The sequence below is a fragment of the Amblyomma maculatum genome, chromosome 7 (assembly GCF_055883805.1).
Source record: "Amblyomma maculatum isolate TAMU_Amacu chromosome 7, ASM5588380v1, whole genome shotgun sequence".
In the NCBI taxonomy this organism is placed as follows: Eukaryota; Metazoa; Arthropoda; class Arachnida; order Ixodida; family Ixodidae; genus Amblyomma; species Amblyomma maculatum.
Genome location: NC_139350.1, coordinates 46,702,901 through 46,982,249, shown reverse-complemented (window position 1 = coordinate 46,982,249; position 279,349 = coordinate 46,702,901). Strand labels below are relative to the sequence as shown.

The 279,349-nt window shown below is 46.1% G+C and overlaps 1 protein-coding gene, 2 long non-coding RNA genes and 1 pseudogene across 8 annotated transcripts; 1 reads left to right on the top strand and 3 right to left on the bottom strand.

Moving 5' to 3' along the window:
- Positions 1-51,403: 51,403 nt before the first annotated feature.
- LOC146183132 (26S proteasome non-ATPase regulatory subunit 3-like) lies at positions 51,404-230,214 on the bottom strand. 6 transcript variants are annotated; one of them, XM_084609030.1, is made up of 15 exons: positions 230,022-230,208; positions 225,060-225,153; positions 224,140-224,278; positions 222,770-222,801; positions 218,212-218,366; positions 150,920-151,034; positions 149,749-149,939; positions 140,715-140,861; positions 137,479-137,615; positions 127,799-127,910; positions 123,572-123,869; positions 117,841-118,064; positions 92,124-92,279; positions 90,022-90,072; positions 51,404-51,566 (listed from the first exon to the last, which is right to left on the bottom strand). In XM_084609030.1, the coding sequence occupies exons 5-15, from the start codon at positions 218,281-218,283 to the stop codon at positions 51,483-51,485; spliced, it is 1,587 nt and encodes a 528-aa protein (XP_084465156.1). In that variant the 5' UTR covers positions 218,284-218,366; positions 222,770-222,801; positions 224,140-224,278; positions 225,060-225,153; positions 230,022-230,208; the 3' UTR covers positions 51,404-51,482. The 6 variants fall into 6 exon arrangements, with proteins under 6 accessions (XP_084465156.1, XP_084465150.1, XP_084465151.1 ...); XM_084609024.1 differs by lacking the exon at positions 51,404-51,566 and adding an exon at positions 66,967-67,444 and having other exon boundaries at positions 230,022-230,214; XM_084609025.1 differs by lacking the exons at positions 51,404-51,566; positions 230,022-230,208 and adding exons at positions 66,967-67,444; positions 229,956-229,997.
- On the top strand, positions 212,496-213,421 carry LOC146183133 (uncharacterized; annotated as a pseudogene).
- Positions 230,215-246,507: 16,293 nt separating the features above from the next.
- On the bottom strand, positions 246,508-249,320 carry LOC146183131 (uncharacterized). The gene is made up of 2 exons (XR_014708470.1): positions 249,130-249,320; positions 246,508-246,641 (listed from the first exon to the last, which is right to left on the bottom strand). It is a non-coding gene; the product is annotated as an uncharacterized LOC146183131 (long non-coding RNA).
- Positions 249,321-274,100: 24,780 nt separating this feature from the next.
- Positions 274,101-278,834, bottom strand: LOC146183130 (uncharacterized). The gene is made up of 3 exons (XR_014708721.1): positions 278,745-278,834; positions 276,580-276,708; positions 274,101-276,472 (listed from the first exon to the last, which is right to left on the bottom strand). It is a non-coding gene; the product is annotated as an uncharacterized LOC146183130 (long non-coding RNA).
- Between the last annotated feature and the right edge of the window lie 515 nt (positions 278,835-279,349).

Genomic DNA, 279,349 nt, shown 5'->3' with positions numbered 1-279,349 from the left:
GCGATAGCCAGACTGGATTTTGTGCGCTAAACATGTGATTTTTTTATGCCAGCGCGGGAAAGTTCCTGCACTTTAAATACCTTCCGTGATTTTGTCTTAGCATTGATGACTTTCCGTTGTGCATGCTGTGCTGCAAGGTCGGAGGTGAAATTCGCCCCCCAAAATGGCCCGATGATTTTCTGGATAAGCAGCCTGAAGCGCCATTCTGTGAGGATCAGCTGTGTCCTTAGTGCATTGGTGCCCCACGAAAATTAAATGCTGTTTGCCGTAATAAAATTTCTGGCTCGTATTCTGGCACCACGCAAAAAAAAAAAGAAAAAAAAAACGAGAGCACTGCAGAATCTACCGAGGAGAAATGCGAAAGCCTGAGTTTGCTGCTGTAGCACACATGAAGTACATCGCGCGCCCCTTGTCGAACACAATCAGCGTTCCGTTGAACGCATCAAATTTCACCGGCGTTCTATAATTGCTTTACAGGGAGGGAGTTGCTTTACAGGGAAGTTCTATAATTGCCTTATAATTGCTTGTCCCCGTTCTATCCCTGCGCTTTTTTTTTTTTTAGACTTACAAGTCCAAACTGCCACCTTAATAGGAAGGGAAAGACGCAGTATCTGTCGTACGGGGAATCGCGCTGACGCATTTCGTGGACAGCACAGGCTTACGCAATTCTCCAGTGCAGATTCTACGGTGTTCTCGGAAAGCATGGAGACAGGAATTTTATTTTTCTGATAATATCCTCAGGATGATCGACAAGTGACACATCAGCGCACAACTCTCGCGCACTGGATTTCATTCAACGAGCTATAGAAAGGCTTTCGCCTTAATAGCCAAAAACACATTGCGAAGGCGTATACACGAGGGATAAACACAACAGTAACAGCAGCACAACACGCGATCGACGATAGCGTGGAGTGGGGTGCCTCAATGAGCGCGCTCACCCACGCGCACATCCGCATCGAGGCAGCTAGGTGGGCAAGGGACAGAGTATATGGCGCCATCTTGAGTCCATCGCACTGACCTGCGGAGACCGGCCGTGGATCTGCAAACCACGGCCGCTCAATGGAGGCGCACTTGGGTGCGGCCCGTCGCGTCGCCCAGAAGAGCCGTATTCACGACCGGTCTCGGGGGAGAGCGCGCGCTGAAGAAGCGCTCTCTCCCTCGAGACCGGCCGTGCCGTATTGCGCCTAGTTCTCATCGCCACCGCTGCGGCGCCACCGCTCCGGGACGAGTCCGGGCGGAGAGCTGCGCGCAGCCATAGCGCAGCGGCCGTGGCTGTGCTTTCGTTTCGGCGTCCGCGTGGTCGGCGCTTGCTCAATTTAGGATTATGAGCGGCGTTTCACACAGTATGTGATGCTATGTGCATGTTTGCTATAGATAAGGTGATAGCGGCAAGTCATCATCACTAGGCTTTTCCAAGTCATTCGTGGTCTTCCGTTTACAACGAGAACGAGGCAGTCGTGTGCTTCGCTGAGTGCGCACCCATTTAGTTGCGTTTCAACCACTGTAGTAACTATTGCAATCTTGAAATCGAGACATGGTTTGGGGCCATTTATTCCAGCGGGCACTTTTCTAGAAACTTACAATTCAGGACGTAGCGTTCAACATTATTGTTCAGCCTGTTCCTCCGTTTTCACTGGAAATAATATTCAAGTGGGTACCACCACCAAAACATACTAGCTTACACAAACTGTTGCAAAAGAAACAACACAAGACAGCCAGTTCCACGACACGCCCGCAGGCTCAGGCAATTTTTTTTTCTCGTTTGATTATGAAGCCGCGTGATGCACAGAAGACACGCAAGCTTGTTTTACAAGCGAAGAACTTTTCTCGAAAAAGGTTTATGTGCAAGCGTGATTTTTTCCACTGTCTGATTGATGTTGCCTGTCCAGCAGGTCAGCAGTGTTCGCATTAGTGTGGTTAGGTCCTTACTGTGACTGCGGTCTTCTCTCTCGCAAATCAACTCCGGAAATTGCACAAAATAGGGAAGAAGGGATGAAACTAACCTGTTGCATAGCTTGCTGCTTCTTATGACCTGCGGGCACTTCATCACCTTGCTAACAAAGGTGCATGGTGATTTTCAGATACCTTAGGCGTCCATCATCAAGAATTTTGATAAGTCCAGGGTTTTGCAGGAATCACAAAGCACAAAGTTAATAAATGGATGGGGACCAATAAAATAAAATTACTGACACTCTAAAGTAGGCACTAGAACTTATTTAAACTTTGGTAATATATAAATAATGAAAACATGGGCAGGAACTGAAAACAGATTAAATAAAATGTTTCATGAGATTCTGTAAAAATATTCATACTTTCTATTCAAATGGACATGCAAGGTAACCAGCCAAGAATGCATTCGGTGCTAACTCTATGTCAGCTGCTGGTTCACACCACACATGAATGAATCCATGGCTGACTCGAAAACTCTCTCGCAGCAGACGTGATGGCAGAAGGTACGACTTTCATAATCACGAATGCCAAGTTTTAGAGCTGCCTATTGCTGATAGGTGCATTTGCAGACCGATGCTTGCAAGATGCCAACCTGCACAAAGCATGGCAAAATGTGTATAACATCAGTCGATATATTTTTTTTTCGCTAGTGGTACCTTCAATATTTTCTCCGAGGTGAAAACTGCAGCCCTTGCGTCAACTTTGTCGTTCCCGCCTTTGAATTGCCTTAGGCTGCTAAAAAGCGATACTATAGACCGCTTTCGGAGCCTGCTTTAGGGCGTATAGGAAGCTGAAAATAAGATTCGGTTAGATGCAATGCACTAGTAAGGCACACACACGACATTGTTGTAAGATACTTGATGTGATCAAGAAGGTACGTACTTAATTAGAGCCACTGTTGATCTGGTTGTCATGATTGTTGCTTCGTACGTTTGCTTGGTTAGCCTTTGCTTCGACGTGCCTCCTTGGACCTGAATGTCTTCGATATGGCAAAGTCCAACTCTAACCAAGAGAGTCACTCGTCATCTGGCTCCTCTTGGTGTCTTCATGGCTTCACTTATGCGATGTTGGGCAAGGCATACCATTTTGATATCATCGTCATAAAAGTGATCGTGGCGGAGCTATCTTGAAACACACATATGCTTCAGGATGACACGGGGGGTTGTCCAGGAGGAAATAAAGCGTAGCTATAACAAGTGGGGAAAATAAAGCTATTGACCTGCGCACATTAATTTTTTCAAGGTTGTTTGGCTCAACATGAGCCCGCGTGAGTAACTTAACTTGTAATGTGGGCAGTTCGGGAACACGGAGGGGACAGCTGAAGGAAGCAGGATCTTCAGTTTTATGTTCTTCCTGTAATCGTCATCTGTGAAGTGCAGTGAGCATACCAGTGACTTGTTACTCGGCTCCCACCGGCTTCCTTTTCCATCCTAGCCCTCCCAAAATATGTTTTTTCAGCCATGCTGCCCGACGTTGTGAATCGCACGGGAACTCATGGTAACCGATCTTTTCTTGCTTTCGTGGTGCACAGCGGCACACAGCAGTTGCCTGGCATGGTGCTGCATACGCTTAGGACGCTGTTGACACAGGCACCGATGACACGCATGCAGAACTATCAGAACCACGCGGTTATGCTGAGTAGTCAAAACGATAACACGCGGCAACCCAGCCAGCGCGCTCCTTCCGCGTCGTCTGCTCGTCCGTGCCGGCGGCGCCTTGGATGGATGGATGGAATATAGGAGCGTCCCCTTTGAAACGGGGTGGTAGCAGTAGCTATCATGCTCATTTTTCTCCATATATCTTAATTATTGATTTAGAATGGTTAACTAAACAATCATTCTATTTATTAAATTTTGCTCCTACATTACTAACATTATGTCACTTCTCTGCTTTTAAGCCACCAATCTTCTAGCCGTTTTTTGCTAGTTTCCACCGCCGGTTTATTCACCCGGCCACTGTTATCTCTAAACCCCAGAGCTTCAGGAACAGTGATTGCGCCTGCATCAACTTCTGGATGGATACCATTGCATTCGAGTATAATATGGTCAATTGTTTCACTGGAGTTTCCACATACAGCACATGCGTCATCTCCATTGTTAAACTTCTTTTTGTAGCTGCGTGTTCTAAGGCACCCTGATCTAGCTTCAAAAAGTAGGGCACTGCCTCTTGAGTTATCAAAAAAATCTTCCTTCCTGATCTACATTTTCCACTTTCGGTATAATTCCACACTCTGTTTTTTTTTTCCATCGAATTTATCCAATTTTTACCTTCTGTGTTTTTCACCTGTTGCTTAATGCTCTTTATTTCTCCGTCCTTGTTACTAGCATACTTACTAGTTAGTTTCCTAGTTCTTTTCCTCCATTGTGAGTCAACGCTTTTTAGGTACAGGTATTTAAATACCTTAGCTGCCCATCTGTTACTGTCCAATTTCCTCAGGCGTTCCTCATATAATATTTTACTCTGAGCTTCCCGTACTTCGAAAGATGCCCAGCCCATATCTCCCTGTACCGCCTCATTTGTAGTTTTGCCGTGGGCACCTAGTGCTAATCGTCCAACGGATCTCTGATTTGTTTCTAATGTCGACTGTACCTCTGATTTTAGGCACAAAACCGCATTTCCGAAAGTAAGTCCGGGCACCATAATTCCTTTCCAAATACCCCTCAATACCTCATACCTATTGTATCCCCACAATGCCTTATGCTTCATTATCCCGGCATTCCTTCGCCCTTTGGCCTTAAGTGATTGCTCATGCTTTCCAATGTATGCCAATCCTTCGTTTACCCATACCCCCAAATATTTATATTCTGCTATTCTAGGTATTTCAAGGCCTTGAATTTTGAGACCCTGATCAGTTGAGCCGTTGAAAATCATCAGACCCGACTTAACTGCGCTGAAACTGAAGCCTAGAGCGTCCCCTTCGTCTCCGCAATACTTAACTAGAGTTTGCAATTCTTCCAGACTCTCAGCTAGCAGCACAATATCGTCTGCATACATCAAACCGGGGAGGCGCTGCTCTACCGCCTTTCCACCTAATCTGTATGACAGGTTAAAACCTAGGTTACTGTCTTGTATCCTCCGTTCCAGGTTTATCATATAAAGCATGAACAGCACCGGTGATAGAGGACAGCCTTGTCTTAATCCTTTGCATACTTTGACATCCTCCGTACTTCTTATCCCTTCCCACGTAATTTCTACTTTGTTATCCCGGTATATTTCCTGTAGGAACTCTATTATCTCATAACCGATACCTTCTTCTTTTAATATGTTCCACAGGAGTTCCCTGCTTACGTTGTCGTACGCCCCGTTTATGTCCAGGAAGGCCAAATACAAAGGTCTATTTTCCACTTTTGATATTTCGATGCATTGGGCAAGCACGAACAGGCTATCATCTAAGCGCCTACCATTTCTAAAGCCGTTCTGAAGTTCTCCGAGTATCTTGTTACTTTCAACCCATGCTTGCACCTTTAATTTCACCGCCTGCATGGCTAACCTGTACATTACAGATGTTATGGTAATCGGCCTGTAGGATTTTATGTGCATCCTTTCCCTTTATAAATCAAATTCATTTTACTCTGCCGCCAGCTGTCCGGAATTTGCTTATTCGCTATGACTGTTTCCAAAGCTTTTAACAACGTTTCCTTACTTTTTGGACCGAGTTCATTAATCAGCTTGATCGGAATTCCATCTATTCCTGTAGACGTGTTTTTAGGAATATTTTTTTCTGCCTTTTTCCAGTTTAGATTGGTCAGTTCTAAGGTGCTTTGTATTCTGCTACCTTGTGTTGCTTCCTGATTTGCGGAGATTACCCTATCGTCGTTCTTAAATGACTCGGCTATAACTGATGTAATGTAGTTCACTGCGTTGTCTCCCTTCAAACAATTTCCCTCGTTATCTTCAATCCGATCTTGCTTTCTTTGATTCTTCTTCCCTAGCCAGCTTATATGGTTCCAGAATTTTCTTGCTCCGCCTCTAGAGGCATCGTGTATATCAGCCATCCAGCGATCGGTGGACTGTCTTATTTTACTTTGGAGTGGGGTCCTAGAGTGGTGGCGCCCCCGCGGAGAATGACGGCGGAAACTGTAACTTCTCCCAATACGCGCTTCCCCAGCCATTGAGGCGCGACGCGACGGGCCGCATCAAGTGCGCTTCCATTGAGCGGCCGTGTGCAAACGGTCGCTTCGCGTCGGTGCAGATGTGAGACGGGCCTGGTTGGTGGCCGTGGAATGCCATATGCGCCAGGGGCTTTTACGTGTCGCCCAAGGAGGCCGTGATAGAGGGAAGGCGAAAAGAATGCTTACACAGAGCGCTGGGACAGGAATACTCGCGACGGCGCGGGGCGCACACCAAATCCGCCTTTTGCGCGAGGATGTGGCGCCATCATGCGGGAGCGGGTGGGAAACACATTGAGCGGCAGTGTAGCAGACGACGCGAAAGCGCACCATACGAAATGGTCACGCCAACGCTGGTAGAAAGCGAAAGCTGCCCCCCTTTTTTGACCTCGGAGCGGAAAGTAGTGACAGTGATTGCAGCATATCATGTTCACGCAGTATGGGGGAAGGTAGAGCGTTTTCACAATCCACTCATAACGCACGTACGCATATACTATCTTCGTATTGTAAGGGCGTGTAGCGCGGGCCGTGTTCGACGTGACAGAATGAGACGCTCTCAGCGTACAGGTTTTCGGCAGACAGGAGAGCGTGGGGGCAGAGAGAGAGAGAGAGAGAGAGGGAGGGATCTCAAAGGGCAAAGCAGCCAGGGGTTTGTTGATGCTGCAGAGCTAGGTGGAATCGTCTCCTGTGACTGAGCGGCGCATATGCGCGGGGTGTCTTGAGTTACCGAGCACAATGCGGTCACCGCGGCGCCGGCATGGTGCAATGGGCGTCGCTTCCTCCTCGCGTCATCTACAACCGTGCAGCTATAGGATTTCATCCACGAAGATCGACAGAGAGCCACATATACACACCCCGTGAAAAGGGCATTTTCCCGGCCGGAATGCACACCTGCAGGAAACGCGCTGAATTTTTCTGGCAATGTATGATTCAGAGCTGCAGCCGGTTTCTGGCCTCAGGAGTCAGAACGGATGTGGTCGCAGTGGTGAAAAGGTTCTCGGTGCGCAGAGAATGGCCATTCTGTTGTGAAAGGATCTCCAACGTTCATTTCTGCCTCCGCCGACATATCGAATGCGCATCTCGGTCAGGAACCAACCCTGTTCTAGTCCAGAGCGATCCACTCTGCAAGTGAACAAGCATGACCCCTCCAGGAGATTCATTTATTGTGCCGGGCGGTTTCCTTGCCGTTAAAAACGGTTGGACGAAGACGACAATTATCAAGCTCCCTAACGAAGTGCATCTGATTGCGTACATTAAAGGAACAAAGTCCGGATGCTTTGGCGTGCACGAAGGCGAGCCTTTAATTAAAAAAAAAATACTGTGCGTCGTGCAGTGTCAAGTGCGTCATATGCTCCGAGCGGCAAAAACACAGATACTACAGGTATGTATGCATCTAAGCGAAATAGGCATGATGAAAAGTACCTACTGGAGTTTTCACCCAGGCTGTAGCGCACCAGTGATAGCTGCAATGAGGATTTCTTCGGTGCGTGATTGCTTCAGTTGCACCGGGGCCTGAAGGCGATGTATTTTGTCCCTTCTTTATGTGCGAAAGGGCTAGGTAGCTTAGATATCACCGGCGGCTATGTGCGCTAGGCCGTAATATTTAGCATGTTTTATCGTGACTGCCACCTCACTAACAAGAAAAAAAATATACGACGTTTTAATGCACTGCCGTTCGCGAGCCTCATCACCAGCTCAACTACTCGGCTCGCTAACGGCGGTGCATCAGAACAAACACCCTTTTTTTCTTCTTTTTACTCAGGCGGCAGTCGCGATAAAACATGCTAATTATTACGGTCTAGCGCACACAGCCACCTGTGATATCTGCGCTACCCGGCCCCTTCGCACATAAATAAAACAAACGACAAAATACATCGCCATCAGACGCGCCGAACAAATGCTCATTGCGGCTATCACTGGTGGGTTACAGGCTTGGTGCAAACTCCGGTAGATACTTTTCATCATGCATATTTCCTTTAGATGCATACATACCTGTAACGAAGTGTTTTTCGCACAGTCGAGAGCACGCAGTCGGCTGCCAAGGTCGCCCATTCACGTCTTGACGCTTGGTTGCCCTAATCCAAGCTTCACGCCGTGGCAGGTCGCGGCTCGCCGAAGGAAACCTAACAAAACGCGTCTTGTATCCCGGCACGCCTCGAGAGTGGCAGCCGTAAGCGGCACAGGTGGTTGGCATCGTTTTACCGAGGCTGTGAACGTGACCGCGCCTCCAGCCCCCGTGCGTTGGCTATGAGTGCGGCGACGAGAAGCGCCGTCGACGCCGCTCAGTGTGTTTTCATCAGTCGCCGCTGGGGCTTCGCGCATGCGCAGAAAACTCGCGCAAAAGGCGGATTGCCATCCATCGACACTACGCCTTCTTTTTATGGCTTAAATGCTACTTTTTGACTAGCTGTGCTACATATTGCGAATGAATTTTAGTGCTTTAGTGCGAATGCACTATTTCACGAGGTCTAACCGAGCCTTTAGGATGTGCTCCGCAGATACTGCGCCTTTCCTTTCCTGTAAATCAATTATTGCTATATTATTCAGTTGTCCGCAGAGAGCGAGACAGACACCGCACCTTTCCTTCCCTAACCAATTACTAATGAAACCATGACTAGGTCTGGCTTGGTTTATGGGGTTTAACTAGACCCTAGTTTAACATCCCAAAGCGACTCAGGCTATGACATGCCGTAGTGGAGGGCTTCGAAAATTTCGACCACCTGAGGTTCTTTATCGTGCACTTGTAGGGTATGCAAAAATGATAGTGATAATGGTCATTTAAACTAACACTAATAAAATAATATTCCATGATAATTATCTTGCTGCCCCTTCTACTATATCAGCCGCAGAAGCGTGCTGAGTTTGAACGGGAGAGAAGACGTCATAAACGTGAACATGTTGTCCAATGTGTCCTTGAGCGTAACCAAATCGAAACTTAGGGGAGAAAAAAAGGAGAAACAAATACCGACCAACAGCTAAACCGGGTTTAACCGCCGCTTTCGCACGTTTAACCTTAGTTGCAGCCTTGCTAATTTCTTTAACAGCGATGCTGCTTAAGCTGGAGGTTGTTCAATATATCGTGCTCAGCTGAATGGGTTCGCAGTAATGACGTCACCGTGACCGAGGATTATTAAATCTAATTTTGCCAAAAGTGCATTTTTTTGCCGGCGTACACAAGTAAGAAATAGATAGATGGCAATTTTCAACCTGAACAATATAGTTTCATGGCGTTATTATCAGTGCCCATTTGTAAGAAGGGCTCAGCAAAAGCGACATATATTCAATTTTGTTCGGAATACGTGTCAAGTAAACCCCGAAATTTATAAGCACCCCGATATGCAACAGCACTTAGGAGGTACCTGCACTGTTCGATGAAAAAAAAAATGTTTTGTTTTCTCATGTTAACCCCACCCCTTATGTAAAAACCCCAACAGGGGGTCTTTAAGGAAATAAAAATGAAATGAAGTAAACACCACCATCCCAAACGCTTTTCTCTTTCTTCCGGCTGTACACCTTAAAAAGAATGAAAAAAAAAAAAACAATTCTAAAAGCAGCGTGCTTCCTAGTATAAGCGAATCAACTTCCGTCTTGAATAAGGTCAGTTCAGTATGCGGCACTTTTCAACAATACGGATATATTTTTGTATCGAGGCACATCCTTCTAGATTCCGAACAGTCATAAATAAGTTAATATTGTTGCATGGCGACAAAGCGAGAAGACGGCCCAACATGGCGACAAGGTGAAATATGATTTAAAGGCCTTAGAGGGCTCCTCTTCTTTCCCTTCGATGCGTAATACCCACAGTGGGGGATTGGCCAGAGTTCACTGCAAATATAAGAATAGTATTCGTGGTGTCGGTTTAGATAGATAACCTATTAATATCCTGTTAATTAGGAATTAGTGTTCCTAAAATAATTTGGGAAATTCTGAGGTGACAGGAATAGAATTCAATAAATGAAGGGTGTGTGTGAGTGTATATATATATATATATATATATATATATATATATATATATAATGATTGTAATGATTGAAGTGTAATGATTGAAACCGTTCAAAACGAGATATATTTAGCAAAATAATGTTCGGTACAACATCTTCAGTAGGCCCATTAAGAGCTGAATTTGCTAAGTAACCGGACATTACATTAGAAGTAATGCCGCAGTGCCCTGGAACCCACTGAAAACGCACTTCCTGTAAATATAAGGGAAGGAAAAACATCAAGGTTTGTTTTTAAAAGACGCATCTTTGGGCTTTCCAGTGCTGCTAAGACTGACAGTTAGTCAGAGAGTATGATTACGCAAGTAACGTTACCGGGAACTACTTGAAGGGCCAAACCAATTACAAGCAATTCAGCAGTAAATATCGGTGGGTAATCTGGGATCTGTACAAAGAAATTCCAAATGCCTGGAAATAAATATCTATTGCTGCTTCTTCATCTGTTGTGAGGCATCTGTGAAAATAGATAATCTTCCAGGTGGCCATTTATTACAGTAGTTGTCAAGTGCTTTGCATTAGATGGCAACTACTGGTTAAAGAACAGTGCAGAAGTAGCTCGAAAATTACCAACACGTCTTACTGAAATAAGCGAAACTACAATTTTGCACAGCAAGCGCTGAGTAAATATAAAGTGTGGTTGCTTATACTGCGGCCAATGATAATCTATAGAAACTGAACTTGGTGTGTAATAGAAATGGGAGAAGCCACTCCAGACAGCGGTTCAAGTGCTCGTAAAAGGTTCGCAAAGTGATAAGCTCAAACCGAGAGTTCGTCTCGTACACGGGCCGCTATATAGAGGTCTGCATTTGAAACTTTTTGGTAACCCCAAACATAGTCGTAAAGCGCGCCTAGCTCTCCAAAAGCAACAAATGTCATAGTTTGTATCTAGTAGTGCCAGAGAAAAGAACACAACCAAACTCCAGAATTGGTCTCACATACGTGTTATAGAGAAACAAAAGAGTGTCTCCGCACATACCGAACTTCTTATGGCTAGTTCTAATCAGGCGACCAAAGACTCGCTCGCCTTTCCGGCAATTACTTTTGATATGAGGCCGTCAGCCTAATTGGGAGTGGTATAATACAACCAAGTATTTTAAGGATTCAACCTATGGGATCTGTGAACCGCAATACGCAAGGTATATATAGAGAGGGTGTGCCGGTGGGAAAACGAGTACTGAGGATTTTTTCACGTTAAGAATTAATTTTACCTTACCCAGCCAAACTTCAAGGGCATTCAAGTAGGCTTGCAATAACTGATATAAAGAATGAACATCTTTTGCCGAAGAGAAAAAGGCAATATCATCCGCATACACATACACTTCTATATTAGCATAGAGTTTCTTACTCTAGTTCCTTACTTAGTGTAAGGAACTCTATGTATATTAGGATGAACAGGAGTATTCCTCATTAATATATTAAAAAGCAATGGAGATATATCACTGATCCCCGAGGCACCTCTAGTTTGGTAATAAGTTTCAAAGTTACAGAACCTCTAGTGCAGAAAGCTTTCCTATTCCTTAAGAATTCTTTTAGCCATGCAATAATGTATAAAGGTGACCTAATTTTATCCATCTTATTCAACAGTATAGAGTGTTCTACACTGTCGTATGCTTTGGCGGTATCCAAAGTGACCAATGCCACACTTCTTTCTTGTCCATAGCAATCCTTATTCTGCTTTCCAACGCTCCTTTCGCGCCGCTGCCGATCTTATTCTTCTTAACATTATCATCTGCGTATTTATTTAAGTATATGCGCCCTTTTTAAGGAACAAATCGTTAACAAAAACATTAAACAAAAAACGGGCAAGCACTTTGCATGGCGGAACACGTTCACTATACTGTGCATTTCCGAGATCTCACACCAGAAATGCGGACATAGTTTCTGCGTTATGCTTTCACATACATAGAAGAACACTTATTTCATCCTTAATTTGTTTGGAATGGCTTACTAAATCGAAAGCTTTAACGACATCCAAATATACACAGTTAAATTGCCCTCCGTTCGCAACTATTGCAGTAGTACATGAGCGAGAAAGGCCACGAAGTAGATTACTAATCGTAATCGATCTTTGTTTCGTAAAGCCATGCTGAAAAGAATAGATCTTTCTTTTTTCTCGAAGTATAGAAAGCAAGTGGCTTTCGGAGGAAAATTTTAAATATTTTTGGGAAGGCAAGGAAATAAACAAAACTGGTCATTAGTTTTTAACATAATTGGAGTTGGCACTTTTAAGCACCAGAATAACCACTGACCTTTTCCTGTTCTTCGGGAATACCATTTACGATAAGCATAGATACTCCAGCCCACCAACAAGGAACATAGCACTATTAACATTTTACAATGAAAGATGAGACGCTGTAACGGCCAAAATACAGTTTCATCTAACGTCGAAGACATCATGCGATGAAATAGACGGTAATACGATGTAGTCGCCTCCAAACTCCGCAGTGCATAGAGAGACATGTGGGATCTGCGAACGCCTGCGCAACGGAAGCTGGCCAGGGGGATAACTTCAGCGGTCGTAACTTGCGATTTGCTCTTACTATATATACGCACACTTTGCCGAAAGAACTATGCGGATCATCGTTCATGCATGTGCTTAAACGTAACTATCATGTGTCTCGACAGATCTGAGGAGTGCCACCTTAGACGGCTCCAAACCGGGTGTTTTCTAAATCCCGCCATACATGGACCCGACATTCACGGGTAGGTGCAAATTCTTCGGGCAGTATGCTGACATTGTGCGGGCCTGCCAGCAAAATACAAACATAAAAGTTATAAAACAGCAAACCAGGAAGGGCTGGGAGGTGGCGCTGTCCAGCTCGGACCTGGAGGCCCAGCGTGTCCTGGTCCAGAGAGCTCGGGCAGCGGCGGCGGCCAATGACATCCCGGAATAGGGTCTTCCACGCAGTGCCACAACCATACGCACCTCCCTTTCCCAAATAATTTCAGTAAATAAATATTTTCTCCTCCTTCTACTCCATCGGACAGCTCTTGGCTCATAACAGGTCTTGGCGCATGTGCACTGCTGCTCTTTTCAGGCACCGCAAAATGCTCGAAGGGTAGCGCAGTGTAGTTTTCGCTACAATTAACAGCTTTAGTTGCATGCGCCCTTAGGGTGCTAAAATGTTGATATAAGCCTTCGATGGAATTTTTCTTCCTCTCCCTATGGCATTTCAGAATCAAAAGGCCTATCAACGTTTCTTTTTCTAGAAACTTTAGAGATCTAGGTATTCGTAACATGCAGTAACAGATATAAAACGGCCATATTTGCATCAGTAACACCGGAGACCAGCCAACAGACTCTATTTGCTTGGAAATGCTATAATAATCACCTTGTGAAGAAGCATATCGTTTTGTACAGCTTGTATTTACTGTTTTAAAGGAACTTGAAACCTTTCTAGGTGGTACGGTTTCTCATTATTCATTATATCGTTCCAGAGATGAACACTAAAATAATACTGCATTCACTCTTCTAAACATTTTGCATTTTTGTCTCAGCGTCCTCTTGGAATAGAGGAGAGTAAATAATTTAACTGAATTGAAACGAACGGAAGTGCAGAGCAATTGGAACATGTCTTTCCTCTTGTTGCGGTGGTGGTTCGAAGCACTCTTCAATGCTATTACCGCGAATATTTACAGTATAAAATCTAAAATATGCCTGGTTGGATTAGCAAAGTTGTTTAATTGTACAAGTGAAAGTAAAGAAACAAGAGTGTGGCAGCTTTGGCGCTAAAGCCATCACAACTCGAATCTGAATTCACTGAGACCAATATTTGACACTTGGAACATCGAAGTAGTCTAATAAAACAACACGATACTTAGTCACGTCTTTAGTTTCTCCTAGCCTTTCACCCTGTACATGGGAATCATAACATTAGACACTCGGGGCAAAATAGCAGCATTCAACAAATACGTTACGTCTCTTGGAACCTTTTCGGCACGGTAAACGATAGCGTTACATTTCCGAAAAATCCACTGGATTTAATGCGAAGGCCCGACATGTTCTGGTATAACAATGAGCATTCCTCTGTTGCTTGCATTTCTGGTGTCTATAAATTTTTCTTAACGCGCCGAAAAAAAAAAAAACTTTGAAAGCACTGCAGAGATCTGCATTGGAGAAAAGCAAAAATATGTGCGTTAGCTGCTCTTTAGTAGCTGCTAGAGTCTCATGACTGATTTACTTGCGCAAGTCATAGACTCTATAGTCATGCACATCGTATCTCCGATCTGACTGGCTCATGACAAGTGACTATGACTCATTGCTAAACTATAATGATATAATGATATATATATATATATATATATATATATATATATATATATATATATATATATATATATATATATATATATATATATATATATATATATATATATATATATATATTTATAAAAGCTATAATGACATGACATTTATATACCGCCTGTCATTACATACACATTCATGACTACTAGTCTCATCTTGATGTGACGTCATAACACAAGTTACATTTTGCTTCCATATTTTGGTTTCATGTCGCTTCCATGCTTTGCTTCCACGTTTTGCTGATACGTTTTCGCAAATATAGCTAAGTAAGGCTTCCCCTTAACACACACACACACACACACACACACACACACACACACACACACACACACACACACACACACACACACACACACACACACACACACACACACACACACATACACACACACACACACACACACACACACACACACACACACACACACACACACACACACACACACACACACACACACACACACACACACACACACACACACACACACATACACACACACACACACACACACACACACACACACACACACACACACACACACACACACACACACACACACACACACACACACACACACACACACACACACACACACACACACACACACACACACACACACACAAAGTTGTAAACGTGGTAACAGATTATGGCGTACGTCGCATCGCTGTGGCGATGTGCTATCGAAGGTATGCTAATGGATATGTAGCTCTCTTGACAAATGTTGATGACGTCTCCTACTTACAGATTTGTTGATCCAAAAGCAGCTGTGGAATACATTCATGCGCTCGGCAGTGTTTTGCTATAGTTCACTTTTGATGGCGCCCTTTGTGGATCTTTTGTGCTCTTGAAGCCGTTCGTTCAGACAGCGCCCTGTTTTACGGATGTAAGTACGCCAGCACGTCGTCACAGATCGATCAACGGGCCCGGGAAACAGAAGAAGTCATCGACATTTCTCAAAACAGTGACGTCAGCATACCTTCGATAGCACTTCGCCACAGCGAAACTAATCTCGCGTGCGACGTCATAAGCGTATACCACGTTTACAGCTTGTATGTTTTATGTGCGTATATATCTTTTTCCTTTCTTATCCGAATGATGGATGAAACTGATGAAAGTGCAATAAAATCCGGTTATTATAGGCAACATCATATCCTTTCTCTAATCTGCCTCGAGCAAACGCCGTCTTTCGCCGCAAGACCACGCACCAACCAGCCGAACTTCTTACCTTGATATTTCACATAACGCTTTTGGTCGCCTACATCGAGCAGCGGAACGCGGAGAATCGTCTTGCACTTCATTTTGACTGCACGCGCCTTAGCATTTCCGCACAGATTAGATAAGCATACACTGCATTTCTCAGATTTCCGCCACACTAGCTTGTCCATTCATCGAAGCAAAAAATATAGTGCAGGCGATGCATCCCATCAATTCTGATCGATCGCCATGAGAGGGAAACGACGTGATGAGTAGTCCAGCTCGGGATTGCATAAACTGTAGTGAATCAGAATATGTATTCTAGTTCACTACAGGAGCGTAAGCAGAGCATATTGGGGCGGCAAACGGAATGCCACTGGCAAAACTCGGGATCTACGCGAGCACTATAGCGACGCCTTCAGATCAATGAACTTATGGCAATGAGTAACGAAATTAAACTCGGCACGCCTTCCAGTATCAATCGTTCATTTGAAGTCACTGTGTGGTTATCATCCCTACGACGTCGCTTCATGGGCTTCAAGGGCAGTAGACAAAGTAGGACTGTACTTTATTCTATTCCTTTATTATGTTCATTTCTTAGTACAACCACGTGATGGCTCATGATGCATTCTTTCACTGTATCGATCGTTCCACGGAATGCATTGCCTCTGCATGTAAGGTGTACAAGAAACGTTTTTACGCATTTTTGTTGCGTTCTTTATGCTACCTTGTAAGCATGTGCAGAATGTGCACTGAACGCGAAAAACGTCTAGTTTATTATGTTTTGCTTTGTTCCGGTGTTGAACACCAATACCGCGTCATCAGCTGGGGCGGCTTTTGTTGCACGAAATAAATTCTACGACGGCTGGTGCTTCCACAGTTAACACGCGGTTAGAGAGACTACGTGCCTGATTTGAATTCGTGAGATGAAGAGAGGCTGCCAACTGCCCTCTTCAGTGTTAAAATGTGTTTCTCGTTCAATATGGGCAACCTGAAAAATTAGTAGCCGATAAACAATATAGGTTTTCAATTTCAAAGAACTCTGTCATCACAATAAATATTTGTTAATTTGGTCCATCACTATGCATTTTAAAACAATTAAGGAAATTAACGTACATGGTCGCTCCTGTTTTCGTAAACTCTAAACCACTTTGCACCCTTAAGGGTATATTAGTCATTTAACACCCTTTCAACACCCATGTTTTTTCGTGAAATGGGTGTTCTCAATTGTTCGCACCTTCTATACCCCCACTCGGGATTTTTGGAGTGCTGAAAAGGTTCATTTAGTAGAATGCACCCCGCCAATCTCCAAGGGTGTAAGGGTGTTTTGATTTTTTTTTCATTTTTCATTAATTACGAAAACTTCAGGATAAAGGGAGGGATCAGCGTGGATTTCGTTTGCAGAATGACGAAGTCTGTTCAAGTAATTGTGAAAGCAGTACAAATGCTGTCACGGTGCTGATATCATGTGCTCTTTACTACACGTTCAGGCGCTCATTTTCTTTTTGCGAACGGTTGCAAGAATGAAAAAAAAAGATACAGTATGCGGGGTTCAGTGTCCATAATTACGCTATATACAACAGTAACAGCTAGGGAGCGTCGTGCGTAGTAGAGCAATCCGAGATTAACTTGTAATGCACTACACATTGGCATTGTAAACATTACATGTTTTTAGTATCCATTGCAGCAGCCTTACGAAATCTGAGAACTGCACTACGCCGGCCAGAGTCCATGCATCGGATATAACCTCAAGCCAACATTTTCATCCACCCCGTTACCATCGTATCGCGGGCTCAGAGTGACGGCGCCAAACGGAGCGTGCAATGCCGTTGCGGAATTATTATTTGTCCAGTACTTCTTTTGCATTCTGACGATCTAGGAGAAAGTTGCATATTACTGCAGGCGCATTGTTAACTACATGCGCAGCTCGTAAACATTACTGTATGTTACTATTTTATTTGGCCACATAATTAACGCCTAGACCACCAACACTCTGCCTCACCTTACGGCTTTCCTGCCTCGCATGACCCCACTACGAGTAGCCAGATGCGTACATCACTGCACCGGCACTTACACGTATTCAGCCACGACCTGCTGAAAAGACCTCGGACGAGAGCGTTACGAGGCGAGTGGCCGTCGGAGAATCGGTCTTCTTCTGCAACTTCGCAGGAAGCCCTGCTTGGATAGAAGGCACCGTACAAAAAAGACTGTAGGGCATCGATCTTGGCTGATCAGGTCCAAAACCGGAACGGTTCGTCGGCACCTTGATCACAAAAAGCCATGTGCTGAATCCTACCCGACGGAAGATCCGTCATTGAACGATCAAACCAGCGGACCAGCAGCAAGCGAACAACAGTCCACACTGCCGGCTCCTTACATGATCGCGACACCACAAGCGGAAGCTTCTCCTGAAGACGATCTGCCTACAGCGCCCCACTCCGAACATGGAGAAGCTGAGGCCCGACAAAATGACTGCGCAACACAAACCTGCGATGACTAACAAAACGAGTCCAGGCATGATCAAGCTCTGCCAAGGCCTCAACGTGAACGTCGTCAACCCAACCGATACGGTGACCCAGTCGGAGGAAGGGGTGTTGTGTACGCGAACCGACGTACTGCCACACCGCCTCCTAGCAAACGGACGCACGGCCGCTCCAGTGGCAATGCCTCCTTGCAGCTGCGGGCCGGCCACTTCGGAGGGACCAGTGGGGGTCCCCCCTGCCTGCGCTGACGACGACGCGCGGACGATTCGGAACTGGACCGTCCTGGGACTATGTGCGCAACCAGGGCACGAGAAGCAATGCCTTCTTTACAGGCGCTCGCGCTTCTCTCTCTCCTTCTCTTCCCCTCTCTCCTAAAGCACAATAAAGTTATCTAGAATATACTGGCTAGTGTGCCGAGGGCGCGCGCTGGCGTGTCCGCCGCGGTGATGCCTTCCCGCCGCCACCGCGGGGCGGCGCTACCAATAGCTAAGGTGCTATCGCTCCGCGTTCGCGGCCTCGGCAGCATAAGCGGCATATAGGTCCGGATAGCGTGCTGCGCTTTTCACTGCGAAACCTGTCTTTTGACGGTTTAAGCGCACTTTGTGTCTAAAAACAGTCTTGGTGGAAGACATTCATACTGTCCTAGTACTGTGCGGAGAAAATCATACGCTCAAATAGCGCTCGAGGAAGCGTTTAACAAATACTGTCTGGTCCATGTCTGCTATATATCTGTTTTATTTATTCAGCTGAACCGGATAAGGTCTTAAGCAGAACACATATTGACTTCCTGATATCCAGCGAGAGAAGAAATTTGAGAAAACCACCTAAAGTTGACACGTTGGTTGCAATAGTTTGTTAATCTTTGATTAAACGATCGAGTCCGGGCCGGATTCAATATATTGCTATGAAATATTCCGATGACGATTTTATTTGATCTAGAGCCACTCGATTGCGATCCACGCATCGCGATTGCGGATGTAAGGTATCGTATGCATCTTCCTTCTGAGTGAGCGCTCAGTCAGCCCAGGTGGTTGTCCCGAATTATGGGAACTATATTCTCAATCGCGATCTAACCCGGAGCGGATCGACGACGACTGTTATTGTCCGTGTGACACAGGTATCAGAAAATACCCTTAATATTTTACACTGTTCATTAATCCAACTTTGAATTTTATTTACTCTTCGGTCTTTTCTTATGGTCCATGGTATATGGCGATGCCGCAGTCAAGTGCTACGAACGTCAATACGTATACGGGCCTCATGCTTTCGGATAGGTTACGTCGACGTTTCTGCAATTCAGTCATGCTTATTGCTAAGGTGATATATATCAGGTTAGTGACGTTTTATAGCGTCACATATATGCTACAGAAAAGAAGGGCGATCTTGCTTTTTCGTAACATATATTGCACGCGCGCATGTTTTCAAAGATCGCATATGCGACAATAAACACAAGCAGTCTGAATCTGACTTCAGTTTTTGTTCTTACTCTTTATTCATTTGTTTTATTAGGAAGTCACTTAATTGTTGCTTCATACATAAATGATTATTATGCGGTGTGCTTTCTTTTGTAACAGAAGGAAAGACAAGAAACAAAAGTGGTGATTGTATCACTGATTCTTTTTTTTTTACAAAGTATACAATGTAGTAAAATTTGAGCAAAAAGGCGCAGCAACAATAAACAAGTAAAAATATAGAAATGTACCGCTAAAGGTTTTGGAGAAAGGCCGCACATATGACACCGCAATAATTTTAAAGTAGTCTTGATACCAATTTTTGGTGGTATTGTTTTTTTTTTCTTCACTTGCTAATGATGCGCTAGATATTCCTGTATAATTCTCCACGTGGTTTCTCGCTTACCACCGCTAAGTAATTTATAATGAATTTTACTTTCTTCACCAGTTTCGGCTTCGCCGTTTCAGCAGCCGAGCGGTTGTTGTACGGTCACAATTGTATAGGTCACGCGCGGGATTAAAAAAAAAAAAAAAAAGCTCCAACCGCGGACTCACTTATTAGCTCCTCATTTTGCGCTTTCAATAGAGCCACTTGTTCTGCGCTCCATGCCAGTTTTCTCTTAGATCTTCTCAGAGCGCGAGAAATGTTGCAGCATTTATTTGGCTAGTTGCATGCTTTTTCCTTCTTTCTGCTCATCTTGTGTAAGCCTCCGCTGGTATTTGCATTAAGCGCAGCTAACCCCTTCAGAGTTGACGGTCAAGCGACACTTTTTCTGCAAAATATATTCCCATGAATGATATGTGCTTCCTGAATCAGCTGGTTGCAGGCCACATTCGGAACAAAGACCTTCCAGTGCACTCTACCTATATAGCTCTACCTTCAGCTTTAGATATTGTTGTATTGTACGCGCTTGTTTTTTTCTTTTCCGAGAATATACACCATTGTGTCCACAGAACTGCGTTCAGGCTTCCAAAAGTTATCACTTTTTCTATGTACAAAGTGACAAAGTTCTTTTTCTTTTTGTTTTCTTTTTAGGCTCGATAACGCGCGTAGGCTACAGATCCAGCAGGTGCTTCGGTTAATTTGGTCCAAGTTGCAGGTATGTAAATTGAGTCAAACGGATCCCGAGGCCCAAAGCTGCACGTCTGCTGCTGCGGGCATGAGTTCTCGCTCGGCTCTCCTCCTTGGAAGCATTGTCAAACATCCTTGACGGTGCGTGCATGGCTGTGTCGTCTGCAGTCGTTTAGCGGCCGGTTGGTCTCAGAGGTTCCTCAACTTTCTTTTCGATGTCTTCTTAGGCAGAAGATGGTTCGGATAATGGTCGAATAGCGTTGGCACGGTTTCGGGCTTAATTCGTGGTCTATCTCTAGCGAGCTCGTTGACGATGCCGTTTACTGTCACTTTGAACGTTCTCTCGATGTAGCTCTCCTCAAAATATTTTTCGCAGACAACACACGTTGAAGTCAACTTGCGGTCCTGTCTTTTAATCAGCCGCTTCCACTCAGCAAGCTGCGCAGGGTCCGATGGCACACCGAACATAGAAACCTAGTCCTGATTCGAGCGGTAGCCACTCCGACAGAGCGACACGAAACATGTCTTTCCCTGCCCTGATGCTTTATTTTTAGCATCATTAGTCGTTGCAAATTTAATTATCTCATATGAATGCAAGAAACAGAACGACTAAAACAAAAGAACAGCGTAGACGCGTCCAAAGCGCTCGAACCCACTGATGGCTCGGCCAGCGCAGCTGCGGCAAATCAAGGGCGCGCCGGCGGCGTCGACGGGTCGACGGCACCTTTATAGGGTGCCTCGATACCAGCGCCGCCGTACAGGGTGGTGACACCCTTTGGCATGCCCCGCGCCGCCGCTTTCGCCGCACTCGCCATCTTGGGGAAAGTCGCTTCGGGCCGATGCTGTGGAATGTCCGAAGCGGTTGTGCCGTGCGCTGGGTGCTGGGCGATTGAACTGTGTTCAGTCGCGAAAACTAGCATGCCAGGCTGTTGTGTTCCATTGTGTGCTGGCTCAGCAAAAAAAAAAAAAAAAAAAAAAAAAAAAAAAAAAAAAAAAAAAAAAACGAGCCAGATGTTTTCGTTCTCCATGGGATAAGACACGGAGAAATGTATGGGACGCGAAAGTGAAGCGTGAAGACTGCGAAGTAAGCCACAATACCTGTGCTTCTTTTATGCATTCATAAAATTTTTTTTGAGCGAATAGGTGCATTTCAATCGTGTAAAAAGGTCTAGCGCAGACACAGACCACTAGAAAGATGACAAAAACACACACAAGCGCTTGCCTATGTGCGCGTGTCGTCTTTCTTGCGGTCTGTATCTGTTTATACGAAAGCGTTTTAAAAGATATTTTTGTACTCGTCTAACGCAGTTACGCACTTCTGTTTGGAATGACATTATCTCACGCTGCTTCACCCATCTGCTTGTAATCACAAAACTTTGTGCGGTTTTTGGCTTCCCCATCTAGCATTGCGCGCAACAGATTTTGGTCTGCCTTTTTCAACGTTGAAGCAGGTCGAAGCATCGCATTTCCTGGCATCGGGAGTAGCGCACTGTGTTTTTTAAGTTTAAATTTTGAATTTTAAGCGTACGTGAGGGCTTATAAATTGCAGTCACTCGGGGAAATTTAGTGTGTCTTTCAGTGAGTGACACTCGACTTTCATGCGCGTGATGTCACACAATAATATCTGTTGTTCAGGATCTGCCTTCATAGCCGCACCAAGAACATGTGGAGAAGGTCGAGCCTGGTATTTGTCAAAGGAATGCACCATTGTGCCCTTTCGATCGCTCCCCTTTACACTCGATCTTGAAAGCTGGTGGCAACCGCCGAGGCTACAGATTCACACAGATTACATTCCCTCTGTCCTTCTCGGGAAATAATACAATGGAGAGCGACGGATGGCATGTCATCTCGCGACAGAGTAGGAAGTGAAACGCAGTTTGTAACAATTATTTTGGTCGCAAAAAAAAAAAACACCAAGTTGGCCGCGCTGGAATTTGGCAAGTGGGCTTATATCTAGTACAACATTTCGCGAGACAGAGATAACAGATCTTCTGAAGCTGTTCTTTTTTAATTTTACACAGGAGCAGTTTTACGCGAGGTTTTTGAGACTCGCAATAGTATAAAAAGTTGGGTTCTCATGATAATTAGGTCATTTTAAGCATATGATTGGCAGCTCGACAAGTCTCAAAGAAGCTGCTCTCGTGAGCTGGAAGGTGTAGCGGCATCATCTTGTGAAAGCGGTCGTGAGGAAGCAAGGTTCTTGTGTAGTACAAAAGTTCATCCCGAATGCAGCTTTTCCTTCCCTGTATAATAATTACGCATCGCGAGGCGATGTTCACACCCTGTGGTCCCCGCAAGTACTCGTCTGAGGTTAAGCCAAATTTAGGTAAAGCTAAATTTGACCGCCTGACACCCGAATTAGTGCTGTCGCTTGTTTGGCATCCATGGAAAAATTTTGCGATCATACATGTAAACATCGCATTGCTTCCATAATGTTTTTATTATTTCATTCATTTGCGCGCGCACTACAAAATACGCAAAATGACTGTTTCGTCGCCAATCTCATTTCAGCGCCAGTTCGAGGGCAAACACAGTGTATAGACGGTGGCTCCTCAAGTCAACAGCTGTCCCGACATTGTTTGATTGCGTGTAAAAATTTATCGAACAAAACGACATCTTCCATTTGAAGAGTCGAGTAAAATCCTATAAATGCCTTATCGAACAAACCGTTCCGATTCCAGTGGTTGATTGCGCGGAACACCCAAAGCTGATGAACGGACTGTTAGAGCGCTTTGGGACGATGCGCTTGCGCATTTACTTCAGTTGGCTAAGTCAGCCAGAAAAATCGAATGATGGGTACGTCAGCAAAACTGTAGCTGGCGCCAACTTTTATTAAAAGATGTCTCCGAGGCGTGCATCCAAAATCAGCTTCAAAGTCTTAATGAGGATTGTTTTGGAATAAAACGCCGTGTGCATCAGCATGTGACACGGGTCAAAGGTTGATTTAAGCATCGTTTTTTTTGCTGTGGCTTTTCTACGATTCACGATGGGCCATTGCGATACAAATTATTTTCGATATACGGCTCCCTGAAACGTACACATGGTTGTTGATCTATAGCAATCGACGCAACTGAGTTCTATGCGCCTCATAAACTCATTCATGTCCGGCAGTGCAAAATGCATTGCTGTGTAAAACAGCCAGTCGTCAAATTAACCGCATTTGAACATCCGAGACGACGAAAGAGTAAATGCTTACCATCTGCACTTTGATCATTTCCTCTTAAACCATGCATGCTAGCAAGCAGTAGTTGCTTTTACATTTTTTTTTTTCGAGCAAAAAAGCGCTCAGGATTGCGAGTATATGTGTAGAAACGGTACACAGCCGAGCCTGCTAGCGCAAGCGCGTGCTAAATAAGAAATCGGGCCGCAGCTCCATAGCCCGCCGTATCTTGGCTTACCCCAACATGGCGCCGTCGAAGGCGGTGTCTCCACCCTGTACGGCGGCGCGCTACATCGAGGCACCCTACACCTTTACGATGAGCAGCGCCCCTGGCGGCCAAAGTTGGAAGGCATCGCCGGCGCGGACACCTCCTCCCATTGAGAGAGCCCTCCGCACGGCACACTAGCCAGTATATTCTAGGCACTATAATAAAGTAGTCTCTACCCAGCAACCGATTCGAGAGGTCCCTCGCTCACGGGGCTCCGACGCCCCAAACATAACATGGGGCATCACATATTCATTTTCAGATTGTAAAGTGAACATTCAGTTCAGATCAATTTTCATCTATCAGTAGTTTTTGCGCTCCATGTACCTATGAAACTGGAGGCCGACAGCCTTTCTTTAAAGCTCCTTGTTACCTCGTTATGGGCGCAATGAGAAAGCGCTTTGCTTTGTAATTAACTATTCCATGTTTTAATGCGGGCTTGCCTCTCATTCTAATGCATGCCGTGAGACCGACCTTCGTGGCGACAGAGCAGATTATACATGCAATTGTAGCAATTGTCAGTGCGGAAACAAGGGACTGCCTTCTCGAGAGTCAACGAGAATCTACCGCCCGATATAACGCAAGGCTACGGGCCACAGAAGTTTATCCCGGAGATCTCGTCGTGCTCGAAGCCGGCGCACGGAACACACTTGACGCGCGCTACGAAGGACCCTTTGAAATTACAGAAGTGATGAGCCAAACTTTGTAGTCATAGAAAGACTACACCACGCACCTGGTAAAATCAACCGAAAAACAGTGAACGTTGAACAACTGCGGAGGTACAAGGAGCGCGATCTCGTCGCTAATGAGCTTATGCCATCTCCCCGGAATGCTTGCACCTGAGGACAGGCGCAAATTCGGGAGGGTCGTGTCAGCGCTACGCCGACTACGCCGACCAAAGTGCCCGTTTAGGCATTGTCTACCTTGACCATCGAACGCTGATGCCGCTATCCGACTCCGCGCCCAGCCAAGGCTAAAGCGAACTTTCTCACGGCCGTCGGCGCAGCACACGAAACCGCAGAGCAAGATGACATGAGGAGAGAGAGCGAGCCGTCTCTGACGTGTGTGTGACTGGTGTACGTGCCGGTACCAGAGATTCAACCAATTCAACCGTGGGAAGAACGGATGTGAAGGTGTGAAATGTTAATACCGAGAGAGTCAGTCGAAGCTGGACCGAGCGATAGAACCGACACGCATCGCAACAGCGGAGTTTGCACAGGCGCGTTCTTCTTGCGGACTGACATCCACCTAACTTCCCAATGCGACCTCAATAAATTAGTTCCCTTAATTTCTTTGAGTGTCTGCTAACACAGTCGTTCTGACTGCTGCTGCTGTACAAAAAATACACGTTTCGTCTCGCGATAAAACCGAAACCGAAAGCGAGGCTGCATCGCTGCATGTCTGCCACCAGGTGGCCATCGATATCGTCGTGGTTAAAATCCCTTGATAATTTGAAAGTAGCGCCACCCTCCTCCGCGCCGCGTTTTCCTCCTCGATTCTCCTCGCTCGGCGGTGGCGAGCGCTGCGCACGACACGCTTTTTCTCCTTGACGCCCGCCGGCCGGCCGCAGCAGTGAGTGAAGCGGGAGCTTTTGGGCCAGGTCTGCGCTCCAGGAGTGCCCAAAATTTTTGAAAAATTGCGAGAAAAGCATTGAGAATGCCGAAAGTAAAGTTCATGAATTGACTGGTTTCTTCTTAGAACTGTTTGAATGGGGAATACTGATAAACAAAGCTTTCAGGCGAGTTCTGTGCGACAGACACTTTTTAAGTCACATATTAAGGTTTTACTTTGTGCACCTAATCTAGTACTGCCTCTGACTTTGTGTTTGTTTTTTTTTTAGAGCGTGAAATCTATCACCGCGGTAAAACTTCGGAAAACGATCCAGGCTGGTGCTTTGAACTTCAAGATCGGAGAAGGCCAAAGCAGGACCTAGTCTATTTCGCTACTGTCAAGCTATCTCTCTAAGCATAGTATATGTCACGTGATCAACCATGAGATTGGATTATTGGTTAATTGTACATGTATTTTGATCAATTACTGGGCCAAATTAATTGATATTTAGTAAATTGCAATTAAAATCTAAATTTTAGCAGCAACATCGAACCGTATACCGTTGGAAAGCTTAGGCCAAGTGTAATGGCACTGTGCTAGTTAGCGATTCGCGATAATCTGCCTTAATTAGTTAATTTTGCATAAAACCAAATTTTGAACTGTTCCTTGCCGCTTCGAGGCAAGGAACAGGTTTGCCACGGCAGTGAGTACGCGGCCACTCACTGACTTCACGTGTGGTTAAAAGACAGTAGGGTACACTGGGAGAAGTGGTGGACCCTATTGCCGACACACTGAAGTTCTGGGGCAAGCATGCTGCTGCCTCATGCGCTATGTAAAAGAGCTGGATTTCATTGAGCGCAACAATCAAATAAAAAATTACAGGGTGCACATATGTCTTCAACGTGCTGAAATGAGAAAGCATTTAACTGCCAATTCATCAACTATCGCTATCCTATCTATCACTACATCTACTAATGCCAGAGACCTATCGTAACTGTCACTATTCGCAACGAACACTATCACCTCACTATCCGGGCTTATTACTATCATTTACTATTATTATCCGTAACAGTCACCATCATTACCTATCACTATTCATAACCATCACTATTTAATCTGATGCCGTCCCATGATCCATTGATATACTTCAATTTTCATTGACTTACATTGTCTGTCATATCTCTATTATAATATCTGAAGAAACAACTATACATTGACTTTTAATTCTTATACTTTCTTGTTTTCTCATAAATGGAGGTGGGAAGAGCAAGCCATAGAAATAACTGACTAATATCAGTGCGAGGTTCATGTCTCTGTTGAGGAGGCTTCCTTTACTTCAGGACAGGTCGGTGAGAGAAAATTGATGGAACTGCGTTGGGCCTGTTTTTTTTTTCGAGTTCGTGTAATATTGGCGGCTCAAACTGGTCTTCAGTGAAATGTAGCTAGAACATAGAGCGATGAGTTAATCACTCAGGCTAGGTGAAAAAAAATCTTGCGTACAATTGAAATGAGTAATATGTTACAGTGCTAAGAATTGTTGCTCGCAAAATGTTCCCCTATTTTTACATCATAACTATAATCATTATTGATTGTTTAAGTTTCGTAAATACAGAAAACTGATGCAATGATTCCGGCTGATTTGAAATCTATGGAAAAACTTTTCTCGCAGTAAATGAATACGCGGAATCGCGGTTTTAGAGCTCCAGCTTTCAAAGCGAAGGTAACCTGCCAGCGCCTAGTAGTCATGGTCAAAGTGAAGCGTGTGTGATCATGTGAACACCTCCTGTACATTGGCCGTATCCCTGATAAAACGAACGCATACTTTTTAACCCACGCGTGCGTCGAAGCATGGCAAGACACATTCAAGAATTGAAAAAAAAAAAAAACATGCCGTACGACCTAACTAGTGCCGATTACCCGCAATACCTCGGGTCTACTTGCCAAAGAGTTTTTCAGGGCCAGCATTCATTGCTCCCGAGTAACTGACGCACACTACAAGTACAAGCTGGAAAGGCTAGCTCCTCTACAAGCCCGAATTTTGATTTTTAGTGAAGGAGGCCAGGGATCCTAGCACAATCGCGACAAATGCAATCGAGAGACTGTAATTTTCCAGTTATCTCTGACAGCAAAAAGCAGATTATAGCGCCCTATTTCTGAGTGTACAGAAGTCGAAGCGTGGTAAATGATGGAGCCTTGGAGCCTCGCAGAATATTCAGCATGCTGCAGAGGACAATCTTATTTTTATACAATGAACATGTTGCCGGCGCAAAAATATTGAGGAGCAAGCAGGAATAAAAAACGCAGCGTCAGGTGACGCGTTATTACGGGGAGTGAGAAAGGCACATTTCGTCGCAAACAACTCTGTTCTTTCTAGGAATAAACGTCTTTCGACTCATCTTGTGAATGAATTGACTCGTGCGCAAGCTGTCACGCTTGCCTTGAGATATCATGATTACCGCATAACCATCTTCAGTCCGCTTGCTGCAGTTGTACGCGCAACAGCACGGCATAGAGCTTGCACGCTGCAATAAAAGCACAGCGCGCAATATTCGCTCGCCGAGACTAGGAGAAAAATGGCGCGAAGGAAAAAGAAAACACAAGGAAAACGCCGGACGCGCGTCGGTTTCCAAGGGCAACGGCAGGGAGACCAATCGTCGCTCAGAAAATCGGCCGGAGAGCCGGCCTTCAGCGAAGGGGCGCGCAAGGGGCGAGGAGGAGGCGAGGAGGTAGCGCGGCGGCGGCAAAGTTCAATCGTTGGCGTAACTTTCAAAGTATCAAGGGGTTTTAGTCGTGGTTAGTGTTCCTGTAATCTATCTTACTTTATCTGAGATCTGCACGCCACCTGGATGTCCACCCAGTCACCTCAGTGCCGCTGCTTACCGACACAACACCTCGGCAGCGCTAGTTACCCACACAGCACTCCTGCCCCAAGTTGAAACTACCGTGAATACCGTTGCACGGGGCGGCATTCCCTGGATGACTGTCGACGCACTGGTGTTTGTAAAGCGGCGGGATCACTAGCAGGTGACGGGGTAGCAGGACTAATGACGTTTGGAACCACTGCGGCCAGCACACGCTGTTGTGCCTTAGTTTCCATTGGACTCCCCAACGACTGCGGTGTGGAGATCAGCGTTGGGGTACTTGGTACTGCAGTCCTTTCTGGCTCTTGCATAATTTGCTCGTCACCGTGGTTCACTTCTGACCCATCTCGGGCCTCCGAGCCGGCGCCGCAAGTGGTCTCCATGGCGGTGGTACACCGTGCCATCCTCCAGTACTACCTCGGCTGATGACGAACTGGTCGATGCTCTGGCGATTGCTGGTACCCATCGGGGCCCCGGTCTAAACTTCCTGGCCCAGAGTGTGTCCCCAGCCACGGGCACTGGCTCCTTCGTGGCTTCAGCATCGCCACGCACCGTTTGCTGTGCGTTATAGGCATGCAACTGTTGCCTCCGACGATGACGACGGTATACCCGAACCACCTCTATCCACTTCGAGTATACATCCACAAGTACCGAGAAGTACACGCCTTGAAAAAGTCCCCCAAAATCTACGTGCAACCGGGACCGCGCCCTCTCCGGGAATGGCCATGGTGCCAGTTGCATTGCCTTGGGAGCCTAATTACGATGCACCTGACAGACTGTGCGCTGGCCCACTTTCATAGTGATGTCCGCATCAATCCCTGGCCACCACACTTGACTGTGGGCCACTAACTTCATTTTTTCAACACCCGGATGGCACTCATGTAGCAGATCCAGCACAGCGGCCCGTAGCAACTCAGGTACTACCACCCGATTTCCCTGTAGCACACTGCCTTCCATCACAGAGAACTCCTCCATTCGATTTGCAAATGGTCTAAACTCCTGTCCGGGTGACAAGTGCCCACCCGACCACAACACACTACGCAGGGGGGCCAACACGGGGTCATGATCAGTTGACATATGCCTCCACTGCCGATGCTGAGAGGACATGTGGGTATGCACCTTCCAACATGAAGACGTCCTGGAGCCTGGGCTCCTCTGGTGGCGCCTTAGCGAGTGGCAGGCGACTCAAAACACCAGCATTCTCCAAGCTCGCCCCTGGTTTGAAGCACAACCAGTAGTTATATCCACTCAGCGTCAGGGCCAAAAGCAACACTCTCGGTGAACTTTGAAGTGGAATTCGGTCCTCATGTCTGAACAGCCCCAATACGGACTTGTGGTCGGTGAAAATTTCAAATGGCCTTCCCCACACAAATTGATGGAACTTTAGCATGCCAAAAACAACTGCTAGCGCCTCTTCGTGCAACTGACTGTAATTCTTCTCATCAGCTGTTAGTCTCCGAGAAGCAAAGGCCTCTCCGGACGGCAGGCGATATGCTAGTACAACTCCAATGCCATGTGGCGACGCATCGCAACACACCAACTATAGGCAACCTTGGGTCGTAATAAACCAACACTCCTGCTGATATCAGCAACTGCTTGCTTTGTGCAAATTCTGCTTCCTGTTCAGGTTCTCAGTGCCATGGGACTCCGTTCTTAAGCAACTTGTACTGTACTGTTGTCAACTGTGGTAGGAACCTTCGGTAAAAAAATTAAGTAGACCCAGGAAGCTCTGCAACTCACGCGTTCCAGTCGATCAGTGCCGGTGCTCGAACAATGGCTTGAACTTTCTCTGGTGCTGGATGCAGACCACCCTTGCCGATGACATATCCCAAGTACGCTGCGCTTGCTGCGGCGAATACATATTTCTGAGCCTTCAACTTTAAACCTGCATCAATCAGTCGTTACAACATTTCCTCCACATTACCGAAAGGATACGATTTGATTGAAAACATCTTTATTTATTCAGTATTCTCAGAACATGTGGGTGGGCCGCCTAGTCCGGTAGTCCATTGGCTGCTGCTGCTGCGCTGGCCCTCCCCACCAGCCAGTGCTGACGGTCAGGATCATCGCTGAGCAGAATAGCCTCCCACTGCTCCTCCGAGGGGTTGGAAATGGGGTCAACTAAGGGATTAAATTGGCATGCCCACACCATATGGTAGAGGTTAGCTACCTCTCCACAGTGTGGGCACTGCGGAGAGTATAGTGTAGGGTACCACAGGTGTAATTTAGCTGGTGTTGGGTATGTGTTGGTTTGTAATCTCCTAAGGATGTTCTCTTCTAACTTATTGAGGGATTTGTGTGGTGTTGGGTACTCCTTTCTGGCTGTTCTGTATGGCGCGAGATTGTCAGCATACACTGCTAAACCTATCAGGTCACGGCACCCTTTATGGTCATCAGGGGGAGACGCCCGGTATAGAAGAGCTCGGGCATGCCTGTGAGCGGCTTCGTTTCCTCCTGGTAGTTCCAGGTGACCGGGAAACCAGATGATTGATGCTTGGTTGGGTGGGTGCTTAGTTAGCAATGACAACCCTGACTTATGAATTAATCCGTAATTGAAGTTGCGACAGGCGTTTTGAGAATCAGTGAGCACAACGGCGTTGGGGTTAGATGCTACAGCTAATGCAATAGCTGCCTCCTCTGCGTGAGTGGGGTTAGATGTTTTCACCGAGGCGCAGTTCACCATCGACCCCGCAGGCGTTGAGACTACGATAGTCATGACTCCATTGTGTGGTCCTGCTGCGTCCACGTAAAGGGTGTTAGTCTGCTTGTCCCATTTCTTCTGCAGGGCTTCCCCTCTTGCTATCCTCCTCTCGATGTTATATGCGGGATGCATATTCCGCGGAATGGGACGTTGATGCGTCTTCTCACATCGCGTGGGACCTCTTCCCTTTGGTCAATTGTATAGGGCTGATTAACATGGATCTTCTCGAACAGTTCTCTGCCGGGTGTTGTAACTGCGAGCCTATTGAGTTGTGAGAGCCATTGTGCTTCCCACACCTCTTCGAGGGTATTATGTACTCCTAGAGCCATGAGCTTGGCCGTTGGCGTGGAGTTCGGTAGCCCCAGGGCCGTCTTGTAGGCTTTCCTGATGAGTGTCTCCAACTTTTCAATTTCCGACCTGGAGAGGATACGAGGCAAGGATTTAGAGGCATTCTGGCCAAGATTGCACACATCGCCAAAGATAGTCCGCTGATTGTAAGTGGAGATTTTAACGCCCCACACCAGGCTTGAGGATACGCGCATCCCTCTAGCAAGGGAAATCATATTCTCACGACAGCCTCCGATCTCGACTTCACGTTGATCACAGACCCGGAGTCCCCAACCAGATGTGGCACTTCCACATGTCGAGACACCACACCGGACCTTACTTTCATCCGGGTCCTAGAAAAATGTGCCTGGCACAACTCGGGCATAGGCCTTGGCAGTGATCACCATATTCTCCGAATTGATGCAGAAATACGGGGAAAGAGGCGAAGGGAGTACAAACTTATCGATTGGGAAAAAATTCATGTAATACGGGCGCAGCTATCCGACTCATCAGGAGCAACCACAAAGCACACGATAACGAGCTGGACCGAGCAACTCAAAGCAGGTATCGCAGCCTCGGAACGAACGATTACCACGGACGTTAAGGTAAAGAGAATGGGCAGTCGGCTAGCGAATCTTCCCGAAGCCAAACTTTCCATTCTATCCAGGTGGAAGGGTCAACGTTTTAAAAGAAGACTATGAAGGAAACTTGCTGAACTCAACAAGACCATTGAACAATACTGCGTGGTTCTCTCCCGACAACAATGAGACGAAGTCTGCAACTCCCTCAACGGGCAAATACACAGAGAAAGTGGGTGGGGACTCATAAAACACCTCTTCGACGAACACGGAACAAAGTCCAAAACTATGCAACGGATCAGGCTAAGTAAATTAGTATATCGCGCGAAGCAAACCAGTACTGCCGAAGCCGTTGTGAATGACCTTGCCAAATGGTACCTACCGCTTAAACGGGGGCTACCGAGTACCTTACAAAGGAAGAGCTATGATGGTGCCCCAAACTCAGAGCTACATACGGACTTCACAGAAAGCGAAGTACGCTTCACAATTCACGAACTCAACAGTAACTTTGCAGCAGGCCACGGTGGTATCACAAATCAGGCTCTCCGAAACTTAGAGGACGACTCGGTCACGTTCCTAACGCAACAAATCAATGAAGCCTGGAAAACTGGCCATCTACCTGCAGAGTGGGAACACGCCAATAGGGTCCTCATCCCAAAACCGGGCAAGCCGCTGGGCCTACCCAACCTAAGGCCGATCTCACTGATGTTCTGCCTAGGAAAGCTAGCCGAACACGTCATCCTGAACAGACTATCGGAATAAGTAGAAGAAAAGGAGAACTTCCCTTACAATATGATCGGTTACAGGCCGGACCTCTCAACGCAAGACGCTATGCTACGAACCAAGAAAAGTCTGTTGGATCACCCCACACGAGACACCAAGGTGCTACTGGGACTCGAAGTGGAGCAAGCTTTTGACAACATCCAACATAAAGCCATTCAAAGCCATATCTGACCACAATCTCAGAACACGCTTCTACCACTACGTCAAGGCGTTTCTGGAGGATCGAATGGCTACTCTCCGGATAGACGACCACGTCTCGAAGAGCTTCAATCTGGGCGATAAAGGAACACCACAAGGTTCAGTACTTTTACTATTCTTATTTAACTTGGCGATGACAAAGCTTTCTCACGCACTGGGTGAAATTGCTGATTTGGAGCACATTGTATATGCAGACGATGTTACCATCTGGAGCACCGGTGGCAGCAATGCGGAATTGGAAGCTTGCATGCAAGAAGCCATCATGGTTACCGAGGCCCATCTAGCCCCAATGGGACTTCGCTGCTCTTCTAGAAACTCCGAGCTAATCATCTACCACCCTTCAAGACCAGGGCGCCCGTCCAACGACTGGCGCCGACACCACACACCATGCGTAGAGTTACACGACAGGGATAGAAATTGCATACCTACGGTTGACAAAATACGAAATCTAGGATTAATCATCCAAAGCAACGGGTCCAGCGGGGCGATGCTGGACAGCATCACGAAAAAGATTGCAAACGCGATCCGGATGTTTCGGTGCATCATGAATAGGCACAGGGGACTGAGCGAGGATAACGCCATTCATATGGTCCACGATTTTTTGTACTCTGTCACATCACATACGTGGCTGCAATGCTCAACTGGAAAAAAGAACATCAGAGAAGGCTTGAAGTACACATACGCCGAGCTTTCAAGACAGCTTTGGGGTTCCCCGATAATGCCTCCACTGAACTACTCTTACAGCTAGGAGTGCACAATACCCTTGCCGAAATCATCGATGTACAGCACGGCACAGATTGCACGCCTATCAACCACCAAAGCGGGCAGAGAGATTCTCGTCATGCTCGGCCTGGGCACCATAGCAGAAAGGGACAACGTCCTGCAGTTACCTCAAGTCGTGCGAGAAGCAAAGTGTTCCCCTTCCCAAGAAACGTACACCCGATCCACAATCAAGGAAGAAGACTCGCTCGTGTCAAAGCCATCGCTGCGGATGCGGCAGAGTTTCCCGACCAGACAGCTTTCGTGGATGCAGCGTACATACCGGGAAAGCATGCCTACTCGGTAGCAGTAGTCGACGAACACGGGCGTACGCGCAACTCACTCACAATTTGCACTAAGAAGCCAAAGGTAGCTGAATAAGCAGCGATAGCACTAGCTCTAAAAGACTCGAGCTTCACAAGAGCAGCACCTCGAGCTTTCGCCAAGGGCGGGATAGACAAGACGACGCTACGGAGCGTAGGCGAAAGTAACGTCATCGATCACTCCACCGTAAAGTTCCCAGCATATAGATGGGCAGCTTATGGGGCGGCCTGCGGAATCTAAACGAGATTGCACACGAGGTGACATCAATTATTGACGTGCAACGAGTTGACTAATCACTTTTATCTAGGCAGACGATCATTTCCCCTCCCGGATAAGAAATTGACCCGCAGCCAGTCGGTCACGTTACGCCCGCTCCAAACGAACTCATACCCCAAGCCCTGGCGCATGAAGCACATCGACCCAGACTACGACGGACAACATGTATGTGAACGGTGAAGTGGTGCAGTGACCGTGTAGACTTGAACCATATGCTCTGTGGTTGTGCATCGAGCGACGCCTATGCCAAGAACAAGGAACATTAATGGGACAAAGTGCTAAAAAGTGCTCACTACACGATCAGCTTCGGGCTCTCTGTGCCGACATGGGAGCTGCCCTCTACACCTGGTGCCTAGTCGAGTGTCCTTCAAGACCCCTACTGCGCGAAATAAAATTTTACCAAACCAATATGTGTATGAAAGCATATATGATTCGCTATACGCACACACTACTCCTACGCTGTGCATTCATTATATTACAGTATAATAACATTAGTGTAGCATGCGAAAAGAAAGCTCGCGCCCTGATTAGAATGCGCATTCCACATACTAGTCAAGGTTTGACGTGGGCAACATACTGATGAAATTTCAAATGCAAATCCAATTTAAAATCAAGTGTACATGCATACAGTACACAGTATACAGTTATACGCGCAAGTATAACGCGATGGTTAGATGACATCCTCGAGGCGCTGCAGATGAACTTATGTGATGTTAGGAAGTTAGTGAGAGACCGGAAAGCGTGGCGTGATATGGTACATAGGATCACGAAGAGTCGGACACGACTGAACTGAACTGAACTGAATACATGCAGCGATGGACAGTGATTTAGATCCCTTAACTTGTCTTAAAAAGCAGTCACACTCAAAGGACTTTTTATTTGCATATTTAAATGACGCCGAACCTCTCGACAAGCTCAAATTTCACCTTTCCTGTTGCCCATGCAATATTCACGCTGTGAACTTTGTCAGGCCATTCGTTGGACAATGCACTTTATTATTTCATAATACATTACTCGAGTATGCACCTTAGTAGGTAATTAATAGCCGCATTTTACCTTCTACCCTTGTTTTACTTCCCACACTGCTCTCATTCTGCCTTTCTCTCCTCGATTCCCTTGCCCACGCAGAGCAGCATGCCAGCGATTTCGATTTCCGTCTACAGTAATCTACCGTCTACATGGCTCCCTGTGTGTACGCTGACCCATTCAAGCACATTATTAGACATCTTAACTTGTATAAATGAGGTTGATTTTGCAGCCGGTCGGTTCTTGTGAGCAGTACTGCCCCACAGACACTATCAGCAGTGAATGAAATGCGAATAGCGGAGTGCGTGGCCAATGACCATTCGCCTGCCGTCGTCCGAGATATATAGGCGCTCTTATCCGGTTTGCGATAGGGTGCTTCGATGTAGCGCCAGTAGCGCGCCGCGTGTACGGCGGCGCTGGCATCGAGGCACCCTAGTTTGCGATAGTTTTGCGTGTTCTCAAGCCTTGCCACTCGAGCGCTATATTCATAATTTCCACAGATTGCAACTTACGCAGAATTTCCTACTGGGAGCCAGTGTATTTCGAACTAGTATATTACCTACAAGAAAAGCTGACGCCGCCGTCTACGCGAGTTTCTTAAAGGGCACGTCATCCACTCGGAAAATAGCGGAAAGACAAGGATAGTGACTCAGCCCTAAAACGCAAGACTGTAGAAATATAAATTGCAAAAAAAAGACATTTGCAAGGAAATGTTTCACAATCAAAACGTGAAATCTGCCTTCTGCGCATTTCAAAAAGCGAACCGAAATTCAGATGTGGGTAAACTAGAACTGAATTTACCCATGGTAAGAGAGGACTTTCCTTTAATTGTCCTCAAATATACATAATAATAATAATAATAATAATAATAATAATAATAATAATAATAATAATAATAATAATAATAATAATAATAATAATAATAATAATAATAATAATAATAATAATAATAATAATAATAATAATAATAATATTTGGTTCAAAGGAAACGAAAGGCGCAGTATCTGTCACATTTGTTCTGTGGACTTTGACTGCGCCGTAATGGAAGGGAGGAAGGTTGGAGTGAAACCTGAGAGAAAGGGCTGCCATAGTGGAGGGCTCCGGAGTAATTTCGACCACGTACGGGGATCATTAACGTTGTTGCGACTGAAGGAAAAAGGAAAACAAAATTAGAGGGTCTCTTAGATGTCTGTTAAGGGGAGAATGGCGAAAGCCTACCTTTCCTCTCCTATATATGCTTCCCATCGTTAGCCCCTCGTTGGCATTCGTTGCAGTGCTACATATAATTTGTTTGCAGGAAAGGAAAGGCGCAGCATCTGTCACACTTTCTCCGGCGTGTTTGGACGGTACACCATCGCTCCGGTCGCGTGGCGTTTCTTGGCGCGCGTTCAAGTGTGGCATTGCAGAGTTGAAGCTATATATTCACTACGCTAGTACAGTGGCTAGCTCAACGCTAGGTAGAGCCGGTCTTCGCGTGGCACTAAATTTGACCGACTTTGACCTAATGAAGTGTGGGTGCCCACGATTCCGTGGTGTCTACAAAAACAAAATGTTGTTATACAGCTTCTTTATTAGTCAACAAAATCAAATCAAAAGTAACTGCACAGCAAGTAATTAAACTGTGATGAAAGTACTTTACCACAAAGTCTGGTGTATGAATACTAACACATTAGTGTATGCCAATGGGAAATAAAACCTTTCAAAGTTAAAAACCATACCTGACACAAAAGCAGGCATGTGAACCTCGTATCACGCACTGCATTTGGTTGGTTGGTTTGTGGGGTTTAACGTCCCAAAGCGACTCAGGCTACGAGAGACGCCGTAGTGGAGGACTCCGCAAATTTCGACCACCTGGGGTTATTTCACGTGCACAGACAACACACAGCTACGGGCGCCTTGCTTTTCGTCTATACGGAAAAGCGGCCGCCGAGGGCGGGATTCGATCCCCCGCCCTTGGGAACAGTAGTTGAGCGCCGTAACCACTGCGCCACCCCGGCTTTTTTTTTTCTTTATTGCATGAATTGGTACAAATACATCAGTAAACGATCGTGGTTGCCATGCCCCTTGGCTGACAACCGTGTCTAATAGACTTTCATTACCACAAGTTTGCCCAACAGATTCAAGACCTCCTCCGCAGCGTCTTGCTGCTTCAAAGTTTCTTTTAGTTTATACACTTGTTCAACAAAATAATCACATACAGATCGTGCATCGACATCACAGTGTCTATAAGTCATCTTACTCCTCCAAATACTGTGAAGGCCCAATAGCATGATGAGGTCGTACTGAAAATCATCATTGACAGTTGTCAAGTACCGAATTCCACGTGGAGTTAATGGCAGGTCTTTTTTAAGTCTCCTTTGTAACACATCCCAGTAAAACACCGCATCCCAACAATCCAGGAACACGTGCTCAACTGTTTCAGATTTCCTACATAGTAGACAGTTTGAGCCCCAAGGTACAAAAAGGCCCTTTTCTTCCATCCATGTTTTGACTGGGAGGGTTCCTGTATGCAATTTAAAAAAGAATGTTTTTACGCCCGGTGCAACAGTCATGTTTTTAACTCGTTTGAGCACATATTTCCCTGGGCCTTCTCAGTATAAGGTTCTGTACAATGGAGCTGGGAACAATTGTGAAATAAGATCCTTGTACAGTCGCTTAGGTGGTACCGTCGCTAAATACTCTACAGAGTACCTCACGCGCAAAAACTTGAACGACCACACCACTTCTCGCAGGAAGCGTGACACAGTGTATCCCCGAGCAGAGCATGATGAGACTATAAACTCTGGAATTGCACTGGATAGCATGATTTGCATAAAGGTTCTCAGGAATGCATCTTTTTGGTCACGTAGGAAACAAAACCTTAAAACCATCTGCGCCACCCCGGCGGGGGTGGCGGAGTGGTTGCAAAGCAATAAAAGGCTTGGAAGTAGAAACCTGATGCAACAGCAGGCATATGAACACCATATATATATATATATATATATATATATATATATATATATATATATATATATATATATATATATATATATATATATTGGTGCATGTCAATAAAAACAACAGAGCAAGTAAAAATGACATCCATCAAGAAAAGAAGGCCTGCGCGCTCTCCTTCTCCCCCGCTGTGACGTCAGCCTACTTTGCCCCTCGACCCGTCAAACGAGGGTGTTGGTCAAGCGCGCCGCGGCCTCCGCATTCCACAGGCACTGAAGCGCCTCCTCGCAGGTGTCAACAGTGTGTCGCCTCGTGTTGTCGGATTCATCAGCATGCAGAACTGCTTCATGACTTTTCAGTGAAAAATGCTGTGTGATTTTAGAATGTGAATTTGCCGTTGTCAGATGGGGAGGGGGATTGACACCCGGAGGTGCCGTGCCCCAGAGTCACACATAACTCATCAGCCCATCATCATCCATTCAACACCTCCGGCAAAGTCCCCCCCAGGGCCAAGTGGGGTCTGGGAGAGTTTTTTAGTTCGAGGTGAGGGTCCTACCCGGACAAGGGGGCCGCCGCGCGATGCCCTCACAGGAGTGAGTGTCATCAAACGCAAAGACGGCCTGCAGCGCCATCGTGGCATCGAGCCGACGAGGCGAACCTTCATGACAGCACAAGTGTCACTAAGGACAACCAATCCCTGTGAGAAAATCATAATGACACAGAGAGTGTTCCACCCTTAACCGAAAAAATCACAGACGGTCCGCACCAAATCTTCGAGAACCTCTGCTCGCCAAGAATGCGACGTTCCCGCTGCAGGCAGAACCAGACCTCTTTCCGTACTTTTGCAATTACTTCATGGAGGCCTGGAACTCTGCTGTTGTATGCGGCCGCGCAGCGTGCCAGCCATACTTGGTACGCGCACTCCACGAGCAAGAGGACGAACTGGTTAACGGCCACGCCTGGCAACGGGTTCAGGTATTGCACGGTCTGGTACGGTATACCCGGAAGCTGGAAGAGGTTAGCTACACGACGGAGAAGCGCTTCAGGAAGGAGACACTGCGAGAATATGTGCACAGTGTCCTCTCTACCACCACAAGTCGGACAAGTTGGTCGCAGGCTGGTCCGTGTAAACGCCGGCGCCTTAATGGGGAGGACTCCCCTGGCGAAGCGGTACATAAAGGACGCTCTGCTTGCTTCCAAAAAATCCGCTGTGATATACCGCCAGCTGGGCTTAACATTAGCGAGGTCGTAAAGACGGAGGTGAGGGGGAAGACTAGGAGTCAAAAGCCTAACTAGTTCCTTTAGGGGAACCGAAACCACATCAATGTCCGCCTCCTCCTTACGCAGACGCTCAAGGCAGGTAGCTGCCTGAGCATAAAAAGGGGAAGGAGAGCCCGATCGTGGCACGCAATGAGAATACGTGCTCTGGGCGAAAAGGCGGAGTCGAGTACTCAGAAAAAACGAAGTCAGGCTTTGAGTCAGAGGCATGTCCGAGTTCAATGCCACTTGGGTCCACCTGACGTGCAAGGCTGAGGCTACGATGCCAAGGTCGGAGATGCCGAGGCCTCCCCTCTCCCTAGGCAGCTTCACCACAAGTCTTTTGACCTTGTCAGGAGCTCCACTCCACAAGAAACGGAAAAGGATCCGCTCCAGGTGAAGCTTCGTCCGTGCTGACAAAGGTGTTACGCCAGCGACATAGGTCAGCACCGAGAACAGGAGGGACCGAGTGATAGTGGCTCGAGCCGTAAGCGGACACAAGAGCTTCTCATACTCTCTTGCCCTCGATTCAATTTTCTCTTGAGCAGAGGACCAATTCCTATCTGAAAGGCCTTGTGAATTGAAATAAAAACCAAGGAGACGGACTTCAGCCTTCACGGGAAGACCATGAGCGGGCTGAGGACTGGATGGTGCACACCCAAAATAGAGGGTGGCACTCTTCGACCTATTAACCTTAGCCCCACTCGCCTTACAGTACACCTCCATGACATCCAGAACGGAGGAGACAGAAGCCTCATCCGGGACGACAATGGTTAGGTCATCTGCATAGGCAAAGATGGGAGCTGGTGGAGAACCTGGCGGGAGCGGAAAGCGAGCTATGTGACTGTCTCGAGAGAGCCTTTGTAACAAGGGTTCAAATGCGAGCACGTAGAGGGCAGGAGATAGGGGACATCCCTGCCTGACTCCACGGCCCACGTCAAAAACTTCGGAGGTGCGTCCTAGCACAGTAACGGCTGAAACTGGCCTGGTATATAGAGCTCTGACCATGCGCTGGAAGTCAGAGTCTATACCAGCTTCCTCCAGGACTTGGAATAAGTAGGAATGACTAACAACATCAAAAGCCTTCTCCTGATCAAACGAACAAAGAATACCCTGAAGATTTCTATGTTGAGCCCAGAGGAAAAGGTCCCTAAGGGCAAAACCGTGCAGCTGAGTGGAACGACCAGGAACACTACAAGCCTGATATGGACCTATAATGTCTGGAAGAAAAGAAGTTAACCGAGAGGACAGGCACTTGGCTATGAGCTTGTAGTCGACGTTCAGGAGCGTGATGGGACGCCAGGCTCGTAGGTCAGTGCGTCTCGACTCATCCTTACAAAGGAGAGTGATCCGCCCTTCCCTCTGAGTACCTGAGAGCGTCCCCTCACCCAGGAGCCTGTTTACAAGAGCGGTGAAAGGCTTCCCGAGCTGCTTCCAGAACTTGACATAAAACTCAACAGTCAGGCCGTCCGAACCTGGGCTACGATTTCTGTGGAACGATTTGAGCGCCGCTTCTAATTCTGTCTCATCCAAGGGAGCTCCTGATAGGTGAACTGGTTTGGAGGGGGATTCAAGTGGAAAAGTAGCTGTGGTTGGAGCTGGAGCCTGATATAGGACGGAATAAAACTGCCGTGCTGCTTTAAGAACAGCATCCGGAGTGTTGGAGATGGACCCCGTAACCGGGTCTACCAATTCAGTGAGGGAAGTCTCTGTGCGCGCTAAGCGGCGTCGGAGGAGGTGTCTGCTGCACCAATGTTCCCTCTCCCACCGCTCAGCTCGCGCCATAGCCCTAAGACTATCCCAGCGTTGCTGGAGCAATTTTCGGAGCCGGATGCGCTGCGAGGCGAGTGCTTCAGTGACCCCTTGGCCAGCAGAAAGAGGCTTAGAAAGCAGGAGGATGACGTCAGAGACAATGGTGATCTCCTGCCGTTCCTCACGTGCCCGCCTCATTCCCGCTGCCTTGAAACAGTCACGCACATCTGCCTTAATGCCATCCCATCCGACACCGTCTAAGCCTAGGTTGGACTGCAGAGAGTTTCGAAGAATACCAGAGACCTCCTTAACAACCTCCTGGTCCTCTAAAAGCCGCGAGTTGAGGCGCCAGGTCCCCTTCTCGCGAGGGACCAGGATCCCATCACTGAAGCGAAGGATGACACACTTGTGATCGCTCAACGCGGAGGGGACCGACCACACGGAGTGCATGCCGGAGGCTAGTGTTGGAGAGACGTAGAAGCGGTCTAGCCTGCTCTGAAGGCGCCTCCCAGTCCAAGTCATCCCTGACTGTCCTGAGCGGAGCACCTTCCAGGCATCAACCAAATCTAGCTCCTCGACCAGTTCCCTAAGTGCACGCGCCCCCTGCCTATCCCGCTCCTTGGGCGGAGTGCCTCGAAAAGAGAGGCGATCCGCCCTGTCAAGGACACAGTTGAAATCACCCACTAGAACTAACTTGGATGGACCTATTAGCTGGGAGTCAAGGTGCTTGAAAAAGGCACCCAGATCACGACCTCTGTTCGGAGCATAAATGTTAACTATGCGAATGCCAGAATCAAGGTCTATAGACAGGACGCGGCCCTCAGCATCCCTGGAGTGGCGCAAAACCGAGCCGCGGAAGCGTGGCATAAGGATAATACCAACGCCGCGGGAACCCGACGCACCATAGCTCCAGTAAGACCTGGTGCCAAATGTTCTGTCAAAGCTCCTGATCTGGCCAAGGCGATGGATGTAGGTCTCTTGCAAGACCAAAATATCTATGTTTTTAGAGCGAGCAAGCTGAACGATCTCAGCCTGCTTGGGACGACGGGACATGCCACGACAGTTAAATGTAGCTAATGTGAGCGATGCCATGATGAATTGAGGAAGAAGCTACCTAGAAACCTAATAAACAGAAAAGAAAGCCCGCGAAAGGCGGAACTAACGGAGCAAGAGACCTGGAAAAATAAACACCCTATTGAGAACCTGGGACTGCCCCAACCTGACGGTCGGGGGGAGACTCCTCTTTAGCAGAGGAGTCGGAAGTGGAAAGGGAAGGAGACGAGGACGAGGAGGAACTGGAACGCTGAGAGCATTCGCAGTCAACCACGCCACAGAAGGAGCAAGCGGACCTTACGGACGGTGAGGACGAGGGGGGAAGCTCTGCCTCATCGGCCTCAGCAAAACACTCACAACCCTTACCCTTACATAGCAAACAGGGAGCTAGCTCAATGGGAGGAGAAATAGAATGCTGCCTCTCACCAATGCTGACTTCCTGCTCCATGTCTGAACCTTCGTCCTGGCTGGAAGATGTCGCGCCAGGTTCCTCGTCCCCGTCGGAGGGGTTCCGTGCCACCGCCACGACCACCCGCTTGGCAGCAGGCCGTCCGGTCTTAGCCTGGGAGGAGGTACCCTCGGAGTCGGTGTCGATCTCCGCTCCTTCTTGTTTTTGCGCGCGCTTCCTGCGCCGCTTCGTCTTTACCGCCACAAACCCCGCGTCGATAGCGGCGGTTTGTGTCGGCTCAGCAGCCGGGACCGCCGCAGCGGCCCTCTGCAAGGCTGCATCCTCAGGCTCCTTTTCAGCCTGTGCGGCGTCGGCAGCGGCCGCCGGCGCGGTCGCTTCCAATGCCGGCGCCGCATCGGGCGCGGGTGGAGCCCACCACTCGCACACCTCGGCCGAAGCGTGCGGGACGGGAAGCTCCTCCGCAGCAGCGGGCGCGGCGAGAACGGCCTCCTCACTCACGCCATCGCCAAGCTGCTCCTCCTCTCCGTTCTCCTTGGCTGGTGACTCAACAGCAACCTGCGCCAGGGATGGGGGCGGCAGCGGCGGCTGCCCCGCGGCGGCTGCCGGCCCGCTCGAAGCGGCGGCGACAGTCACCGAAGCAAACGACCGTTTCGTGCATGCGGAAATGGCGTGGTCACCACCGCAACGCGCGCAATCGGCGTCACAATCCTCATGTCCGTACTGCGCGCAGCGCTTGCACTTAGGAGTTGGGCACGCCGCCGCAAGATGCCCCACGCGCCTGCACAAGCGGCAAAGACGCGTCACTCCTTCGTACTCGCACTGAACGACCCTCTCGCCAACTTTCAAAAGGTTTGGAACTGGTCTAGCCATCTCCATCTTAATTCTGAGGTTACCGCTCTCAACATCAGGGAACCCCGGAACATTTTCCAACTGCCTAGTCTGTACCTTTCCGTACGCCTCGAGCTCAGACACGAGCGGGGCGGCCGGCAAGTCCGACGGGAAACCGAACACTCTCACGTACCGGGAGCGGACTCCGCGGTACTCAAACTTGATCTCGACATCCTTCACACGAACGACAGGATCTGCTAAAAAGCGATCAACCGCCTGTTTGGTCTTAAAGGTGACCTCGAACCTACCACCACCAAAATCCTGCACACATTTCAGTTCGTTCTTGTTAAACCTCTTGACGAGGTCCTCACAAAGATGCACATTCAAAATGCCTTTCGGCACGCGCGAAAAGAACACATATGGCCGAAGCCGAGACGAAGAGGAAGGCGATGCCATAGCGGCCGCGCCGCCAGGCACCACGCGCACGCGTGCGTGCACGCCGCGCCGGAGGAAGGAGCGCTACCCGCCTGCCCCTACAATCTCAACAAAAACAGCAACGACTCACCGAAGCCGCGGGGGCGTCCCCAGCTCCACGGCGCAATAATCCAAACAGCACAAGCACGAGCGATGAATTTGTGCGCGGCCTCAGCCTGCTGTGGAAACGATGGGTCGCTGCTGTCTTCCCAACTGCAAAGGCAACTATGACAACGAGCCGAAAGTGCGTGTGTTTTCATTCCCAAATGACGACCGTAGGATTAAATGCGAGCGTGTCATTCGTCGTGACGACATTTAATTCATAATCGTGGTACTGAAATTCTGATACGGGACGGTATTAAAATTAATCTTGTCGCGAAATTTGCGCTAACCTGCGGGTATTAGTAATATTATTGTCCATTATATGCGATGTAGTATTTTCCAGAGATATAATGAATTTTTGGAGCGCAGATCTTCGGTGTCCGTTCCTACTTTTCATCAGGAAAGTGGATGCAGTCTAGAACGCCGGTGAACTTTGAAGCGTTCAACGGAACGCTGGTTGTGTTCGATGCAACGCTCGGTAGCCCGCTAAGTACTAATGAAATTTCCGCCTGATTTCATGTCGCAGATAACCGAACGGACATGCTTGTTGCTATGACGAAGCACCGCCTTTCAAACAACGAAGATATCGACATCTGCAGCAATGGTACTATAGCAATGGCATCATCCCGACAACGTGTTGGACAACATATTGCGCGCTGCCGCAAACGCATTGTTAAAGAACTATGTATAAATAAGGATAGACAGCTTGAGAACCAGCATAACGGTAGCAAAAGCACAAAAGAGGGAACATAGTATTACAATGGAATTCTATGAGCTAGCGTGCACATGACCAAAATTTTGGCGTCTGTAAATATGTAGCAATTGTTCAAATAAAGTCCTGTGTTCATTCTTTTTTTTTTAAATCTACGGCTTTTCCTGATCTGAAGATTGAACCGTACATGCACTGCATGTACCATACCGAGATATTTTTGTGGTCTCCATAGATATTGGAAAAACAACACACATTCAACGCATTTATTTTTTGCGACGAGCAATTAACGACGAGGCGCAAATATTTTACTCTGCCCGGTACCACTCGCATACCGCGCTTCAACAGATTGCGCGGGAGGGTCGCAAGGGAACGCCGTCTGGGTTAAGGCAGCGCAATCTAGAAAGGCTGGTCGATGTGGGTGACGTCACGGAAGGAGCGCGCAGGCCTTCTTTCATGGCACCGTGTCCACCCGAACTATACTGCACTGCACCTTCCTTTTTCCAAAACCTTAAGTAAACCCCGCTCTGATCCCGACCGCCGGCGGCCGTGTTTCGATGGAGGCGAAACGGAGAGGCGTCCGTGTGCTGTGTGACGTCAGTGCACGTTAAAGATCCCCAGGTGGTCGAAATTACTCCGTAGCCCTCCACAACGGCTCCTCTTTCTCTCTTTCCACTTTGACTCTCACCTTCCTCCCTTACGGCGTGGTCGGTTCAGGCGCCCACAGAGCAAATGTGACAGATACTGCGCCTTTCCTATCCTGTGAACAAATTATTATTATTACTCGGTTACGTTTCGATGGAGGCGAAATGAAGAAGCGTCCGTGTGCTGTGCGATGTCAGCAACGCTGATGTCAGTGCACGTTAAAGATCCCCATGTGGTCGAAATTACTCCGGAGCCTTCCACTACGGCACTCCTTTCTCTTTCCTGTTTCACTCTCACCTTCCCTTACGACGCGGTTCACGATTTTTTTTTACCTTTTTTTTTCATTCCAAGATCAAATTTGCTTACGTTGACGGCTTGAAAACCTGGCGCAGTGAAACCTTCGCTTCAAAAGCAGAAACGATCCCTTGGCGTCTTGATGCTATTGCGGGCTCACGACACATGAGGCGGCATTTAGGCATATGCCGAAATGAACCACGAATGTGCACGGCTTACAAGACCGCGGACCTCCGCATATCATGCACCAAGGGCAGCTGATAAATCCGCTCTTCACTGTAACTGCATATCGATGCACATGAGCAGCAAGGAAAAGCGGACTGGCGAAGGCGTTCACTTTTCGTTTGCTGCCTCGATCAATACAAAACCGTGCACAGTTTTCCCAGCCGCCATTATTACTTACGACAAACCAAAATAAAGTGAAGACATGGACGCGCGCACCGAAGACAGACAAAAGATCGCTTCCATTTCTCGACCGTACAACCAGAAATATGACAAAGGCTCATACGCAATTTCACGCGAAGTGATTGAAGTTATTCTGGAGAAACCAGATCAGATCAGTGACATTTACTAAAACGTTACCGTACCTGTACAGAGACCATATATATTAGAAGTGCAGTCATTGCAGCCTTCGGGTGCTTCGAATCTCAAACGAACTGTGTGCGTTTTTGGATATCACACGAAGCCATGAGGATGAAAAACATTTATTTTATATATATATATATATACAGGGAGGGTACGGGAGCGGTCCAACGCACATATTATGGATGCAGACGAAACTGAAGGACCAAAAAACGTCAATCTCCCGTGTGTGTTACCCCTTTTCATTTTATATTTCACTTATTTCCCGTTTTGTTTCCTTTCCTCTACCCCTCAAATCTTTTTTTTTTTATGCAAGTATAATTCAAAAATTTTCTTTGCTAACCAATTCTTGGCCGATCCCCCTCTGTGGGTATGTGCCATAAGTTATTTGGTCAACAACAACAGCAATCCGAAAAACAATGAACAAGCCATATCCGAAGCCTTGTCTTTCCGGAATACATTTTGCGTCCATGGTGGAGATGATCGTGATGTGCACTACCGCCAGCTTTGATCTGGGTGGTTCAACGTCCCAAAGCGACTCAAGGCTATCAGACGCCGTAGTGAAATTTCGACCACCTGGGGTCCCTCAACGAGTGACAGAACACAGGCGCCTTGCTTTTGACATCGATCGAAAAGCGGCCGTCACGGCCGGGATTCGATTCCGCATCATTGGGAACAGTAGTCAAGCGCCCTACCTAACCACTGCATCACAACGGCGGGGTGCGCCGCCAACTTTCAGTGTAGTTATGCGGTCTGCATGGGAGTGAAGCCAGCACTCTCAGCTGCTTGGCCTACAGCACTCCTGTTTTACCACCATTGATTGAGTGATTGAAAACTTTATTGCCACCGATATAGGAGGTTCCCCTACTCAGGTACGCAGACCCGAATAGGGGGCTGGAACTCCACAACTAGAAGGTCGCAAAAAATACACTGATTCTTCGCGGCCTCAGCCGCTAGGCGGATGACTTCTTTTTGGGTCTTAAGGTTTTCGCTTTGTAGAAGGGACTCCCAAGCTTCCGTGTCTTGAATGTTGGCCATTGTCCCAGGCGAAAAGGGGCATTGCCAGATTATGCGGTCTAGTGTACCTCTCTGTCCGCAGTGTTTACAGTTTTCGTGCTGTCTGTCTACTTTTAAATGGTGCAGCCATACTGGGCTGGGGTAATTTCCGGCCTGTAGTCTGCAAAGACTTTTGGCCTCTTCGTTGCTCAGCAGTTTATGTGGAGAAATTTTTCTGTTGAATTTATAGAAGTCACAGATGTCGTAGTAGGTGTTTAACCTCTCATCTGGTTCTAGGTTGTCGACCTGCTCGACGTTCGTTTGGTGGTAGATATCTCGAGCGAGCGTGTGAGCGGCTTCGTTTCCAGACCTGGGGTACATTTTACTGTGATTCTCCGTGAGACCACCCTGGATTCTAAAATTTTCTTAACCGCGGTCGGTACTCTTCTTTTTGTGCAGTTCGAAATGGCTGTTTTGCTGTCGCTTATTATGACTTCAGCTTTTGTGCCGACGAAGGCTAGCGCAATTGCTCTCTGCGGCGGTGACCGCATTTCTTTTTATCGATTCCGTGATTAGAGGGGTACAGGCTCCGTCCACTACTGACGCGACTGCAGCTCCCGATTTCCCGGCAGCTGCGTCAGTGTAAGCCACGAAGTTCGGGTCAAGCTTGCTCATCTTTTCGATGGCTTTGGCTCTGTCTTGTCTCTTTGTTGTGAACGGGGCTCATGTTTCTTGGCATGGGTGGGATGTACTAAAGTGGTTCTGCAGTTTTGGCTCAGGTTGGTCTTGAGGTCAGTGTCTCTGTTGTGCTGGAGCCCGACCCATTCTAGAATTTGCCTTCCCGTTTCGGATTGATTGAGTCTCTTCATTTATGCTATTTCTCTGGCTTCCATTATTTCTTCCCATATGTTCTGTACCCCCCCCTCTCAGCAGTCTGGTCGTGGAGGTGTCACTGGGAAGGCTGAGTGTGCTTTTGATGCTTTTCTTTATTACTACGTGTATTTGTTTCCTTTCCCTTGCTGTCAGGTTTAGATAGGATGTTGCATATCGAACCCTGCTGATGATATAACCCTGTACTAGTCACAGGATATTTTTGCAGTTTTTGAGATACCCTTCTCATGAGACCCTTTATCGGGTTATTAGCGTCTGCATGGTAGCTCTACAGTCGCAAAGCTAGGAAGCAAGATGACTTTATTGCCGTCGATGTAGATGCCCCTCCCTCAGGAAGACCCTAGGGGGCCTCCAAGGGAGAGGGAGCCCCGCACGTCTTTCGAAAAGCGGCCCATGACAGACGAATTATTCGAACTTGCTGCTCAGGAGCCCGGTTCCGGTGGAGGTCATCCTAGGTTTCTTTCTCTCTGGTTCCATCATATTACCGGGAGACTCGGGGCATTCCCAAATGAGATGATCCTGATTGGCTATTATCCTGCATTTGGTGCAGAACTTTGGATGTTCCTCTCCCTCCCTGTATTGATTTTCTAGTCTCTGCATTCATTATAGGTGTGAGATTGATCTGGAAGTGGGAGGTCTAACCTTTCATTCCTGTGTGCAGCCGTGATTTCCGTGTACGTGATGAGCGGATCCTTTGACCTGGGTAAAGCCTGTTTCACATGCAAGCGAAAATGCTAGCGATTTCTGCCGCGGCGGCGCAAAAACCGGGAGAATGTTTTTGCAGGTCGACGATGCGCAATCACGTGACACATGGGTGACGTAGCCTACACGTCATGTACGCGTATCTCGCGGAGTAAGAGGAAGCGCTCGCGGCAGTTTTGTTGAGGGGCTTTAGTTTTGTCCACGCCATGGCTCCTCCTCCAACACAGTCTTCTCCCCTCCCCCATGGCTTCAAGCAGTAAACAGAATCCCCGCCCCCCCCCGGGGGAATGAGTGAGCGCAGATTTTGTGCGTTCGCAGTCTTTTGCATTCGTTCTCTTTCTTCTCTGGTGGTCTGGCGGGGTTAGAGCTGGTATTCGAAGCGACGCAGAGACTTCGAATCGCGAGTCTGCTTCTTCGCAGCGCGCTGCAGGGATTGTGATTGCTTCCTCACTACAATGAAAACGTGCAAGAGTACTGACATTATGCGGGGCCTCAAATATATTGAGTACCTGCGCATCAGCTTTTTAGTGGCAAAAAGCAAATACCTTTACAGCATCTTGCGGCGCGTAAACGTTGATGTTTGGAATTAAGCTGTGAAAATATACAAGATGTTACTTAGCTTACGGATACTTCACTACATATATATATAGTTGTTGTATGTACATAATTGAGGCGTAACTTTTAAGGTGCAAAAGCGGGTGATTGAGCCAGGTAAACGACAGCAAATCTTCAGCACTCCCTCCGCTGCCTCTCAAGCCAAACCAGCCCATACCTCACAGCTAGCGAAAAAGAAAAAAGGAAGCAAGCGTGCATACTGCTTTACCGAGGGCAGCTTCAAGCCGTCACTCGTTTGAAACCACGCTGTCTACGTTGTCTAGCCTGCCCGCCCCTAAAGCCCATTTATCGAGGGGCTTTACCCGCCCCTCCTTTCAACCTCTCCCTACTAATAGGAAAAAAAAATACAGAAGAAAGCGTGCGGACGGCTAGATGCTCTCCCTCCGCCAGCTCGAAGCCGCGCTACGACGGCCAAGCGCTTTTCTCGCTGCCCCAGTAGAATAAAAAAAAAAAAAAAAAAACGTCGACAGGACACGCAGAAGTGACGTAGTAGCTCTACGTCACTTTTGTGTCACGTGATTGCGCGTTCACGACCGGCAAAAATACCCTCCCGCAAAAACCTGCTTGGAGCGGCGGGGGCAGCTTCTGCGGCGAAGTTCGGGAAAGTTGGAATTATCCAATCGCCGCGAACGAGCGGCAGCACTGCTTGTCAACCAATGAGACGGCCGCGCGTTGCCACGTGACCAGTGCGAAACTTGCGCGGGAAACCATGGAAATGAGGCTGTGTTTATTTCCTCGCGTGCTGCTGGAAAAAATGTATATGAACAATAAAAAGTAATCATGATTTAATTCTTAAAACGCAAGATTTGCATTTATTTATACAAATGTTTAGAAGAAGTGACGAAATCGTATTTAAAACTGAGCTTGTTCGTTCTTGCAAGCCACCGAAACCGACTGCGAGCGTGTGTTGTTTACTAGCAACGTTGGTTTTCGCAGCGATGAAAATCGCGCTGACGCGACGCGTGTGAAACGAAGCCTCGCGAAAAGCTTCGCAGCGCAGCGCCGCGCCGCTGTTCGCTCAATCGCTTACTTGCATGTGAACCGCGCTTAAGGGTGATTCGTGGCCGCCTGGGTGTAGATATCTCGGGCGAGACTGTTAGCAGCCTCATTGTCTGGAATACTCTCGTGAGCCGTGACCCACATGATGATCTCTCTATCCAATACCTATTATCCAAGTATCCTAACAGTTTCTTTCGAAACGATCCCTTTATTAAAGTTCCTTACTGCTATCAGCGTCTAACAGAACTGTCGCAAACCGAATGAGCGCGCCAGAGGAGGAGACAAGCGCATGACGTAAGCTAGATCACGCACTCCGCCTTTCGTTTGCTACCGACAGTACTTTGGAATTTACTATGAATAGTCTGCGGTGGTCAATAAACTTGAAAGCCCTATAACGGCAGGTTTTATTCTTGTGCATGCGCCCTACCCTACGATTCGGTTTCACTAGTGCAACCGACTCGCGCACTAGTGAAACAATAAAGAGAGAGAGAAATGCGGACATTTTTCATGGCCGGGAGGGTTATACGCCGTACCAATTGCATGTTCACGGTTTTGGAGGTTTAACGTCACAAAGCGACTTAAGCTGTGAGGAACGCCATAGTGGAGGGTTTCGGTAATTTCCACAAACTCAGCGGCGCACAAATAACGTGCGCAAGCATTCCTTCCAAAAGACACTAGATTAGCGTATGTTTTAATACGGCAGCTTCATGTCCGGTGGAGTTCTGCTGGGCGAAGTGGAAAATTTCCGCGCGACAGTTGAGTAACGTTAGCGCATTGCCCGAAAGTGTCCAGAGTTATACACGTGGTAGATAGGGAAATAGTGTCCCGTTTATTGCAGCCGCAGCGGGAGGAGGAAAAGGCGCCGTCCTAGGGATAGTCGTCGTCCTCGTCCGCCATCTCCTTGGCGTACTCCAAGTCCTGCTGCTCGCGTTCTCGCCTCTCCCGCCTTTCCTGCAAAACAGGAATAGCACAAGCATTGTAGGTCTGCAAAGCACCCCTTGGGTGCAGCAAAGATCCAACGAATACAGTACCACTCTAGAGACACCGAGGGAAGCTCTGGTACTTATAGTACGGTACTCCAAAGCCATGATGAGCTGATGATTGTTCGGCAAAAAAAATGAAAAGCTGTTATATGGGCTTTAATTGCGCATAAGCGACTATGGCTATCATGTGCAAAAAAAAAAAAATCAGTGCGGCTTAACTGTTCGAAACCAAATAGGACAAAACGAAAGCTCCGTTACGCTAGGCTACACATTGCGAAACCTAACCTAGCGTAGCCAAGTGTAACGGAGCTTTCGATCTGTCTTACTTCGTTTAGAAGAGTTGAGCAAGCTTAGCCTTGCGCATAATTTCCAGCGAAGTAGCTCACCCAGCCACATCTGAGAGGTGGTCTGAAGCAGCCTGGCGCCCACGCAACAAAAATAGCTGTTATCGAAACCACCGAAGACGGCCCTACAAGGCTCTCGTCCGCGGCGGGAAGCACATCTAAAGCCCTTCTCGCACACCCAACCACAGGGTACCTGTCCTTTTAACCGAGTGCCGAATCACGTAATTCGTCACGTGGCCACAGCTGGCGAGGCAGGGTTCGGTGCGTTGCAGCGGCTGTGGCGCGTCACGTGGCATGACTTCACGTCACACCCCGGCTTAAAGTGCACCTTATCGAAAAAAAAAAAAAAGGCGCCTATTGCCGAGGCAAAGTTCGTCTGTTCCTCCACGATTCAAATCTCCAGTGAGATGAAAACGGAATTTAGGGCCATAGTCGGCATTATACACGCCAACAGGGGAGAGGCTCGTAACGAGAGAGTAACGAAGCACGGGCAGAACGCAGGATCCCGTACACCAATTTCCAATGGCCCTACGAAGAGGGAAGATAATGACGGGCGAATTCTCGCTCTTCACCCTGCTCAGGTCGGCACAACGAGGAGACCAGAAGAGTTCCCCTGATAAGATGCAAAACACGACGGGTATCCCATGGAACATGCATCGAGCAGGATTGCGTTGCCTGTACGGAAAAGGCGTGGCTTCTTTCCTTCATGTATTTTAACGAGTACCCTCATTTACCCTTCATTTATCTGCTGACAGCCGGAAAGGTAATTTATGCCTTGGACAGCGCTCACTAAGGGACGATACAGAACACGTACTGAGCTGTGGGCCTAAGTTATTTACTGAACCGAGGCAGTCACCCGTTGAACTGGTGTTGCCAGGTGGGAAAGCAAGTCATACCTGAGGCTGTGCATTACCGTCCAAAAATAGAAAACCTGAAAAGAGCGCACGTTTGAGGAAAACCAGCACCTAGAAAACAATAATCTTGTCCGGATGGTAGCCAATAAGGGTTCTTCCGTCCAGCCAAAGTTGCGCAGCACTAAGATAAAGCGATCCTTAAATGCCGCTTTTTAAAAGTAAAAAGTAAGGCATTGACCGTGCATGACAGCCTTCAGTTGTTATCGGCATTCGTCTGCACTGGGCTGCTTTCTGATCTCAATGCGCTGAAAAAATCAATCGAATTTAATTAGGCAGCAACAATCAACTCTCCCGTCTCTCAGCGTCAGCAGGAACACTGTCGTCCACCGAAATCCCTCACCGACATCGACTGGAGGAGGCGGCGGAAAGCGTGTGACAAAGTTATAAAACGGTCGTACGTGAAAAAAAGAAAGAAAAAAAAAAAAACCGACCCGCTCTCTTGCTGCCTACGCTTGGGCCGGCCATGCCATGGCTTACAAACATCCTTATCCGACCTCGAGGGGCGGCATTGACGGCACTGCAGGCAACGAAGTTCCTCGTATGCAGCCCATGCAACTTGATGGAGCTCGGATTTGCAAACAAAACGTCGGCAAAACTGCGTGACAAAGGCATCGCAGTGCTCTTTTTCAAGGCACGATAAAGATGATTGTAGGAGTCTTTTAACACTTTCAAACGATCGCTAATCACGACGCGGCTTCATTTAGGGACCAATTTGGTCAGCACGTTTGAGAACCGTAAGGCCGCAACACGGGCTAGAGACGGGTGTCCTAATGGTCACCTGTCTAATGAACCGTGTCGTAACATGATCAACGCAAGGGGCATCTCGCTCATCAATGGCCGCTGTGATTTTGAAAAGCAGAATGCTCTTGCATGACAGCGGAATGGACTGCGCAGAAGGTTAGCAGAGTAGTACGCAATAGCAATCACTGGTAAGGATAGGGTAATCGCAATATATAAAAAAGAAACCAGACCGGCTCAAAAGCTTTTTAGAGCAGTCTATTTCTACGGCTTACGATATAATAAGTAAAACAAAAAAAAAAAAAAAGCTTTAATGTACTGCTCTTAAAACGAGCACTACACAGTAAATTGTAAAGAAAGAGCGCACAATAAAAAAGGCTGGCGCTTCAGACGAGGACCAAGGAGAGAAAAAAAAGCCCTCCCCTTAGCCGTCTTTCTAAATCAAACATTAGCTTGTCTATTCTTACAAAAAGAAAAACAATAAATAAATAAATAAAAAGTGACATACAAAAAGATGTATAGAATTTTTTTGCTGTGTCTAATGTAGGCCTAGACATTTTTTACCCCTCAATTCACGAAAAAAAAAAAAAAAAAATGGGGGACACTTACGCGCAGCCTTTCTCTTTGCTTACAACGCACTCTCAGGGTAGCGTGCTTAACCATTTTTCACCCAATAACATTTTTTCTTTATTACAGCATATATTGCATATGTTATTGTGGCTAATAGGTGTCCCTATTCAATAATTTACAAAACCAGGTTATGCGATACTAAGACAGCAGCTTTCATTCGCGAAATTCGGGAATCTCGCACAAACATTAATCAAATGTATATATATCCACTCAGAAAGCAGGCAATTAAAAATCTAAATATACGTCTTGTGCGTAATTTTGTCAGAATACGAACTAGCGTTAAATTTAAAGTACTCTTCTAACTGAAATTACCGCCGTCAGCAAATTAAAATATTGATTCCTCGCGCAGTGCAGTGCCAAGGTCGACTCCGAACTATTTTGCAAAAAAAAAAAAAAAAAAAGTAAATAAAAAGAAAGAGAGAGAGAGAGACGCAGTGCGGAACAGTGGGAGAGTATGCTCTCCAGCGGCAACCCAATCCTGGACTGGTCACCCATGCCCAGCGAGCAGCAAAACTCGGTGGTGCCCTGGAATAGGGGCGCCAGTCCTGTGAGACGGAGCCAAGCCATCGACGAAAAGAAGATGAAAGAACTCTGTCGGCAATAATAACTGTGAAGTAGAGCAATAAAGTTGATCCTATCCTATTCTATCCTATCCGCCACATTGCAGGTGTTAGGGCTAGGGAGAGTAACGGTATCCGTCCGAACTAAATTAGAGCTAACGGACGTCATATTTTCGCACGAAGCTGTCGCTTGCCCCTACAAAAACAGGGCCCGCTTGCACAAAACAATCTTAAGACTGTCTTAGCTAAGTCCAGACTTAACTGGAGTCTAAAGAATAGGCCACTAGCATGGACGCTTAAGACTGGAGTCAAGACTGGGCTTCAGTCCTGACTTGAATAAGTCGCTTGTATGATTACGACTCTAGTGCTGTCTTGGTTAAGACACAAGGACGCCAGGTGTCTAAGTAGAGAAATTAGGGAAATACAGGGATGCGCTGGCACTGTCCCTGTTGTAAGATGTACACATTCCGTCAATTTTGCGTTGTGTAAAATCCGTGCCATTGCTTTTTGCGGCTTAAGATTGTGTTACGAGGAAAAATGCCCCAAGTGGTTGCTGAGGCCGTTCTGGGAAGCCACTCTGGTGAACATGAACCCGAAGCGTTCGACGTTCGGAACACGAGCCGTCTTAAATAAGCTTGGTCTTTCTAAAGACACCATTTAAGTCCGGACTTAGCTCGGACTTTATCGTGCAAGCCGGCCCAGGTGTCCATCGCTTCACGCAGACAGGCCATATTTATTGAGGCCGGACATGGTCTCCTCCTCGCAAGACGCAACTCTGCGGTGTCTCAGCCCTCTTGCGCATGCGCCGCTATGATCGGACCAAGCAGACGATCTCGCGTTGCGCCTGGCCAGCGCCATATACGTCGCGGGCTCCCAAAACCGCGTGCAACAGAGAATACCAACTGTCACTGTAGGCGTCCAAACCTTTCGTCATCCGTGAAACGGAATGAGTGCATAAAAATGAAAATTCCCAACGCCACCCGGCCGGCTCTGTCTACAACATAGTCGATATGGGCGATGCAGACGACACGAGACGAAGCGTGACTAAGGGGTCTCAGTGGCCTTTGCGAAAGAATGCGACTTCCGCCCCATTTTTAGTTATGCAGCCCGAATAGTGAAGGCTTCTCCTAAGCTTCCTTCTCCACGCACTGTGGGCTGAGAGAGGCCAACTTTCTCAGCGTCGCTTTTGAAGGGATACATGATGCGTTTTCTTGGACAAAGTGACGCCCAGATAGATTATTACAAGCGAAGTTGGGATCATTCCTTGAGGCGAAATCAGATGTGATCACACACACACACACACACACACACACACACACACACACACACACACACACACACACACACACACACACACACACACACACACACACACACACACACACACACACACACACACACACACACACACACACACACACACACACAAAAATAGAAAGCCAATACCGACCTAAGAGAAGAGCAGCGACGCTGAAACCTGCGTTAAACGGCTACTTGGAGGGTGTATTGACATGTGCGCATTCTATGATTCAGCTAAAGCCGAAAGCAGTGCGGTAATATTAAAACGTGCCCGTTTCGTGGCATCAGTCCAGACGATTTCTGCGAGAAACACTACGCCTGTGACATCACGACTTAATATCTACGTTACGGACCATTCCCAGGGTGAACAAATTTTGAGGCCTTTATTAGGCCACGTTAGGTATTTACATGTGACGTGATTTCTAGCCTCTATTATCGCATTCAATGCGAGCTGTAGTTTTTTCCAACACTGTATGTGACGTCACCGATTAGTAAACCGAAACTAGTTTCCGATCATGAAACCACATAGGTTTACATTTGCTCTTTTTATTTTCGTTTTAATAATAGTACTATAAAGATGATTTCGTTTATGGGGCTTTAACGTCCCAAACCGACTGAGGCTATGAAGGTCACCGTAGTGGAGGGTTCCGGAAATTTCAACCAAGGGCAACTCCGGGGGTTTTTTGACATTCAATATTCAAATAAAAATTTTACTGTAGATTCTACTCTCCGTCTGACGCATTCTGCAAAATTTGGGCGCCGTACAATAATCCGTTCGCGCGCAACACGACTTTAAAATATGCTGTTTTCATGGCTTAAGTTGAGACTATTTCTGCCGGCAACACTGAGTTTCTGACGTCACAAACAGTATACCAGCGTTACTGTCCACTTCCCGCATTATTATGAAATTGTGAGGCTTATATTGAACTACCTCAGACATTTTATGCAATGCTTCATGATTTCCATACGTTATTTTCACCATCCAACGCGCGTACGTGTTTTTCTAATACTGAGTGTGATGTCACCATTTCGTCAAGCGGGACGTCGTTTCTGGCCGTGAAAGCAGTTTCGGTTTCGATTTGCTGTTTTTTCTTTTTAAAAATACTCCTATTTGGAATTTCGAAAAACGGTTTTTTGTGTTGAAGTCAGGACTTGCCGAGGAATGTAATTCAACCAAAAACACGAAATGATGAAAAAACCACCGGAGTTGACCTTGAACGCGCACTGACATAGCATGGTACACGCGGGCGCCATGCTTTTTGCCTCCATCGAAAAGTGGCCGCCCGGATTCGATCCCGCATCCTTAAGAACAGCAGTCGAGCACACTAACCACTGCACCATCGAGACGGGCAGTTTACAGAATTATGGAAAACACTTCGTTCTGTCACTGACAGGGGACATCGAGGAATGTGATGCAATCAATAAATCAGTAGTGAAAAAAAAAAAAAAAAAACGCCCGCAGTTGCTGCTTAGCAAAAAACCGCAAGTGCGCCCACGTCGCACACCTCACGAACGCGTTCTGGCCGAAGTGCAGCTCGAATTGAAGTCGGGTCCACTGGCTCAGTATCAGTAGAGCGTCAAACCGCGATGATACAACCGTGTTGCGGCAGGACTGGCTCGCAAAAAAAAGTACGAAAACGCCGGCACTCCACTGAGCCCGGAGCAATATACTTGGCTTAGCTACAAATATGCCTTACTGCATTCGTCGTAAATGACCCCCGCGTATGGCAGCGCTCATCACTTGTGTTTTTTACCCCTTGGCCTGTACAGTGTTGACAAAGGTTGTACCTAATACTTCGCAACTCACATCCGCTCCACAATACTGTATATACTCACAGGATACCCTCTCCCCCTGCTGAGCCAGAGAGGACCTGGGCTTCATCCCGGACGCTTTCTGATGGAGACGAAACGCAACGTGCCCGCGTACTGAACGACGTAGTGGTACGCTTTAAAAAACCCCAGGTGGTCGAAAGTGTGCGGAGCTTTTCACTTATACTCCCCCAGAGCCGGAGTTGAATACGATAAAATCAAAACCAAATCGGTTCATCCCAATCCGAGCCTTAATCTTTTGAGCCCTGAGATAACTGTGTCTCCTTGGCGGTCACCAGTGGCGGGAACTGACAACGGGCTGTTTGCAGCCGAATAAAATAGGATTTGAAGCAGCAATTTCAGGTTTTGTAGCACGGAAAATCGCATTTTGCTCCAGCTATTGTAGCAGAAAAAAAAAAAAAAAAAAAAAGGTTCCGCAACGAAGTACTGAAGCACACAGAAACGGGGAGCTGCAGCAACACTTCCGCTTCTGGGGGGCAGCACGTTCAGGTTCTTACCGTGATATCCCTCCCTCTTACGCGAGCGCACCGCGCACGCACGAACAAATGCAATAAAGAACCTACACAAAAATGTCATCATTACACTGGCCTTCACAAAAGAAAAAAAAAACTATACAAAGGAACTAATATAGAATTCTGCTGAAAACGGTATCATCTTTACTCAGGGCGAAAATTAACTAGCCAATGCCGCCGCATTTCAACGACTAGCATGGGAGAGCCAGCAATTCTTCTCGGTGCGTTATGAACGCTCGAATGATCCCAGCCTGCATGTTTGGCAGTCCGTTACGAGTACCGCACGAAATGTCTCGCGGTGTTCCATTTGTTCACAAGAGTAGCGGTGATGTCCAAAGACGAATAGCGCCTTTTCAAAACAGCCTCGAACATAAAATACGTTCAAGACATTTTTCGAAATCATGGTTCGCGTGCAGCGTCAGTTTAATCGCCAGTGGTGATGTAGTCCCATTCCCGCTGAGGCGAGAGCAAATCACGCAACTGCACGTGTGAAAACGAAACTATGCTGGATACATCCTGCGCGGTCTGGCTCAGAGGCTGTTGTTTCAGACTTCTGCTTTTGCCAGTGTTTACTAATTGGGCTTCTCACCACTATATAGTAGCAGCACCATATGGCATTCGGCGCAGCCCGTGTGAGCGGTATTTTCCCTCGGAGCGCTGAGCTCTATGCATATACCACATCTTCCACGCACTAGTTTAGCAATGCCTGCCTCACGCGTCTTCTAGCGATCTGCGAATGCTATCTGCACCCTTCACCTTGCGGTGGAGTCTGTTCGGCAACGGAGTCCACTGCTGCGGGAGCTATTGAAATCCCTCTTCTTCGGGAGGGCATGTTTTCTCTAGCTGTAGTCAACAAGGGGAGGTTCTTCAGCAGTCCTGGGCCATTTTCCCCGTATTGAATACTTCTCGACACCAAGCCGAAGGCAGCATATCATATTTAATAACGTAAATGGAAATTAGAATAGAAAAAAAAATTCGGGTGCCGCAATACACGCCCCACGTCGAGGATGACTTAAGACTGGTCCTTTTCTGCTGACTTCCCTGTAACCTAATTTGTAGAGTGGATGCATCTATTGTCGAGTGCCCTTCCTGGAAACTTTGTACTCACTCACAGAAGGCTGCTCCAATACTTTCCACTACCTTGCAATGAATGGAGAGTAACCTAATTGTATCGAATTGGCCCTGTTGCTATTTTACCCTTCAGGCATGTTCGAGCGCAAGAAGCGCTGCATACACAGCGCTGATCATAACCTAATTTGTAGTGTGGATGCATCTATTGTCGAGTGCCCTTCCTGGAAACTTCGTACTCACTCACAGAAGGCTGCTCCAATACTTTCCACTACCTTGCAATGAATGGAGAGTAACCTAATTGTATCGAATTGGCCCTGTTGCTATTTTACCCTTCAGGCATGTTCGAGTGCAAGAAGCGCTGCATACACAGCGCTGATCATAACCTAATTTGTAGTGTGGATGCATCTATTGTCGAGTGCCCTTCCTGGAAACTTCGTACTCACTCACAGAAGGCTGCTCCAATACTTTCCACTACCTTGCAATGAATGGAGAGTAACCTAATTGTATCGAATTGGCCCTGTTGCTATTTTACCCTTCAGGCATGTTCGAGCGCAAGAAGCGCTGCATACACAGCGCTGATCATAACCTAATTTGTAGTGTGGATGCATCTATTGTCGAGTGCCCTTCCTGGAAACTTTGTACTCACTCACAGAAGGCTGCTCCAATACTTTCCACTACCTTGCAATGAATGGAGAGTAACCTAATTGTATCGAATTGGCCCTGTTGCTATTTTACCCTTCAGGCATGTTCGAGCGCAAGAAGCGCTGCATACACAGCGCTGATCATAACCTAATTTGTAGTGTGGATGCATCTATTGTCGAGTGCCCTTCCTGGAAACTTCGTACTCACTCACAGAAGGCTGCTCCAATACTTTCCACTACCTTGCAATGAATGGAGAGTAACCTAATTGTATCGAATTGGCCCTGTTGCTATTTTACCCTTCAGGCATGTTCGAGCGCAAGAAGCGCTGCATACACAGCGCTGATCATAACCTAATTTGTAGTGTGGATGCATCTATTGTCGAGTGCCCTTCCTGGAAACTTTGTACTCACTCACAGAAGGCTGCTCCAATACTTTCCACTACCTTGCAATGAATGGAGAGTAACCTAATTGTATCGAATTGGCCCTGTTGCTATTTTACCCTTCAGGCATGTTCGAGCGCAAGAAGCGCTGCATACACAGCGCTGATCATAACCTAATTTGTAGTGTGGATGCATCTATTGTCGAGTGCCCTTCCTGGAAACTTCGTACTCACTCACAGAAGGCTGCTCCAATACTTTCCACTACCTTGCAATGAATGGAGAGTAACCTAATTGTATCGAATTGGCCCTGTTGCTATTTTACCCTTCAGGCATGTTCGAGCGCAAGAAGCGCTGCATACACAGCGCTGATCATAACCTAATTTGTAGTGTGGATGCATCTATTGTCGAGTGCCCTTCCTGGAAACTTTGTACTCACTCACAGAAGGCTGCTCCAATACTTTCCACTACCTTGCAATGAATGGAGAGTAACCTAATTGTATCGAATTGGCCCTGTTGCTATTTTACCCTTCAGGCATGTTCGAGCGCAAGAAGCGCTGCATACACAGCGCTGATCATAACCTAATTTGTAGTGTGGATGCATCTATTGTCGAGTGCCCTTCCTGGAAACTTCGTACTCACTCACAGAAGGCTGCTCCAATACTTTCCACTACCTTGCAATGAATGGAGAGTAACCTAATTGTATCGAATTGGCCCTGTTGCTATTTTACCCTTCAGGCATGTTCGAGCGCAAGAAGCGCTGCATACACAGCGCTGATCATAACCTAATTTGTAGTGTGGATGCATCTATTGTCGAGTGCCCTTCCTGGAAACTTTGTACTCACTCACAGAAGGCTGCTCCAATACTTTCCACTACCTTGCAATGAATGGAGAGTAACCTAATTGTATCGAATTGGCCCTGTTGCTATTTTACCCTTCAGGCATGTTCGAGCGCAAGAAGCGCTGCATACACAGCGCTGATCATAACCTAATTTGTAGTGTGGATGCATCTATTGTCGAGTGCCCTTCCTGGAAACTTTGTACTCACTCACAGAAGGCTGCTCCAATACTTTCCACTACCTTGCAATGAATGGAGAGTAACCTAATTGTATCGAATTGGCCCTGTTGCTATTTTACCCTTCAGGCATGTTCGAGCGCAAGAAGCGCTGCATACACAGCGCTGATCATAACCTAATTTGTAGTGTGGATGCATCTATTGTCGAGTGCCCTTCCTGGAAACTTTGTACTCACTCACAGAAGGCTGCTCCAATACTTTCCACTACCTTGCAATGAATGGAGAGTAACCTAATTGTATCGAATTGGCCCTGTTGCTATTTTACCCTTCAGGCATGTTCGAGCGCAAGAAGCGCTGCATACACAGCGCTGATCATAACCTAATTTGTAGTGTGGATGCATCTATTGTCGAATGCCCTTCCTGGAAACTTTGTACTCACTCACAGAAGGCTGCTCCAATACTTTCCACTACCTTGCAATGAATGGAGAGTAACCTAATTGTATCGAATTAGCCCTGTTGCTATTTTACCCTTCAGGCATGTTCGAGCGCAAGAAGCGCTGCATACACAGCGCTCATCATAACCTAATTTGTAGTGTGGATGCATCTATTGTCGAGTGCCCTTCCTGGAAACTTTGTACTCACTCACAGAAGGCTGCTCCAATACTTTCCACTACCTTGCAATGAATGGAGAGTAACCTAATTGTATCGAATTGGCCCTGTTGCTATTTTACCCTTCAGGCATGTTCGAGCGCAAGAAGCGCTGCATACACAGCGCTGATCATAACCTAATTTGTAGTGTGGATGCATCTATTGTCGAGTGCCCTTCCTGGAAACTTTGTACTCACTCACAGAAGGCTGCTCCAATACTTTCCACTACCTTGCAATGAATGGAGAGTAACCTAATTGCATCGAATTGGCCCTGTTGCTATTTTACCCTTCAGGCATGTTCGAGCGCAAGAAGCGCTGCATACACAGCGCTGATCATAACCTAATTTGTAGTGTGGATGCATCTATTGTCGAATGCCCTTCCTGGAAACTTTGTACTCACTCACAGAAGGCTGCTCCAATACTTTCCACTACCTTGCAATGAATGGAGAGTAACCTAATTGTATCAAATTGGCCCTGTTGCTATTTTACCCTTCAGGCATGTTCGAGCGCAAGAAGCGCTGCATGCACAGCGCTCATCATAACCTAATTTGTAGTGTGGATGCATCTATTGTCGAGTGCCCTTCCTGGAAACTTTGTACTCACTCACAGAAGGCTGCTCCAATACTTTCCACTACCTTGCAATGAATGGAGAGTAACCTAATTGTATCGAATTGGCCCTGTTGCTATTTTACCCTTCAGGCATGTTCGAGCGCAAGAAGCGCTGCATAAACAGCGCTGATCATAACCTAATTTGTAGTGTGGATGCATCTATTGTCGAGTGCCCTTCCTGGAAACTTTGTACTCACTCACAGAAGGCTGCTCCAATACTTTCCACTACCTTGCAATGAATGGAGAGTAACCTAATTGTATCGAATTGGCCCTGTTGCTATTTTACCCTTCAGGCATGTTCGAGCGCAAGAAGCGCGCTGCATACACAGCGCTGATCATAACCTAATTTGTAGTGTGGATGCATCTATTGTCGAATGCCCTTCCTGGAAACTTTGTACTCACTCACAGAAGGCTGCTCCAATACTTTCCACTACCTTGCAATGAATGGAGAGTAACCTAATTGTATCGAATTGGCCCTGTTGCTATTTTACCCTTCAGGCATGTTCGAGCGCAAGAAGCGCTGCATACACAGCGCTCATCATAACCTAATTTGTAGTGTGGATGCATCTATTGTCGAATGCCCTTCCTGGAAACTTTGTACTCACTCACAGAAGGCTGCTCCAATACTTTCCACTACCTTGCAATGAATGGAGAGTAACCTAATTGTATCGAATTGGCCCTGTTGCTATTTTACCCTTCAGGCATGTTCGAGCGCAAGAAGCGCTGCATACACAGCGCTGATCATAACCTAATTTGTAGTGTGGATGCATCTATTGTCGAATGCCCTTCCTGGAAACTTTGTACTCACTCACAGAAGGCTGCTCCAATACTTTCCACTACCTTGCAATGAATGGAGAGTAACCTAATTGTATCGAATTGGCCCTGTTGCTATTTTACCCTTCAGGCATGTTCGAGCGCAAGAAGCGCTGCATACACAGCGCTCATCATAACCTAATTTGTAGTGTGGATGCATCTATTGTCGAATGCCCTTCCTGGAAACTTTGTACTCACTCACAGAAGGCTGCTCCAATACTTTCCACTACCTTGCAATGAATGGAGAGTAACCTAATTGTATCGAATTGGCCCTGTTGCTATTTTACCCTTCAGGCATGTTCGAGCGCAAGAAGCGCTGCATACACAGCGCTCATCATAACCTAATTTGTAGTGTGGATGCATCTATTGTCGAATGCCCTTCCTGGAAACTTTGTACTCACTCACAGAAGGCTGCTCCAATACTTTCCACTACCTTGCAATGAATGGAGAGTAACCTAATTGTATCGAATTGGCCCTGTTGCTATTTTACCCTTCAGGCATGTTCGAGCGCAAGAAGCGCTGCATACACAGCGCTGATCATAACCTAATTTGTAGTGTGGATGCATCTATTGTCGAATGCCCTTCCTGGAAACTTTGTACTCACTCACAGAAGGCTGCTCCAATACTTTCCACTACCTTGCAATGAATGGAGAGTAACCTAATTGTATCGAATTGGCCCTGTTGCTATTTTACCCTTCAGGCATGTTCGAGCGCAAGAAGCGCTGCATACACAGCGCTCATCATAACCTAATTTGTAGTGTGGATGCATCTATTGTCGAATGCCCTTCCTGGTAACTTTGTACTCACTCACAGAAGGCTGCTCCAATACTTTCCACTACCTTGCAATGAATGGAGAGTAACCTAATTGTATCGAATTGGCCCTGTTGCTATTTTACCCTTCAGGCATGTTCGAGCGCAAGAAGCGCTGCATACACAGCGCTCATCATAACCTAATTTGTAGTGTGGATGCATCTATTGTCGAATGCCCTTCCTGGAAACTTTGTACTCACTCACAGAAGGCTGCTCCAATACTTTCCACTACCTTGCAATGAATGGAGAGTAACCTAATTGTATCGAATTGGCCCTGTTGCTATTTTACCCTTCAGGCATGTTCGAGCGCAAGAAGCGCTGCATACACAGCGCTCATCATAACCTAATTTGTAGTGTGGATGCATCTATTGTCGAATGCCCTTCCTGGAAACTTTGTACTCACTCACAGAAGGCTGCTCCAATACTTTCCACTACCTTGCAATGAATGGAGAGTAACCTAATTGTATCGAATTGGCCCTGTTGCTATTTTACCCTTCAGGCATGTTCGAGCGCAAGAAGCGCTGCATACACAGCGCTCATCATAACCTAATTTGTAGTGTGGATGCATCTATTGTCGAATGCCCTTCCTGGAAACTTTGTACTCACTCACAGAAGGCTGCTCCAATACTTTCCACTACCTTGCAATGAATGGAGAGTAACCTAATTGTATCGAATTGGCCCTGTTGCTATTTTACCCTTCAGGCATGTTCGAGCGCAAGAAGCGCTGCATACACAGCGCTCATCATAACCTAATTTGTAGTGTGGATGCATCTATTGTCGAATGCCCTTCCTGGAAACTTTGTACTCACTCACAGAAGGCTGCTCCAATACTTTCCACTACCTTGCAATGAATGGAGAGAAACCTAATTGTATCGAATTGGCCCTGTTGCTATTTTACCCTTCAGGCATGTTCGAGCGCAAGAAGCGCTGCATACACAGCGCTCATCATAACCTAATTTGTAGTGTGGATGCATCTATTGTCGAATGCCCTTCCTGGAAACTTTGTACTCACTCACAGAAGGCTGCTCCAATACTTTCCACTACCTTGCAATGAATGGAGAGTAACCTAATTGTATCGAATTGGCCCTGTTGCTATTTTACCCTTCAGGCATGTTCGAGCGCAAGAAGCGCTGCATACACAGCGCTCATCATAACCTAATTTGTAGTGTGGATGCATCTATTGTCGAATGCCCTTCCTGGAAACTTTGCACTCACTCACAGAAGGCTGCTCCAATACTTTCCACTACCTTGCAATGAATGGAGAGTAACCTAATTGTATCGAATTGGCCCTGTTGCTATTTTACCCTTCAGGCATGTTCGAGCGCAAGAAGCGCTGCATACACAGCGCTCATCATAACCTAATTTGTAGTGTGGATGCATCTATTGTCGAATGCCCTTCCTGGAAACTTTGTACTCACTCACAGAAGGCTGCTCCAATACTTTCCACTACCTTGCAATGAATGGAGAGTAACCTAATTGTATCGAATTGGCCCTGTTGCTATTTTACCCTTCAGGCATGTTCGAGCGCAAGAAGCGCTGCATACACAGCGCTCATCATAACCTAATTTGTAGTGTGGATGCATCTATTGTCGAATGCCCTTCCTGGAAACTTTGTACTCACTCACAGAAGGCTGCTCCAATACTTTCCACTACCTTGCAATGAATGGAGAGTAACCTAATTGCATCGAATTGGCCCTGTTGCTATTTTACCCTTCAGGCATGTTCGAGCGCAAGAAGCGCTGCATACACAGCGCTGATCATAACTGCAAGTCATTCAAAACATCTATCATTAACTAATCCTCAACTGCTGCTTTCCCCTTTCCACTGCTTGCAACGGTTCACTTTCCCTTTATTTGAGGAATATCTGTCTCCGCGGCAGCAGCGCTCGTACTGTTAGAGCAATTATTTCAGCTGAACCGATGTCCACGATGACTGACAACACAATGTTTTATTTTCGCCTTCCTATTTTTTAAAGGAATTTCCGAAAGTGAAATGCCCAGCATGTGTTCTTTTCCCTTTCCCACTTGCCTACGTCTGATGACAAGAGGCCCTACAGTGTAGGGCTCTGCACTTATTTCAAGCATGTGGCTCTTTATTGTGCACCACTATTCTACAAAGCCTTGCATTTAACCTCCATTAAAGCCAGCTGGTTGCCAATAGGATTGCACGGCCCTGTCCTTATGGTCAGCAAGTGAATAGGCATTCCCCAATTGCTTGTCCGTATTCTGTCAGCATTTCACTTCTTTGCCTGCTGTGTGCTTGCAGCATGACAGCCAAACAACTACAAGCACCTTACATTCAGAGTTCCTCATCTGTCTCAGCTTTGGGAAACCCCAGCAGCTTTTGAGAGATGCTAAGCGACCACATTTCTTCCTGCCCCTCAGCTCAATCACTGGCTCAGTAGCAGTGCATCACCACAGAAGAGTGCATGCAGTCCACAGGTGACACAGAATGAAGATCCCCATTCACAGTTTCTAAGCCACTGGCAGAAACGATTAATGAGAAGGGGGAGACACCACCACTACCTTCACTGAGCACTATGTCATACCAGAGAAAGGATGTTAGCAAACTTTATTTTGGCAATAAAAGTGTTCCAACATGTACAAACACACACCACAAAGGCATATGCAATATGCAACAGACTACCCAGCAGCCCTTGCCCTGGTGAGCGAGTTAAACTTGCTGATGTTGCAGCATCACAGACATGAGGATTGCACAGCTCTCAACATGGCACAGTGCAACAACTACCGCACAGTGCAAAAACAAGATCAAAACGGGGGCCAACAACTTTCACCGTGCATGCACGCATGACTTGTGGGGCCATTTTTCTCTCCTCTGCCCCACTGCTGTACCTCACAGCAGGCAGAAACCGATCCTCTCGATGACTGAAGTTGACAAATGACATTTCGGTGCAAAGCAGCAGCGACAACAGTCTTTCATGCACAGCAGAACGGAGCAAAGGAACAGCGCAGAGGACTGCAGCAGCTGTGGGGGTCAGCAGGCCAGTCTTCGCATGATCCGTATGCGGGCAGTTCTGCGCGGTTGCCGGCACAGAGGCAACAGTGCGACCACATGCGGCATCAAAAGAGAACGCTGCACGAGCGGACCCTCACCAATCTGTCCCCCCTCCTTACTTAGTTTGGCAAGGCTTAATGCTCAATTCATAGCCATTCACTGTGCCCACTGTTTTCTTCACATCGACCATGTTTAATGGACACTGACAATGAGGGGCCAGGCAACTGAATTTGAAATAAAGGCTGCATGCACACACAACTCACCATTAAGTGGTGCACTACACTATTCTACTGTATATAACATAAAAGGGACCTTAAACAACTTTCTGTCTCATGAGCCAGTAACTGGTGAAGAGAGGCAGAGGGGTCCAAGGCAAATGAAAACAGTAATGAAAAAAAAAAACAAACAAAAACAAAAACAAAACAAAAAGCAAATGATTCAAAAGCTCTCGCTAAATTACTGTTCCTTCTTTTCCTGTCATATTCAAAGAGCCTAAGCATTTCCCAATGAAAAGCCAAATAGTGAGAAAGGCAAGAATTGCCAAACATCAAGGAACTGTTACTCATAGCTACAAGGCATCGAAAGAAATGGGCAGCGAGTCACACACTTCCAGAACAAAGTGTCCAGTGGGCTGCAAAACGGTGTTCTGCTGGCTACGCATTTCAGACCCCAGACTTGAAGGGACCGCATATGCACCTCCCCCATCCCCCTTCTACTCCCCATGAGTTATGATCTGATTGCTCACACCCTTTGGGCTACACATTATCTGATCATGTATTCTTTGTTTTGTCAGTGTGACTGTGCTGACTTTGCCGGCACTCTTGAAGTGCCATTAGGCTATGCACTGTTCCCATTATGCAGGGCATAGTCAATGGCACAAGCCAGTATTCTCTGAGTGATACTCAGAGCACAAGTTCCTGACTCCTGAGAGTGAATAAATATTATAAGGTTCGATACAAATATGCTTGATATTCCCGTCTTATTAGATTGGCAAAACCCCCAAACCCCAATACCTGTGTGGCCCATACCTTAGTCACAATGTGCACGAGTGCACGAATCGAGTCATCTTGTGTGCCATGCCACCTTTATACCTTCTTGCTGGCGCTCTAGGCATGCATATAATGACAGTGTGAAGTGTCTTGGCATGATGCTAATTCCTGTAGTGTAGATGATTCCGATGCTGATGGTGTGAAACTGAGTAACGAGCTAACCTCTGAAATTCATTTCAACAAACTAGGCAATGTGCCTGGTCGACACACATAACAAGGAATGGGTCAGGGGAAGGTAGTGGAAAGAAGTATGTGTGTGTTGGAGGGAAGTGCAGTAGGAACTCGTGCAATGCACAAAAGTAGCTCCCTTGGGTTCCCTCTAGTTGCACGGAACTCTCGAATTCCATGCAACCCAGTTTGTGAACATCTGATGCAGAGGTTTCACTGACAGAGCAAGCAATTGTGCTTAACTACCGTATAAACTGTAATATAGGCCGAATGGGAATATAGATCGTCCCCCTTACATGAAGTGGAAAAAAAAGAAAAAAGTGGAGGTGCGCATATATTTAAAACATTTGCTGTGTTCCTACATGTCGGAAGATGACCCTTTACTGCTCGCTACCTCCCAGACTGTGTCACCTAGTTCCATCAAGAGTGTTGCTTATGCAGCATTTCTTGAAAGGTTGCATACGAACAACTGATCTTGTCCACGGCACCACACGCTGTTTTCTGAAATGCCAAACTGTCGCCGAGAGAGTGGCTATGTTGCCGTTCGCTTCGGCAAACATCACTGTTTCTGGAAAGCCACTGTAAGCTGTTTCCACATGCCATTATTCATTGCTGAAGAGGCATTTTATACTCTCATAGGTCAAACGAAAGAGCACCCGCGAGCGACGAGTGAATATAAATGCACTTGGGACGGAAAACAATGCAAGCAACTGCAGGATGTCTATACGGTTTTGGCTATCCGTTCACGAGCATTTTGGATTTGGATTTCTGGCTTCCCCTTTGTAGTGGGGTGGTCCGTATGGCAAGTGTCCTAGCCCAATTACGTAGGTGACTTTACAGTCTATAATGCCTTCACGGAGATTTCCCTCCGCAATGCAAGTCGATGCTTTGTTGCTCTCATGGTTGCTTCCACATCCCCAACCACGTCCGCTGTCTCTCCTATCCCCGCATCCCCGGCAGTTGTGACAGCATCGAGCAGTCGTCGAGGCGGGAATCCAAGTGCCTGTTCGAGAGTCATTCCGGCCTGATGCTGTTGTTGGAGCATTGGACAAAACAGGAAAGCGTGTTCTGTGGTCTCTTCTGCTTACTGGCACACTGTGCACATTACGTCTGTTCTGTCCGCATGCTGACCGCCACACTTCACCCACCAAAGCTTTGTCCTCAGCACCCCCAGCAAGCACGTCCCTTGTTGCCAGACTGTGTCTCATATAAGGGTTTCTAGTGCTGAGTGTATAATGTTCGCTAACCGTTAGCCTTTTGCTTCATTTTATTCTAAATGCGGTCTTTTCTCCTTTATACATTAAACCAAGTATCCCTTTACGTCCTGTATAATAGTTTGAAATTGTCACATTTATTTTGCTCTGTGTTACATGGCTTTGACACTTAGTTTATACATTTAATTGATATGACGTTCATACTGAAGTGCCTCAAATAACACTGCTTTGTATCCAGTATTTTGCAAATTTTTTTTTTTTTCCCCTATTTAAAACTTTTTGCTCCACTTTGTATGTATTACTCGTGTGTCCTTCCTGCTATACTCTCCTGCGAGATTGGCAGTATTGTTATAAATATTCAGCTAAAGATCGCTATATAAGGCGAGGGGTGACTTCAGCTTGCTTTTTTTGAGAAAAAATGACCTATATTCCGTTTTACACGGTACCAACCACTGAATGGTGCTGCAGAGAGCTGATAGAGACAGGACTCATACCAGTCACCTGCTGAACCCAAGAATAGATGTTTCCTCGCCCACTCCTACAGCCTAGAGGTGGCGTTGCTAGCGACCGTGCATGCACAGTGGCTACTCGATTTCCGGTATCAGACTAATTCAGAATAATTAAGACTAGTGCGATATTTCAGATCAGTATTTAAACAGTATTTAAACTAAGGCAGAACAAGTACGAGAACACGAGCGAGATGTGAAGCATTCGCCACAGCTGCACTGCTGCCACTCGCAGAGCGCAGGGGCAGGATGGTGCAGTCAGAGGTGCTCGTCATGCTCACTTTCTTGTTGAGAGCTTTCTCTTTCAGTCTTCATGACCGTTGCTGCCCATGAAAATGCTATGAACTTTTCTTCACCTGCTGCAGAGATTCATTTGCAGCATGACCTGCAGCCATGTCGCACTGCCTGGCACCATGAAGTGAGGTGGCGCAGAAATGACAAAAGCATGACCATTGCTCAGACACAGCCCATTATTAGAGAATTAACAGCATAGATCTGCATTCACAGAGTGCCACTGCCGCATGCGCATGTCACCTTAATGACGTCGCATATCACCATGGGCTGATCTACAGCTCAAACGTCTGCTACGCTGCAATCAATCAGTGCATGCAGACTGGTGACGCGCAGAAGCAGGTCACGGTAGTGGGTCAAACTACCGTATAAACGCGTGTAAGGGCCGCCCCCCTATTTCCTGAAGCAAACATAAAAAAGAATTCAGCACAAGGGTCACATGAAACTTTTTATGACCTGCGCGGGAATAGCCTTCAAAATGCAAGCGCACAGAAGCTTCCAGATGACACCCACAGATGGCACTCGAAGTTGCAGGTCATCATCATTACATATTTTTCCTCTGCTGCGAGCTTCCACAATCTATATCGGCATAGGTATCGCCAGCTCCTGCAGTTTCAGCTTTGCGCTTTGAGACTTGCGCAGTCAACTTGACGGATAGGATTAAAGAGCATCTGCACAGTATCCGCACCGACATGGCTGTTATTCCGGGAGGCCTCACCGGCATGCTGCAACTCCTGGACGTCAGCATCAATCGGCCTTTTAAGGTTGAATTTTGAAGGCAGTACTCAGAATGAATGGCAAAAGGCAATTGCGACTAGACGCCAACCGGTGGCTCACGAGGGCACTGCTCGTGACTGTGCTTAGCTGGATTTTGTACGTGTGGAACTCCGTGTTTACGGGCATTATATCCAGTAGTTTTAAGGTGACTGGGATTTCAAAGAGTTTAGACGGGACTGAAGGCAAAGAGTTGTGAGGTGAACGTGCACCAGAGCACATTCACTGACTGGTCTGTTTTTATTTAAAGAAGAAAAAAAATAATTAAAATTTTCTTTTTCGCATGTTGCGTTGGGCCGCACCCTAAAAACTGACCCTAGAATCTGAGGGGAAAAAAAAAACAGTTATGATTTAGCTTGTGGTTAAAACTGGAGTTACGAGATGGCTATCTGCATTGCTACGCTTAGGTTCAGCTTGAAGTAAGAATATAGCTTTTGCACATATAGTGGTTTACTATATGGTTTCAGCTTTATTTATGCCGTTTATTTATGCTTTATTTTAACCACTAAAGTTCAATGAGGCGAAAGCCTCTACCGCGCAGTGGTCCGAAGCCTTCCACTAGGGCACCTCTTTCTCTCCATGTGAACGTGCCTGCACGGCCTAGGGATAACGTGAATGTAAGGGTCTTGGCAGGCTGATTCTGACATAACCGTCCCATATGGAAGAAGAGGCCAGAGTTGGCAGCACCTGCCAAACCTAATTTCAGAAAACCCTACGTCCAGTTAGTGCTCAGCCATGTCAGCTGCAAGCTACCACCTCCCACAACTCCTTGTTCTTCTTTGCTCCTCGGACAGGCACGGTGAAATGGCGAGACTGTGGACAATGTAGCTCTCGCTACAAATACGTGCAGCCTTTACACGCGTTTATATGGTATGCTCCTCTCTACTGTAACTTACAAACAGAATTATCTGAATCTGAGCTAGTTGGTGCATATTAAAGGTGGAACTACAGCCTAACATGAAAACATGCAAAAGGAAGACAACAGGACATGAGGCTGTACTGACAACTCAGCCTCAACAACTCAACAATTCAGTTGTTCAGCCCTGTGTACTGTTGTCTCCCTTGAGAGTGTTTCCATGTTAGGCTGTGGTTTCACCTTTCAGACAGAAGGTGGGGAACAGTGAAACTAGCAATTTTTGAAGCAGATTGTTTTTTTACAGACAAATTATTTTATTATTGCAAAAGCATTACTAACTCCGCGAGACAAAATTTCATTGGTAACTGTTATATTCGAGGTTGACATAGCCATCATACCATGGTCGACCATGGTATGAGTCATCTTTTTATGATGTCGTATGATGCATCACAGCACAGTGGTGGCAAAGCTAGGTAACATGAGGCACGCAGCCGAGCGAGGTCATTACGTCAGGGCAAAGCATGCTACAAGAGAAGCAGATGGCATAGCATCTGGTGAGAGTAATGGCAATGACCCTACAAGGCAAAGTACACTGCAAAGAGGAGAGGCCACGCCCAGAACTGGCATAACGCTTTGCTTTTGGCACTTCTTTCGCCGACATGGAAGACAGACATTCATACCTGCTTTAGCGGCTGCAAGCGCCCAGCCCGGCAACTGTGCACGCGCAGGCGAGGCTTGCAAACACTATAATGAAGCTCATCATACAAAGAGAGCTGCGTTCACAAAAAGTAATGCTTTTGCATTCCCACATGTCAGTAGTTTGGGACTATAGATTCTTCTTAGTCCATGAATTTTTGAGCGTGTTCGATTAATCAGGCCATTTTTCGTCTCCTGCAAAGTCCAAACAAATCATTACTGTAACCCCTATACCTCTGCATGCATTTACCAGAAGGCGTAATGATTGGAGGGCTTCGGTAACTTGACCAAAGGATTAACAAATTCGTTGGAGGCATTCAGGTATCTCTAGAATGCAGTAAGATGAAAGCCCTTATGAAACTCTTTGTACTCACTTGCCACGTTTGACCTCATTTGTTTCTTTTGCACTCATGTGCTTCTTTTGTGTATTAAATACATTTTTTTTTTACGATGTTCATTACCTCGAGGCGTTTTTTTTACTCATTTTGTGAAATCTCACATTGCCTAGACATTTTTTCCACTCCATGTTACGTTATCATATAAGTTTCTTCAATTTTTACCCCAATTCCAGGCCCTTCGGTGATCTTTAGTAATAATTACTTTTATTTAGATTCTTAATTTAATTTGAGCCAAATCTGGCGCTTGTAACTCAACTTTGACATTTTTTGCACTGTTTTGACGTCCAAGCTGTTTTGACGTCCCCTGACTATGTTCATTATCATCATCAGCCTGACTATACCCACTGCAGGGCGAAGGCCTCTCCCATATTTCTCCACTTAACCCGGTTCTGTGCAAGCTGCATCCACTTGACCCCTGCGAACTGCTTAACCTCATCCGCCCACCCAACTTTCTGCCGCCCCCTGCTACGCTTTCCTTCCCTTCCCTAAGCGACCATCGGTTATGCTCTCTTCACACTACATGTCCTGCCCATGTCCATTTCTTCTTCTTAATTTCCGCTAGAATGTCGGTAACTTGAGTTATTTCTCTGACCCACTCTGCACGCTTCCTAACTCTTAATGTTACCCCTACCATTTTTCGTTCCATAGCCCTCTGTGTTGTCCTCAACTTAAGTAGAACTCTCTTGGTTAGCCTCCACGTTTCAGCCCCATAGGTGAGTACAGGCAAGATGCAACTGTTGTATACTTTCCTCTTGAGCGATACCGGTAAGCTGCTAGTCATAATCTGCGAGTGCTTGCCAAATGCGCTCCATCCTAATCTTATGCTTCTTGTTATTTCTTTTTCATGGTCTGGATCTGCGGTTACTACCTGTCCTAAGTAGACATATTCGCCTACTACTTCCAGTACTTCGCTACCTAATGTAAACTGCTGTTCCTTCCCGAGGCTGTTGAACATTACCTTAGTCTTCTGCATATTGATTTTCAAGCCTACCTTTCTGCTTTTCCTGTCTAAGTCATCAATCATTATTTGCAGTTCATCCCCCGAGTTGCTTAACAAGGCAATGTCATCAGCAAATCGCAGATTACTGAGGTATTCTCCATCTACCCTTATCCCTAACTGCTCCCATTCCAAGTCTCTGAATACTTCCTCTAAGCAAGCTGTGAATAGTACTGGGTAGATTGCGTCTCCTTGCCTAACACCTTTCTTTATGGGAATTTTGTTACTTTTTTTATGCAGAACTATGGTTGCTTGCAGCCACTATATCTTCCAGCATTTTCACGTACGGCTCGTCTACCCCTTGATTTCGCAATGCCTGCATCACCGCCGATGTTTCAACTGAGTCAAATGCTTTTTCGTAATCAATGAATGCTATGTATAAGGGCTGGTTATATTCCGAGCCAGCCCTTATACATAGCATATGCAGATTTGGCATTTGTGGCTCTAATTCATAAAATAATTTTTTACAGTCATCAAACTTGGCTTCTAGGTTTATTCTTTCATCCTCTATCTCATACAATAATTCTTTTTCTCCTATCTTTATTCGTTGAAGCACTAGCAGGAGTGGGCACTTCGTGCAAACCAGACGCACATTTCCTACACACACACACACGAGCCTAGAAATGCTTTTACTTAAAAAAAAAAAAAAGTTGAAAATCAGTACAGACAGTTCAGACTGGTTACATGTGGAAACGCAAAAGCAACACCTTTTCAGAGTGCCGCTCTCTTTAAATGCCAAGTCTCATTCTTCCGCTTGCACGCCTCTCCCGCAAGCAGCCACAGTAGATGTGTAAGCTTTGCCTTCCATCTCTGCGAAAGATGCACCAAAGGCAGAGCCCTATACCCCCTTTTGTGGCATCCCTTCTTTGGCAGTGGCACTCTCTCTTATGCAATGCACTAAAGCGCGCTTGTGTTTAAAGGGTAGCTCTTCTCAGACGTGACACCATTTGATCCCCCTGTAGAGTGATTAGCCTTGACACAATGCAGATGCTTCGCCCAGCCACATGCCTCATGTTAAGTAGTGGCTCGACCCCAGACAACAGTGCAATGAGCCACCTTGGTGAGACCATCTCCGCCTCAACAATGGCTGGGGATAGTAATAATTTTTGCATTAAAAATTTACAGACGAAAGATTCACGTGGCAGGCATACACATGTGAGCATTACTTTTCTCAGTAAGTCAGTCAGTTCAGTCGTTCAGTCGTGTCCGACTCTTCGTGACCCTATGGACCATTTCACGCCACGCTTTCCGGTCTCTCACTATCTTCCTAACATCACATAACTTCATCTGCAGTGCCTCGAGGATGCCATCTAACCATCGCGTTCGCTGCCTACCCCTTCTCCGGCGACCGTCAACCTTTCCCAACATCAAATCTTTCTCCAGCGACTCCTCTCTTCTCATCAGATGACAGCGTGCTAAATGATTATGTTATCATATATGAAGAGAAATGACAGAGACGTAATGCTTGCTTCGCAATCATTGATTGTGGCAACTTCGTTTTAGAAAATCTCTGACCAATTGCACAGCTATGAGCCTGCCAACTATCCCATGCCAAGGCATGTTCGTGATTTTTTGCAGCTGCGAGCATTTAGACGGTGTTTTTGAGAAGGTCCCGGGGTGTCAAGATTCCCGTCCCACCCATTCCAAATGAAGCTGGCAGCTCATTTAACTAGTCTGGTCTCATAGCATTGTGCAGCCCGCCAACCAATCGTTACCTGTCAATTAGCACCCACCAGAGGCCGAATTTTTGAGGCTGCGACAGGCGACAGCAACGCCGCCGCACATCTCATGGGCTGCGGAAATGTCTACAGGAAATGTTTGCATGAACTGACAATTAAGGAAACAAAAATTTGTCTCCACAGAGAAGCGAACCACTATACCTCCAATCCCCAGCTGAGAGCGCTATCCCACTACATGCCAAACTTGTGGGAAACAGTTTGCAATCCGCCTTTTGCGCGAGTTTCCTGCGCATGCGCGAAGTCGTAGTGGCGACCGATGGAAACACATTGGACGGCGTCGACGGCGTTTCTCGGTGCCGCCAGTGCACGGGGGCTGGCGGCGCCGGGCGGCACGGTGACCGTCACAGGCTTGGCAAAGCGATGCCAACCGTATCTGCCGCGTACGGTTGCCACTCTCGAGGCGTGCCGGGATGCAAGACGCGGTTCTTCAGGTTTCCTTCGGTGAGCCGCGACCGACGACGTGAAGCTAGAATTAGGGCCACCAAGCGTCAAGATGTGAATGGCCGACCTTAGCAACAGACTGCATACTCTCGACTGTGCGAAAGACACTTCGTTACAGGTGTGTATGCATCTAAAGGTAATGTGCATGATAGTAAGTATCTACTCTAGTTTGTACCAAGCCTGTAACCCACCAGTGATAGCCACAATGAGCATTTGTTGGGCGCTTGTTTTCTATGTGCGACGGACCCTGATGGCGATGTATTTTGTAGTTTGTTTTCTTTATGTGCGAAGGGGCCGGGTAGCGCAGACATCACAGGTGGCTGTGTGCGCTAGACCGTAATATTTAGCATGTTTTATCGCAACTGCCGCCTGACTAAAAAGAAAAAAAAGAAGGGCGTTTGTTGTGATATGTGCCGCCGTTCATGAGCCAAGTGGTTGAGCTGGTGATGAGGCTCGCGAACGGCAGTGCATTAAAACGCCGTATTCTTTTTTTCTTGCTAGTCAGGTGGCAGTTACGATAAAACATGCTAAATATTACGGCCTAGCGTACACAGCCGCCTAGGATATCTAAGCTACCTAGCCCTTTCGCACATAAAGAAACTACAAAATACATCGCCATCAGGCCCCGGCGCAACTAAAGCAAACACACCGAAGAAATCCTCATTGCAGCTATCACAGGTGTGTTACAGGCTCGGTGCAAACTCCAGTAGGTACTGTTCATCATGCATATTTCCTTTAGATGCATACATACCTGCAGTATCTGTGTTTTTGCCTCTCGGAGCATATGACGCACTTCACACTCTTGCACGACGCACAGTATCATTTTTTTTACTTTACAGGCTCCCCTTTATGCTCGCCAAAGCATTCGGATTTTGTTACTTCGGTGTACGCAATCAGATGCACTTCGTTAGGGAGCTTGATAATCGTCGTCTTTGTCCAACCGTTTGCAACGGCAAGGAAACCGCCCGGCACAAATGAGTCTCCTTCACTTGCGCAGTGCATGCTCTGCACATAAAACAGCATTGGTTCCTGACCGAGATGCGCATCCGATATGTAGGAGATGCACATGTGTCACCAAGTCGTCGATTCCGCAGAAATCGCGGCGGAGACAGAAAGGTTGTGGATCCTTTCACAACAGAATGACCATTCTCTCTGCACCGAGAACCTTTTCACCACTGAGACCACATCCATCCTGGCCTCTGGGGGCAGAAACCGGCTACAGCACTGAATCATCCATTGCCAGAAAAATGCCGCGTGTGTCCTGCAGGTGTGCATTCCGGCCGGGACAATGCCCTTTTCAGGGAGTGTGTATAAGTGTCTCTCTGCCGAGCTTCGTAGATGAAATCCTATAGCTGCACGCTTGTAGATGACGCAAGGAGGAAGCGACGCCCATTGCACCATGCCGGCGCCGCCGTGACCGCATTGTGCTCGGTAACTCAAGACACCCCGCGCATATGCGCCGCTCGTAAGTCGCAGAAGACGATTCCACCTAGCTCTGCAGCATCAACAAACAGCTGGCTGCTTTGCCCTTTGAGATCCCTCTCTCTCTCTGCCTCCGCGTTCTCCTGTCTGCCGAGAACCTGCACGCTGAGAGCATCTCATTCTGTCACGTCGAACGCGGCCCGCGCTACACGCTCTTAAAATACGAAGATAGTATATGCGTGTTATGAGTGGATTGTGAAAACTCTAACATTCCCCCATACTGCGTGAACATGATATACTGTAATCACTCTCATTACTTTCCGCCCCGAGGCCAAAAAAAAGAGGGGAGCTTTCGCTTTCTACCTGCGTTGCCGTGGCCATTTCGTATGATGCGTTTTCGCGTCGTCTGTTACACTGCCGTCCAATGTGTTTCTCACCCGCTCCCGCATGATGGCGCCACATCCTCCCGCAAAAGGCGGATTCTCCTTATCTAGTATGAGAATAATAGTAGCAATGACAATGCAGTCAGTGAAAATGGTAACAATGATAGTGGCAATGGTGAATTTAGTTGATAGCAGTGATAGTCATGATGATGGCGGTGGGGATGGCAATGACAATGCAATTAGTGAAAACAGTCGTGTGAAGTGGCTTTTACCATTTCTGCTCTCACGTCTAGATTAGAGCAATCATGCATTCCCGTAGCTTTTCGAGGCTCCAAGGTTTATAACAGTTGATGTCACTAACACTGAAAGACAATTTTTTGACATGTTCAAACACCCCAACGTTAAAAGCTGTGCCAGCCTGTAGCAATGGCAGCTGTCAGCTGACGCTTTCGCTGGTCATCCAAACACAGCTGCGTGCTGCTTCCCAGTGCCAAATGGTGGGTCGCTGGTTTGACTCCACCAAAAGTCATTGGTTACGTGTCTGTCCGGTCCTTCTCACATGCGTGCCTGTGGTAGGTTGTATGGCATCACAAAACCACACGTCGTGGCTGAATTTTAAAGCACTGCCAACTTGGGCAGCATATACAGTGAAAGCTCGTTAATTCGAACCTCAACAATTTGAATTTTCAGACAATTCAAACTATATCACTTGGTCCGGCCAAGCCCCATAGAGATCTGTGATGAAAAAGCCTGTTAATTGGAACGCGAGTCTGTTCCGCTATGAATAATTCGAATTACGCTCCGCCGCATCTGGGCGGCTTGGCACGCAGCACGTGGCAAAAAAAAAAAAAAAAGAAAAAGAAACACAAGACATCTCCACGAAAGAGCGGCACGTCCAAAACAGGAACAGAAGATGGAACCAGGTAAAACCATGGAAGAGTGGATAAAGCCTAAATAGCACCATGACTGGTGTGGCGGCCAGCGGCGCTGGAGGGTAGGGGTTGGCGGCCACAGTGGTGACTGCCTACTCTCTCTTCCTGTTCCGCGCAACCTCCGAGACTCGCATCTAAATACTTGTTAATTAGAACCCTGTTAAATTGTAAATATGGATAAGTACTGTCAGCACAGTCCCAGCGAACGGCCATGAAAGGCTATGACTTCGGACGGGCATTACAAATTATGCAGGAAAAACTTTTTTTTTTTGCGAGAGTCTTCAATGGAAGCACGCGGTCAGCCGTGATCATGACGCTGGCTTTTTAGACGCTGTGATGTTATCTATCCCTTCGCAGCATCTTGGCACACTGTCAAGAAATGAGTTGTGGACCATGAAGGCGCGAAACGGAGGGACGCGCTAATGACTGACGCCTTTTTTTTTCTTTTTTTTTTTTTTCAAATTCTTAGGCAAACATCAGGGATGGGTGGGTTCATTATGCGAGTGAGTTCGTTACGCAAGTAAATACTTGGTACATTCACCGTAATGGAAATGGTTCTTGTCAGTTTTTTCGAGGCCATTCGATAATTCGACCCCCCCCCCCCCTTCCCTGTCCCGTGAAGTTTGAATTAACGAGCTTTTCACTGTATCGTATGATATGTCGGCCATGGTATGCATCTGATTGAAATCAAGCAAAAGAATGAAAACTAGAAAGAATGAAATTAGAACTAACCATACTAGTGCATGATAATTCACGTTTACTTGCTAAATAAACAGCTGTAACTTGTTTTAGCTGTCTTATCAACGTTGTGCAAAGCCAGTGTGCATCCCCATTCGCTGCGCTTGCACTGTTCTTCGAGCACACTAAAACTGTGCACTTGTCACCAGTTTTTCACAGTCAGCGTGATGAAGGTTCACAGCGTTTTTAGTATCTACTCTAGTTTGTACCAAGCCTGTAACCCACCAGTGATAGCCACAATGAGCATTTGTTGGGCGCTTGTTTTCTATGTGCGACGGAGCCTGATGGCGATGTATTTTGTAGTTTGTTTTCTTCCAATCCAAATAACCGAGGTTTTATCGCCCTCCATGTTGGTTACAGCTTCCAGTCCCGAGTGCATTCATGAATTTTATTTTACCACTCATTTTGAATGCATGCACTTACATATGATGTTACATATGATACATATGTAACATCATATGTACTTCCTCGCAACATCATCAAGTAACATCATACTTTCCTCGCTCAAGAGGAAAGTATACAACAGTTGCATCTTGCCTGTACTCACCTATGGGGCTGAAACGTGGAGGCTAACCAAGAGAGTTCTACTTAAGTTGAGGACAACCCAGAGGGCTATGGAACGAAAAATGGTAGGGGTAACATTAAGAGATAGAAAGCATGCAGAGTGGGTCAGAGAAATAACTCAAGTTACCGACATTCTAGTAGAAATTAAGAAGAAGAAATGGGCATGGGCAGGACATGTAGTGCGAAGAGAGGATAACCGATGGTCGCTGAGGGTAAAAAACTGGATTCTAAGGGAAGGAAAGCGTAGCAGGGGGCGGCAGAAAGTTAGGTGGGCGGATGAGATTAAGAAGTTTGCAGGGGTCAAGTGGATGCAGCTAGCACAGAACCGGGTTAAGTGGAGAAATATGGGAGAGGCCTTCGCCCTGCAGTGGGTATAATCAGGATGATGATGATGATGATATGGCACAGAGTCAGCCTAGTTTTGTTTATTTCAGCAGGAAAAATCTACTTACTACTATGAAGAGAAAAAAGGAGGCTACTACAGTTATCTAATTTTTCTGAAATATTTTTTCAACGCTGGACAGATATTGACATCAATATTCTAAGCTATTTTTTCTTTATATTTGTACTTAATTTTAATATTCGCATGCCTGTAGGAACTTCTAGTTGGTTATGTTTTTTACCCCATTCAAGCTTGCCAAAAGGAAGCTTTAAGTTGAATCTATCCTTTCCTCTGGGGCCAGCTGTAACAAGTGCAACGTATATTTTTGGGATCATTAGCTCTCTTCACTAATTCCCTCCATTTTTTGCGGTGACACCATGCACTTAATATTGGCGCCTGCAACTGCTCGTTCGCACAACTGCACAGGAAGGCTGACACGAGTGAACACTATCGGATTCATGTTACATATTCAAAACATGAGAGGCAAACCTGTAGGTGTGCTGAACTGAACACAACTGAAGTGATGGCTTGTACATGCCACAAAGACAGACATGAAAGGCTGACCCTGACAAGCGGGCCCGATGTGTTTACAGAGCGTCAAAGACGTCAATGCGCTAGTCTCAAATCTCTGACTTTGTGCCAGATTAGGAAGGCAGAGGCTCAACGTGTTTGAAAACGCAGCATTTTAAGACATGCGTCCCCCACATCGACCTCCTCAATGCCTCGGGTGGCACTGAATCAAACAGAAGGCGGTGACAATCCCACACCGTGCACTCAACTTCCCTTAGGCACAAAACCGACTAAAGTGGGAACCTCTACAGTTGAAAGGCGTTTCAATGAGCTCCCATCAGCAACCAAGAGAATGCATTTCTATCTCGCACATCGCACTGAACGCACCATCCCGGTACTCCCCACTGCAGATGCTCTTGAGAAAACGCCTGCCCAGGGACACAAGGACAACACTTTCGCTGCACACCGAGCTTTTTGCAAGCTCCTAAAAATAAAATACAAGTGTGTCCCGAACCGGAATATTTATCTACTGAACCATGACACACAGACACGGTCTCTTTTTCAAGCAGAATCTCCACGCCAAGCTAGATTCTCTTCCAGCTGGATACCACGAAAACCTATTTTTACGTGGAAACGAGGTCCAGGGTTTGAATCGAGCTTCCTTTATACGTAGTGCACGCAATGCCCCAGCAACAAATGTTTCGACAAACATCAACAGGGCTACGCAATCAGCTCCTTCAATTCAGCATAAAAATTGCAAGCATGTTGCCTTTAGAGTCCTCGAGTTAATCTAGAGCTGTGCCATGCTAGAAAGCTTGGGGGTTGAGGGGTGGGCAGATTTCAGGTTTTCCTGGCACTGCCCTCCTCCAGAACCCAGGCTAGGCTGTTGCTATCTTTGTGTGCAACCGAGAGCTCTTCCAATCCATGAGCTGCATGCACAAATGCAAGTGGTGGTGAAAAGTCCACTCTAGCACTGGCTGTAGCAGCAGCACTGGGTGAATCACAACTTTTGAAGTGAAAGCTTCCCTACGCCACCTCAGGTCAATGTCAGCATGGGCTTTCATTTTACCTTAAAGAAGCAGGAGGCCAAAGTGGGTTCAGGTGTCCACAGAAAAATGTGACAGATAATGTGCCTATCCTTCCCTATAAACCAACATACAATGTCAGCGTGGGCTAACCATTGACCTTCAAGGAGCCACAGGAGAAAGTGTGGCTATAAATATAATGTGCTTTCCTTTCCCAAAAAACATCCTGCTGCTTCACCTTGAAAAAGGTGATGTGACCTTCACCTCATTAAGTGTAAGTGTCTACCTTAATGTATAGTGCACCTTCTTTTCCCAAAAACCTAGCTTATAAAAAGAATATATGCTGCACTGCAGTGGTTAAAATGTCTGACTACTGTTCCGGAGTATTCGAGTTCTAACACGACCGCTGGAAGCTGCGTTTTGACGGAGGGCAACAAAGAGGCTTTCGTGTGGTGTGTAATGTCAGAGCACATTAAAAATCCCCAGGTAGTCTAAATTACTCTGTAGCCCACCACTATGGCTCCTCTTTTCACTCCCTCCTTCCTTCTTTCTCTTACGGTGCAGTTCAGGTTTCCAAAGCAGTGTGAAAGATAGAGCCTTTCCATTCCTGTATTTCTAAAATACGAAAAAAAAAAAAGTGGAAAGGCAGTATTAATGGGGATATCAAGGCTACTCTCACAGCTTTCATTTGTATCACTAGAATCAAGCCATGTTTAAACTGTAACATTTCCTTTCCCCTCAGCAAACCGTGATGGTTTCCAAGAGTTCCATGTGATTGATCTCTGACGCATACTTTTACTGCAGTGTCATCAGTGTGGCTCTGGGCAAAAATGCCAGGCCTATGTATGTGAAACCTTCACCCTCCTAATTAGGGGCCCACTCACTCCACAAGCACCATCCACTCATAACTGACCCACCCTCGGAATGAACTCCACCCGCTAATGGCCAACGCAGCAGCAGAATGAAAAAGTGGTGGCTAAAAGGAGTGTGTTGTGTTTGATGGCACATGAGTAGCTCAGGCTATCATGCGCCAAGCACAAGATTATAACTTGTGTTAGTTGTGTATACAATACTTATTACAGTTTCTTTCAAACATTCGGCATTTTTAAAAAGAATTCAAAAACACAGTGCAAAAATTCTAGAGGGAACTTTGGACCACTAAAGTGCGATGAGGCAAAAGCCATGTGATGGATCGTAGCCCTCCACTATGGCACCTCTATCTACCTCTGTCCTTTTACTCCCATCTTCCTTCCTTTACAGCATGGTACATGTGTCCGCAGAGAATTGTGACAGATACTGCACTTTTTCTATCCTGTAAATCGATTTCAAATGCCGCTGATACCTGCTGTACGAACGCCTCCGAGACATCTGGGTCTGCTTCTGTTTGCTGTGTGGTGCAGCATTTGAAGAAGCGCCAAATGAAAGGTGTCGCACTGTCACCTAGATTGGATGCCCAACGGGGTCAGCTTCGTATACAGTCGACGACAAGATTTTTCAGACTCTCAACGGACCACAAAAATGTCCGAAAAAACAAATGTGCACAAAAAAAAGCTCAATTTATTGCCTCTTATTGACTCTGAGGCCGGAAAAAGTCATGAATGCTTTCTGCACCCCGCTCCGCTTCCGTGCTAACAGGTCCGCCTGAACTTCGCTTGCACCAGCTCAGCTTGTGTCGGCTGCGCTGCTGCAAGTGAGTCATCGTCGTCGCTCTCAGACACCACAAGCACTTGACGAATAATATCTGCATCTGTGAGCCCAGCGGACAGTTCCAACTTATGGTACACGTCTATGAACTCTGAAAGCAAGATGGTCGATGGAATTTCGACACCAGCAGTGTGAAGGTCGTGAATGAGCTGCTCACTGCCTGACAGCTGCTCGACCACGCTCTCCTCGTCCAGGCAGCCGACTCGTCATTCAGCACAAATCCCGCGTGACGGAAGCAATTGCACAGCGTTGTGGGTGCTACAGATTTCAACGCATTGGCGAGCATACTAAGTGCTCCAAACAAATCGACAGAGTAGGTTTTCCCACTGTCGAGGCACACCACAACCACCAACCACTGGATCACAACACAGACTCCGTTGAGTGACTTCTCGCTACCGCTTTGCACGGAAAAAAAAAAAATCTCCTTATAAAATTCGGAAACAGTTTTTTGAAGAACTTAAACCGATTCAATTAAATGCGAGCCACAGTAGCGACACAACATAGTTCTCGCATCAGCACGACCACGGCTAGGCCTAATCACTCCGCTCGGCAACGCACGTGAAACACACGACGAACACACAGAGGAACAGGCAGTCAAAGCGATCACGCTAAATGAAAAAAAAAAAGCACTCCGGCGGCGAGCAGCGACAACAGCGACGTTGTCCCGGAAACGGAAGCTGCTAGGCAAATAATATAGCCTCTATCCAGCGTCAGTTTAGCTGAGGAGTGGCATGCAAGGCCGGCACCGGTTTCGAGGCTATCGAAGGAAAAAATAAACAAACAAGATGGCGGCGAAACCACTCAAAATGTGTGGCAGTTGGCCCGGCTGACGCCTGGAATGTCCGAAAAATCGATTAGCCCTCCTTATAGTGTCCGAAATTTTGAGCAGCATAATACATTGACTTTATAAGGTATGTCCTGGGGCCGGGAAAAAGTCCGAATAATCAAGCATGTCCGAAAAATCGGTCGTCGACTGTATGCACGAATCGCCTGGTGACGTAATAACCTGTCGTGACAGTACATCGTGTGCCCTTAAAGGAAAGGAAAGGTGCAGTATCTGTCACTCACGAAATCCTGCTATCATCCTCACGGTAGACAAGGGGAATTATGAAGAGCGTTTCACGATCCGGGGCATGGCGCAGTTGGTAAAGCGCTCGACTGGGGATCCAAGGGATGGAGGTTTGATTCCCGGTGGAAACAAGGTTTATTTTATTTTTAATTATCTCCCTCGAAAGTGGGACAGCCTCTGCTGACAATGATGAGGCATTAAAGGCTTCCACCAAAAAGTCAGCTGCCCTTGGGAAGCCATCTACCCATCCTCTAACCACTTTAGCCCGCCTGTCACGCATTAGAAAAATTCTGCAACACAAATGAGGCCTTGCTTCGAAGTAAATGCATTTGTTAGTTTTGAAGGCATGAATTATTTCCTTGGTCCTTTTATGCATCCCTGCATTCAAATTTTCGCTAGCCTTTGCAATATTGTTTGGCACTGAGGGCCTCGAACAAAGTATATCGTCTGACCCACTGCGCACTTCTAGCCACCAAACCAGCAAAAAGGTGGAATTACCGAGCGGCTAGCAGCTTCAAGGGCAACGAGCCAATGCTACCGAAGGAGTTTTTAAGTATGCCAAAAAACATCAGGGTTGCACATTGGGCAGAGTATCCTAAAGTGAACACTGCAGACACTGTTGGTTGTTGGCATATTGCACACACGATGACAGAACCAGAGAAATTCGGTCCAGCGAATGATTTGAGCAGAACGCGTGTGGACCTGACACACTGATCTGGCACACTGTTGTTGCCCGAGACAAGCAGAAAAATGTGGCGGCATGACCAGGAATGTGTTGCAATTTATGGAGACTTTTCTAGAAACTTCTCTCAGCTTCTCATCCATCGTCTCATTCAGTATGTGCTGAAAGCATGGCTCTCTGCTGTTCAGCATTTTTGTCGCAAGCACCTTTATCTCTCTGCGAAAAATCTGGAACCCAGGGTTTAATGCCGGAACGAAAACTGGTTGGCTGGTTCATATGGTCTAGCGTCCTGAAGCGGCACAAAGCTACGAGGGATGTCCATGTGGATGACTGTAGAAATTTAACCACTTGAGATTTTTTAACGTGCCCTGACATCACACAGAGCATATGATCACCTAGCTTTTCGCCTCCAACAAAAAGTAGCTGCTGCGTCGGGATTTTATCCCACGTCCCTCAGTTCCGCAGTTCCCTAACCACTGAGCCACCACGGCAGGTTTGAGTGCGGACTGTGACAGATTTTGAGGCAGTTAAGTATTTGCAACACGATTGCGGTGTGTGTGTGTGAAAAGAAGAAATCTACTAACCTTTGTTAAAGATATACAGGTTGGTGGGCACGCACATGAATTTTAATGATGTATGGACCATACAGGAGGGATAGTGAGTTCATATTGAAAAGGCTATAGTGCCATGTTGTGTGTCTCCTGTTGTCATCCTATTCATAGAGTAAACTCCTTTTCCAGTGATGTTCTCACTTCACTGCTCAGCTCCAGCAATGCCTGTGTCCCAAAAGTTTGTTACAATGATGTTTGATTCACAGGATTTAACATCTCAGAGTAGTATCCCAGAGTGACCCCGAATATAAGGGGTGGAGAGCTTCACATAATTTAAAGCACCCAGGAGCTCTTAAATGTGCGCCAACAATGTGCAGTACACAGGTGCCCCCCCCCTGAAATGAAATATGGGCACTGCAGCCAGGGTAGAACCAGAGTCCCCAAGCTCAGCAGCCGAGTACCCCAACCACTAAACATGGCAGCAGGTAGTTGAGCACAATATGAAGCCCTCAAAGGCATTCCTGCCATTGTAAGGTTGAAAAGCTCACACATTTATAGAAAAGAAGAGTACAAATGGGCACGGCCGCATATGCTTTGCGAAATTCCAACCTTGGTTATGGACATTTGACTGCCAAGCCTAAGGACATGGGTTTAATCCAACCTTACTTCAATGCGGCAGCAAAATGGTAGGTGTAGTTACTGTATATTGCCGCGAATAAGTCGACCTTTTTTTTTTAAATGTCCTTCCAAAAGTTGGAGGGTCGACTTATAACCGGGGTCGACGTATATGCGGAGTCTTAAAGTCAGCTTATATGCGAGGTCAAAAGTAATTTCGACCAAGTCGCGGATAATATCACGCCCCGTGCGCTTCCATAAAAGTTGTCAGACACAATGCAAAAGTAATCTGCTTTAAAAAAAAAAAAAAAAAAAAAAAGTTAATCGAGATTTGCACCAAAGGTTTGTTTTAATGCGATAACTTGTTATCGACAAACCGTGGGCGTTCCATGAAAAAATAAAACGGCCAAAGCCGGGCGGGCTTGCAATGTTTGATACAAATGAGACAGCTACAAATCCAATCCAATCCAAAATGACCACGCGCGACCAGTCACATGAGCCGAGAAGCAGTTTCACGTGTTGTGCAACGTTGTGTGCATTTCACCATTTCTTCTCGTCGCACCGCCTGGACTCTAGCCGATGTGACAGCTAACAGCGGTGTATGTGGTTTGTGTCACTCGACGGATGCCTTGCAAGATGCCGCCGCAACCTCGGCAACAGTACAACGCTGCTTTCAAGAGGAAAGTCATCCTCTACGTCGAGTCTGAAAACAACGTCGAAGCAAGGCGGAAGTTCGACGTCTCGGAAAAGTGCTTGAGAGGCTGGAGAAAACAAAGAAGTAAGCTTTTTCCTTTTGCGGGCTGAAGTCCGGACAATACCCTGCCGTTGAGGAGGCGGTCCAAGGTTGGGTTCACGACCAGAGAAGCAAGAGCCCGAGTGTTTGCTACAATGACATTGAAACAAAGGCACGCGCTGTCGCGGAAGAGATGTGCATCCCGCGTACCAAGTTTAAAGTGTCTGAGAAATGGGTGACAATTTCATGAAGAGGAACGGCCTAAGCCTAAATCAACAAACGACCGTGTGCCAACGGTTGCCCAAAGCCTACGAATAAAAACGGAGCGCTTTTCTGCGCTACGTGAGTGACTTGCGGGCAACACATTCATTTCTGCTTGGTCAAATAGCCAACGGTGACCAGACTCCAGTCTGGCTTCATATGCCTAGCAATAGGACCATGTCCGCAAAAGGGGAGCGCCAGGTCCGCCTGCTGACAATGGGCAACACAGGTCATGTTATGCTGTACGGCAGATGGGCACAAGTTACTGCCACTCCTTCTGTTCAAGAGGAAAATGATCCCGACGAAGGAAAAGTTTTCGCCAAGAGTGATTGTGCGGGTGAATGAGAAGGGATTTTTTAATGATGAAATGGTCCTCGAATGGTTTCCTTTCGTGTGGTGCAGGCGTCCGGGGGCACTGCTGAAGCCCCGCAGCATGCTCATCCTGGACTCTTTCCGCGGCCACATAACCGACCGTGTGAAAAAAACGGTAGCTGACGCAGAATGCGACCTGGTCATCATTCCGGGCGGATTGACACCTATTCTTCAGCCACTGGATGTGGCACTGAACAAGCCATTCAAAGACCGCATCGGTGCATTCTACAACGAGTGGCTCCAGCAAGAAAACCCAAATACACCGACAGGGCTGCTGAAGCGAGCTTCTTTGGGCGAAGTGGCTCAATGGGTCAACGATGCCTGGTATGGAATACAAACAGACATGGTCTCTGCGGCGTTCTCCACGTGCGGCATCTCGGCACCACTTCTGACGACCAGCGGCAGCAGTGGCTCATAAGATGATGATCGCGACTGTGTCCTCACAAGCAATGACAGATATCTCGTGAACAAATAAATGTTTCTTTATGACTCGGCCTTCTCAAATACTTTTTGGGCAAGCTAGGACCGCAGGGTGTGGCAGTGCCGACCTAAATTCGGAGTGTAACTTTTTGCCCAAAGGGGGTCGCGAGTTGGGGGGGGGGGGGGGGGGGGGGGGGTGACTTATAATTGGAGTCGTCTTATAATTTGCAATACTGCATGATGTCAACAGAAAAACCCCTGGGCAAGTCAAATTAATGTGAAGCCCTCCCCTGCAGCGTTCCTCATAGCCTATGTCTCCCTACCAAACCATCGTAATTAGCCTGGCTACATACACTGTGTACCTCAACCCTGGCCCTGGTGCATGCATAAGGCAAAATGCAAAAGGCATCCATCCGCTGCGTGGTACCAGCGCGCATAAAATAATTCCAGGTGGTGTAAATTACCTCAGCCCTTCAATACAACATTTCTTTTGAACACCCACAAAATTTACACCCACTACAGGACAAAGGCGCTCCTGAAATCTTAAAGGAAAGGAAGAAACAGCTCAAACAGATGGGACGTGTAGAAAGGCGAGACAGACAGATGAGCTCATGTGTCATCGCCTTTCTACACGTTCCGTCTGTTTGAGCTGTTTCTTCCTTTCGTTCAACATGAACCAACCAGCCCGACAAAGCCCTCTTCCTGAAATCTCTCCGCAGGTCTCCTGTGCCAGCTGCAGTTACCTTATCCCCTGCACTCCCATCTGGCTTCTCTTGGAACCCAGGTAAACAAAGATTGTCATGCCTTTGCATCGCATGCCATGCCAAAGCCAATTTCTTTTCCTTCCTGGTTTCAACCAGGATGTTGTTAGCATGTTCCCAGACCCCCTCAGCTCCATTTCCCACTGCTTAGAGGCACTAGACTGATCATATTTCTCCCCATCACAGTAAGGTGCTCAGGGAGTTGGATGAGTGAGGGCAATTCTCCAGCAGTTCAAACTGAGACAAACTGGCGCAGCTTTACGCAGTCACGCAGGTGCCACTGGTGTCTGCTCCTATCCCGCAAATCCATGATTGTCGCAGCATGCAAGCAGAGACCCCTTACCTCGGCTGACTCCAGGTCTTGGTTGTACGACTTTGGTGGGAACCGCATGGCCTGGGGAAAAAAGAACCAAGAGAGGGAGAGAGAGAGACATGGTTCAGTTCGCGATACAGCAGGGTGAAATTGCCACACTATTCCCAACCCCCTGCCTGTTAAAACTAAAAGCTGGAGCTATACTGTGTACAGATGAAAGCAATATGAAAGGGAACATAGGAGCGTGTGGCCTCCGCGCTTTGCAAAGCGGTGCCACCAACACAACACGAGAATTGGTGGCACCAAGGGTACGCTCAGAAAGAGCAGACGACCAAGCTTACTTTCGATGCGTCTTTACCGCTGATTCTAATCACCTGTTGATGGCAGCACATTTGAAAGCGTGGAAGCCACGCGCTCCCATGTTCCCTTTCATATTGCTTCTAGCTGTACATATCCCATCTTGCACACTCTTCAAAGCCCCCCATTGCCTCCAATGCTATCTTTCTCCACACAGTGTCACATTACAGAGCTTTTGCTTCAACTTTCAGCATGTTTTTGCTACACCTGCTTCCAACATTTGCGACGACAAACAGCACAGACTAGATGAAACACAACAGGCAAGAAAGGAAGGCACTAATTCATTGCTTGCCCAGCATTTCTTACAAGGTCAATTTTCTTAATGCATTTCCCCTTAAACCCCATTCGAGCCTTGTTTTACACCATCACTGAATGAATAAACAAGTGTGTAAAGTCGCTGATCGAAACTCGAAATGGAACCTGCTTGAATATTTTTTTCAGCACCATGTGACCCAGGAAGCTAATGTAAAGATGCGGCTGAAATTTAAGGTCGATCACAACCGACTGCTTGATTTTTTGGAAGTCATTTGCACTCACCGCAGCTCTGCCGCCAATTGCCCCGAAACCATTTTATGCATTTTATTTTGCCCCTCAAATAAAAGCAGCTCGCAAAACCAGTGAATAGCAGAAACTTTGCAGACATGTAACATCCAATCTAGCTATTAGGCAAGTGGAGTTTGCCCTTCTAGCCTGGATTCAGGGAAGAAACTGACTGCAAACACTTTCTGCGTTGTCCTTAAGAAGAAAAAGCACAGGTCTACCGCCTTGCTCAAATACAGTGGCCACGTGATTTGACTCACTGCGCACTTGAAAACTTGAAGATGGGTCGGATCCGTGTCTTTTCTAGCCACATGAAGTTCTTTACCAGAGTTTCTCAATAATTTCCCAATCATTTTCAGCTGTGATCTTTTCATACGTAGAATACAATCAAGATTATTCAGATTGTGAAAAACACAGAACTCATTCTTTTTAAATGCAAATTTCTGTGCTTTGGATCCATGTCTCTCTACAATGCACCTGGAAAGAACATTACAACAGGCACAACAGGTAATTTAAAAAAAAAAAGAAACGACCATGTACCATATTGGTTTAATTCTCATGTGCCTTTAATGGTGACGTGCATCAAAATTTCATACTGCGACGAAGAGACGAATCTTCTCTCTAGAAAAAACCAGTCCTAACCGCAACAGCTCTGATGTCCCGATGAAGCAAATCAACTGCACCACCATCTTAATCGCCTTTATTGGCGATACCTGTTTGCCTCTGAACTACATCTTTAAACGAAGTTTCATAATCAAGCACCTGTTCACTTTTTAAACTCTATAAACTTTTCTACCTCTGTATCTGCTCATCCTGCATCTAAGGTTTCAGAAACATCAAGCACACCAGATGGTGTGATTGCCACTTGCCTCTCTGCTCATAAGATGACCTCATTCAAAGGGGCAAATTAACCGCGAGGTGTCCAAATAAACGAGCTTTTGATACCATCCACTAACATTGGCGCTCGGCCTGTTCAACAGTTCAAATTATCCCAATTAAAGGAGGCCAAATTAACGAGGGCCTTTGAGAAAGGTGGTGAAGCCTTGGGTGACAGCAGTGGCAGTGTTTCTGCGATCCTTCAGCCATAACTGCTTTCAAAACAAACTGCTTACACAGTTACTAGTCATACTTTTCAGGTTCAAGGTGCACATTATATGCTGGATGGGTTACACGCACTAAATAATGCTAAAGAAATGGCAGCACTTTCTGTTCATCAGCACCCGTGGAAAACGCACCTTAACAGACTGGTTGTGGATGTCCAGGCAGAAGCAGATGCGCTGGTGGAATGCCGCCTGGGGCTCCCGGGTGCAGTAAATGTCCATGTTGTCCTTGGACTGCATGCAGCCCCGCTCGTGGTCGATGGTGGCCTCAATCACCTCGTCGCGAATCGCCTGTCCAAGTGAGATCTTGAAGTTACAATCTTGCTTAATATGTTTTTCTGCATAACAGGCTTCTTTCGTTAAAGGTCCCCAGAAAGGGGTCACCAAGAAGGGTAAACAATGCCATAACACTGATAGTTATTGATAACCACCCATCATTCTCCCGCAAAAATTTTCGATCTAGCTTCTGCAACACCTGAGATATCGGCGATTAAAAATGACCTTTCCAATTTTCCCTCTCAACTCGTACGCCGAAGGGAGCCATAAAAAAACAAAGAATACAAGCAAGTTCAAAGCTCCGCCCAGACATACGTCACTTCGACGAACTTCCGGTTGCCGCGCGCTCGCTCGCTGGCGTACTCCTATGCGTACTCCGCCACCCCGTCCTCGCTTGCACACGCTTGAGGAGTTCGCCAGTTCGCGCAGCGACGGTTAGTGTAACCGCGAACCCGTGGTTATCCTATGTTACACGGCGGACCAAACCATGGTTGCACCACTAACCGCGGTTACCGCAAAACCGAGCTTGATGACCTCGGTTTGCGTCGTTAACCGAGGTTATGACGGCGTCTGTTGACGGAAGCTACTCGTCGGCGCCCGAGTGCGCGAAACGTACGAGCGGGTCTGCTTCACAAAGCTATTCATTTGCCCACTGTATCACGTTTAAAGATCGATATATAGATTATGGTGCCGCCCGACGTCTTCGATTACGGCCGACAGCGCAGCGACTGCGTACTGAAGCCTTGTCGAGCCTACAGTATCGTTTGAACGGCTTGTTGCTGAGCAGAACGCCAAAAAATACGCGGCCTTAGCTATGAAAGTACACGAGTTTGCAACGCTTGCAGCACGGGATGCCGCGAGCAGGCTGAGGTACGTTAAGCGTGACCCGCATGGAGCGTTTTTTCCGGGCGATTCGCCGGCGTCGACGGCAGCGGAGCGTTTTTTTTGCCGCCAGAGAGAACGATTTTGCCAAATCGTCGGGATCTGGCTGAACAGATAAAAACGCCGACGACGCGCCGACGCCGGAAGTCGGCAGCGGCAGATGGCCAATGAGAGCCGGAGCAGCCGTCACGTGATTCCGGTTGGAGCCACGCCCACGCCGGCCGAGAGAGAGGGAAGCTCGCGAGACTGGAAAGAACGACGGGGGTTTGGCGCTCCGACGGCGCCGAGGGTTTCGGGTTTCTCGGCCGAAATGGCCGAGCAGCAATGTAGTCTTTCTGAGTCGCTCCACGCACGAGGCGACGCCAGCAAGGTCCGGGCATCGCGCACCGTGGATTTCCTTTTTCTTTTAGGTTTTTAGATTAGAGTTCGGTGAAGGTGGGCCGTCCGCTGGCGCCACGAGTGTTTACGCTGAGCTCGGAGGTTGTTTATGAGCTGCTAGACTTGTCAGCGGACCTCCGATACCTCCCTTGTGCTATGGCTTCTGCATTTAGATACATAGCTGTTGGAAGTGATGCCTGTGCCTGTTTTCTTGACACACCAGACCCAGAAGAAAGAGGGGAAACCACAACTTGAAGCTCGCGGCGACAGGGAAAACAAGATGTGCGCGACCTCGACGCACGGCCGGATGGGGGCGCGTGCGTCGCGCAACTGGGCGGCAAAAAAAAGCCGCTCGGATGCTGACCATGCGGGAGTGAAATCGTCGACGCCGGCGCGGGCGTCGGGCGTGCGACGCGTTTTCGCGCGCAAAAAACGCTCCATGCGGGCCACGCTTTACACAATTACCGCGGGGGTGGAACTTGCGAGCGCGGCGAACGCCGGCGCCGTGCGTGACCGTCCCTAGTCGTCGCTAGGCCTATTGTTTCGCTTCGAAGCCGCGGCGGTCGACGCTTTGGAACATGATCAACGCTGTCGTAAATCGTCTACATATGAAACTGCCTTATAGTGATTCCTATCCTGCCATAGTAAAATAATTATAGGATTAACTCTGCCGACGCATTAATCGCAGAGCTATCGGATCAGCCGAAATGCACCAGCGGCAGCTGGCTTGAGCAGAAACTAGCTTGTATCACGGCTATCGCTCTTACCAGCAATTTGCTGCTGGTCAGCGATCCTCACGAGGACTTCATACTTGATATTCGGCTCAATATTCCAGACGCCAACAAATTTTAGCACGCTTTATTTCGGACATCGGTGCTAACGATCCGCCGTGTGGTTCGCGAACGGTATGCGGGAGGAGTGGCCACAGCGGCTATGTTTACGGCGGTCAAGGAGGTGCTGCCATCGTGCGGTGCTTGACCGTGCTGTTGACGCCTCGTCGGACAACACTCCGATACTCCTGAAACCACGTTATATAAATAAGATATTTGTAAATGCAGCTTCGTTCTGCCGATCCCTGCGTCGCTTCGGTTGTTGCACTTAATGGGCAATGGCCACCTAACCGATAAGGGCGGCGAGCTGTAACAGCCCGCACAGAGTTCGAGCAGCGTACGAGCAGACGACTTTCGCAGCTACCGGAAGTGTGTTCGTGACGTCATGGTTGCAGTGACCGCAGCGAATGGCAGCTTCTAGCAAACCTTGCCAGTCAACCGACCCGTGACGTCACGGGATTAGGAAATAGTTCCATGCGACACCGCCAAGCGACATTTCCTCTGCCCGCGAATTTCAAAAAACGCTGTTTTTAAAGATTAATAATAAATCGCTGGCTATGTTCCAAGGAGTTATACTTTGCGTTAATGCTCAAAAGGACGTGTTCTACACACTGAACACGTTTATCAGTGGTTTCTTGGGGGCCGTTTCCGTGGACATTTAACAGCCGGTGCCCCATAGAGGTAATGCATTTTCTTATAGATAACATGATCATATTCCCATGAGGGCTTGGATGATTTGGTCCTCCCAAACTGCATGCAAAACTTGTGTGGTTTCAAATTTCACTACAAGGGGCAGCTACAAAGTCCCAGCAAGGAGAAATAAGAGCCATAGCAGTGGTAACACTCATGGCCAATTATCAACATTCGATAGAAATCGAATTTGCTCTTGTAATGAACCCACCTGCATACTCTGTTGTTATTGAGAATTTAACTCTCAGTTTTTATTTTTACTGCAGATAACATCTCCAGGTGTTTATCCTCTAATGTGATCTCTTGAAGAGATGATCCTCTGGGGGAAGTGGGCAGAGAACCAAGTTTTACGAGTTTTAGACGCTCTTGGCGGCTTTGCAGCTGCAGGTGCAAAGCTAAGCAATGAACTTGTTTTTTTATATATATTAGTTTCACGAAAGCTTGTTTCTAGACATTGAGAAAGAAGAGGCCCAGCAGAAAGTGGGAAGCGCCTAAAAAAAAAGTAAGCTCGGTGCCAAATATGTTTCACGTGAGACTTTTAGAAGCCTGTTCTGCATAATACGGTTTTCAAATAATATATATATAATAGGCTTCCAAAGCACCGTCGAGTGGCGCTGCTGCGCCTGACAGGGAGCGCCATCTCTGACAGAAAAATAGAAACTGGGGATACACGCGGCGGCCCCACGTAGGCATCCCTGTGCAAGTTTTCTCCTTTCGCTCGCTCGCTTCCGGCACGTGCAGACATCTTGCGCTGCTTTGTCTCGCGGACAAAAAAGCACACACTGGACACCGCCGGCTCAGCTCGCTGCCTTCACGGTGTGCGCCGTGCACTTTCTCTCGCACGAGCACGCGCTGTGACGCGCCCCCGCAGGCGCACCGCGACCTGCCACCTGCATTCAGTCTTGATTGGGCAACCTGACCCATATTTCATGAAGGATACTCAATTATAGGCGGGAAATTTTTTATGCACGTCTGCATTGTAGAGCAAACAGACGGGGATGAGTAAAGATTTATTGTGGATGCGTTCCACGTTAGCAAAAACGTAGGAAGTGCATCTAGAGGTAAGTCCGCTATGTAATTATATTGTAGTATATAATATGTTTAAAAACTGCTAAAGTATCATCAGTATATTGTGAAATAAAGTGGCCCGCTCGTTGACCATCGTTTTGTCCTGTTGCATGAGATCTATATACGGATTTGTTTTTTATTATTACGACGTTACTAAAGGAAATCTTGCAGTAGAATAAGTCTATAGTCTGAAGGAGGTGTTTCTTCAAAGACAAGAACACTATCAATCTCATAAGCACATGCTTGCTCCGTGCGCTGCACGCGACATAACTGGCTCGCTGGCTCGGAAGGCAAGTCAAATCCAAGCTTGTACTACATAGTGTTTTATTTCGGTCCTTATTAAATGGTTGTGCTTCATTTATGATATTTGGTTAGCACTCACGAACCCTGTGACGCGAATGGGGTGCTCCGTGCGAGTAGTCTGAGTCGAGCCATAGCTATGGATCACTTTTGTACTGCACTTCTGACATATGTTCGTTATTAATAATAATAAATGGTTAATTTATTGGTCAATTCGCGAAAATCTGTAAAAGCGTCTCAGCAAAGCATGTTTTCCAATGCTGCCCCCACCCCCGAAAAAAAAAAAGGCCTCGTTCCTAGATATTTTCTTGGTCAATCTAAAAATGGAAAGGCAGCTGTGGACACTTAGGGCACATTCACACATCAATCTCGTTCGCGGACGTCGCATCTGTTGATTTGGTTGCTTTCAGAGCACTCACAAAGCAGGGAGAGAGCACAGAAAATCGGCAAAACTAGACACGCGGGGAGCGAAGAGCAGGATAATCTTCCATCCTCTTCACTTTTTATGCATAGTGTTAAGCCACTGTACTTTTTTGATGCCTCTCCAAGCCGTCTTTGTCAACTGTCAACATTTCTGAGTTTAGGAAGAAAGGGGTAATTGGCTCTTTTCGTTCCCACAAAGAATGAGAGACTTCTTAGAACGCTGTCATGCGGTTGGGAAACATCTTGCGGACACGTTTCCAAAGGAATCTGCAAAGTTTCACATGTGAGCCTCGTCTTTTGGTGCTTCACCTACTATTGTGGCTTCCATGACACAATGCTACTTAGTACATCCGTTTCGCATCAGCGGAAGCGTTTTTGTATCGCCAAATAACCGCCAGGCGCAACGCGATCGCTGCGCCTGCACAGGAAGCTAGCGGAGCGTCTGCTCCGGTGAAGCCCCATCGTTTCACATTTCGCCAACACGCCAGGAATGCGGCGCTGCCGTCGCGCGACCAAACTTGAACTTGGGTTCCCTATAACAGAGTCGGAACGCTGAGCTAGTTGGTCACACATCTCTTGGAAGAAGGCAGCAGAGCAGGTAACAACACAAAGCGTAAGAGGCACACACACGCACACAAAGACAACGCTGCGTGTGCGTGCCTCTTACGCTTTGTGTTGTTACCAGCTCTGCTGCCTTCTTCCAAGAAATATAAATATAAATATAAATATAAATATATATATATATATATATATATATATATATATATTGTGAGCCTTCTGTGGACCTTCTTTCATTTGTACATGCCATGATCTTCTTCTTTCATTTGTACATACCATCATCATCGTCCCGCGGCGCCGGCCCCCCGGCGCGCGCTTGGGTTCGTGATCGGATTAAAACGCTAGACAAGGCTTCCTTGTCGTCACGACCTCGCCGTCTCGACCTAGCCTTCTTTTACAAGTGGTGGAGGCGAAATTTGATCCCCTTGCTGCCTTGGGCCCTGCCTCTCGCTGGAGCTACGTTCCGGTCGCCGTTTGGCAACTGCCGCCATCGCTATGTCTACCGACAGTACCCACGAACAAGCCGGACCCTCTACCTCGGCTGCACCACCCCCTCCGACTGTGCCCACACGACAGCGCGACCCGCCGCTGTTCGCTGGTCGTCGCGACGAAGACGTCGATGACTGGCTTGACACCTACGAACGCTGCAGTGCCTACAACCGGTGGGACGATGCTCTGAAATTTCTCAACATCTCTTTCTACCTTATTGAGGTCGCCAGGACTTGGTTCATCAACCGCGAGCCCCACACAACTAACTGGACCACCTTCAAACAGCAGTTCCGACAGTACTTCGCCGACCCGGCAGTTCGGACTGAGATCGCGAAGACCAAGCTCGCTTCACGCCGTCAAGATCCTGATGAGTCATATGCGTCTTACATAGAGGCCATACTTGCACTCTGCCGGCGTATTAGTCCCACCATGGCGGAACATGAACGAGTACACCACGTCTTGAAAGGAATCAATTCTACGGCATATAACATCCTAGTTGCTCAGAATCCTTCAACTATTGATTCCATTATTACGACCTGCCAACGCATCGAGCAGCTGCAGTCTTCCCGATTGCAGCCCGCCAACGCTACTGGCCCGACCTATGCTGATCTCGACCTGCGGGCACTTATTCGAGCCATCATCCGCGAGGAGCTCCAGGCCCTCAAGCCTGTCTGTCGACACGGGTGCGATCACTCTTCCGCAACATCTAATGACGCAGGTCTCCGCAGCATCATCAAAGAAGAGCTGGCAACAATCACCGAACCTATGACATCTGGCCCTCCGGCACCCCGCTCAGTACCGACTTACGCGCACGTCGCAGCATCCCCCCCTCCTTTAGTTCCCCCGCCTCGACCGGCACCAACCTACAATCACGTCAATGCAATAGCGACGGCTCAACCTGCGCCACCCTATTACGCACCTTGGCGCCCCTCCGACCAATTTGCTATTACTGTGGCATTCGAGGACATATATCCCGCGTCTGTCGTCGCCGCCTCCAGAATGAGCGCCGTGGTTACGATACCTTTGAAAGTGACATCCCTCCAACGTCATATTATCAACGCCGGTTTACTCCAAGCCCACCTCGAAGATCATCCCCACCTCCAGAATCCTCGTCTGAGCCTCGTGGAACCCATGCATCCCGACGTCGGTCCATATCCCCATACCGCCGCTCAGTTTCCCCTCTCCGACCCGCAACTACTCTCTCTGCCCGCCATCCGGAAAACTAAGCGTTGCAGTTTCCGGAGGTCAAACTGCAGTCTGCGAACTTACCAAAAGTCCTCCAGATCGCCCGTATAATGTGATTTCTGTTTTCGCTGAAGGATTACCGGTTGAAGCATTGATTGATACAGGGGCTGCAATTTCTGTCATTCACGCTGATTTGTGCTACCGTTTGCGAAAAGTTACCACACCATATGATGGGCCTGAACTCCGTGGAGCCAACGACGTCCCTTTGCGCCCTTTAGCAAAGTGCACCGTCCGAGTTGTTATTGACGGCGTCCGCCATCATGTGCAGTTTGCTGTGCTCTCTCCATGTGCGCATCTGATGATTTTTGGATGGGATTTTTTGTCAACCGCTTCGGCCTTAATTTCTTGTGGCGACCGTGTTATCCATATGACAGACAGCGATTTTTCATGTGAAGTTTCTGAACGACATCATCCCCTCATTGCCGCCGCTGATACTGTTCTGCCTCCTCAGTGCGAAAAACTGCTTACCGTTGTTTCTGACCACATCGCTGACAGGGACGTACTCATCGCACCATCTTATCGTCATCTCGAACGCGGTATCGCCTTCCCGTCTAGTCTTGTGAGGTTCTGCAACGGCTCAGCGACAGTAGCGGCCACTAACACTTCACGTGAATCCCTCGTGCTCCGAAAAGGAACTTCTCTCCGCTGCAAGGTGGATGTTCAGCCTTTGTCCTTGTTGGTGCTCACCGCCCCTCAGCCTCAGCACCGCGTTTCGACAGACGTCTCTCTTTCTGTTCTCACAAAGACTATTAATCCTAACCTCACGCCGAACCAACGCCAAGAACTGCTGACATTGCTTCGACAACACCAAGCCATTTTTGATGCCACTTCCCCACCACTGGGACGGACAAGTGTTGCGCACCATCGCATCATTACTGAAGGTAACTCTATCGTTCGCCGACGGCCTTATCGGGTTTCCCTCTCTGAACGAAAGGTAATTGAAGAAAATGTAAATGACATGCTCCATCGCAATATTATTCGTCCCTCGACAAGTCCATGGTCCTCCCCAGTAGTGTTAGTTAAAAAGGACGGCTCGGTACGCTTTTGTGTTGATTACCGCGCACTCAACAAAATTACCCGCAAAGATGTATACCCAATGCCAAGAATTGATGACGCCCTTGACTCTCTCCAAGGCGCCGAATATTTCTCGACTTTGGACCTCCGCTCAGGTTATTGGCAAATACCTATGCACGAGGACGATAAAGAAAAAACCGCTTTCGCAACTCCCGATGGCCTTTACGAATTTAATGTTATGCCTTTCGGACTTTGTAACGCACCAGCGACATTTGAAAGGATGATCGATACTGTGCTTCGTGGCCTAAAATGGAGAACCTGTTTATGTTACTTGGATGACATTGTCATCTTTTCGTCAACTTTTAACGACCATCTCACGCGCCTGGATGAGGTCCTCACGTGTCTCGCTTCAGCGGGCCTTCAGCTCAACACCAAGAAGTGCCACTTTGCACAGAAGCAAATTAAAATATTGGGACATCTAGTCAGCCATGACGGCATTCGTCCAGACCCTGAAAAAATCGTCGCGGTCTTGAAATTTGCTCGTCCACAACGAACTACAGAATTGCGCAGTTTTCTAGGCCTGGCGTCTTATTTCCGGCGTTTTATAAAGAATTTTGCAAGTATTGCTGCTCCACTTCATCAACTACTTAAAACACGCAGCCCTTTCGTGTGGACTGAACAGTGCGAAGCTGCTTTTAATAACCTGAAGCACGCCCTCACATCAGACCCTGTCCTTGGCCACTTCAGTGACAGCGCTCCAACCATCCTGCACACTGATGCCAGTGGTATCGCTCTTGGCGCTGTACTTCTGCAGCGCGATGCAACTTCTCGTGAGAAAGTGATTGCCTTCGCCAGTCGGACTATGACTCCAGCTGAGAAAAACTACACTATTACCGAACAGGAGTGCCTTGCCGTCGTCTGGGCTGTCCAAAAGTTTCGCCCTTACCTATACGGTCGGCACTTCACAGTTGTGACCGATCACCACGCTCTTTGCTGGTTGTCTTCGCTCAAAAATTTGACAGGCCGACTTGGCCGTTGGATTCTACGCCTGCAGGAATACAATTTTGACGTCATTTATAAATCGGGTCGCCAACACCAAGACGCCGACGCTCTTTCTCGCTGTCCACTTTCAGAATCGGCTTGCTGTTTGTCTTCCCAATGCATTTCCACCTATGACCACAGCCGACCATCTCTTTCCCCGACGTATATCACAACAGTTTCATTTGACGACTCAGAGAACAAACACGCTCTCCGCTCACAGCAATTAGCCGATGCCTACTGCCGTCCCATCATCGACCGCCTTATTGGCGCTTCGGACCCACCCAATGCTCGGCTTCGCCGACAACTTCGCAATTTCAAGCTCGAAGATGGCATCCTACTCCGCTTCGTGTATTGCCCTGATGGAACTCGCTGGATACCAGTCGTGCCGCGTGTGCTTCGTCAACGTATACTGGCGGCTCTCCACGATGACGCTACTGCAGGTCACCTTGGGGTTGACAAAACCTACGACCGCGTGAAAAAACGATTCTTTTGGCCTGGCCTATCGTCCAGCGTTGCCAAATACGTCGCATCCTGCCCTCTATGCCAACGTCGCAAACGGCCGACTTCTTCACCCGCTGGCCTTCTACAACCTGTTCCCTGTCCCGCCACGCCATTCGACGTAGTCGGCATCGACTTATATGGTCCCCTACCTCTCTCCGATGGGGGTAACCATTGGATCATAACAGCTGTCGACCACCTTACACGCTATGCTGAGACAGCACCTGTACCAACTGGTTCCGCTCAAGAAGTAGCAAATTTCTTTTTGCGATCAATTGTATTACGTCATGGCGCTCCTCGGGTACTCCTAAGTGACCGCGGGACGGCCTTCTTATCGGCAGTAGTTGCCGAAGTTCTTCACGCGTCATCCACCCTTCATAAGACTGCCTCAAGCTACCATCCCCAGACTAACGGGCTGACTGAGCGATTTCACCGCACCTTATCGGATATGATCTCCATGTACATCACACCGGACCATCGAAATTGGGACACTATTCTACCATTCGTCACTTTCGCCTATAACACAGCAGTACAGCGGACTACCGGTTATTCTCCCTTTTTCCTCGTTTATGGCCGTCCTCCCACTACAATTCTCGACGCTTCTTTCTTCTCTACGCCCGACTACTCCACATCAGTACCTACCCAGTTCTTATCTCGTGTGGCCAGATGCCGTCATCTTGCCCGCCTAAACACAGCAGCGTGCCAGGAAGACCGCAAGTGTCGCTACGATTCTACGCATCGCGTGGTCTCTTATCGTCCCGGTGACGAAGTACTGCTTTATACACCACTGCGCACCCCTGGCCTTAGTGACAAATTCCACCACCGCTACCTTGGTCCCTACGAGATCATCAGCCAAACTTCTCCAGTTAACTACAAAGTCACGCCTGTTGATCCCCCAGCCGATCGACGCCACCGTGGAACTGAAATTGTTCATGTTTCTCGCTTGAAACCGTTTGTGCGCCGCGGTACTTCGGTTGATTAGGAGCGGCCAGGCAGGCCGCTTCCGACCCCCCGGGCAGATTGTGTGAGCCTTCTGTGGACCTTCTTTCATTTGTACATGCCATGATCTTCTTCTTTCATTTGTACATACCATCATCATCGTCCCGCGGCGCCGGCCCCCCGGCGCGCGCTTGGGTTCGTGATCGGATTAAAACGCTAGACAAGGCTTCGCTGTCCTTGTCGTCACGACCTCGCCGTCTCGACCTAGCCTTCTTTTACAATATATATATATATATATATATATATATATATATATATATATATATATATATATTTGATACCCATCAGGACTGTACCAATGAGATTCCACTGAAATAAGAAAAACTTGTTTGTGACCTTCAAGAAGCCATGAAAATTCTTGCAATTTTATTTATTTATTTTATTTATTTACACAATACTGCAGGCCTCGTTTTGATCCAGGCAGGAGAGGCATACAAAGTACAGAATTATTACATTAGCAGACGTAAGAACAAAAGGACCAAATTAATAGTGTGCACAATAGCAATGCAGCCTACCAGCTGCGATAACAAAATGGGTAAAAAGAACACTCGGTTTTGTGACCAAACAATTCCCAAAACAAAAAAGTGAAGAATAAATGTACAAATGAACTGTCAGTACAGTTTAAGCAGTGAGGAAATATAACACAAAGATCAATTTGAATAATTACTAATTCACAAGAAAATGAAATCAGTAATTCAAACGGTCAATGGAACCAATACTGTTAAGTAGCGACTGAGGTAAATTATTCCAATCATTTATAGTGCGTGGGAAAAAACAATATTTAAAAATGTTAGTTCTGGCATTATAGGGAGTCAGAGAGTCAGCATGACGATGATGTGTTCGGCGTGCTGCCATTGGCGTTACATAAGGCTCAGGAGTGAGGGTGAGGAGATTATTTTTAAGAAAAAAAAATTCAGCCGTTGTATTTTTCTTCTTATTTCCAATGTCTGAATGCCATGTTGTCTTATTATTTCTGTCGGGGAATCAGTCATACGGTATTTCGAAAAAATAAATCTGATTGCTTTAAGCTGTATTCTTTCCAGTAAATCATTGTTCGTTTTTGTGTAAGGGTCCCACACTATTCAGGCATACTCCAATTTTGGTCTTATTATTGATGTGTAGGCTAAAAGTTTACTTTCAGCGGGAGCTTGTTTTAGTTTATGACGTAGAAGACAGAGTTTACGAAAAGCTGAGTCACATATGTTAGGAATGTGAATGTTCCATTTCAGGTTATGAGTTATTGTGACGCCAAGATATTAGTATTCCCTAACCTCGGTTAGTGGCTCAGATCCAAGAGTGTAAGGAAAAGATAGGCTATTTATTTTTTTATTATCTTCATGTAAACTGTTTTGTTAGCATTTACCTCCATGTTCCAACGATTGCACCAAGAAAGAAGGTTCTGAAGATGATTGTTCAGGGTTATCTGATCATCGCGACCGGTTACCTCACTGAACAGTACATAATCATCCGCGAACCTCACTTGCAAGCTGGAGTTATTGGGCCCTGAAAAAACTTAACTGCTTGCACTACGATAGAGCTAGTATATTTGATGAAATGCTGGGGAATGGTTGCCCAATACTCAGATCATGGGACGTCACATAGGCACATTTTTTCTCTCCGCAAGAAAATGCTTTGGTCACGTCAATGTCCGGAAATATACTCTGGAATAGCTGGCGTGCTTCCAATGATGACCGATAGGAGAAATGCGATGTGACAACCTTCAAAGTCCATAGAATCTCTGCGTTCGTCACCAACTCGTGTGCCTTGCAAGCATAATCTAGCTTTCACTATTGCAAAGGAGTCAGGACGCCTGACTGTTGGCTTGTACAGTAAAAGCTCGTTAATTCAACTCCCGTTAATTTGGAAAATCTGATAGTTCGACCTTCGCGTCTGGTCCCCAGAATTATGTATAGGAGTCTATGGGACGAAACTCTCGTTAATTCGGACGGATTTGACCGCACAACGGATAATTCGGACAACTTGGGGCAGCTACCGAGGCTCGAAAACGAAAATAAGACGAACGCGGAGCAATAGCGATACCCAAAAGCAGCATCACCATGGACATCAATTAATCACCTTGGCTCGACTTGTGGCTGGATGGGCGCTTTTTCTTGTTTTTTCACGAGTCGACGTTACTGGCGGTGCCATTTTGTCGTTCTGCTGCTGTTGATGAGCTATGCTATTGTATTGAAGACTGCTCGCTTTATAGTGCGGCTCTTTGCTTCTCTGTTGTGCGCTGGTATCACCGCAGTCGCCCCCGATGGCAACACCGGCGAAACGGCCGAAGAGCTATGAGGCCAAGGACTTGGCTACCAAAGTAGAAATTTTGCGGGCCCTTAAGAACGGGCTCTCCCTACAAGAAGCAATGATAAAATATGACGTTAAAAGGAGTACTTTAAGCACATATGTAAAAAATGAAGAACAGATTCTTCAGGCGTTCGAAAGCGAGAAGTTCCAAGCGTCAAGAAAGCGTCTACGAACAGCAGCTCATCTGGAGTTGGAAGAAGCCTTGCTTCGGTGGGTGGTCAACTCGCGTGATGCAAACCTCCCATTGAGTGGACCCCTCATCATGGCGCAGGCCGAGAGGTTTGCACTGATGATGCATATCGATGGATTCAAAGCGTCACAAGGGTGGTGTGCACGCTTTAGAGACAGACATGGTCTCGTTTTAAAGACTGTGCGCGGCGAAAGAGGTGCCGTCAACGAAGATGTTGCCAACAACTGGAAGAACGCTCAGCTACTGGAACATATCGCAGCATATGATCCAAATGACATTTTTAATGCTGATGAAACAGCACTTTTCTTTAAGGCATTGCATGACAAGACTGTGACAATGAAAGGAGATCCCTGCATCGGAGGAAAAAGAAGTAAAGAACGAGACCGTTCTTTTAGCCGCAAACATGACGGGGACAGAGCACTTGCCGCTTGTCGTCATTGGAAAGGCACAAAAGCCACGGTGCTTTAAGAACGTGCCTGCTCTTCCGGTGGAGTACCGGGCTAATAAAAAGGCCTGGATGACATCGGAAATTTTTCGCGGCTGGATACAAAAGTTAGACCGACAGTTTTTCGCGAAGAACCGCAAGGTGTTAATTGTCCTTGACAACTGTAGTGCACATAACAGTGCCACCAGACTGAACAACATTGAAGTTGTTTTTCTGCTGCCCAACACTACATCGGCCCTCCAACCGATGGACCAAGGTATAATTCAGAATGTGAAGACTAAATACCGCAGGAGCGTGCTGGACCACATGCTACTGTGCAATGAAGTCGGTAAGCAGTACGACGTGGATCTTCTGAGCGCGGTCAAATTCTTGCCTACGTTTGGAAGAACACGCCTGCGCACGTCATCGCTAGCTGTTTTCGACACAGTGGCTTCGTTTTGCCTGAGCCCTGCAATGACACAGTGGCAGAAGTGTCGCCAGACGACAATGCAGATGACTGCCCGGATTTCGAAGGTGTGCTGCCGGATGCAGTGACACTCGCCGATTACATTAGCATTGATGACGGCGTTGCTACAAGCCGGCTCTCTAACTGAGGAAGAAATTGTCCGGGACGTACTGCACGGCGAAGATTCGGAGGAGGAAGAGGGGCTACGAGAGGAGCAGCCTCGGCCCCCTCGCACTGTGAAGGAAGCAGCAGAGGCCCTCGTTGTGTTAGAGGAATTTTGTTGGGGCACTGCAGATGGCATGCGTGCTGCTGAGCACCTGGAAGGACTAAGAAAAATAGTATCCGTGCGGGTTTCTGTGGGAAAGCAGACAAGCATCCGTGATTACTTTAAGTAATAAAGGTATGTTGAGATAAAGTCGTGCATGTTTTTTTTTTGTTCTCTCGATAATTCGGACATTCGGTTAATTCGGACATATCTTACGGTCCCTAGAAGTCCGAATTAACAAGCTTTTACTGTACTTGGGACTAAATACTTTCGCACCAAGCTATTGACTGCAATCTTCATGACACCAGCATGCTTAGCACTCTTCATATGGCTCTTCAATGCCGGCTCGCCCATGGTGGTTATATCGAAGGCCTTGCTGCAAGGACTGCATCTTGCGTGGTGCTCACTCGTCGTATCTGGTGCAATCCAGTCTTTGTAAGAGTCGTTGTGAAGCCACGTGCCTTGAAATTTGCATTTCTCAGGCATTAGCTTTGCAGTCGGTTGCTTCAGCTGCAACAAGTCGGGTGCAGAACCGAAAAATACAATGCCATCAACCACCATAACTATAGTGAACTAGAATACTTTCTAGTGGCGCGAACGGCGACGCTTGGGCACGCCGTTTTTCATTGACGCCGCCAGATGGCGCTACTGCAACATCTACTAGTCGACTTTTCAATGCTTTCTTTCAATAGTGCGACATAGTACTGATGCTTTTGTGCACCTATTCAGTAACAGTGGAGATTTTTTGTCCCTCTGCCAACATATGTGGACCTCCACCCATGATAGAAGGCGTTTCATTCGACATTATTCGGATTTTCGCTGTTGCACTAGGGTGAAAGCGCTCTTATTTCGCTGGCGTCTGCTACAGCTCATGCGGGACGAGTTATCACGCACTGTAAATCATTACGACAGATTAATTTGTACGGGACAGGTATTTTTCTGAGCCCTGCAGAGCCGGCTTTATTACAGAGCCAACTCAACTGTCAGCAGCAGACTGGTAGCAGAGTGGCCAGGCATCGTGCGCACGTAAGGGTTCTCGCATCTCTCCAACCACGCCGCAGTAACTCCCCTTTAGCCAATAATGATGATCATATTACACTGCGCTTTTCGGTATCTACTGGTGACCAGGAATACTCATTTTAGCGTGATATCTGCTTAGCGTTAGGAAATTTGCCAACTGGTAAAGTGAGGAGCAGCTTCAGACTGTTACAAAAAAAAAAATTCTACGCGTTGAAACGAATCATCCGGCGATATTCTGTGGGGTCATCATTATTCTCTCTTCACAGCAACAATATTTGTTATAAATCATCACTGTAACCCAGGTGCTAAAATCCTTTCATCATCTCATATGCATAACATATGCAAAAAATACATATACGAGGAGGGCAAAGCAGTTTTGTTTAGGTACTTCACAAGGCTTCTCCACTGCTGTTTTATTTTATTTGAGTGCATGGGACAAAAGCCATCAACGAGTTGTTTTGTAAAATTATTGACTACACAAACAGTCCTAAGAGCATCGATCTGCTCATCTTCAGGTGCTTTGAAGCTTGACATTGCGCTGGTTAATGCATTTTGTGAAAAAGTGCAAGCGGGTATTAAGCAGTGATTTCAGCTGCACCAATTTGACAGTGGTCAGAGCACCCAAGTTAGCAGGTTTGCTTGGCCAGTAGCATACTGAGTACAAGCTGTCTGCTTCAATTTAGGCTGAAGCAGGTTGTAAACACCTTCTCAAGGTTAGCCACAAACTGGTATCACTCGAAGATTACAAAAGGCCTCTGTTGTCTAAGTTTAATACATGTGACTTATCTTTTTCTTTTCAAAAAAAGATTAAAGCCTTTCTCACAGTTAGTCTTCAGAATGCATTTCCTATACAAGCCGTTTGAGGTAGGATTTGAGGTAGGATAGAGAGACCACAATTGTATATAGCTGCCAGCCAACTGGTTCACCCCAGGCAATTTTTTATTTTGAAGTAATTAGTAATTATTTTTTCTAATTTACTAACTACTGCCTTTAGACAATAACTGGGTTTGCAGAATTTGAGAGCGCCTTCTAAAACCTCCATTCCATTTATTTCCGATAAAGAAAGCCTCATCGTTTTCCAAGCTCTAAAGAAAGCCCGCGAAATACAAAAATTATCAGCCTGTATAGCGCTGAGACTGAGCTGTTGAGTCACGGCCGCAGCTAATTTCTGTCACTCAAACCATGCACGGTTGAGAGCACCATAATATCGTGGCGCATGAATGCGTCAGTCATGTGATATTTTTTTTATTTCGCGGGCTTTCTATAGAGGTGGGAAAAACGATGCACGTGAGGTTTTCTTTATCGGGAATAAATGAAATGGGGGTTTCAGAAGGCCCTCCCCAACTTTGCAAATCACATTTATTTGAAAGCAATACTTAGTAAATTAGAATCGAGAAATGAAAAATTGCCTGTACAGTTTTTTTTAATCGATATTTATTGTCTTAGGGCATCAGTTGGGTATATGAAGGATGAATAAATGATTAAATAAATGTGCCAGCTAGAGATCCAAGGACATACCATGACTATGCAGAATTGAATTTAATTTAATCTCAGCTATCTGCTTTATTGAGCCAGTAGTAGTATTCGAGATCACGCAAACAGTCGAAGCTTTCTTCCCTGAAGTCTTCCTTTTGTTCAGACCTGGTGCACCAGGTGGCTGTCAGCAAGTGGTTTCTCTGGCCTATCTCAAATGGTTTATTTTTAACCCTCAGCTGAAGTTAGCTTGGACACGGGGTACAAAATATGTCGGCTATCGTTTGGTGCGCCACAGGCTTAATAGCAAGAATCTGTACTGAGCACAACTCTCTGCAACGTCAATATTGCCCACATCCAGCCTTGGCTTCACGGGTTTGACGGTAATATATGCCGGACAACCCGACAAGAGTGCATAGGCACCGCATCAAGTGCCAGTGATGGCTTTTCACGCTGTATATCCCGACTTCTGCCGTTGATTATATATGTGCGTAGTTACGCAGCAGGATGAGATGCGGCTCGAAATGATGCTCACACTCTACCGATGTTTCTGTGAGAGGCTTCTCCTGCCTTCACAAGCTTCGTTTCCACTTTCTGCGATGTTCGTTGACTCTCGGAGCAGCAAACAAAGGCGACTGGAACACCCGGATAGCCGCGCTTTGGCATTTCAGAGCAAAACAGTGATAGTTGGTCTTTTTCCTGGCCATTTCGAACTGCGCATGATGCTTTTGAAAAGGTGAGATGTCTTAGTTGCTGTGATGGAAGGCAGAACTGAAAGTTCGAGGGCAATATTGTAAGAATGTGCAGACTGCACGGCGTGCCAAGCCTTGACTTCCCTTTGAGGACGCGCACGCGGTCCTAGTAAATGTAACTGCAGCGCCACCAGCGGTGGTCAATGGCGTCCGGCGTGTAAGAGGCGCCCATTTTCCTTCCGTTCGCACCACTAGAAACTATTCTAGTTCACTGTAACCATAACAAAGCGCCAAAATCGGATTGAATTGAATCGGCTCAAGTTGGCTTCAGAGAGAGTGGCTCCAATGTGGCTAACCGTCGCGCAACGTTGGCTATATTAGCACAAACTGATTTTTTATGCCTGAAACGCAGATACTGAAACACATTATTGAAAATACAAATATTTTAAGCACGCCTTTTTCTGATTAATAACCATTTGCATGCAGTACGCTAGAAATTTAAGGATTTTCAAGGAGCAGAAAAAATTCAAGGATTTTCAAGCGCCTTGAAAACGAAATTTTCAAATTCAAGGGTTTTCAAGGACCTGTGCGCACCCTGAAAGTATAATTCTGGCTGCGGTAGTCTAACAGAGAGTCACATGCTTCCTGGCGACATACACACCTTACACGCTGAGATCAACCGGCGCGTGTACACTGGTGGCCCACGACACTCTGTCACACTAGCTCGTGAGCACCAGTGGCGCACACAAGCAGATCACGGTAGTGGAGGGCTATGCTAAAATTTTCCTTTGTCGAAATATACATGAAACATGGCGAACGGCAAAGTATGCAATTTTTAAAGCCCCTCCTTTTTTTTTTTTTGAAGGTGATTGTTTTTTTTAATGTTCAATGTTCATGAATTATTTGCATCCATCCAATTATCCGAACCATTTTCCAAGGCCAGCTGAGTCTGAAAAATTGGTCAGCAACTATATTAGCATGTTTTCAGGTATATTTACAATGAATAATGGATATAACAAGCTAATTTTCACAACAAACCCAACTTCGTTATACAGTAGAATCACTTTATGGTAAAGTCGCTCGGACTGGCAAAAATCTTTACTATATCAGTTGTTGGTGATGACATGGCCCAGAAGATGCTATCTGGGTATTTACATGACTACTTACTAAATGTGTCTTGTTGTTCTATGACAAAAAAAAAAAGAATACTCTCAAATACCTTTCATCCCTCTCATCCTCTTTTGTAAAATTTTCTTTCCTTTTACAGTCGAACCTCATTATAACGAACACGGATATAGCGAAATATTGGATATAGCGAACTAAATATGAACTTTGGTTGGCCACGCTTTATTTTTACGACATTTATTCTTCTATAACGAAACCGAAAACGTGAGATCCGCTGCGATATCAGCTGTAACGAAGAAATATTTGGTCTACTCAAGGCTCAAAACTCTAAATGTAGCATAAAAGAAGCAAAATAAATACTGAAAGTCAATTCCCAACTGCACTTTTCTTTTTTTTTTTTTAACGTTTGAAAAAGTTGTAGAAAGTTCAGCCGTCTAGAACAAAAATTGCGCGTTTGGCTGGCCGCACCACCTATGAACAGAGGACAAACTCTGCAAGCTCGCGTGACGACAAAAGGCTGAAGGGTGGCGCCACTTGCCCAGCGGTGAAAGCAAGCGCAGCAACACTGGCAACTACCCATGGGTGACGGCGTGGCGAGCCCCCCCCCCCCGCATACCACATTCTTTCATCGATCAGCGGCCGAAATGGCAACGAAGAGGAAGGCGATCTCGCTCTTGACGAAGCTTCAGATATTGAGAGCTGTGGATTGTGGCCGCAAGAAAAAGGATGTTGCATCGGAATTCAACGTTCCACCAAGTATGTTGTCCACCATTTTGACTGCAAGAGGATTGAGGGCAACACCGAGGACGCCATAAAAGCTGACCGTAACAGAGTTAGGCCTTGCCATTACCCGGACATGGAAGCGGCTTTGTTCTTGTGGTTAAAAGATGTAAGGGCACGAAACTTGCCAGTATCCGAATCACTCCTTCAAGCGAAGGCCAACAGCCTGGCCTGCGTACTGGGACATAATGATTTCCGTGCAAGCAGCGGTTGGCTGCAACGTTTCAAAGATAGGCATGAGATCGCATGCCACACTTTGTCTGGCGAAGGTTCTGCTGTTGATGTGGAGTCGTGTGATAAGTGGCTGGAGAACTTTCGACCTCTGCTCCAGCAATACGACGAGCGCAACATATATAATGTGGACGAAACCGCCGTATTCTTCAAGTTGTTGCCAGAGCGGTCGCTGGCAGTCAAGAATGAAACCTGCCATGGAGGCAAAAAGAACAAAGACCGGGTGACGGTTGTCGTTGCCGTGAACATGGGCGGCTCTGACAAAAGACGGCTCACTGTCATCGGCAAGTCTGCACGACCGAGGTGCCTGTAAGGCACCCAGAATTTGCAAGTTGAGTATGTTTCTAACAAAAAAGCCTGGATGACATCCAAACTTTTCGGAGACTGGCTGAGAGCTTTCGACGAGCACATGGAGAGGCAGCAAAGGAAGGTCCTTTTGCTCTTGGACAACTGTTCTGCACACAAAGTCTCTATCGTGCTGAAGGCAGTTCGTTTGGTGTTTCTGCCACCAAACGCAACTTCAGCTTTGCAGCCGTTGGACAAGGGCATTATCCGTTCGCTCAAGTGCAATTACCGGAAGCGTTTGGTGATGCGTCTGGTTTTTGATATTGATCGACGCAAGTAAACAACCATAAACATCAAAACGACGCTCGAAATGTTGTATGGGTCATGGAATGAGGTTACGCAGTCCACAATAAGGAACTGTTTCGCGGATGCCGGTTTTGTTTTGCCTAGCGTTGAAGACTAAGTTCAGCATGAAAACCTGGTAGAGCTGGACAGAACATGGGATCGACTGGCGCTCCCAGGCATCACATTTGAAGACTTCGTTTCGGCCGATGAGAACTTGGCCGTTGCGCCGGAGCTGACAGATCAGGAAATTGTGGATCGCGTCCTGTTGCCTGAGCATGACAGCAGCAGCGATAGCAAAAGTGACGAAGGCGAACGGGATGAACCACCGATAAACAGTGCGGATGCCGCGGACATGGCCAGGAAGCTGAGAGGCTATTTGGAAAAGCTCCCCACGGCCAAAACTGCTGAAATAGAAAAGGCCCTCACGTGCGTGGACGTTGTGGAAAACTTCATTCTGCGGAATGCTGTGAAAAGCCACCAGACGAAGATAACATCATTCTTCAAATAAATGAACGCAGATCTGTTTTGCCAAACGAACTTTGTCCTGTTGTATTTCTGCTCCCATATTCTGGTCTATTTTGTTTGAAATGCCACAAGGAGACAGGTAAGGATTACTTCATTTATAGTGGGTTCGAAGCCAAGAATAATGCATTTTAGTATATCTTGAGTAATCACGCGAGCCAAATTGTGGATTTGTCAGCCGATATTTATGTCTACTGTTACAACGAATATCGGATATAACAAACTAATATACTGTTCCGATGCTACAGTGTAATCCACTTATAACGATACCAGATATAACGATATATCGGTTATAACGATCAAATAATTTAGATTTATCAATTTTCTCATTGCCCCTATGTAAAAATAAACCACATATAACGATACGATTATCGGCGATATATCGGATACAACGATAGAATTTTGACCGCCTGGAAAATATTTACTAGCAAATTTCGTATAAATATTTGCGAAAAATAAAATTATTTGATTAGAATGACGCGAAAAGTGCCGCAAATAGACCGTTGTGGAGAAATCCGCAAGGAGCCGATGCGTACGGCCTTTGGAAGCGAGCGCCATCATCATAGCAATCGCTGAAGAGAGAAGGTGGGGAGAAGGGGAGCGCGTCCTTAGCCGTTGTACGTGGAAGATGGCCCCGACTAAGCGGAAGGCGATCTCTCTCGAGGTGAAGCACCAAATTCACCAGGATTTTCGGCAGGGCTTCAAGGTGGGAAGCCTCACTAAAAAGTATGGGCTTTCGCAGTCGACGGTTTCAACCATAATCAAGGCTGCAGATGTCCTCGAGAAAGCCGGCTCCAGCGGCCACGACGACCAGCGAAAGAGGGTTAGAGACCCTTTGTACAGTGATGTGGAAGAGTCTCTCTACCAGTGGTTTCTGAACGCTCGCAACCAGAATGTTCCCATCATAGGACCGATTCTTTGTGCAAAGGCGAAGAAATTCACTTTTCTTCTGGGACGAGAAAACTTCGAGCCCGGCGGAGGATGGATCCAAAGATTCAAAGATCGCCACGGCATTTTTTATAGAAACGTGGTCGGGGAGGCTGCCTCGCTGGACGTGTCGGCGAAAGACGAGTGGCTGGCGACGGAACTGCCCGAGCTGTTGGAGCGCCATGAACAGAAGGACATTTTCAATGGGGACGAGACAGCGCTTTTCTACGAAATGCTGCCTTCAAGGACGCACGCTCTCAAAGGAGATCCGTGCAGCGGTGGGAAGCACAGCAAGGTCCGAGTGTGTTTTTGTGCGCCAGCATGGACGGTAGCGAGCGTCTGAAGCCTTTTGTGATTGGGAAATCGAAGAGGCCCCACTGCTTCAGGAACCAACACATTCCAGTCCGCTATCGGAATAACAAGAAAGCGTGGATGACTCGCGACCTGTTTCAGGAATGGCTGCTTGAATTTGACGGCCTAATGGAGCAAAAGAAGAGGAAAGTGGTTCTAGTCCTCTACAATTGCACAGCACATAGCGTCAGCGTGAAGCTGACGTCTGTCGAGTTGCTCTTCCTGCCCCCGAACACCACGGCAGGTCTGCAGCCCATGGACGCAGGCGTAATTGCCAATTTCAAGGCCCTCTATAGACGTTGTATGCTCGAATGGCTGATCTTAAAAATAGACCGTTTGGGATCGCCAGAGGATGCTTCCGGGCCTGCTCACCTGAAGGTGAGCTTGATCGAAGCGGTGCGGTTTGTGTATGGTGCGTGGTACGAAGTGAAGCAGTCCACAATCCAGAACTGCTTTAGAAAAGCAGGCTTCGTGCACCACGACTGTGCGGTCTCAGAAGGGACAGATACAGATGACTTGCTCCCCGAAACTGCCGATGTGTGTGCACTATGGGATCATGTTGCATCTTCCGACAATGCCGGCGGAGCGCTCTTGGACGACTTTTTAAACGCTGACAGCGCTGCTGCTTCGTGTGAGGAATTTAACCGATGAGGCCATTGCCGAGGAGCAGCGACAAAAAGCGGCATCGAGCGATGGTGAAAATAGTGACGACGATGACGGCACCATGGACAACGATGGCAGTGACACCACCACGCCAGCTCCATTGTCGTCACGAAGTGCCGTACAGTCCATCCAGTCGCTGATAGGCTTCATCCATGCTACAGGACTGCCACACATGTACGCGCAACAACTGGAGACTATGCAGACTGAAATTATCAAGCGTCAGCTGCCGCTCAAGCAAGCGCGGATCTCGGACTTCTTTAAGCGAAATTAAGTTATTTATTCCCTTTACATATAGTAAAGCAATAAAGTGTTGAGTGTTCTTTAGTGACTAGCTTTGTTTTATCCGATTGAATCGTCGCTGGCAAGTAGGTAAGTCTGCATGCACGGGCAAATGTATGTGCGCTCTCTTGCTTTTTTTTTTTTTACTCTTTTTTTGCCGGTCCAGATATAACGATAATCGGTTATAACGATCGGATTTTCCCGTTTTCTCAATATCGTTATAAGTGGATTGCACTGTACTTCGTTATAACGAGGTTCGGCTGTACCAGTTATAAGATGCTTTGTTTATATCTTGTCAAAGTACAATCAGGGACAAAAGTTTGCGAAAAGCAGATTTGCTTCTTCGTTGCCTATTTCTTCATTTTAAGGGGCATTTATGCCTGCACACGATTTAGCACATTTCGAAAATCCACTAAATCTGCCCAACTGCAGAAAAATATTTCGCATGAACTCGCGTTCCGTAAACTTTTGTCCCCGACTGTACCTCTTTAGCATGAATGCAACGTGGCTACAGACACAGCTGAGTTTGGTTTCACGTAAAAACCAAAGCCTTGCATGAACACGGCATTGTCTTCCGCTATTTCTGTCATTTAAGAAGCAATAGGAGAGAAATATATGCGACAGTCAAGTGCGTCAAAATTGCAGGTGCTGCGCCTTCACTTCTTTCCCCCCTGCCTCGTGCTGCACAGTGCAGCGAATTTTTGGCCAATTCTTTCCTTCCTTACCTGCTTCACTTTTACTCCAATTTCTGAACGTACCGCGCCACCTTCTTTCCCCGTTTGTAGCTAGCGTTACTTTTTCTTCCCTATTGCGCCACATCTTTCCCTCACGGCTCTAAGGCCTATGTGAGGTTGGCTTCTCCTCAGAGCTGGGGCACCCGATGATAAGCCAATAATAATAATAATAATAATAATAATAATAATAATAATAATAATAATAATAATAATAATAATAATAATAATAATAATAAAAAAAAAAAAAGCGCTTGGAGAGTTTTAAACAAAAATGTTCCTTAGCAATCCGAGGTATAGTGCGCGACATATGTGAATGTGCTGGAATCACCTGTTCATTCACATTTTGTAATTGTATAACTGCCATATTTAACCAATATGTTTATTTTGTATATAGTACCCACTCCTTATGTTTAATTTGTATAATAATCTTCATACATGTACTCACCCCTTATGTAATACCCCCGAACTGGGGGTCCTTAAGGTAATAAAGTGATGTGATGTGACGTCATTTTGTGGGAAATGAGGTCATCGTGGACAGACGCACTTTACTATTTAATGAAAATGTCTTTACTATAAAGGGGAAAAAAATGTAGTCATTTATGGAAGATGAAATGGGACTTCAGTTTCACTTTACCATATCATAGTTTACTACAGCAGGGTTCTTCAGTAATGAGGTTTGACTACATATGCATTTGGACACTGGCAAAAAGGAGCAAAAGAAAATATCTCTTCTGGCTAGAAGGGCAGAAGGTTAGAGCTAACACAATAGGCACAAGCAGCAATCAAAAGGATGGGTTTACCAACTAAGACAGAATTACATGACGCACACGACTGCACTGGATTTAAGGAATGGTTGCTCAAAACTGGTGTGCCTCACATAATTCAGGAAACTACATTTGACCTTACTTGCATGCAGAAGTGGCATCAACATCTATAGACAAAAGCAGAGAAAAAAAAATTGGTCGCCACCATACTAAAAGCTCCTCAGCGCCATCTGTTCAACGCATAGAAAAAAGTACAACTTCTGAACCGCTATGGGAGGTGACAAGACACAAAGCACACATGAAAGAAACGGCTGGTCAGCACTTTTTAAGCTCTGCACGACGCTTTAACACAATTTGCAGTGGACGACATTTCCCATAATTATGTCAGTGAATGATACACATTATGACAACCACACAGTTACGCCGACTGTTTCAAACACATTATCCACGATTACTTGTCCGATCCAACTTTCCTAAAAATTTTTTTTTTTTTTAGTGCACCATAGACATCCAACCTTTCTTGACATGGGCACAATTTTTTATGCTTGATGGTAAACAATGCAGGTTAACACTCTGCGATGGCTAAGCTCTTGCCACACCTATCGCACACAATGCTAAAAAATACAGGCACTTCTCTTCCCCTGGTTGTGACGAAATCCATAACAAAGCGGTGGGGCAGGCAGGAGTTCTTGTACTTGCAGGAGCATGACATGGAGACGTATATATATTCACAGGGAATACAAAGCCCAATTGTTCTGCAGTGTTTTGGCAGTCCAGAGAGAGATGACGCTTGAAGTTCAGAGTATGTGCGATTAAGTTCGAAAGTACTGTATTTCAGCATATAAAGTGTTTGTTTTTGTTAATTTCACAGGCTCTTTCCATACCAAATTCTGATCCCTTCAGTGATGAGCTCTTCAGATCAACTTCTTTATTTGATTCGTGCAGCTTCAGAGTTGCTCAAAATTTTGATTCAGAGATAAATACTGCTGCAAAATGATGCTTCTGCTCCAAGGACTTCTCCAGAATTTTATATGGTCCGACCTCCACTTGTGCGTGCCATTAACTTTTAAATATAAATTCTGGTCACGTAACACAACTCTCAGATTTTATTTTTTTCTTGCCTGCTCGCTAAATGTGGTTTGACAGCAATGTACCTGCAGAGAATCTGAACTGGCAATGACACCAGAGTACAGAAAGCTGACAATAAACTTGCAACTGAAATGATAGAAAAGAAAAAAAAAAAGAGCACAAAGCGCCAAATGGGCATGCCTCTCGTCAAACCCCTTGAGTACTTGAAAGCAGAAGAGGGAGGTCTCACCTTGGCGACAATGAACTCGGCGTCCTCAGAGCTGTCCAGCTGCAGCTTGTGGGCCACGTCGGCGAGAGAGATGCGCAGGTAGGAGAGGTTGATCATGCGCACGCCCGTCTTGATCACGTTATGCCGCAGGCGGATGATGAGCGTGAAGGTGTGGTCCGCCTGGAACTTGGGCCCAAAGTTCTCGAGCACCTCGTTGAAGCGAGCCAGGTTGCCCGCCCGCACCGCTGTACCGCAAATAGAGAACATCAGTGCACTGCCGCTGCTCCTGCTACTAGATGGATGCTGTGCTCTGAAAGGCTCTGCCCAGAGGCGAAATTGCTTCCACTCAAGAAACTGCATAGACGCTACTAGTACATAGTTAAACCTCACTGCATCAATCTTGCCAAGTTTGTGTTTAGAGAATAATATGCATTTTTAGCTTCAATGAAGTGCTACACTTTTAATATAACCAAGGTTGACTGATCGCTCGATACGAACCCGAGCGCAAAGATTGCACCACGAGCTAGAGTTGTTGAAGCACGCAGCAGTGGGAAATGCAGTGACGATGCTCACGTCTCCTGCCCATCAACTGGGGTACTAGTATGGGAGAGGCTGATGGTGAACCCACACTAACATGGCGACCTCTTCGGCCAGTTAGTATGAATCTAACACATTGAACCAGCCAAAAATATGAGAACATAAGGAAAAGAAGTACACGAGACAGCGCTAGATTAATAACTGTGGTTTATCGGAACAAACTGCCAGCCCAGGAGATCAAAAGACTCATGCATAGCAAACGCGCAAAAAGCGACACATATGCATGGTAAGTCATCACAGTACTGTGAGCATACCGACATTCATAGGCACACAAAACAGTTTGGTTTAGTTTATGGCGTTACAAAACAGTTTGGTTTAGTTTATGGCGTTTAAAAAACGAAAGCGACTCAGGCTATGAGAAATGCCCTAGTGGAGGACTTTGGAAATTTTGACCACCTGGGGTTCTTTAACGTGCACTGACATCGCACAACACACGGGCACCTTGCTTTTCGCCTCCATCAAAAAGTGGCCATGGCAGCCGGGATTCGATCCCACATCCTTGGACACAGTAGTTTACCGACCTAACCACTGCACCACCACGGTGGGGCCATAGGCGCACAAAACACGACGTATGCTCCTTACAACTTACATGCACACACCGTTGCAAAATAACCTAACCTCTTTATTTCTAAATACAGTAAAAGCTCGTTAACTCAAACTCGAAGGGGCCGAGAAAATTGTTCGAATTAAGCGGAGTTAGAATTAACAGTCGGGCACTGGAATGAGCGCCATCGTGGCCCATCGTGCTAGCCGAGCCCACATGTTGACTCATTACCATGAGTAAAGAGGGCTAGGCGCTACTGCACGTTTACGGAGGGCGATTCCGATAATTTTTGCAATCAAGCCGCAACGGCGAATGAACGGGACTAATCGGTTAGTCATGCGCCGCAAACAAGAACCGGAATGCATTCGTGTGAGTAGCGAGCTTGAAAACATGTTTATTTACACGGAAAAATAATCGGTAATGTGCGTTTGCTTGCGTTTCTTGTGCCGCGACTCCACAAGCATCGACTGCAGCTTGCCCAAGAGTTCCAGCACAGGATCCGAATTCTCATCGGCGGAAGTATTGTGCAGCAAGATCGAGCGCTGACGCTACTTCACATGCACTAGGGGGTGGCACCGGATCGACGCCTTCATCAGACTCTTCATCGCTTTCAGCCGTGTTCGCCACCCGTGAGCGCTGTCGAGCACATGCAGCCGCGATTATATCCTCATCACTCAAGGGCCCAGACGTCTCCACACCGTTGTCAACTTCAACGTAGGCTTCAAAGGAGACGCCCTCCGACAAAGCCGCGTAGCCGCAGTCATGTGCGACGGAGTCATCATCAGACGATGCCTCCGCTACCTCCGCGCTGCATGCTTCTGGGGCGTCACCGAAGCCACACTTAAGGGCCTGTCACACTAGCACGACATGACGCCGATTTGGTCTGCCAACAGCGTGTCTGCCTGATGTCTGCGTCTATGTCACACTGCGCCGACGGAAACAGTCGGCCGACAGTCGGTGTCGGCGCCGAGTCGCTCGCAAGACGGCTGTCGGCCGACGGTCGCCCAACTCCTATGTCACACTAGCCAGACAACGTGGGAAACCTCCCCACCGACCAGGCCCTCTCATTCTCACTCTCTTCTCGTGTCATTATACGTTCATTTTCTTAATCCTTTTATTTTTTTCTACCATGCAAACTTCTCCTTTCTGTAGCTACTCCCTATCTTAGTTTTCATGGTTTATTCTCGGAACTACTTAGGGAACGCTTAATTTAAATTCTATTTCATATATTCGACCATACCAAATGGGCCGAGACTGAATAGTGCCCAGTATTTTACGGCTCTGGTTGCCGGATCAGAACGACGTCAGTGTTCGAAAAACAAAAGCTGTCCACGGCGAATAAGAGACAGTGTATATTAAAAGCTTAAAAAAAAAAAAAAAGAAAAAAAAAACTCTACCATTGGGATCGAACTCAAGACCTCCTGTTCGATAGCCAGCTGCGCTAACCACTGCACCACAAAAATTACGCCTAACCGCCACTTTCAGAGGTTGAGATATGGTTCTAGCTAATACGCTGTCTTGAAGTGTGAAAGTCGCGAAGGTAGAAGGAGCGTTTACCGCTTTACTGACTGTCCAGCTTGCTGAGAGTAAACTGCAGATAGTTTGAATCATGCCACGTTGTGCAGTAACAGGTAAAACTTTCGGCGGATTTTCTAAAACCTTAGGCGGATTTCACAGGGCCGGCCGCGGGACCACGACTGCTGTTGGTTCTGTTGTGAAGTTTAAACGCAAGTTCTGCGCTTTTTGCGCACACAATTCTTGAAACACATTGAATTATGCAACAAAAAATTATTGCGTGATGCATAACATAGCGCTGAAATTGGGTTGCGAAGTAGCGACGCAGCGGCTAGACGTTAAACACAATGATCGAAGTGCTCAGGAGGATCGGCATCTCTGGTGGCTTCAGGAAAATAATCGCTTCTTTTCATCACTTCTTTGTCACGTACTATGTTCATTTTGCACTGTTCTGTGCAGTTCGGAAAAGCGGAAAGATTGCTCACGGTCCCGACGAGCGCCACAAATCTATGCGCCCCGAATTCACTCGCCCCGAAAAGAAAACGCTGCCGTTGATATTCCACACGCATTCGGCGGCCTCGAGTATTTCGGCGGCTCACGCTCGCGTTTCGGTCAGGGATTATGCATTGATTCTACTTTTTTACGTATATTAGTGCTGAAAGGTATTCGCTGTTGACGTGGTGTACTGGGTCGGTTTTGCGTTTCGAGAAAGTTTTTGCTCGGTGGCCGATCTCTCGAAGACTCGGCCACCGACAGTCAGCAGACTGGTTTTGTCGGTGTCCCCGGCCTCAAAGCCTGTCACACTGGGAAGACATTTGGTTTTCGGTCGTGTTGGTGTCGTCGTCGGCCTAGTGTGACAGCTTGGTCGGCCGCAGACACGGTCGGCCGACGAGTTGGCCGACTGTCGGTGTCGTCGGGTCTGCGTCGGTGTCGTGTCGCGCTAGTGTGACAGGCCCTTTACGGAAACAATGTTTGATAGTTTCCGGCTTGACGGTATTCCACGATGATGCCAACATGTGGACAGCTCCAAGCGAATCGATGTAGTGCGACTTGCCACTGTCCAAACAAAGAAGAAGTCTCTCTAGGAGGTGGCGCCTGTAAAGCGTTCTTAAGTTCTGAATAACTCCATGATCCATAGGCTGGAGCAGAGAAGTCGTGTTTTTAGGCAAAAATGCCAAGCGGATTGCTGTCAGTCCACTCACGTCACAATGAGCTGTACAGTTGTCCACGAACATGAGAACATTCCTGTTCTGTGCAGCGAATTTCCTGTCTAGCTTGCGCAGCCAGTCGGTGAAAATTTCCTGTGTCATCCACGACTTTTTGTTTGCGGTGTAATCAACAGGAAACGTCTTGATGCCTTTAAAACAGCGAGGCTTCTCTGCCTTGCCAATCACCAGCAAGCACATTTGCGCACATCATGACGGTGATTCTTTCTTTGCTTCTCTTTCCGCCAGCACAAGTGTCGCCTTTGTAAGTGACGGTCTTGTGGGGGAGCAATTTGAAATACAGCGCCGTCTCGTCAGCATTAAATACATCGCTGAGCGCATAATCAGCAAGGAGTTCCTTCAGTTCACTGGAGACCCACTGTTCACACGTTTCCTTGTCGACTTCAGCTGACCCCCCCAAACGTTTCTAAATGTCAGCCAGTGACGCGCCTTGAAACGCGACAGCCAGCCTTTCGACGCGCCGAACTCGCTGATGCCCGTTTGGCTGGCAAAGACTGCAGCCTTCGCAGCAATTATGGGCCCGCTTAACAGAATGTTCCGGCTACGAACTTCTTTTATCCATGCCATTACGGCACTCTCCACTTCAGGATGGGCCGACGTCCGTAACCTTTTGCGAGAGGGCTCCATAACGTCTTTACGAAAGGCAGCACTGATCGATTCCTTGTTCCTGATATACGTTAACAGCGTGCTCTTCTTGATGTCGTACTTTTTGGCTATATCCGTCTTGGATAGGACACCACGTTCCACCTCACTCAAAATCTCCATTTTCGCCTTGAGGTCCTTTGCCATGTATTTACCGCGGTTTGCCATGGCTGTCACAATCGATGAGTCGTCGCTGGCAAAGCGGTGAGGCAACGAAAACGGTAAAACTTGGACCACCGCGGCACGAACAAATGCACGACACCGACAACTGCGTTGTGCACACAACGTGATCGCAGTACAAAAAGAAAAAAGGCTTGTCAAAAGCGCACCCAGCAATCGCAGTGCAGCCAAAACCTGCAACGGCTTGCGCCGGATTGTTGGTGTGATGGAGCCTGGCGGCACCCGGCAGCGAAAACCTGCTATGGCATGCACCGGAATGCTCGCTGTGACTGTCGAGTGCGCGCGCAGATTTGAAAGATTTTGTTTTTGCGTCTTTAGTAATCTTTCTGCGCATTGTACACAATATGGGCAGACTTTGCAAGGAGCTGTGTGAGCCACGGGCTCCTAGTTCGAATTAACATAGGGCCATGCCGGGACCCGAGTGTCAGTTCAAATTAACCGCAAGTTTGAATTAACGAGGTTTTACTGTAGCAGTGATGGTGCACTGACGCACTTGCCAATGCCTTGCAACCTAATACGATAGGCCTCTACAAGCTCCCTTTCCTGCCTACTCTTTCCTTTTTCGATAACTGAAATTCTGTCAAAAGCAGAAACACAGTTTTCCCTCTAATTGAGGATGGTTTTTGCTAACACTCAAGGAACTGTCCTTAACTTTGCCATTCCACCAAATACAGCAAAAGCCTGTTTATTCCCAGGTGCTGCATTTTCTTGGCTGGAACATTACTTTGAGTTCCAGCATGGCTCCCATTGGGCAGCACGCATTGCAAACCAAGCTGTTCCGATCACATGATACGCCGTGATTGGTCATTCAAAGCTGGTCTGGCTGCCAAGTGCCAATGGCCATGTTTACTTTTAAAGCGCCTCGGCTTTGCTTGGTCTGTAGTGTGTAAGACTTAACCACGGGCGTTGTGCCCTACAAGTGGTTCACCTTAGCATATCTCTGCTCCCCAGTGCAGCTGACTGTCAACATGCGCTTACTGAAACTAGAAGGTGTGCTAGCCCCATACTCCCATTTGCCAGCTCCCACAAATAGGGAGAAGTGACCCACCCTGGGTGAGTTGAAAGTAAGGTGCCAGGGTGCGGCGCAGGGGTGGCTGCCGGAAGATGGACCGGTCGGGGATGTCCCCCAGCAGCAGGTCCACCGTGGTGGCCAGCTTGTGCACCGTCTGCTTGAAGCCCAGGGCGGCATGCTGCGGGGCCTTGCGGATGGCCTGCAGCAGATGGCGCCGTGCGTCCGAGTAGTCAAGCTGGATGGCCCGGATACGCCCCAGGTAGTACAGGTAGCGAGCCCACTCGTTGTTGGAGGCCGCCTCTGGGAAAGCCGACTTGGACGCCAGCTTCGAGGCCTACAACAGTCATCAACGTAGGAAATCCAAAGGTTTAGTACATCTGCACAGTGGGAGGGTGTTAGAATGTTTCTTGATGTACAGCCTAGCCCAGTTATAACGAAGTCGGCGGGAATTGGAAATCGCTTTGCTATATCCGCTATTTCATTGTATATCTGGACTATGAAAACACCACTGATACAGCAACATAAATTGTTTTATTGTCGCCAGATGAAGTGGTCCAGCATTTCCTGAACATGTTTTGAAAGTGCAGTGTTCAGGATCGCGGCCTCCCTACCGTCCAACTGCAAACCGAAGTTTGCTCAGAACTCCCAAGGTACATCCGTAGTGTGTCAACAGTTGCGATGGCCACTGCGGAGGTCACCGACAGGGCGCAACCAGCGTCGTCGCAGTCACTCTCGGTGGAGCTATCAGTCTCTTCCGTGAAGACTTCGTCAATCGTGCCAGCCAGCCGCTCCGTGGCAACAAGTTCTTCGTGGGTGGAAATGAAGTCCATGTGGGACAGACATGGAGGCACAAAGTCCAACTCGTTAGCGGACTCCCATAGCTACTCCAAGCAGGCTGTCATAACGGCACCATCAGCTGTTGTAGCAATGTCAATCGCGAAAGCTTCGTTCTCGGCAGGTGCAGTGTCCGTGCTGCGTCCTGGTCCATAGGTTGCAGCTTGGCAACTTGGTGAAGCCCAAGTCCTTTGACTTCACTAGCATGATGGGTCTACTGAGCGGGATGTCATTTGATCGGGCATCCAAGAACCACCTGTAAAGTGCGGCTTCTACGTAAGCGTATGCCACCGCACCGGACTCTCTTTCGGTCCCCACTGCCAACGTAGTCGTCGAGAACGGCGTCGATCTTGCTACCGTTCTTGATTATCGTTGAGAGTGTAGACTGTGCAATATCATACTTCCGTGTGATATCATACGTCATGCTTCGGTACACTTCGTCTAGAATGGCGAGCTTAGTCTTCAATGACAACACTTTTCTCTTGCCCAATGAGATGCTTGGGCTCACAAGACTCGACATTGCCGAGAAAAAGAAGGGTCGGGTCCGAGAAAAGGGATAGCCAAGTAGGTCCGTTGTTTAAAAATTGTCCAGGCAAAGTCGGGGGTCACGAGATATCAAAGGTAAGAGCGGAACAAGGCTGGAAGGTGTAATGGTATCAGCGAGAGAAGCGCATATAGAGATCCACGAAAGCGGTGAAAACTCTCACTTCTCTCGCCCCCTCTCACTCCCGCAACGATTTCTCCCTGACTCTGTCCCGGGCCCAGAACAGTGGTGAAAAATTCAAGAACTGAGATTTGCCAAAGCGACTGCTGCTCCGTGACATCATCAAAAATTGCCTTTTATTTTCTTAACTTTTTACCTCTCGCGCAACCGGCTTGACGACGACAAGCAAAGCGATGCAGTGAAGCAACCTTTCGCTTCGCGGGAGTGCGCATGCGGCAGTCAGCCAAATTTTGTCCCTACTTTCGCACAAAAATTTGCCTGAAGGCATAAAGGTCTCCTGATTGATAGATTACTTTTCATTTGGTACAAAATTACTTCGCTATATTCACTGACGTGCGCTTATTTACTTCGTTAAAACTGGACCCAAATTGTATTGAAAATGCAAAAATGGGAATGGGAAATTCAACTTCCTTTGTTATAACCGCTATTTCGTTATATGTGTCTTCGCTATAACCGGGCTAGACTGTGCTATTGACAGTGCAAGAAATTTCAATGGAATTTTGCCCCAAAAGTAATCCAGGGTAGAATGAGACTCGGTTATCCTAAAAATGAGGGAAACAGTTTCCTTAACTCTTACGTTACTGTGAAAAAATGGGCATTTTTCACAGGTCTCAGAAAATACTTTTTTCCCAGTAAAAATAATACTACAGCACATGTCACAGCATACAAAATTCCACATAATGGAATGCTCTTTCCAAAAACATGTTACAAAAATTACATAAGTTATAAAGATAAGATAGAAAAGGCATAATATCTACAGATGAATTAACAAAGAAAATTTATAATATACATTTTGAAGATCAATGACCCAGGAACGCTGTGTAAAAAAAGAATATATATATATCTGTACAGTGCCATTCTTCAGCTACACACACACACAAAAAAAAAAAGCTACAGGTGAAAACACTCATTTCTTATGCCATGCGGCGAAGCAGTTCCTGGTTTTCGTGAGGCACCAAGCCAAACCTGCTGCAAACTGGCTGTAAAGTCTTGGGAAAAAAAAAACAGTGCACTCTTGAGACATTGACAAAGAAAAAAACAACACAGTGCAGATTTTTTTTTTTGTCACTTGTGTTGTTTTTTTCTACGTCCATGTCTCAAAAGTGCGGTGTTTTTTTTCCCGAGGTGAACTACCGACTAGCCCGTTCTTCCACCCTGGCTGTAAAGGCCCAGTATACATGTTCTACATGCGGCGGACCTTCAGGAAAGCGTTTTCGTGGAATAAAACCACCCGGACTTGGAGCCAAAGCTCACTAGTGAATAGCTGGCGCCATTTCTGGATAATTATCACCAATTAATGCCGTCAAAAAACAAAGCCGACAATACGGTTCGATGTTTGACTTGCTGAAAGCCTTTTGATCACAAATATTTGACGTTAATGCTGCATTACCACGAGCACGGCCACTATCCCTCTTTCGAAACAACACGTGCACATTAGTTCTCAAAAAGGTCAATCAAAAATCAGAACGACGCCAGAGCGAGAAAAGTTAAACTGGCTCTACAAGTGCAGTGCCTAGACTAATCACTGGATGGTACTGGGTGCACGAGAAAAGACTCCAACATGTCGAAATCAGCAATTCAAAACATCGATCACCAGTGGTCGATTTGAATATCAAGTTTCTGACATGAAACATGCGGTGTGTGGTGACCACCTCCCCAAAGCATTTCCATGCAAGATCATTTTGCTTTGTAAGAATAAAGTGTGCTAAATGTGTGTCTAATATAACAGTGACATAAAATTAATTCAAGCAAGCATTCTTAACTACATGATTTCCATTCCTCAAACACTAATTTCACTAGACGTAGTGTGCTGTTTACTTCACTATTTTATGATGCCTGCCATCTTGATTCAAAGAGAGCTGAGCTTATATGTGTAGCGTACACGAAATGAATGGTTTGATAGGCAGTCGACTATCCATGGGGTTCAACATCCTGCCGCAGATTGCTAGGTCTGCCAGGTTATGCTTATTATGGTTTTCAAAGCTACACTTCTTGATGAATGTTTGCAACTTCATTATGAGGAGTAATCTAATACAAAATACTTTTGAAAGATTTGATAAAACGACTTGCGAGAGCTATGGGAGCAAACAACTAGGGGACGTTAGTGATTTTTCCGTTTTCAGCAGTGGAACAATAGCAGCTTTTGCTAAACGCATTTCTTAGTGAAAATCTTAAATGTTGCTCACGGCGTCCTTGGCAATGTAATAATAAGGGAGTACTAATTACTCATTGACATCCGCCCAAGCGCAGCCATACGGCTACAAAGGAAAGCTATACAGCTTTCTCAGAAACTTCGTAGTTAAAAATTTGTCCTCATCCGGGGATCGAACCCGGGACCACCACCTTTCCCGGTGGTCACTTTCAGCCTGACATGTGTTGTGTTGACCGCCCTGGTTAGCTCAGTTGGTAGAGTGACTGCCCCTTTCCAACATGGCAATGTATTTATTCAGTCCCTAGTGCAGCTTGTTTATCAGCAGCTATACTCAATGAATTTCTTGAGCTAGGACTAGTGTGTCTGACTCGGGGTCCAAGGGTGTGTTTGAGTCCGGTGTCAAAGAAGGTACCCAAGTTGGCTGTTCCTGCCCTGTTAATTGGTCTCGTGACATCACACAGCCCGCAAAACATTCAGTGACGTCGTCAGCACACTTACGATTTTCCATTCGCAGCCCTGACAACAGACTGAGAGGAACAGGTTAAGTGCCCACCTGTTCGTAGAGGTTGTAGTGCAGATAGTTGCGCAGCAGGCAGTTGACCAGCACAGCCTGGCCCTCGTAGTCACTGCGCAGGGTCGCCGTGCGCAGACGGCTGTGCAGGAAACTGCGCAGCAGGTAACAGATGAGGACAAAAAACATTACAGCCGCTGCCCATGTGCCAACATCCATTCTTATCACTGCCGCTGCTTCAGCACTAGACGTGTACACAAACGAAATTTTGAGCCTGTGCCTGGCTCGGGCCCGATGCTGCAGACCCAAGCCCGGCCCAGCCCGACTCTGAAAGGGCCTGAGCCCAGCCCTGAGCTGAGGTCCGGGCCCGGCCCAGCCCGTCATGCCATATTTGCAGTTGAAGCAATGATACAGAAGGAAATCATTTCAGGATGATAATTTTATCCAAGACCTTGTTCTCACACCTGAAATGACAAATTTTCTGAATATATAGACAGACAGCACATATGTAGAATTAACTTATTGTGCAAAAACAACAAGTTATGCATTGAATTCAAGCATTTACAGCGCCCTGAAGCCTCTGCTCCGTCATTGGCAGCTACAAAGGTACATTCTTGGCGAGGAGGAACGGCGGGTCAACGCCGGAAAAGAACTCTGAAGCTCTCGCATGGGCAGGACATGGGTAAAATGCTGTGAATTCTGGTTATCACACAATGGCTGCATTCACGCTTTTGCAAAAGTTGCATGTTGTGTTCGTGATCAGAGTGTACAGCCCGACCCGGTCCGCCCAAGACAAATGTACCTTGGCCCGGGCCCGCCCCGAGCCCACAGAGGGTTGCCGAGCGGCCCGAGCCAAGCCCATGGGCCGGGCCAGATACGGGCTTTCGGACCAGCCTGAGCCCGTGCACAGCTCTATTCAGCACCTGACAAGCACATGGGTAGCAAAAGAACAAGCCTGCTGCCTGTACAGTTATACAAGGACCCTGCCTCAGTGTTCAAAATTTGTCACACACAACACAGTGGATACAGTGCAATATGAATAAGATCCCACTTAATGCATTCTTTTTTTTTTTTTTTTCGCTTTCCAGTCGACGCTATATGAAGGGATGCATTTTTGCGCAGCTGATACAATGGTAAAATCTCGTTACAAGAGACAATCGGTTATAAGAGACACTTGAAAATGGTTTGGTTAGTTTTCCTATGTTTGCCATGTTAACAACATTGCATACAAGAGACATGGTTACAGGAGACACTCTGTTACTAAGGGCAACTTTTCCAGGTCCCTAAAGTAATTTTTTCACTATTTATAAGAGACACAACCCAGGTACACTCATGCAATACAGCTCACTCGTACCAACTCGTATGTGTGACAGTTTAGATTCCCTTATTTAAATTCTGTTCCATATCAGTGTCCTGTTTTGTTGCAATATGTCAGGAACCAAGAAGGAGTGCCTCCTCTTTACTGAGGAGTCAAGATGTCCCTGTTGTTTCGGTTCCACAGGAATGTGATGATAGTGGCTGAAACAATAAGGACATTTTGACTTCCCAGTAAAAAGGAGGCACTCCTTCTTGGTTCCTGACATATTGCAACAAAACAAGACACTGATACGGAACAGAATTTCGATAAGGAAATCTAAGCTGTCACACATACCGAGTTGATAGGAATTTTTGGTTACAAGAGACACCTTTTTGGGTTTCCTTGAGTGTCTCTTGTAACGAGGTTTAAATGTATTTCCATTCAGGTTTAGATAATATGACCACCAAAATGTACAAAAAACGCATATGAGCTTCGAATTTCACTCAAAGAGGTCATGAAACATTCCTTGCGGAAGACAACGGTAGCCACAGTGAAGACAATGCTCCTGGCCTATGTTTGATGTGATCTTCAATATACTATACTGAATTTATTTAATCTTTCTTTTCTTTTTTTTTTTTAAATTTTCATAGCACATCTCTCAGTATTACGATGTCGTCATGGCAGTCAGCAACGTCGACTTTGGCAGCTGTCAAGGTCCTGTGCAGCTAATATCTCAGCGTGTTCAACACATAAAAAGACCTCTTGCTCCAGGGGAAATTGACAGAGCAAAAATATTAAGGTGCTCTTTGGGGCTTTGTCGAAGGTACGAAGCTAAGTGATGAAACAGCAATTGCTTTATACTGGTTTCATGAAATCTTGCTTCAGGACATTGAGAAACGAAATGCAGCTCAGATTGGACAGATTATTTCAAATTGCTGCAATAAAAGTAAGTTCTGTGTCAAGTATGTTTCATTCCTAGCTTTTGGAGCCTGTTTTAAGGACTATGCTTTAATTTTAAATGTTCATAAGAACTGGATCAATGAGATTGCACAATATTAGGAAGTAAATTTATACATTAACACATGCTACTGGTATCTTTGCATTGACTTAAGTAACCATCATATCTGCCCTACGAAAAATGCTAGAAAATTTCAAATGCCAGAACCGAGCTCTGTATTATTTTGGCCGCACCTATGCAGTTTAGGACAGGAAATGCGGACCATGCTTCAATGTTAAGATGGGGCACTGGTCTTAAAACTATTTTCCTTATTTACCAATCAAAATTGATGCAACTCGGTGGGTTTGCGTAGTTTTTTTGTGCAGATTCCAAAACTGCAATTATTTCTTTTGTGATTCAATTATTTCATGAGATAATTACACCAATTAGTCTAATTCTTACAAGAACAATTACAAAATGACCACTGAAGAAAAACTTAAGATGAACACATTGCTGGACACTAGAAAGAATGAGAACACAATGTTGCAAGCAGTTTTTTGATTGAGCAATTATTTCTTGTTTTATTGCATAACAAAGCTCAAAGTTCAAAATATAGCATATAATGGTCACAAAAAAAAGCCATTTTAAAAATTCTGAACAAGAAATTAAAAAATCTACTTGCAAAATTTTGTGCTCCACATATTTGGCTTCATGCTGAAAAAGAAATTATTACTCTATCTGCAATAGGTGCAGAGATATTAAGGCCGCAAAACTGCAATTGGTCGACAATGCATGATTTGAGAAAAGAGCAAAAAAGAAACGGGATTATTTAACAGACATTCACTGGTGCAATGCACACATTTACATTTTAAGATGGCTAGAAACCTCCAGGAATGTGGTCTCTTTGCTTTCCAACGTCCAAGTGTCACCTCTTTCATTTTAATTTGCAGTTGCAGCACATTCAGTTGTCACTTTTTCGACTGCGCGAGTCGCATGCAGGCAGCGACTTTTTTTTTTTTATACGTACATCGTTTTGCTACGTCCTCGCATCAAGATTGCGGTTAGGAACGTTTATTGTGGAAAAGAAATGTAATTTAGAGCTGTTTGCTGCTTCCCAGTGCTCTGCATTGCACTGGAAGCAAGTGCATTCACTAAGGACTATGAACGAGGTCTGATCGGCGCAAACGCGCGGTGAGCTCTACGAAGGCGTGTCCCGCAGTTTACGCACTGGAGAATAAGTTTGACGGCGATTTCTTATCCCCGTTCACTTTTTTAAATGCCAATATCACCGCCGTATGTTTTACGCTTCGCCAATCTCGCAAACTGTTATCTGACGATCGTGAACTCCGCCTCGCCAAGCGGACATTCCATCGCGCTGCCGTCATCGTCACGAAAACAATCCGTCTACCGCTTCGTTGCTGGAGTTGGCGCGAGTTCAAGCTTTTTCTGTTTTGAGCTTATCTTTCTGCTCATCTGCGGCCTGCGATATCACCGTCGCGGCGGGTGCGACCGCTGGCAGTAGCAGCCTCCCGTGCTGGGGAACACGCTAGGCATACTTCAGGCTCGTACACACAATCGTTCGGCGCACGACTTTCGTCGGCCTGAGCGTGCACAGCCGGGGCAGGGCATCATTTGAGATCATTAATCAACTATTTTTTTTTGTTCACTTCTTTCACGAATTCTTGCCGTGAACGCACCTCGCGGTTCGGAACCAAGCGCGGCCGGCATCATGTCTCCGCCGTCTCCCCGCGGCTCGGGCGCGCCGAGCAGACGCCGTCAGCCAGCTCCACCAATGCGGTGACACCTTATTGTCACGTGCACCCCGAAAGCTAATGGGATTGCAAATGCCACGTTTTCTTTTTTGCTATTTTTTATGCGACCAATGGGCAAATGTAAACAGCAGAGGCGGCAATTTGAAGACGAAAGACGGCTCTTTCGAATGAGACTAAGATGGCTACGGTGCCGCGCACAAAATGGGAGCTACGCTTCGCGGTAAATGGTTGTTTCGAGGGTCATTTTCAGCCCAAATTTGGGCGACACCGATTATATAAATTGGCATTGTGACTAAAATACCGACCCTAGAAATGAAAAACTTAGCAGATAAGTAGATAAAGTGCTACTGATTTCGCAAATCACGTTTTCTAAAAAGCGATTTTTTCGCGATTTTTTGGTCCGAAAGACCCGTGTCCCCCCTTAAATTTCTTTCTGTTATGTGTAACAAAAATAGAAATGTTTAGAGGCTTTGTGTGCGAAAATACAAGTTACTACTGGAGATAAACCACAATGTATTTAACTTCAGAGTAATGAAATGCTTGATATGCAACAAAGGAGGCATTTCTTTTTTCACTAATCTATGTCCTTACAACAGCATGTATTTTTAGCTTCAATATTATGAAGTAAATTTTGCCACACGTTAAACGCAACATATTTCAACCAGTGAATCTATCAATTCCTTTCACACAATTTGAAGGAAAAAAGAAAAGAAAAAGATGCTTACATGCAAGGGTATGAAATCATTACAGTCCCACCAGTGAAAGGTTTTTGAGTGCAGTTTTTGACATGTATTAAAAATTCTTTCTGCTAGTACTGTATTCGGTGTTTGCATCTGCGTATCCAACGTAAACTGCATTCGCCAAAACCTCAATTGAAAGCATACAATGGACTTCTTGCAAAAATCGTTAAGTAGGCTTTCCCACGCTGCTTCTTTCCCCAAACATGGCGTCACTGGCCACCAGAAAAACGGCAATATAGACCTGAAATCGCATGTTGCTTCTACACAGATGCATGTAGTGGTAATAGAGCAATTATGCGAATATGTTCCGATGCATAAATGATATGAATTATGGCCATAATATAATGTTTCAATACATTGCTGTTCCTCCATTAGAGGGGAATGCAGCATAGAGGTGAAGCTGACTTAACATTTATGAAAGGGGTCTATAGGGAAGTAAATATGTAGTTGGTTCAAATCTGCAGCGAACTGGCCTGCAACTTGATTAATACATGTACACTGCAGACTTTTCGGGCCTGATTACTGCCATACTGCTGACGACTGCTTTATGTACTTAGCAGTACCAATTCATTGCGACAGGTGGGAGGGGGCAAGCAGCAGCTCACACTTGGGGAGTGTGGGTTCCTCAGCACTAATGACCCAGCACCCTCACTCCCCACCTACCCCCTCCTCCCTTTACACCTCCGCAACCCTAGTCCAAACCACTCCCTATGGCTATATATAATACACCCCCTACCGCTCTCTGTGGTGTGACCCGAACCATCAATATCGACCTCTACACCGAATAGATCCCACTTGCGTCTTTCGAATTCCTCACAATTTGAACAGGTGGCATCGAAACTGTCTACACAGAATCCGCTTAAATGTGTCATACACAAACTACTTCCTACATAAAATAGGCATAGCGAGCAGGCCTCTGTGCTCTACATGTGATGTGTGTGAAAATTTTGAACATTTGGTAACCTCCTGTCAACGGTTTACTGCACATCGCAGGACACTGCGCAATAATTTAAGCTTACCTAAAGAAACAACCTTGCGCCTTGAACATGTCCTGGGTCCTTGGTGCGACGGATCGTCTGCTGCGAGGGCTACCAAGGCCTTACTAACTTTTCTGAAGGACACAGGGTTGATTAATACCCTTTAAAACTCATCTGTGTGTGATTATGTGCGTGTGAAAGTTAACTTTTCTTAAGGACACAGGGTTGATCAATACCCTTTAAAACTCATCTGTGTGTGCTTATGTGCGTGTGAAAGTGTGCGACACCGATTCTCTTTTTTTTTCTCATTTATTTCCCCTTCCCCTCCCACAATCTGTCACCCTCATCCCTCAACCCTCATCAGGAGTAGCATGCTAGGCTTACCACCAGGCAGACATCTTCTGTTGCCATTAAAATATATCTCTCTCTCTCTCTCCCCCTACCTAGTATCTGCTGCTCCATCTAGGGATCATCTGGAAATGCTAGCTGAAGAAAAGCAGTACAGCAAGCAATATGGTGACAATCAGGCTGGAAAAGTTTATGTGCAACAAAAAAAATCACATGACATTACCTGGAATGCTGTACGACAAATGGTTGCATCACATTTTTGATACAGACGTTGGCAGAAACAGCTCCATGTAAAGATCAGCCGGTGGCATGTATGCATAGACAAATAACACGTACAGTAAAAGCTCGTTAATTCGACTCCCGTTAATTTGGAAAATTGGATAATTCGACCTTCGCGCCTGGTCCCCAGAATTAAGTATAGGAGTCTATGGGACGAAACTCTCGTTAATTCGGACGGATTTGACCGCACAACGGATAATTCGGACAACTTCGGGCAGCTACCGAGGCTCGAAAACGAAAATAAGACGAACGCGGCGCAATAGCGATACCCAAAAGCAGCATCGCCATGGGCATCAATTAATCAACTTGGCTCGACTTGTGGCTGGATGGGCGCTTTTTCTTGTTTTTTCACGAGTCGACGTTACTGGCGGTGCCATTTTGTCGTTTTGCTGCTGTTGGTGAGCTATGCTGTTGTATTGAAGACTGCTCGCTTTAGTGCGGCTCTTTGCTTCTCTGTTGTGCGCTGGTATCACCGCACTCGCCCCCGATGGCAACACCGGCGAAACGGCCGAAGAGCTACGAGGCCAAGGACTTGGCTACCAAAGTGGAAATTTTGCGGGCCCTTAAGAACGGGCTCTCCCTACAAGAAGCAATGAAAAAATATGACGTTAAAAGGAGTACTTTAAGCACGTATGTAAAAAAATGAACAGATTCTTCAGACGTTCGAAAGCGAGAAGTTCCAAATGTCAAGAAAGCGTCTGCGAACAGCAGCTCATCCGGAGTTGGAAGAAGCCTTGCTTCGGTGGGTGGTCAACTCGCATGATGCAAACCTCCCATTGAGTGGACCCCTCATCATGGCGCAGGCCGAGAGGTTTGCACCACTGATGATGCACATCGATGGATTCAAAGCGTCAGAAGGGTGGTGTGCGCGCTTTAGAGACAGACATGGTCTCGTTTTCAAGACTGTGTGCGGTGAAGATGTTGCCAACAACTGGAAGAATGCTCAGCTGCTGGAACATATCGCAGCATATGATCCAAATGACACTTTTAATGCTGATGAAACAGCACTTTTCTTAAAGGCATTGCCTGACAAGACTGTGACAATGAAAGGAGATCCCTGCATCGGAGGAAAAAGAAGTAAAGAACGAGTTACCGTTCTTTTAGACGCAAACATGACAGGGACAGAGCGCTTGCCGCTTGTCGTCATTGGAAAAGCACAAAAGCCACGGTGCTTTAAGAACGTGCCTGCTCTTCCGGTGGAGTACCGGGCTAATAAAAAGGCCTGGATGACATCGAAAATTTTTTGCGGCTGGATACAAAAGTTAGACCGACAGTTTTCCCCGAAGAACCGCAAGGTGTTAATTGTCCTTGACAACTGTAGTGCACATAACAGTGCCACCGGACTGAACAACATTAAAGTTGTTGTTTTGCCGCCCAACACTACATCGACCCTCCAACCGATGGACCAAGGTATAATTCAGTATGTGAAGACTAAATACCGCAGGCGCGTGCTGGAACGCATGCTACTGTGCAATGAAGTCGGTAAGCAGTAGGACGTGGATCTTCTGAGCGCGGTCAACATTCTTGCCTACGTTTGGAAGAACACGCCTGCGCACGTCATCACTAACTGTTTTCGACACAGTGGCTTCGTTTTGCCTGAGCCCTGCAATGATACAGTGGTAGAAGTGTCGCCAGACGACAATGCAGATGACTGCCCGGATTTCGAAGGTGTGCTGCCGGATGCAGTGACACTCGCCGATTACATTAGCATTGATGACGGCGTTGCTACAAGCCGGCTCTCTAACTGAGGAAGAAATTGTCCGGGACGTACTGCACGGCGAAGATTCGGAGGAGGAAGAGGGGCTACGAGAGGAGCAGCCTCGGCCCCCTCGCACTGTGAAGGAAGCAGCAGAGGCCCTCGTTGTGTTAGAGGAATTTTGTTGGGGCACTGCAGATGGCATGCGTGCTGCTGAGCACCTGGAAGGACTAAGAAAAATAGTATCCGTGCGGGTTTCTGTGGGAAAGCAGACAAGCATCCGTGATTACTTTAAGTAATAAAGGTATGTTGAGATAAAATCGTGCATGTTTTTTTTTTTTTTTTCCTTCTCTCGATAGTTCGGACATTCGGTTAATTCGGACATATCTTACGGTCCCTAGAAGTCTGAATTAATGAGCTTTTACTGTATTGAATTGCCTGAAGTTGCATCTGCCTCAGTCATGGATGGGTCTGGATACTTCCAGTGAGGCATTGTGGATGCTTACTGCGTACGTCATACAGCAACTTGATGACCAATAATTTTTCATGCCAATGTTGGGACTTAATTTTAAATGCATCCTGCGAGCACAACAAACGAATGCCAGCAGCGGACAAGAACCGTAAAACCTGGTGCACGATTTTTTTTTTTTTTTTTCCCAGATTTGATCATGTCAGATTTTGGCCTCATATTAATGCGGATCAAACAAAATTCAGCCTAAATTAGCAGTTCCAACCTCGTTATTAGTCAACACCATCAGTATCAGGCTTCTAGTGAGAGGAGGTGCTATCTAGCAATAGCGTCTGTAGACTGTTTTGATGGTTTCTGTTTCACCATGTTGACCACGCAATCCTCACGACCGTGGTGCCCGCAATGCACACGCATCCAGAAGGGGATCAATTGCATTTCGCACTCGGCGCGTTACATGGCTCTCACAGGCTATACTGGCCACGCCCTATAGAGCCAATTCGTGGACGCATGACCGATTCCCAAGGAGAGCGTCGGTCGCGCTGTCAAGAAATGCAGTGTACCGAAAGCGTTCAGAGGTACCGAAAAAGAGTTTCTAGGGAAAGATGTCCCTAGCAAGGGAGCAGTGGGCAGATGATACATGTACTGGAAAATGACAATCGCGAACACCCTTAACTTGAGAACACTTCTTGAGCACACACACCATGCGTGTTCGTCTGTGCGCAGTGCTAGACACGAACAGGTGCGGGCCCAGTGCATGATGACAGGTGCATCCGAGCTGGACATGGCTTACTGGTTTTATAAAGTCGGAGGACCAAGTGGCTTCCTCGATTGCCACAGCGAATGCGAGGTGCTCTGCTCCTCTGTGTGCTAGAAATTCTTCGATCGAGCGTGTTGGTGTGAGAAGGGATGTGAACTAGCACCGGCAGATGGAGGTCCACGGCACTATTCGATGCTTGGTGCGCGATTGTTTTGGAAGTGGAAGCACAGAGCGCGTACAAGTCGCGGTGTAACTGCGAAATATAGTGCAAATAAATACTCTTACTAATCTTTCCTTGCTCGCATTCTACACGGATGGAACTTTCTTTTCCATTTTTGCTATCACGAAACTACGGTTTGTTTGTGGGTTTGTATTATACGTGGGTTTTACGGTAATGCTCCCTCATTAAGCAGCAACAAAAAGCAGCCTGGGCACTGCCAGCTCCGGTACCTGCGGATGTCGCTCATCTTGTCTGTGAGCTCATAGCAGCGGCTGTGGTAGAAGTAGCACTTGGAGGCCAGCAGGTCCAGGGTGCGCCGGTTTTGGGCCTGAATCTTCTGCATCAGCAGGTCCGAGCATTGCACCGCCTGCCAAGGAACACCGACCCTTGTAGAAGCTTTGGTAGCAGAATGTTCAACATGTTAGGTGGGAATCCTCGCAATTGCAGAAAAAAAATTTGCTTTGAAACAATACTTCGCCTTTGGAAAACATTATGCTACAAAACTTCGGCTCCTGGAGCTAGGAAGTAGTAAAAAGGTCACCAATTCGACTTTCAGGGGACCGGAAGAAAAAAAAAACGAGTTATCTGATGTTCGAATTATCGCTTCAAACAGCCTTGAAAAACTGACAGGTACCACTTGCATTTGAGCAAATTTATTTGGTGAATGATTGCAAAATAGCTGACTGCGTTTAAGGTAATAAAAGCACGAGAATGACTTCTCTTGTATTCCCATCAATGCAAACTGCTGGAGCTTCAAAAGAGGCTTCGCTGCACAATGCCCTGAATGACACTTCATGAGAGCACATTTTCGGAACAGTGGTACAACCACACGAATGGAGGCACGAAAAACGGCCTTTACCGCCACTGATTATCCGAAACGATGTGCGACTGCAGTCGGTTAGCTAGCCGATTCCCAAACTATGCCGCCACGAGTTGGCGTGAACAGTGCGAAGCTCATGACAGCGAAATTGAAACTAAAGAGTCATCAGCATATTATCGGAGAGAAGGCTGTCCATGTTTCGTAATGCTTGCACGTGAGCACGTCATAGGTGCCCGGTCAACTCTGCAACATGCAGTTTAAATTTGAGGAGTGCTATTTCAGCGATTGCTTACAGTGTCAATCATACCAGGAGGCGGTACTACTGCTGCGAGAGCCGTAGTGCTGTTCCGTGGTTTTACCTTGTTTTATCTTCTCACCCATTTTGGAGGCATGCAGCCTCATAACTATGTTGCCCTATGCTGGGCTTCAGGCTGCCTAGACATGTAATTTGAAATATTGGTGAAAGAACCAATTCACATTTGAGAGCACGGCTAGACCCAGTAGTGCAGTTCAAATTATCTGTCGAATTATTGAGGTTCAAGTTAACAAGCTTTCACTGCATTCTGAAATTTTTATTACCATTTGTTAATTTTATACTCAGGCTTTTATAAACTTTTTCTGAATGTTTCTTCTGAAAGTTCACAATGAAAGAATTCTCCCCATGTTGCATATAATTCTGAAGAGAATATTATACAAGTTTACTAGAGCATATTTAAACAGCCATATTATGGTATATATTAAATAGAGGTTGTTGAAATGCTGTGATAGTTGGCACTTTTGCTAGTACTCTTGTTCTGTGCAGTACAGTAAAACCCACTTATAACAACACTACGAACAATACATTGGATATAACAATGAACAGCCGTAGCACTGCCAACTTTGCCAAAAATGCAGCAGGTGACGATAATGAGCACAGATGAATAATTCACAACAAGAAGCTTTTATTGCGAAGCAATACTACTTTAGCTACCACCTCAGCCCGTGCCATGTCGCGGCCGCATAGCCACGCTTGACCTTTTGCGTGACCTTGCTGCGTGACGTCATACCATCTGTGTAAAAACGGGGCCCCATCTCACGCCGTCGCCTTGCGCGGTGCATAGCCACGGCCGCGGCCTGACTCCCGCTCTTCTCGTCAAGCCCACGAGATGCCGCATCCAGCCTATAGCTTCGGCAGGTTGCAAAGAGAAAGCATCAGCGAGCTACGAAGACAGAAGAACGAGAACACCTTTCCAAGCGACGAGCTCAAGATGCAGCCAGGTGAAAAAAACGCTCAGCGTCTTCGGTAGCAGAATCAACGGCAGAATCAAGTGAGGAAGTTATAAGCTTGGCCGACAGTGTGAAATGTGCATCTCGTACCAGCACTAGTAGTTTGGAACGCCGGAACGCAGCCAAACGGGAGCAACGTGCCCAAGAAACTCCGGAACAGCGGCAGCAGCGACTCGAGAAGGAACGTGCGTATCGAGATCACCGAAGTGTATTTATAGGTTTGAATAAAAGATGAAAACGAGTAACATGTGTGTGTCGTCATTCTTGTCTGTGCGTGTTTACCCATGCCAAACATAGCAGAAACATAGCACAGCCAAGAGTATCACCATAGCCATACTAGCGTAAGCATGACCAGAGCATCTCCACAAGCGGTACAATAACAGAACCCACGTATTGCTTCGCAATTACCAGGCTTAACCAAGCTAAGCCACAGTAAAATTTTTTAGCCAATCCAATCTAATATGGCTGCGCATGCGTACGGCTTGGCAGCACAGTTGACCAATCACTTTCGTGCTGGCAGCTGCCGGCACGGTTATTCCTACTTTTTATTGCATACTACTCTCATCCAGTACTTCCGCATATTTTATTGAGTACCCACCTCACATGCATATTGGTGCTTCTACTGTGGCAGCTCAGCCACGAGTTGGCGTCAAAGTAATTAATATATTGCACATCGCTTTGCGGTGCCAGCACATGCACACGCAAAAAAAAACCTACATGAATAACATACTTGTGCACCAGCTTAAAATGAAAATGCACTGCAGGATATATAGTGCCATTTTCCCTGACTCAGCGAAATTTGCGATGGTTTCTCTGGTTTCACAAATTTTTCCCAGTGCACAAAAATTTCCCTGATAATTTCTGGTTTTCCCACAAATCCTAGGAGGGAAAAAAACTTGCAAACACTGCAACCATGCCAGCCAAACCCCACATAAAGTCCTAAGAATGACCAAGTTCCCATGGGACAACATTTGTGCTAAAAATATTTAACTCAGCTATGTGCAATAGTTGGACGCCCAGCAGAGAGATGTCAACAATATTGGTGTGAAGCAGTCAAATTAAATTTAAGCTGATTGATTATGCATTTTTAGCTGCAAATAAGTGAAGAGTGTAAGCTACTTTCTTTTTAATTAAATATCTTAAGTTCCTCATGTTTTCTTTGCTGTTTTGGCTTATTACAATTATTGATTACAACAATGATAGTTTCGTGGCACTTCAATATTATTATCAGTGGGTTTGACTGTATTTGGTGCTGTTTTCTTGCCAGTTTTTTTTGTGACTTCTGTCCTGCAGAAGTTTTCTCCATAGCGTGCAGTACCTGGTGATTAATGTGTACGCCAAGTATGGCAAGATAATGCTGCTCAAGAATTAAAGAACGACCTTGTTGTAGCGCTGGACGTCGATGAGGTAGACCAGCACCAGCAAGTGGATGTACACGTCCAGCTCGGGGAGGAGCGGCAGGTGCAGGGTCTTGGCACTGCGGATGCGGCCCTCCTTGCCACTGGTGCCACCCTCCGTATCCATGGGCTGCAGCAGAGAAGACACTCGGCATGCCAGGCACACCCTAACCTTACCAGTTCTCAGCCGGCACTCTCACCTCCTGGCTGACACCACTCTCAAGGAGACTAGAAAAAACATTTATATAACAATCTGTCTGTTTCCCCAGTCCTGTGAAAGCCAAAGATGAGCGTACACTATCCTAAACAAAGTTACACCTGTCATTTCCATATGAAAGCGGATGGCGTAAACCCTGCAGAGTTTATAATTTTTGCAAGTGCCACATGCACCTGACCAGTTAAAAGCAGCCCCCCCCCCCCCCCCTTCCCCAACAAAAGCACTGCACAACAGCACAATGACTGCTGCAGCATAATGAAGGATATCTATGCACAAGCATCAGAAGCGTTTGTGTGAATTAAAGTGTCTCCTGCAGTCTGTCGGTCAGTTCTTACCGCACTGCCCATCCATTTCAGACTGCTTGGCCTCTTACTACTACAACTTTTTCAGATTCGTTATTCCAGCCTGTCTAGCTACTGATGAACACCCCAATCGTACTGTCTCCACTGCGGTGGCTTGTCCACTTGACTGCTGAAACTAAGTCACAACTGCCGCAGCCGCTTTTCAATGAAAGCAAAGACAGTGTGTAGCACGATTCCATTTTTTCAATAGCGTCATCTGGCAACAAATAGCAGAAATATTGTTAAAATGAAGGAGAGTGCAATTAAAGCCCGCTCTTCTAGTCACCTCTGTGGCGCAATGGATTAACGCTGCGTTTTTGAACGCCGAGACAGCGGTTCAAGTCCACTTCGCAGTACATTTTTTTCTGCACTCCTTTTTTTTCAACGGGCAATATTAAAATAAATTAACGCACTTCACGGGGGTGTGTTCTTTTTTAAGTTGCATTATGCGATGTTTTTGATGATAAGTACCCATAAAACCAGATGTGTACAAGCCGGAAAGCAACATCAAATGCTGTGCAATGGCAACACTCATACTATTTATATTCCATATTTATTTTGGTAATTATTTCTTGCCTTCAATAGGTGTCTGCTACCTTTAAGTTGCATTTAGACACACTCATGTGCTGGAATCACTGCTTAACTCTATGACATACAACCAGTGAGAAGGAAGTAGTAGTTACGGGAGTAGTAATCGGATTTACGCCCCCGTGTAATCAGCAACGCCAGAGCACGTTTAAGGAACCCAAGGCAACCAAAATATCCTAGAGCTTTACTATATAAATTAAACTAAACTTAACTGTACTGATGGGGCCGGATTCATGGTGGAAGCAAAAAAAAAAGGAAGCGGGATAGGACAGTAGCGGAGGGATCCAGAACAAGTTCTACCCCCTGGAGTCACAAACGTGCACTGATGGCACACAGCACAAAGGTAACTCCTGCATTTCTCCTCCTCCAAACCGCAGCCAAGACTGAAACTGAGTCCTCTGGCTCAGTAGTCGAGTTCCCTAATCACCGAGCCAAGGTGACAGACAAGTTCCATGTTCAAAAGCAATGGTGCTAAGTATGAGCTACAAGAACAATTTTTATTCGCCTTGAGTCCATTGCCATACAATCCAGATCTCAACATGCATGTGTCTCCCACAAAATATCACACAGTATGATCACTAGCATCAGCTCAGAAAAGTGAGCGCACTTTCGACAGGACAGAGGGAGTAAGACAACATACAACGTTGTGTATTGTCTTACTCCTCTTGTCCTGTCGAAAGTGCACTCTTCTTTAGTGATCATGTACCAACTGGCCCGGCTACTCTCCTTGATACTAGCATCAGGGCTGAACCCAAAAACCCATGCTTAGAAGATAAACGTTTGGCCAGAAATTGATCTGAATAGGTGACGTGAAAGTTTTTCTTTACATAACACAGGCAGTAGCAGACATGTTCTTCAGACTCCAATAATTCGAACTTGAGAGACTTCATTCTTTACTGAGAAGCTATCCCAGAAACCTAGACCTTGTTGTTTTCAACCCACCATAGATGCGAGCAGGCTTCACTGTCACCACTAGCCAGCCCATTGGCACCATGAAAGGCAACACCATGAATTTAAATGAAGTCTATCAGATGCACTGGCTTAGATTGGCCTGGCTAGTTGTTCACACTGTTACCACAAGAGTAAGCCTTTAAGGTTGCTTGCAATCAAGATCAGAAGAGCACATTAGCCATGTACGACAGGGCAAAAGGAACATTCTGCACAGCGCATGGGTGGGGGAGTGCAGTAAAGCTAGAAGTGCTCCCTCCCACTTGCTTCTAGTTAGTTTCCACTCTCAGTCAGAGCAACAAAGTTTGACCCCGCACAGTCCAATTCTCACTTCCCATGCTGCAAGGTGAGCAGTGAGACATGTTTGCGGAATGACTCACATGTGCATTGCATAGTCTGGAATTTGCAGTGTGAGAGGGTGCAGACATGAGGAAAGCATGGTCATGGCTAGAGTACAAACAAATATTGTGGCTTGCAAACGAAACGTAAGCAGCAGCAAAGTTCAAGATATTTTGGGATAGAATAGGCCCAATGTTTTGCAGCAAAGTGATTTTTCTTTTACTGTTTGATCACTCAGACAAGTTGCCTAGTCCCAAAGAGTCTAAAAAATGGGTCAGCAACTGTACCACACAAAATGTGCGCGTCGTGCTCTAAGATTATGCAGACGTTCCATTAGGAACACTGATGATAGTGCCATCCAGTATCCATCTGCAATAAAAACAGATTCTATCACTCAGTCTCGACTGTCTGAACTCCTGAGCATTTCCTAAGCATTTGTACTGCTGATTCCGCCTGTGCAGGGGTCACCACAGGATCAGAGTCGGACTCTTTCTCGATTTCGTTGGCAGGGCACACTTCACCAACAATGCTTTCCAGTGTGTTTTCTAGCATGTTGCCATGTCACTGTCGATATAGGCACATTCTTTAAATTAGATGCCCATGGCAGCACAATTCGCCAGCAGATCCTCCTCGGCATCTTGCACTTCAGGCTCATACTGCGTGCATGGCTCTTCTGCAGTTGCAGTAAATCCTGCATGCCTAAAGCAGTTTCCAATGACTGTTGCACCAACCTGCCGCCAAGCATCATCCAATTGGCCTCGAGATCGAGCAGAGTCACCACCTTGCGGCTCAGCGGCGAAACCTACTCAGTGTGGATGCGTTTTCGCATCGCGTGCCAGCCCGCAGTGATTTACGTGCGCGCATGCGGCATGTACAGGAATGTTTTTGTTTGTTTCGCAGTTCCTGTGAGCGTTAGCTTACCTATATGCCTCTTGCAAAATAAATATGAACAGTCTATAACCCTACGCTTCAATAAAAAAAATATATATACTTGTCCGTATCGAGCATGTCATGCTTGGATAAGGACATCATCCATCGCGGTCTGCGGCGCTCGAGATCCTTTGACATGCAATGTCTCAAACGAAGTGGTACTGTCGTTACCGCCATGTCAAAGCAAAAAAGGTCGTTGCCGTCAATAAAAGTTACTGCAAACGCTCATAAATCGCATATTCCCGTTTCTGTTTGGAATACCGCAGCTACTAAAACATATGCCACCGCAGACTGCTTTATATAGCAGAATGCAGTTTGAACAGACCACTCTATGCCTACTATGCCGTCTGTATGCACGATGGAGTTGTGTGAGTACTTTTTTCTTTTTTTTTTTGCTTTTAAACCTCTGTCGCGGTGTCTCAATGGTAAGGGCGCTAGACTGCTGATTTCGAGAACGGAGGATTCAATCACAACCGTTTCGAAAGGCGGTCCCCTGCAGTGGGATTTGACTGCACAATAAACAATCTCATGTGGTAAATGTGGTGTTAATAATGAAAAAAAAAAAAAAAAACGACACCAAAACGAGCCTCTGCAATCATCCGTCATAGCCGATGTCGCTTTCATGCGTTAAATCCGGGCCAATGTGCATTTCTTTTCTTTTTTTTTTTTTGTTGTTAAAGGCTTCTGTGCATCCGTGAAAGTTTTAGTGAGCACATTTTGCTTTAGAAAAATGCTCGAATGTTTGGGAAACATATTCCATTCACCTAATTGTTACCCTAAATATTACATAATACACCTAGATCAATGTACTTTACTGGTAGCCTATTATAATCATTATAATCCCTTTTCGTCCAAGTGCTGTCCTACGGCAAAACTCGTCATTTCTGACAAGGGGAGTAAAACAGCTTCCTGCGGGCTTAAATATCAGTGTTTAGTTCGGGAATAAATACATTTTTATAGTAGCATGATAAGATGGCCCCCATTTCTTTCGGAATAGTTTTATATCCGGCATCTGTTTTGGAAGCAACCCTAATATTTTACTTCGAATAAGATTTATTCACTGCTAAATAATTACTGATAAAGAAATTTTCAGCCTTTAAAATTGCTTCCCAGAACATGACAGTGCACATGCGCAGTTTATAACGATGTCTTCGCAGCGAGTAATTCGTAGCTTGCACTTTAACGTTACTGAAAATTATTCGCTGATTGTTGTAATATCTGTCAAGTGTGTAAAAGTTCTCTCACACGGGGAAATTTATTCGCATTGCAAAACAAAATAATTACACTACTAATTTACCGTTATATATTAACATCACACACATCAGAAATCCCTTATACTTTCTTCGGTTTCAGGAAATCATTTACAGTCAGTGGCGCATGCATTAATACACTATCACATTCTATGACAGTGGCCACAAAAAGCATCTCGGCAAATTCAATCCATTCAGCGCTCTACACGTGAACAATCAGCTTTCCAGTGCGGCGAGGTTTCCTTTATAGTGTTGGCGTGATCTCATTTTTGGGGAATACTTGTGCGTTGTTGTCTGGGCCAGAGTTGATGTGCACTCTGTCTAAAGCGAATTGCCATGCAGTGCGCTGCCAATGCTACATTTAACCTGCTTAATCCTCGAGTCAAGTACGATATAATGAACCAGGCTTTCTCGATTCAATCTAAATTACTGCAGGTCAGAGAACGAATCTTGTATCTGCGTGGGCTTGACACTGAATTCGCTGGTCTCACTCGCATGAGACACGCGCAAACTGTTTAAAAGTCGATAAGAAAAACAAAGCTGTCATTAGGCAGGCCCAAGCATTAGGCGCGTGAGCGCGGTACAGCGCAAGAAACGTGCAAAGTAAATCTAGAAGACTGGTGGTTGCGTGCTTTCTGCAATATTGCAGAAATACTGCAGAAGGCACGTTTTCATCGCCAACAAACCCGTCGTAAACTCGGAAGCAGACCTACGCAGCGTGCGTTTCTGCGAGCGCCGCCGGCTGCCGATCCACACTACCGGAGTGACTGTGGCGCCACCTCTAGGTCAATCTCGCGGCAAATAGGTAAATGGCATGCAGCAGATCCACCTTGTACTTCTTCCCCTGGTCCGTGCACAACAGCATCCTCCGACGACTTCCGTGGAAACGTGTCTTCACTGCTTGGATCACGCCCTGATCCATGGGCTGCAGCAGTGCTGTGGAGTTCGCTGGCAGGAACTCTAGCTGTATGGCCCAGCACAGTTCCATGCCACGGGCAGTTGTCAACGAGGAACAAAACTTTCTTCTTCTATCACGTGAAACGTGCATCCTCACGATGAATCCATTCACTAAAAATGTCCTGCGTCATCCCCGACTTGCTGTTGGCTTGATAAAAAATAGGCTAGGTTGCAATGTTCTTGAAGCACCGTGGATGCTTCGGAAAGAACACCGACATCAACCGAACACATTCGCCAAACAAACTGCCAAAAAGTTTCCAAACCAACTTGTTCCCCAACAGCATGTCATACTGCACGAGCAGCCAAGAAGCCGAACAGGTTGCTGCAGTGTTTCCTCGGTGCGACGGTGTTCGGCAACCAAAACAAGCAGGAAACAGTGTCTGTCAACGCTGTTTGGCCTGTTCGCCGGCTGGGCGAATTTCCAGGCGACAATACATCAACCAAAGTACTCATATTTGAGCTGATTGACTTATTCCTGCACAGTTCCTACTTGCATATACATTTTTTTCTCTTTTTTTTTTTTTTTTGCAAACAGTTTCCTTGCAAAACCATTTCCCATGTTGTGGCGTTTTGCAGACAGCGCACGCAGGCGAGCGCTCACGCGGCGACGGTCACTCGTCCCGTTGCCAAGGGCATGAGCAGTCGAGCGAGATTGCTCCGGCCGCACACCGGCGCTTCGTGAAGATTGTACGTTCATGCTGCGATGTAAAGAAGTGTCGAGTATACCTCATTATAGCTAAAACTATACTTATTTGCCCTTTTCATTCACTAATACGGTGAAGACTGCTGCAGGCGGCACGCCGATGGTCTGCGTTGTTCGTCACCACAGCCGAGACGTGGAGCAGTGCAGTGCATGTTTGTATCAGAAAAAAAGTTGCTATCAGAAGGATTGCCTGCTATACTTGTGCAAAAGCAGCATGCCTGCACAAAGTGCGGAGCTCTCGGCGACGGCGCCTTTCGTGGGTGCGCAGGCGATAATATGCGCAGCTGCCTGCCATACTCAGCACTAGGCCTAGTCAGTTTCGGCGAACAGCACTCCTGATTCCTGAACAGGTCAACGGTCTCAGCATTGTAATAAAGATTCGTTTTTCGTCATCGCTTTACAGGGAAGCTCATCTCTGTAAAATATGTCACATAAGACGTGCGTTCGGCAGCCATACTTAATATCTTCCCCACAAGTAGTGCCGACGACTGCTACTGGCCGCTTGTAGCATTGCTCGGTGGACCAGGTTGCGCGTATGCATGTCTTGCGATGTAAGCAATCATTTAATTCAGTTCACTGTAGTTGATTCTATACTTGATGGCTATTATCATTTGCTAAAATTTGCGAATTTTGTCCACAATCGGCAAATTTTTACACAAGAAAGCAACGCTCAAGATTGTGCACGAAAGCGGTGCCTCAATGCGATGCAAACTAAAGCCCAGCAAGCAATTGCATACTCTCCTTCATCGTTGAAGCAAGCTCAGACTAAGGGACAGCCTCTTTGGCTGTTTAATTTTTTCACAGCCCCGCATATAACGCATTAATTTGAACGAAATTGTAGCGAAGTGGGCGGCTCCTGACATCGGCGCCGCAACGAGCAGAAAGTGCCCAACTGTCAAAGAGCAAGTTCGCGAACGCTGTTGGCGTGAGGCGACATGTTTCTGAACAGTTCGTGTTGGGGCAATGCGACAGGGCCACCAACACTACGTGAACACGTCGTTGACGGACCGAGTTGACTGTTTCCGCAATGTGACTCCGCCTTTACGGCTTTAATTTGTTGCTTCCCATCATGTTAGCCCTGATGAGGACGGTCAGCCTGTCCTTACTAAGCTTCTCCCTGGTGCACCTCTCTCCTTTGAACACGAAGGATTTAGAAGGAAGCAACTTGAAAAACAGTGCTGTCTCATCTACATTGTAGATGTCCTCTGCACTGTACTGCTGCATTATTTCAGGCAGCTGTATTGCTCGCCACTCTCCACATGCCGCCGTGTCGGCGGCGCCATCTTCCCCTGAAACAGCATGAAACACCAGGCCATTTCTACCTTAAACCAAGTGAGCCATCTTTCACTGCAGGTGAACCCTTCAAGCCAAGCTGAAGAACGAATTCTTCCGCTTTCGCACGAGTAAGTGGCCCACTGATTGGAATATTTTCACACCAGGCTCTCCGCAGCCAAAGCATGAGGCACTTCTCAAAATTTTCGTGATTAGCTGCTCGCAGCCTTTTTCTCTCAAGGCCAAAATGTGACGTCTGGAAAGTTTCTCGCAGCTTGTCCTTATCCTGCAGCATCTCTGTCAAACTGCCCTTATGGCATACTTCGTCGCAAGGCCATTTTAGTGAAGCGATCACTCTCGAAGTAGTTGATATTTTCGGTCTTCCTTTTTACGGAAGCACATTGTGCGGGCACTTCCGCGCTGCCAGCGGACGCTGACTGCGTGACGACACGCAACAAAAGTTTAAAGCTTAAGCCTAATCAGAGTGCGACCACCAGCGATGATAGCGAGGAAGCGATGGCAGCGCAGTGTGCGAGACAACCGGAAATCACCGGTGATGAAAATTAGGAGCAAAACGAAAGGAGGGTGGGGTGTAATGATGGGTACCGCAATGGCACTGTGTATCACCAATTAATTGCAGTTTCAAGCACATTTTCAGTTCCGTTCACAAGGTGGTCAGAAAATCTGAGTTCCAATTAATGAGGTTTTTTTTGCACTGCTTTATTAAAAACCACCCAATGCTGGTAAGTTTGTTCTCATTAACTGATTTTCGTTTATCGAGATTCTACTGTAACCAAATATTCCTTTATTGCACATAGCACCAGGGGGGGGGAGCTTATGTAGAAGCGTTGCTATTGATAATCGTGGAGCTGACGAAAAGGCTGAAGTAAGAAACATAAGCTCAAATGCTCACACAAAAGAGAACAGCCCAGTGATTGAGAAGAGCTGCAGCACCACTGGTCCGCTCTGTTCGCCGACCAGATGTAGCTACTGGGCCACCCCTTAAAAAAGTGAGGCAGCCTGCAAGCACAGGGCCACCTACTTCACCGAATGCACTGAGCATTCTACAGCCCCACCGTCTCACTCTCCATACCCCACATGGCTTGCCAAATCGTTACCACCCTCCGTCACTGTCAAAAACTTTCTCATCACTAAGAATAAAAAGCATTCTCTTTCACGAAACCAAAAATTATCCACTAGCAATAAGCACACTGAAACTGGGCTACACTAGGCTACACTGTCGTGCACTTCTCAACTAAGGTGTGGACACTGCTGTATGCTGGAAGTTTGCAGGGAGGAAAAGTTCCAATTGTTTGGAGCCAGACATACATCAACATGACTACAAAAGGAAACAATTCTCGCTCAGATTTAAAGTTACATGCCGTTTGCCTGCCACCTTAAGAGTCAGCATTTCAGCATACTTATATAGAAGGCAACGCTCCGTTGGAAGGGCCCGATAGATAGATGCGTACCTCTTCGAGGAAGGCCAGCAGTGCGTCCCTGTCCTGGTTGGAGTGCGTGAACAAGCCCGAGACAATTTTGCGGAGGACTTTGTCATTGAGTCGCTTGCGAGTGGGCATCAGCGCGCGCAAAATGCGCAAGATGAAGCGGGGCTCCTTGCTGTTGACCGCCTTCTCGATGTGCCGCGCATGCTCCTTGATGTCTGCAAAACACGAGCACCACTGAAGAGGCAGCCATGCCACTATGCACTATGGCAGGAGATAAGCGGCTCTAATGTCCCAAAACTGCAAGTAGGCTAAGCGGCAGCTCAAGGTTATTCTCAGCCACATAAAGCTCTTTACATGCACTGACACGGCGCGAAAAAAAGGTTCATCCCCCCTAAAATACTGCGTCTACCATAATTTGGATTAGATGATGTGGCCCAACCAGCATGAGCCAACCGTGTTGAGTCTAAGCAACTGAAGCATTTTCTTTAGGTTGCTTGTGTGCTGTACTGACAAGGCTCTGGATACACAGCAAAGCATCTGGATTACACTGTATTCACAGTATGAAATTATCATGGCTACAGGGCACAGTCCACTCTCAGGTACTGTAAATTATTATGAATGGTATAGCTTTTACTGAGGCATGTGACGACACTGCCAAAAGCAGAAGCCAAGCTCTGATGCAATCAAGCTATACTGGACGCCATGAATGTTTGAGCTCAGCTTGCATATCTGAAAGTTTACACTGAAATATTCGTCGACGTGATGTTTACATGAGTTACATACTCTACCAACTAGTGACCAGAAAAGAAAGCGCCACACCGCAAGGAGGGTTAAGGTGGTTCACATGGCTGTGTTGCCCTGATTTTGGAAACAAGCTCCTGCTCCACCCCACATGTATAGAGGCTTGTCAATGGCCCCATTCTGATTGCCAAGTAGCTCCGTGTGACGCATAGCAAAAAGCATTACGAAAACGTTTAGTGCGCAATTCCCAGAAAAAACGGCAAAGGTTTTCGAGGGTGTGACAAGTGCTACTTCAAGCAACTAAACACTGCAAGATTTGTCACAAACAAGAAAGATTTCACTTACTCCAGATTAGCCATCGTGATAACAGCAGAATGGGCAGATATATACACACAGAGTTATAAATAATGCGCAAGAACCGAACAATGCATGTCCAAGCAGTAGCAGCTCTAACCTTCGATGGTCAGCGTGTCGGGGTCCACCTTGGCTGCTTCAGCCTCGTTGCCTGCTGCAGCAGGACTGTCCACATCTTTCATTTCCACGTCTGGCTGCTCCGCAACCATCTTGACCTGGCGACAACAATGAGCACTTATGTCGAGTCACCTTGTTCATTTACGAAAGAACAAGAGTGCCCGCGCTGGTTCGCGACTGTCAAAAAAAAGCCCTTTGCTGGCGATGTCTAGGCCCTTCATTATCGAGGCGCAAGCAGCCAAAAACAATGCCAAACCCCGCTAACTCGCGAGGCGGGTGGCTTACGATGCAGTTAATACGAGTGGCATATTACTGCAAATTTCTTCACGCTGGCTGGCGTGTGAGCTGCCAAATGCGAAGTGAGGATTAAAACAATGAAGTAAAAAACGACGAACACTATCCACTGCTTGCTTAGAAAACGCCGGGTCAGAGATCAACTATTTTTTTGCAGACAAGATGCCGCCCCGCTAGCTTATTAACAGTAACAGGAGGACTCAAAACGAATAAACATGGGCAGCAACAGGTTACGTCTTCAAAAAGTCCTATTGAAATGAAAACAAAACATTGAAAGCTAAACATTTCGAAGATTTGCCTGTCTGGTTGGGTTGATAACTAAATAAAACTTGAAATTTCTCCAACCAACACTTTTATTTTATAAAACTCGACGTTTCGGAGCCGGCTCGGCTCCTTCTTCAGGGGTGCATGACGCGGGGCTGCGTGCAGCTATAAGTAAAGGAATGGTCGGGGGGGAGAAGAAGGTGTGGGGGGGGGGGGGAGAATGGGGAGGGGGTGAGATGTGTGTGAAAGAAATGAGAAGGAAGGAGGGGGGTTTAGACGAGTGAGGGTGCCGCAGGTGCAAGTGTGCTCGCTGGAGACTTTTTTCTTTTCTTCTGTGAAGTGGCTGTTCTGTGACTCGAGGAGGCGTCTTTTGCGGTAATTGGTCTCGGTCTCCAAGATGAACGTTTCTTCGAAATTTATTCTGTGGTCGGAATCTTCTGAATGTTCAGCTACGAGGTTGCGTTCTCTTGAAAAATTTTTCATACATCGTTCTTGTGTTCCCGAATCCTTTCTTTTAGGTATTTTGTTTCGCCAATGTAGCTAGCATCACAGTCGGCGCACTCAAACATGCACTCAACCTACGCGCTGTTCTGGGGCCGAATTACAGGACTCGCTCTAAAGTTTTAAAGCGTGACGTCAAAATGACGACGCTGTGACGCCTCAGCGAGACGTCAACGCGCGACGAGGATTGGAATCAACCAATGATCGCCGGGGTGCCGCCCCAGGCCGTTTATTTTCACGGCAAGAGGTTTATTCGCACGTCAAGGAGCCGTTTGCTATCTTTTTTGTACATATAACGTGTAAATAAATTAGCTAACGCTTTACTTTTTTAAGAAGTCGCATTACAAGTTCAACATCATCAAAAAAATCAAGAGGCATCTGCAGTTTTGCAATTAAACGCTCTTGTGGGTAACCTCTGTTGCCTTGAGGGCACGCTGGCAGAGGTAAACAAACCGTGCAAATAGCGCCCTTCAGTAAAACAGCCGATTCCACAGAAGCGTTTCGGTGCAGCTCGGCTGGAAATGCTGATTGATGGACACGCCGCGGCCTGGCGTGACGTTTTTGAGTCTGGCTCGATGCTTAACCGGACGTTGCGTAGTCAAAAACTCTGTTTGCTTGTTTTTTTTCGTCCCAAGATACTCGCTAGGTGCCCCTCCTGCTCTGGCAACGCGCACGATTCCGGCATTCGGTTCGTGGATCTCGCTGCTGCATGGATGGCTGCGGCATGTTCAGTCACAGAGGTGCTCGACGATGACGGGTCTGCGCGTTTACGTGAATGCGCTTTCGGCACGCCGATCCGTGCTGTACGTTGGACGGAATGACGGTGATAATGGCGACGACCTGCGGGAGATCGCAAGCACCGTCAAGGTAAGTATAAATTGCGCAAAATTGTCTCGCATTTTGCTTATTTATAAGTTCTGTATCGCTTGTCTCTCCCCACGTGCTTCCAGGACCTCATGCAGCAGCAGCTCGTGGCATGGACGCTCCTCGTGCTCAAAAAAAAAAAAAAATCGGCCACAGCTATGGAGACCTCCACAAAAACATCTGCCGTCGGCAACTAACTGCTGCCTGACTGCTATGCTGAGGCGCACGTCTGCCGTGCGTATTATTCTCAACCCTGATTGAGGTGCAGGAATGCAGATTTCTTTGTCGAAAGTTTTGTCATATGTTGCACATTCATCAAACCGCTATGTTCATAATGCAACTTTTTTCTACTCTTTTACAACACCGCTTCCTGTATGCTGCGGAGGCCGAGGATTTTCTTTGTACGCAGCAGCCCATGTCAGGGATCACGGCATCGATCAGCTGTCCAAGATCATTGCCGCAACCCTCGTAAATGTCTACAGTGAGCATCGCTACAGCATCCAGGGCAGCATAACCAGGCGCTGTGTACGATGTAGTGCACCACTGTTGACGGTGCACGGCAAACGGCCACGGACGAGTGCAGGGCGTTGTGTTCGCCACGCCGTCACGTTGCTGCGCATCCAAACGGCCCTTATCAGGGCCGCCCCAATGCTTCCTGGCAGACCGCAGACCTGCACATCCCGTACTCCTCTTCCCTGTCTATGTTGCACGTGGCTTCGTATCAATCGCCGCGGCCACCAAAATAACTTGTGCGCTATGCCTCTTTACCAGGTTATACGTAAATACACACATGCGTAATCGTGTCAAATTTGATTTAATAAAGTGCTACAGCGCTTATTACCTGCTTCCCTCACACATTCTTTCGAGTCTTCGTGCAGTAGCTGCAGAACACGTGGCAAGCGTCATTCTGCTGCCGCGACGAACGCTAACCACAGCTGCTGCTGCAGCTAGCACATGGCCAGCGTCATTCTCTCCAGTGCTGCAGTGACGACAAACTATAGGCCTCTCGATAGGCTACAATATACAGTGCGGCTTTGTGCCGCTGTGTATTTTTTTTATAAATGCATCACATTTCGAAGGTTATAGTCGCCATCCAAGGATCACTTAACTCGAGAGCATGGGAAAAGGCAGAAGTGTACGCACCTGGATTCGATACCATGTACAACGCCTTTTTTTTTTTTTTTTAACGAAAGCCTAGGCGTCCTAGACAAGGTTCAAGTGCAGTGTGCCTTTGTATAGTAAAAATGCATGAGGTGAGCGGTTGCCATGTTTTCAGTTAACTTTTGTTGACATATTCCTTAAATAAAAATTGTCATTGGTCGCTGTGTCTGTCACTGTGTCTAAAGAGCTACTCTGGCCAAACCACGTACGTATTGGCCCCCAGTCAACAATTTGGAGTCCAATTCAATGGCAACAGTTCAGCTCTGTGCCAACATTTCGTACAATTAAGGGAGTCGAAATTATGGAAATGGCATGCAATGCTAATATAAAAGCTCAATATTCTATCAGGGAACTCTATGAAATCTGCTAGAGCATGGAGCACACGTTCGTAGAGATATTTTCTGGAATTACCAGCACTCACAAAGGTATTGAAAATAATTGAATCAAGTACCATTCAAGGAATCAGATGAACAGTAACAAAAACAAATCATCCTTTATATATTTTTTTTTAGTACCTCAATGAAGAGTATTAGGCACACTTTTGCCGAATTTGTACATAAATGACAGAATTCATATTCACAACAGTGTTCAGCTCATCATGTATGCTGATAAAAGTGTGTTTATTACTGGCTTTGATCTCAATGAGACTCTTTTACATTGAAATTATTTACTTGAAAAATCGTTTGCATGGTCCAATTTCATGAAGAAATAAACACAGAAAAACTATTTTGTTTTGAGCCTGAAAAAGAAAATGATGTAAGAAATGGCTACCGATCTATAATAAAAATATTGACCTTGTAGAAACTCGCATAAGTTTTAGTGCGAGTTTTTTTCATTTGAGATAGGAAATTCATATAAACGCTGCAAAAAAAAAAAAAAAGATTTCTTCAATGAGTGAGCTTTATCTTGATGTGGTACTGTCCTTGCCTTTAATTATACAAGTCCACACAGATAAGGTATTGCAGTTTTATGTGGGCAAGCACCATAAGAACAAATATCAATAAAATGATAATTCTCAGTAAATTAAATGTGTTTCTTACATAACCGATATTGACCGCCGGTTGACGACATGACACCTCCTTGCAGAATACAGTATAATTATCTTTAACTATGAGTACCACTTGTTGCATGTTTACTATTTTTCTTGGCAGGACAGTAAAAGCTTTCTTTACTCGATGGCACTGCTGCAATTTAGAGCCACTCCGTTTGTAACTCAAAACACCGACCTCTGGTTTCTCCGCACTTTCACACTCGGTGCAACCTGCAATCAATAAAACACAATCTAATGGTCTCACTGAATGAACTTAAACAGGTATTCCTGAAATTGTGAAAACAGCTATGAATACACTTTTTAGGGTGTAATATCAGAAATGTTGCAAAGTTAAAGAGTGCTGCAGAATCTGCATTCGAGCAATGCAAAAGAACGGTTGCTGCTGCAACATTACATCACCCTCCATCGATTGACACCACTCATTAACCTCTACCAATTGTCTATTACTCACAACTAATGCAGACACGATTTTGCAGACATGTTCTGCGGATGCGGACGCGGTCTGCGGACAGAAATCTGTGAACATAGCGAAGTAATACTTTCACAATAATAGATCTTCTAGACACAGGGTCTCTAATTCTTGCACTTTTTTTTAAATGTGTAATTTTTTTATCCTACTCTGCAGCTAACGTCTGCTGCTCCTTTGTAAATGGGTCCAGGACCTAAGTGCATGAGTTGCTCTCTGAAACATTTAATTTACCTCTCGAGACTATCTATAATGCTCGAATTGAACTCATTGACTCCAGATTGGACTTTGAAATTAGTTGCAAAATTTTTAACTGCAAAGCCTTTTGAAATCCAATATGTTTGGGTGTATTTTTACTAGGGAGCGAAATGCACCAGCTTCCTTTAAAATCTTAGCCAGCACACACACAATGCATCATTGAAATGTAGTTTGAATTAAAGTTTCATCATGCATAACAATTGTCCATTCAGGTTGGATGTTCATTAGGAATAACAATTCTAACCTGTAAGATGACCATAACTTAGCAGCCTATAATAAAAATAAACTGCCTGTTTACAGAGAGTTAAAACTATGCAGTTGGGACTAAGTACTTATTCCAGCCGGGAGGTCATCTGGAAACTGGAAGACATTTGATTATGGATATTCAATTAGGGCTGAAAATTCTAATTGGAAAGAATGGAAAGATGCCTAAATGGAATGAGAGCTTCTAGAGAAAGTGTAAATTCTGGAAACTCAATTGGATAATACAAGACTCTTTAGCAGGATCTAGAACATATCTTTTACAAATGAACACTTGAAACTTAGAGCACTGGCTGATGCTCACTGCCGCAGCTCTCAGAATAACTGACAGCATAGTCAAAACTACAGTAGGTGTTAGTGCAGTATACACCAGTGTTGTCACTGCGAAGTGAAGAGCCACAAAGTAGAGGACTGCCATCCTTACTACTGCCAATATAAAAGTCCTTCTCAGAGCCACCCCATTGTTTCCTGGCAGATCATGGGCCTTCAACTTCATTGTCATGTTTTCTCATTTTTAGTCTTTTGTAGGATGTATTGGGCCTTCGGTGGTCTGTCATGCAACACTGCATGACCAATCCACTGAGTGCAAAGCCGTTAACCAACAGAGATATCTTTTCACTTCATGTGCGGCACACAAACATCATGCATAAAAGAGGCCACATGTCACTATTCTATCTTTCTTTACACTTTCTTTCTTTAGCACACTCTAAAACCATTCCTGTAAAAAGCTAGAGCTTCTTTTATGCAAAGTGACATGGCAATTATTGTAGCTTGAAACATTTTCAAAACGAAAAAATAAATGCATGAGGCGGCTCACAACCATTGTTTTTTTTGTAAAATTGTGTTGCTTCATAGGCAGTAACTTGAACAACACTGACAACATTTTTACATTACTTTGAAACAACCCAGGCAAAAATCCTAACTGATGTAAATGGTTTAAGGAACAAACTTCCAGTTCATACCAGTTGGATAACAATGGATCCCCAAATGGAATTCAACTGGGATCAACGTTCATGCGTATAAGGTACCCGTTGCATGCGAGCCTTGCTACCTGTTGATGGTTTACAACTCAGAAAGAAGACAAAAACGAGGGCGAAGTGCACATAAGGCGCATGTTTGCAGTCTCCATGACCGGTTGTATTCATTCCTCTGTATCCCATGAAAGCACTCCATTTTTAACCCCCAATGGCGTAGGTCTGCGACATCCGGTGCAATAACGCAGGGCATCCCCCCTCCTCATGAACACACCTGAGCGCAATACCATCACCTACTTTGTCGTCAAGGCTTTCTTCGATGGGGGAAGTTCGTTTTTTGTATCGCACAACATGGTGCAAGCAGAGGCATTTTTTTCCTTCATTTCTTAAGACTTCAACGTAACAAGCATACCCCACAACTGATAATAAGCTATATTATGAGGGACATGTCATATTTTTTTCTTTTCTTAAGAAAGGCGCATTTGTGAAGAACTAAATAGAGGTTTTTGACAGATGAATTTCTAGATTGGGACCACACAAATAAAAGGGCATATAAAAACCACAAGAATTCCAAACTTTGAACATGTAGAAATACTTGGTAATGCGCACACGCACAGTAACTAAAAAGTAGCAAACTGGCAGATGTGACTAGGATTATAACACGGTGCCATTGTGAACTATTTCGTTTACATCAGGCATAGCGCAGTGCTAGCAAAAGCCTCGAGAACTGGCCAATGTGCTGTATTGCAGTTCATATTTTTTATGCTTCCACAAACTCTTCATAAGGACTGTTGAAAGCTTTGAACATGCACAGACAATTGCAATTACATCGGCCACAATGACAAAGAATAAAGTAAATACAAACCTGCTAGAATATTAGACTGAGCGTTCACATGCAAATATGGGCATAGAAATGCCATTTGAGAAGTAAGCTTGCTAATAGCGAAAGGACAACTCGAACACACAGAAAAGAACTGAAGTTACAAAAACAAACAAGCAATCATAATTGAGGCCTTCAATGACTACGCTGTAAAAGACGAAGTTTGCAGAGGGACAAGTGCATAATTAAGCCTGCCGCACAAATGAAATAAGCATACCCCTCGATCGATTATAGAAATTGCTTGTGTACAAAAAGTGGGAAACACTGAAGTCATCTTGCTTTGAGCAACTAATTTCAGATATTATAAATCTTGTTTTGAAAGCGGGTATTGATCTAAAGAGCATAAAGCAAAAAAAAAAACCCAAAATGCCAACATTTTCATTTTTCGGTCTTTAAAGCTTCAAAGTTGCTACTCGGTTTGTCAAAATCAATGTTTTTTGCCAGCTCACCTTCGAGAGATGATAATGCAAGATCTGAAAGCATGCACTGACCCATCATAGGTCCTCCTCCTCACAGGGTACAACCTCCTCCTCTCACAGGATACAACAGACACTAATATATTAGGAATATTGCAGGCTGGGGAGAGGCTCTAGAAAATCTCAATCTGGGGAACTCCAATGCTGCCCAACTGTTGGCCTCTTAGAGTCCAATGCTTGCCATTTTAATTTGAGGTGTCTCCTCAGCCAATGAATTTTGATGAAATGTGCTCTATCAGACAGCTTGTCGTAGAAGGATATAAGCTTCGGAATACATACTTTAAGGCTTGAGAGGTTCCTCAGTAGAATAAAGAAATTTCTTCACTTCAAGAGGACGAGATATGTTCTGCGGCTTCTAAAATCGCTTTTGATTTAATGCAGAGCTCGGCATAAAATCTACCAGTACAGTTAAGCATCACCCCTTTTATTTTCTTCCTGCAATGAAAACCCTGAACCTCAGACACATTTCCCTACCATACTCTTTTTTTAACTTCTGGGGCCTGTCTACTGATATTCTGAGCTCATTTGATTTTATGTATTTCTGCTCAATAGCGTTACACACTGTGGCCATACATCATCTTTAAAGAGCTTTAAATCATCCAACTTAGCCACCACTTTGTCAAGGTATAGGTGCTTTGTCTGCAAATGAAGTTGTGCAGCATTTACTGCTTCAGGTACTGCATGCTATAGGTGCAAGCAACATAGAAAAGCAATGTCACAGACTACTGTAGCCTCCATGCAAATAAAAAAAGTTACCAATGAGCAGTGATGCCTTGCTAACTAACAATACATTTAGTCTCACTGGCCTTCAGCAGCGGAGTAACAGTGGGGGTCATCAGGTTTGATTGAATGATGGACTGACTTGTATCTCTCATTTTAACAACAACCTTCTCTTAGAGGAACAAATGAGAGAAAGCATTCTCTTGAGGAAAAGAACTCAAGGCCCACAGTATTGCAGCACTTCCTAAAAAAGCATCCGTGCCTACTCATTTTTCTTTGCATTCTCACCCTCTACCTTCCCCCCCCCCCCCCCCCCCCCATTCCTAGCCACACTTCCCTGAGCACTGCACCCGATGCAGTCCACACCCCCCCCTATAGACAAGCGTCATGTTTGTAAACAAAGGTGGCGCTGCGATCGGCAGCGACAAGGGGTGTAGGCAAAAGCGCAGTGTGCCTACACTGCGCCATCGACGCTGCCTTCGAAACCAGTTTGCGCGTGCGAATATCCTGAAGCGTAAGCTTCGCTTGTGCGTAGAAATAGTTTGGTTTATGATTGGAGAGTGTTTCAGCTCATTATCAGCCGATTACTGCTGGAATTACCTGGCAAATAGCACTGCATTGGCTTCCTTCTCCGTGGCCTCAACAGCGCGTAGCTACGGTACGTAGGCGACTGTAGTGAGTGATTAAGCTAAATAAAAACGAGAAAGCGCAATGTATAAGAGAGACTAATAGTGAACACTGTTAAACTCCCGGGCCTATTCCTGGCGCATGCAAGGAGGACGACAGTATGAATGACTGAATTGTGTTTTTTATATGACGATCTCTTTTGACTGGCTTTCTGCTGCTTCAAGCAATTTCACAGTAAAGAAATCGGCAACTATATATATAGTGAAAAAGAAATCCCATTTCTAGCTCTCTTTACCAGCAACTTAAGTAATATAATTTCATATTTAATAAGAAGAACTCAATCGTTTAGTTCTTTTAACATGTTCGCCTCTGCCAACTTCTTTTCGGCTGCTCGATAAAAAAGACGTCTGACGTCTGTCTCATCTTACAGACGTAGCCAAGGTCATTCCCAGGTTAATATGTACATGCCCGCAAGAATGTTCTCATTTTATTCTCTTTGCTCTATAGGAGAGACGCATGAGTGCAAATGCAACGTTCCTCCATGATCGCTTGCATCGAAATTTGCGCGATCTGCTGAGCTTTTTTAATACACTTGGAAATTTTTTATTCAAATGCGCGTCATCTTAATCTACTGATTTTGTACCCCTCAGCCGATTCCACTTTGGGACATTAAACTCCACGTACCCTATATACTTAAATATTCTACTCGATCAGAGCTAGGTTGTACGTGGATATTTAATTCGTTCGTCAAGATCTTATAATGACCTCCAAAAATAAATTTAAAAATATGAGAAATAACACTGCAGGACATGTTTACTATAAAATCGGTGATGAAGATCGTTAACTCGCGAATGTAAAAGCAGAAAAAAAAAAAGCTACTATAGAAGTGCGTGCCTATTATTTCGGCAATATCACACTGAGTGACCGCTCAAGGTAATTGCAATTACCTTCGCAGCAGCTTTTGTGTCCTTTTCTGTGTGAACATATACCCGGGCAGTACTGCAGGTGAATGGAACTCACAGTGCAGCTTCCCCGTGGGGTCATATATGCACACAGAATATCGCGTCTAAACTTGACTTGATAGTATATCAAAACGGGCACGAGCTGCAGGCGTTTGTTCTTGCGCTATTCATCGTGCAGCCGAAATGCAATCATGACAATTAAGGGCTGCAAACGAACTGATCTAGTTTCAGTGCAGAAGTGCAACGCACGTTAGCCGCGAAGGCAATCCGTCACCGAAGAGTCTACTTGTCGCGCTCAACGCCGCTGCCCTTAGCTCTCATCTTAATTCGACCGCAAGAAACATGTTAAAACAATTGCCATTTTATTTTTGTGCCTCAAGGCGCAGTCAACCGCACCACAGTTTGCAGAAATATTGGGAACTATGCCCGAAAACACGGCAAGCGCCGCGCATCCACAATGCAGACTGCTCGCGCTTTTGCCTACACCACGAAAGTCACTGCTGCCGCCAGCGCCGCCGCATCTCCACCGACGTCACGGGCTGACGCTTGTCTATAGGGACAGCAAGGTTTCTAACTCCTCCTTTATGCTAAAAAAAATGCCTTTTTATATCCTGAAAAGCAATCCCACAATGTCTGGACAGCCTGAAATTCAGCAAATACTCATTTTACTCCTCATCTTTGCACCCCCCCCCCCCCTTTTTTTTTGCTGTTGACATATTAGTTGCATAAAAGGTGGCATATGCCCAGAAAATTTTGTTAAAAATTGGCTATAGTGCATGCTACCTTTCTCTTTCATAAGTCTTTTGCAAACTGAAGTGGTGGACCACATTAACTTATTCTTCATTGCATTATGCCATCATTGTGCAATTAAAGAAGTGTCCACTTGGATATATTCACAAGTGCTGTTTGATAAATAATTGTCTTTGAACTCTGAGGTTGTGTGAAAGAGATACTAAATGGAAAGAAAAATAGTGTAGCACATATATAACATTTTTACATTATTTTGAAATAACCCAGGCAAAAATCCTAACTGATGTAAATGGTTTAAGGAACAAACTTCCAGTTCATACCAGTTGGATAACAATGGATCCCCAACTGGAATTCAACTGGGATCAACGTTCATGCGTATAAGGTACCCGTTGCATGCGAGCCTTGCTACCTGTTGATGGTTTACAACTCAGAAAGAAGACAAAAACGAGGGCGAAGTGCACATAAGGCGCATGTTTGCAGTCTCCATGACCGGTTGTATTCATTCCTCTGTATCCCATGAAAGCACTCCATTTCTAACCCCCAATGGCGTAGGTCTGCGACATCCGGTGCAATAACGCAGGGCATCCCCCCTCCTCATGAACACACCTGAGCGCAATACCATCACCTACTTTGTCGTCAAGGCTTTCTTCGATGGGGGAAGTTCGTTTTTTGTATCGCACAACTAAATGGAAAGAAAAATAGTGTAGCACATATATAACATATATAATGAAATGTGCAGAAGAGCGGAATCACCGCAAACATGGTGCACAGTTGTCAATAGAAAATTCGCCCGGCCAGCCTACTAACAGGTCAAACCGCGTTGGCGAACCTCGATTGTTTTTGTCGCCGAAAGGTCTCACACAGATCTAGATAAAGGGAAAGCAATTAAACTGTGATTTCCCCGGCAATGTTTGCAGTGTTTGAATATATAACAAACAAATTTGTGATGGCAGTCAGCAGTCTGTTTCAGGCTACAGGCCCAGTTAAAAATCACAATTGACACATATGATGGATGCAAAACTTGTTGCCGTGAAAGAAATGCAGAAGACGTAAGACGCTGTTTATTACATATTAGACATGCGAAGGCATGACAAGCTGAAATGGTCCATGTGTTGCATCAGAACAAGCACTAAGTCATTAAAAGATGCATGCATCATATGGATCTCAATTTGACAGTAAACATATGCTGACACTTACAAAACATACAATGCCATTACTCTTCATGTGATACACTGCAATATTTTCATGTTTTCTAAAGGCTACGCACAGTTCTGTACTACTTAAAAAGTACATATCTTATAATGCCCCTATAGTTGCCCAAATATAACATGACCACCTTAGTAACCATATACAACATTTCTTCTTGTTAGCCTGAAATCCTGAGGCTGAATGTTCCGAAATCCAGTTGTATTAATTGCGACTTTACGATATGCTCCCTCAACTTTATTTGAGGTATGAAGGCATGATGCTCCAAGTGCAAGATGAGGATTTGCTTTATTAAACTTAATCTAAAACAAGCCCTGATCAATGTGAAATGACTTACATAGTTGTATAATAATCATAGCCCAAATGAGAATAGGATATTCATTAGGCACCTAATTGTTTTTAACAACAGGGTAACCAAAACAGTGAGAGGTCATCCTTTAATACCACAGCTTATTTAGTTGTTTTTTTTCCTAATCAACATATCACTCCCAGCATCACAATTCTGGCTTAAAAAATTTGTAGAGTCAAATGACCTAGTATGTATCTCTATTCCCTTTGTCCTCAAACCATTTTTTTTTTGCCCCCTACAGTCATCGACTAGCTAGCTATTGCAGCTAGGATGTGCTTATAATAGCGCCGGCGCCGCGGTGTTGCCGGTCGGCATCATATGCATTCGCCGGCACATTAGTTTGGAGTGAGGAAATTAGGCCCTTTTTAGCCAATAAGAGCGGTCACCAAGCCCATTTCTGGTTAAAACAATTCATAATGAACTATTTCGCTTAGAAAAAGACCGAATTACATCGGGACGCGTGGCAACGGGACGGGCGACCATTGACGACAGCCTGCGCGCCTGAAAGACGTCGCACCGAGAAAGCTATTTTGCAAGGAAACGTTTTGCTAATATACGAAATGTGCAGAAGAGCGGAATCACCGCAAACATGGTGCACAGTTGTCACTAGAAAATTCGCCCGACCAGCCTACTAACAGGTCAAACCGCGTTGGCGAACCTCGATTGTTTTTGTCGCCGAAAGGTCTCGCACAGATCTAGATAAAGGAAAAGCAATTAAACTGTGATTTCCCCGGCAATTCGTGTGGTGTGACAGGCTGGTTCGGAAACCTCTTCGCGGCTCGAAGCGCGCATATGTTATTTGACATCGCTGCCGTTTCCGCGGTGTCCGCACCGCACGCAAACTAGACCTCGCGCCTCTCCGCCAACGGCCATCGGCTGGGCAGCTGCCGTTTGCTTGCGCGCTCGCCGGCCATGCCGCAGGGTCGCGTCCAGGCCAATGTCCGGGCGCTCTGAAAAGCATGGGGAATCCAGGGCCAGTCTAGGGAAAACACGTGCACCCTTTATCCGGACATTAAGTCATAAAATATCACGTGACCTATGACGTTGTTTGTGACGTCATATATGACGTCACAAATTTTGGGCCGATCAGTGTTTTTAGCCGAGCTACTCTGAAACGCTTTGAGATTCCACGGTTAGTGCCGGCTTTAGCGCATCGTCTGAAGTTAAGGTACTGTATGATCGTCCTAAAGGCGCGGAGAAATCATATCGAAAGCAGTGTAATCGAGGCTTTGCTTATTTTTCTTTAAGAAACGGAAACAAAAGATCGACCGCGGAGCGCGCTCCGTTGGGCAAAATAAACTTTTATGTTCACACGAACGTCTCACACACAAATGCTTCAGTTAGAACGAACACGGGGAAAACCAACGCGGTTGAGCGTACACTACCAACCTCGCTCGTTTTCATTCGTTTTGTACTGTATGTCACCTTCGCCTTTTGCTTTGGGTGCACTGCGGAGCCCAACCATCCTTCAGCGCCAACTTTGCAGCAGTCAAGTTCAGCAATTTGACGCACGCACTTGCTCACCGTCGGTTATAAGAGGCCGACTACTTGCGGAGACTTGAAATCCTCCGGAGGAAAAAAAAATATATATATGCTGAGGCTTAGCTAAGGTTAAGCCTAGTCAGATGCGAAGCATATTGGTGGCTAGGCTTGGAAATGCACGGTTTTTCCTTGGTTAAACTCGGAAATACACGGTTTTCCTTGGTTAAACTCGGCAATAGCATGACTCGTTCATCTCGAAAATACGGTAGTACAACAACACGGTCATATGGGAAAGGCTCCCCGTAAACTACCCATGTCCAGCTGGCTTGACATGCAGCAACGGTCGTGTCGTCTTCACTAGGCATGGTTGTGAGGTCACGTCATGTATACCCTTCGAGTCATATCACCGCCACGGTGGTCCTTCAATTACACCACCGAAGCCCATAAAGCGGTCCTTACGAAAACTGTTCAAAACCGAATCACGCAATTTGTTTTGTTACCTAGACGAGGAAACGATAGGTAGTGCATACGAGCGCGTGCCTCGCTATAAGAACGCCATTATGAGAAGAAAGATAAAACTGCCCACTTCTGCCTAACGGTAGAAGTGGGAAGCGCATTGGTAGCAACGCCATGCTCGACCGCGCGAGCCGGCTGCCCATCTCTCCTCTGCTCTGACGTCAAGCATCACGTGGCACCCCTTGGTAGCGACGCCGCGCTCGATGGCGCGAGATGCAGCCCGGTCTCTCCTCTGTCGTGGCGTCACGCATCACGTGGTAGGTCATGAAAGGTCAATGGTGGCGACACCGCCGCGCTCGAGGAGCTGAGGCTTGCTCTAGTAATATGCTTCGCATAAAATAGGATCGGAGAACGCATGACAGCCGCACCGACAGAGCGGTCGACTGCGAGCTTCATCACAGTTCATCGGCGCATTCGTCGCACCACCATTCCGCTTTCGCATTTTCAAGTCGAAATAGGCGTCGGACCAACTCGCCGAACAAGTAGAACGCATTCTCACACACCGCCCTTCGTCGTTGCTCGAGCCGGCGTTGTCACTTCAGCGCCGCAGCCACCACTCGGTGGAGTGGTGTAGACCACCGCGGACGCCGCCGCCATTTTCGCTCTAAAAATGCTCTAAATCGTTTTAGACCGTCTCATCGCGCTCTGCAAAAATAGTCGAAAACCACGGGCATAATTAGGTGCGCGACGTCATCTGTTTTTTCGCCTCCACGACGCAATCGCAGCATCCCGTGACATAACTTTTCAAGATGGCGACGGCGACCACTAGGAGCGGGCGTTTTAGAGCGCTCTCAATTATAGAACGAGAAAATTTTCGGCAGTGAAGGATTTCTGAGCCGAGAGTGCGCTCCTGAAACAAAATTGTCCGCCAGGTACCGTTTTCTTTTGAACATTGTTTTTTTCTTTTGTCGGTTTGAAACGCTTGCTCCCAACGCGCGTTCGACAATTCAAGCCCGCTGCGCCGAAAAAAAAAATGAAAATGGTACGGCAAAGAATACAGTTCAAATTATTACCCTACTGAGGTGATACGCTAAAATTGAGCAATAAATAGACTATCTTCGAGAACGCATGCAGATTGAACAGAAATACACCTTGCGGAACGCGCGCAATCAGGCCTAGCAAGTCACGGCTGCCTCGATAGGCGGCCATGAGCAAGCATCAGGAAAAAGGCAGGACGCGTTATGCCCCAACCCGCCGCGCAAATTAAAACCCGTAACGGCGCGCCGAAATTCACGTGCAATTTCGGTCCCCGAATGCGCTACTAATCAGCGAGTCCACAAATGCTGGCCCCTGTTCGATGACAAGTTGACTGCGTGAGGTCCTTTTGTCCTTCCAAGAAATAAAGCGTCCCGACCTCTATTCTTCCAGAAAACAAAAAATCCTACGAGCGAGCAACTACACGCTGAAGCCGGTCCAAGATGTTTCGGGGTTTACTCCACCACAAGCGAAACACTACTCACCATCTTAGCGAAGAGGCCAACTCGTTCGTAAAATAACGGCACACTGAGCTGCACTCGCTCGTCCGCCGGCTATATACACCAGCGTAAGTCACGTGATAATCTCCCGTTGCTAGGCTGTTGCTATGAGCGAAACTAAAAAAAAAAAAAAAAAAAAAAAAAAAGACTACGTACGCATCAAATGTTGGAACGCAGTCTGCAGCATCGGTCATGTGAATGTGAAAACCTTTTTGCATTGAGCAAATTTCGTACACGCAGACAATGAACTGATATTTATGTTTGCCAGTTAACTGCCATTTGAGTCGGCGGTCGCGTTTTCTGTAAGCGAAATAACGAAAATTGCCCACTTTCCAGGATTCCTGGTACAGCTCCATTAGTGCAGTTGGTAGTAAGAAGAGGCTCTTCGAGACGCCCCGTCCTGCAAACGTGCGTTGGTTTCGATAACCAACCTTCGGCGACTACATTAACACTCGAAAAGACGATTACACTGCCGGTATAGAATTCAGTGGCGGCGTAGCCTCACTTTGAAAACTGACGCGTCACTAAGGTGGTCTCTCAAGCAGCGTCTCGGCTGAGGCGTCGGAATGAGAAAATGTCGTTTTATTGAACGAGTGAAACCCTATACAGCGTCCATCACGAAAATGTAAAGCCTACAGCCATCGGAGTGCAGTCAGCAACGATCGCTACTCGAATTTATAGAGTGCTTTTTAAAAAAACGAAGTGTCTAAAGGTAGTACGTCCGACGTATCCATTCGATTCTCGTAAAGATACGGCGGACGTCGATATACAGGCAATACAGGTTCATGGCTATATGCACGTCGAACGCGGCTACATTCCGCTTGCTACGCGTGAATGAATGTTATCCTCTATGATATCAGCTAGTCGCGACTTTCGATGAGGTGCTGCGAAGAGTGCATCCGTTCTAACATAAATCGCGGTCTTCACTTAGGGTTGTGTACGACAAGCATCGCTGTCACGCACATAGCTGCAGGCGATGCTACGTAAGTACTGCACCAGCTCCACCAGCTGGCATCGAGATACGCACATTCACGAGCAGCTTTCGCTTCGCACTAAACTATCACCTCGATCTGCCCGTAATGCGAGCGAGCTATTCCTAGCATTTACGCTGTCTTAGGTCCTGCATCGACCTCCGAAGATCTAGCGCCGGCACAACACACACACACCTCGCCGTGCAGAACATTCGGCAGTCCAAAGTATGTATGTGAAATGGCATTATGCTCGTTCCTCACATGCAGACCGAGGAAACAGGATGTTTCTAGCTAAATTCTTCGTTTAAATTCTACCTCAGAGCCGTGGCAAAAGACATGCCGACTCTACTAGACGCCTGCGCTGCTACTGCGGCGAGCTGCACATCAACTCGTCGAGGCGAATACCTACTGCACCGCAAGAGTGCACAACCGGAAAGCCGGAAGCGCGAATGATCCGAATTCCCTGTGTACAGCAATGTTCTTTGGCATTTAGGGGAAGACTAGACTAAAGTGCTTAGCCTGCATCTTTTTCTTGTCGTTGAATTTTGCGTACATGTAGTTTAAACCCCCGCATGCTCGAGGTTAGCGTGACCCAACTGAACGGCCGCGCAGCTTTGAAGCGATCGGCATCGATATGCATGCATCGCCGGACTTAGGTACGCGGTAGAAAATGTGCGCTGCACATTTCGTTGCAGAAGCTGACTCTTGGAAGTTTGCAGAGTGCGCCATGCAAGTGATCGTTGCTACAACCACGCATCCATGTTCCAGCGGCTGGCCCACCCCGAGGCGCATAAATGTTCAACCGTGGACGTATCAATGATCGAAGAGAGGACAGATTTTCACAATATTGGGCGCGAAATCGATAGCTACCAGTGCTCAGTGTTAGAGAAATTCTGCCTTGATCATGCGCAATTCGCAATTCAGTGTTTCAGGTGTGGTCAGTAGCTATAAGTTTGAACAGTTCGCCTGTCAAGTCAGCGGCGCCAGCGATAGACCGACGAAGCGATTTTCCACGCTACACCGCTGTCTTGCTAGAAAGCCTACCTAGGCGGCGTTTGACATTCAGCTGCTTTTTGTGGGCCCCGTAATTGAAAGCAACGTCTTCAGAAATGCGTTAAATGTTCAAAAATGTATTCTCTTCAACAGTTTCATTCCAGGCTGTCAAAGCAAGCGGGCGTTGATAAAACAGTTGAGCACTCCAGTCTTTAGAAATCTGTAGAATCGCCTTCAGTTTGCAAAATTATTGGAATAGGTCACTTTCCGATCGCTGGGACATAGACCCTCATGACAGCGCTTTCACGTGAATAAGGACTACACCAGACCGAAAGCTTGTCTCATATAACATAGCTAACCAAGGTATACCTTACAGCATTGTGTTGATTTTTATGGTGCATAAGCAACTAATGCTACCATGCACCAAGAACAAGGTATAATGTATTTATTTTGTGTGCAATGACTAAAATGTTCTTTAGGATGTAGCTTGTTTAGGAACATTTTAGGAAACCAAAAATGCAGGAAATTTGCACGTCTCTCCTAGGATCATGCTGGGATGGAAAGGGATCTGTTGCAAAATTATACAAAATGTTTCCTCTTATTTTCTCGACTCTGGCGCACATGTAAGATATGGTCTATTGTTAGTTCATCTCCACACTTCTTGCATATTGGTTTGTCCTCTTTCATAAGTACGAAGCTGTGTGTGAGGTGTGGGTATGTGTTTTGTGAAGATGACCTAAAATGGCCTCCATGTTGTGTTTTTGATTACTGCATGATTTCCATTCCTTAATGACAGATTTGACAAGTATAGTTTGTAGTTTATTTCAATGTTTCAAAAATCCTGCCATTTCACTCTCACTTTTCTTTGTACAAGCTTCTTGGTATCTTCATGCAGCATATTCACCCTCTGTAATTTAGCATTGCGTCAAGGTAACCTGGTTATTTCTTTTCATCACCTTTCAAGACAACTGTCCCGATTTCATAAAGTGTAGGGTTTCTGACGACAGGAACTCCTTGGAAGTCATAGAAATAAATGAGATCCACAATCATGAGCTATCTAGGGTATGCATATACATGTCCATCGCTCAGTGGAATGGTGTCAGTACACTGTTAGAACAGGCCTTGTGGTAACAACCATTGTCTGAGGTGGTCCTTTAATGGGCATTGAAATGCTATGTAACTACAGGTACTGATAGAACTCTTGATCATGTTATGTGATGATGCGATCCTTGCATGCATATAGTTATACATTTCAGAATCTGCAGTGCACCACTTGACCATTTGCCACCAGTTAGTGTGAAAATGTATTTTTCATGCATGTTAACCAGTATTTAACAGATGACGCCTGTGCACAAGCCAAAAGTGCCACAAGCCAAATGTCACGAGGCCACACGACATGGCAGGAGCTGTTAAGTCAAGCTTACAAAGTTATATTTGAAATATGTTCTGGGACGTTTCAGCTCCAATTAAGAAAGGTTGAGGCTTACAGAGGTCTATGCCAGGTTGTCTATCACCTAACAGGGCAGCCTACGACCGTATGCTAATGAGTATATCTGAGATAACAGAGACATGAATTAAGGAATTAGTAATTATGTTTGTAGCAAAGGGCATGTAAATTAATGGGAATCCACAGTGGGATCTGCAGGCAAGAACCATTAACGCTGGCACACCATACCCTTACAGGTGGCGATTAGGAGTCTCCCTAATTTTGTTTCTGCCTAAAGCTTGTCATTTCCTTCGTTCTTCCAGATGAGGAAGATGTGAAAATGATAGCATCGAAAATTCCAGCGACCATCGTTAACAAGGATGCTGATCCCAATAGCGCAAAAAGGAATTTCAGAAAAGATGGGTCACTAGTAATGCTGGCAACAGTTGAAGCTAAGTGGAAAGGCACGAAATTGAAATGCAACATATGCAGAGATATGTTGCGAGACGACCAGTCTGTGGTGTGCGACATCTGTCTCCGTTAGTTTCATCAAGTGATTGGCCAAAGCAGATGGGGCTTGTGGTTTTGTGATAAGTGCAGTGTAGTAGCATAGATGCAACCTTGCCCATTAATAATTGGAGTGGAGTAAGTGTATTGTTTTCTTTTTGTAAGATGTTCATGGTTTCCATGCAAACATTATGAGAATTTTTTTCCTAGAGAATGTTTGCTGAAATGTGAATATAATGTGCAATAAAACTAGTGTTTTCTTGCTATTTACTTTTCCTTGTATACATTAGTTCTGTGAAGAAAACCACAGGCTAGAAGGAAGTGTAATGGCATGCATTTTGATACTTGGCCCTGTTGTGCTGGCTCAGTAGTTAGAGTGCTTGGCTGCTGAACCCAAAGATGCAGATTTGGTTGCAGCCAGCCAGAGCAGGAGCATTTCAGTAGAGGCGAAACAATAGGCCGTCATGCACCGTGCGGTGTTAGTGCATGTAAAAGAACCCCAGGTGGTCGAAAATATACCGGAGCCCTCAACTATCGTGTTCCTCATAGCCGTAGTTATTTTGGGATGCTAAACCAGATATATATCGCATCATACTCTGAGTAAGATGCTATTCATGGTCAGTTAATCATACACTAAATGATCAATTTTTTTCTGCATGGTACAGCAGCTGTTGTACAATTTTACTTTAGCCTTCATGAAGAATATCACACTGGCTCCACATGGCCTTCTGTTGACCCTTGATATGCGTCACAATCACACACCCGAGTATGTATTTGTCTAAGGGCACCTATGCATGCAAGGAGGGGACCGTTACTTTCCATTTGTCAGAACTGAAATGCACAATCCACATCATTTCTGTAATTCAACTGCCTGCTATTTGAACTGTCCAGCATTGATGCAAGTTTCAAAGAACTGCAATTAGCAAATTAATCCAAGCAGGAAACCATGCCAAGAACTGCTTCGGTTTCATCTTTAACAACTGTTTGAGAACTAAAATTAGCCAAATGTTGCAAAATATAGATGAGAGGTTACAAAATCTAAAAAACAATGCAGCCTACCTGTGGCATGTAGGGTTTCACATCCTAAAGTGATATATGTAGCTATGAAAAATACCGTAGTGGAGAGCTCCAGACTACTTTGACTGCCCGGGCTTTGTACTTTGCGTTGACATCTTGCAGGAAACAGAAGCATTTGCATTTCACCTGCACCAAAGTGCGACTGCCATCACTGGCATTAAACATCACGACCTTGGGGCAAGTAGCCGAACGTGCCACTAAGATGTCGCAGCGTGTACGTACATGCTATATATGTCAACCTTTCTAGCATTAAAGCTGTCACATGCATGGCAGATATTCATGTTCAGCTTTGGACTGACAAGTTTAAAAGTGTACTATTTGTATTTGTCTAGCAGGGAAAACAAAGGAAACTAAGGAAAAAAAAAAAAGAACATATGTTGAAAAAGCACTAGTCATTAACACATAAAGCATATTCGTTCCTTTATTAATGATAAAGTGGCCTTCAACAATAGTACAAAGCCTGAACCTTTAGGAAGGTGCTGTGCCAGGCAGCTATTTTACTGAAACCTGAACCATTTCACCTGTAGTAATGCGCATCCCGGCGGTGTGGGCTGGGCACTTATTTTTCGGTCCACTCCAACATGCGAAAACTGCATCATGTGCATTCCCATTTTCCGAGTTTTGAGCTCAGCTCTGTAGTGCAGGCTAACAAATTGTCGATGACTTATTTTCGTCTGATTGTTGCACAGCGCGTGTAAATAAATTACCACTGCACCTAATAAACACTCACATGCACGTGCAACATCGCCGATCATAAACGGACAAACTGATGTCCGTCCGGACATCGGCGCACTCATCACAGCACTCTTCGTAGTCTCACACAGCACTCTAGTAGGACGTAATCCGTACATCACAGCATCTCACAGTAAGCACAAACCACACCTCCAACAAACACGAATGACTCGATGCTTGCGTTAGAGACACGCCGGCGGCACCCAGCTTTTTCAGCGCCGCTTGTATATGTACTACGTAGAACTTGCAGCACCAAACCTCAATGCGAGCAGAAAGCGATGCGTTACGTGACGCATCTCATCACAGATGGAAGTGACGAAACTTTGAAGAATCAAAACTACATAACGACCGTCGTAGACGTTAATCCACATGATAACGAGGACCAAATGAGCGGGCGTGCGGGCCGCGGGCTGGCCGTCAACACCGCGATTACATGCGCTTGCACTCTGGTCGTGCTTGCCACCCTGCCGCGGTCCAACTCACGTAAACCTATCATCATGCCATCACGTAGTATATCACCCATTCTAGGCACTATCCTTGCCACTGTACTATTCTTTGTAATTTCACATTGCACGCATGCAGTACATACTTCTTGCACCTCGCACGTACATCTCATACCAACTTCGATTTGGCTACATATGGCTACCATGTTGTTGCTACAACCACATCTGGGGATCTCGGATCTGTCTGGCTTTCCCGATGGATCCCAAGGCCCATATCGGAGAAAAATGCATTGGGTCCGTCGGGAACCCTACTGATCGGGTCCGTCCGCCGTACCCCTGAAAAATATTTCCCGGATCCGTCCGTCGTATCCCGAAGAAAAACGCACCGGGTCCGTCAGACGTACCTTTAAGACCATTGATCGGGTCCGTCCGATGTACCTTTAGCCACAGCCTTAAAAAAAATCCACTTAACGCGCTTTGCAATAAACGTGATTGTGAAGTTGCGGTGGGCTACTGTGCGCGCAAGATTTGTTCCATTGAATTAGTGCGTTCCTAATAACCGCTCATTCAGCGGTTTATTTACGGTCGAAAACCCGTTCGCTGTCAGCAGAACAATCCGTGTTTAGCAAGGACGCGACACGGAGGTGGCGGAGGTGGCTTTGTGCGGAACGCCTACGATGCATTATCACGATGAAAATGTCACTTTCTAAACATTGATTATATTTAGTAAGTTCTGCGTGCTGTATACAGCGAAAATGCAAGGCCTCAGCCGCTGGAGTGCAGTCACGAGCGACAGCTGCTCAAATTATTGAGTGCCGATCGAGGCGGTTAAGTTAAATCGCCGATGCGAACTAGGGAAAATTGACATCGTCGGTGTTGTGGGGAAAGCGGCGAGGTCTCAGCCCTCAGAAACCGTTATATTTATATCCTAGGGAGCGTTTAGCAGAACCAACTGCCGCTCTGACGGTAACGTCTCCGACCGAGTGGATCAACGTATGTATAGTTTGTTTTGAAGACTTCGATCCTGGCAGTAGCAGTAGTATGCATCGACGCGCTTAAGCTATTTAGGCCCCATTTTAGGTGTGTGTGGATCTAGTTCCGTAGTACAAGCGTTACCTCTTGAAAGCAGAAATTGCGACGAGATGCCGATTTTTATGCGGGAAAGTGCGCGCCCGGTCGAGTCTACAGGAGGGTGACAGAGTACTTGCGATGTCAGTGCACGTTAAAGAACCATAGGAGGTGGAAATTTCTGGAGCCTTCCACTATGGAGTCTCCCATTGCCTTAGTCGGTTTGGATGGGTAAAACTGATCAATCAAATAAATCACAGTATATGCTTTACACGCATGCATTATTCTGACTGTCACTGGTACCCATGTGTCACTGGTAGCTGGCTGGCCAAATTTGGTTCCCTTTTTCTCCTCATTTTTGGATGTCTTTGCGGTTTCTTGCTAAACCACTATTTGTTCTGTAGCAAGCACACTGGCCACAACTTACATGCATTATGAATGATATCGCTTTAACATTTCTAATTTCTTGCATATCACTGAAAGTCTTTGGCATTGCCTGAATGGTAGCAAGTCAGAAAAGCAATGCGGAATGGTAGATTTTTCTGATCACCAGCTCCTTAACCTGATTTCAGTATAAAATAAACTGCACAAGGGAACATTCAGGAGCCTGGCTGGCTCCCAGTTCTAAGTACTATGGAAATTTCAGTTCGTTTTAATCAAGAAGTCGCTTGGTGGGTGAATGCTTTTAATGTGAAAAGAACTGCCTGACAGTTTGCTTTAGATGTTCTAGTATGTCTAGAGCATGCAAACTGTAGTGCATTACTGAGCATGTAGGTGTCATTTGGATACGGCCCTATGTTTAAAACACTACCTCATGGTGCACATGCTTTCTTTAGACATTGCCTCCTAGTGCCTCATGTAATAATCATGTCACCAGGTGTCATCAATCCACCCGAGACACCACTCTCAGATGGTGTTAGACAAGTGTACAAATGACGATAGAAGCCACTATATGATGGTCTTGCTCCATTTGCTGTGATGTACGCCTAGAGCATTGTAGCTGGTTCCTTCCAGGTAGAGCACATTGACCCCTAACCCCCCCCCCCCCCCCCCCCCCCCGCCCCCAATACTTTGTCTGAATAAAAGCAATTTCTGTGACCCCATTTCCACTGTCTCTGTGCTTTATAACTTGTGAGCAGATCTACTACAAGTGTTGTTTGCATGTAGTAGAAAAAAAAAAAGCTCTGAAAGATCCGTTATTTTCATTTCTGTCATAGAGATTGTTAGCTGAATTTGGTAATGCAGGTACTGTGATGTAAATGCTCGACACATATAAGGGAAAACAATACATTTACTATTTACTTCCAGATTGGTGTAGTTGAATATGCTAAGAGATTTTCCTGCATAAGGTTGGGTCAAAGCATGCATTGTTATTGCAAATACAAGTTATATATAGTGGTTATAAAAGTCAGACCTGCAAGCATTTGAACAAGCAGAGCTTCCAGTAACAACAATGAATGTAAACAATCAGCTATATGCAGTAACTCAGTCATTTAGTTCACTCCCTTGTGTGTTTTATTCCAGTGAAGTAAAAATTTTACGACCAGATAAACACAATAAGAAGACTTGGATGCTAAAGCATATAGTTGATATTTTACGTCCAAGTGCACATTACTAACAACTTTAGTGAAACCAGATGGAAACACTGGACATGGACACATGTGTCACGGCTGCAGGTCTTCTCAGTCAAACCGCAGCTTACAGAGAGCCTTGAACACGAAAAAGCGTATCCTGTCGTATGGACAAACGAGAACGCTTTCCATGGCGGTTACCCATTAAAGCCACTCCACCGTAAACAAACGTGCTCCTAAATCGTGAGGCCACGGCTCCGGCAAAGGGCGGTCAGAGCTGAAGAGGTAAGTGCCGACCATAACATGGAAAGGAGGAAGATGGCTGGTAAGCATCAAGTCATAGGCTCAAAGCAGAAGCTCTATGTACTCTGTCTTCTTTGGACGTACCTTGCATTCCGAGTCCGTGATATACTCTTTTCGTTTTCCTAAAAAATCATAGTTGTCTCTTTACTGTTGTCAAATAATGTCGAACCCATAGTTTGCAGTTATCACACATATTGGAGCCAAAACAAGGAAATAAGACAAACTTTCTTGTGAGTTTTTCATCATTGTGTGTGAGCTGGCGACATTGTACCGGCTGCCCCTTTAGATGTAAAAGCCTCCATGGAAAAAATGAAGTGACCAAGAACCATGAAAAAGCTTAAAGTGAAGAGGAGGATGCAACGTGAACAGAATATGGTCCTGATCAAGAAGGTCGCAACAGCAGTCTAGAGTCGGGATGTCCGTGTCGAGACCCTGACGACTCTGTTGTACCGGGTGGAGTGCAACAACAATGAACTGCGCCGAATCAATGAGCTACAGTCTTTTCTTCCAGAGGATGCATTCAAACCAGACTGCATGATGCCATCCAGTATGACGACAGAGTGATTTACGCCATTGGACAGCTGAAAACAAGAATAGTCGAAGTGGAGGCAACAACAGCTTCAGCTAGAGACATGATCTCCGCACAAGCGACACTATCAATGCCACCGCAAACCAGGATAAAGCTCCCAAAGCTGAAACTGGAGACATTTAACTGTGAGCTGTCCAATTGGAAACTATTTTGGGAATGCTACAAGAGTGCTATGCACAAAAATTAGGCCTATTTGAAGTGGAGAAAATTTACTACTTTAGAACGCTGCTGTCTGGACTCATCTTGGCAGCTATCCAGGGACTTCAGGCTACAGAAGCATGCTACAACGATGCAGTAGAAATACTCGCAGCAAGGTTCAGAGACAAGAACAGAATTGAGCATGAGTATCTCAAGATTAAAGACGTTGCCAGCTGTTTTGTTGTCAAGTGATGTACAGGGTCTCTGCCGTCTGCACGACCACGTGCAGACTGGTCAGTGGATTCAAAGGACCAGGAGTTAGCCCGTCAACATACGCTGAAATGTTAACTGAGATCATTTTGTCATCGCCAGGCTAGCCAAGTGATAAGGAGAAAGGCCAAGCTCAAGCTGGCCATCAATTCTTCTGCTCCAACAAGGGACAAAACTGAGGAAAGGCTTTAAGAAGTATTGGAATTTGTCCTATTGGAAAGGGAAAGTAGAGAGAGATGCATAAGGGATGCCAATGCTGTGCACGAAGGTCGCAAACCCAAACGCAGTGTCCAAGATAACTTCAAAACTCGTGTATAAAAATTCTCGCAGACTGCAAGTGGCGCGGTGCTGCATGCTAATTCCTCCTGTGTCAAAAAATGTTTATTTTGCGAATCTCAAGGGTATAATACAGAAGGCTACCCGGCAGCCCTCTTGATCGATGCAAAAAGGAACATACTAGCGAAGGTAAGACTATGCTTTCGCTGCACAAAGCGGGGCCACCGAGCAAACGACTGCAGACGACAGATAAGTTGCATCCACTGCAAAAAGCAGCATTCGTCGTCAGTTTGCAATCCCAATTGGAAATCACTGAACAGCATCACAAAAAAAAAAAAAAAAAAAGATAAATATGGCCCCTGCACCTATCACAGCCAACATACATGCTGCTATTGGGCAGGAAGAAAATAAAGAATTGGCTCTGCAGACGTTCCGTGCATGGGCTGCTGGGGACAGTATGCAGGGCTACATTCGCGGAGTGTTGGATGGAAGACATCAGCGTACCTTTATCCAAAAGACATCTCATGAATGCTGAAACTGAATCTTGGGAGAGGACTTCCAAATAAACACAGTGAGCGGTGCTAACACAGATGTCCAAAAATGCAGAATTGTCGAGCTTCATCTATGGGGACAATACGACCAAAAAGAAACTAAAGTGGACGCCGTTGAAGTGCCATTTATATGCAGCGATGTTCTGCAGGTCTCAGTGGAGCACAATTTTGTAAAAAAAAAATTAAGATGAGGCATCGATAGCCGACAAATTTCTATGCATCGGCATGCCAGCACTGCCTGGCATTGGAATACTATTTGGGTCAGACCATCTGTGGATGTTCTTAACAGGAGAAGTTAGCTGTTACAAAGAGAATGAAGGATTAACTGCAGTGAACACTACTTTAGGGTAGACAATCCAAGGTCCTTTCAATATCACTAGCACATCCTCTATGGTAACTAAAGTATGTGTGCTGATCATTCGAATCGAATCTGAAGGCCAAACGACACTACAGAAATTTTTGAAGTTGGATGCAAGTGGCATTAATGAAAAGACCGAAAAGTAATAATGTGAACCTTCTATTCTAAACACTGCATGGACAGGCAACCACTACGAGGTTGCGCTGCCGCGGAAAGGTGAAAATACTGAGCTAGCAGATAATAAAACTATGGCGGCACATCAACTATTTGATAGAGCACCTTAGTCGCAGCAAGGAACTGATAGAAAAGTATGAATCAGCGATTAGAGGTTACATGGAAGCAGGACACGCGGAAGGAGTTCCTCAGGGAATGAAGACTAGCCATGTGTATCATATGCCACTCCAACCAATTCTCAGAAATGAGGTGACCACTACCAAACTGCGCATAGTGTTCGATGCCTCATCGCATGCACCCAGCAGTCACTAAACGACCATCTAGAAAAAGGAGCCAAATTGATCAGTGACTTGGCACAGCATCCAACTTGAGGACAGAGATGCATTGAGAATCCTTTGGCATAGCTGCCTACCTATTGCCCAAGAACCAATGCCCAACGCAGAAGAAAGGAAAACATGTAGAGTGGGATTTGACACTACAGCAAACCCCTACCTTCTCACAGCCACACTTCTCTACCCCTTCGAAAAGGAAAAGGGCGTCCTGAAGAGAAATAGCTAACATACTGCAGGAATCCTTCTACGTGGAAGACTTGGTAACAGGTGCAAAATCAGACAGTGAGGCCGTAAAAATAGCAATGGAAGCAGCAGACATAATGAAAAATGCCCGAATGCACCTGCGAAAGTGGACATCAAACTCGGCTGCAGTACGAAGAGCCCTGAACAGTGGGGACTGGGCTGCCTCTGACGAGACACAAAAGGTGCTAGGTCTTCAATGGATGCCCATGAGGACCAGCATGACAAAATCGCTCACAAGCGTGCTAACTGACTTGAGCACAGGGAACAAAACGATACGAGTGGTATTGCAGGTGTCATCAAGAGTGTTCGACCCTTTGGACCTTTGTCTCCTTTTGTCGCCCGGGCAAAGATATTATTTAAGACAATGTGGGAAAACAGGTTAAGCTGGGATGAGCCATTACCCTTGATTTGAAAGTGGAATGGACACACTGGTGTTCAGACCGCTAGAAGCTCAAATAACTACATTTTCCACACTGCATCTTGCCCAACAGTACCGCACAACAGCAGAGATATGCGACAATAAAAAATACTGGCTAAGGCAGGCTCAACAGGAGTGTTTCCAGTTACAGATGTGTGCTCTGTCTCTTGGTGAAAGCTTACAGACATCATTTCGGATAATCCAGTTCCAACCCTTCCTCAATGCAGGTAGCCTGATACATGTAACTGGCAGACTTTAGTTTTCACCATTTCCAAACGACATCAAGCGTCCAAGGCTACTTCCAAAAGACCACACAATTACTAAACTTCTCTTTCAAGCAGATCACCTGCTGACTCTCCACCGAGGGCTACAGACCAGACAGAAGTTTGAAAAATTTTGGATCCTGAGCTGCCGTCAAACAATGAAGATTATGGCAAGGTGTCCCATTTGCCTCCAAGGCTACCTAATGCCAACAACCGCTCCAACAGCACCTTTCAAACAGTGTACGGTAGCCATGCTCTTAATGTTACTGGTACTGACTTTGCTGGACCCTTATACACAACAACCAAGAAGGTTAGCTCCAAAAGCTATATCACCCTTTTACATGCGATGCAACAACAGCCAATCATTTGGAGCTTGTCTCCAATTGAGCAACAGAGTATTTTGCTTGCCTTGAGACATTTTGTTGCTCGTAGAGGAATGCCACCAGTCATTTATAGCAACAATGCACTGACGCTTAAGAAGGCATCAACGACACTCTGGAACATTGTTTGTAGTAGAGAAACGCAGGACTACTGCAAGTCATGGTGAATTACCTGGAAGTTCATAAACTGAAAAAGCAGCCTGGTGGGAACAAATGGTGAAATCCAAAAGTCACCCCACGAAAAATCCTCGGTCGTCAAAGCCTTTCCTTTGAAGAGCTTGCTATCATACTGACTGGTGCAGAAACCACCATTAACTCCCGACCACTAACTTACACGACTAATGATCCGGGTGAGCTATCTATCTTAGCCCAGTCACATTTGTTGACTGGTCGGAGGCTGAGCTCCTGCCATGAAGCACGCTCAGCCCGTGTTTCTTAGACCACAGCTTCAGACATAACTCGTCACTTCCAATACCAGTGAGCTACCGTCAACTCCTTTTGGATGAGATGGCAAAGAGTACATCATGCAACTACGGTCGGTTAGCACGGTTAGCACAGCGGTAGCAAGTGCAGCTGTGCTAACCGCAAGTGCACCAAAACACATGTGGAACACCGCTCGATTCGTGGAACTATTAAAGGGTGAGATGGTCACGTGCGGTCTTGCGCCACCAAAATGCCATCCGGAATAAAGTTAATGGTGACCTGTGCAGCTCCTCTACCCTCTAGAGACAAATGCAAAATGAGTATACTCATTTGGGGAGGGGGCGGGTGTAGTGGAACCAGATGAGAACACCGGACACAGACTAATACATCACGGCTGCAGTAGGCTGTACAATGCGTTCCTACTAATGTAACTACTATAGTTGAATACAACTCTTTAACAAACAGGCGAAATTCCTCTCAAAGGAGGTCTGCCAAGTGTTGTCTTTTATTTTTCTGGTGGACGGAGAATGTTTTTTTTGCATTCTCTGTCTGGCCGTCTCTTCCTCGTGTGTGTGTTATCTGTTCACCAGTGTGGGGCTTGGAAAGCCAATGCCAGACAGCGTTTCTATGAAACCTAGAGTCATCTTTCGGTGCTTCGTCAGGCCAACCAGGAAATGCCTTTCTAAATCAAGTTGTGGAGGCTGGATGAAACTTGAACCCCGACAATCTATTGAAAATCCTGTAAAATTTTAGTGGTCATCGCATTGGCATTACCGCCGACATCAAAAGGCATTCCTGCAAACATCAGTCCATCGTGCACATTCCAGTGCGATGAGATTCTTCTGATACGAATACGGGCCAGCCAAACAAGACCCAAGACTGCTTGTAGAGACCTGGAGAATGAAAAGGGTGCCCTTTAGAGTGACGAGCAGTCAGTTCCGCATCCCAGCTACTATGCCTCCCCACTTCACAACGGAAGTTCATCCCAAGGGATGAGAACGCTCTTAAAACATCCACTGCTCTGGACCACCAGATGGAATCACCATGTTGAATTCAAAACTTAGCGAAAGGCCTCAGTCTACAAAGTAGCGGCACTAGTGGACGAAACGAAAGGCCTCTTTGGAGTGCTTCAAAGGCCATCGCATTGATTTAAGCCAGCCTGAATGACGAGTTTTGACCGTGGCCCCATTTTGTTGTCCATGCTCTACCTGCACGGTCAACTTCAGACGAGGGCATCAATGGCAGGTGCAAGCAGTGGACTGCAGAAAATGAAAGCTGCCTGCAAAAACACGGGTCAGAGAGTGGAGTTTGTCGCCACCGGCTGGGCAATGGAGTCAGAGACGCAAGGCATGGAATACAGCGCAAGCACATTGGAGGCATTAGAACAGTGGCTGGGCCAGCACCTCTATTTTTTTAGGACTACATGTCCCCAGACAAGCGATCTGACTGACAAAAGGTGGGGAGCGGACTTGGGTGCCTTGAGAACGGCAGACGTGCCAGAAGCACATGTGGCTAATGGGCAGAGTGGCTCTGGCTACGGTATACTGGTGGACAAGGGCAAACATTGAGATAAATACGTCAATCAGCACCTGCCTCAGGGCGGATATGCGAGCTCACCGTGATCGACACGAGTTCTTGATAGTAGGAGATTTCGATGCCCATATTTCGGAGCTGGACGGCCGCACGGACGTGTAGTCCTCATCAATATGATGCACGAGTGCCACGGTTAGGTCAAGTGGACGGTGTGTGATGTGTCTTGATGCATCGATTAGTGCCTCATGTCTGAAAGACTACACGAATCCCTGCATCGTATAAGTGTGGACGAAGATGGGGAAGGCAATTTGCCTTGTAATCACATCCAGTTTCACCTCATATTTGGCAAAGATCACCACAGTGATCCAAGAAATCACAGAGCAGGTTGTGGCACAGTCGAGTGAACATAACATTGGCATAAAGGAATCGCAGCTAGACGAGCGAGTGGACGAGACGGAGACATATGAGCAGATGGTGACAGAGTTGGGCAGAGCTCCGGCAAAGCGGCCAGCATGGAGAGCAGGCCAGTATCAAGTAAGGGCATGGTGGGCAGCCAAGGTGGCGGCAGCCATTAAGCACCGTCAAGAGGCCAGCCAGCTGCACCAACACCTCAGCAAGCAGGCAGATAATGAGGCCACGGCAAGAGCTCGGTCAGTATTCCTATTGCTCAAATGACAGGCGGCAGCTCTGGTCCAGTCGTGCATGTGGACTCTCAGCCATGTTTTTTAGAGAACCTTCACCACAAGGGGTAGCAGGCATGTGGCCCGCTATTTAAAGCTGGAGCTGCCATACAGTGGCAGGTTTGGGTAGATAGCGTAACCCCGCCCCAGTCGTGTTGTGTTAGACGTCTCTTCAGTGTGTCCCTTCTCTTTGGGACGAGTTTTTATTTTATGCTCTTATTTTTTGGTTGAACTTGCTCTCTTGTTTCACTGAATGGCAAAGAAATCATTGGTCAGAAACGCGTCCTGAGCACTTCACACATTTTATGACTGCAGTTCACACACCAGAGCCATGCCCATGCTAGCTTTCAAAGTCCTGTCTCAGTGTAATGCTCTAACTATGACCGCACTTCTCCAAAAAATTGTCTAAAGGACAAAAGCTTCAGCCAGGTTACACTTGTTTCGGACTCGGCGTCGTATATGGAAAGCTCTGTCAAGATCTCTGGGAGTCAGATCTCGAGTTTATAGGCCTTCATTTGAACGATGTCTGCCACACTCCCTTGCAGAACGTCTGTGTGTAGAAGGTTTTGCATGCGTTCGTGACTTAATCATGCAGGCCACGGCAATCCTGAAGAGCTCAAGGGAAATGCAGTGAAAGTTCCATGTTTTGTGCAAATCAATGAACACTGAAGTGAAATTTCTAACCACAATTTGCCCTACTATGTCGTTTTCATTTTATAAGTCCCTGCGCAACGTTCTGAATTACTGACAGCCTATTCTCGATTTCTTGAGACGCTCTGATGCAAAGATTAAAAAGTGCGAGAGCCTCCAAAGTTCCATTGTTAGCAGTGAGGCAACTTGCAACTCTTTATTTAATGAAATTCGTGAAACAACGCAAATACAATAGTGGCCATATTGCGTAAGCTAGAGTCAAAAGACACCCTTGTGTGCGATGTCTATTCGTTGCTCGTGCATCTCGGAGGTGTCTTGACTAGGTGGGTTGGCGATAATGAAATCAACAACATTGATGGTGACAGCCTGAAAAACCTTGTAGAAAAGGAACAACGCGCTGAGCTTACCGAGACATTTCAGTCTTATTGCAAAGCCGTCGCAAAAAGATGAGAAGTTAACATGTGGAGTAACGCATCTATGACATACAATTTCACTACACCATTCTCTTTTAGGTTCAATGTTTATAGGCCGAAATTCATTCTAGACCAGTTGCCTATCTCTTGCTTTGCTCTTGGCTATACCGAGGTGCCCTGCGTGAATGCGCTGCAATATCTCAGCACGCATGCCTGTGGGAATCAATGTTCATATAGTGGATCCAAACATAAAGGCAAAAATGTCAAATGACTTGTCAAATTATGAGCCAATCTTTGCCCTTATTACTAAAGGCACTGAGAGAGTGCAGGCACTCGGTTCTGAACTCTGTGAATACAAAAACTATATATATAGTTCCCGACAAAGTGGCACCCCTTCCATTTTGGCGCTCACACTCGGATAAGTGGCTTGCCTTTGCTCTTGCAGCACTGCACCTGCTGAGCCTGCCAATGCCTAGCTTGAATGCTGAGAAAGCTTTTTCGAAGCTCCGACTCATGAACAGACACCAACGGGCGCGACTTAATGAAGGGAACTTACAAAAGTATATGTGCATTCATTACAAGATGAAGTGATTCAGACAGTATAATCTCGTTATAATGAATCCGGTTTCAATGGATATTCGCTTATAACATACCAATCTGCGATGTTTGATTGGTTTTCCAATCTATTTAATTGACTAAACTTCACTTACTGCAGATTCAGCTACAGCAGACATTCGGATACAATGGACTAAATTTTGGGTATATAATTTCCCTCCTTCACACTCATTTACAGCAGACTTCTTTACCCACAGATATCCGAAATTCAATAGCTTCCAATTTCAAACATCACTTAGCAAACTTTCGGGAGAGGAATAGCGCCAGCAGGACCAACACAGCCGGCAGCCATACTTGGCTTGGATTCGGTCGCCTTGAAATTGGGCTAGCTTTGGCCATTTCTGATATAACGAGGGATAATGTGCTATAATTACTTACCACTTATACTTCCATAACGCTTTTAGTTAAAAAAGAAAAAAAAATGTGGTTGTTTGATAGCGCCCCTTCTCGGAATAAAATGTTTTGTGGCATTTACATTCAGCGCCAATGTTATTCAGTGCAGTGTGCGCTTTGTTTATCCTGTCAGCCTGTTCGCACTGTCGGGGCGTTAGCGGTGTGATAGAGCCTATTGGATCAGCCAGTGCCGTGCATCATAAACCACCAAAAACAAAGCACAAACACATTCCCCTGAAGGACAAGCTTGATATCATCGAGCAGGTTAAGTAGGGCAAGAAGCAGATGGACATTGTCATGGTTTTTGGCTTATCGAAGCAAACCATGAGCACTATCATGAGTGCCCAGGAGGCAATTGTGGCAAAGAAAGTCTCGGGTGACTTGCAGCCCAAGAGGTTTCGACTCTTCGAGACTTTATTCCCCGACTTCGAGAAGGCCCTGCTGGTGTGGCTTTGTGAAGCCTGTTCGCGAAACATCCCAGTGAACTTCAATGGAAACATGCGGAGCAACTAGCCGCTGTTCTGAACCAAGAAGAGTTTACGTGCAGTGAAGGTTGGCTCAGCAGATTTAAAGTAAGGCATGGAATCGCCTTCTAGTGCCTTTCTGGTGAGTCGGTCAGCGCTGATGACACTGTTGTGGTCGAGGTTCTACCAGTGCACCTCGAAGGCTACGCACTCCATGATCTTTTCAATGCCGATGAAAGTGGCATATTCTACAAGTTGAGGCCAGGAGAGACGCTCCGTTTTTCTAGAGATGCGTGCTGTGGTGGCAAGAAGTCGAAGGAGCATGTAAGTGGTCTCTTCTGCTGCAGCATGGACGGGAGTGAAAAAGAAAGGCTGCTGGTTATTGGCCTCGAGATCGAGTAGAGTCGCCACCTTGTGGCTCAGCGGCGAAACCTACTCAGTGTGGATGCGTTTTCGCGTCGCGTGCCAGCCCGCAGTGATTTACGCGCGCGCATGCGGCGTGTACAGGAGTGTTTTTGTTTGTTTCGCAGTTCCTGTGAGCTTTTGCTTACCTATATGCCTCTTGCAAAATAAACATGAACAATGTATAACCCCACGCTTCATTAAAAAAAAATATACTTGTCTGTACCGAGCATGTCATGCTTGGATAAGGACATCATCCATCGCGGTCCTCGGCGCTTGAGATATTTTGACATGCAATGTCTCAAATGAAGTGGTACTGTCGTTACCGCCATGTCAAAGCAAAACAGGTCATTACCGTCAATAAAAGTTAATGCAAACGCTCAGAAATTGCATATTCCCGTTTCTGTTTGGAATACCGCAGCTACTAAAACATATGCCACCGCAGACTGCTTCATATAGCAGAATGCAGTTTGAACAGACCACTCTATGCCTACTATGCCGTCTGTATGCACAATAGAGCGGTGTGAGAACTTTTTTTTTTTTTTTTGCTTTTAAACCTCTGTCGCGGTGTCTCAATGGTAAAGGCGCTCGACTGCTGATTTCGAGAACAGGGGAGTCAATTACAACTATTTCGAAAGGCGTTCCTCAGCTGTGGGATTTGACTGCACAATAAACAATCCCACGTGGCAAATGTGGTGTTAATAATGAAAAAAAAAAAACGACACCAAAACCAGTCTCTGCAATCATCAGTCATAGCCGATGCCGCTTTCATGCGTTAAATCCGAGCCAATGTGCACTTCTTTTCTTTTTTTTTTATTGTTAAAGGCTTCTGTGCATCCGTAAAAGTTTTAGTGAGCACATTTTGCTTTAGAAAAATGCTCGAATGTTTGGGAAACATATTCCCTGCACCTAATTGTTACCCTAAATATTACATAATACACCCAGATCAATGTACTTTACTGGTAGCCTATTATAATCATTATAATCCCTTTTCGTCCAAGTGCTGTCTTCCGACAAAACTCATCATTTCTGACAAGAGGAGTAAAGCAACCCTAATATTTTACTTCGCATAAGATTTAGTCACTGCTAAATAATTAGTGATAAAGAAATTTTCAGCCTGTAAAATTGCTTCCCAGAACATGACAGTGCACATGCGCAGTTTATAACGATGTCTTCGCAGCGAGTAATTCGTAGCTTGCACTTTAAGGTTACTGAAAATTAATCGCTGATTGTTGTAAATTCTGTCAAGTGTGTAAAAGTTCTCTCACACGGGGAAATTTATTTGCATTGCAAAACAAAATAATTACACTACTAATTTACCATTATACTGCCGCATGCCTCTCTGAAAAGAGGACAAAGAAGAACAGAGGACAAAGAGGACGAAACTGAGTGTAGCGCGTGAAACTGTTCCGATCAGTGATCGCTGCCTTGTACTTGTTACATTTTCTGGTGGAGCAGCCGGGTACGATTTCCCTTTTTGCTGAGTGCAACCCCTCAAGGGCAACCGAGAGCCACCACGGATTTGACACCGGTCCATCGCAGTTGCAGCCGCCGCCTTCAAGGTCAGTCACCAGAGTTCGGGCCTCTTTCCTGCACGCCTGTGGCCAACATGCATAGATCCAACACGAACATTGCTGCTAACGACTCCCCAGTTCGTCGTCCTCCAGTCTCCAACGCCACCGTCCTTCCATGGCGAGCTTTATGAGGACGCTGAAGACTGGTTGGACCAATTCGAACGGGTCGCCAATTACAACGGCTGGGATGAGCAAAGGAAGCTTATAATGTCTACTTTGCTCTCGAAGATTCAGCGCGGACGTGGTTCGTGAACCACGAAACGACACTATCAACATGGGACCTCTTTCGTCGCCAGCTGTTGGCGACCTACACCGCCAACGACCGAAGAGAGCGTGCGGAGTCGGCGCTGAAATCTCGTATCCAAGCCCCAAACGAAAGCATTGGAATGTCCTACGAGGACATGATCCGCCTTTTTAGGCGTTCTGATCCAAATATGTCAGAGGAGACGAAAGTGCGCCACCTAATGCGCGGGGTAAAGCAAGAACTATTTGCTGGGCTTGTGGCACGGCAGAGTTTCTAGCGGAGGCCACCACGATAGAACAAACACTTCGACACAGGGCTCAGCACTATAACCGTAACGTGTCCGCCATGTCACCGGTCGTCTACGGTTCCGGGTTCAACGGTTCTGATGATGCCTTAAGGGACCTTATTCGATCTGTGGTCCGAGAAGAGCTGAGACATATTCAGCTACAGGGTCTAACATCGTCGTCGAGGCTTCCATCACTCGCGGAGGTCGTTCGCAAAGAAGTGAGGCAAGCCGTCGTCCCGGAACCGTCTGTGCCTGGTGAGCAGCCACCGCCACCGAGTGTGCCAACGTACGCGGCCGTGCTTCAGCAGCATAACCTCTGTGATCCTCCAAGAGGGAACTCCACTGTGCCGTATCCAAACCAGCACCACAGTGGGTACAGCTCTTCCAGAGCCAGAGTGAACCCCCCTACTCTTGATCCAAGCCCACGCCATCCTCCTCTTCTAGCCGAAGCACGATTTCGAAGGACTGACCTCTGGTGTACCCCTGACAATCAGCCCCTTTGTTACCACTGTGGTGAGGCCGGTCACATGTTAAGGTTCTGTCCGTACCGCCGCGCCGGACTTCGTGGCTTCCATCCGCATACACGATGTCCTCGGAGTGGTGAACGACCACCCGAAATCGAGGAGTACCTGTCGACGCATACGAATCCTCCGACGTCCCACAATACGGGTCCCGCGTCATTACCTCTTCCCGTTATCGTTCTCCAAGTCCACGGCCCTCTACATACCGCACTAGCCGCTTGACGAGCCCCCACTCTCCGAGGCTTCGGGAAAACTAGGAACAGCGACCTGCGGAGGTGAGGCCGCTGACGAGCGAAGTGCTGAACATCCTCCATCAAGTTTAGTACAAGATAACGGCTATCAGACGGAGACATGTAACAATGATCCTGAGTGCGCAGTTTCGGACATACCGGTTTCTATCGACGATTGTCTCATTACAGCTTTAGTTGATACGGAGGCGGACTATTCAGTTATGAGCAGTGGGTTAGCCAGGAAATTGAAGAAAGTTTTAACCGAGTGGACTGGGTCTCAGATCCGCACTGCAGGGGGACACCTTATTACCCCAGCTGGAAGATGCGTTGCGAGAGTTGCAATTGACGGATTTGTTTATGTTTGCGACTTCGTTGTACTTACCCACTGTTCGCGAGACGTCATACTCGGCTTGGACTTCTTACAGGCCAATGGTGCGATAATTAATTTGCAAGAATCACGAGTGACATTTTCGCCGAGCCAAACCATTGCGAGATCTAGCGTCGACGGTTCATCAACGTCCGCCTTACGTATTACAGCTGCTGACGTTACGGTCCCGCCACGGTGCAGCATTATGATCTTGGTAGAAAGCGACTCTCCATGCGACCGAGACGTACTGGCAGAGACAAACGTGGGTTTGCTTCTTGAGAAAGGGATCTGCGCTGCAAGAGGACTTGTTCGCTTACGGGACGGTTGTGCGAAGCTCTGGATTACGAATTTCGGGACCGAGTTTCAGCACATTGCGAAAGGAACGGCCATCGCGTATGTTGCCGACTTTATTGAGCCAAGGAACATCTGTACTCTGGCGCCGCCGTCGCCAGCAAGATGTAATGCACCCGTCAACTGTGGACATTAATGCCAATCTGTCGGTGGTTGAGCGGCGGCAACTCCTAGACCTCCTTCATGAATTTGCTGGATGCTTTGCAACGTCTTCGAAAGTTGGGCGTACCCCAGTAGCCAAACATCGCATTATGGTTGGCGCGAAGACCAAGCCGATTTCCCAACACCCATACCGAGTGTCGTCAACGGAACGAGAGGCTATTCGAAGACAGGTGCAGGAAATGCTTACCGATGACGTGGTACAGGCGCCTACCAGCCCCTGGGCTTCGCCTGTAGTGTTGGTGAAGAAAAAAGACAACACCTTGCGTTTTTGCGTCGATTATCGTAAGTTAAATCAGGTAACGAAACGGGACGTATACCCGCTCCCACGTATCGACGACGCATTGGACCGGTTACGCAATGCAAAATATTTCTCGTCGCTTGACCTCAAGAATGGCTACTGACAGATAGAAGTGGACGAAAGGGACAGAGAGAAAACAGCGTTCGTCACCCCCGACGGCCTTTACGAATTTAAAGTGCTTCCTTTCGGTCTCTGTTCTGAGCCAGCAACCTTGCAGCAAATGATGGACACCGTTCTCTCTGGACTAAAGTGGCAAACGTGCTTAGCGTATCTCGACGATGTCGTCATTTTCGCGGCTAGTTTTGAGGAGCACCTTGACCGACTGCGAATGGTACTATACAGGCACTGCGTTCAGCCCAACTGACGATAAAACCACAGAAATGCCATTTCGGATTCAAGGAGCTCCGCTTTCTTGGCCATGTTATTAGTTCTGAGGGCGTGAAACCAGATCCCGACAAGACTGCTGCTGTGAAAAATTTTCCGCGCCCAACCGACAAAAAGTCCGTTAGAAGGTTTTTGGGGCTCTGTGCCTATTACAGGCGTTTCGTAGAGAATTTTTCAGTGATTGCCGAGCCTCTTACGCGTCTTACCCGAGACAATGTTCCTTTTGCGTGGCAAGAAGATCAAGAGGATGCTTTCAACGAGTTGCGCCGGCGACTGCAGGCCGCCCCGATACTTGCCCATTTTGACGAAAATGCCGCTATGGATATCCATACTGATGCCAGTAATTTTGGACTCGGTGCCGTTCTGATTCAGTGGCAAAATGGCACTGAGAAAGTTATCGCTTATGCAAGTCGCTCTCTTTCAAAAGCAGAGACAAACTACTCAACCACGGAAAAGGAATGTCTCGCGGTAGTTTGGGCCATAACTAAGTTCCGACCCTATATTTACGGCTGACCTTTTAGGGCTGTGAGCGACCACCATTCGTTATGCTGGCTAGCCAACCTCAAAGACCCCTCTGGACGGCTTGCAAGGTGGAGCCTCCGTCTCCAAGAATACGACATTACGGTTGTATACAAGAGCGGCCGTAAGCACAGCAACGCCGATTGCTTGTCTCGTGCACCAGTTGATGCTGCCCCTCCCGACCGAGAAGACGATGACTTCCCGTTTCTTGCTGTCGTCACGACCACCGACATGGCCCAGCGTCAACGGGCTGACCCCGGTTTATGCCCACTTATTGAGCATCTCGAAGGCCTTGATGTAGCTGTCGCACGTGCTTTTGCACGGGGTTTAACCTCCTACAGCATTCGAAATCGCGTCCTATATAAGAGAAACTTTCAGCACAACAAGGAAACTTTTCTTCTCGTTGTGCCGTCCGACCTCAGACCAGAAATCTTGCACGCATGCCACGATGAGCCTTCGGCTGGTCATTTAGGAGTCACGCGAACATTAGCACGCATTCGACAAAAATACTATTGGCCTAAGTTGCTACCTTCAGTCCAGCACTACGTGAGAACATGCCGAGATTGCCAGCGGCGAAAGACACCTCCGCTGAAGCCTGCAGGGCTCCTCCAGCCGATACCTCCGCCAACAGCCCCTTTCCAGCAAGAACAGAGAAAGAGCAAGAACAGAGAGACAAAGAAGAACAGAGGACAAAGAGGACGAACCTGAGTGTAGCGCGTGAAACTGTTCCGATCAGTGATCGCTGCCTTGTACTCGTTACAATATATTAACATCACACACATCAGAAATCCCTTATACTTTCCTCGGTTTCAGGAAATCATTTACAGTTAGTGGCGCATGCATTAGTACGCTATCACATTCTATGACAGTGGCCGCAAAAAGCATCTCGGCAAATTCAATCCACTCAGCGCTGTACACGTGAACAATCAGCTTTTCTGTGCAGCGAGGTTTCCTGTATAGTGTCGGCGTGATCTCATTTTTGGGGAATACTTGTGCGTGGTTGTCTGGGCCAGAGTTGATGTGCACTCAGTCTAAAGCAACTTGCCATGCAGTGTGCTGCCAATGCTACATTTAACCTGCTTAATCCTCGAGTCAAGTATGATATAATGAACCAAGCTGCATCGATTCAATCTAAATTACTGCTGGTCAGAGCACGAACCTTGTATCTGCGTGGGCTTGACACTAAATTCGCCGGTCTCACTCACATGAGACACGCGCAAACGATTTAAAAGTCGATAAGAAAAACAAAGCTGTCATTAGGCAGGCCCAAGCATTAGGCGCGCGAGCGCTGTACAGCGCAAGAAACGTGCAAAGTAAATCTAGAAGACTGGCGGTTGCATGCTTTGTTTGCCTAAAATCCGCTCTTCTTTTGCTGCATTGGCAAAATCCTTGGATTTTTTGCAGAAATACTGCAGAAGACACGTTTTCATCGCCAACAAACCCGCCGTAAACTCGGAAGCAGACCTACGCAGCGTGCGTTTCTGCGAGCGCCGCCGGCTGCTGATCCACACTACCGGAGTGACGGTGGCGCCACCTCTAGGTCGATCTCGCGGCGAATAGGCAAGTCACAAAGACCGGTATGCCTGCGGAATATGCCCGTTCCCGTAGACTGGGATTATAACAAATGCTCCTGGATGACAAAAAGTATTTTGAACAGGTGGCTGCCAGAGCTTGGCAGCAAAATGCAGATGAGGAATGTGCTGCTCTTCCTCGACAATTGCTCGAGCCATATGCAGCTTTCACAGCGCAGCTGATCGACCAGGGCATTGTGCACTCAGTAAAATCCAGGTACCGCATAGGCCTTGCTGAGCACTTGCTTTTTGACATGCAAGCGAAGCGAGACTCTGTAACAGACCTGAAATTTGCAGTGCAGGTTCTTTCTTCTGTGTGGGTGCAGATTCAGCCAATTATCATAAAAAACTGCTTTAGGAAAGCTGGTTTTCCTGTTGGCGACAGCGACTGCTCGGACCCCATATTGTCACAGGAAGACCAACCAGATCCAGGTCTCTGGGCAGCTATTGAAGAGGCCTTCGGGAGCCAGGAATTCTCAAAGTATGTAACTGTGGCCGATGACCTGGTCAACACAGAATAGTTGACAGATCAAGAAATTATAGTTCAAGTCCGCAAAGTGCCTACTGGAGATCAAGATGTGGAAGAGGAAGAGGAGGGAGATAGCAGAGGGGTTGTAGTTGAGAAAACAACTTCTCAAGCCCAGGAATACATCCAATGCCTAAAGAACTACTTTGAGCAAGATAGTATGGCGGCAAATGCAGTGAACAGGCTTGTAATGATGGAAACATGCATAGTGTCGAAAGCTGTTCACCGGACAGTGCAGTCAAGGCTGACAGGCTTCTTTCAGAAGGCTTAGAGAGGAATAAATCCATCCTTTGACTATGTTTGTGACTTGTATTCGCTCTGATTATAACGGACCAATTTAGTGTTTACTTAAAAGTCTGTTGTAACAGTGTTACTCTACTTCTTTTACAACAGACCAAAATCTTCTTCACTTTGTCTTTTGTAATGAGGTTAAACTGTATATGAGTCATTCATCTGTTCCATTCATTCGTTTGTTCTTCAAGCGATTGAGTTTATGCGTAAGACTAATTGTAATAAATAATATTTCTGTTAATCTTTTGTGTAATGTGTGAATTTGTTTTACATATGCATTTTTTGATGATGCTAATCTTCATCATGGCGATAACATTTTCTTCCAGAAGCTTAGCTATATATATGACCAGAATCGAGTAAAACAGTGCTAGGGGAGTTGGGACATGTGAACAACAGACAGTTTTACACGGTTTTAAAGTGTATACCAACCAACCCGTATTTGCCCTCTTCTGGAATATATGACCAACTGTGCATAAATAAAAGTGCATAAAAAGGACACGCAAGACAGAAAAGCCAAAATGAGCCTTACATCCCTTTTAAGTCTACTTAGATGGCACTTATCTCACACACACACAAAAAAAGCAAGTCCTCAGCATAAAATAATAACAAAAAAAAAAGGAAGTTTTGCTTGAAAATAAACACCGAAAATAGTCAACCGAATTCTCAGAAAATAAAAACTGAAAACTCCGATCCTTACAAATGGCCAACAACAATGAGCTTCTCAAATTAAACAGAGTTGGAAGATGGCATAGCAGATGAAGACTTTGCTTCCAAATCTGAAACAGTCATGTGGTATGAGGATGCAGCCTGGGGCATGCGGAAGCCAAGCTATTAAGAGCTCCACACCTCCTGACAGCGCAGACAGCAGAAACGCAGCAGGGAGTCCAACATAGCTTTCCCTACCCTTCTGGGAACCTCTTCCAAGGTTATTTGTGATCTCTAGGATGTTTCTAAAGGAAGTGATTTGCACTTCACGAAGCTTTCGTTAAATCTCACTGAATTTAAACCAGTCATGAGAATGCATTTTTTTGTCAATGACACAAGCTAGTCTCGTGTGAGCACGCATAGAAACACACAGCAGCATTTAAAATCCTGCTGTGCTCAAAATCACGAGTTTCCAGTTTCGTTCGGGCTGTGTTCCTTGCAGGTGAGCTGTTGGCCTAGTTCAAAAATGTCCAAAAGCAATTTCTCTAAAATCAATACTTTTTTGCACTCTGAAAATGATTGTTTTACTTTTACCCCACATTATGAAAGCAGCTACAACGACAGTGACACTGATATGAGCTTCATTTTTTTTTGGTCCAGTTAATTTACATATGCAGTTCACTTGTCATAAACTCATTCTTATTCATTCCACGGGGCAGAGCTGCTCACCTCGAATTCGGCGCAGAAGCACCGTGTGATCGATTGGGTTCTGGCAAATAAATATTACGGTAGAATCAGCCCCAAAGGCTTTCTTTCGCCTTACCGCTCTTAGGTGACGAGACTTGACGCCTTTCAGCAGATCTTAAATCTCCTTAATTAAAAAAAAAAAAACACAGGACAAAGAAAGGAGACAGATGTTCATCCTACATCTGTCTCCTTTCTTTATCCTGTGCTTTTCTTTTGCGCTTAAAATATGCATTCGTTTCGGTTTTCCCTTAGAGGCTGTATTAGATCTTTAGATCTGCTGAACCGAAATGGCAATGCAAAATGCTAGATTCTTCTGGCGTCGAATCGAATATATGATCCACTTGGGCACATCTAATAAGTCACAGTAAAATATACAACTAATTTGATGCTCCAATTAATCTGGGAACTGGTATCTTGAAAAGGATGGTATTCAAACCTTTACTACTTGACTGAGGCAACCGTACCCAGAAGATATTCCGGGCTTCACAATGATGGTACCATGGAGACTCGCATTTTCACCAATGCATGGGGGAGTTGCCTGTGAGACAAACACCGTATAAGGAACAGACCTGCTTGGCTTAGGGAACTGCCCATCGGCCGGATGAGGCAGGAAAATGATAGTGATATGACCGCAGCAGAGGAAAACAGAAAAACAGCGCAAGTACACAGTGTAGCAACTGAGAAAACAGTAATCTTACTCATACCTGCCAAGTTTTACGATTTTATTGTAAAGTGCCCGATTTTCAGCGCTTTTTTACGAGTATCCTAGTGACCACTTTCATTAATGAGCTTCCTACTCTCGAGAAGGTTTCGACTGGATGAAACACCAGTGCGCTTGGTGTTGAAGCGCTGCAGAACCACAACATACCTTTGCAGAACTGCAACAGCATGGCGTATGAGACAACGCACCTGTCGTGATTGGATATAAAAATGGGGTTGCTGCCGTTCTCAAAGAAAACCCCGAGAATATTGGCATTCTTGGGTGTTGCCATTTAATCAATTTGGCAGCTCAAGAAGGCTCGGCGTGCATTCCTGTAAGAATTGATGAGGTATTGTTGATGTATATTTCTGCCTCAAAAAGAGTTCAAAAAGGAAAGACAAGTTGAAAGCCTTTCAAAGCCTGCACAACATATATTGGGTCAATCTTTTACCGAGCAACCTCATGTCAAGATTGTGAGGAGGAAGAACACCATGCAGATATTTGAGGAGCACGATTACCTTTGGATGATAGTGATGACATGCATCAGTTGGTTAAAATCCCAGAGCTCCCAGAACTACCCATATACCTCGTGGGCGATTCCTCTGCCCGAGGTAGACGCAAGACACACACACAGCGGGCCGCGGTAGAAACATCTTTTATCTCACAGAAGGGGTCCGTCTATGCCGATGCGCGAGGTAAGGGGTCATCTTCGGGAGCAGCCAGGCAGCGTGCAGCAGGGAAACCAGGAGCCAAGAGGAAGCGAGACGCCCGCGCGCCTCGCTTTATAGGGTCCAAGCTGGGGACCGGTTTCCCCCGTCGGCGGGAGATGAGAGGGGCAATGGGGCGTTTCGCTGAGAATGCCGGAAATTGACGCGGCCTTCAAATGTTGTGCGGTGTGCCGCTGGCTCTAAAGGTATGTAGAGCAGGCCCCCACACCTACTCCCCCTCCACCCCCCCCCACCCCCTCAGTGTCCAACCCGGCGTTTGCCAGCAGGCGTTCCAACTCGTCCAGGTCCAGGCTGGCGCCCATGGAGACCTAAGGGGAAGCAGAGCCCATAGGGGTGCTGAGGGTCCTGCCCGCGCCTGAGCGATCACGGCCTCCGCCGACGGAGACAGCAGCTCAAGCCGGCTTGTATGAAGGAAGCGTAGGGCTGCCTTCTTTGCATAGCCCCTCTGGACGGCCCGTCCGGCTGCCAAAGCAGTCACCACAACCATTACCCAGTGCCACCGCTCAGCCGTCTCTGCATGGCTCCTGTGCAGCGCCCCGGCCTCGTGGACAGCGCGGCACACCAGCAGGGTGCCGCAGAGGTCGCACAGGCCTGCCCGCTCCTCTTCTGTATAGTATGTGGGCCAAAGGCTCGTCGTCCAGTTCTCCAAGATAAGGCCCCGGAACGGCAGGGGCACCGACTGCGGGGCCTCTCCGCGGAGAGGCCTGGCCTAGTCTCGCCACCTGGACCCCGAACCACCGCCCCGTCGGCGACCGTGGTCCAGGTGGCGGTGTGTCGCACCGTCTTCCTGCTCTTGCGACTGTGGCTCCAGGGCTGGGGAAGGGCCTCCAGATCTCTTGCCCCGCATCACTGGGAGGCTCCCTCAGTGCTTCTCTGGGCCGGTAGGCCGGCGGCAGTGGGCACCGTGCCCGCTCATTCCAGGCCGCTGGTACAGCCTCTGTCGCTTCTGCACATGGCACCCACGACCGGGGCGCCGGGATACCGTCTGGGTGGCATGCTGTGAGGGGCAGAGAATGGGGGACGAGAGACACTGGTTTTACCTGGTCCTCAGGTTGTAGCGTCGGTTGCAAACTGCCATTACGTGCTCGCTTTCCTGGGGGAGAGATCGCTGCATCGCCTTGAGCTTCCACCTCTTCGCAGTTATCGTTCTGCGAAGGTGGTAAGCCTTCAAGTCTGCGACGTGCACCGGACCAGCGGTTTCACCGCTCGTCAACAACTGCAGCTGGTAGGTGAGTGGCGTAGTCTGTGCTGTAACTTCGAACGATCCAACCAACCACGCGCTGCGTTACCAAGCGGGCGCGTTCTTTTCAGTACCAAGTCGCCCCTGTTGAAAACAATGCGAAGACCTTTGTTGTACTGATCCACCTGCTCCATGCGTGTGACATCGAGGTTTTCACGAGCTGCGTGCTGCGCTGCCTCAAAGCGCTCACAGAGCTTTGCCGCGTATTGCGTAAGTGGAGGGGGTGCAGGCCCCGCTGCGTCAAGTAGGGCGTTCTCTAGTGGAAAAGCTACCTCTTTCCCAAAATTCAAGTAAGCGGGTGTCATACCCACCAACCTGTTCACGGTTGTTCTAGTGGCGAACATCGGTTCGGACAGCTGTGCGCCCCAATTCCTGTGCTGCTCGGTCGTGACGACTAGCATGCTCTTAACATTCCGATTCATCCTCTTAGTTATGTTGCTCTAAGCGTGGTAGGGACTCTTTTTCCTGTGGCGATTTGAAGCGCTCGACAGGAATCCACAAAGACTTTGCTTGTGAAATACGAAGCATTGTCTGTAATCAGGTCGGAAGGGAAACCGAAACGAGTGAATGTCTCCAACAGTTTCTCCCAAATTCTTTCCGACACAAGCTTCCTAAGGGGGAATAATTCAGCCCACTTGGAATAGTGGTCTGTTATTACCAGGATACATTGGTTCCCGAGCGCGGTGTGAGGGAGGGGTCCCATGATATCGCACGCGACCACTTGTCACGGATAGTTGCTAACTACCGGATTCATCATGCCAGCAGGCTTCCCCGCCCGAAGCTTGGCTACCTGGCAAACAGGACATGTACGGGTGTAACCCAGCACATCCTTTCTCGTACCTGGCCAGGTTGCGACCGGCATAACTTGTCGCAAGTCTTACTGCCGCTGCCATGACCTGCCAGCGCTGAGTCATGAAAGTACTGGAGGAATCGTTTCCGCAACTTTTTTGGAACCACGACTCAGAAAGGGGATGCAATCGCCTCTTCCTCGTCAAGTTGGGGGATGTAGCGGAGCAGTAAGCCATCACTGCCCAGCAGATACGCGTCGTACTTGCCCTCAGCGTTCCCGGTGCAAGCTGCACTACTCGCAAGCTCTGTCAGCACCCACTGGCATAGACCGTCTGCATTCTAGGCCTCAATCAGCTCTTCCCTACTGATCGCTACTCCCCAAGACTGGTTTCTCTCTGCCTCGCTTCATGGCAGGCGAGTAGTCGCCGCCACCAGCTGCTGCGCCTTCTCTCTCGCAGCACAGTGCGGCACCTCTGTCTGCCTTCTCTCTCTTTAACTAAACAAGGCGTGACACAAGTGTCCGCCCTCTCCTCCTCTCCAATAGCGGCGACGCCGCTTTCAGCTCTGATGCGCTTCTGCCAGCCTTCCACGGTGCGTGCGATAAAGTGTCGGTCACCTTATTCATGCTGCCCCGGCGGTACTCAATGGCGTATGCATAACGTTGCAACGTCTGTGCCCATCTTGCGAGTCTGCCTGCGGAGGTTTTCAGCCTCTTCAACCAAGAAAGCGCCTGGTGATTTGTCTGCACGGTGAAAACCACTCCATCTAGGTACATGCCGAACTTTGACAATGCGAACATTATCGCCAGGCATTCTTTTTCGGTCACAGAGTAACTCCGCTCCGCCGATGTGAGCGTGCGGCTAGAGAACGCGACAGGGCGCAGCTTGCCCTCGTATTCCTGCAACAAAACAGCTGCTACACCGGCATCACTAGCATCTGTCTGCAAGACAAACTGCCTATTCAGGTTGGGGAGGTGCAAACTAGCGGTATTCGCTATCACGTGAGCCAAAGCAACAAAAGCGTTGTTCTGTTCCTTGCCCCAGACCCACTTCGAGCCTTTCCACAACAGCTGGTTCAACGGCCTTGCTAGCTCTGAATAACGAGGGATGAATTGCCTGTAGAGAGCAACCATTCCCAAAAAATTTAGAGGCTCTTCACGTCCATCGGGCAGGGGTAGTTCAGAATTGCCTGCAGTTCGTCATCATTCAGTCTCAAAGTGCCACCATCAACCACAAAGCCCAAGAGGTTCACTCTCTTTGATGCCAACTGCACTTTCTTTAGGTTGATCGTTAGACCCGCATGTCTCATTTTTTCAAGAACGGAATTCAGGTGAATGAGGTGCTCTTCGAATGACTGTGAGAATATCACGACATCATCGAGGTACGCCATCGCGTAGTTTGAACCTTGCATCGCCCAGCACGATGTCCATCAATCGCATGAACGTGCTCGGTGCATTAGACAAACCAAACGAGAGTCGAGTAAATTCGAAGAGCCCACAGTGGCAGGTGAATGCGATTTTCTGAATGTCACCTTCCGCCACCTCAATCTGTAGGTACTTTCTGCTTGCATCCAGGACAGTGAAGAACCTTGTGTTCCCTAATAAGTACATCACAACTTCGATCGACTGGAAAGGGTACGCAACCGTAAAAGCCAGTGAGTTGAGCTTTCGATAATCAACACACAGCCTGACTGAACCATCTTTCTTTGACGTTAGAACCACTGGGGATGCCCAGGGACTTTGTGAGGGTATCTATCATCTCACCGCACCGGTATCTATCATCTCGTCAAGGGCGCTGTCGAGAAGCTCTCTCTTATGCATGCTTAACAGCCGCGGATTACATCCGAAAGGGCGCGCATCACTCGTTTTTTCAATCTCGTGCTGAAGCACATCAGTTCTGCCCAGTTTCTGTGAAGCAATTCGAAAACGGGAGTAAAGTTTCGACAAGCATTCAGCGCTGACTACCGGCTCTTGAGAAGGATGTGGTAATTGCTTCTAATGGGCTACCTTTCAGCGTCGCAGGGGAGCCGTCTGCCACACAAGCGTGGACACTCACTCGCTGGGCAGTGCATTCCTGCCTGCGCGCGCTAACAAAGGGAATGAGAGGGGTGAAGGGGCTATATAGCGATAGCCGTTCTCCCCCATGTCGAGCACAATGCCTTCGTTCGAAAGAAAATCTCTTCCCAGAATAACTGGTATGGCTAAGCCGGGCACGTAGACGAAGCGATGCCTCCGCTTTCTGCCGTCAAAGTGCACCACGAGACGCACTGCTCCCTCCGCTTTTGCCGTCCCGGTTGCTAAGCTCAAAGGGGTTTCGGCTGGCCTGACACGGATGTTACATCTATGGCAGGCCTCAAACATGTCGTCACCAACCAGTGACAGCGTTGAGCCCGTGTCAACGAATGCAGTGTAGCTTTGACCAGCTAACCGCACTAGCATAAAACGGCTTGAGCGCGACAACACTCCTTACACTCTACAGGCGAGGGGGACAAAAGCCTTTGTACCGCCGGTGCGGTCGCCCGGTGACGCAGCGTGGGAGTACAGTGAAACTTCACTTGAACGAACTTAAAAGAAGCTTAGGAAAGTTTGTTAAAGTGAAAGTTCGCAGAACTAAAATAAGTGTGTGGAAGCTAAAAAAAAATCCAGTGTTTGAATCATATCTCAACCCAATTTCAATTTGTACCTGCATTCATTTGCAAGCGAAGAATGCAGTAAGCAATTTTGGACTAGCTCCAGTTCTGACATTACGAGTATAATATTTAGAGCTAAACAACAGAAAGACAGGACAAACAGCACCCGTGTTCGTCCTGTCTTTCTGTCGTCCTGCCGTTTTGCGATAAATATTATACTCGTAATGCAGTAACCTTTTGCAGCACTTCTGAACTGTGTGCAAGCTCCCGTGAACCTTGTGTGACACAGATGTCTGCTGGGCAGCAGAGGCATTCATTTCCTCCAAACAGATCACAATTAACCAGCATGCATATGTACGTCTTTCTTGGAACCAAGAGGCCTTGTGGGGCTGAACTTGTGACTATGGGTGGCTATAACTGTGGATCCAATTAGGCATGCAAAGCTAGCTAGCGTTCCTCTGGATACAAGATTCTTTAGATGGCTGGTTGAGCAGCTAAATGACGGCCAGTTTTTGTCACGCGCTAATAAAATGTTTCTCAACGTACAAATATTCAGCATAAAGTACAAGTTGCTCTGGTTGAAATGCTCAGTATGAGGTGAGAGACGCAGGATGACGCTATAGAAAATGTTCGTAGGACTCAAATGAGCAATAGTTGAGTTTCGTTAAAATGAAGGACGTTTGCATAGCGTTCAATGGAGTTTGGGTGAGGGAATTTATTGAAGTTTGTACACCTAAATACTTTGTTTAGGTGACATTCATTCAAGTGGTATTTTACTGTACATTTCCCATTTTGCGCCGTGGCTACCGCGAAATTCTCCCGCCGACAGCGACAGGCCGGTGTTACCAATTATTTCCGCCAGCAGTCTGCGTTTCCTTGCATACGCCTTGCTTGACACTCCTGTGCCACTTGGCCCGGCTGCTTGCAATTCCAGCAAAGCCGATCGTTCACCTGCCGTGCGGTCGGGAGATTCCGCGTTTCATGAAACGGCTGGGGATGTCTTTCCCCTCTTTACACGCCTATGCGGACGTCGCTTACGAGCCCAGCTCGACACCACTGCTCGAACGCGTAGGGGTCAAGAGCGCAAGGAATAGCGGAGCCTTCTGCTGGCCTTTCCTGCCCTAGCGTCACTAGCGTCACTTTCCTGCCCTAGCGTCTGGCGCGCGGCGCGGTCTTGGCCTCCAGCCCAGGCGCATCGCGGCTCTAGCCATTCGGCTACCCTGGGGGGTGGCTGGAGCGCAATTCAGCGAGTAAATCCGCCTGTACTACCTTCACTTTCTGTGCTAGGGCCTCGAGGTTTGCAAAACCACATCCCCACAAATACAGCTTGAAGCGCGGATGGCACTGCCTGATCACGCGCGCGACCTGTTCAAGATCAGCTGCCGTGTGATCTACCCTCTTGTAGAGCTCCTGCATTGCACGTACATACTCCAGAAGGCTCTCCTCTCGGTGCAGTGTACACAACGCTAGCACCTCAAGCATCCGGCGCCGACTGGGGGTGAAAAGTTTAGCGCCCATAGGAATACATGGAACCGAAAGATTTCTAAGCGGTTTTCTCATTTCATGGGACACCTATGATGTCCTTATTCGGCGCAAAGTAACCGTGAACATCCTAGAACAAATCGTGAAAGTTTGAAATCTCATTACCAAGGCGAAGTATTTTTAAAACACGCGAAACGTACGGGGGTGCGAGTTGAGAGGGCGACCCATAGAAACACACGTAAACACAACTTATTGCAACATTTTTCTTGTTTCGCAGGGCACCAGAATAGCGGTGGCCGGTCGTTAAACATTGACCAACACTTTGACGAAGTATGCTGCGTCATTGCGGAGGCGGTCTACTTTTTAAACTTCCTGAATAATCTATGTTATGAATCTGGACACCCCCAAAATGCTCATGTAGCAAATCACGCGGTTTTGTTTACAGTCTGATATGCTGCCGCATGGAGTAAATGAGCTTGATAATACAGTCGAACCCGGATATATCGAACTCGAAGAGGATCGCGACATAGTTCGATATATCGATAATTCGATATACAGAAATCGGCTTGTGACGGCACTTACGATGTGAAAAAATGATACCGTATTTGTCGCGTAATCAACCCACTCGCATAATGAACCCACCCTCCACTTTTGCACCAGAGAATCAGAAAAAAAAAATGCGTTAAGGCCAGCTCGCTCACATGCAAGCGATTGAGCGATCTCAACGACCAGCGGCAGCGACAGAGCGAAAAATTTCAAACTTGTTGGAACTGCGTCCCTCTCGCCCCTCGAGCCACCGCGGCAGCTCAAAACTAGGTTTCTGTAACGCCGCGGCAGAAATCGCGAGCGTTTTCGCTTGCATGTCGATGGCGCGCATCACTCCGTTTCGGTCGTCTCATCCACAGCTCATTTCTTGGCTGAGTGCCAACATGCTGCGCAGCGATAACGTCAGGGCGCATTTATCTTTTGATAGCTCCTGCGGTGGTGGGAAGTGAACTTGGCAGAGTGCCCGTGATGGCTTGATTGCGCAAGCCTGGTTCAATTTATGACGCCGTGCTAAGGGCGGGCGTCATGATCGCAGCAGCTGACCGCGTGCTTTCGTTGATTCATACATGCAAAGATAAAAGACTCCCGAAAAAAAAAAAAAAAAAAAAAAAACTTGCCGCCGCAGCCACCATATCTTATGCTATGGCACAACGATACGAAAGGATGACTCGCAAAAAAAAAAAAAGAGAGAGAGAGAGAGCTGCCGCTTCTTAATGTCCGCAGGCGCCATCGCCACGTTAGCCGCCACGCGCAGAGGGTTCGCAACCCACGTTGGAGAAAGCGTCCGACGTCTGTCTGAAAGCGGGCTGAGCTGGCTTGGCGCATGCGTAGCGCGTGCTGAAGGAGAGAGATGCGTGGCAGAAGAATGGGCACACCCACGCACATGGCTTGCAAACATCATGTGTTGGCACGCGGGAAACGATAACTGCAGATGCGCGCACCTTTGGGGAATGGGCGCGGCGCTTCCCAGACCAGCCGTCGCCAAACTGTCCCCTCTCATTCATTCCTTCCGCGCATGGCTTGAAAACGTCACGCGGCAAACGGCCAAGGGTTATGCGATTGTCTTTGGGGAAGGCACACTTTCCCGTGCGTGGTGCGGAGTTCGATATATCAAACGACCGGTGAAATTGAGTTTGATATATGACGTGGCTTTCCTATACTTTTACATGGGATTTTCAAGGGGATATTCTGTGAGTTCGATATAACCAAAATTCGGTATATCCGGGTTCGATATAACCGGGCGCTCAAGTGATAAATCGTAGACAGAATTACATTTAAAAAGTAGTTGTCAAACACCATATGACAATATAGACCGAACGAGATTTGCGCATTGTAGCAGATGACAGCGCAGCTGGCGATACCCACCGCGGCCGCCTCCAGCTCCAGAGCATCTGCTAGCGACAGCGCCGGTGGTGCATGGTAGTCTCCAACTGTGCGCGGTCAATTTATCGTGCTGTGAACGATCCTGCAAGTCACCAGACTTGCAGTATGATGATGATGATGGATTTTAATGGCGCAAGGGCGACTCAGGCCAAAGAGCGCCAAACTCAAGGTTAACGGTGTACTGAAGTTTATGTAATGGTACAGTTGTGATGTTTCATGAAGGGATAAAAAGTAGTGGTGTATAGGGCCTAAAAATGTATTCGCTCTGTAATGTCGCTAAAAACAATGGTGTATAGGACCTAAAATTAATTTGCAATATATAATGGATGTGCAACGTATAAGTAGATGTTTTAAAAGATCTCATCCGTCCTCTTAAGGAGGAGCGGGCTGAGACCCACGTCGATAAGAAATTCCATGTAACATGCCTACTTGTGATAAAAATTTGAGCACCTGATTTAAAGGAAATATTTGATTGTCACCAATAAAAATGGATGGGTGTGTAGGTATTTGAAGAGTGTACAAGGAGGGAAAATGATGTCTTCTTTCTGGTTCCAGTTGTGCACATATAATTAAAACATGCATGACAGTGAGCCGATCATCACATCTCAAACAGTGCGGTGCAGGAGAGTTAGTTAAAAGATATGTATGCGTTGTGTATGTGTGACCAATTCTGAGTCTACACAGCTACTTCTTTAAATCTGTGTTGTTTTTTTGTGGTGTACCTGCCTATGCTTGGCTTTATTGTGTGCAGTTTACTTTCTGTTGCTCTGTCCCATTCCTCTTGCCATTGTTGCCGAATCATGTTTTTTATGTGTGGTTTGAGGTCATGTAAGTTATCTTATCAATGTCTGTGTCATTTCGAAGGGCAGCTGAAGCAGCTAGCCTATCAGCTGCCTCGTTACCCGGTATACAGCTGTGGCCTGGCACCCAACACAGTGTAACTTTAATTTCTAGTTTATGGGCAAACATAAGGGTGTTATAAAGAGAGTTCAGGACTGGGTTCTTGTTATGCCATTTCCAAAAGGATAGGGACGTTAAAACACTGAGGGAGTCTGTGTAGATGATCGACATCTGTATTTTATTTTCTATAATGTGTCTCACAGCTAAAAGGATACCATGGCATTCAGCGGTAAATATACTAGTATGTCTGTTCAGGGTTTTTGACTGTGAAAACTGTGGTCCATGTGCTGCACATGAGCAGACTTCGAAGCATCAGTGTAATATTCATCACAAGTGTACTTCTCCTGAAGTGACATGAAGTGCTGCTGTATGGCAGTAGGGGATGCATGTTGGCCCACTTCAAGAAACGACAGGTCACAGTTAACAGTGTGCATTTCCCAAGGAGGAATTAAGTTTTTTATGGTAGTTATATGAAGACTGGTAACTGGAACGTCCAGATGTTCAATATGAGTGGCAACTCTGATTGGGTATGGTGGTGTCAGAGATGGTTTTCTTGAGAAAAGTGCAGTGCTAGTTTTGTCAAGCAGGAGCCGGCGACATGGATGATCTAGTTGGCATAGAGCCTTCATAGCATAAGTTACACAAGTAAATTCTCTTCTTCGTTGCAGTGACCATCGGTTTGCCTCGACATAAAGGCTAGCAATTGGGCTAGTTCGAAAAGCACCCGTGGCAAGGCGAAGGCCGAGGTGGTGCACTGGATCAAGCAATTTCAGAGCAGAGGATGATGCGGACCCATAGACCATCGAGCCATAGTCAATGCGTGATAGAACTACACTATTCAGAAGGCTCAGAAGGCAGTCGCGGTCTGTGCCCCATGAAAGGTGAGAGAGAATTTTTAGCAGATTCATTGCTTTGAGACACTTCAGTCGCAACTGTTTTATGTGGGCAATGAAGGAAAATTTTTCATCAACAACTACGCCAAGAAATTTATGTTCCTTTTTAAGGGCTAGGCTTTAGGTTTTCCTGTTAGGTTTTCAGCCGTGGGGTATCGGCGTAACTTCGACCATGCCTTGTTTTGTGTTTCACGGGCAGTCTTACATTCTGCATTCCACCACGGCCTTCGTTTGTTTCGTGGCTTGCTTGATGTTTGTGGGATGTGTTTTTCTGCAGCATCTATAATGTGCAGCATGATCAAGAGTTGAGATTCGTCAACGCCTAAGGCAGTAACTGATGAACAGGGCAGAGCTGAGTGTTCCCTGAACATCTCCCAGTTGGCCGCATATTCTTTAAATTTCCTGGGACTAGATGCATTTACATTCTTATTGCCTGTGTACTTCACAGAGATGGGAAAATGGTCACTTCCATATAGATTGTCAATAACAACCCACTCTGTAGCTGCCAAGAGCATCGGAGAGCCAATGGCTAAATCAATGGCTGTGTACGTATTATGAGCTGAGCTGTAGTATGTTGGCTGTTTTGAATTGATTAAACATGATCCTGAGGACAACAAAAACTTTTCAATTAGTACACCTCGGAAGTCCGTTCTTGTACTTCCCTATAATGGGTGGTGGGCATTGAAGTCTCCGACCAGCAGCCATGGTTCTGGGAGTTGGTCAATCAGCTTTTCAAAATTTTTGTTGCATAGTCTATAATCTGGTGGAATATACAGCGAACATATCGTTGTTATTTTACCAAATATTAAGGCTTGTGTTGCCACTGCCTCTAAATCTGTGTTAAGCGAGATGTTTCGACAAGCGATTGACTTTTGTGTTATAATGGCAACGCCACCGGAGGGGTGAGTACTGCCTTGCCTATCTTTCCTGAATACGCGATACAGCTTGAGAAAACTTGTGTCTGTTGGTTTCAGATGCGTTTCTTGCAGACAACCATGTTTGGTTGGTGTTCGGTGAGGATTTCATATACGTCATCCAGATTTTTTAGAAGTCCTCGACAGTTCCAATAAATGATGCTTTCGGTAGCCATTTTGGTAGGTGTGGAAAGAATATAGAGTAGGGTTAAGATTCGCCACCCTTATCGGGGGGCTTAACTGGTGTGTTTTTTTTTTATTTGAGGCGGTCTAGCAGGCCCCGCCTCTCATTGGCGGACTCCCTAGGCGCCGCTGACGCTGCGGAGTCCATGCTCACCTCCATCGCCTCTGGCGAAGGCATGGAGGCAGGAGGTTTTTCAAGAGGAACCAAGTCCCTCTAGATGTCTTTGGTGTCCCGGACGTCTGGGGGAAAGTGACCTCCGGGATTGCAAAGATTGGTGCAGCCGGTGGCTGCTTAGTGAGGAGCCGTGGTGGGAGCACGTCAGCAGCATTGCACTGCGTGCCCACCGTTACTAGATGCGGCCCGACCCCTCTGCGGGCTGCGTCAGCATAGGGAGCGGAGGAAAGCATTCTGTGCTTTTTTCGCGCCTCTCCGTATGTTATCTTTTCAGTTACCTTTATATTGATTACTTCCTTTTCGGCCTGAAAGGCTGCACAGGATCGCGAGTATGCAGGGTGGGTGCCCTCACAGTTCACACATTTGTAGTCAGTTGCACGGCATTTATCGGTTGCATGGTCATGTGCGCTGCATTTTGCACATGTAAGGCATCCTCGACATGTCTGGCTACCATGCCCGTACCGCTGACACTTCAAGCACCTGCGCGGGCTTGGTATGTACGGGCTAACTTTGCATCGGATGAATTCCACATTGATAAATTCAGGAAGTGTGCTCCGGTTGAAAGTGAGAATATGTTTCGTTTTTATTTCTTCATTCTTTCGCCTGATTGTTATTCTTCGTACTGCTGTTACACCTTGGTTCTGTAGGCCCTCAAGGAGATCTGATTCTGTTTCGTTTAAGAGGTCTCGCTCAGAAACAACTCCCTGGCAGCTGTTAAGACTGTGGTGGGGTGATACTTGAACATCAAGGTGAGCAAACGTTTTTGTTGTGAGGAGGTTGTCAGACTGACTTTTGTCTGATACCTCTATTAGCAGGTCACCAGACCCTAGTTTTTTCGCTTTATAGTTTGCCCCAATGGTGGTCTTCAGAGAGTTGGCAATCAGAAAGACTGACAGTTCATTTACTGGTTTAGATTCGGTTATAGAGCGCAAGACAAGGTATTTTGGAAAGTTCTCAGTTGGTGTCGTGATTTTTTGCGTTACTTCGGTGAGACTCCTTTTCGGGGGTCGATCAGGTTTTTTTAAAGGTAGTTTTTCCACGCAGGATGGATAGTTTAAGGGGTCCTAATATATGTCGCCTCTGGTTCACCCTTATATGCAGAGGAAGGTCCCGGAGCCCCTCGCCTGGTGGACAGGCGAGGGGCTCCTCGGCCCATCGGCCGAGGAGGTCAAGCCTCGGCCCATCAGTCGAGGCTTGACCATGGCCTCGACCGCCACCGTTCAAGGTTTCTTCCCTCCACCTCTCAACCTATCGCCACGGTACGAATTACAGCTTCGGTATGGGGGGCTCAGGGTCCGTGGTGGCACCAAGCACCAACACCTAGTTTACACAAGGTGCCCTTGCGGGACCAGACTTGCAGTACTTGCAAGGGAATTTAGTGTGCCATGCAACATCATGTCAGGGCGTGATACAAGGCATTCACCAAAAAATAAGAAGGGTTCAATGCTGCTGAACCGAGAAAAATGCTGCGGTAAGTTGTGTTTGCATATGTTTCTATGTGTCGCCCTCCTAATTGGCACTCCCTAACGTTTCGGGATGTTTTAAAATTACTTCGCCTCGGTAATGAGATTTCATACTTTCATGATCTGTTCTAGGATGTTCATGGTTGCTCTGTATAGAATAAAAACATCATAGGTGTCCTGTGAAATTAGAAAACTGCTTTGAAATATTTCGGCTCCATGTATTCCTAAGGGAGCTAAGCCTACTTTTCACCCCCAGTCGGCCCAGCCTGGCGACAGAAGCGCCAGCGCATCGCGCTTACGTCACAGATAGGTGTTGGTCTATACAATATGTTTCTTAGCTTATGGACAGACAATTTTTCATCTCTATAGTTGTTTCCCACAAGAGACGCAAGAGAGATGCAAAAACATCCCATTGAGAACTATGCGCGTACAGAAGCAGTCAAATATCTTTAGCACTACCTAAGCTGCCGCTCAGGCCAAATCAGTACATACCTAAATAAGGGAATTGCTCTAAAAAAGACACGGACGAGAAGAGGACATCAACAGGCGCAAGTTGGCTTCTTTGTGCTCCCAGATTGTCTCCGGCGAGGAATGCGTGCGAGACTGCACGAAGCGTCACGCCACCCAGTTTGTCAGGTGTTCTGTCGGGGCTGTGTAAAAATTCCCCTGACATGTGGAAAAGTTTACATCGGCCAAACGGGCTGTTGTATAAATGAACGACTAAGGGAACATCACCTTACATTGCGGCGCAAGCTTTGGCTACGCCTGATAAAGCATGCCAGCCTTTGCTGGCTAGAACTAAAATCTTAAGGCGCAGTCGTAACCAGATAGCACGTGAACTCGCAGAGGCTTTTTTCATTGATAAGTCAAGTGATGAATGCGTAAGTGATTCTACTATCAAATTGTATAAGAAAGCGAAAACATTCCTGGCATGTGCGCTTAGGCAATGATTGGATAAGCATCAAGGTATATATATTTGTGTTTTTTCTGAATAAAATCAGTCGCGAGAAAAAACAATTGCGCCCGTCCATGTCCTCTTCTCGCCCGTGCCTTTTTTAGCGAAATTCCCTTGTTTAAGTATGTATGACCGATTCGACCAACAGCGTGCTCTCTTAAGGGGGGACGCGGGCTTCGAAAGTCGGAAAATCGCGAAAAAGTCGATTTTTGAAAAAGTACATATCTCAGCTATATGTGTTATAAACTACCTTTTCTGCAATTACGAACGCCTAATTCATTGTGGAAGTACTTCAAATAAATATACAACTGGCCGCAGCAACTCGTGAGCCACGAGCGAACGGCAAAAGTACCCAAACTTCACGTGCATGCCATTTCCATGCCGCTGAACCGAGCGCCGCCATCTTGGTCTTGTTTGTGAATGCTTGCCCTTTGCCATGCTGCCTTCGCCTCCGGCGTCCGCGGCATGGCAGAAGCGTGGCTCGCTTGTGATTGGGGGCCTCGCAGGGGCTGCTGAGTGGGCCGTGATTGGACAAAGCGCGCGCTCCTTGAGAACGCGGGGGATCGTGCGCCTGCTATTGGCTGCTGCGCACGCTGACGCGTTGGTCCCTCCCTGCCGCGTTGTCTGGTCCGGCTGCCTGCTGCGCTGGCGCTCTTTGTGCGTTCGCTTAAATCGCTTCGCGTTTTGCCATTTTTGAGATCGCTGTCATCATCCCTTGTTACGGATTCTCGTGGCGTGTTTTGAACTGTTTTGTGCACCTCGTGGATTGCCGAACCGTCAGTCATAATGCGCCCTACGAAGTTCAAAACACTGCATGCGTTCGGTACATGGCGTCGTGCTATGAATGTCGTCCGCATAGCGAAGCTGGCGAAGGGTGTTGTCAATGGTCACGGAGATGCTTCTAGCAGTGCCGCCTCTGGTACACCACTACAAGAAGACTGCGTTGCCACTTCCAGCGGCGTATCTTCTGCATCAACGCAAGGAGACTGCGTTTCAAGTGTGGCTGCTGTCCTGACCGCATCAACCTCGGCAATCCCAGCGTCCCGCATCGCGTCTGTCGCCGTGAGTGATAGCACGTCGTCCATCGTACGCATGAAAACGCACTTTTTGACTCCCGTATAGGCCGAGGCAGCGGAGGCACAACGTGCTGCTGTGAAAGACACACTCGGCGCCATGGCCGCGACACTAACAAAATTTTAAGCGATGTCGCCTGATGCCGCACCTGCCACTGCTACTGAAGATGAGGTATTTTGCCTTGTGCAAATGTGTGTGCTCGGCAATTTGCTTGCCTGCACTTTGTGCCAGCGTTGCCTTGCAACTGGACTGTCTGTTCGAATAGGCACCCAGCTTGGGCTAACTACAAATCTTGAACTGATATGCCCTGTTGCAAGTTCATGAAGTTCGCCGCGCCAGAATGAAGGAAAGGCTTTCGACGTCAATACCCTCTTGCAAAAACCAGTGCCACTGGGTTCCAGCGCCCCAGCGCCATACCTGATTATGGTCCCAGTATGACGCTGGAAACAGGGCGCATTGGGATCGCCATACTGGCACGCTCCGCACTGGCGGCACTGTTTGCCCGGAGAAAAAAAGGCATGGGATAAAAATTAAAAAGTAATGAAACAAGTTAGGTACATAAAAAAACCCTAAAAAAAGCAAAAAAAAAGTGTACCATGAGCGCTTTGAACTCGCTTTCTAGACACCTATTCAACCACTAGCTCACCACGCTAACCACTCGACCCCACTAACCACTCGACCACGCCGAGAACTGGGATTCTTCGAAACATGTCTGCATTTTATGTCATGACCAGTATTTATAAGGTTGGGACTTCATGTTTTGCAGTCTACAAGCCCCTGCCGCTCTAACAATTACAACTTCTTGATCATTGGAGCTTGCTGCCTGCTCTCATGACTTGCAACTAATGTTCTGGGTGCCTAAGCGTGCTATTTTGTGCACTGGAATCATTTTAACATGTGCAGTTTTGACATCGCTGGCAAATTTACCAACGCCGGCTCTTCGGTGTTGCTCTGCAACCGTGGGCGTAATTTTCGCTGAACATGGAGCTTTAGTACAAACCTTCAAGGAAAAAGGTGCGACCAAGCTTCAATACCGGTGTTAAGTTTGGGTTTGCGAGTGCCGGGGTAGCGTACCGCTGCCAGCAGTTATTACGTGCGGCAACAACCTTTACTGCAACATCATGAAGAAACGGGCAGTGAAGCTGACCCGGAGAGAATACAGACACTCTCACACAGCTGGTGTCTAGCGTCGTCTCAACGGCGCGTCAAAGTAGTCTCTAGCTCAGCGGAGTCGGCCGCTGCTTTTTATAGTTTTTCCAGTTCACAGGGAAAGGGTAAACCCTCACAAGAAAGGGAGAGCCAAACATGTTGGTTCACGACGAATGACTCAATCGCAGGTGTTCCGACCTCATCTCCTCCACCTCCTGCAGACAGGAGAGGGCGACGCCCTCTCCCTCGAGCTCCAGGCTTGGCCAGCTTTTGCACACACACGCACGCACACACATTTGGCGCGTGGCAGGATCACGTTGAGACTTGTCGGCGGGAGGAAGCGTTGCGCGGCCAATGAACGGTGCCGAAATGGCCGATCCGCTCGCGGTTCTGCCTGTTGCTATGCGGTGGCCGCGTCAGCTGTCCCACTTCTCAGGGGAGAAACGTAACACCGGCAAGCGCAGCAGTGACGACACTATTTTGCGTGTAACGAAACCTTATATGTATGTAAACATTTCGGGAAGCATTGCGGTGACCGAAGGCTCGGCTGCTTTATACGCAGAGTAAGAAGGAGCACAAGAGCTTGAGAAACACGCTAAATATTATGCATTACAAGCGCTGTATGTTGTTGTTTTTTCTCTTATGGGCCCATCACTCGGTAAACTACACTCTTCCTCGTTTTATTTTTTCTTTCTGCTGTTTATGCTGGGCCGTGGTGCAGACTACGCTTGCCTGCGATTGAGCCCGCATTGAACATTTTGGCAGTAATCATTGTGTTAGAGTGCCCTTAAGATCAGCTTTGAAGTTTGTTATGCATGGTAGCCCACATTATTCAATTCTAGTTTTAGTTGTGCGTTAATCATCAGTGTGTCACGAGATATCAGAGGCGCGGCGTTCGTGGTCTCTCTCGAAACGCTCAAAACGACCTATCGATACATGGAAACTCTAGAAAAAAGATACTGCCTTTGTTTTCTTACAAGTGCGCAAAGACTTCGCAGCAAAAGGCACTTGCTTGAACCATATTTTTCATATCCGGCCCGATGGTCGATTGCGAGTACGCTGTTGCCATGTTGGCCCCTGAGGGATGCTACTTCGGTTGACGCCGCAGGCCGCACCGGCTATACTGGGGCGCTGGGACCAGTGCGACCCCAGTGCACATACAGCGCTTCTCCCAGTGCATCGCGGATGCCAGCGACACACCCAGTGTCAAAAAGCTAGTCCCAGCGTTTTTCTCCCATCGTACCAGTGCAACCAGTGTCTTCCCGTTACTGCTCCAGTGAATATCGCAGACCTCTAGTGTGCCCAGCAAATGCAGTGCAAACCCAGCGCGAAAATCTTACTGGTTTTGCACTGGAAGACGCTGGTTTTTGCAATAAGGTATCCGGGCCATTATGGCTATAAAGCAAATTGGAAAAGGGCAGACAGCTGTCAACGACTTTTGGGCTGCATGAATGTGTTCCACAGAGGACTTCATCACAAAACCTATCAGGGGCATCCGAAGAAAACATTCAGGGGCCCTGAGACTCAGTGCATAGAGGACTTCTATTCTGAATCGGCAGCTGCTGTGAAGAAGACCTACAAGGAAATAGACCCAGGATTTAGTAGAGACGTTACTGTATTCTACAATGGCACCTGGCGTAAGCGTGGGCACACATCCCACATTGGAGTTGGGGCAGTGATCGAGTACCACACAGGCCTGATCTTGGATGCCGCTGTCCTGTCGAACCAGTGCCTTGGGTGTCAGACAGGACCCGAACCTGAAGACACCGAGTACTCAAGCTGGCGTAAGCAGCACATCTGCCAAAAAAACACATGCCAAGTCTGGGAGGATGGAGGTCGAGGCAGCCCTGATCCTTTTCACGCATTCACTCGCGAAGCATAACCTTCGTTACACTACGCTGGTGTCCAATGGAGACGGTGCCACCTCCTCTGCCCTTGTAAAAGAGAACGTTCATGGGCTAGTCCCTGTTGTGAAGGAGGAATGCCTCAATCATGTGCAAAGAAAGGATGGGAAGTGCACTGCGCAACCTAGTGCAAAGGAGTGAAATGTCGTTGGGAGGGAAAGGCAGGCTGACAAAAGCTCTCATCGATTAACTGACTGACTATTATGGCAGGGCCTTGAGAAATAATTCCAGTGATTTGGCTGCAATGCAGCGTGCAGTGATGGCTTCCTACCAACACATCACATTGACAGATGCGGAGCCTCACCATGACCTCTGCCCAGAGGGTGCTAGCTCGTGGTGCCGTCACAACGCTGCTAAGGCAAGTGGTTTGCCACAACCAAGGCACAGGCACAACCTGCCAGGCTATGTCGCCGAGGCTCTGCTTCCTGTTTATCAGCGCCTCTCGGAGCCTTCTCTTCTTCAGCGGTGACAGGGGGCGAAGACCCAAAATGCTTCAGAATCTTTTCATTCTGTTCTGTGGTCACCGATGCCTAAGGAACAACATGCCTCACTGATTGCTGTGGAGACAGCACTGCATGATGCAGTGATAAGGTTTAATGCTGGCAGCCAAAGGGCAACCAAAGAAATTTCTCTGTCAGTGGGGCTCACACCTAGTCACCTAGCCATACAGCGAGCTGCTGAAAAAGATGCCCTGCGCATGGGAAAGGCTGAGAAGAGAGATAAAACAGACTGAGAGGTGGCAAAAGAAGAAAGTCCCCAAGGACACTGCCAACTACTCTGCGGGGGCATTTTAAACCCGAAAATGGTGTTTTAAACTTCAAGGGCCATTTTCTTGGAATGAATTTTTTTCCTGGTGTGGCTGCTTATTCCAGCAGTATCTCTGGAACTGCTAATCGGATTCCCTCCAGGTTTTTTTTTTTATTCTGTGCCTGAATAAATTTCTGAGGGCAAGACAGGCTCGTTTTTTCAAAATACTGAGTCTAATCAGTGGCACTAAACTCAATGCTGCGCTAAAATGTTTCAGCAAGGAAATTAAAAAAAGGGCTCTGTCTTGCCCTGTGGTACCTATTCAGGAACCTTCATAATAAATTTCATAGTGCCATCACATTTTGCAAGTTCTCCAGGCATGGTACAAGGAACCCATGTGAACCATTCTGATATACTTCTGTAACTTGAGTATCAATGTGCGCAGCTCCACAAAACTTTGCAATTATTCAAACAGCTGTGCCATAAGCCTACCCTGAAAATTTCATTCAATTATCCCAAGAAACAAAAAGGTTGGTATTCAAAGGTAGCGTCCCCCCTAAAAGCCCGTACCTAACTGCTAGCAAAAAAACGCTAGGACTGCTCTGCATTTGGCCGAGGGCAGCTCCAAGCCGTCACTGCTTTGAAACCACGCTGTCTACGTTGGCTAGCCTGGCCACTTCTCTTTTCATCCTTTCAGAAAGTGCGCGTGCGTGCAGCTGTGTGCTTTGCTCGCAGGACGGCTAGGCACTCCCCATCCTCCAGCTCGAAGCCCCGCTTCGACGACCAAGCGCCTCCTTGCAGCCTTCCCACACATTGCAGCCACCCTCTCATCCATACCAGTCAAATGAAGAAAAAAAATAATAATACCGTCGACGACCAATTTTTCGGACTCTCAACGGACCATGAAAATGTCCGAAAAATCGGGCAGTCCGAAAAAACTAATGTGCACCAAAAATGCTCCATTTATTGCCCATTCTTCACTTTGAGGCCGGAAAAAGTCATGAATGCTTTTATGCACCATGCTCCGCTTCCGTGCTAACAGGTCCGCCTGAATTACGCTTGCATCAGCTCAGCTTGCTTCGGCTGCGCTGCTGCAGGTGTGTCATCGTCGTCATCGCTCTCAGACTCCACAAGCACTTGGCGAATAATTTCTGCATCTGTGAGCTTGGCACACAGTTCCAACTAATGGTCCGCATCTGTGAACTCTGAAAACGAGATGGCCAATGGAATTTCGACACCAGCGGTGCGAAGGTCGTGAATGAGCTGCTCACTGCCTGACAGCTGCTCGACGACGCTCTCCTTATTCAAGGCAGCAGACTCGTCATTCAGCACAAATCCCCCGTGGCGGAAGCAATTGCACAGCGTTGTGGGTGCCATCGACTTCCACGCATCAACAAGCATACTAAGTGCTCCAAGCAAATCGACAAAGTAGGTTTTCCCACTGTCGAGGCACACCACTGCCGCTATCAACCACTGGATCACAACACCGACTCCGTTGAGTGCCTTCTCGCTGCCGCGTTGCACGGAGAAAAAAAAAATAACTCCTTATAATATCCGGAAACAGCTTCTTGAAGAACTGAAGCCAATTCAATTTAGATGCGAGCCACATAGCGACAGAACGTAGTTCTCGCATCAGCACGACCGTGGTTAGGTCTACTCATTATGCTCGGCAAACACAGAGGAACAGGCAGTCGAAGCAATCGTGCTAAAAGAAAAAAAAAGCACTCGGTGGCGAGCAGTGACGTCCCGGAAACAGAAGCTGCTAGGCAAATAATATAGCCTCGATCCAGCATCAGTTTAGCTGGAGTGGCACGCAAGGCCGGCACCGGTTTCGAGGCTATCGAAGGAAAAAGTAAACAAACAAGATGGCGGCAACACCGCACAAAATGTGTGGCAGTTGGCCCGGCTGACGCTTGGAATGACCGAAAAATCGAATAGCCCTCATTAAAGTGTTCGAAATTTTGAGCAGCGTAATACATTGACTTTATAAGGTATGTCCTGGGGCCGGGAAAATGTCCGAATAATGAAGCACGTCCAAAAAATTGGGTGTCCGAAAAATTGGTCGTCGACTGTAATGAGCACTACAGGGCACACAGAAGTGACGTAGACCCTATGTCACTTTTGTGTCACGTGATTGCACACTCAGGACCTGCAAAAACATCCTGCCTGTCACGACACAATTGTGAAATCGCTTTGAGCGTTATTTCATGCCAACAAAAAAGATGTCTGTCTTCGAACAGGCCCACGATACAGCAGGCATTGAATATGCTACTATAAGCGGCACTACCAAGCTTTTACAGGAGGCCAAGAGTAGCAGAGAGCAGATAACAAGCAAACCGTCTTACAACTGTATCTATCATATGTTTGCTTTAATACCTACTTTAGCCTACCACTGCATTAATTACACACAGTAAACATTTTAACCTGATCAACAGCTCGCTCTTCTAGCAATTACTGATGACAACATATCCTTCCTATCTTTTGCCCTGCTTGCCAGGGTCGAGATAAAGCTGTTTATCTTTCATCTCAATATTTTATCACTTTTTTTTCAAAATTAGGAAGAAATAAATGGCAGTCGTATGGATTCCTCCATAGACATTCGGACCAGATGTCTTGAGCAGTGGCAGGGCCTTCAAACCTAATCAGGCGCATAGCACTAGCTCATATCACTATTGGCTCGCTGTTCTAGCACCGATCTGTAGTGATGATCTGAATAGTGATCACTGCTCACCAAAGCCGCACCTGTGTTCATTGCGACATAGTTTGGCGTTCAGCGACCAGAGAATACTGAAGATTCATACTAGAGAGCGGCAACAGCTAGAGAGCAGGTACACACTGTTGCTGAATTGCAATAGATCAAAGGTAGCTTTTGGCCAAAGGGGGAAATCGGCATAGGTAGTTTTGGTCTACACAACTCAGAAGGTCAAGGAACCAGGAAGGCTGTACAGTAAAAAAAACTCTGGGATGCACAAAAAGTGCACAATACAGGGCCTATAGATATGACGCACAGCACTGACTGGCCATTGTGTATACGAAAACAATGCTGTTTCATTCTTGGAATACTGCCTTTCCATAGATTCCCAAGGGTAAAATTGGTGAAAAGTAAATTTTGATGAAGTTTCAGGCAGCTTTAATAACTTTAGTACCATCTCATTTTCTTACAACTGACAAATTCTTTCAAGCTACTGGAGAGAAAAAAAGGCCTGGAATAGAAACTTTTGAAAGTCATTGAGAGAAATTTTCAGTTATGGCTGGACCATCACAGTTTACAAAACCATACTAAAGAATGAAAAAGACCTGTGTTCACACCACTGCGGTGTCATCAAAACAGCCTGCAGAATTATGCTGTTAATCTTTCCTCAGAAGCATTTGCGTCGTCAATAACTAGCTCTAGGTGTCGTCGGTTTCTCAGTCTCCGTTTTAGCATTATTTTTTACAACAGTCGTGAACTAGCCATGCCACTTCCTTCGCAACCATCTGAGTCACCAGCATGAGGAAAGAAAAAGAAAAGGGAAGTCTAAAACGCTGATAGAGCTGTGCTGTTGGCTTCTCTTGAATGTTTTGAGAAGGCCCTCCACTTCACTATGTTAATAAAGCTCCCTTGTGGCGTCAGAAGAGATTCAAAAATGCCTACTAATCAATGAGTGAGGAAAACGGAATGGTTTACCCGTCCGAATGCACAGAGTTTCCGAGTTGGAATTTTTTTTTTTTTTTTTCAGTATGCAATAACTGCTCCAGATACTACATTAGCTTCACGATCAATAAACCACTCAGCCCGGCTGAATCCAAACTGACCGGTTGGCTGGTTGTGTGGCGTTGTGGGACCACGTGCTTTGTAACGTCAAACACGTCAGAATCTTGAAAAACCGGGTCAGACATGCTCATCCAAGGCCATAATGCAGGCACGTTAGTACGTTTAAAGTAGAGCCTCTGTCTACGTCGTCGTTACCAAGTTGAGCAGCATACATCCCATGAGATACGTCAAACGAGGTAAGCGCCAATCAAGCAAAACCAAAAGAAATTACAATAAACCATGCAAAACCAAACAACGCTAGTGTATGAGGATTTGTGATTAGGTCCAAATTAAACTGCCCCGTCACTTTTATATTTTTTTTTTTGCCCTTCTACTTTGTGAGCTGCAAGACTCAAAGCAGGATCACCGGCAGCAAAGAGATAAAATAGATAATAGATAGGCAAATAGATAGACAATAATAGATAACAGCACCGTTATGTGTGGTGTTCTGATTCACACAACCACGGTGCACAGTAAAAATGGCCACACATGATGTATGCAAGCATGACCTCTAAGTTCAGCGGTCTAGGCCTCAACGGAGACTGAAGGGTCTCAGTAAGGACCACCACAAACGCGACCAACCTTGATTCTCCATAGTGCGTCTCAGCAGGTGGGAAATAAAACATTCTGAAATTTCTACAGTCTTCTCTAGAAACCTAACGTCCCCAGAGTTTGAAGGAGGGTAGACTGTATCAGTAGCCTCATGCCCTCATGTTCACCTTTAATTTCTGCTCCACAAACAGCATGAAGGTGCCGCGCCATCCCAGTACATCCATGTGGCCACAGTCCATCCAGGCCAGCACTTAGGTTCCGGCTACAACTAGGGGTTAATGCTCAGGTCAGCCCAGGGTGAAGGACATTACAGAATGCCGCTCTGCGGTAGATGACAAAGCAAGAACTGTCAGGTTACACAAGGTCAGTAGAACCCCTTTACAGTAAAGTCACTGCAGTGACAAAAATCTTTACTATATAAATTGTCAGCAATGACATGGTGCTGAAGGTGCTGCTTGCTAATTAAATACCTACTTATTGAACACGTCTAGAAAAATAAAAATGCTAAAATACCTTCCATCTCTTTCTTATCGTTTGTTCCATTTTTTCACTTATAAGATTCTCTGTTTACATCTTATAGAAGTAACTCTTAAGCCCGAGGGCAACGTGAATACGAATACAACAAAGATTGGCTTCATATGAAAAAAAAAAAAAATTCTGCTGTATGTATGTATATATATTTTTTTAAGAAAAACGATTGCCTCGCATCCTAGGTAGGACACGTGCGGCGATGATGTTTCGTGAGAAGTCGTCGCCGCGGCGAGACACACTTTACTATAACCGATTTTTACCAAAAATGTCCTTACTATAGAGGGTGAAAAATGTTTCACTTCACTAGATCCGAGTTTACTATTGCAGATTTCTAATGTACTGGTAGAGGTAATCAGGAAGACTCTTGCTTCAAGGGAAGCTCTGGCACCTTTTTCAACCTTCCCAATTTTGTTGGAATTTTCGTAACATTCTCACCAACATTTTGGTCATTCCTGCCAAATTTCACAGACCGGCTGTATTTTGTTGCAGCAAATATAAATTTTAAAATTTTTGATTTCACAGCCTCGATGGGGGAGATTTCTACAGAAAACTGCATGTGTGATGTCACTGGATGCACCTATATATCTATCGATATCTGCTCTGCATTTGCCTACGGACAGTACTCTGAACTTGCTTTTGGCCACTTGAGGCAAATAATGGCTGACCAAAGCTGTCACCTACATATGTATGATCAGGCAATTGGTTAGTCTTTGTTGAAGCCCTAATTCGGTTCGTTCTCCTAGTTCTTGCTCTCTTAAGTCACTTCAGCTCAGTATTTTCACGGTCTAATTTTTGTACTCAAGAAAAGGGGCTCTAAGGCATGCAATCTGATTATCAACTCAAAATATCCATATTAAGGAAGCCCCCACTCCTCAGTTGCTCTTTAATCTAGACACTTTTATTCTGAATCAAAAACTGAAGAAAAAATGAGTTGCTCATAATAACGAATCATGATGACAATCGAGAAAAATATCAAAGGAGAAACGCTGAATGTTTAGCATCCGTATTGCTAGGCAGTGACGTTCAACGTTTAGGGCCTGCTTCTATCCGTATTGCTAGGCAGTGAACTGACAATCAGAAAAAAAACACCTTGTGAACTCCGAGTGCATCATTATGGTTACCACTGCCTTTAAGGGGGGACATGGGACTTAAAACTAACTTTGTCATTTACTGCCCAAATTTGATGAAACCTCAGAATTGTTCAGTATTTTCTGCTGATTTCAAATATGCAAAAATTTATCTTCTAGGGCAATTACAGTCGAATCTCGCGATATAATGAATCCCGCAGGACCGCACGAAATCATTCGTTGTTTTGAAATACCATTGTAACAAAAAATCTGAGATTATAAGCCAGTGGTCAAACCTAGGTATGAAAACGATGTACCTTCGCAGTAGGCAGGTGTGTAGACAGGCAAAACATCAAATGAAAATGTTGCACTAACTGCAGAGCTGATTTATTTGAAGAAATCAATTATTTTCTTCCATCGCGTGCGGCAAACACGACCGCGCACTACACTACACCACTACAGCACATACGCCTTCCACTTTGTGCAACATCCCATTGGATGCATGATTGCACCGAGCGATGAAAGTACGAATTTTGTCCATGTGCAAAAGAACATCGGAGTTCGAATGACCTCATCTTCAGTGCTCCCTGAAGCTTGAAAATCTTGTCTCGGTCTTTCAATACGATCGCAGTGGTCGATGGGGCAATGCTCTAGCTGTCTGCAGAGGCCGATTCGCTTTTTTTCCTGCGCCGATTTCTTTCAGTGAAAGCTGCGCTCCTATTTTCTCGGCACTTCGCTGGCTGCAATCACTGTCAGGTTTCGCACAAACTTGGCAATAAGATAATCCGAGAAAAAAAAAAAAAGCAACGTCCCCCACGCGAGAATGGCACGAACGACCGACCGTCGAACGGCACCCAACGCAGGAAAAAAGGCAGGCGGCTAGGCCTGCTCGCTACTGCGTAATAAATCACAGCTTTGTGGGGGCGCTAGGAGCTGGCACCAGATATGCTGATGGTGATAGATACAGCCGAGCCATGGCGCTTTTTTTTTTGTTCAGGCGTGAGTTGCGAACTGTGGCGCTGTTAATTTTAGACGAATTCGTTATACTGATGTTCCTAGATTATAGAAGGAAAAATAAAATATGTATGCTCTTCTGAAATATACGTTATTTTGAAATTTGTAATTCTGAACAAGTTTTACATTGAAAACATAAGAAATCTGCTGGGAATTTTTTTTAAATTCGTTAATTTGAAAACTTCGTTAATGTGGTGTTCGTAGTAACGAGATTTCACTGTAGTTCTAAAGGTATTAAAGAGTTATTGCTATTGTCTGTTCAAACAATAGGGAAAAAAATGCTCATTAGAAATTAATTTTTAATATACAAATAGATACTATAAAGTGTAAGGAATGCAATGTTGGGAGCACGTTTTTTAATTTCACTTGTAAAACTTCTATATATTATCTTGAAATCCTTACACAGTTGCCATGCCTGTGAGTGCGAAGTTCAGTGGGCTGCTAAATCTATTATTAGCTCAATTTTAAAACTGCTTCCAACATTGCATTCCTTACACTCTATAGTATCTATGTCTGTATTATAAAAATTAATTTCTAATGAGCATTTTATTCCCTATTGTTTGAGCAGACAACAATAATTTTCTAATACTTGTAGAACTAATTGCCCTAAAACAAAACTTTTTGCATATTTGAAATCAGTAGAAAAAACTGAACAATTCTGTGAGGTTTCATAAAATTTGGGTAATAAACAAAACCAATTATAAGACCCATGTCCCCCCTTAATGCAAACCAGCGCACCTTGAAGTGCCTAGTGGTTCATCAAATACGAAACGTCTCGTGACACGCTGACATCTCCTACTGTGACTAAGTGTATTCACATGCCATGAACTACCAATATACAAACTAGGATGTTTTGTCTTTCATAACTATCTCGATGCCTTCATCAACATTCAGTGCGACGTCACTAACATGTTAAAGGGCCACTGTCCAGGGAAGGCCCTTTTAAGAAAAGGAGCCCAGTGTTTCGATCAGGTACCGGAGATAGTCTGTGCAAAATTCTACAGCGACACGCGCGCCGCAAAGCATCGAAAATACAATTCAAAGCTCCCTCATGCTTTCCTTTGAGAAGCCAGCTTCACCGCTTCCTGCGCTGGCCCGATGGGCCCCGATAATGACGTACGTACCGCGAACGACGTCCATTGGTCCGTCTCGCTGACTGACGGGAGAAGGATGGGTGTCTACCGCTCGCAGCGCGCTTTTCCCTCGCCACGGCCAGACTGAATCCAGCGGCGCGCGCTCCCTCGACCGGTTTTTTTTTTTTTTTTTTTTTTCGGGCTCGCGGAGAGCCACGCCCCACCTCCCGCCAAACGCGGAGGAGGAAGGGGAATTTGTATTGCGGAGGCTAGACGACCTCGGGCAGGAGAGTGAAAAACCTTTGCGAGGGAACGGAAGGAGAGAGGCAGGATAGAATCGGGTGATTGCGGTGGCTGTAACTCCGTTATTAATTACTCTTTTCAAAAACATTTTGCGGCCTTGCGTTCCAGGGGCGAAGTCTCACAGTCACCGGGGAAGAAAATATTTTCGACCAGAGAGTGGACAGTGGGCCTTTAAATTAGTAAACGCAAGAGGTGAGAATATGTGGCAAAATCAAAATCACAAACAATGACCTGGTGAAGTGGGTGACACTCAGCAGCTAATTAGCCACAGAGACAGAGAAGGGGGGTTAAAGGGGTATTGCAATATAATTTGAGTTTGTTGTTTTGCTTGTTGCAGTTATTGAGTTCTGGCAATGCTATTATCACCAGCAGTAACTTGCATATTTCGTAATCTAATATTTTAATTTGCTCGAGAACCAAAATCATGGCACTTACGGTGTCGGCACACAGTTGTGATTCGTTGCAGGGGAAATGACATTAACTAGTGAGCATTCAACGACTGGATAAATATTACATGCACTACAAATAGTGTACATTAGGAAAAGTATTTTATGTTGCGTTCTTGTACTTTGTGTTAAGTCAATGAATCCAACATGTTTACTTTACACAAAGGCATAGCAAGTGACACAAAAAGCACCAACAGAGGCGGTGGTTACTACTTTGCATCAGACTATCATGATCTATACACGTGGACCTGTGACTATAGAGCCAAAGTTAGGCAGGAAAAACTGACCGACCTTGCCAGTCGCTCCTCGCTATTGCAGGGTGCCTGTGGAGGGAGAGAAAAGGGCGGTCAAGTCGTGGGCTCATGAGAAAAGAATAGTTGGGGATGCATGGCAACAAAGGAATGTCTCCTTCCCCTGCCTCATTCCATTTCTGGGAGGCACCCGCATGGTCTTAGCCATGGAAGGGAGGTCATCAACTTTAGCAAAAATATGTTACAGCGTACAGGAAACCATGAGAAGGCCTCTTCCCCGATGTTGTAGTGACGTGCTCATGTTTGCTGCTTCGAATGGCCCCCAGCATGTCGCGACCCGGCAAGTGAAATGGAAAAGCGAAAGGCTGGGAAGATTGAGTTGAGGGCAATTTTTAGCTTGCTTGTATTTTGATCATCGCTAATAAGTTTAAATCTAGTGCCCTGTATCTCGTAATTATTTTTGCTTCGTTATCTGCGCGAGTAAAGAATTCATCTAAAGCATACCAGACAAGCATTGCAGTGTTCTTTTAATAATCGAGGATGAGCTAGGCTGTGGTTTCTTCACCCTTAGGTATTATTAGTAAGCCACTCTAATTTTCACTGCCTGAATTATTTATTCTGAAACAGTCATTTCAAAGCCCTTCAGCCCTCCACCAAGCAGCAAGCGCATCACAGCATCCTACCTATTTTATACCAACACAATAACAAAAAACCAGCAACAAAAATGCTAGCAATATCAAGCATCCCTATGGTCACTTAATAAGCTACGTTGGAAGTATATGATGGCATGAAAAGAATGCTAACTGGACTCTCATGTGCTTGGTAGGTCATGCACGACATCAGGAAAGGTAGGCTATGACACAGGGGGCTTAAAGAGACACTGAAGCCAACTCCATTTTTTCTTGTCAGTAAATATCAACTCTTGGCTTTTTTTGGGAAAGTTGACACCTATCCAACCACACAAAAGACACAGATATTGCTCAGAAATCTGCATTTGAATTTTCAGTGCTACGATTTGAAATCGCCCTTTATCTAGGCATTTTAACTTATGTCCAACTACAGAAAAAACGTATTTATTGGTGAAAATTTTGCACATTTCAGCATTTTTCTGCAATTCAATTTCAAATCCTCGCGACACTGCTTGGAAGCGGATAGCACTCGAACCTAACCTCTCTGACATGCATCAAAATTTTGAGTCAAGAAGCTGCATCAAAAGCCTGCGTCAATGAGTTGCACTTCATCTTTCCAAGTCCGCCACAATTTACCCAAAACAGCCAAGAGATGACCGCAAGACGTCTGACTCAGTAGAATACCTAATTGGCTAAATGCCTGCGTTAGGTAGTGGGATGCATTTCAGTGACTTACACTCTCCTTGTTTCGGAATGAGATCTGGAAAAGCATAAAACATACCAAAAAGGAATACAGACATGTCGGTGGAAGGTGTAGAAGCATCACGTATCACGTGCCAGGCACCAGTTGCCAGCTCCAAGCAGACTCGTCGAGCATGACTGGCGATTTCAGGTAATTTTGTGCCGAGGAAAAGGTAAACCTGCAGGATTAAATAGTAACCAAAAACGTGTTTATATGTCATCACAGTAAATGCAGAGGCAAAGAAGGCACGGCAATACAAAGTAACCCGGAGGATACAATGCAAGTGAAATGTTGGTAATCCATCAAAAGAAGGAAGCTAAAAGAAACTAGAGTCCGTGTTAAACTAAGAAGATAAAATATAGCAACAAAGCAAACAGATGTGAGATCATACACACAAAATGGAACTGCATCACAGGCATCCCTGCTAAAAATTCCAACAGCTAATGGTCTGAGGAAACCCGTGATTTGGGCATATTGATGACGGCCTCATGGTGACGGTCAAGTGGTGTTTTTAGCACTACATGTACGAAAGCTATCAAAATGGGCAATGGTGCCCATATTTAGCAAACATGAAGATCAGCTCAAGCTTATTCTGCTTATTTTTCCCAACATTAAAATGACAAAGAACCGGTGAGGGATGCTCAGCATTGCCTTCAAATGAACCGTGGATCAGTGACCAGCTGAGCCTGCACACTACCTGAACCAGTGTTTCATGCAATATTTTTCATCACAAAGACCTAGAGCACATGGTCAAAGGATGCTACTTGATGCCTTCTTTTGGCAGCTGCCTGTGCCTGCAAAATGCCATTCATACCTGTATGAGGGCCGTCCTTGTGCAAGGCCCCAACTAGGTAACTAGTAAATCAAGCAAACAAAAAAGTCACCCAAAAGGAAGGTAATCACGGATTAGTTGCAGTCAAAATATTAAAAGTTAGTTAGAAAGTTGTTAGCAAGCACACCTGTCACGCTGTGGTTTCCCGTTCGGTCCGGCAGTGATTTCAGCAGTATGTCCCACGCACCCCGATCAATCCACATACCAGCGCCCGCATACACCTGCAGAAAATTCCCTGAATTTTACATCAGTCCACTAATAAATCTTTCACACTTCAAGACCAAACGTTGAGAAACTTCGTTGAGAAAACAGAAATAGGTACAGTCTTCATCAAAATTTTAGAGCCCAAGGGGTCTGCTTCTGAGCCTTACATGTGGCTCGTAATGCATTCCTAGGTTCCCAAACTTGCTGAAGGTTAGAATATTTTTCATCCTACCCTCCCCAATGGCAAGGACTTCCCTCACTTTTAAAGAAGCCATAATATATGGCTTAAAAGCAAACCATCTGGGCTCTAAACTTTTGGACAAAAGGCTGTACATACAACCTTTTGTTTTGCAGTAAGCAGTATCTCAAATCATAACTGAATTCCGCGAGCTGTAATAGTAGTACTAGTAGAAAGGCCCGACCACATGGCAGTCTTTCTCACAGTATAAGTAAAGGCAATTGTTGGGGGCAAGTGCATGATTGACTCAACGAACATGAGCATACATATGTATGCTCTTTTCAGTTAACAAATCTGAGACATGCTTTTTAATAGTTATACAGTTTATTCTTGGGGCTATCTGGTACTTTCGGTGTGTGACATTTTATAGCTGTCTTGAGGTCGTGCAAAATAATCCCTTTTGCAATGCTAGCATTTCTGTCTAACCATTTCATTTAACTCATCCCTGCAATCCTTTCCTTTAGTAGTAGTTACACCTCAAGCAAACACGTCTCATCCTGCACAGATCATTATTTAAAGCTTACATAACCATGCTGTGCAAGCAATTGCCTTGATTCATAATTCCTTGAACTCCAAATGAATGAAAGCAAGTCCGGCCTTCGTCAGTGCAATCTCCGACTATAACAGTTTTTAACAAACCATTACTTTTATCTGTGCCTTCAAGTTTCAAGTAATCGAAATAAATTAGTAGATAAATAAATGACAGTATGAGCAAGAAGAAAAAAAAATGTGCTGTTTTCAATAATGGTGACAATACCTTGCAACAATCAATCAATGTCAGAGACTGTTCTTGGGAAAAGCGAAATTTTAAACCTGTTAGTTATAACAAAGTTCTTCAAACCTTTCTTGAGACACTCCCGTTACTCCTACCATGGAAGAGCATAGAATGGGCAAAATAGGTATGGGAGTAAAAAAAAAAAAAAAATGAAACGTCCACTTCAGTGCTTCTCTGCATTTCCTTTGTGAAGTTTCAGTTTAGCATTTCCTACAATGAAATATCTGATGCAAAAACTGCGAAACCAACTCAGCACTACTCACGAATGTTCATGACTTGTAATGTTTACAAAAACAGCAACACATTCAAACAGCTTAACTACGCTTCTCTCCTACCTTGCCTTCATGGGCTATCTTAGTCAGTGGATGATACACCTCCTTGTATCACTGAACTGTCATGACTCGTGTAGAGCGTGCATTTAAAAGGAAAATGTTCTTAGAATTCTCAAAGTGTACGTTTTTCTTGATTAGAATCTGCAAGCTTAAGAAAACAGTGAAATGATGCATAAAAGACATAAAAATCCTTCAGGTGATAGGAACTTGTCACGGCACAATTGTGAAATCGCTTTGAGCATTATTTCATGCCAACAAAGAAGATGTCTGTCTTTGAGCAGACCCACGATACAGCAGGCACTGAATGTGCTATAAGAGAATGTGCCAAGAGTAGTAGAGAGCAGATAGCAAGCAAACAGTCTTACAACTGTATCTATCATATGTTTGCTTTAATGCCTACTTTAGCCTACCACTGCATTAATTACACACAGTAAACATTTTAACCCTATCAACAGCTTGCTCTTCTAACAATTACTGATGACAACATATCCTTCCTATCTTTTGCCCTGCTTGCCTGGATCAAGATAAAGCTGTTTATCTTTCATCTCAATCTCTACCTTTTTTATCACTTTCTTTTCTTTTTTTTCAAAAATAGGAAGAAACAAGTGCCAGTCGTATGGATTCCTCCATAGACATTCGAACCCGCAGTCTTGAGCAATGGGAGGACCTTCTAGCCTAATCAGACACATAGCACTAGCTCATATATCAATTGGCTCACTGTTCCAGCACCAATCTGTAGAGATGATCTGAATAGTGCTCACTGCTCACCAAAGCCGCACCTGTATTCATTGCTCCCATAGTTTGGCGTTCAACGACCAGAGAACGCTGAAGATCCGTACTAGACTGCGGCAACGGCCAGAGAGCTGGTACACACTGTTGCTGAATTGCAAAGGTTCAAAGGTAGCTTTTGGCCAAAGGGCGAAATCGACATAGGGAATTTTGGTCTACACAACTCAGAAGCTCAAGACCCCAGGAACTCAGGCGAAAATCGTAACTGGTCTAAATGGTTTAAGGAACAATTCCAAGTTGATACCATTTGGATCCAAGTTGAATTCCAGTTAGATCCAACTGGAATTCAACTGGGATCCGAATGGTATCAACTGGAAATTCGTTAATGACTGCGACATTGCAACTAGCAGGGAAAAACACAAAGGACAGCGACAAAAGGTACCGACGGGACAGCACGCTAGACTTCAACTGACATTGAATGCACATGTAACAGAATTTATACGCTCTCATTAGGCGCATGCTCAGGAGACTGTTCCCCTCCCCATTTCCTTTATCAAGAAGCATGTTGTCATAACAGAGTAAAGAATTTTTTTTTAAATCAAACTGACAGGCAAGTGTTTTGACAAATAAATTATCTCTTTTTTCGTGAGGGCTATTGAGGGTGTGCTTACGCACTTATCCCCTGCCTTATCAATACAAAAGGCCTCAAATATCTCCCTATCACCCTGCCTATGAAGCCGCCTCAGCACTCTAATGTGGCTAAAAAGTGGAACACATTTTTCTTCTTTACTGACTGTTTTTATTCTGCATTTACGGCAATGCGCGGCCAAATGGCCACCAGCCATTGTAGTGCAGTGTGTTCGCAGCCTTTCATTCAGGCACTGGCCTGTTTGCCCAATATAACACTTGCCACAGGTCAGTGGGAATTAATACACTACACCATTGGTGTAGTTCACAAACCACGTGGCGTATTTCGCTGCGCAGGTTTTTGCCTGGTACGCATTGTTAACCATGCGGCACATCCTAGACAGCTTTTGTGGGGCTGTTAAAACGACACAAATGCCGCACTTTCCCGCAGCCTTTTTGAGGCAATGGGACCAGCCTTTTTGAGGCGATGGGACAAGTTGTGCATGTAGGGCACAGGCACAGGACGTCCCAGCAGGCCGTCATTACAGCAGCCTGCTGTCTTGCGTCCCTGTCAGAGCTCTTTAATAAGGCTCTCAGCGACGAACGCAAGTATGCTGTCAGGGAAGCCAGCGCTACGCAGACGGAGGACCTGCTGCTGAACACTCAAGTTCACTTGGTGCTCACAGGACTTCTGAAGAGCGGCTCTTAGGCAGTTCAGAGCTATACCTCCTTTTACGGTTTTTGAATGGGCCGAATTATAGCTAAGAACTGGCTTTTTTGAACGAGGGAAGTAAGTCCAACACATTGAACAACTACTAAAACTAATGCTGAGGTCAAGGTAACGCAAGCAACCCTCATTAGAAACCTCACGAGTAAAACTCAGACCCTTACCACATTTTTGAAAAACACTAAAAACGCTCTGCACAATATTGTTCCTTCCATCAGGCGCCACACTTTCTAACATAACAAGATAGTCATCAACATATCTAAAAATTTTTGCAATTTTTGCAAAGTCGCCGTCATCAACAAATACACACCAACTAGCCCAACTGCCTTCCATGATCAACTGGGAATTGTTCCTTAAACCTTTTAGACCAGTTACAATTTTTGCCCAGGAAGGCTGTACAGTAAAAAAACTGGGATGCACAAAAAATGCAAAATACAGGGCCTATGGTTATGACGCACAGCACTGACCGGCTACTGTGCATTCGAAAATAATGCTGTTTCATTCTTGGAATACTGCCTCTCCATAGATTCCCAAGGGTAAAATTGGTGAAAAGGAAATTTTGATGGAGTTTCAGGCAGTTTTTTTTCTGGAGAGAAAAAAAGGCCTGGAATAGAATACGTTTGAGAGTCATTGAGAAAAATTTTCAGTTATGGCTGGATCATCACAGTTTACAAAACCATACTAAAGAATGAATAAGACCTATATTCATACCATCGCGGTGTCGCCAAAACGGCCTGCAGAACTATGCTGTTGTTCTTTCCCCAGAAGCATTTGTGTCGTCAGTAACTTGCTCTGGGTGTCGTCGGTTTCTCAGTCTTCATTTTAGCATCGTTCTTTACAACAGTCGTGAACAAAGTAGCCATGCCACTTCCTTCGCAACCATCAGAGTCATCAGCATGAGGAAAGGAAAACGCTGATAGAGCTGTGCTGTTGGCCTCTCTTGAAGCTATTTTGAGGAGGCCCTTCACTTTACTACGTTAATAAAGCTCCCCTCTGGCGTCTTAAGGCGCCTGGAGCACTCTGTTGACTTTATAACTGTATGAAGCTATTGAAAGATGCCTACTAATCAATTAGCGAGGAAAACGGAATGGCTGAGCTGATTATGCTCCATAAAAACGCATAGGCATTCAGTTCACATTTAGCATCATAAAGCACACGGCAGATTTCAGCACACCTCCGAATTATTTCCAACCGCACAGACTGTCACTTTGTGCGCAAATATCACAAGAAAACAACGTCGCAACTCCTTTCAAAAGCGCCACAGCACAAAAAATCCAAACCGAACAAACCGCGTATTTACAACCATTTCTGAGGGCTTTATGTACTACCACACATCTAGGTCACTTTTTCCACACGACAGTCAAATGAAATTCAGCACACGTGAACCCTACCGGTCCGTCTGCTGGGTAGCTGATTCTCCCTTGACAACACGAATGCCACGGAGGCTCCACACTCACCGAAACAGCTGCTGTTGCCGAACGGTGACGTTCCGCGTAAGCCCTTCGAACGCTTTCTTCTAAATGCTGCATTACTGGACGAAATACAATAGAAATGAGAGCTCCAAATCACTGAGTGCTAGGCCGCTACGCCTACAGGGCCACTAGGACGGCTAGCGGCTAGCACTGCACCAGCAGCACCACAAAGCGCCGGGCTTCGCGCGTCATTTAAAATTGGCCGGTGTTGGTGCAATTCTTTCGGAATAAGCCAAGGCCAAACGCTTGTGCGACAAGTGAAAATAAGCAAGTGGTTATTGCACCCATGGATTGACTTGGCTTTGTTTATTATTTTTGGATTGGAGTTTTTGCAGGAACGTTGTGTGTTTGTAAACGACGTAACGTTACTAGAAAAAACTGAGTTTCACAGCTCCCCATACCGCCCTGCGGAGGCGTGTGTCCCAAGTGGCGGTCCCGAGAACTACCGGCGCTACGCGCATGGCCTCTGAGATCACCTCCGCGCGCACGAGGGTGATCTCGGAGGCCATGGCTACAGTGACTAAAACCCGCCATGAATAGAGTTTTTTTGGCTAAAATTTTGTCTCTAGATTTCCCCAAACGCATTGAACGCCGTTTTTACAAAGTACCTAAATGTTGACTGTTATGTCCCTAATTGAGTCTGAATTTGTCCTCAGATTCGTGGCGGTGTAAGTGGACAAGCGTTTAGGGGTAGCTCGGCTGAAAACGCTGATTGGCCCAAAATTTGTGACGTCATATATGACACCACAAACAACGTCATGGGTCACGTGATATTTTATGATGTCATGTTTGGATGTAGGGCGCACGTGTTTACCCTAGACTATAGTGAACTCCTAGACTGTCCCTGGATTCCCCATGCTTTTCAGAGCGCCCGGGCGCGTATTGACAAACCATATCCCGTAGGAGCACTCGAGCAGACGGCGCTCTGAACCAGACCTTCTTTATTGGAATGCTCCGTCGCTTCTGCGCATGCGCCAGCTGAAAGAAGTGAGGAGGAATAATTTGCCGAATGTGACGTAGCCTTGTTTTGTTTTCTTTGTAAAATGTCTGCCGCTTCTCATCGCCGTTTCAAGCGATAGGCCGATAGCTGGTCGCCAGTGTCGCCTCCGTGATCGCTCGCAAGCCGGACATGGCTGTGGCGATGGTGGCGGACGGGTTTCTTGGCATCGTAGTTTGAATATCGTAGCCGTGTGGCCGTACGTGTTCCTTTCCACTTGTTATAATACTCCTTGAGCTTCGGCCTCGCGTACTGCTGTTCGTCAAGCAGCAAGCTGTGATATTCCCATGCGTTCTCTTAGTTACAGATAGCACCATCTCCGACCTGTGGACTCTGCGACGCTAGTTCTGCAATGCGTGTCAGCCCGCCCTTGTCGATGGAACATGCCTGCAGTATGTCGCAAGTACTTACTTGCATTTCCCGAAATTTACACGAGTCACTGCCTTTGGATCATCCGGAAGTAAGGTGTACAGCGCAAGTAGCGCAACACATGGGATGCGAAAAACTCGTATCCGATCGAGTGCGTAGTTGAATGGAATCTCGCTGTCATTTTTATCGTTGTCCTCGACTTCGACACCACTATTTAGTAGCAGTGGTAAACTTTAATCACCTCGAAATACCAGTATAAAAAGGGGCGTCGTTCCGGTTGGTGTTCCTTCAGGAAGAACGTTAGTCACTACTTGACTAACGTTCTTCCTGAAGGAACGACTGTTCATGTCAGTTCTAAATCCCGGATCCTAAGACGTGTGTATCGTGGAAGCTGGCCACCTGCCGATAATGCTCAATGTATACATATGGCTGGACCTTGTTTGCAACATTTCTAAAATTTTTTGTTCGTTGTAAAGTTCTGCATGAAATATATGTGTATAACCTTTATTGTATTTAAAACAGCATTTCGTGCACCAAAATCATCTACTACAGGTCATTGCTCCATAGATTCAAAATAACAATTCTCTCACCTTTTAGAACACTGCAGTGCCGTACATTTATGACCTGATTTATCTGCAGCTATGAAAATAACTGCTTTGAAAGGGCTCGTGTTCTTATATACCATTCGCGTAGGCCTGTGTAACTTTGATGTCACAGTTCCTTATTGCACATTTTCTTGACTCCTCCTTCAGTTTAAAGCATCTGAGCAGTTAGTGGCGATGTATGTACCGAACCATCGCGACCCGCCAAAGCTTATTAAGACGAATAAATGACTGAACCTCATTTTCAGTGAGTAGGATTGTTGTTTTATTTTCTCTCAAATAGTCTGTTAGGTAAAAAAAAATAAAAAAAAAAATTCACACCTCATTCTCCATTTACCAGAACTACGAACTAAGAAGAGAAAACATTCTCCTCAACATTGTTTAGTCACAGTGGCTGTTGGCTACATAAAGAGCTGCTGATTTCCTTTCTGTTGTCTGGCCAGTAACTTAATGACAGCTTCTGTTCTGGTAGTCTTGATGCCATTGGCACTATAAGGAGGTTCTCACACTGCTTCGCTGTTTCATCACATTCCACATGACAGATACGGTAATGCTGGTCATTCTGCATCCGTTGCTGTAGTCAAGGGTGGCACTGATGAATACGCTCAGTGTTAAGATAGATGTCTCCACAGCTCAGTTGGACGATCCATGTCTGCACTTTGGACTTGGATGTAGGACAAACTGTTTCTCAGGCACGAATGCAGTCGGTACTCAGGCATACTGCCTTTGGCAGCATTGCATGTTGTGTATGAAATGGCATAGTGTGCAGAAGTCCAAAGCATTTTCTGTACAATGTAGCAAATGCTTCACATCTGAAGGACAGTCTGCTGACTTTTTTCGACTATATTTTCTTTGTGGCAGTCGAACACTCCGCGTCCAGATAAAAAAAGTATACCTAGCTTTAGGGGTAAGAAACACGGCAGGACATTTTAAAATGTAAATTTTCAAAATAGGAATGTTGCTCTGAATATCTTTGAAACTTGACAGTAAAAGATGATGTAACTGCCCGCTGCCTAGATAGCGGGCAGTAACGAGCCCACCATTAAAATGAAGGTCAGTGATGCAGTGATGCCCAACACTCAACCTAAGGGGTATGTACAGCCCCCTTGTTTTTCTAAGTCAACTCCTTAACGAATGTTATTTTTTTTGCACACTACTGAGAATTTTATTAATAGCGCTGGGAGACGAGCATGTATGCAAAGGGACACATTGTCTTTAGCTGGCTTATGGTGGAAGAAACTATGACTTCCTCATGAAAGAGAGTACGGCGAATACAATAACAATCCTAGCTTCAAAGCGACAGAGCCACGGTGCAAGTATAACAATCATGCCACAAGATGGAAGCGACGCTATGTGATCCCCAGCGGAAGCCTATGCCTTGCTGTTTCACGGCGGCATAAGGCAGTATGTTTGCAGTTGTAAGGATTTCGCAATGTCACGCATACAATATTGCATCATTGGATGTTCAATGCACCTGCGTGAAGTGCCCACCAGGGGTGAAATTCTACCGTTTATTCCAATAGCAGCAGGAGCACTGGGAATTTCTGTGTGCATTTCATAAAAGGCTGCACGTGTATAGCTTTATGTTGATCTGTTATATCATGGTGCAAAGGTGCACATGTTTTGCAGCATTCTTAGGTTTGCTAGTAACCTGAAATGCCATATAGTTTCTCAACACATTTTATGTAGTCCTTGTTGTTTAGTTTCTTTCTTTTCTTTTTCATAAGTACGACCTCTGCCCTTGTGTAAAGTGTTCATTTGCAATTTCTCATCAGTGTCAGAGTCATAAATATTGCTTGTCCTATACGACCACATCACCAAAAATAAATATAACAACTGCTTCCCCTCTATAGTCTCGGATACAACTTAAGTCTGCAGTAACTGCCATGCACAATTTCTTCGTCACAGAAAATAGTCTGTTTAAGGTCTTTCTGGTTACCTAAATAAGAAGCTAACCATCAGACAAAATTACCAGCTGAAGAATACTCTCAATGCTTCTTGCTTGTTTGGTGTACTTACACATCAAAAACTGATTGTTTGCCGTTCAGTGGAGTAACACACATGCCGGGAAACATTCATTGTTCATTGTTAGCAACTGCTGTTTTCTTTAAGTTCTATCCTACTTATACCATCCATGTCATGCCCCCAAACATAGATATTTAAATGAAATCACAACAAAACAAAGTCTGCCACCCATCACAAAAAAAAAAAAAAATAACAGGCGGCCGACACCAGAGCTCCGAGAACTTCTGCTCGTTAAAGAGGCGACATGCCCGCTCCAGGTGGAACCAGACCTCCGTCCATACTCTTGCAAGCACTTCGTGAATTCCCAGGTTTTGACACTCCTCTCCTCTAATGTTAGTGCGTGGGGGAGCCCCTGAAGGTGATTTAAATGAGACGAATAATGTTTCATTACAGCTATAGTTTAAAGCACTCAATTGCTAATTTAAAAATAGCTATTAGTTAAATAAGGCTGGTCATATCTACCACAGCTAAGAAAAATATTTTTCCCATAGCAATGCCGCCACCGTCCCCAGCTTAGAGAAAATATAAATTCCTGCAAAACAGATATTCTGTTACTATTGTCATCACAGGGAAAGATCTACAGAAATATGCCAGTATTTTTACTCTTCTCCAGCAGCAAACTTCCCTTGTTGTATAGCTAAGTACTATTAGAAATTTCATATGTTTAGTAAGAAAGCAGACAGAATTACAGAAAATACACCCACAGTTGCATTTCTTGAGAAATTGTAATGAAAGGAATGCCTTCACTCAGTTCCTTGGCTGTGCTGTACACAGCTGAGAAATTTCGATGGGCAGTATGTAAACAAAAAAAAAAAAAAAAACAAAAAAAAAAGGAATGTAGTAAACTTCGAAGGTTCACTGAAGTACAGATGCCTATGGGACTAATGTGCAGCAACTCAATTTTTTTGTCTAAGTTATCGATTAGATAGAGAATAGCTTCTCAGCTTTTACATCCTTTCAGTTATTTAAGTTTTGCACTGCTGCTTCCCTAAAGGGACACTGCAGACAGCTTCATCCTACTCATCTAAAAAAAATTGTTATGTGGGTTCTTCCAGGTTGGTTGATATTTTTTTGGCAGCAAGAGGTGCATTTATTACTCTGAAAACAATCAAAATGCAACATTTGATTTGCACCTGTGGTGTCATGACCATAAGAACTACTTGTAGAGTAAAACCCATTTGCAGCACGAATAAAACAACGACAAGAAGGCAGTAAGCTTTGCTCTCACAGAAATGGCGTAGAACAGTCTGAAAAATTGTTGTGGCCTATAGCACAGCATGGCTGCCCAAGAAGACACGAGTTACGGACTGAGCCGATGGAAGCCCCCAGCGTTACCAAACTACCCCCTTCCCCTCTGACCCACAAGACTAGTGGAATAAGGGAGTAATTACTCATAAGCATCCACCAAAGCACAGCGATAAGGCTGCAAACGAAAGCTATGCATCTTTATCAAAACCTCTTTGGTTGAAAAAGCTGCATATCTTTTCTTGTAGCAATAGGGCTGCCATCGGTTGGATGGCAATGAGTAATCACTTTTTATTGCAAGTCTGCTTAACCTTGGAGGGTTTCCCTAGGGCATATGAAGTGAGCATTAGACGATTTTTTTTTTTTTTTTTTTTTTCAGTGACCACATGTTGAAATGTTTTCTGTCTGCATGGTCTTGCTTTGTGACTAAACTGTGCACAAGTGGAAGTTGATGAAGACAGTGATGCACAGCTTGAGAAAGTGGCTGTATAATGCGTGCGATGTCAAGGTGAAGCTATAGCTTAGTTGTTTAATGCAGCACCCAGAGAATCTGACCTGTGTAGCTTGCCATGGGTTCAAATCACATTCGTAGCCGTGTGCCATTTATATGCTTTTTATTATGCACCCATCACATGGTGCGTGGCGTCACACTCCGACGACAAGAGAGTGGCCTTAGTGCCTCAGGGTTCAGACCAGAAGTTTGCTTGCAGGCAATTTTTATTTCTGCGCATGCGCCATACTGTTGTACATGCACAGACCACATGGTCACAATTCGGAAAATGTCATGTAGCCATCACAAATTTCTCCAAGAGAGTCCCCTTAATCCTTACGAGATGCAGCTCATGCTGCAAAACACACTTATCATCCATCAGTAGTGAACGGCTGTGTAGTCGTGCATTGGAGATCTGCCGGAGTAAACATTAAGTAACGTCACCGCGGTTTACTTACAGAAGTGATCATTGGTGGCTTAGCTGTATTTTAGTTTCCATGCTTTTGTAATCTATAAAACTTCTACCATAGAAAAAGCCTGTGTTTCATTATTAGAACACAGCAATTTATTGGTATAGACCAAGTTCATTTTGCCCTCACTATTCCCTTAAGTTGTTCTCATTTGGATGTGGATAGGTCAAGAGAGCTGTGCATACAGTACAGGCAGATGATAAGGGGGGAGGGGAAGAAACCGTAATGACATTCATGGTGAGCTTTATCATATTGATCGTATTTATATGCTGTGAGCAAGAACGTTCTGATGCATTCTAGCAATGCGAGGAGGAGAAAGCTGTCTTATTGAAAGGTCAGGACACTGATTGTGGGAAGGTGCTGCTGAGAGGTTTGTGATGAGCAGAGCCTGTTTAATTCATCAGTAAGCCTCACTGCACCATAATTACGATATGACATGAATGGCCAACATTGTTAAGTTGCGCTGACATATTCATGCGTTGTATGCATGCACAGTGTATGTCATTTTTGGTTGCTGAGTGGGCTTACACATATTTTTGATGTGATACCCAAAATGTGAGCTCTTTTTTTTTTTTTTTTTCCTTCTTTCGTGCAGATGTCCGTGCTTAGGCTACACATGACCACCTCTCTTGCATATGCTCTGGTCGACGGCTGGCAGTGATGCCCGTGTAGGTAATTTTTGGTTCGTCGAACATCGGACCTTCACATTTGGATGAATCCACCGTCAACTGGTTACAGGAGAATGATTCTCTCCTTGCTCCTCCTGGAGAGAAACCTAGCACATCTAATCTGACCCATTTCATTGCACCTGCACGCTCTTTTTTTGTTGACCAAAGGTGTGGCCGTTTATATGAAATAAATAATTGAAGCAACAAATAAATCTCGGCAATCTGCAAAATATGCTTGCACATTTAATGCTATTACATTTAACTTAGCGACCACATTTCGTGACATTCTGTGAATTGCAATGCATGTCTGCTAATTATTGCAATTGCTGTATGTGCTGTACCAGTGTACCTAGGCAGCTGTTTTCCCTCTTTGTGGTGAAGTTGCCAGTCTTCTGTTAGAGCAAAGATTGTGTTACCTCAGAATATTTTCTCACATGCATCAGTGCATACTTTGCTTGAATGCTTCAGTGCACCCTTTTAAAGAGACACTGAGGACAACTCCATTGGGTCATTGGTCTCAGTAAATATTTGATTTCTCTCATTGTGGCTGTGTTGTCTGGCAGCAATTGTGGCATATAGTATTTATTGGTGAGAAAATTTAAATTGGAAGCCTTTCCATGAGTCGATTCATGATGACCTTGCTAAAAAGGACGTGTCACTGCCACATTAGAGTGGCTCACGACACAATATATCTTGCAGTAATCTGCACCAAAACCTTTGTGTGGAAGCATGCATTTTACTTGCAAAATTGGCCGGTAATGGCAGCATCTTTGTTCTGTTTTTTGGTCTTTCCATCCTTTTAAAACCTCTGCTTTCATTTTAAGTGGTCTCTTTAATGGTTTGTGGGGTTTAACGTCCCAAAGCGACTAGTGTGGTCTCTAAGATTAGAACACTGTATCTTAGTGATACAGGAAAACTGCTTTCCATCCTCCTTAGTGTCCCTTCAAAGGAATCCGACAATAAAACAATTCACAATAAGTATTTCAATATGTATTGCCATTTGCCTACTTTGTGCCCGCGGCTAATTTTAGCTTGTTTTACTTCACAAAAGGAGTTTTGTGTAACAAAATAAATACAGTGTAAATTTCACTGGTGACTACTTAACCATGTTAACAACTCCCTCTTGTGTAAACTCACTGAACATCTGAAATATGTTTCGTCAGCACTTCATTACTTCTGGGCTGCCATGAATGGCAGCTATGGCATGTGGTTTTTATGGTAGGCAACCACCTTGGCAGGAATGTTGCTTTGTGAGCTGCGTCGATTAGTGTCTGCCCAAGACTTGGACATCACTTAGGAATATACACGGTCAGCAGTAGGACTGTGTACATCGGACCTGTGTTGGCAGTCACTTTTTCAGAATTGCAGCGTTGGAACCAAGGACCATATGGTATTACCTTGGCCTGCATGCATGACAACACAACAAACACAGGACATAACTCCGCCTAATTGACAGGATTAAAATCTCCATGCAGGCCTTGTGCTCAACACATCACTAAAGGCAACAAGCACTGTTTGCCATGTCAGTCACAGCAATGGTTCTAGCAAAACTACTTTCGCTGTGTAGTGTTTAATATTTTTAACAGTGCAAATTTGCGCAGTTTTGTTACTCTTGCAATCATTTATGTCCATATACCTTTTTTATCCCATAGCTGCAGTTGGCTATCATGACATATGGAGTATTTTGTGACCACCCGAGGGTATTGTATGACCTGAAATCGAGATGCATGTGTGCATTTTGACACTACACAACCAATATGCAGTTCGCAATAAATGTTCCGTCTTGCGCTGGCAAGCAGACTGCTTAAATCTTTGAAGATGCAACACATCATTAGCATGATTGTGTGAAACAATATGAAGGGATATCAGTCCATATCTTTGCAGCTTTCACAGCTGGCCTGTTTTCCCTAAGGCAGAGGAAATAATTACTTGGCAAACTTTGTTTTTGGAGCATGCTGCAACTAGTCGCAAGGGCAATGACTGGACAAAGATGGAATCACGAACGCAGCACTGTTTATTTATTGTTTTGACACGTCTACATGCTTGTATACAATGATAAGCACAACGGGGCAAGTAGAAATAACATTGTTCGAATAGGATGCCGTGGGATGTCTTCTGAAAAAGAAAAAAAAAACACACTACTACAGGAATTCAACACAAGAACTGTCTAGAGCTAGAGCAGCTGGAAGATACTGTGCAAAAATACCAGGACTTTCACAGCTCGCGCTTCGAGCCTTCAACTTTAGGAGCAAAACTAGAGGCAGGACTGCGTCGGGAGATGTGGACAGCATTTTTTCTTTGCGCGGGCGGTCTACCTCCCGGCACTCCTAAGTACAGAAGTTTACTTGAAAATATACCTGGATTCCACGGTTGCATGACTAGTCCAGTAGGCCGGCAGCGAGTCGCTTGAGAGCTGTGATGAATAGCTGGCCTTTCCGGTTGAGGTTCCATTTCCCGGTTAGTCCCGGGCTGGCTACCGCACCGGAGCTTTATAATAGATTAGCTGTGCCAAGCTGCCTGCATCAATTGGACACCGAATTCCGTGTTTGTACATCCGATAAATGCGACGAAAATGGCAAAACAATTGCCCTGCGGATACCCTAACCGACCTCGTACAAATTACAGGCTCAAACCGGCCTTTTTATACTGGTATTTCCAGGTGATTAAAGTTTACCAATGCTACTAAATAGTGGTGTCGAAGTCGAGGACAACGATAAAAATGACAGTGAGATTCCATGTTTTTTCGCATCCCGTGTGTTGCGTTACTTGCGTGTACTACACCTCAGTCCGATTGTATACGTACTTTCGGATGATCCAAAGGCAGTGACTCGTATAAATTTCGGGAAATGCAAGTAAGTATATGGAATGCTGAATACACCAGTTACTTGCAACATACTGCAGGCATGTTCCATCGACAAGGGCGGGCTGAGACGCATTGCAGAACTAGCGTCGCAGAGTCCATAGGTCGGAGACGGTGCTATCACAGCATGCCGCTTGACGAACAGCAGTACGCGAGGCCGAAGCTCAAGGAGTATTATAACAAGTGGAAAGGAACACCTGGGAACACGGCCACACACGGCCACTCGGCTACGATATTCAAACTACGATGCCAAGAAACCCGTCCGCCACCATCGCCACAGTCAAGTCCGGCTTGCGAGCGATCACGGAGCCGGATCGGCCTATCGCTAGAAACGGCGACGAGACGCGGCAGACATTTTACAAACAAAACATTAAACAAGTTTTACGTCACGTCCGGCAAGTTATTCCTCCTCACTTCTTTCAGCAGGCGCATGCGCAGAAGCGACGGAGCATTCCAATAAAGATGGTCTGGTGCGCTCTGACGCGCAAGCACGTGACACAACGTCACTTCCGCGAGTAGCAGCGACGCTGTTTCTCCCTAGCGCCTTGTGACGAGAGTACTCATGGTTTCAGTTTCGTTTCATGCAGGGCTCGCATTTACGTTTTTTTCCCGCTGGTGTTTGTGAAAGGTACTCATGTTTCGGTGTCGTTTTCGCGCAGCGCCCGTATTTTCGCATGGCTGTCGGCTGAAGTTCACGTAAAAATAACGCGAATTGCCGTCGGCTAAAAGTTCGGTCACGCGATCACGTTAATTTCGGTCCAGTGACCACTGCGCGGGTTTTTTGCTCTGGTGTTCTGTAAACGTCTGTCGGTTACCGGTCACGTGTTACGTAAATTTCAGTCCAGTGGTCACTTGCGCGGCTGTTCTTGTTCTGGTATTTTCTGGAATCGTCGCTTGGCTCGGCTACACCCCGAAGTTTGCACTTCTCCCCATCTGCATAGCTCCACGCATTTCGTCCGGTGCTTCTGGGTTGTACGCACGTGCACTTGGCTCATCCGTTGCGCGCTGCGCTAACCAGGGTGATTTTGTGCTTGGCGAACTTGTGACGTGTCAATTGCGGATAACTAGAGATGATGGACGAGCTCCCAGAGCCGCTCGAGCTCGTAAAAGATGAGCTCGCGTCAAAAGGGCTCGGATCAGTGTATCGCGCGAACCTGACAAACGAGGCAGCCGTCAACGAATGGCTGGAAGCCTACAGCGTCGAAACCAACAAGTCTTGGATTGTGCAAAAGGTTCAAAAGGATGGAGAGAGAGACGTACTTTGCCGATCAGCCAGTATTGCTCATAGCAGTATATTTTTAATCATTGTCAAATAATTTATACTCGGCTAGTGCTATATGTGGGTTGAATTTCAGTCAATTTAACAAAAAGTGGAGCTATATTTCTCGCTTATACTGGAGTCGAAAGTACACGAGCGCAATATATTAGGCGATAGTTTCCATGCAGACCAATGCAGTTAGCTGGCAAGCGCGAGAGAAGAGACTTTTGAAGGAAGTCTCGAAGCTAAATGACTAATTGTAGAAATGATGACACAAAGTGCTAGTCACATGCCGTCAATCTGATAACTTTCCCTTGTAAACGTTCGTAAAATCAGTTTACAGAAAAAAAAATCTTAGCCAAAGAACTTATACTGAGTGAACATCTAGTGAATATCTGCCGCAAATGTTAATAATATATCATTATAGTATACATTATAATGTCCACGTTGAAGAGAGTAGAAAGTGGACATGTACCGAATACCCACATATGCCCACACATCTCTTGATGAGATATTAAATGATATTCTGTAGATATGTAGCCAACATCTTTTCAGGGATCAGAGCAATTGCTGAAAAGTGCCAAAGAATGTTGTAGCCGCGGCGAGCGAAGAAGAGGCAGGGCGACTAAGCAACATGTTTATTCGGCATGCTGGGCCGTACAGATTAAGAGACTCGCACGAGCGATCTGCGCGCTGACTTCTTAACAAGTCCACGCTCCCCCTCTCGGCGTTGCCATTCACACACGTCACAGCATCACGTGACACTACATACCAATCGCGCACAATGCGATCACATGATACTTCATTCCCTTTCCCCCTAACTGTTTTACACCAGCTCTATGGGGTATAACGATCAGGAGGCTTCCGAGAACGAGCACTGCGCCGAAGAGGTGGCGTGTCCGGAGGTGGCGCATGCTCCCGGAGCGGTGGTGCAGGCAGCGTGGACCTTGCAGGCGAACTGGCGTTCTGTCCCCGCAACGTAGATGCTTGGGCAGGCTGTGGTGCTGAGGAATCCTGTGGCTCAGACGTATCTAAGGAAGGGGTCTTAGTAGACGACTCTTCCGGTACAAAATCAGGCATTGAACTAGGCACAGAAGGATACACAGTTGGCCCGGATTCCACACTTTGAAACGAACACGGACGTAGGTTGTCAGCATGCACAAACCTCTGTTCCTGCCCTATTCTAACATTTTAGGTGGATGCACTGCACCGCTGTTCTATAACGCCTCGCAACCACTTCGATTCCCCAGGACGTAGTCCTTGGACGAGCACATGGTCGCCTTCCTCAAATGATCTCCATGACCGCCCTCTCTCGTTAGCCTTCTCTTTCGTCTGGTAGACCCTGTCGTCCATACGTTTTTCCAAGTTCGGTTGGAGAAAGGTCAGGCGTGTGCGCGGCTTCCATGACAGAAACAATTCCGCGGGTGTCAGCCCCGTGGTTGCGGTTGGTGTGTTTCGGTACGTGAACAGAAATTGGTCAACCCGATGTTGCAAGGTTTTCTTGATCCCTGTTCTTCTCTCGTCGAGAACCTGTCGCAAAAGGTCCCGCTTAATGGTCTGTACGTACCGCTCTGCGCTTCCATTTGATGCGGGATGGTACGGTGGCGTCCTGGTATGCCGCACCCCATTCCTGCGGAGAAAGTCTGCGAAATTCTTGGCACAGAACTGTGGACCATTGTCCGTAACTACTTCTTCTGGCAGGCCGTAGGACGCAAAGACACTCCGCAGCTTTTCAATGGTCTTCTCGGTAGAGGTGGATGGCATGACGAACACTTCTGTCCACTTGGAATGCACATCCACTAGGACTAGGAGCCACCGGTTATCGGTAAAAGCAAAGTCCAGATGGACTCTTTGCCATCTGCGAGTTGGCCAACCCCAAGTTATCAGTGGAATACGTGGCGGAGCATTTTGTGTTAACTGACACGTGTCACAGCAATTTTCACAATCTGCTCAATGTCCTCCGTGAGCTGAGGCCACCACACAAAGCTACGGGCGAGCATTTTCATGCGCGTCATCCCGGGGTGTCCTTCGTGCAAAAGATGCAACACCCGTTTGCGCAACCCACGAGGTATAATCACTCGATTTCCCCATGTAACACACTGCTGATCTACAGATAGCTCATGTCGACGAATTAAATAAGGCATTAACTCATCATCTTTAACATGCGGCGGCCAACCACTCATAGTATAACACAGCACTTTCGACAATACTCTGTCAGTTCGAGTGCACTTCTGAATTTCAACAGCAGACAATGGCACTTCATCAACAACTGAAAAGAAATGTGCATAATCTGAGACATCATTGCGATTTGCAAGTGGTAACCTTGAAAAACCGTCAGCATTTCCAAACTCTCGACCTTTGCGGTAAACCCAACGATAATCGTACGCTGCAAGCAGTAAAGCCCAGCGCTGCATGCGGGCATCTGTACGGGCTTACCATGAGCGAGCAAGCCTACCAATGGCTGATGGTCGGAGTAAATCTCAAAGCGATGCCCGAACAGATATTTGTGGAACTTTTTCAGCCCAAAAACAACAGCCAAGGCTTCTTTTTCGATGTGAGCATACCCCTGCTCTGCCTTACTTAACGTTCTGGAAGCATAGGCAATTGGCCTTTCGTCGCTTCCAATCTTATGAAAAAGAATGGCTCCTACGCCGTAAGCCGAAGCGTCGCACACTAGTCCTATCGGCTTTTTCTGGTCGTAGTATGTCAGCACATTGCTTTGTGTCAACCAGCTCTTACTTTCTTGAAACGCTTGCTCAGCTTCCTGTGACCACTGGAATCCCTTTTCTTTTTTTAGAGCATTATACAGAGGCTTAAGCTTAGCTGACATGTTCGGTACAAACTTCCCGTAGAAGTTAATCAAGCCCAGGTAAGCTCGCAACTGTGCCGCATCTTTTGGACTTGGTGCCTCTTTTATCGCTTTCACCTTTTCATCTGATGGCCGAACGCCCTTGTCGTCCAGAATGTGGCCTAGGTAAGAGACAGATGTCTGAAAGAATTTACACTTTTCCTTTTGCAATCGCATGCCTCTTTCTAGAAAACGTGCCAACACCCTTTCCACTCGATGAAAACATTCGTCAAATGTTGAACCTGCGATAAGCACATCATCCAAGTAGCAGCTTACCCGCTCAAGCCCCTTTAACACATCATCCATGACAGACTGGAAAATAGCAGGTGCACTTGTGATGCCATAGGGCAAGCGCGTGTACTTGAAAAGCCCCAGGTGTGTATTGACAACCACCATTGATTGTGCCTCCGGATGCAGTTCCAGCTGTTGGTACGCTGTCGACAAATCAAGCACTGTGAAATACTTGCATCCTGACAACTTTGCAAACAAATCTTCCATCACGGGAAGTGGATAATGGTCAGTTCGCAGGCACGGATTCAATGTAACCTTGAAGTCCCCACACACTCTGTCTTTGTTGTTCGCCTTAGGCACAACAACTAGGGGCGTCGCCCAGTCGCTTTTCTGTACAGGAACTAACACTCCCCTGTTCACAAGAGACTGCAATTCAAGTGACACGGTTTCCCTCAAAGAAAATGGCACCTGTCGCGCCTTGCAAAATACGGGGTTGCTCCCCTCCTTCAAAACCAGCCTGACTGGACTACCTTTGATCAGCCCCAGAGTGGGCTCGAACACCTTTGCGTACTTCTCAAGTAGCGCCGCAACTTTGTCTAAACACACGCCATGCACACTTGACCAGTCTAGCTTAAGAGCCTCCAGCCAGTCACGCCCTAGCAACGCAATGTCGCTATTGTTGTCGGTTTTAACGACAATTGAGCGGAAGTTGCTTGCACTGACCATTATGTTCGACTGGAACCGTCAACTTCCCTGTGACTGTTAGCGGCGACCCACCGTATGTCCTCAGCTTTATGTGGCAAGGCTCTTTAGGTAGTCTGGGCCACAATTTCCTGTATAGCGTTTCTGGCACAATGGAAACAGACGCACCCGTGTCTATTTGCATGTTAACATCCTTCTTGGCTACCTTGAGACAAATTTCATAATGCCCTGGGCGTTCTGCACAAGAAGAGACATTGTACAACAACACTTGGTCACAATCCGCGTCCTCCACAGCTACCGAATTAGCCGCGTCTCTAGACTTGAACTTGCACATTTTCGCCAAGTGTCCGTAACGCTTGCATGCACGACAACGATACTTGCGAAATTTGCAGTTCGATGCTTCGTGCGCTGAGCCACACCGAAAACAGACCGGCGATTCAGACACTCGGTCCCTTGCTAGTCCTGCACCGGTTGAACGCTGCTGCTGGCGTTTCCCACCGCCTGGCTTATGACGTACGGCGTCGACTGTACCTTGCGTCCCGGTCAGTTGACATTCCCGACTTTCCTTCCGCGGTAGCTCGATGCTTTTCGCAACGTCGCAGGCGTCCGAAAACGTCAACTTGCTTCTCTTCAGCAACTCTGCTTGCGTTGCGCTGTCGCAGAGGCCCACTACAAAGCGGTCTCGAAGAGCCTCATCGAGGAATTCCCCGAATTCGCATGAAGCTGCCAAACGCCTCAACTCCACTGCATATGCTGCTATGGACTCTCCCTGATGCTGGTACCGCCGACTAAACTTGAATCGTTCTGCGATGACCATGGGCTTTGGGGTGAAATGACTTCCCAGCACTTCTACGAGTTCCGCATAAGTCTTGTCCTCTGGCGTTTTAGGCTCTAGCAAAGTCTTCAGCGTCTTGTAAGCCCTCTTGCCTATTGCCGTAATAAACATCGAGACCTTGAGGTCGTCGCTCACCTGGGAGGCCTTCAGGAAGTGCTCGAACCTTTCCACGTAGGACCCAAAATCCTCGTCTCCGTCCTCGACGAACTGGTCGAAACTTCCAAGCGTTGCCATCCCTGTGCCTCGCCCAAACGCTCTCCACGAACGCCGGTGCTTCCACGCACGCCGCGATGAGTTTCACGCAGTACAGCCGGATCACGAACGCCGCGATGCGTTTTACGTAGTCCAGCGGGATCACGAACGCCGCGATGCGTTTTACGTAGTCCAGCGGGATCCCATCCTCGTCGCCAATTATGTTGTAGCCGCGGCGAGCGAAGAAGAGGCAGAGCGACTAAGCAACATGTTTATTCGGCATGCTGGGCCGTACAGATTAAGAGACTCGCACGAGCGATCTGCGCGCTGACTTCTTAACAAGTCCACGCTCCCCCTCTCGGCGTTGCCATTCACACACGTCACAGCATCACGTGACACTACATACCAATCGCGCACAATGCGATCACATGATACTTCAAAGAAGATAATTGTTTATCCAAGGTAAAAATTTCCTACTGGTTTCTTGCTAGGATCCTACTAGTTCCAGTAGTACCGGTTTATTAACACATTCCCCATAGCCACTGGAATCGGTAGCGGCTGGGTCTCCCTGCAGAAGGTCGGTTGGGTGCATTGGTTCTGGTGGGCCTGTTGACTTATGAAAATCTTGGTGCAGCAGCTGCCTAGGGCCGCACTATCAAAATGAAGACAAGGGCAAAGGTTTCATAAGTATGAATCATACTTTATTATTTTCCATGTCTACAAAAGTTCTGCAATCTGCGTGGACACTTTTGTCTTGCTGTGTGGTACTGCTGCAGGTGTTCCAGCTTCAATCAGATGTTGCAATGAAGTTAGCTGCACATCAAGATTTTTTTCAGAAAAACATACAGCACCACACTACTTTAATCTAAATATCAACAATTTGGAAAGCAGCCATTCAAGAACAATGCATTTGGATTATGTTTGTGTACTTGCATCACCAAGGGCTTAGATTACTTCCAACCAAAGCCATCATCTCAGCTTTTAGACATTAGTTGATGGCATGGTACCCTGCCAATTTAACAGTCAAACCATTCCATATGTGACACACCACAAATTGTTAGTGCTGTGCTTCGCATGCTATACAGCTGCTTACAGTGCGATCAATCATGTTTCTGTCTAGTTTGAGCTTTTTCAGAATCAGTGCGTGGCGAGCCTGTGTATGCATTTGGACCAGAATATGAGAGTGAAAGTGTGTGCAATGACAACTGGTGCATGTGGAGAATATGCACTTCATGTGTTATATGTCGACTATGCGAGACAAGTGCAATCCACTGTGTGCGTGGTCTTCTCTATAACACGAACCAATTCACTGCACTACAACATTGTCATCAACCATTTGTATACTCATTCTCCTTTGATTTCCCTTTTCTCCCTTCTCTAGTGTGGAGCAGCACGCTAGGGTCATATTGCTGCTGGCTGAACTCTCCACCTTTCTTTTTGTTGAATTATTTTCATCGCTATCTTGCTTATTCACTGTGCTTTGGGCCTCCTTGCAAACACAAATGTGGCTATTTGCAATTCAAAGTAGGTTCTTTGATGGCTGCATGGCTGCCCAGTGTCATTTGTAGAACTGAAGTCACATCTGCCACTTTTTCCTGCCAAAAAGTTGAAGGCATTTGCCAGTAAAACAAACTGCTTCTACATAAATGGTTTACAATGTATTGCTTTCCATGCATTTACTAAACAGCAAAGGCATTGTTTCACCTAAATTTAGTAGCAGCGTATTTCAGTTTTGTTTAGTATAGTGTCCCAAATTGACTTAGGCTTTGCAGGATTCTGTAGTGTAGGTCTCCGGCTCATTTTTGACCAATGATTTTTTTTTTAACATGCACTGACATCACACAGTAAATGGGTGCCTTACATTTTTCTCTATCAAAACATGGTCACTATGGCTGGGATCGAACTCAGGTTCCCCAAATTTAAATGCCTAAAACTGGTTGTTTCATACTATTTCCTAGACGACTTTCATTGGGGTAGCCTTGTAGTACCTAATTTACTATAGCCACAAGTCCTTGTAGTACCTAATTTGCTATAAACACACTTGTGGCACATGATGATGACATTAACAAGCGTTTCTTTGAAATGTTGGATTGCTAGCTGACCAGTGTGCAAACCATAAGGGAGTGATGTCAAAATACTCTGGTTCTCCCCTCTTCAAGTGTTGCTATAATTTGTTAGCTTAATCCTTTAATTTTGCAGCAATGATTCCTTCTTCAAAAAGATTGGTAGGCATAATGGTGCATGTACAACATGTCACCTAATTCAGAAGCTTTTGAAGCGGCTGTAAGATAGTTTGGAATTCAAGTTAGCCAAGGTCACTTTGAGATGTATACAAGGAATAAACAGTTGTTGTGAAAACCAGCACTTATTTATTTGACTCAATATTGAACTGCACCATTCTGCGTAAGCATGTTATGGGGTGCCCACAACTTCAAAAATAAACACTGTTGTTTCTTCTTGCCATGACACTTGAGCAGAATAGCAATCACATACATAAAGTGTTACAAAAAACAAATTACACAGCATGCTATGCCACTGCCTCTGCTTAACAGGTGCAGTTAAGTTAGCTATTGCGCTCAACAAATGCCTATTCAACACAGTGCTCTCAAACAAGCGTGAGTACTTTAAGAGGGTGGAAATTCTGGCTGGTTGGTGCATGATCTGTGGCTAAAAACAGCGCTAACACGAGACGAAGCAGACGAAACAGCGTCGTGTACCCTCTGCTTTGTCTCGTGTCAGCGCTGTTTTTAGCCACAGAAGCGTGAGTACTTGGTTATCGAGTTCACCTAATATCCCACTACTTTCAGAATCAATAGTTTGACGTCGCCAGATTATGGGCTTCAGAAAAGGGCGGTTGCCGCTATGACCAGGGCGCCGTAATCATGCGTGCGTTCACAAAACGAGAGCATGTTTTCATTTCAAGGATTATTACCGCTAATTTCAGAAAACTGGCTTCGCTGTTCCAGCATGTTGCCATATAGAAACATTTCCGTATTTAAATGCCGGGAACTGAAAAAAAAAATGAAAAAAAAATTCTGAGTGAAAACAGCTGCTCACAAGGTAACATAAAATGAGAGACGGCCTTTGAGATGTAATTTATCATCGGTAGTAGTCTACATTTACCCTTGGGTAGGCCAGTAGCAGCATCCTTAGCGAAGACCCTCGAGCAGCGATGCAGCATCACAGCAAATGTTGCACAAATACACCACGTAACCACGTTTTTTTTTTCCTCTCTTCTTTCCCCCCTTTTTACTCCCCCATATTCCAGCGGTGCTTATCTAAATATTGCAGTGCTACTAACCAAGGCACTTTCAACGATTAGTGGCTCCAAGGCGAGCGCCAACGGCGCTGCGCAGCTTTCTTGGAATCGACACACTTGCACATCCAGCACCAGCACAGTCGGCATCCAGCATGTTTAGGCAGCAAAAGTTCAGCAGTCGTGGCTTCACAAAATCGCTTGCTGTCAGAGTCAAACACCAGACTTCGAGATGACGGCCAGGACACTTGTTTCGAACTGCAAACATCACAGTATCCAGCATCCAAATGGCACGGCTTGGGCCACTGCATTTATAAAGCCTCAAAACTGCGGCCGCAGCACCCCTTAAGCCACAGGCACTACCACTAAGCCATGGTAGAAGTAGAGTGTACTAGAATTTAGTAGAAGGATACGCGTTTGTCTGGTTAACCAACGCCCCAACGCCAGCGTCGGCGAAGCAACGGCGCGCGCGTGTGCGCAGCCATCTTCCTTTGGCATAAAAAAAAATAGAAACAAGCAAAAAACAACTTAAAGGCAGTGACGTCGTGTCACGTGCTTGCGCGTCAGAGCGTCGTCTGCTCGAGTGCTCCTACGGGATATGGTTTGTCAATACGCGCCCGGCTATAGTGCTCTAGAAGATTCCCGGGCGCTCTAAAAAGCATGGGGAATCCAGGGACAGCCTAGGGAAAACACGTGCGCCCTACATCCGGACATGACATCATAAAATATCACGTGACCCATGACGTTGATTGTGATCTCATATATGACGTCACAAATTTTGGGCCAATCAGCATTTCCAGCCGAGCTACCCCTAAACGCTTGTCAGTTCAGCCCCCATGGGCGCTCAAAGCATCATGGGCCGGAGAGCTACCGAGTGCAGAACTACAACTTTTGGCCAAAGCTAATGCAAAGAGAAACTTTGTTCTACCGCAAATAACGTCCTAAGATTGAATATTGTGACTATAAATTGCAAAAAGAGAGAGAAACAGCATGTCAGTGTGAAATTTATCTAATATAAGTGATGGCTCTTTCTCCTATTGGCTTAGTTTTCAGCAGCACAAATACCAAAATTTCGCACCTAATAGGCAAACTTGGAAATAAAAAATGTTATGAAAATATTTATCATTGTGCAATCACTTAAAGAAGTTTTTAGTGGCATTTCGGGAAACAGAAACCATTTATTGGCGACGTCTGCTTTTACGCCTTCGCTACTATGGCTTTCGCGGTCTATGTACGCACCTCCAGATGATGACGATGACGAAAAAGAAACATCGCAGTAACGCCACTCCACGTATCCGAGAAAAACCGACTGTCCCGCAACAAGTAGCACACCGGCCCATGATTCTTAGCGCGCCCATGGTGGCTGAAGTGCAGCGCTCTCAGCTTTCCCTCTAGTTAGTGTAAAAAACTCTAAGGTCCAAGGGGACAGCGCTAGCAGACGACGCGCCGCACTCTTTCGTGCATACTTCGACTTCGTACTCATGAAGCCGCGCTCGGTGCACGCATACAAACAGGTTAATTCAACAGATTTGTGTCCTATCCTGCTCAAGAAGCTTCAAAAGACAGGAATAATAACTTAATATGCGTGTGCAGCATAAACGCCAAAAAAAAAAAAAAAAAACGCGGGCGTTAAACGAGACAGCCCATTCTACTGAACCATTCGTATCAGCACAGCGGTTAGAAAACTGTTCATTATTGTGCTTTGAAATTAGTACCGAACTTGAAGTAGAATCGATATTTCAGTAAACGTATTGGGCTCATTTGTTTAATAAAAAATAAGTAGACTGCGAGTTTTCTGCAACTTTTGGGAACGTCGTTGCGCACAGAGCTCTAATATAATATGGGCGTCATTGCGTTTATAACCGTTTGGGTAAACTCAGTTTTAAAAATTTTTTGGCTCGAGTTTATTCCGTTTACACAGTATTCCAATAGATCAATTTTGGAGAAAAAGTCAGTTTCTCTGCAGCTTTACATTCCCAACGCATGTATATCTTCCAACCAGTAAAAAAAAATCGGGTATGATGCGATACAAAGCTCACGGATAACGTTTTCTCACTTTTATATTCTTAATTTGCTTTATATTGTTTACCTTAGCTAGCCGCACAATAATGTCACCAGTAAGCTTGGATGCCGCCTCTTGAAACTTGACGAGTCCCTGTGCGCGTTCAGCGGAACTTCGATGCAACGCCGCGAAACTCTTCCATTAAAACAATGGCTCAATAGCGTTTCAAACACACACGGTTGATTTTACACTTTTTATGGTACAAATCTTTGTTTTTGTTTTTTTAATTTTTATACACCGATATTTAGCATAGGCAAATATTGACTTTTTATTTCGATCATTTTGACACATTTGCACCGTCCTGTTTTTCCAATGTTTCATTTTTCATTTATATCAATCAACTGATCAATGCACGGTCTAAAATTTTATAACAAGCATTATCAAGCATTGCATTTTCATTCTCAGCATTTTGACACTTTTGATTCCATGCGTTATATTGCAGTCCTGATCCGTTCAGGGAAAGTAAGGGGGGGCGACACGGCAGTGACTTTACTAGGCATCCACAGTACAAGTAATCGCGACATAGTCATAGCGTTCTTGGTATTTTGGTCATGAAATAGCATATGCCCAAGCAAAGGCTATCCCGGGCAAGCGAACGGCTTTTTAAGCAGACAGAAATCACTTCGCATAGTCGGGTGTTTTCCGTGGCCATAAAAATCTTACGCCCGATCTCATGAGGCCATAGCTTCCTTCTGTTGCTATTATCGTCACCGCGAGGAATGGAAAATGAATTTTTCGCGTCTTCCGCACGGTTCCGGCATACGAAAGCATGACAGCTCGGCGCAGCCGCATGTCACGCGCGTGCTTCAAAATTTAAGTTCAGAGATGTAACTCTTGCGTCTGCTTAAGCACTAAGTACTGCACATACATTCCTAAAAATGCAATAGAAGCATGTGAAGTACTTTTTGCTTAACTAATCGGCCAATATCTCGTTGGCAAGCGAGATCACCGTGCAATTCAGCGGCGCAGCGAGCACCGCTGGACCCTTTGGGCGGAGCTTGGCGGCGAAGAGGTCACGTGCAGCCAACCGGCCTATCGGAGGGAGCGGCGGCTGGATCAAGACCTGTCGCTACCTTTAAAAAAACGGTCTAAATTTTTATAACAAGCATTATCAAGCACTGCATTTTCATTCTGATCATTTTGACACTTTTGATTTGTGGTAGTTAGAGGTGGAACGGTCTTCCGCCCCGCTTCTACTCCGCGTCCTCGCTGGCGACCCGCGGAGGGAAGGGGACAAAAGACGGGGACGACACATAGTTAATACTCCAATGCTATTTATTGCACTTGCAAATAAATAATACACAGCATGCCGGTGTCACGAAATCGGCGCCCATTTTCATCAAGCCGGTACAGCGCTAGGCGCGCGCGGCGTCGCGTGGAGAGAAAAGCCCCTTCCCCGCGCGGGAGAGCGCGTAGCTTTGTACGCGTTGCCGTGACCCTCTTTCCCATTGCCCGGGGAGGACGGTGGTTCATCGGCCTGGAATGTGCCAGGCCTTTCGAGAAATTTCTATGGGACCTGGCCAATGACGACGCGCGGCTCGACTGGAGGAGAAGAGGGAGCTATAACCAGCGAAGCTATGTGTGTGTGCGCGCTAGCTTTGACGCGTGCTAACAAACAGACGCGGCGCGCCCTATTTAAAGAGACCGCGCCGCTTGATGAGCCAGAAAATCAGTCAGTTCGTCAGTGTTTTGCGACGTGTTCGCCTGTGCTTCGGCTGGACTCCCGGGGATCACCCGCTGCTGGCAAGCCCACGGACTTTCAAGGGAGCGGCGCTCGTCTCGTATGGCGGCCACATCGTGACTCTTGAGGCGTCGGACTGCAACAGTGCCCGGTGAACAATTTGGTGTTTGTCTATGTACTCTCTCGTGTTTCATCTGTTGTAAAGCCTCTACGTTATTGGATACCTGTGTAATTGCATGCTTAGCGTTTGTATTCTGTGAACCTCTCGTCTATGTATTTCAAGTGATCGTGTGTATTCCTTTGTATCGCCTCTTGCTGTGCATAAATTGTGTTTTGTTTGTTACTTCTGACTCCGATCCTTTCTCTGGTTTGAGCCGGCGACCGCTGGGCACCAAACGACCACCTCCTTCTGTCACCACAAGGTAGTTGAATTCCGGCTGAGCTTGCCACGCAGGTCGAGGGCATCTCCTTTGCGACCGGAACAGCCACCCCCACTCACTCAAAGGGTGTCTGGGAGTGTGCGCACCGTTAAGGGCGCATCGTTAATAATACCTCATATTTATTAACGGGTGACAGCCGGCTAGCTATACATCAACAAGGTTTTCCTTGGAAGGGCAAGGCTACGTAAGAAGAACTTTTGACTCACCGGCTGGGGAATGGGGGTGCGATTTTGGCGGCGGACATTTGAACGCGCCGTGAATATGGCAGCCGGGATCTCCCGTGCGCGCCGCATTCTTCGGACGAAGCCATACCACGGCGTTTGCCGCGGGAGGCGGCGAGAGCGTGCGGTATTTACCGGTCGTTTCGCCGTTGGGAACCAGAAGATGGGCGGTCGTGCACGACGGGACCTGCTGTGCTGTGTGTGCTGCGTACTCCGTGCCCGCTATCCCCCGCCATTTGCCGGGAGAGGCGGCGGGAGACGACCGCTCTCGTTGCCGGCTGGATCCAGAATCTCCCCTCGTCTTCTCGCAGGAACCCGCGTACGTAGACGTCTTGGTGGCGCACCCATCGCTGGTCTCCTTCCCCCAAGGGGAGGTATTTACCTCCTCTCCCAGCCGGCGCTGCCATGAAGCTCGATGGGGTGGTGGTGGTCGGTGTTCCGATCCTGCCACTATTGCAGCTTCATCGCTCGGATCAGCTTCGGCCGCCGGCGCTGCTACCGACGGCCTACCTCGTTTCCCTGACTCGCAGGGCAGGCACGAGCCAAGTGACCAACTTGGCCACAAGAGAAGCATGGCCCGCTATTCCGGGCTCTAGGCTGAGGCAGACGAGGATGCTCTCGCGTACGGCCGTCCGTGAGAGCTTGTTGAGCCGGTGCCACCACCATGTTACGCTGCCCGTCCGCACGCGTCACCAGCGCTCGATCGTTTGACCGTGTTTGGTAATCTCTGTCGGGCGGTCGGCGTGAGGTTGACCACTTTTCCTCTCGCACAGCTTCGATGATCCTCGGCCCGTTTGAGTAGGGATCAAGAGCGCGATCCGAGATTTCCGGGAAGGCGCCCTCACCTGAAACACGTGACGTTCGAGCGTTTTAACTCCTTGAACGCGCACTACCATTCCAGGCGCAGCTGGGCTCCAGACAATCCGTTGGGGGTGGCGGGGGCCGGTACGCACGGGCAGCTGAAATTTCGGCTTGCACCCGACGCGCTTCCACGGCAAGCTCATTCAGGTTCCTGCAGCGACTTCCCCGCAGGTAAAGAGCAAAGGTGGGGTGGCTCTGTCGGATTACTCGTTCCACTTGCTCCGTGTTCGAAGCGTTGGGATCGGCGTAATCGTAAAGCTCCTGCATCGCCCTGACGTTTTCGACGATCGACAGTCGTGAGGAAGGAATTCAGCCATAGTGCTCGCTGTGTGACCTACCAAACGGTGCCACCGAGCGGCTTGGTCGACCAGTGCCACTGGTATGACTTTTCGCAACGTGGGTCTCGCTGCAGCCGTTGACCTGACCGTACTGGTCTAACGCCAGGAGAAAGCTGTTGGCGCTCATTTGAGCGCCGTAGCCGCTGTACGTTGGGATCGGTGTTCCGATCCGCGGGCTGGGTTGCAAGGACTGCAGCGCTTGCTGGAATGCGCTGGCGAGGACTCCTGCGAGGTTCTCGGCGTTTGCCACTGCCTCGCTCTCGGGTGCCGCGACGAGTGGCCAGATCGTCGGCGGGTTTGGTGCGGCCCCTGTGCTGCCGTTTGGTAGCTGCGAGGGCGGACATGGCGTGACTGGTGCTTCTTTCCAATCCGTTCGCGCATAGTGCAGGGGCGCGCCAACTCTTGAGGGTGCCATTTCGCGGCGTCTGCCGGAATCTGCCTGCGGGCGTCGCGCTTCGCTGGCTGCTCCTACAGCGGCGAATTGTCCCGTCTGTAGAGTTGCGCTGGCGGCGAGCAAGCCGTGGGCCGGGCTTTCCCTGTACCCCGGGCTGAGCTCTGCGAGCCACATCAGATCAGGCAGGTTACTCTGCTGGTCTGGCATTGTGTCCAGCGGGAGCGAGTAACTCAAGTGCTTCTGCACGAGAGAACCACGTTGGGGCGCCAGTTGTGGTGGTTCTTACTAAGCCGTCGAGCCTCTTCTGAGGTCTAGGCCGCAAACACAGAGCTCCCGCGATCACACACCACGGGCAGCCGTTCTCACGGCCGCAAAGTGGTAATACGAAGTACGACACAACACAGAACAGGACTTTGCCCGGAACCAGATGTTTATTGGGTTTTCCCAAAAAGAACGCTGGTGAAGGTCTTGCTGGCTGCCCTATCCTTTTGGATGGGGCCTGACACTTCGAAGGGCAAGATGGCGACAACAAAGAAGTATAGCGGGGAGGTATTTATCTTGCGTCCTTCCGTTGTCGCGGCTCGCTGTCGTCTCCCTCCGGCGGTAGCCGGTTCCCGCCGATCTCGGTGCATCTTGCCCTTTGTCCTTTTTCGGCCAATGAGCATCGCGTCTGCGACGCCTAGCGGTGCGCTCCTGCGCCCGGCGAGGGAAGAGGGAAACGCGGCGCTATCGAGCAACCCGTTTGGGTTACTCAACCTCGGAAGAGAAGGAATACTTTTGTCCCCTTCATCCTCCGCGGCGCGCAGTGCTTCGGAGGGATGCGCGGTTCTCCGCGATCGCTACAGATTCCATGCGTTATATTGCAATCCTGATCTGTTCGGGGAAAGTAAGGGGGCGCGACACGGCAGTGACTTTTTACTAGGCATCCACAGTACAAGTAATAGCGACATAGTCATAGCGTTCTTGGTATTTTGGTCATGAAATAGCATATGCCCAAGCAAAGGATATCCCGGGCAAGCGAACGGCTTTTTAAGCAGACAGAAATCGCTTCGCATAGTCGGGTGTTTTCCGTGGCCATAAAAATCTAACGCCCAATCTCATGAGGCCATAGCTTCCTTCTGTTGCTATTATCGTCACCGCGAGGAATGGAAAATGACTTTTTCGCGTCTTCCGCACGGTTCCGGCAGACGAAAGCATGGCAGCTCGGCGCAGCCGCATGTCACGCGTGTGCTTCAAAATTTAAGTTCAGAGATGTAACTCTTGCGTCTGCTTAAGCACTAAGTACTGCACGTACATTCCTAAAAATGCAATAGAAGCATGTGAAGTACTTTTTGCTTAACTAATCGGCCAATATCTCGTTGGCAAGCGCAGATCGCCGTGCATTTCAGCGGCGCAGCGAGCACCGCTGGACCCTTTGGGCGGAGCTTGGCGGCGAAGAGGCCACGTGCAGCCAACCGGCCTATCGGAGGGAGCGGCGGTTGGATCAAGACCTGTCGCTACCTTTAAAAAAATGGTGGGCGCGACTGGTGACGCGCACCGTGGCACCAATGCTTAAGTGAATGAAAACTTTATTTCCACCGAAAAGGAGCCCTTCATCTCCCGCCCCAGGCACGCAGGCCGGGGAGCGGGTCATGAGGGCCCCGCAGGCTGAGGTCAGGTGAGGTTACAAGCACTCTTCACGGCCTCAGCCGCCAGGCGGGTAGCGTGCCGCTGAACGGTGGGATCTCCGCTCCGCAGCCGAGGTTTGTTAATGCCGGCGCCTGGGGAATCGGCGCATTGCCATATTATATGATTTAGCGTGCCTTTTTGTCCGCAATTTTTACATTTAGAATCTTCTTCCTCCCCGGTCTGTGTTAAGAAAACCCAGACAGGCCAGATGTAGTTATCGGCTTGTAATCGCCTCCAGATGCGTGCTTCATTTTTAGTGAGAGACCGATCTGGGGGAGGGTATACTTTTCGATCTAATTTGTAAGATTCTGTGATCTCATTGTATGTGATAGCGCAATCTTTAATTCCCTTGCATTCGGGCTGTTCTACCACTGCCCGGTGGTAGAGATCTCGGGCCAGCAGGTGCGCAGCTTCGTTGCCAGGGGCAGACTCGTGTGCTGGTATCCATATGATGGATGTGGTTCTAGTAATGGGATTTGTGGGAAGAATCTTTTTGGCCTGCTCTGAGATCCGTCACCTTCTCCATTTACTACTATAAGCAACTTGCGGACGACACCGTGGCACCAGTAAAACGCTGCTGCCACGCACAAAATACGTCACCCTACGTCATCATAAACTAAGCGAAAGAAAAAAATGTGCGCAACAGCAAGTGATATTTTTATAATACTAATTTATAACTTAAAATTGTGCCTTAAAAAAAGTTATTGTTCATTTTCTTAATAATTTTAACTTATGTAGGTATCGGCGGCGTTGGCGCGTTGGTCATGGCGTTGGTCGCGCACTTGTACTCGTGGCTTATTTCCATGCCTATGTACCGCCTGCCAACGTCGCAAGAATCCATCCCCTCAGCCAGCCGCTCCGTTGCAGCCATTGCCTTGCCCCAGCCGCCCTTTTGACCGTGTCGGTATCGATCTGTATGGCCCGCTTCCGATCACGTCGGCTAACAACCGCTGGGTCATCGTAGCCGTTGACCACCTAACCCGTTACGTGGAAACATCGGCCTTGCAGTCTGCCACCGCACGGGATGTTGCTTCGTTCATTCTGCATCGCCTCGTTCTTCGTCACGGCGCACCGAAAGAATTGATCATAGTAATCCCGATCGCCATCAGCTCGCGCGCCAACCCGAAGAGGTAGACGAAGTGGAGCCGGAGCCTTGTTGGCACTGCACTGTTGATTTGAACGCTACCCCCGTCGCTTTGGTTTGCGGACGTTGCTTGCGGTCTTGGTGCTCCAATAAACCCCTTACACCTATTTCAGTCGAAGCGTTTCGCGTACTCATATATAAAATCCTCCTTGCTAATCTCCTAGTTTTTGAGGAATCCGCGCTTGGTTGCTACAATCAAGCGCGGAGTTTTGACGCGCTTGATTGTGACGTACAGTTGCAGACAAAGTTTTTCTCGTGTAATGCAATTTCTAGCTTCGCTCTGGGCTTTGGGTTCGGCTATGCATTGTGCGCTTCATTCGACGCAGGGGAATTAGGCTCCCCGTGGGCTGCTTATCTCGTTGTTCTGCTGAAAGTATTCCGCCTTCAAATACGCAGTTGGTGCAGTGTTCTGTTCCATAGCTCTAAGGCTGTACGTTATGGCACTGCATTTACCTCCGAATTCATTTTTGCGGTCAGCTAGGCTACGCGTTCGCAATTAATAATTCAGTGTTCAATGTATCTGATAGAGACAGGAAATACAGGTTGTATGGCCGGTTAATATCTCTTGTCAGAAAGGAACTGCAGGCAGCAACAGCTGGTGAATATTCGAGGTTGCTTTGGTTGCCTTTGGTACTTATATGAAACTACTATATGTATGACCGCGAACTGGGTTTGCATTATGGCTCAGCAGTGTGGCCGATCAATCTGTAAGTCAGAAAAAACGGTACATATAATGCAAACTCCTGTTTTTGGAAGGTGCAGTTGTACTGAGTGTGCCCTGTATCTAAATTAACTCAGCAGTTTTCGTGGAGCCTCCCCGCCCATACTTCTATAGTTTCAATCTTTCAGAGATTTGTTCAAGTCAGTGCAGTGGCATCGTCTTTTGACTTCTTATGTGAAAGTTGCGATATGGGCAGTATGGTATGTTTTTCATCGAGACACTGGCCCAATCAAGAAAAAAATGATGTTCAATTGAGGTTTGCTGTTGCAAAATTTCTAAATATGCTTTTGGCACAGACTCGAAGCTCCAGTTTGAATAAATTGAACATTCCAATTAGGCAGTTCAGCTAAGGCTTCCAGTTTTAATGCTTATTTTGCTGGCACTGACCTGAAATGGCAGCTCCAAGCGGGCGACAGGCAAGCATGCATATGACACATTGACCATAGGAACACTATATATACCCGAAGAGTTGACACGATCTTTTCTTTGTTGGGGCTTAGCCTCGCACATTGGACCCTCCTCTTGCATTCAGTGGCAGATCTTCAGGAGTCAGAGTTACTTCATTTAATCACAACTTATGTGGTTATAGAAATTATGCAAACTACACAGCAGTTTAAGTTGTAACATTTTTTTACTGAATGTTCAACAGGGCCTTCCAAAGTATGTGCCAATCAGAAGTAAAGAAACCATTTGAGCTACCTGATTACATTCACAAGTCCAGCTGGCATATCTTAATCTATTTCATTCCTAATAGACACATGGTGTCTTTTTTCCTGGGGTAAATTGGCAGCATACTTGGCAAAGTTACTGTTCAAAAGCAATTAAATTACATTAGCAATTACTTGCAAAGCCTTAAAAATATAATGAAATTGCTAAATACTGCTCCCAAAAAGTAATGACATTACAATTAATTCCGCAGAGCAAATTCCTTCTCATTAATTACTGTCTGGATTTCATCTGTATATAAACTAAGTAAAGCTTGTGAACAAAACCTCTCCAAACACTAGAGCACATTCTTTGATCTTTCTACCAAATTCTATCCAGTAAGACTTCCCTCCCCTTTTCCTACAGAACAGGCTATTAGAAATATAAGACAATGGCAACAAAAATAATCATGGTCAAACACGCCGTGAACATTTCCGCCTGTCTCTTCCCCCAAACCCCTTTTTTGCCCGTGATGGCAAGTGTAACCAGGCGCCACTGTGCCTATAGCCAGTATGCAACAGTGAGTGCTACTGCACACTTTCAACTAGTTTTGACCTTCTACCATTTTGCACCATCTGTCACTTCGATGGACCCTCAACGCCTTACATGTATACCTTCTACTTAGAGAATGGTTGTGATTCGGAGACACAAGGTAGGTCTGAGGCCTTGAACATGTAGTTCTACTCAATTCTCTCTTTTTTTGCTTATCCATCACTGATAGAACAGGCTTGCTGCATGTCATTACTGCTTTCTTGGCATCGTACCAGGAGTACATAGTATGAAGTATAGAAACAGCAGTGAGTCACTTTAGTAAAAGTAATTTTGAAATGAATGAATTACTTTCAGTGCTTAAAGTCTGGCTCTATCAGAGAGACTCTAGAAATTTGAGCGCAGTTGTTGAGGAGGAACTAAGAGGGTGAGAGAAAGGGCTGGTGGCCTTTGCACATGTTCCTATTTAAATGGAAGAAATGATATATATATATATATATATATATATATATTAAGGAGGTTTTTGTGGTCATTTTATGACATGCACCTGAAAAAGTGATCCCTGCACTCTGCCAGCATGATCGATGATCTGTGATGTAAAGCAGCTTATAGTGAAACAACAAAGTGTCAGCACTTGTAACATATGCAATATTTTTTCCTGAAACCGCTATCTTGTAGCACAGTTCACATCGAGAACTGAACTTCTGACTGTCTGGTTGCGAAGAAAATTTTATAAGAGTGAATAAGTTTAAATAGAAATTTTGCAAATAAATGCCTTTGAATACACTTTATAGAAGCAGCAAGAGTGCTATGTTCTTTAAAGCACTTTATATAGAAAGTACAATCTTAATTGCACGTTAAATGTAAAATCAACTAAGTAAAAAATGTATATACTATAATTTTGACACTTCAAGAGAACGCAATGAAAATTAGCAAAAAGTATTGTAAGAGCTACCAGTTTGGTTTGACTGGTGACAAGTACATCATCTGAATAATATTGCGTGAGCATATTGACAATTTGCTCAGCTAGTACCTAAAACACAGTGCGAACCAGCAAAACCGAAGAGATGGCATGTGAAAATACCTTAATTAGTTCCAGCTTCTGTGTAAAGGGACTAACTTTTGTTTTCTTCATCACAGGTTTTAGAAAATTCTAATTCTTACTAAAATTAAGTAATAATTCTTACAAAAACTTGCTGCAAAATTTTCTAACAATCATAAGCATTCTCTGATTGCCACTGAAAAGAATAAAATTCGAGGACACTTTGGCGACTAAAGGGATGAAAGGCGAAAGCCTGAGTGCTGCATTCTGCTACGCGACTGTTGCGCATGTAGCGATGAGTGCTGCTACAAGTAAAGCGAGTGACTACTCTTTCACATTCTGCAAGTGCATTCTGCTTGGCAGCGCAGTGACAAGATCGCGCTCCTTGTATCTTCGCAGTTGTTCTACATTTACTGTTGTGTGGTTGATTTTACCAGGTGTGTGGCATTAATTAGTAATTATGAATGAATTAGGCTATAATGTGTAATTAGTAATGAAATAAATAATAAGTCATTTATTTGCAGTTAGCCATTAATTGATTAGTAAACAGTCATTGATTGCCATATGGCCATATACTGTGGTGGTGCTGTGATTGGTCGAGACCTCCATGACGTGATCCTGTCTCGACCGATCAGAGCTGCCGCAAAAGTGTGATACTTTGGCTGACGACAACGATGAGGCAATAAAGGCCTTTGCCAAACGGATGCACCTGCTTCATATTCGTGCAGTGCTGGACACCGAATATATTCAAGTGCGGGGGGTCTCAGACCTCTCGTAAAAACTGGTGAGGGTTCTCAGACACAATGAGAGCCCCCTGACTTTAAGTGATAATCTTTTCATGTATCTAAAATAATAATGTGGGCTATTGTGAATTGCACCTTTATTGTAATGCTAGTGTAGTGGTAGTGCATCTGGCAAGTATATTCCCACTGAAATCAGGGCTAGCAGCTGGTAATCGATATGCCTCCAAGAGCAAGTATATGATACCTTGCTTGTGACCATTGATGAGATAGAAACTTCAAAAAGGCTTTAAATTGAATCTAAGACAACAGCAAAGGTAGGAAGAGAGCCTAGTGGATTAGTGAACCAGCAGGAGCTCAAAGGCAAGATATCCAACAGTTGTAAAGGAATGAATTCCAGGAAAAGATATATGTAACAAGGGGTCCCAGATAGCCAGGTGGGCTGGTGAAGTAGATAGCTTGTAGGGATAAAGCAGTTTACACTGGAGAGGGTTAGTTGGAGAAAACCTACAGAGGCCTTTGTCCTAGCTGTATAGTGAATGCGATTATGCTAATGATATGTAACTTAAAACTTACGTGCCCTGAAGAGGCATGCTGTGTTGAACATTTTCATGCCTAAGAGAAACTGAGATATTTAATATTTAAAACATCTGCATTGTACCGTCATATATTTAATACAAGCTGTTTTTATAGGCAGCTGAATTTTACACACATTTAAGATGGCGCACATACCAAGCACATTAATTTGAGTGTACTAAAATTGCCCTTAGTAACAGGTTTAGGTCGGTTATCCCCCATGAAAATAGACACCTAGTAGACTTTGTTCAAATGTACCCATATCAGCTGGAAAAGCACATTTCCAGCTGAATTTCTAGCTGGACGGCCATATTTTCCAGCTGGAAAAAAAATGATATTCCAGATAGAGGCTTGACTGGAGGTGTAAATTTTCCAGCTGGACATGATTTCTGGTTCCATAATCCAGCAGGAAATTGATGTCATTCCAGCTGGAATTGCTTTTTCCCAGCCGGAAATCACAGTTTTCCAGTTGGATCATTTCGGTACACGGCTCCATAATCCAGCAGGAAATTAGTGTTTTTTTTTTCGTCTGGGATGAGCTTTAACATCGATAGAGCGGCTCAGGCTATGCGACATGCTGTAGTGGAGGGCTTCATAAATTTTTACCACTTATGCACTGACATCGCATAGCACATGGGCACCTCCAAGCAGTCTCCACAGCCGTGAATCGATCCCATATTATTCAATGGAGCAGTCGAGCTATAGTGCTCTAGAACATTATTCTAGAGCACTATAGTCGAGCACCCAATCACTGAGCCATCAGGTTGGAGCGCTATTTAAATACTTATACTTACCATGTGGATTGTATATAGACATATGCACATCAAGGGAAAAAAAAAACAAGTTATCTATAGGTGGCAAAATGGAACTGCAGTTTCACTTCACTAGCTGTACCATGCATGTTCTGACGCATACAGTTTTACTGATTCTGACAGAATGTATATGATAATATCGATAGTATTAATTGGTAACTCATGGATGCATTTCGAAACACTGAGCTTTGTTCACCACTTAATGCAGCATATATCTACAGTAGAACCCCGCTGTAATAAACTCGGATATAGTAAAGTGAAACTGAAGTCCCAGTTCATCTTCCATAGACAGCTGTACTCCCCCCCCCCCCCCCTTTAAGTAAAGATAATTTTGGTAAAAATCGGTTTTTTGTAAAGTGGGCCTGGCCGCGGCGACGACTCCCAAGATATGACATCGCCGCCCGCGTACTACCTAAAATCACGAGGAAATGAATTATTATTATTTTTTTTTGTATTTCAAGACAAAAATAACACCGAGTGTCCTTTCAAGTGGCTTTACTATCAGACTTAGCAGTATTCAGAAGAAGCCTACTTTACAAAGGCCTTGCAGCCGTGAGGGAAAACACGCAGCGCGTAGGATAAAAAAGGAAAAAGCTGTCTACAAACATGGAAAGGAAGCGGCGCGGTCCGTTCAGAGAGTAAAGAAGAGTAAAAGTGTACCAAGAAATAGTTAAGGGTAGTGCAAATGTATTTACTTTTATAGTAAATACATTTTTGACAAAACTTTGAAGTGCATCTGGCCGCGCCGACGTACTTCCCATGAATTAAAATATACCTATAGAATCGCAAAAGCAAAGTTTTTTAAACTCTTTACCACAAGGTTCAGCAGCTCTGATAAGCATATATAGTAAAGAAATTTGCTGGTCCGAGTGACTTTACTATAAAGGGGTTCCAGTACTAGTACTTATTCAACCTGAATCAATGCTTTCAGGGCCTGCATTATACGAGCTCAGTCGAAAAAGACCAATTGGATATTTTCAACTGTAACCATTTAATTTTCCAACTGGAACCAATGGTGTTTTTTCACACGTAACCCATTGCAGCCAATGGGTGAGACCAATTGCACTCAGTGGGTCCAATGGGATGTACCAATGGTATGTATATACAATGGGTCACACTCATTGCATACAATGGGTCCAACGGAACATACCGAATAGGACAAAAGGTAGACTGACTTACAATTTGCATGGAAACATGCTTGATGGATATCAAGGGGTACAGGCAAGCATATGTCTTGCATAAGAAATGCAATACTGTACAGTTTCACAGATGTATATAACACAAGATTCCATACACCCAGCAAACATACTTCTTCCTACTCTCATGCTGGGGCCAGTCTTGCCATTCGAGTGAAGTTATTTCATTTAATTTTGTAGGCGCAGCGATAGTAAGAGGAAGAATTGTTTTACAGGTTAAGCTACTGATAGTCATATATCCAAACCAACTCGTCCAGTTTTCTGTCTTCCAGAAGTTTACTGCTGATTGTTGTTATTTTGAATATTGTGTTTGTTTTCTTTGTAAAATATGGAAATGTTTCTATGGATACACCCAGTGCAGTTGGCCAGACCAATTGGACTGAGATGGTAATTGCCTCACTGTATGCAATGGGTTTGATAAAGTGGGCTAACCAGTTGGTAAATATTCATCTAACCGAGTAATCATTTGGAACATATATGAACTGATTAATACTATAGTTATGCACAGATGGCACTCTATAGACTACTTTGCACAAGTAGTTGCAGGATCCAATTGACCTATCAAATTTAAACCAACTGGAATGAGATTTTCAAATGAAATCAAGTGTTCCAAATAGACTTTCCAGTGGGTTCCTATGAATTCCAACTGGAATCCATTGAGCCCAATTGGGCTGCCCACTTGAAAGGAAAATTCCAATTGGAAAAAAATTGAGTGCGTCAGTACCGATTGACATTCCAGGGGGTCCCAATGTTTTTTTTTTTTTACTGGGGCCACTTTAACTCCCTCTTTGCCATCGCACAGATGAATCGTAAGTGTATCATACTTTCTTGTGGTACACTAGCTTCGACGTTGACATTTGTTAGCACTATATGTTTACAGAATTTACCAGACAGAATTTTCAACCTCTAGTTGCTTATTTCATCTGGAAGTTTTCTAAATGACATGAAATGAGGAAAAGTTTTGGTCATATATAAAAGACGAAAGAATATTTTCCAAGGGCCTTGAAAAGGTTATTCTAAGCCACCTCGACATAGTCAAGCACATCATCATCATCATCATCATTAGCCTGATTATACCCACTTCAGGGCGAAGGCCTCTCCCATATTTCTCCACTTTACCCGGTTCTGTGCTAGCTGCATCCACTTGACCCCTGCGAACTTCTTAATCTCATCCGCCCACCTAACTTTCTGCCGCCCGCTGCTACGCTTTCCTTCCCTTGGAATCCAGTTTGTTACCCTAAGCGACCATCGGTTATCTTCTCTTCGCACTACATGTCCTGCCCATGTCCATTTCTTCTTCTTAATTTCCACTAGAATGTCGGTAACTTGAGTTATTTCTCTGATCCACTCTGCACGCTTTCTATCTCTTAATGTTACCCCTACCATTTTTCGTTCCATAGCCCTCTGGGTTGTCCTCAACTTAAGTAGAACTCTCTTGGTTAGCCTCCACGTTTCAGCCCCATAGGTGAGCACAGGCAAGATGCAACTGTTGTATACTTTCCTCTTGAGCGATACCGGTAAGCTGCTAGTCATAATCTGCGAGTGCTTGCCAAATGCGCTCCATCCCAATCGTATTCTTCTTGTTATTTCCTTTTCGTGGTCCGGGTCTGCGGTTACTACCTGTCCTAAGTAGACATATTCTCCTACTACTTCCAGTATTTCGCTACCTAATGTAAACTGCTGTTCCTTCCCGAGGCTGTTGAACATTACCTTAGTCTTCTGCATATTGATTTTCAAGCCTACCTTTCTACTTTTTATGTCTAGGTCATCAATCATTATTTGCAGTTCATCCCCCGAGTTGCTTAGCAAGGCAATGTCATCAGCAAATCGCAGATTACTGAGGTATTCTCCATCTACCCTTATCCCTAACTGCTCCCATTCCAAGTCTCTGAATACTTCCTCTAAACAAGCTGTGAATAGTACTGGGGAGATTGCGTCTCCTTGCCTAACACCTTTCTTTATGGGAATTTTGTTGCTTTCTTTATGCAGAACTATGGTTGCTGTGCAGCCACTATATATATCTTCCAGCACTTTCACGTACGGCTCGTCTACACCCTGATTTCGCAATGCCTGCATCACCGCCGAGGTTTCAACAATATCTTCAAGCACTAGTCAAGCACAATATTTTATCAAAATCTTGGCATGGCTTTCGAAAGGGCAGGTCGGTCCGCCCTTCTATGGTTGAAACATTAAGGCTGACATATTCACTTTTGGCATTTTTGTTTTATTTATTATGCCAGGTAACTCTTAAAAATTAGATTGTTGTAATTGTTGTAATTAGATTGTAACTCTTAAAAATTAGTGCCCATGCTCTTTTGCAATCATATCTGACCGGCTGAACTCGGTACATTCACATCAATGGATATATCATTTTAATTTGCTATGCCAGGTGAAAACCTTAACTTAAGGAACAAATTTCCAGTTATTCGCAGTTGAATTACAGTTGGGGATCCATTGTTATCCAACTTGGATGAACTGGAAATTTGTTCCTTAAGCCAGTTAGATAGATTTGCACCTATGTTCCACAAGGCAGCATTCTTGGGCTGTTCTTAAATCTAATTTATACATAAATGATCTCATGCATCAACTTAAGTTTGTTTTTTAGCTCAACTAATAAACTTGATACGTTTGAAATAGCTAACAGCTAGTGCACTGTAAAAACTACTTGAACTACCAAATAAACAGCCTAAATATTGATGAAACTAAAATCAAAGTAATTTTATTTGCACCTAAAAACAAACATGTTTCCCCAAGCCTCAATTTAAAATTAGGAAGTCATGAAATAAACGTTGTGATACAGCATAAAATCCTAGGTGTATATTCTCAAGTCAGCTGACATGGGATAGTCATATTGAGCAGGTATCCAAAAAACTGCCCTGTGTTGTAGGTATGCCCTCTTTCAGACCCAGTATCAAGTTTACCATGTCATATTCTGTTCCCACCTTAAAGGTCCCCTGAAAGGGGTCACAAAGAAGGATAAACAACGCAATAACACTGATAGTTATTGAACCACCCATCATTCTCCCGCAAAAATTTTCGATCTAGCTTCTGCAACACCAGAGATATCAGCGATTAAAAATGACCTTCCAATTTTCCTTCTCAACTCGTACGCCAAAGAGAGCCATAAAAAAAAACAAAGAATACAAGCAAGTTCAAAGCTCCGCCCAGACATACGTCACTTCGACGAACTTCCGGTTGCCGCTCGCTCGCTGGCGTACCCGTACTCGCGCCAACCCGTCCTCGATTGCACACGCCTGAGGAGTTCGCCAGTTCGCGCAGCCTCGATTAGTGTAACCGCGAACCCGTGGTTACCCTATGTTTCACGGCGGACCAAACCATGGTTGCACCACGAACCGCGGTTACCGCAAACCGAGCTTGACGACCTCGGATTGCGTCGTTAACCGAGGTTATGACGGCGTCTGTTGACGGAAGCTACTCGTCGGCGCCCGAGTGCACGAAACGTACGAGCGGGTCTGCTTCACAAAGTTATTCATTTGCCCACTGTATCACGTTTAAAGATCGATGTATAGATTATGGTGCCGCCCGACGTCTTCTATTACGGCCGAAAGCGCAGCGACTGCGTACTGAAGCCTTGTCTTGCCTACAGTATCGTTTGAACGGCTTGTTGCTGAGCAGAACGTCAAAAAATACGCGGCCTTCTATGAAAGTACACGAGTTTGCAACGCTTGCAGCACGGGATGCCGCGAGCAGACTAAGGTACGTTACACAATTACCGCGGGGGTGGAACGTGCGAGCGCGGCGAACGACCGCGCCGTGCGTGACCGTCCCTAGTCGTCGCTAGGCCTAAATTGTTTCGCTTCGAAGCCGTGGCGGTCGACGCTTTAGAACATGATCAACGCTGTCGTAAATTGTCTACTTATGAAACTGCCTTTTAGTGATTCCTATCCTGCCATAGTAAAATAATTATAGGATTAACTCTGCCGACGCATTAATTGCAGAGCTAGTACGAGCAGATCGGATCAGCCGAAATGCACCAGCGGCAGCTGGCTTGAGCAGAAACTAGCTTGTATCACGGCTATCGCTCTTACCAGCAATTAGCTGCTGGTCAGCGATCCTCACGAGGGCTTCATACTTGATATTCGGCTCAGTATTCCAGACGCCAACAAATTTTAGCACGCTTTATTTCGGACATCAGTGCTAACGAACCGCCGTGTCGTTCGCGAACGGTATGCGGGAGGAAAGGCAACAGCGGCGGTGTTTACGGCGGTCGAGGAGGTGCTGCCATCGTGCGGTGCTTGACCGTGCTGTTGACGCCTCGTCGAACGACACTCCGATACTCCTGAAACCACGTTATATAAATAAGATATTTGTAAATGCAGCTTCGTTCTGCCGATCCCTGCGTCGCTTCGGTTGTTGCACTTAATGGGCAATGGCCACCTAACCGATAAGGGCGGCGAGCTGTGTAACAGCCCGCGCAGAGTTCGAGCAGTTCGAGCAGCGCACGAGCAGACGACTTTCGCAGCTACCGGAAGTGTGTCCATGACGTCATGGTTGCAGTGACCGCAGCGAATGGCAGCTTCTAGCAAGCCTTGCCAGTCAACTGACCCGCGACGTCACGGGTCAAGGAAATAGTTCCATGCGACACCGCCAAGCGACATTCTCTCTGCCCGCGAATTTCAAAAAACGCTGTTTTTAAAAATTAATAATAAGTCGCTGGCTTTCTTCCAAGGAGTTATACTTTGCGTTAATGCTCAAAAGGATATGTTCTACACACTGCACACGTTTATCAGTGGCTTCTTGGGGGCCGTTTCCGTGGACCTTTAACTATTGCACGCTGGTATGGAAGGCAACTACTAAAAAAAAAAGACATCAGTGCACTTTTGCCTCTAGAAAAAAAAAAGTCGTTTGTTTCATAAACAATGTACTGTCAAGCTTCAACAGAACTAATTATTCAGCATCAATTTGTCTATCTATGTTATTTCTTTATAATTTATTATTACCATCTTTTTATCATTTGCACTTTGATGACGAAAAATGTCAGCAATTTATTAACCCAATCAGGGGCAACATTGTTTAATATTTTGTACCTCTGAAAAAGGGATGATTTGACATTGCCAAAATAATTACCTCCTTTAGTCTTTTAACTTGTACAGTGCTGGTTCTACTAAATAAACTTTATTTTCCAATGTCAACCATGTGAGTGACAAAGTTTTGTTTTCAATATTTCTAGAGGGACCTGTGTTTTCTATTTTACTGTGCAATGCATGGTACCTTGTTCACTGAACCTATAAATAGGAATTTTGCGCATTTTGCTATGTTATTTTAGGAATAGTAATGTTGCATATTGGCGGTACTTTGGTTCATCTTTCATTTATATGCATGCACTCAGAAAAGGCTGAATTTCTTCGTTAGAAACTTCTTGTTTGAACTTTTGATAATTCTGTCACTGCAGCCTCCCTTACCTCGTCCTTAACTGTCTCTGCAGTTTTTTGTCCGAGAGTTCAAAAATGAAATGTTCAGCATAAATTAGATGAATTGAATTAAAATAATTTGAATTACAGCTGGGCTTTTGAATGGGAAATCACTTCTTTCCAGCTGGAAACCATATTCCTGCCAGAATGACATAGTATTCAAGTTCAAGTTCAAGTTCAAGTTTATTTCCTTTTAGCAAGAAAAGGAGGGGCCAGAACTAAAAGCTGTAAAAACAGCTTGACGGGGTCCTGGCCCCCTTACAAGGTTGGCAGAGCAGCAGACAGGAGAAAAAATCAATTCACATGTTTATAGCTAAACACGTTTATACAAATAAAAAACGGGTAAAACGTTGTACAGTTCCTTCTGTACGAACGAAGGAACGTTATAAAATACAGCACAAAGATACAAGGAAAGAAGTGGGAAAGCATTGCTGATACAGAAAACAATAAAACAATGGTACACAATGATGCAAAAAGAAAAATATATATACAAATTCATGACAGCTCTCCTCGACAATAGAGGCTGACATCGTGGTTCGACACGCAAACTGGGTCAAGTCCGGCAAAATGTAGCCTATTCAACAATTTGGGTACAGTATAATGCAGTGACTGTGTATACGCGTATGTGCGAGGTACTGGAACAAGGTATTTTTCTTTATGTCGAGTTTGTCTGCTTCCAGGATTTTCTTTTATGTCTGCAAGTGAAATTATACAACTGCTATTTGATTTTACGTGAGACTTATAAGTCAATATAAGTCTATACTCAAATAACTGGAACACCGAAAGTATATCATACTTGGAAAAAAGCTCTTTGGTGGGATGGAAATAGGTTACACCAGCGATATACCGGACGGCTCTTTTTTGTAATACATGCAGTTTTGATAAATTAGTTATTCCTGTGGTACACCAAACTAGGCTACAGTACTGGAAAAGGGATAACACGAGAGCATTATATAATAGCAGCTTGATTTTAGGAGGTAGAAGATATCTTATTCGGGCCATGACGCCAACAGCTGATGACACTTTCGATTGAATATGGTCAATATGTTCATTCCAAGTCAGGTGGCTCGAAAATACCACTCCGAGTACTTTTACCGAATCTACAAGTTCAATTTGTTCGGTTCCTAGTCGTATGTTTATGCTACCTGTTAAATGTTTTCCTTTCGGTGAGTAACACACAGCTTTTGTTTTGCTCGTGTTAATTTTCAAGCAATTTGCTTTCACCCAGCGATCCAAGTCAATTAAAGCGCTATTTGCTCGTTCTTCAATGTCGATTTCCGTGATCCCGGACAAGAAGATTGTGGTGTCATCTGCGTAGGAGTTAAAAATTACGCCCTGTGTACAGTGTGCCATATCATTAATATAAATAAGAAATAAAAGCGGCCCGAGTATGCTTCCCTGCGGAACGCCAGTGTAAATAGTTTGCAAAGAAGATTTAACATTATTTATTTCTACGTACTGCTTTCGATTTGTAAGGTATGACTTCAGTAGCGCGTAGGGTGTTCCGCGGACACCATATCTGTATAATTTTGAAAGAAGGATGTTATGATTTACCAGGTCAAATGCTTTTGAAAAATCTATGTAGATCCCTAGTACTACATGTTTCTTACTAAATGCTTCTATGATAATTTCTTTTTGCGTTAAAAGGGCTGTTTCTGTTGATCGATGCTTCCTAAAACCGTGCTGATAGTCTAAGAGAAAGTTTTGTCGAGAAAAATATGATGTAATTCTAATGTGCAATATTTTTTCTATGCCTTTAGAAAATACCGGCAGTACCGAGATTGGACGGTAATTTGAGAACACGTTTCGGTCTCCAGATTTATGTACTGGAACCACTCGTGCAATCTGCATTGCCCTAGGAAATACACCTGTAGACAAAATTAAATTATATATAAAAGTGACAACGGGACAGATTAAATCAAGTACGTGCTTTACGGGAAGGAGCTGCACACCGCATGCATCCTCAGTTTTACTGTTTTTGATGGACTGAATACAAAAGGACACCTCGGCACAATCAGTAGGACGGAGAAAAAGCGATTGGCTGCCCATAAACTGGGATAGATACGTGTCCGCGTCATATGCACTATCACTTCCAGAACCGTCGCAGTGGTCAGCCTGCCGTACGAAAAACATATTTAAGGCGTCAGCCAGTGCGCTACCATTAAGTTCCTCTCCTTCATGCATAAATGTATCAGGTATACTTTCTTGAGTGCCAGGACGCAGTAGGGAATTAAGCTTTCGCCAAAGCACATCAGTGCGTTTAGCGCTGTCATCAGAAAACATGTTAACAAAATATGCATTTCTTGCTGCACGTAATCTAGAAGTAAGCCTGTTCCGGTAAGACTTAAATTCAGCAAATATTTCTAAATTCTTATCTTTTGCAAATTTGGCATACAAGGCATTTTTATGTTTAATCATGTTCAGTAGTTCTCCCGTTAGCCAAGGTTTTCGGGCTTGTTTTGGTTTTTTTATTGGTGTTAACGGAAAATTTGCGTCATAGAGAGTTTTGAACACGTCAATGAAATTATCATACGCGGCGTCACTATTTCCTGCTTCATAAACAGAATTCCATGCTTCGTTACCAATAGCACGACGAAAAGACTGAAGTTTGCCTTCATTCATTGTTCGTACATATTTTGTTTGCTTCACTTTTGTAGTAACCTTTTGGGGTTTTCTAACTAGCAATAGTGTTCCGAAATGGTCACTAAGGCCAGTGCATACAGCGCTTGCTTTCACTAAATCTGCATTAATATTTGTGATAAATACGTCCAATAATGAAGAACTATCTGGAGTAACACGAGTTGGCTCTGTTATTGCGTTCCAAAAACCGTTCACGTCTATGGTGTTGGATAGCTTCTTTTGGGAGTGTGTTGGCACGAGCATATTTACATTTATATCTCCTCCTAAGTAAAGATCTATCCTATTGTCCATCACGTAGCCGAATAAATTTTCAAGGAAATGAAGAAAGTTGTCGAAATCGCCGGAGGGCGGTCGGTACAAGACGCAGTAGACATTGTTTTGTGTGCGCAAGGTAAGCACTTCATAGTCTGCAGTGAGTGCACAAAATTCAGCCACTTCTTCACAGATAAGGTTTTCTTTCATTAAAATAGAGACGCCACCCCCTCGCCTGTCCAGACGACTTCGACAAAAAGACTGATAGCCAGGTAGAATGAATACCCGCGAATCCTTGGTGTACCAAGTTTCTGTGAGCATGATAACAGAAAACGATATGCGGAATCCCAGTAAACACCAACTCATCTATGAGACGGCTATAAACTGTCTTGCCAAGACAAGCAAGATGCCCGATAGATGTCTCAGTAGACCTCTGAGATGGCTACTAAACGTATATAGTATGTCTTGACAAGATATACAAGACATTGCCAGATGTCTTGATATTTCTTGTAGTGATCTTGTAGCTCAGCTAATGCACCCACTTTTTTAGGCTACAAGACGTCTTGCAAGATATCTCCTAGAAATCTGGAAGACAAATAACTTACTAAACGTAAGTCAGTCTAGCAGATAGCTATAAGGCATCTTGCCCAATACAAACAAGTCACCTTATAGACATCTGAAGTGGCACCGAAGACAGCCGACAGACATTTAAAAGATGCTTTGACAAGATATGAAAGATGTTTTTATATGTCTTGGTACTTCTTGTAGCTGCCTTCTAGCTCAGCTAATGCACCCACTTTTTTAAGCTGCAAGACGTCTTGCAAGTCATCATCTAGAGATCATTAAAATAGATTCTGAATGTCTAAAATGAGCTCTAGAATCGCCTGCAATGCTCTAAATTATTTATTCCCAGCTATTTCTCGCAAAACAGTCTGAAATGCTTATGTATTTGCAGAGGTTTTCAACACCACTGCCAGACAAAAAATAAAGTCTCATCAGATGCTACAACTAAAGCTGCATTGCCGTCACACACCCACAGTGCTCTTTCACACATTCAGTTATGACGCAAGCTAAACTGATGTACAATTGTAAATCATTAATTCTCAGCACTACAACTGTTTTCTAGTAATGAGAACTGTATGTTTTTATTACAAAGCGTGCCACATTTCACTGTTAATGGCCATCAGGTGCTCTTTAGAAAGTTTGGTAGTAACTGCACCCAATGCTAGAAAATGAGATGAGTAAACTACAGAACTCTTTAATTTCCTCAACATTATACATTGCAAATAGGCAACTTAAACAATCTCATGCATGTTAAAAACAAGGAAAGCCACAAGCAACAGTATGGAAATGAAAAAATGTGGTTCTCTGAAGCCTAATATTGTACCAAGGAAGAAAACACCAGAAAGAGCCAACTCATGAACACATGACATGTAAAGAATGATGCACATTGTCATTCATTCTCACAGTCATTAAAACTGCAAACAGCAAGTGAGAACTGTACACATTCTTTGTTACAAAACATGCCACACTGTATGGTGGACAGCCATGGTTGGGTGCTCTTTGGGAGTTTCGGCAATAACTACAAAAGGTGCTAGGAAACAAAATGTGTAAATCATATATTTGATTTTTTTTCAACAATGTGCTACGAAGTTACAAGCACAGAAACTAGACACTACAAGTGGTATGAAAATGACAAAATAATAATGCAGTTCTCTCCAAGCTTAAAATGATCTGTTTACAAAAGAATGACAACATCCATACTCCAAACAAGAACAGGAAATGACTAGAAATAAACAGGGCTAGGTATGCAAAAGTGTACAAAACTGGTTGAGTGGTTGAACGAACTATCTGCATAATGTTTGTACAAAATAAAACAAAGCAACAAATTCGAATGAAAAAGCTTCAGTATACAGAAAAAGGCGCTTTCACAAAGGACCATCATCACGTGTTGCATTTCATACTATATGTGCATGCATGTCACCAACTGAATGCTGGTCATACATACATCTTGTAGAAACTGCACAAACCCTTGAGCAATAGGCACGACATCAAATCCATTAAAATATCTACACTGCAAAAAAAAAGAAGCCAAGACTGCTTCACTGCTGCTGTTCCTGTTAGCATGACTAGAATGCACTGAAAAAAAAATGCAATGGCTGCATGCCTGTCATAGTTACATTCTACTATCATAACTAAAAAGTACTAAGAAAAAAGGTAGCAGGTAAGGGTCATACATCACTCTACAAGAAACACTAGAAGGCACCATAAGGAAAAAAAAAAGGAAGCAGCAAAAGGTTCGCATCCCTGTCATTGTACATACCAACCACTATATTCCATATCAAAAGCTGTTTGCAGCACTACAAAAGATAAGGGCAGCATGAACCAGCCATGATGGCACCAACTGCCCTTACCTTTTGTAGTGCAGCAAACAGCTTGCGAGGAGTACAGAAGGCACAGCAAAAAAAAAAGAGAATAAAATTCAGTGTTGCACACGGTGCTGCTCTTTACATTCTGCTGGTATAAAAAGAAGGAAGTTAACTGCTGAGATAGTTGGTTTTCAGAAATAAAAAAGGTATTTAGCATAACACAGACACACACAAGAAAGAAGACACCACGTGTACTTACTACAACTGTTTATTTAGGGGAAAGCAGTCGATGCATAGCTTTCACTGCTGATGTGCACATGTACAAGGAAACAGGAAAACAGCACCAATCTTATCAAAGCAGGTATGAGAAACATCTGTTCAGCCTCAAAGAAAAGCTGGAGTGTCACTGACACAGCTCAAACCTGTTTAATGTATAGATGGTATCCTCTGCTCCCTGAAAGCTTGCTCAGCTATGCCATCACATAAGCTACGAAAGCAAACAGGTCGGCTGTCAGAAGAGACATGGCCAGCATTTCGTAAAGTGCACCACCATCTATAAAATTCTACTGTCATGTAGAAAAATCTTATTTTGCACAAGCAGGATTCTGCGTCAATGGCCAACTTAGGGAACATGCAAAAGACATTAACAATGAAGGTGAGCGACTTCTCTTGCACCGTAGGGTTTGCACCAATTGTGAAAACTGTGGGTAACGGCTCATGAAACACTAGAAGCCCTTCATATAAAAAAGCAGGTTACAGCTGTGTCAGCAGCAAACTGGTTTTTCTTATGAGACTGAAGAAAAATTTCTCACGCATAGTTTGACAAAATGGTGCTGTTTCCATGTTGCCTTGTACCCGTGCGCATCACCTGAGTAGGCTGTGTATATCGGCTGCTTTCCAGTTGTAAGTGCTGATGGTGTCCTCTGTCTTGTGTGCGACTGTGTTACGCTAAATAGCCTGTTATTATGCATGGAGAAAAGGCATTAAAAAAAAACAAGGTCTGAATACCACTGCCAACATTCTGGCATGAAAGCATCGTAAAATGAGGGAGCTGGCATGGGTTGTGCATCTGTTATTCTGTACAACCCTAGAGGGCAGAGAAAATTGAAAAAAAAGAAAACTTCTGGCGCTATCAGATGCACTGCAGTCAGTTACAAATTAAGAATGAAGGGGCGAATATCCCTAAAAGGAGGCTTTTCTGCCAATCAGATCGTTCTCAACACTGGTACCACTTCAGCCCTTGTCCACAGCTAACTAGGTTGGGCAGCTTTTTCTTTATCGGTACTGAACACCAGCTGCACTGCCTCTTTTTGTCACCTACTGCCATGAAAGGGAGAATTCCTTTGTGGCTCAATTGATTGGGAGGCTCCTCTCTGTCAATTGTTGGAGGCCTACCTTTGCAAAATTACAGCTTCAAACTTGAGTTGTAAATGAGCACAGAAGGTGCCTTGATCCCAGCTGCTTGCTATTGTGGCACTGTTCATGGTGGCTGTGCAGCGCCTTTAGATGTGGACTTGGTCTTTGTCACAAGGCAAACACCAACCACTCTTTTGTGACGTCGGCAAAACTAAGTTTCATTGGTGTTGATAGCTTTCCATGTCACACCTGCCAGGATTAAAATCAAAAGCACGATTTAGATATATGAGCTCCCAAACAGAAGGAAAAAGTCCCACTGTTGGCAACTCTAAGTTTTTGGCACAGTCAAACCGTACCTGTGTATTCAGTCAGTAGCCCGCGACTGCCCAGTGAGATGTCAGTCCTGTGGCCCTCATTGCTAAGTTGTGTTTGCAGCACAGACAGGAAAAGGATAGTTGCTAGGCAGCCGTGGAGGTGGTGGCAACCTGCAAGGTGTTCCAATGCTTTAAAGATTTCTTGTGAAGTTTAATAAAGCAAATCACTGACTACAAAACATAGGATAAGAATTTAACCTCAAAATATGTCACATAAGGTTGAGAGTACTGAGTACACAATAGAAATATGTTTAACCACGACACGCACTAGCAGCACAAAATAGTGCTGAGTATAATATATGTATATTAATAACTCCTTGATGACCTCGAAGGCTAAAACATTTTCTTGTCTTCACCAACAGACACACCTTAAGAGAACCACCATTTTCCTGATTTATACATTTCTTTTTTTTATTGAGAGTCACTTTCTATGCTGGGTAAGGTTCCTGCCTCTGAGTTTACTAAGTATTTCATTCGACATATGTAGAGAAGAAATAAATCTATGTATCATGTATCTATGTATGGATGCATTACCTATGAGCTGTTGGGTGTTTTATTTACATGAAAATTCGCGCAGACACAAAATAACAAGAGCACCAAACACAGACACAACAGCACAATGTGAAAAAGAGCATTAAATTCTAAATTCTAAAGTTAATTCTAAGTTAAATAATTCTAAAGTTAAAGCTCAGCTACTTTGGTCATCTGATGAGAAGAGAGGAGCCGCTGGAGAAAGATTTGATGCTGGAAAAGGTTGAGGGTCGCCGGAGAAGGGGTAGGCAGCGAACGCTATGGTTAGATGGCATCCTCGAGGCACTGCAGATGAAGTTATGTGATGTTAGGAAGATAGTGAGAGACCGGAAAGCGTGGCGTGACATGGTCCATAGGGTCACGAAGAGTCGGACAAGACTGAACGACTTAACTGAACTGAAATTAAATGAAGGTATTTCACCTTTGATGCCAAACACCTGCGCTTCGGGAGGAGTCCATATGCTATCAAAAGGTTTGCGTGGAGTCACAGCTTTGTTGTTGAGGGCAGCCTGAAGGCATACACTGAACCCATTTATAACATGGCTACATTCTATACGCCTTACAAGTAAGTTATGATTCAGTACTCTCTTTTCTTTTCCCAGTTCTGGATAGGAAGAGTCTGTTGGCCCTGAAGCAAGAAAACAAATGAAATTGATATGTTTTTGTGTATTATAATAGGCTTTTCGTTATATGAGGTCCGTCCGAAAGATTTGCTTTCGATTTCTTTCTGTACCAATTCAACTGAAGCTTAATTTCTTAAAACATTTCCGCCAATAAAAAAAAACAAAAAAACCTGAGGACCAAAGCAAATAGAGCACCAGCACATCACACAGCATGCAGTTCAGGAACTTAAAAAGAACTAAATTGTGCTTTCTGACTATATGAAAATGTAAAATCACTTAATCACGGCAATGTAATGGCTGACTGTAAACGTTTTATGAACTATTAAAATTAAATCACTGCAGAATGTTTGTACGCCGTTCCTATCTCGCTATGTGTTTCAACTTGTGCCTGTGAACAGGCCGAGAGTATTTTGCTAGCAGTTGGGAGAGTCGCTGTGGCCAGAATGCACCTTACCCTCCCCTCTAAGGCGGCTTATTGAGATCGTTCTCTTTCTTTTTCGCAACCGCGGCATAACTTAGCGCGTATAGAGCTCTGTAGGCTGAGAAACAACGCACGGCTTCCACTCGACGGTGCGTATTTTCTGCATCTTGCTGCAGAGTGAAGGCCACACTAAGCATGCAGACTTTCGTGCTCAGTTGTGTTTCCTGGGAAAGCGTTAGAACCAGCGGCAATCAACGAAAGACGTCGGATCGCCAAGCTCATTTTGAAGAATAAGATCGCGAGGTTCCGCCGCCAATGGCAGTTCACGAAACGCGGCGAGTGGAATTACAAGCGAAAAACCTTCCTGCATGCACAAAACTGTAGATGCGCCATAAAACACCGCCTTTCGTACTGACTAAACGGTCCGCGCGCGCTATCTTGCTCGCCCATACAGCCTGCGCCGGCGGATGCAAACAACGGTCCTTGCAGCATTTTTATCGGAAAAAGAAAACACTCAGTCACTTTACTGCTCCATTAAGTGATTCATTTAGAAGAAACAATTTCTTACTCACCAAGCGAAGCTTGCCTTGCAGCCAGAAGTAGCAGCCGGTGTGCGGGATACATTTTCAACGCAGTCACAAACCAACGGTCTAACGTGCAGACACGGACTAGACACGACGAAAATTTGAAATGGCCAGCCGCTGAGCAGCGCATTGATACAATAACTTTAAAAACAATAGAAATCTGAAATATATTTCATAAAACAAGCTATACAAGTAAAATGTAACTGTTGCTTATGACGTATTTGTTTCAAAACGGTGAATACAACCTGCGTCTTGCGTAATTATTTTGGCGCACTATTTTCTATCTCGCTGTAAAGAGGAGGGGTGCGAAAAGGCCACGGCGCGCGAAGTTTGGGAATGGCGGATCGTGCATAGCTGGCGTTCCGTATTAACATCGGCGCAGCAAATCTTTCCTCTGTGCGAACTACTGGCTTTTATCTCACACGGATACATCGCTAGCTTACTTTGTCGTTGTGAACACTCGGAGTTTGGAGTCTTCCGGCGGACTGGACTGCGCCCAGTAAGGTCGAACACAGTACGCGTGTGGCTATCGGCTGCAGAAATGAAGGTGTCAGCGGCTTTTGTACATTATGTTCAGATACCCATCGCCTAAA

Excerpts from the sequence above, each read along its gene's own strand:
- LOC146183132 (XM_084609024.1), bottom strand. The coding sequence starts at position 218,283 with ATGGACTGTGGCCACATGGATGTACTGGGATGGCGCGGCACCTTCATG. Across the intron at positions 123,870-127,798 it reads ACTACAACCTCTACGAACAG|GCCTCGAAGCTGGCGTCCAA; the intron begins GTGGGCACTTAA and ends TGACTGTTGTAG. Across the intron at positions 90,073-92,123 it reads TCCACAACCAGTCTGTTAAG|GCCATGCGGTTCCCACCAAA; the intron begins GTGCGTTTTCCA and ends TTTTTTCCCCAG.